The 206,880-nt window shown below is 43.1% G+C and overlaps 4 protein-coding genes and 4 long non-coding RNA genes across 26 annotated transcripts in view; 4 read left to right on the top strand and 4 right to left on the bottom strand.

Annotated features, from left to right (window-relative positions):
• The window catches only part of LOC113030218 (uncharacterized), a 41,246-nt gene extending 36,517 nt beyond the window's left edge, over positions 1–4,729 (top strand). The window contains exons 8-12 of the mRNA XM_026181425.2: positions 17–69; positions 1,852–1,949; positions 2,297–2,492; positions 3,162–3,362; positions 3,448–4,729. Coding sequence (XP_026037210.1) covers positions 17–69; positions 1,852–1,949; positions 2,297–2,492; positions 3,162–3,362; positions 3,448–4,581 — 1,682 coding nt within the window. The 3' untranslated portion in view covers positions 4,582–4,729. The remainder of the gene's footprint in view (positions 1–16; positions 70–1,851; positions 1,950–2,296; positions 2,493–3,161; positions 3,363–3,447) is intronic.
• A 14,706-nt stretch (positions 4,730–19,435) lies between these two features.
• Positions 19,436–26,415, bottom strand: LOC113030364 (uncharacterized). Its single transcript, XR_003273577.2, has 3 exons — positions 26,316–26,415; positions 19,657–19,699; positions 19,436–19,558 (listed from the first exon to the last, which is right to left on the bottom strand). It is a non-coding gene; the product is annotated as an uncharacterized LOC113030364 (long non-coding RNA).
• Positions 26,403–142,693, top strand: dbn1 (drebrin 1). Of its 12 annotated transcripts, none has more exons than XM_080307353.1 (16): positions 26,403–26,662; positions 26,809–27,096; positions 117,491–117,546; positions 121,290–121,402; positions 124,743–124,817; positions 126,858–127,001; positions 127,097–127,174; positions 129,181–129,332; positions 129,473–129,530; positions 130,027–130,077; positions 130,183–130,297; positions 133,439–133,567; positions 138,140–138,250; positions 138,648–139,153; positions 139,249–139,348; positions 139,755–142,693. In XM_080307353.1, exons 2-16 carry the CDS (start codon positions 27,014–27,016, stop codon positions 139,808–139,810), a joined length of 1,827 nt encoding a protein of 608 aa, XP_080163479.1. In that variant the 5' UTR covers positions 26,403–26,662; positions 26,809–27,013; the 3' UTR covers positions 139,811–142,693. The 12 variants fall into 12 exon arrangements, with proteins under 12 accessions (XP_080163479.1, XP_080163477.1, XP_080163478.1 ...); XM_080307351.1 differs by having other exon boundaries at positions 138,122–138,250; XM_080307352.1 differs by having other exon boundaries at positions 130,027–130,083.
• Positions 60,691–65,123, bottom strand: LOC145431493 (uncharacterized). Its single transcript, XR_013911815.1, has 2 exons — positions 64,907–65,123; positions 60,691–61,474 (listed from the first exon to the last, which is right to left on the bottom strand). It is a non-coding gene; the product is annotated as an uncharacterized LOC145431493 (long non-coding RNA).
• Positions 142,694–145,987: 3,294 nt separating the features above from the next.
• Positions 145,988–148,869, top strand: LOC145431492 (uncharacterized). 2 transcript variants are annotated; one of them, XR_013911814.1, is made up of 3 exons: positions 145,988–147,840; positions 147,960–148,147; positions 148,240–148,869. It is a non-coding gene; the product is annotated as an uncharacterized LOC145431492 (long non-coding RNA). The 2 variants fall into 2 exon arrangements; XR_013911813.1 differs by having other exon boundaries at positions 145,988–148,147.
• On the bottom strand, positions 148,599–151,190 carry LOC113031254 (uncharacterized). The gene is made up of 4 exons (XM_026183280.2): positions 150,493–151,190; positions 149,349–149,442; positions 149,138–149,225; positions 148,599–149,021 (listed from the first exon to the last, which is right to left on the bottom strand). The coding sequence occupies exons 1-4, from the start codon at positions 150,548–150,550 to the stop codon at positions 148,620–148,622; spliced, it is 642 nt and encodes a 213-aa protein (XP_026039065.1). The 5' UTR covers positions 150,551–151,190; the 3' UTR covers positions 148,599–148,619.
• A 17,809-nt stretch (positions 151,191–168,999) lies between these two features.
• Positions 169,000–196,012, bottom strand: prr7 (proline rich 7 (synaptic)). 7 transcript variants are annotated; one of them, XM_080307347.1, is made up of 4 exons: positions 195,857–196,012; positions 193,842–193,967; positions 180,671–182,087; positions 169,000–170,458 (listed from the first exon to the last, which is right to left on the bottom strand). In XM_080307347.1, exons 3-4 carry the CDS (start codon positions 181,017–181,019, stop codon positions 169,905–169,907), a joined length of 903 nt encoding a protein of 300 aa, XP_080163473.1. In that variant the 5' UTR covers positions 181,020–182,087; positions 193,842–193,967; positions 195,857–196,012; the 3' UTR covers positions 169,000–169,904. The 7 variants fall into 7 exon arrangements, with proteins under 7 accessions (XP_080163473.1, XP_080163472.1, XP_026038046.1 ...); XM_080307346.1 differs by having other exon boundaries at positions 193,842–193,975; positions 195,857–195,975; XM_026182261.2 differs by lacking the exons at positions 193,842–193,967; positions 195,857–196,012 and adding an exon at positions 193,648–193,832 and having other exon boundaries at positions 180,671–181,114; positions 181,490–182,087.
• LOC145431490 (uncharacterized) lies at positions 174,245–178,589 on the top strand. The gene is made up of 2 exons (XR_013911811.1): positions 174,245–175,814; positions 178,070–178,589. It is a non-coding gene; the product is annotated as an uncharacterized LOC145431490 (long non-coding RNA).
• Positions 196,013–206,880: the final 10,868 nt, after the last annotated feature.

Raw genomic sequence — 206,880 nt, 5'->3', positions numbered from 1 at the left:
TCGCCGCCGTCCTCAGTCGACCTCTTCCTCATGTACTCTGTGGTCAAACGGCTCGGGGGCTACAAAAAGGTGAGTCACTTCAGTTTATTTCAGTTTCTCTAAAATAGTAAGAGCTGCTGATTTGCTGCATAAAGACGGGAAGCTGCACGACTCTGTTATTAAAAACTCGTTTATGATACTTTTCAGGTTTTCTGTGAGGTTTAAATAAAGAGTTTGAACGTGTTTCAGCTCAGTTTGTTTCACGTGAGGTTAAATCGAACCTGCGAGGACGGCACATCTGAGTGCGACTGTGTGTTTGGTTTAATCCAGGAGGATGAGGTCAGATTATAAATCAGCCTGCAGGGATTTATTTTAAAGTGAAATCATGAAGTTTTTGTGCTCGTTAGCTCTGTCTCCGTCCCTGCTGAGAAAACTGCAAACACTGATTTTAGTCTGCTGACAGCAGGCCGCTCGCTCGAGGCGTTTCATCAGGTTTTGTTTTATAGCTTATTTAGATGAGGCGCCCTGGGACTCGAGGCCGAGCGGTCTTTCCTGTCCGACTGCTTTAAATTCCCCTGTGGGGTGGATGTGCTGACGGTGTAAATTGATCAGACATGATCCGACCTTTGGTTCAGTTTCTGCAGCCGCTCCCTCAATAAAGTGAAACTGAAACCGGCGACACTGAACGTGTTTGCAGCCAAACTAAAACGTTATCGGTCCACATTTAAACCTGAAGAGTTGAAACATGCAGTAACTGCCAGACTGGAGTTTTTATTGTAAATATAATTAAATATTCATTTGCACAGATGAGTTTTAATTTGTCTCAGTGTCGCTGCACGTCTGATGGTCTACATCAGGATTAACACACAGACGATGGAGACGGCTCAAAAATAAAAACTGATCCACTGCAGAGTTTGACTTTGTCCACATGTTTGCAGAGCGTCTGTTTGGCCTCGTCTCCATTGATCGCAGAGACGTCAGCTTTTTGTCACACTGCTGTTTTTAATACAAACGTGGAGATTAATGAAGCGTCTGAAGCTCACGCTAACAAGTGCCAGAGCTGAAGATCAGGATCAGATCATCTCTGCAGATATTTGGATTTGAAGTCACATCAGTTTTTATTCGTCTAAAATTATCACCAACAAAGTGTTTTAAAACATTTTTGCATTGATTTTTATAATTAACACATTATGGGGCTGCATGTCTTTGGAAGAGAGCCAGAGGTTAATAATAACAATGATTACATGCAGAGAGGTGTATAAACACACAGTGATCGCAGAAGAAACACCCAGTGCATCATGGGAATCCCCCGGCAGCCTACGTCTACTGCAGCATCACTAAGGGAGGATTCAGGGTCACCTGGTCCAGCCCTAACTATATGCTTTAGCACAAAGGAAAGTTTGAAGCCTAATCTTGAAAGTAGAGATAGTGTCTGTCTCCTGAATCCAAACTGGAAGCTGGTTCCACAGAAGAGTCTTTGTAGATGAAACCACTACCAACAAAATTAAAAGTATAAATCAGTCGTCACCCTTTCCAAATGGTTGAGGATGTAGTTACACGTGTCTAAACAGTAGGGGGCACTAAAACTGATGTAAACCAGGATTTAGGTCAAGTTTTCCTCTCAAAGTCGACTCTGATACTTTGACTCTGAGGAGTCGGAGGCGGTTCGACCTCTTCCAGGATCAAAAGGCAGCTGACGGAGACTCCCAGGTATTCAGCCTGCAGTGGGGTGAAGGCCTTAGAGTTGGTGCATGGTCTCCACTGCAGGCTGAATACCTGGGAGTCTCCAGTTGAACTATCGTGAACCGGTCACCACAGTCCTTTGAGGGTTACTCCTCGTTATCTGACTTTCTGCTTGTTTTCGTGCGGCAGGTGACGACAGACCGTCTGTGGAAAGTGGTTTACAACGAGCTGGGCGGATGCCCCGGCAGCACCAGCGCTGCGACCTGCACCAGGAGACACTACGAGAGGTGAGACAAACATCATCTCTGACTGCGCTCACCGAGCGTTTCAGACCGTTTTACACTCAAAAGTGAGCAAAGGGAAGTGACGAGGGTCTGTAAGCAGAGAGGAAAACCAGCCAGTGGGCTTCGTACCTTCATCCAGCAGAGGTCAGCGCTGGATGAAGCGGTCATTAGTGTTAGAGAGCAGGAAAGCTCCCTGTACCTGAGTAGACCATGTGCATTACTGTGCACATTATTATTCTGGCTCCGTAATATCCTGACAGATGTAATGGAAATACTGAAAACTAAACCCTTGACCTTTGACCTGTGACTAAAAGGGTCCACATGCTAAAGTTCAGGTTTCTGTGTCTCAGGCTGATGCTTCCTTATGAAGAACACCTCAGAGCGGGCGGAGCAGAGTTTAAAGTCCCAGAATCCCCGGTGGTGCCGAAGCCCAGAGGCATCAGAGGCAGGAGACCACATCCCAGAGGCAAAAAGCCGGGACCCAGACCCCGGGAGAGGAAGGTGGCCACACCACCTGCTGCTGCTTCTCCCACCATGCATGATGACGTGAGCTGACAGCTTTGTTTTCATCTGTTACTAACACTGCTGAACGCTGATGCTCCGTAACAGATGCTCGGGTGATGCTGTGATGGGGGGACGCTGACACTGCCGCCTCGGGGTGGGCGGTAGAAACGGTAGAAATTTATACCGCTCTACGGCGATAGCGCATGTTGATGGTGTCATCAAGCTGCCCCTGTGTTGGTCGAAAGCATGGCAGCAGCTGCAAACAACATCATCTGCAAATTATGGCGGGCGACAGTCATAGCAAAGAGATGAAGCACTTTTGGAATATGGGGGAAGCCAAAAACTGCGCTTCCTCCACTTCTGTACCACTGATTCATTAATGCTGAATTCTCTGGCAGCTGCTCTGTTCCCATGTTGTTGCAGTATATTAATGACTCACCTGTGGATGGATTATCTCAGTTGTTCTCCTGACTGACGTTTGGTCCGTTTACAGCATCCTGCCATGCGACTGTATTTGTCTCTAACCATCAGGAACCCTCACATTAACTTTTATCAGGTGGAAAAAGTTAGCATTCATCCTCCAGCTTCACTGTGTTTATGTTATGCTAACATAGCTGTGTTGCTAGCCACCACCACTTCAGTAACCCTGCAAACGTCACTGCTTTAATTGACTTAGTTGGTTCACCTCCAGCCTCTCTTGCCTCTGAACAGGTCCCAAACCCGAACGGCACCATGGTGGCAAAGAGAGGTCGAGGCCGGCCGCCGGGCACGCGAAACAAGGCCACGGTGCTCGCTCAGGCAAAGCTGCTGGCACTGCAGCAGGCGAAGGTCAAAGGCAGTGCGGTGGAGATGACGCAGCAACAGCTTCCAGCCGTGGGCCGCGGAGGAACTGCCGCCAGCGGCATGCACAGGGTAACGACCACGAAACACTCGTACACGCCTGTGAGGAGGTTTGATTTGACTGCATGTGATTCATTTCCTTCTCTGCTCCCTGCAGCCGGCCATCCTGCCCATCACCATGCCCCTCACCCCGGACCTCGCCCCCCTCGCCGGCCCCTTCATCTCTTTCCAGCCCAAACCGAAGGAGGTGAAGACAGAGCGAGGGGAGTCTGTGGTTCCCGCCACGGGCGTGCTCCTCTCCGCGCTGCCGCGCCACTTCATTAGAGGCTCTCTGAGCGGCTTCAGCCCCATCAAAGGCTTGTGTCCTTCGGACGTGTTCAGGAGCCGGTTGGGACTGCAGAGGGGCCCCGAGAGCCCTGCCCTGACGCCCCAGAACCCGAGCCAGCACCATCCAATCATCTACACCCCCCAGCCGAAGAGTGGGAGCCCAGACACCCCTCACCCGAGCGGGGAGCAGCCACAGCCCCACCCCCTCCAGCAGCACCACACCCATTGCTCAGGGTGTAACATGGACGAGGGGGGGCCGAGAGGAGGCGGGCGAGAGGCTAGAACCCGGCCCCCCATGCCCCCCCTCCGAGTCCTTCCCGTGAACCTTGACTGCAGCGTTCAGGTGTGTCAGCTGATGAGGACTCGTTGCTTGGGCCCGTCCCAGCTGCAGATGTTCACGCGGTGCCTGTCCGAGGCTCTCTCCCAGGACCTGAACGCCAAGCCCACCCCTCCCCCCGAGCAGGCGCTGCCCCTCAACCTCAGCAAACGGTTCACGCCGAAGAGACCCGCCGCGGAAGGGCCGGAGCCGAGCCGGGCCGTCGTCAATGGGAACGCCGACCAGCTGCCGGCCAAGAGAGTGAGGACCGGCTTCACAGAGCCAGCTGAGGAAACGCGCTCCAGCTCCGCAGGAAGTGCAGCAGGAGGAGCGGCGGTGGTGGGAGGAGGAGGGCAGGTCGAGGTGGAGATGAAGAACCAGGATGAACCCGCAGATCTGAGCTCGCCCAGCAGGATCCGGGCCTTCCTGCTCGGCCTGCCGCCCTTCAAAGTCAAACTGGAGGAGGATCTGAATGGCGTGCGGTTCGGGAAGTTCGTCCCTAAAGTCGAGAGCGGAGAGGATCCGCTAAAAGATGTGAAGGAGGAGGATGAGGAGGAGGTGGCAGTAGAAAAGATGGCGATGGAAGGGAGAGACTGCGGAGACTGCTCCAGCCGCGGCGCCGCCAATGCTGACACGCAGTGTTTTTAACCCCCGCCGCTCTGATTTGTTGGAAGATGCCCTATCACGTCAGCGCCTGAACCCACGGGAGCGCGGAGCTTTCGTTTCTCCATCTTCACCAACTCTTCCTCTTCGCGTTTTAGTTTTTTTCCACTCACGTCGTCGGACGAACTCTGCGGAGGAACGACGGCTCATGACAATCACGCATCTCACCGGAGACGAGACAAGGACTCGGACACACACTGCCATAACCTCCATAACACTACGATTGACTCCGCCGTCAGAGATCCACAAAGTCAGAATCAGTGTCCATCTATGGGTGATGCTATGCATCGGGACTTCATTAACTAGCATTAAGAGTGTACTGTAGTTTGTAGCTTTTAAATTGTACTCTACGTCTGTAGAGACAGAGTTATTTTCTGATAAGGTGTTTAGATGTTACGTGAGCAAAAGAAAAAAGAAGCAGCTCCTCTCAGTCTTCACGTTATAGCTCGTTAAGTGAAGCGTTTATAGTCCTGTTCGTTAGCTCTAATGATGTAAACTTTCTCACACACGTGCCTTAAATCGGCCTGCGAGCTGCTTCGTCGCCGGCTTCAAACACATTCTCTTAAAGAGATACCTTGATGATGGACCTGCGTCCCTCAGCTCTCTTGTAGAGCTGCTTCCAGGCCTGAGAAAAATTGGCGTTTCAGTGTTTCTCAGAGTTCGTTAAGCTCGTAACGACTGCGCGGACCCTCCACCTCATTGGTTTCCTTATAAAACCCTCAGCAGCTACGATGGCGCCCTCATCACTACCAGCCTTCACATTAGAGCTCGTACCAAACTCGTAGCCCAAGCATTCAGACTACCTCAGGTTCTTTTATAGTTTCTCGCCTGCTTCATATGTTCAAGGGGAGTATCCCAGCATGCATTAGGGTAGGAGGCCAGTCCATAAACGCACATAGATGGATGCCAAGCATGTGGAGTTAAACTGTTAAAACACGTCTTCTCCTCAACTCCTACAAACTGTTAGGAACTACTTTTAGTGGCGGATTGATCCGTATATAGGGGTGTTTAGGGCAGCGTGAGATCAGAAAGTTCCAGCACAGCTGCTCGGGAGGCAGGCACCGGCTGACCTCCAGCGTTGATTTTTCAGCTTCTTTTTAATTTCTCAAAGTGCACAAACTCAGACGGAGGGATCTGAGGGAGGGGTTCAGGAGGTGAGCAAAGATTAGGAATCACCTGGTGCAGGTGAGGGATAAATTCACGGTTTACAACTTGATGAATGTGGAGAACATGACGGACTTCACCTGCTGAGCCTGTCAGGAAGTCTGGAGTCTTCGTCTGGTTCGTAGAGCGAACGCTCGCCATCCGTGATGGTCAGAGTGCGACTCCGTAGCTCCAACTCTGGACCTCTCAGAGAAGAGGATCTTTAATGTGAAACCAGGTTTCCGGTCCTTTGACGGGCCAATGTCTGGGACTTTCTGATCACCTCGTCGCGGTTTCCTGCGGCTTCACGAGCGCTCGAGTCGTCTCCATCCGGACCTCATTACATCTCGTTTTGAGAGCGGCGCCGTCCTTCGCGGGAGCGGCGAAACGATTCTGCACCGCTCTCCGATGCGCGTCGGACCTGTTAGTTCGGTTTCTGTTTGATTCAGTCGTGTTTAGGAAAAAGCTCCACCAAAGACTGCGAAACGGATCCTTCATCACTTCATCATCATCATCCTGTCATTTAAAGTGCGTACATGAAACCCAACAAACATCAAGGTATCCCTTTAAGTCGCCTTTTCCTGTTTGTTTTCTGCCACAGACGTTGGTTCAGATTTGCACACCTACTGTACACACTCGCTTTTCCTCGTTTCCTTTCTTCCTGCCCGAGTAGTCGAATCAACTACGACACCGAAATTAAGTGGTGCTGTTTGCTTAGTTTTGTTGCCATATTATTGTTGCTATTATTGTTGTTGTTCTTTTCATCGCCATCACGTGTCGAGAGGAAAAGTTCCTCGTAGCCGACCTAATTTTCCTGAGAATTTTAAGAAAGTCTATTTTAATTAAAAGAAACCGTGGCTTGTTTATGAAAATACGTGCAGGACTTTTTCCTCCTGATTTATTCGACTGTTGGCTTCATGTGAGGCAAATCGTTTGTGAATGAGTACGCGAGTAGAGATGTACACACTCAGTCGGTCGTAGCTGGGCAGACGCACCAAAGTACTCGACCGGGACTTTTCCGTGACCTCTGTCGGAGTTTTAGGACTTCAGGATTTTCTTCTTCACTCGTGGGGAAAATGAGCAGTAACCAGGAGACGATGGTGAATACCGGTAAATACAAAGTCTTATTCCCCTTCATGCAGTAACAACAGTGAGAACAGGGTAACTACTGTACATAATGGCTCTGCTTCTTCCTGTCAGAACACCTTTATTTATTGTAGGTGAGGCGCTTCAGAGGGAACGAGTTCATAAACCTCCAAACGTTTCCAAAAAACGCATGTACACTCGGTTTTATCGTCCTGCAGACGCAGCGTGTCTTTTCAGGCTTTACACTCGATTTTACACAAGAAATGTGACAGAAGTGGTTGTGTGAAAGTTTTCCACCTGCACCTTTAGCTTTTGGCGAGCTGTACCGCTTACTTTAACGCACAACTTAGGACTTTATCAAAGGGGGACCGATTCTGCTCATTTCCTTTATTTTTATTCTTCAACTCTACCAGAGCAGCTTTGCATGACTCATAGCTCAAAATAATCCTTATTTTTATTAAAGTGGGCTTTAACTTTATCGTATGTCTAAAACAAGCTGTTTTAGCTCCAGTGTCTCTAAGGAAACCCTCCTGAAAAGCCTGCTTTCCTCTGATTGTCCAACTGCTGTAAGCCTCCTGAGGGGCAGCAGCCAGTAAAGCCTACAGTAGAGTGGCATGTGTGCAGATGACCCCTTAAAAGCACCCCAGGAGTAACCGATGAAGACGAGGTCACATTTCAAAACTAGCAAAATGACTGGGTTTGCATCAAATGTTAGCGAGGGTGGTCTTTGCATGTTCAGATGTTCTTGGAAGAACCCGGAAACTTTCAATGATTTTCAATCCACGTCTTTGTCGATTAATACTGAGGTGCTAGAACTTGTCACTAAGGGTACCCTCGCTGCCAAAAAGCAGGTGTTTGAAGCGCAGTTAACTTCACAAAACTTTCTTCTTCTTCACAAAATCGCTTCACTCGCCATTATGTCATCCTGACCTTTGAATCAACTCGTCTTCCTCTGTCGTAGGACCTCGTTCACTTTGATTCACCTCAGCTTCTCACTGGGCGCCTCCCAGTCAAACCATAACTCCACTGGACCAGTTTTCTCTTTAATCTCTTAAATCTGTTTTTATTTTTAGCTGCATTTATTGTTGACGAGGCAAAGTCAGGTGAAGGGAGGTCTTCTAGTTTAGAGCTGGAGAATCAGGTGAAACCAGTGTGAGACTAGGTTTGTTCCTGGTTATTTAAACTGAGTTTGTTAAAGTTTCTTTAGGTATAATTTCAGTCTTTTTTTTCTTTTCCCATTTGATCTTAAATTTTCCAATGTTTACATTTTGTTATGCATGTTCAGCAGATCTTATATCCAGTGTTTTGCACACTACTCCAGCATCAAGACTCAAACGGCACTGCTCATTTCTGTAAAGTTCTTCAAATTTAAGTGCCTGATACTTTGGATTGGAGTTGATACTTGCAGGCGAATGAGCTCATTGGCCTTCACAACATTGACTTGAACAACGGCTCCTGCAGTCGGATGGCGTTTCTTTGACCTGTTGGGTGAAATGAGGTAAAGCCGCGGTGTTGGAGGCAGGACGCTCGCTCAGCTCCGTCTGTTGGAGCAAACTGGACCTAACGAGGACGCCGAGTAGCTGGACGGACATTCATGAAGAAAAATGATCAAATCTTTTTTAAAAGGTGCTGCACGCCACATTTTAACATCTGACGTTGCTGCATCAATGTGACTGTTAAAAAGATAGAAAGCTCCATGTCAGATGCTCCTAAAGACGACTATTTTAATCAATTCTGTATTTTTGAATAAACTATTGAATGTTTGGCCGAATAAAGTGTTTCAAAAAAAATATTAGAAATTTTTTAAACTGAGTTAGAATTCAGCAGATTTAAAAAACTGGGACGTTGTTGTTTCTACTTATGTGATTTTCTTTATTTCCTGCTGCACATCTCCTGCTCCAGGAGAAGATCAAAGTTTCAAATGTTGGTCTAAGTCCTCCTGGCTCTGTATGACATCACAGAGAGGGGATTTCCCTTGTATGGTCCTCTGGCAGAGAAATTAAATGTTTCCAGGTGTTAAAAATGCTGCTTGTGGCACCTTTAAAAACTCTTGGATGTTACACACTGACGAATGTCTCACTCACATCTGCCTGTGATCTCATTTTTAAATCACCTGACACGTTTTTGTTTTCATGATTTTTGTCCCGTTTTGTTTTTGTTTGTTTTTCCCATGGAAACGAACCCTGGATCAGCAGAAGCATCTCGTGTTTTTTTTTTTTTTTTCTCTGCAACCTGAGTTGAACTTTTGGTCTCAGTCAACCGGAGAGAACGAACGCTTCCCCGAGATGTTTGATTTGAACTGCAGGAGTTTGTTTTTAAACCCTCTCGATTGATTATGTTAAACAGAACTTCCTTTTTGTTTCTGTAAACAGCTAGCAGTGTCAGGTACCATTCCATTTTAACACTGTATATTTATAATAAAAGTAATCTGTTAATAATTCCTTTGTAATGTTTCCTCCAGTATTCACGATGTTCCTTCACTTGAGGACGGTGTTCAGATGGAAAAGTCTCGATGTCACGGAAATTTGTATGAGATGATATTCAAATATTTGAGTTAGAATTTGAAAAGAAAACAAGAATTTTTATAGAATTTTTATGGCAGTAAAGTAGATTTCTCAGAATAAACTATCTTTATAGTGTTTTACAGGCAAATTAAAAAGAATGTATGTAAAAGTTTGTCACAGTGGACGTTAACATTTCAGCCACTGCTGTGTCGGTTTTATGGAGCCACAAGTGACCATATTTGGAAGAGAGGGTGGAGTCTTGTGTGATCAGCTAATGCTAGTTGACCTTTTACACCAAACACACCAAACTAAGGTTTCGGTCACAGAGGCATAGAGACAGGTTAGTTGCCATCTGATAACCACAGCTTCACAGTATTTGCCCCGAAAGCCTTGTGATTGCTTTGGTTGCTAGAAGATTGGCCGTAGTTTGCATGAAACAGGGAGACTTCTTTGAAAACACTACCTGGTGAGCTGTGGAGAAAGTCGAACAAAAGCCAATGCAAACCAGAACCGGAGACCTTTCACCTTCAAAGTAAAAGTTCTTTTACTGCTGCAAACAGTTTCAAAAGTAAGCTTCCATAGCAGCCAGCGTTTCACTCATGACAGAAGACGATGTTAACAAGTAGAAATATATGAAGTTGGAATTATTATTATTATTATTATTGTGTCCTGCTGGTAAAGCTTCCAGGCTGCCTTCCCTCATAGTAGCCATCCCTCAAGACTTTCTCAATTTGAAGCAACACGGTATCAGGGATTGTAACATCTAGTCCTTTCATTAAATTAGAATTTTATTTTATTTTTTTAATCAAGCTTTCAAAATACTTTGAGTTACAAGTTGTGTGGGTTATTTTTAGAACAAAGTTTTCCTCTTAAATGACGCTGGAAGTTGGATTTGAAGAATTTTGGAAATTGTCTTTTATGAAAACACAAAATGTGACTAAAGTAACAAAAGAGAACTTCTATAAAAGCAGTAATGTTACAGACAGCCTGTCCTGTCCTGCTCAGCAGTACAAATATTAAGTCATTTGTTTCCGTAAGCAAAATAAGAATTAACTGTTTAAAATAATCTTTTGATTGTGACATTATTCTTATTTTATATCAGATGTAAACTTGATTATAAAAAGCTGTACGATATTTGCAGGTAAGCAAATTTTTCCCCGTGTATACTGTTAGCGTGAACCACTCAGCCAGGGGTTAGCATTTACAGATGTTTGCTAACTGGTCCCTAAATCTGTAACTCTGGACATTTTTTTGTCTGTTTGGGGGGGGGGGTTGTTTTTAAATAAACTTTTGTTAAAAATAGTAAATTTAATGTCAGATTATTTAACATCACAAGTGTAGGTGTAATAATAATAATAGAAATGATGTAAGAATTTTTTTGTATCCTTATACATATTAAATATACTAATAACACTTAGTGTCGTCGTCCCCCCCCCCCCCCCCCCCCAATAATATGGATATCTACAGGGTGGGCCATTTATATGGATACAGCGTAATAACATGGGAATCTCTGTTTGTGGCACATTAGTATATGTGAGGGGGCAAACTCCTCAAGATGGCTGGTGACCATGGTGGCCATTTAGAAGTCGGCCATCTTGGATACAACTTTTGTTTTTTCAATAGGAAGAGGGTCATGTGACACATCAAACTTATTGGTAATGTCACAAGAACAACAATGGTGTGCTTGGTTTCAACGTAACTTTATTCTTTCATGAGTTATTTACAAGTTTCTGACCACTTATAAAATGTGTTCAATGTGCTGCCCATTGTGTTGGATTGTCAGTGCAACCCTCTTCTCCCACTCTTCACACACTGATAGCAACACCGCAGGAGAAATGCCAGCACAGGCATCCAGTATCCGTAGTTTCAGGTGCTGCACATCTCGTATCTTCACACCACAGACAACTGCCTTCAGATGACCCCAAAGATAAAAGTCTAAGGGGGTCAGATCGGGAGACCTTGGGGGCCATTCAACTGGCCCACGACGACCAATCCACTTTCCAGCAAACTGTTCATCTAGGAATGCTCGGACCTGGCACCCATAATGTGGTGGTGCACCATCTTGCTGGAAAAACTCAGGGAACGTGCCAGCTTCAGTGCACAAAGAGGGAAACACATCATCATGTAGCAATTTCAAATATGCAGTGGCCTTGAGGTTTCCATTGATGAAGAATGGACCCACTATCGTTGTACCCCATATACCACACCAAACCATCACTTTTGTTGTTCCAACAGTCTTGGAGGGATCCATCCAATGTGGGTTAGTGTCAGACCAATAGCGGTGGTTTTGTTTGTTAACTTCACCATTCACATAAACGTTTGCCTCATCACTGAACAAAATCTTCTGCGTGAACTGAGGGTCCTGTTCCAATTTTTGTTTTGCCCATTCTGCAAATTCTGTGGCCGATCTGGGTCATCCTCGCTGAGATGCTGCAGTAGCTGGAGTTTGTAAGGGTGCCATCTGTGAGTAGCTAATATCCGCCGAAGGGATGTTCGACTAATGCCACTCTCCAGTGACATGCGGCGAGTGCTACGCTGTGGGCTCTTGCTGAATGAAGCTAGGACAGCCACTGATGTTTCTTCATTAGTGACAGTTTTCTTGCGTCCACATTTTGGCAAATCCAACACCGAACCACTTTCACGAAACTTAGCAAGCAGTTTGCTGACTGTAGCATGGGAGATGGGTGGTCTCGTAGGGTGTCTTGCATTGAAATCTGCTGCAATGACCCGGTTACTGCGTTCACCAGATATCAACACAATTTCCATCCGCTCCTCACGTGTTAACCTCTTCGACATGTCAGTGGCTGTGAACAAAGAGAAACTTGTAAATAACTCATGAAAGAATAAAGTTACGTTGAAACCAAGCACACCATTGTTGTTCTTGTGACATTACCAATAAGTTTGACGTGTCACATGACCCTCTTCCTATTGAAAAAACAAAAGTTGTATCCAAGATGGCCGACTTCTAAATGGCCACCATGGTCACCACCCATCTTGAGGAGTTTGCCCCCTCACATATACTAATGTGCCACAAACAGGACTTTAATATCACCAACCATTCCCATGTTATTACGGTGCATCCATATAAATGGCCCACCCTGCACATATATGATAGGAAAAATTATGTTGACTTAATTTTTGGATGTTAATTATGAATGATGATGAAAACTCTTCAGCATCATTTTGATTTTTGCTCTTCTTTTTTGAGCAAATTCCTGCTTTTTAAAGTTGAACAGAAACAATAATGACCTCCAGATTTTTTTCTAAACCTTGTGATTCCTCAATCCGACCACTAGATGGAGCCAGAGACCTGGAAGAATTGAGTCCCGTGTGGAAGCTTTTATTATGGAGAGCAGAAACACTGACCAGTTTTCTCGAGTCATCTTTTTGCTCTCATGTTAGCTTCTCTGTGTAATTTGTTGTCATGTAAAAATGTAATTAAGATTATAATTATTTAATTGTTATTTATTTAATCATGATTAAATTAAACATTCTTTAAAAAATATCCTCCAGATAGTTTTGAGTCTAAATTTAAAGTAAAATATTTGCCCTCAGATTTTTATTGCCAGCTTTATGCCTAATGAAACGCAGGTCCTTGTGTTGTGAGTGATTAGACAGAGTTGTGTCCCCACAACAGTAGTAATACAAGAACACACACATTCCTCTGCTGCTGGACTTTTAAACTCACCGTGTTTTAAAAAAAAGAAAAGGCATCCTGAGAGCAAACACTCAAACCGAAGAGGAAATGAGCACATTCCTGAGTCTGCTGCAGGAGCACTGTTACTCACAGTGTGTGTGCGTGCTGTTTACAGAGGTCTGTAGATGAAGACATGCAGGTTTGACCTTTGACACCAATGACCTAACTCATGGAGGTGACGTCACAATGAGATGAATTTTAAGGAGGGTGATGTAGTTCAATTAAACCAAAGCTCAGTGTGTTAATCGACACTGATGTTTAAATTAACACAAATAATAACAACACTGTCAGATGTTTCAGCGTTAATGCAAATGCTGAGACTCGAATCAGTGACTGTTTTGTTACACCAGTCATAGAATAACATCAACCTCTCATCTGACATAGTTTTTCAAATTATAATAATTTAAAAAGAAAACTGTGAAACTAATGAAACATGCAGACTAGTTTATTCTTTGCTAACGTGTCCATCAGGAACCCTGAATTCACATAATTTTGTAGTCTTCGCCATCTTTATTGAAATTATGATGTTATATATTTGTGTTTGTGCCGCAGCCTCTCTGAGACCACTTTTCAGCTGTTACTGTTAATTAGCTATAAGCTTACTGACCAGGCTAGCTCGTGTTAGCTGATAACTCAAATACGGTCACAGGCAGGAGCTTTAAAACAATGGTGACTTCAAGGTGGCAACCATCCATTTTTACATACAGTCAATAGTTTCGAAATATAGTTGTTGTTTTCTTCTCTCTCCTTGGAAAGAACTGGAAATGCTTGCCGGCCTCAGCTTGTAAATCTGTGCTCAGATTCAAACTCTGGCTCCTTTTTGGGAATAAAAAATGTAGTTTTAGTTTGAATGATGAGCTGAGAGTCTGATTCAAATATCAGCATTTCTATTCACCTTATGAGGAAATGTATTTTTCTGTGTCATGTATCTAAAACAGCTGAAAGTTTAGATTCAGCCACTTCATTTTGAACATTTGAGCCTCTGTGAGACGTTTGTGTTCCTGCAGACTTTGTGTCTTTCGGTGTCTTTCGGTTTCTGCTCTGGATTACAGAACTCACTGTGGGGCTCCGTCTCATTGGTTTGGTATGCGAGTTGTGTTTGTCCTGCAGACTTTTAACCCCTTGAGACTCATAAATATTTCTTTCTGAAGTCTCCAGTCTTTGTCTGCGCTCAACTGTAAAAATAAAACCCAGACAGGAGAAAGAAATCTAATAATCTCAATGAAAACACAGCTTCAGCAGCAAAGACAGAAAAGTCTGACACTGAGAACGTGCAGAACAAGAACGGCTTTTCGGAAGCAACGGTGCGAGTGCAGATTATCGTCTGACAAAAACAAACTAAATATCAAGAAAAAGTCACGACGAGATGTTTTATTGATCAGAGGTTCCTTTTGTTCGTCACGACTCCCTGAAACTGAAATGGAGGATGTCACAAAGAGACTCACGATGTGACTGAAACATGTAAAATCGAATCTACAGTTCCTAAATAATGTCTGAAACACTGACAGCACCACAGGACGTGCTTTAGGAGCTTTTGATTGATCCACCAGTGAAAACACAACTCAGAGTTATCTTATGTCTCTTAGATGTTTCCAGTCCGTTAAACACATTTATAAACTCAACAGTAACTCTGATTTGGTCACATTTAGTCATAAAAACATTGTTTATACTGCATCACAGTGGGGAGGGAGGCAGCTGCAGAACATATCCTCCTGAGAGTTGGTGCAATAAAAGAGTTCAGAGGTGTAACAGGGCCTCCTCCACGCTGGACATGCTTGAAACGCCTCACCTGTAGGAGGCACCTCAGTCAGATGTTACCGTGGCTGGATGTGGAGGAGCAGCATCCCCGTTTCAGAGCTCAGTGAGAATTACCTCTGTGTAATAAAATCGAATGGCACAGCGAAGAGGCACGAAGCCAAGAAACAGCTGAGACCTGTGATTAGAAAGTAAGCCGGCCCCCAAACTGATATGAGCTGACTGAGGCGGACTGATGGCCGATAAAACGTTTTCAGCATCAGTTTGTCGCACAGGTAAAAGCAAAGAAATCTCCCAAAACCTTCACATCCTCGCCGCTCTGAACCTTACTGACGACACGCCTGACGGAGGAGTCAGAAGAGTGAAGGGTCGCTTGCGGGAAGCAAGTTTGCCTCGCTTAAAGCCAACGAACTCCTGGGAGGATCCGTCACACGAGGCTGGATGTCATTGTTCACCGTGTTTGAAGGCGAGACCATACTGCCCATCAGGCTCCAACAGTGGAGTCTGGAGGTGGGAACATTGTGGTGTGAGGCTGATTTTCAGCACACAGCCAAGGAAAATAAAGCTGCTGCAGCGGCCCACTCAATCACCGAAGGAATCTGTGGAAAAAAGCAAAAGTTCACAGAAGTCAAACTTTCACATTCATCTGGAAGAATGGGATAAAAATCCCACCAGAGCAACGCCTGTGCTAGTTTCTCCAGGAACACAGGATACTGAAGGAGTCCAGTTAGCAAATTAATCATCTTTAACTGGGTTTAAACTTCAGCTTCTCCTTTTTTGTCCCTTTTTCAGGTCTCGTGATGTTTCGTGTATGAATGAGACGGGACCAAAGAACGATTAATGCCTGGTGATGTGAGATCTTCGGGCTTTTCCTTTAAAGCTCTGTGAAGGTGCTCTCACACATGCTGGTTTAAAGCTCGCGGTCACGGCGTTCAGAGCTGATCTTCAGCTCGTTTCACCCCCACACAGTTTTTTTATTGCTCTAATCTGTTTCAACATCCCGACGCCTCTTTACTTGGACGGAAACATTCGGAGCGTCTGATCTTCATAATTTCTTGATAAACATCTTTCATTTGAGAGGATCCAAACGCGTCGAGTCATCGGAGGATGCAGATTTAGGAGCTTAGAGACAAACTAAATGACAAAGAGTTTGGATTTGTGGAGCTTCTATTTGATCCCAAAGGAAAACTAAGAGACGTGACTGCTGATGGACAAAAGGGGAGACGCTCTGTCTCACACACAGACCACAGATGGGAAGTGAACCTCTGCTTTTCCTTTGTCCTCCATCTGTCCACGTGTCTGCCTCCTCCTCCAGGCGTCCCGATGTAGATGCTGATCAATGGATCAATCGATACCCCGCCGTCACACAGCAGCGAGGTTTGGACAAAGGACCAGAGAAACCTTTTGTTTCCTCCAGTTTTTACTGCAAAGAAACAGCAACGATTTATCTGCTGGAAACTACAAAATAAGAGCGTGTGAGATTGAACCAAACATCCTGTATGTGCGTGAACGTCACAGATTCCTACTTTTTCTGTTCCTGCGTCTTATTTTCTTTCACTGGAACCAAGTGGATATGAGACTCGTTTAAACGAAGGAAAACAGAAAAGACTAAGACTGCTTCTGTGTTGAGCAAAAACTGAACTGCACGAATCGTGAGTTTAAATACGAAACCCTGAGTGTGAGAGAGCGGTCGCTGTTTAATCCCAGTCGTGAGGTCATTATTTTCAGTACTGACAAAGGTGGAGCTTCTGTCTTCAATGTCAGAGTGAAAACATCAAGCTCATTTTGGAGGATTTCATCTGACGGTGCAGCGAGGAGGAGACGGAGGAGGGTGGGACTCAAACCCAGGTCGCTGTTTTTAACCTTGCGGTGTCCGGCCGCCCGCTGTTAGTGAAACTGCAGCGGATTGGTACAAACCAGAAACCGAAGCCACGGTGACGTCAGCGGCTGAAGTTTGGATTTTGGGTCACGCCATCTTGGTTTTTGGAGACACTGGAGTAAAGAAACAAAGCGTGCAGCAGCGTCACACCAAAGAACTTGCTACACTCGCCTGTGTCACCTCCACCTGTCAGTCACACAGGCCACGCCCCTATGTTGGAAAGAAAAGGATCCTGTTGGCGGCCCTCATGAGCTCAGCACCAACACAACGACCACAAAGGAAACATTTTCTGCCCGGTACGACGGCGGCCGGGTAAAAGAGGCCGATGGTGCAGAGTCAGATTCTGTTTTAGTGCCTTGCTGAATGGCGCCGGCGTTCGTGGTCCTCCAGGATGCTCGGTCTCTCCCTCGGCGCAGCAGCTCGTCCTTTCCTTCTGCCCATGATGGCTTCTCTCCTTCGGCCTCCTCCACTTCTTTTCCCTTTGTTTTCCTGATGTGACATCATCGATCCGACCCTCCTCGTCCTCCCGATGAAGTCGACACGTTTCCTGTTTGTGTCCCAGCTTTGCTTCCGTACATGAGGACAGGTGTGAAACCTTTCTGTACTGTTGCTGTGAGTTGGGCAGACGACGAACTCCAAAAATGAAACAATAATCGACCTGAAAGTCAAAGATTTTCACAGTTTGAAGTTAAAAGTTTGACGTGTTTCTGTTGTGCTTTGTGTTTCTATTCATTCAAAACGTAAAATAAAAACTCAAAGATAATAAAACTGTTTTGACTCAGCACACCGACATGCTGTAATCGATCATCGATCGATAGTCCTGATGTCGGCAGCGTCAGACCCAGCGATGCTGCTCACGCTCAGACCTCGTCCTCTGACTGAACAAACGAGGGGCGGGACTAGTCTTCATTCTTCGTTTTCATCCAGCAAGCTGAAAGTGAGAAACATCACAAACAGATTTTTAAAGGTTAAAAATGACAGCTCAACACACTCTGACCGACACGCCGTCTTTTAGCTCCGTTTTTGGTCTCCTTCACCTGTAAAACCCCTGACAGACCCCTTCAGCTCCACACAAAGCCATGAATAGTTTCACGTGTCGAGCCTTCATGCTGCTGTTAGGCCGAGCAGAGCGAGCTGTCAAAAACTGTCACGTGCATTTGGAAAAAGCTGCAACGCAACATTTAGGATTCAAATATACGTCACACACGGACAAAGACTGTACATAAAAGATGGACGTGGCCATTAGTTTCTGGATTTTGCGTTTGGAAGAAACAACTTTGGTGCGTGGACCACTGTCCTGTTGCTTTTTCTGTCTGTTTGTTTTACAGTAAGAAGTGACCATATTTGGATGATACTGGAATTTTCAGGTAATATTAACAAACTTGATTAATCAAAGTAGCCACGCCCCTAAATCCAGTATCCAGCTGGATCATTCGTGAGCAGGAAACTATCCACTGAGACCAAACACGCTTAATTCTGCTGGACAGCTGAACACAGGAGTGTATGAGGGCGGACTCACTGCTGAAGGCAGCCCCAAGAGTCCTCGATATAAATATGTAAAAACTGTGTGTGTTTCTGTTTGTTTGTATATGTGTCTTTCTTACTGCTGTTACACCCACATTTCCCCTCGTGGGACAATTAAAGGATTTTTCTACCAAAGTGGCCACGAGAAGAAATGAAAATTAAAATAAAAATGAAAAAGATTATTTTAAGGCTGATTTAAAATTTGCACTCAGAGAAATCATGCTGTGCAAAATCTTTTTTTCTTTTTCTTTTTTAAACTCGTCCGATTCTGCATCAATTTTTCCTGTTTTTCCGCCTCTACACCAGCTTTCATTAAATTCATCTCGGCAGGTTTTTTGTGCCTAATCTTGAATTATGGTGCACAGCTGAAAATAGTTTTTTTTTTATCAGAGACTCGCTGTACCCACTCCCACAAACCGGCCGAGCACAAAGTGTTTCAGTCGTCTGACAGCCCGGGGAGAGAACGCTGGCAGTAATTTATGATCCCATGATGCATCAGTACTGTGAGGAGTAAACACGTGTGCACGGTGTCCTGGTAGTGCGGAGGTTTTTGAAAGGTGGTGCAGACTTTTGCAGTCGTGGTAAAGAGTCAGAGCAGTTATTTAGTGTGGAGCTAAAGGGTCGCCTTGCATGCAAATAAACACAAGAGGAACGAGTGCAGCGGGGTTCAGAGAGCTGAATGGTGGGCCGAGGGAGTTTCAGCAGCTTCACCTTGAACATAATCGCTGTCTGTGCCAATTAAAGCGCCACCAGCGCCCCCGCCCCTCCTCCATTATCCTCTGGCCTCTGAGAGCCGAGGGAAGGTATGTGGGCTCGGCGCCAGCCGGTGGGCCCGCTTGGGAGACAAACACCGAGGCGGCCTGCGTGGGGTTCAGCTCTCTTAGGCAGCCTGGTTTCCACAGCAACGGCCACCGCCGCCAGCTGGGAAAAACCTCCTAAATGTCAACTTTTCCAGGAAACGGGGAGAAAAGAACCTCATTTTAAAGTCTCATTGCTTACAGGGTCCCCAAAAACCCTCAAAGACGGCTTCGAGAGACATTCTTGGGCCATTCGGTCATCAGAGATTCGTTTTGTCCGAGTTTGGCGTCGTTAATCTCCGTCTTCAACCAGATTTTATAGCTTTCATACAAACCTGATGTGTATTTGCACTCCCCACCACACTGTCAGTGTCTGTTTGTACTTGACTCACACTGTAAGAACGTCTTCTGTTTGTTTCACCTCGTGTGATTGACAATAAAAACTCAGGCTCTGTTTTTTGTTCCATGTGAAGAGTTTAATGTCGGATTTGTGTGCTGCTGCCACACATATCTCACATATTTCACAGATTTTTCTGTGGATTTCATTTGTCTGAACTTCAGCATCGTAACACAGCAGCTAAAACAAAATAAAATTGGTTTCAGGTTAAAAGAGCCTTGCAGTAGCAGTATGTAACCCCAGTGTGCCCATGTTCACCCTCAGAGTGCCAAACTTACCCAAAATTCACCAAATTCTTCCTTTAACCCTGAAACTCTTAATCTGAAAATCAGACAGAAATGAACTAATGGGTTAAAAGTTGAATCATCTTTTATACATTAGTTTTTGGCCTCCATGTTTCGAAACTTCAGCTTTAGCGTAACGCCTGCTGAAATGTTAGCTTCCTGAAGTCAGAGGTTTGGGTTATCAGCCAGGTTAGCTGACACACGGACACTGAAACAGCATTTTTATGGACCCTGCGGCCGCCACATCCTCCTGTAGAAGCTGCAAAGGACTCAACGGTCTGAGTATTCATGGCTGAATCAGAGGAAATCTCCAGACTGCTACAACAGTAAGAAAAATAATGCTTGGGTTCAGATTTCTGTTACCAACTGAGTGGTGGCGGCTACTTTCAGGGACCTGCAGCACGGTTTTCTCTGGATGCAGCCACTCTTTGTGCAGACGAGAGAGCCTGACGTCTTAGTAATAAGAAAAAAAACAACCTTTGTTCACGTTTAATCACCACATGTACACATGTGGTGATTAAACGTGAACATAAGAGACTCAGGAATGCATTAATGCCACTGAATGTCCTCACAAAGTTAGTGAAACAAGTGTGTGTGTGTGTGTGTGTGTGTGTGTGTATTAGCTCCTCCCCCTGCACACAGAGTGGAGCAGTCGCCCCAACAGGAAACATCTTTGGCCCAAAATACGAGAACCGCTCAACCAAACGACCTGAAACTCAACACGGAGCTCGTCGACATCCTCTGAAACACACCAGCTGAGTCTGAAGTGGATCAGCTGACCGTGGACGTTTCTGTCCATCTGAAGGTCAACATGAAGAGCTGCTGTCAGTGCAGTAGTCTCCCTGTAACATGTTTGTTGGCAGCATGTCATACTCAGGTACATTTCTGCACTTTAACGTGAACATTTTGGTCCTTTTTCATTTCAGTTTTTTTTTCCATTTATAGTCGTTGGAACATCGACCAATCACATTTCAGCAGGTAACCTGAAAATTAGCCACTGTACATAAGAACTGATGCTTTTTACAAGTTCACTCATAACTTCTATCATGTGTTGACTGATTGAAATCCACTGTGATGTTGTTAAGAAGCAAAACTACAAAAAAAAAGTCTTTGTCTGTTTCTGTTCTCTCAAAAATTAAATCACCACAAAAGTCTGAAGTTGTGCTTCACTTGGTCCACAGATGAATCCACTCGAAGCCCAGACCTCCCACCGTTTCTCGTCCTGCTGATCTGACCGACAACACGTTTAAAAGCCGTGGAGATCTTCAACTAACATCCGAGTATCTCATCCCCCCGGAGATCGTTAAGCAACCCCCGGGGCTACCCGCAACAGCAAGCCGCAGGAGGAGACGTTGCGAGCGGAGGCAGAAGAGAGGCAAGCGGGGAGGCCTGTGGGCACGGCTAAAGACTAGTCCGTTTAAACCACCACTCCCGATCATATTCCTCTCCAACGCCCGTTCAATCCGTTACAAACTGGATGAAATACGACTGCAGATCGCCACTCGACGGACTTTTAATAACTGTTCGTGCATGATTTTCACTGAAACCTGGCTGGACAGCGCCATTCCCGATGCGGCTATCGATCTAGCAGGCCGCACCGCCTATCGAGCCGACAGGTCTGCGGACTCGGGTAAGAAGACTGGCGGGGGGCTGTGCATCTATATTAACAACCTTTGGTGCACGAACGTCACGGTAACGGAAAAACTGTGCAGTACAGAGGTAGAACTGTTGGTGTTAAAGTGCCGTCCATTCTATCTCCCTCGGGAATTTTCTGCCGTTTACATTTGCGCTGTTTACATTCCACCAGATGCTAATGCTAAGCTAGCGTTAGCACAATTGAGCAGCAGCATCAATAACAGCCTGGTAGCACACCCGGACAGTGTCTTTATTGCGGCTGGGGATTTTAACCACGCGGACCTGAAATCTGTACTTCACAATTTCCACCGTAATGTGAAGTGTGCTACCAGAGGAGATAGAACGTTGGACCAGGTGTACACCAACATGGCGAATGCGTACAGAGCCCAGGCTTATCCCCACCTGGGTCTGTCAGACCATCTCTCCCTTCTGCTACACCCAATATACACACAAAAGATCAAGAGCACTGGGATTACAACCAAAACCGTGAGAACATGGCCGCAGGACGCTATTCCGATGCTTCAGGACTGTTTCCACTGCACAGACTGGGATGTATTCAAGGTGCAGGACACTGACAATCGTGTCGCATTGGACAGTTACACCTCCACTGTCTTGGACTACATCTGTTTCTGTGTGGACAATGTAACAACTTGGAAACGATTCCGTGTGTTCCCTAATAATCCACCCTGGATGACACACGGAGTTCAACAACTTATTCGAACAAGGAACAACGCTTTCAAATCCGGGGACCAGGAGGCATACAGTGCTGCCAGGGCCAACCTGAGAAGAGGCATCAAGACTGCCAAGCAGCAGCACAGGAGGCGTATCGAGGCCAGGTTTGAGAACAACACAAACCCAAGGCAGGTCTGGGAGGGCATCAGGGCTATCACGGACTACAAAAGAAGAACACCATCACCCTCAGCCGACAGTTCTACTCTGGTCTGGCTGAGGATCTAAATCTCTTTTATGCCCGTTTTGACAGGGAGAACACCGACCCTGTCCTGTCCCCTCTCCCCTCAACCGACCCTGCTCCGGTCCTGAGCATTCATGAGCTGAGGCGTGTGTTCCGGAGCATTAACACCAGGAAGGCGGCCGGGCCGGATGGAGTGCTGGGCCGGGTGCTAAAAGACTGTGCTGCGGACCTGGCGGACGTCTTCACCTCTATATATAACACCTCGCTGTCCTGTTCACTGGTACCATCCTGTTTCAAAGCAGCAACCATCGTTCCCATCCCAAAACAGTCAAATGTCACATGTCTGAACGATTTCAGACCTGTGGCACTCACCCCCATTCCCGCCAAATGCCTGGAGAGACTGGTCATTAAACACATCAGAGCTGCTTTTCCACCATCCCTGGACTCGCACCAGTTTGCATACAGGGAGAACCGGTCAACCGAGGATGCGATCGCCACAGTGCTGCACACATTACTGAAGCACTTGGAACACAGGAACACCTATGCACGGCTCCTCTTTGTAGACTACAGCTCGGCTTTTAATACCATCCGGCCATACAAACTCCGTCCCAAACTCCACCAACTGGGACTTAACTCCTCTCTGTGCAACTGGATTGTGGACTTCCTCACTAACCGTAGACAGAGTGTCAGAGTGGGTAAGAACACCTCTTCCACCCTTGTGGTCAACACCGGTGCCCCTCAGGGGTGTGTTCTGAGCCCTCTGCTATACACTCTCTTCACCCATGACTGTATTTCCTCCTGCACATCCAATCTCATTGTTAAGTTTGCAGATGACACTACAGTGCTCGGACTTATATCTAACAACGATGAGACAAACTATAGGACAGAGGTGCAACAACTAGAGTCATGGTGCCACGACAATAACTTGGTCTTAAACACCAAAAAGACCAAGGAGATCATTGTAGATTTCCGGAAGAGGGGTCATAACAACCATCTGCCTCTCTTCATTGGCAGTGAGGCGGTGGAGAGGGTGAGCAGTTTTAAATTCTTGGGGGTAACTGTGACCGAGGACCTGTCCTGGGGCAACCATATCACCTCAGTTGTACGGAAGGCCCAACAGCGCCTCTACTACCTGAGGAGACTGCGGAGTGCACACATTCCCAGATCTCTGATGTTGAACTTCTACAACTGTGCCATCAGCAGCGTTCTGACGTATGGATTTCTAGTGTGGTTCCCCAGCTGCACCAAGGCCGATCAGCAAGCACTCCAGCGGGTGGTGAAAGAAGCTGGCAGAATTATTGGAACAAGTCTGCCAGAGATCAGTAATATCTTCCCCACTCGCTGTCTGAGGAGGGTGCACAGTATCCTGCGGGACCAACATCACCCTGCGCGCCACCTTTTCCATCTGCTGCCCTCAGGGAGAAGGTACAGGTCTATACAGGCCAGAACATCCAGACTGGCCAACAGCCTGTATCCACAGGCTGTGAGGCTCCTGAACTCTCTGCCCCCCTCTCACGGACAATAACCATATCCAACTTCTTAATAGCAATGAACTGGTCTGCATTGGTGCATCATATCTTTATTCTCTTCCCCCTCCTGCCCCCCCCCTCTTTCTTAAATAGATAACTATCATATCTGATATCATATCTCACAGTACAATAATATTGAATGGGTTGCATTGTTGTATTTTGTCATGTTTCTCAGGTCTTTGTCTGAATTTCTACAAACATTATTGCTAAGGATTGTCTTATTGCATTGGAGTCACACTGGGTTAAATATGTACACTTGGGTTTTAAGGGGTATTTATTATTTTCTTCTTTTTTTGGGTTGTATGGAAGCCCCAAACGCAATTTCATTGTTCTTGACAATGACAATAAATAAATAAATACTAATACTAAAAACGTCTGCGTATCAGCGATGAGTCTGACACGTCAGCAAACAACGAATGACACACAATTCATACATGTTAAAAAACAAAATCAGGCTCAGGTAAGCAATCTGTGGAAACTGTTTAATGTTCAAATGTAACTTTATTCATAGAAAGCAGACTCAACATTTAATTTCTGTGTTATAGTCTCATCTGTGTTTCTTTGAATGAAGCTGTAGTGTTCATGGAAACAAAGTCGACATCTGCCTGCCTGCGCTGCAGTTTTTCATCTGGTAAATACTTAATTCAGATGGAGCAGAGTATTTATATTAATACTAATGTTGAAAACACAAGAAACAGAATAAACTGGTTTTAACTGTTAACTTCACCCGGCTTCAGTAGTCAGCTTGTTTCCTGCTTCATGTAAAAACCATCCACAAAACACTGGGAGTGCGATCTGGCGAGCGGTCCTGAGGCTCGTCAGGTCGTTTTGTTGCTTTAATGAATTTATTATCAGCAGCAATATAAAATTATGCACAAAAGGAACTACTAATGTAAAAAAAAATATGTTATTTATTTATTTATATATATTTAATATATAAATATTATTTTATTTACTCACACCACACAAAATATAAAAAAAAGATAAATTATAATATACAAAAATCAACTATTTACAATTCAGCTTTTAACTATTTCAATTTTCAGATGTTTCCTTTTAAACAAATTTAAAAGGAAACAACACAAAACACTGCAAACCACAACACAATAAAATGCGACTGTAATCCCCCCCCGCGCAGCGCTGGGCGGAGGGGCGCAAACTCCCATCTCTGCTCAGCGCCAACACAAGGAGTGCAGCGTGAAGCAAAAAAAGTGAGAGAAAGAAAAAAAAAAATCTTGCATTGTTCACTTGAAAGAGTCGGCTCTAAGAGCCATTTCGTTCGCGACCGACCCATCACTAATGGAGACGGTCTGAGTCAGGGATTGGTCTGAGGAGGCGGCGGTGCCATCGGGTCCTGCTGACTATTCCTCACAAACAAATCAGCCCACAGAGGCTGACAGAGGTCAGCTGTTCCAGCTGTTGAAAACAGCTTCAGCTGCTCCTCAGCGCTCATCATCTGATCTGCTTTTTAAAACAGGACCGCCATGCTGGAATCCATAGCAACAGGCAAACTTACCAGGCAGCTCTGCCACTTATTGGTTTTCATGAGAGACTTGTTATTAAGAAAACATGGGACCCACGTGCCTCCAGACGACTTCACTAATGCACCACCCGGCTGATGGAGGCTCCTTCTGAAGTGGTTGATGCCCCCATTACAGTCCTAAAAAGGTTTTTAATCCACAGATTGTCAAAGAAGAAGCCCTGAATGCTAAGAGGAGGAGGAGGCCACCTTTAGTTACTGCACTCACAGTTTGAAGTCTAAGTGCAGCCATCTTGGTTTGTTTGGAGCTGGAAGTGACCATATTTGGACAAGAGGGTGGAAGTGATCAGCTACTCCTAGCAAGACTGGTTTTTAAGCTAATGCATCACACTGACACTGCACCCTTTAATAATGAGAGCTAAATAACAGGCTAACAAACTCTTAGACTTTAATTCACCCAAACTTAGAGGACAGACTTCAAGGATGCAGCACAAACTTGGACCGCAGGTCGAGTTCAGTGACTCCAGACAGCCAAGGCCGAGACTAGCAGCTCCAGCTCTAACCAGAGGAGCCACACACCAAACCTGAAGCCTCAATCAAGTTAAAAAAGAAGCGCTTTAAAAACAACCACCTGCCGTGCTCCAATTATAAACGAGGAAATGATCCACAAAGACCCAAACTGTTTCTGTAAACGTGCTTATTTCTGCTGTAAAGTTCAACATTTTTATGTGAACGTTTACAACAGGAGCCTCTGGTGGCCACCAGAGGAACTGCAGGTTTTCTTCCACCTGATTATTTCGCCAAACTCTGATCAGAGAAACTTACAGAAAACACAAAGTAGGCACAGAATGTTTCATGTGTTACTCTGAGGAAGATTACAGACTCCTCATCACTCTGCAGGTCATCAGCTAATGAGAAGGTTGCCAATTCCCGGCTGCTCCAGTCTGCGTGCCAAACATCCTGATGTGTTCATCAGTGTGGATCTTAGACCAAAAGCACTTAGATGTAGAAAGGTGCATGCTGGGTGCTCAGGAACCCTCCATTTACCAGTAAAAGCCCCGCCCACAGAAAAGCTTACATCACAGGTCACTCTCACCTGGTGCTGTTCCAGCTGGAAATGCTTCACATAATGAGATCAGTTACTCCTGTAAGCCCAACAGCTTCACTTCACATAGTTTTTTTTTGTTCTCCTGGACCTGTGTGATGTCACAGGGAAAGACCAGAGTAGATTAGAACAGAATAGAAAAAAAACTTTATTATCCACATCAGTGGGAGATTGTCTTTGGTTCACCAAATTAAAAGACTGAGTGACACTGCAGAAAGCAGAGCATTGTTCACGAGCAAGCCTTCAGAAAAACAGCAAGTTTGACTTTCACACCTGGTTTCGTACTTATTGACCTCCTTTACCTGATATTTCCTCTTTGCTCGAGCTCCTTGTTTTTTGTAAGTGCTGTAAGACGATCTGAGTACAGCGCATGTTAAACAGTAACAGCAATAATGTAAAAGTAATGATTTACCACAGTGACACGCACATTCACACAAATCTTCCTCCTTTCGGACAAATTTAAACTTTAACTGTTTCTGTGCAGCTGCAGGAGTTGAAAGGTCGGCACTAGGACCCATCGGACAGCTGACCGGCTGGTGTTCCGGCGCTAGGACCCCGCGGACACCGCGCTCCTCTCTTTGTTTCCACCAGTCAGCGCCTCCTCCTCCTCCTGCTGCTGTCGTCCTCCTGTAGTCTCACTCCGAGTCTCTCTCCATCAGCAGCGGCTGGATGCTTGCAGGGACGGAAACATGGCTGTGAATCTCGGCAATAACCGGCTGGCCCTGCTCACCGCCTACCAGGACGTCATCGACGAGACCACGGACACCGACTGGTGAGTCCCGCGGCCCTGCTCTCCTGTCCTCTCCTGGTTCTGCTCCCGCTCCTCTCACGGCTCCTCTCGGGGTTTCGTTGTTCGGGTTGTTGCGCGCTGAGGATGCGCAGGGCAGGACTGGGGCACCACCACCTTCATCATCGTCGTCAGTACAGCTGGTGTAAAGTAGAGACGGAGGGGGTGCGGTTGTTTCGGGTCTGCAGAGAGTTTGTGTCAGAGAGCTGCAGGTCTTTTTTTTTTTTTTTTTATGGGGCGGGGGGGTCCCGAGCTGCCCCGCAGTGCAGACTCAGCGGGGAAATGTGCGCCACTGTGCGCGTAAAATGCGCTTTGTTTGCCCTCAGTCCGCCGGGACCGGCTTCACTCCCAGCTGGAAGCAATTTCAGGCTTTTGTGCAAAGTGATGCAGAGGTGTGTGTGTGAGGTGGTCCAGAGATACTGATGAGCCCCTGCATCCTTAAACCAGCAGGAAGAGGGGCGAGGCCGGTGGGTGGGATGGAGGGAGGAGGGGAAAGAAGGGGTGGAGGCTTCCATCATCCCCCTTTGTGGCGTTTCTTCACTGGGAAATGGTGCAAGAGGGTCAGTAAGGAAGTTAGTGAAGTAAAAAATTATTCATTTGGCCTGCCGAGCAGTACGGTGGCCCAAAGGTGCAAAACACAACGACACTAAGAAAAACGCAACAACTTTTTAGAAACATCAAATCAAAAAAACGCAACAGTGAAACCAAACTGGACTTTGTTTTGTAAAAAACCAAACCAAACCAAAAATACAACAAAGAAGTAAAACTGTGAAGCAAAAGAACAGAAAAGTAAAAAACAAAATAAAAACACAATTACAAGCAAAAAATTTTTTAGTCGTGTGTAGGAAAACCCCGTCAACATTCAGGGAAAGAAACAAACATCTCATGACATTCCAGGAAAAAATGTGACAACATTGGGAAAACCCCCCAAAACGATTAAACATTAAACCAAAAAAATGAAAACATGAGATTTAAGAAAACAATAACATTTCACAAAAGCCTGACAGGAAGCAGGAACAGCACAAAAAGGAAAAATCAGCATTTTGAAAAATGACTTTTGAACAGGAGACCAACACAGGAAGTGACTAACAGCAGTGTGGTGATCTGAAACTATAGAATAAGAATAAGAACAACTTCATTTATCCCGAGGGAAATTCTTTTGTCATGTACATGCTCAAAGCAGCAGGAGAGACAGAGGAACAGATGAATAAGATATACAATATATACAATCAGAATAGTAGTATACAGTACAGAAGTGGGCGGGCCCAGAGTTAAAACTCTTGACTTCAAGGCGATTGAAGTGATTTTGTTTACTGAAATATAACGTTTGGCTATTTGTTGATCGATCAGTATCGGCAGTTACTGCGGCCGATAAATAAAAATGTAAAGAGTAAAGAGGAGAAAGGAGAAGCGCCCTTCAGCCATGTTGTGAGTGTTGAGTTGGGCAAAGTGCAAACGAGTAAATAAAAATACATAATAAATGTCTTAAAGAAAAGAATATCGGCCAGTATATCAGATCAGTAAAATCAGCAGATATCAGTATCGGTCTTAAAAATCTGATATCAGTCTGATATCAAAAACATGAAAAAATCAGTTTTCAGGTGTGTTGTGTTTGGCACCTCTAGGCTACCATACCGCAAACCATGGCCTGAGTAAAACTATGTGTATTTGAAGTACTGCTCCCAGCTGCTCCCTAATGGGATCAAACCAGCAACCTTTTGCTGGCAGATGTGTAAACCACCACACTGGAGCTGCTGCACTGAAACATTATTATTAATATTTATTAACAGACAAAGATCAGGCTTTAATCTCTAATCTTGGAATTTTATATAACAGCTTTTCTGTCTATGAAGAAGGCAAACAGACCAGCGCTCACTGGTTTAACAATGACTCACTCCCACAGATCAACAGCCCCACTGGCTGCAGTGATGTATTAAAGTAAACGTTTATTGCATGGACTTTGGTGCTGAAACACCAAAAGCACTCTTAGGTTTAGAGTTTGTCATTTCGTAGCCGAGCAGGAAGGTCACCGAGCTGAATTTCCCCGGCAGCCTGTGAATCCAGAGCAGCAAAGTTTTAGGTGAATCCCAGAGAAAAAAGAGGAATTTCAGAAACCTCGGCCTGGTTTTGGTGCCGGCACGTCCTTCCTGTTCTGTCTGTGTTTGACTCAGAACAAAAAGGGGAAGGAGCCGATTTGTTTAGTTTCAGAAGCTGCAGCATGTAGAGGAGCTGGTTAGCTTAGAGGAGGTAATATTTGACTTGGACTGCAGGTTTAATGTTAAACTCCAGCCTCTGTCCTTGAACACGATAAGGCAGCAGTCATAACAGCTCCACCTGCTCCCCTGATTAAAAATCAGAGGTGTCCTTTGTGAAAGGTTGTTTGGACACAAACGCTGAGTCTGAAACGTGAACCTGAGCCATCTGCTGCAGGTCGTGAGGCCAGGTGAGGTCACGAGGAAGCCTAACCGCCTCACTCAGTCTGTCCACAAGGGGGCGTGCAAATGGATGGTAATATATTTTTTTAGTTGATTAGCTTCGACAACAACACGAAGGCTTTTTTAGTGTTACCACAAACCGAGCAGATCATTGATCTATTATTGATAAATGATTAAACCCACGTGATCACACGCTGTGCTCGTTGTCCTGAGGTGGGAGTCGCTCTGGTTGTTGTAGTATAGTTGCAGCTACAGTTGAGCAATATGTTGCCCTCACCCAGCGACGTCAGCAGGGTTGGGCTGGAGTTAGAGGTTTTGTGGTCCAGCGGTTAGCACCATCGCCTCACAGGAACAACGGTCTCAGGTCCAGATCCAGCCTGGTGTCTCTACAGGTTCTTCACCCAGTCCAAAATCCTTCATGGGGCTAACTGGTGACTCTGAATTGGCGGTTGTTTGTCTGTCCAGGTGTACCCGCCCACTCGCCTCAGCCTGACTTAAACCTGAAGTGACGGGAAATGGATGGAGGGTACCTTTCATTGAAATCCGTCTTTTCCTTTAGATCTGACAGTTTTTCCAAAAAGGTAGAAAAAAAGAAAGGCTATAGCTTAAGGGTGGAGGTTAACCTAACCCCAACCTGATGTTAAGACAAAAATATTCCAGCCACCCACCAACAGTCCAGTGTGGACGCTGGTTTCTGTGGCTGAGGAGGTCGAGGAAGGGTCTTTCAATCAGGATCCACTCTATAGTTGTATATTGAAGTGTCTGTGGGCAGCATGTTGAACTCTGAGGCCACGTCCACACGTAAAGGCAGAAATGAAGGAAAACGCTGCTAGGAACATGCCAAAGCAGCAGATGGCGATATATTCCTAACCGTGTAGAAATGTTGGCCAATCAGAAGTCTAGAAGCCTTGGTGGGAAATAGTAAACAAGGATGGGGCATTGAAGGTGTGGAGGGACAGTATATGTGAGCATTTAAACACTGCAGAGAGTAACAGTAACAGTTTGTAGAAATTCATTTCACCGAAACGATAACGTGGCGCACAGTGTGACGTCAAAAAAGGCGCACACCTTTGACGCTGCGTTTTTCTCGTCCACACGTAAATGCAAAAACTGAGTTTTTAAAAATCTCAGTTTTCAGTGACCAAAAACGCCGTTTACGTGTGGACGGAAGGTGCAAACGCATAGAAAAATCTGCGTTTTCAAAAATACCCGGGTACGTGTGGACATAGCTTGTCAAACATTGTCACACAGAACAACTCAGGCTAACTATCTGGGACATTGTTTTGAATTTTGAGTTATTTTGTCACCGTTTTCAGTCACTAACTCAACGTTTTGACTCATGTGGAGCAAAAACCAAAACTCTTTTTCAGTGGCTGCAAACAAACACGCTTATTTGTGAGAAAACAAACAAAGCTTATTTGCAGAGCCAAAGTGCGCTTTGTGCTCTCTGAACACGCTCAGGTGATGTGCGGTAATCTAACCCCAGCATGAGCTTCAGTCACAAATGTAACACATGAGGAAACGTGAATGTTTCTGTTTCATAAGTAAGAAACTTCATCACAGCTGTTTGAGCAGGTTTTGAGATTTCCAGCATTCAAACAGTTTCGCCGGCTGAATCATCAAAGAGCCGAAAGGCTCAGTGTGGGAAGTGACCCCAGGTGTCCCCAGCGTGATGATGGGAATGAAGTTTGCTGTTCGGATCGTTAATAATCTCATTTAAAGGTCTGTGGAACCAAAATTTTAGATTCTGATTCAGCAGAATCTGAATGCTTTTACAGTTTCAGATTCTGGAAGCTGAAATCTCCAACAGTTCATCAGAGTTTCACTAATATGGAGGTTTGTTTAAAAACTGAGCATCAGAAACAACAGAGGCGTCTCTGTTGGGCTGCTTTTGGTTTATTTACAGCAGATTTCGTCATCGATACAAAGACAGACATCGAGGACAAATTTCCACCTCTGTTCCCGGAGATGTGCGCTCGTCACAGCCTGACACCGAGCTCTCCGAGGGTGCAGAAACATCGCTGTTCAGGTGTTGATGGAGGCAAGAAATGATGCTTTTTCCACCCTCGAGTCTCTCGCGGCGTCACCAAACTGTAAAAGTGTAAATTACGTGTTTGTGTCAGCTGAACTGCTCGTGCGAGCTGTCATGTTGAAAGGTTAACGTTTCCTATAACGGCGTTCGGATTTAGTGGGATGATCCGGCGGGGCGGAGAGACGATGCGGAGGGCCTCAGGCCTGCCCCCGTTTTTCACACTTGATGGGATTCAAACAAAGGCAGAAACCTCCAAACACGCTGACCCCAAACAACACGGGACCCCCCCCAAACACCCTCCACACCACCGCCCTCTGCCCTACTCTGCTTTCCCAGAGAGCGGATTTAGGAGCTGGATAAATGCAGTCTCTGGAGCCCCTCCTCAAATCTGGTTTTTCGGGCACACCAGTCCAAATAAGACGAGTTCTTCTGACCTGGTTTTGTCGATAAAATAATAATGCATTTATTTATCTCGCAGCAGCTTCACTGCAAACAGAAATACCTTTTTTCCTGGAATTTAGACGTTTGGGGCTATTTTTGTGTCAGTCCACCTTAAACAGGTTAAACGTATTTCCCTGTGGTCTGCATCCGTCTGTGTGGTTTCCCAGAGATGAGTGCCTCATAATGAAAATGATTGAACTGAACGTCACTCGGGCTCTAATAAGAAACATTATTTTGAAAGCAGCAGTGTCCTTTTCCATCAATCATGAAACGACCCGACTATAAAAATGAGAAATTTTTGTTTTTCAAATGTTGATGATGAATCGGGGAAAGAAACGTTCAGCAGGCTAATCGATGATTTTTGGATAAAGCTCCGTCGTCGTCTCTTGTAAATCTTTGTTTCTGTCGTCCTGTCGGTGGCAGGACTCGGTCAGGAAGCTGTAGAGGTTTGTTCGTTAATTACACGCCGCCCTCACGTCACGCTCGTCCCCCGTGAACAGGTCTTATCTCGGCCTCGCTCACTCGAACATCCGTCGAACTTTAAGCTTCCCCCTCGCTCTCATCATCGCCTGCGGCTGGTCTCGTCCGTCACAGGCGGATCGGCCTTCAGAACGCCATCAGCCGCGAGGGTCTGAGAGCAGCAAGTCGAAGTGATAACGTGCGGGAGGCATCCAGATGACAGATGAGTCGGCAGCATCGCTTATTCGGTCGGGGAGAAGCGTGAAGCTCCGTCCCTGCTGATAACAGGACAGACTGTTAGACTTCATGAACCTCGGAGCGTCAAACACAAAGGAAACATCTGCGTGATGAGTTTGGGTTTAATGATGGCGTCAGGGTAAATGGATTTATCCTGAGCAGCAAACACAGTCCCTCCTAAGGACAAAGACATGCAGAGAGAGCGCTGTTTAAGTGTAAAATTACCAAAAATCTAAATTTACTTTCCTGTTTTAGTCAAATTCAAATATCTGAGAAACTATAGACTCACATCCACAGACAGCTCCTTCAGGATTAACCCTGATGACTTTAGTGACCCCTTACGATTCATGTGGTGCCATTGTTTTTGGTTTTTGACGGATTAAATCGAGCATCACCACTGTGAGCATGTTAGAAAGCTAATTAAAGCCTCACAGAGCTGCTGGCACGACTGCGCACCACTCCCTAATCAGTATTCAGTACCACGGGGAAAAGTGGCATTACATTAGAGTGTAAAGTTCTTGATTTCTTCATTCAAAGATTAATCTAATCAGGCTTTAAGGAGGTGGTGCAACAGACACCGAAGTGCATGTTAAAGACCAAAGAAAACATTATTGTTATAAAAATATTTTTTTTCATCCACCAGCAGTCCTGACATCTAAAAACACTGCAAGTAAAAAACGAAAGGCAACAAAAAAAAACTTTCTTTGTAATGTCTGCTTGTAATTTAAGAAGTGCTGCATTTGGGTAAAATTACCAATAACTCAGAATTAGAGGAATAAGTGTTTGTATGCGTCAGCTGTATGGAAGATGGAGAAAAATAATAGTGAAATGAAATTATACTTTGTTAATATAGAAGTTAAATAAAGCATTGATGGGCTGTAAACAACAAGCTGTGCTATTATTTTTATTTTTAATTAAAATAAAAAGGAACTAACAGCACAAACACGGTCTAAAGGTTCAGGCAGGGACTCTAGTTAGCTGAGGACTAGCTAACAGCTAGTTAGCTTGTAAGTAAAGGTAGCACTTACTTTAAATTTTAAGAAAATCAATACAAATGTATGAATTACAGTTTTTATAAAAGTGGAAATTAGTAAAAATGATCAAAATTATTTTTTATTTCCTGAAGTGTTTTCTTTGTTTAAAGCTTCCTGTCGGGTAATGCATGCTAGCAGAGTTAGCTTGTAATGCTAACTCTGATGTATAGGGTGTTAACTATATTAAACTTGTATATAAATTGATATAGTAAAACCTGTCACTCATTAGTTTGTGTTCTTCTATTCTGAGACCCTACATTTGTTTTAATATTAGTGTATCTGGATAAAATGTTTTTATCAGCTAATGGTTTTTTTTTTTGTTAAACTAGCTTCATTAGCAAGCATAGTTTACGGTGATATTAAATGGATAACTACTAATCAAAACGCTTTATCAGATGTTGGACATCACAAAACGGTTTCAGCATTCATTCTCACAGCATTAATAATTCACTTTGATGCAGTTCAAACTTTGCTCTCAAGTATATTTGTCGTAAATTTGTAAATAAATGAACTCTGGAGACAAATTGTTTTTTGTAGCAGGCTGTAAACATGTTCATGGAAGCTTGAATGTTGCAACTGAAGATTTTATTTATTTTTGGGTTTTTTGCCATCTGTAACTCACAATTTTAGGTTGGCATTTCAAAATTTTGAGGTAACTTAAAATTTTGTCTTCCTCTTACAAAAACGTAATAAAATTTCCAGTTGTGTATCTCGACCTGCCTAAAACTGATGAGGACAACTGAATTTGTAAGACTGAAGAGCTCAAACAGACGGTGATGTGCAGGAGGAGGCTCTGGCAAATATGAAGCATGTTACATCATTTTTAAAGTATGAGGGCTTTTAAACTGATAAGACTGGGTTGTTCCCTGCCTCAGAGCATTGCAGGCAGCGGTAATGGGCGACTCCTGAAGGGTGAACATTAGGATGAGATTCCCTCTCCAGCCTGTTTATCATTAATTCATCCGCTCCCTGAAGCTAAAAGAAAGGAATGTTACCTCTTGAACCATAAATGTCAGACTGCAGTGAAGGTGACACTGTGAAAAGGGCAGCGGGTGAATCAGGGTTATCCGATATCACAAAATCCACAAACTGCTTTCAGTGGCTGCTGATTGGCCACAGGCTGCTGTCATATGACCCTTTGACCTGTCCAGCTGTTCGAGGAAGCCATTACCTGACGAGTCACCTCAGACAAAAGAAGAAAATGGTGGAGAGAAGAGCTGAGCAGCAGGTTGAGTCTGTTGGTCTCAGATAGAAGACGTTTGTTGGACTGCTCACACACTTTGGCGTATTTCTCTGAGATCATTTTAACGCGAGTTGTTTATTTACCCCTCAGGAAGGTCTGAATTCAAGGTCGACCAAACAATGCTTCACAGCAGAGCCGAGGTCAAAGGAGAAACAAAACACTGCTGGAAACAGCCTGAGGCCGTGTAGTTTAATAAGTACGGCTCGTGGTGTTCTTACTTATTACCTGTTACAGGCAGGTGACAAAGGAGAAACCTGAATGAGCTGAACATACCAAAAGATGACGCTGCCGTTCCCACGTCACCAAAACTGAACCAAGCTGCACACATCTGAAGTCAGGCTTCAGACTGTTGCCCCTCAGCAGGCTTCCAGAAGCTGGCCAATAAAGAGGGTGGCCCTTAAAGACACAGCAGCTAAAACAGCTTGTTCCAGGCAGCGTAAAGTGAGGGTGTCGACGCGCTGTACTAGCTTTGCATGTTCTACATTACAGTAAAGTTGTATGTGAACTGTTACTGGTAATGTGTGCGTGTCGTCATGGGAAAATGACTCCCTACAGACGTGACTTTATTGGGAATTACCACAAAAGATGTCGCTGCTCAGAGATGGTACTTTATGGCTTCTGTGTGAGTTATGCAGGTCATGGACAGTCTGTCAGTGAGAGGAAGCGTAAACATGAAAGCTGCATGTCTGGGAGGTAAACTGGGGTTTGCTCTGCAAACGACCATGACAGCAATAATCAGACTGTACAGGAAATGGCTGGTTTCTGGTCCTGCATTCGTCCAGAGCAGTTACCCTACCCTCTACCAAAAACACATTTAATGGATCATCTGACTGAGGACAAATAGATTTGGAGGTTTAATCTCTGACCTCCTGAATGTGCCCCTTCTTTCTTTTTGTCTCATCATCATCTGCTCTGCTCTGTTTTTCAGCAGAGAGAGCATTAATGTGCCTTGAGAGCAGTTAGTAGACATGTTGTGTTTTCACCGTGATCTCGCCGCTCTCTCTGCACTCTCTCAGATTAATATAGAACAGGGTCAGTGGTACAACATGCAAAAACACGGGCTTTCACTTTCATCACAGCAGCTTTATAAAACACAGGTCGACATCATCCTTCAGCATTCACTTACAGCTTCCTCACTTACAGGAGCAAAAATATACAGAGCTAAGAAAAGGCTGGTTTACAACCAGACATGTGTCTTTGTTTTATTTATGTCTTCTATAAATATGGATATGTGTCTTTGGAAACTTCTGCATAAATTTCACCAGCATGGCATGTTAGAAAGTGGAATTTTATTTATTTTTTGCGTTCTGACTTGATTTCAAATATCCAAAACAAGCTTTTAAAATCAGAATAATTCAAATCAATATTTTAGTTTAAAATCTGGCTAGCAGTTTAAATAATTAGCTAAAGTGTGGATAACCTGTTGAAATGTTCAGTTATCAAGCTCAACTGTTAAGATTTTTTTTAAAACATGATGGTTAAAACAGTTTAAATTTAGCTAAACTGTTAATTACCAAGAGTTTATATTTTAGCTAATAGGGCAAATAAACTAATGAGGTTTTAGCTAGCAAGCTCAGTGTTTAGCTAAACAATAACTAGCAAAAATGCTAATGTAAAAGTTTAAAATATTAGAAAAAAATATTCTTTATAGTTAAGTAGCAACTAAAAATCTGGCTAAACAACTGTTAGCTAACAAGCACAAGTGTTTGGAGTGCTAAGGCAGTTGAAACAGTTAGCCAAAAAATGTTAATTAAAGGAATTGTTAGCTAAAAGTATAGCTACCAGTTTCAGCTAAAAGCGTATATATAAACTGTTGAAATGTTTAGCTAACAATGGCAGCTGTAACAATTATCTTATGTTTATCTTAACAGCTGCTGTTGAACTGTTGAAATAGATCAATAAAATGTATGTTAAAAAAGAGAAATTATTGGCTAAACATGTGGATAAAAACTAAGATTGTAAATTAATGGTATGAATAAACAAGCGCAGTTGTTAGCTTAATGTCATGGATAATTCTTAAAAGTATTGCTAGCAGCTGAAATGTTTAACTGAAAATGTAGAAGTGAAATTGTTGGTTAACAACCACATTTAAGAAGTTCACTATAATGGTCACTATAATGTAATGAGGAGCTGTTTAATGGCAGATGTATTTTAAGCTAATATTCAGAAGTTAAGATAGTCAGCTAAAGAGAGCAGTTTTATTCAGATTACCATTTATAATCCAAGTATTGTTAATCTAGTTTGAACTTCTTATCTTATTTAGTCATAAAGGTTGGTGTTGATGGCGGCATTACAAATGAAAAAGGCTGGAAACCACTAATTCTGTCATTTAACGATGTAGGTGTTTTTATAGTTGGCCGGTGCCTCTTCTTCCTTCCTCTCATCTTCTTCTCACTCTCTTACTTCTGATTCCTCCCCCTCCTCTAACAGTTGACATTTATATTTAGGAACTTAGCTGATGCTGTGAAGTCGAGTGAGATTTGATGGCTGCTTCACCAGAATCAGCTTAAATAAATCATGTCAGTGATGTTCAAGGCAGCCAGCAGTGAGGAGTGTGAGCAGCGAGGGAAAGGGAGGCGATGATGGAACTGAAAAGCAGGAATGCTGCCTCAAGATATGAGAAGAAAGTGGAGAAAAAAAACATAGAAAAGAGGCCTGACCCTTTTAATTGGTGTTAGTTTAATGAAGAAATCAATTAATTTCAGTGGGTTTGCTTTCATGGATGAATCATTTTCATAGGGTTAATTATGTAAATTTTGAAGAGTGGGTTGTAGCGAGGCCTCTTGACAGTGTCCAGAATAGAGGAAGCTGGTAGCGCTGTTTGTTTTATGTAAGCCTGGCGTGCTCGAGTGCAAGCTGCTCCACAAAGAAGGGATGATGTGCAGAGTGTTATGTAACAGGAGCCTATGCAGAGGTGTAGCTACACCTCTAAAGTGTAACCATCTCCGTGCAGGGAGATTTACTTTATTCCCAGCTCGGAAGTCAGCCATATTGCAGTTTGTCATATCTGTGGTGTTTACTTTAAGGGAGCACCTTCCCCCGGGTAGCATAAGCACTCTCTCTGCCATAAGGATAAATTCAGGGAACAAATGTCCCAGTGTCCTTCGATTAGTGCATTTTCCCATTATGTCAACAAAATAAACATCCTTCTAAAGTTAACAGCGATGATTGCTAATTCTTCTTCGTCTTAATTATTGTGACGTCTATATAAAACTGATCAGGGAATGTTCTGGTTAGCTACCAGTTAAGAGCTGCTATTTTATTTGTTAATTTTGTTAGCTAAAATTAACAGGTAACAAGTAGAATAGTTATGTAACATAAACATAGCCGAACAGTTACCTTTGGTTCATGTAAAGTAATTAACAGCTATTATATTGAATAGCTGAAAGGTTAATTAAATGGCAAAAGCATAACCTGTGAATGGTAAACATAATGTTATGCTAAGAGTATATAGTAAACTGAAAGTGTAAAATTATTTAACAGATTAAAAAAAATTAACAAATGATTTGATACGCTTGTTTCGTACTTATTGGAATCATCCTCGGAGTCCTTCTGTCGTCAGCCATCTTGGCAACAGGAAGTTATTTCGGAAAGAACCAAGCCACGATTCTGTTTAAGAATTCCCAAGTACGTTTTTAAAGCTTTTTAGACTTGTCCATGAATATTGAAAGCTTTAACCCTTTAAAATCGGTCGGAGCGGGCATGCTCTGCTTTGCGTAACTATTTTTAAATCCCGGCAGCACTGCAACCACATAAGCTAGCACAATAATTTTTTTTGCATATGAAACCAGAGGAGTTGTACTTGCATCTGATGCCATCAGCTTGTCCTCGGTCACAGTTTCCTTCCACATATAGCTTTGCAAAAACTGCATAAAAAGCGCTTGCAGCAACAAAAACATAATATTCCAGAAACACGCTTTGCCGATCCGATCAGCTGTTCATAACACTTCCTATGTCCATCAGCACGAACTATCGCATGTCCGCCATGACCTGCCCGAAACCGGAAGTGACGTCATTTTTGCGGAAATGTAGTTTTTTACCATCAGGGCCTCATGAGCCTATACTGGTGTTTTTAAAAGTTATGTTTGACTTTATGACTTTCTGTGTCGTTTCTGGGATGCTTCATATTGCACTGCTGGAAATAGTTTATTTTGATGCACATGCTGCTTTTTTTTGCAAATTTGCAGTATAATATTTCGTTTTTCCTGCAGTGTATAAAAATTGGTGTATTTCAAAAATAAAACTATGAAGACACTCAAAATAAATTTCCTGTGGTGGGAAACTATTTTGTGCAACTTTTTTTTATTTACACTTTTGAGGGATAAGCCTCTTAAATTTCTCTAACTAGAAATATATGTTAAGAAAGCAAAAACGATTTTAAATTTTTTTTGTAGTTTATTTCACTTTTTTGCAATTTATGTAATTACTATGCACTTAATGCAGACATATTATTACAATTTAGGCTGTAATGGTTGTATTGATGTATAGCAACTTGAAATGCTCCCAAAAATGGCTCCACAGCATGTAAAAATATAATATAAGCTCTGGCAGACTTGGTTCTATGGTAGGTCTTAAAGGGTTAATGAGTGCGGGGTCGAGAGGGCAGTCGAGAGTAACGTTACGTCGCAGTCCAGAAGATAAAACAAGCAAATCAAAGGCAGACAGACTTCAGGGCTTACGGGGATAATCTGACACTCAGATGATGTTTCACTTGCCAGATGTGTGGGGGGAAAAGCCTTACTGGTGTTATTAGCATTTCTGCAGATCAGGATTAGCAATTTTGGGTGGTTTGAAAGACAAATTTCTCCACTTTTATGGAAAATAAAAGGCAGATTTGTCTGTATGTCTGAGAACAGAGGGATGTCATGATTGTATCTTCCCGTTGGGGGGTGCATTTGGTGGTAAAAGTGGGTCTGCAAAAGCAAACAAGGACTCAAGGTCTCTTTGCAGTGTTTGCTTTTCCTGGAGCCTCGATGAAGGGTTGGTGGACTGATCCTTTTATAGACGAAATGTTTCATCAATGTTTCATTGATTCATCAATCAATGAATCCTGAAGAAATGTGTTATATTCTCATTTGTGGACTGGAAATGAAGCTAAATGTAATTCTTAAAGTTTGTTATTTATTTATTTGACAGGCTGTTGGTATGTGGAGACTGAAAGCAAACAGGCTTGAGGCTGATTTGGGTTGCAGAGTAAACCAATTAGGGCATTTGGTGCTGAAGGCTGTGTTTGACCCCAGGCATTTGCTATGCTAACAAGTAGAGGGGGTTTCTGTTCTTATTGGACATTTTTGAGAGCTGTACTGATGCTTGAGAGTCCTTCACCTGTATTTTTTATTTATTTATTTTAATCTGGAAGCCAGGGAAGGTCTCCAGTCAGATTAAAGTTGATATCAGTGGTGACTGGATTTGGGTGTTTTCAAAGGGATGTGCCTCAGATGAGATGAGATTTATGGGAGTGTATTGTGCTCCGTCAGTGTTAAATTCCCCCTGGTACCTCCCTGCTGATCTGCCCTCCTCACTGACTGATATTTCTGGTTTAGGTTTTGCCTTTTTCTGTCAGATCTACAGAGCATGACACAGATGGGTATGATCTCCACGAGGAGGCTTTGTTTCATTTTAATCACAGAATTTAAAATGTAATCGTATTGATTGTTTAAATAGTTTTTCTTACAGCTCAGCTACTTTTGCCCTTGAGAGTCTTTTAGAACAAATAAACACTGTCCAATAAAACTTCAACATGAAATAATTGGCAGTGTTATGCCCTGTCCTGATTGGCAGATCACTCCATTAACAGCCACAGCTTAAATTATAACCTGCTTTATCATTTATTTTACCCCAAAATGGAAACTTAATTTACAGCATCATGCTGCAGTGAAAGAGACTTGCAACTAATAATGAAGATCATAAACACAGTTTATCGAAGTAATAAAACAAGCGTTAAACAGGTTTCTGATTGACTTTTATGTAATTTGGCTTCTGTCAGAACTTGGTGCAGGCTCCCCCTACTGGTCATTAAAAGTATCCTTTTTATATTAGCAGTCTGTGAATACACACACGTGGATAAAACGTGTATGCAATATTAATACTGCCAGATTACATCAACGGGATTCAATTGCATCTGTAGAAAGAGCTGTTGGCCCCTAAAGGAAAACCACCATGATTGTATTAAAAGTATATAAACATTCGTTTTTCTGTGCCTTAGATATATGGACAAAACTTGTGCACGTGCTCCTCTTAAAGGCTGATTTTGAGCAGAGAAAAACTCTCCATCAACACCCAAAAATGGTTAGCTACGATTTCCTCTCCAACAGAGAGGTTCATTCCGTTTATTAGAGAACATAATTGGCTGAAATAAGCACAGATTAAACTGCCAGAACTGGGGGAACACGCTAGAACAAAATGTTAAGCTGATGTTCATGACCACTGGACTGCTGCATGCTGGGAGGCGTTCCATTACATCCTCACCCTAAGGCTGCTAGCTATCAAAATAGGCACAATTGACCTTTAATATTAAAACCACAGATATTTAGTTTCGAATGCGTGGTACTGCTACTAGATCTGCAGCTGCTAATTATTAAATCTTACCTAAGAAGTCTGTAACATAGAAACTGCTGTTTCCCTGAGCCCAGCGTGGCATCCCTGTGTTGTTTCTTTGGTACCCAAACATAAAAATATTCATTTCACATGGACAAAAAAGCAAAACAGCAGAGAAAAGCAGCAAACTGATATATGAAAAACCAAAATGAACAATTGTTAAGCTTTTTGTGCAGCTTGTAAAAGAGACCTTAGAGGTAACCAGCTGATTCTTGAATAATTAGTTTTCTTTTGTGTGAACATGAATATGGAGCAGGGGGAATAGAAGGAACATGTTTTAAACCACGAGTGAACATTGGTGTCTACATCTGCTACACCCCGCTGAGCTGAAAGCCGGGTTTCTGTTAAATGAGCAGCGCTGAGGCCACTTTAGAAAAGCGTTGAGTGTCAGTAGAGTGAAATGAAACTCCAGGCGAGCGTCGGGCTGTCGTCTGAAAGTGAGTTCAACGAGGGAGCGTCGAGGTACAGGAGAGAGAGCCTGCAGATCGTAACCTCGGAGCTTCTCTGAAATACTTTCCTCTCTGTGAGTCATTTGCACTTTGCCCTCGCAGTTTGGTAGCAGAAGGCAACGAAGAAGAAGGAGAGCGAGATTAAATTGGCCAGAAAAGAGAAATCGGCTCATATTTTTAGCTTTGCTTTCACACATCGAAATTCCAACCGAACTTGCAGAGCTCAGCTGGCTCGTGCAGTTAGAAAGCAGCCAGATATGATTTGAGAGACTTTCTGTGTTTCGTTGTGCAGATACGTCCTTACATCCCTCATAGATCTGAGTGTAACGCTGCTCTGCTGGTCAGTTTCTAATTCAAATCGTAGCAGCTGAAGCTGTGGAAATCCTGCTGGAATCAGAACCTGAGCTGGGAATGAAGTCATGGCCTAGTTTTGAATTACGTGCAATAAAAGAGCAGGTTTGTGCAAACGTTTCCTCACAAACGTCTAAAAATAGGCACTCTTCTAATAAATATCCAGTGTGGTTTCTGTAGTTTAATGATTCGTGTCAGTGGATTGTTTGGACGATTGGAGTCGTGGGGGGTTTTAATCTTTAATTACTGCTCGATGGTTCACTCCAGACCCGTCATCCATCTACTTTAATAGAAGATAATGTCTTTATGGAAAGAATTTTCAGGAATCGAGTTCAGGATCTCGTCCCGATGTGTTTCTGTTGGCTTCATCGACTGATGGCCTCCATCCATCATGGAAGTTTGAGGCCACGTTTCTCAGCTGGAAAGGGGTGGAGCTGTTCAAGGATCTCTGGGTCTTGGAGGAGAGTTGATGTAGCATCTACAGTGATGAGGATGCTGTAACGACCTGTTGTGGTGAAGAGGGAATAGGAATGTCATTCATTTACTGGTCAGTCTAAGTTCCTACCTTCACTTGTGGTCACAACTTGTGGGTCGTGATGGAAAGAGTAAGGACATAAGCAGCAGAAATGATTTACTGTGATGAGTCCTAAAGGAACTGGCTGAGGTGGCTCGGGCATCTGACCGTGATGCCTCCTGAGCGTTTTTGATAAAGTGCTTTGAATATGTCAGGAGGAAATGCCAGAACACGCTCGAGAGGTGTCTCTCGGTTGGATCGGGGCGTCCCTTAAGAAGAGCTGGAGAGAAGGTCTGAGCTTAGACTGGACCTGGTCGAACAGATGGAGGGTGGATGGATAAGTTGTAGGCGTGGTGGATGACTTTGTAAATATGCGCAGGGGTTGTTTTTTAATAAACTAACCAGTCATCGAGTGTGTCCAACATCAGCATTCATTCGTCACCGAGATGCTGATCTTCCCTGTGGTGGTTTTTGACCATTCACCATTACAGACTAGACGTGCCCGTTTCCTCTGGTCTGTATTTGCTGCTCTGAGCCTGATTCCTGTCGTCAGCTCAGAGCTGGAAATGTCACTTTTCTTTTCTTTGGAGCTCTGAGTGGAAAAAAATAAATCACGACTCGAGTCTGATTTAGATGAACAGCCTGTTCAAGTTAATCGAGACATCTGCCAAGTGTAGTACGATACTCGAGATCACTCACACAGACTTGCACACATATGGCAGTAAAATACTGTGGTAGTAAAACAAGGCACAAACTTCTACTGCAGAATTCAATGATGGAGTTATCTCAGCTCTTGTCTGTCCGGGTGTTTGTGGCCGGCTCAGCCTTTTTACCTCGTGGAGTGAAAGAACGCCATGATTACAAGAGTTTTTAGGTTGTTTAAGTGATTCTAGAGCATGTCACGATTTTCTCAGCCTCCTTGTTTGACAGATTCGAGGCTGTTGGCAAATAAAGGCCCGAAACAAGAAAAGAATCAAGCATGCTTATTAAAGGTTGCTCTTTCCCATTTTTTTATTTGCCCAAACTTTTATCTTTGTAGCACCAGATGTGCAGCCTCTGCCTCCACTGACACTGCTGTACTTTTACATGAACTCTTAATAATTCAGTTATAATGGGATGAAAGTAGTAATGAATGTAAGATAAAGCCCATGAAAATGCCATCCTTTAATTACGTTAATGTTCTTATTATAAGCCAGACAAAGAGCTCATGTTAAGGAGAGTTTTAGCTTTTTAGACTCTTTAGTCCACTGAATGGTAATTACTTTAAACCACTTTATTCCCCTCCTGTTATCTGTCTAATGCAGTAAAAACTGCAATCTGAGATTTTAGTCCCATTTACTCTCAGATGGTCTGTATTGTGACGTCACTGGTGATGTTTCTACACCTACATCAGATCTTATTCTGTACTAAAATGTTAGCTATCACCTGTTGGTGGCTGGTTTGGTGCAGTATTTAGCCTAATTTTAGTATTATAACTGGTAAATAATTAACTCTGTTTATAAGTATGTTAATCTTGTTACCTGATAATGTATCAGCTCCCACCTCCTGTGTTTTGAGGCGTTTGTCGTTTAAATGCACTCTGCTGTTCATGTGTTGCTCGTCTTTAAGCTCCGTTTTTAAAATCTCACAGTGTAACTGCAGCCCAGATGCTGATATCTGATAACGTTTCAGAGCAGAATCACTTTCAGGCCAGACAAATTTCACTGTAGACATCGAGGTTAGAGCAGGTTCATATTGAGAAACCACACAACGACATATTAAAGACTAACCTCGTGTTAAGGATGCATCATCTCAGACGTTCTCTTATCTTAAGTTTTTGGTCCATTTTCAGTGTCTTCTTCTGTAGGTAGCTTGATAGTGTTTGTTTTTCCTTAACATGAACTTTTATTGAGAACAGTTTTAACCCTTACCCTCTATCTCCCTGCTTATGTGTTTATATTAGCATAACTATATTGTTGTTGCTAGCCTCTAGGTAGCATTGTTACATGTCAACTAACCCAGCTTCACTAACCCTCCAAACGTTGTCTGTACTTTGTTTTCCGTCTTCGCTCATGTGCCAAATTTATAGAAGAGCTGTATCTTTTAGTTTTAAGATATCACATGGATGTTTATAATTTAACATCCGTGTGGTTAGCTAGCTAGACGGACACTAGCTAGCTAATGTCCTGCTAACTTCTAACTTGGGTAAATCTCATAAATCCTGGATGAACTTTACTGTAGCAGCTGGTAGAACAGAGACACCGATCATTTTGACTCTGAAAGAATTTGGACTGGTTCTAACTCTGTGTTGCATCAGTATTTACTTGATTTATGATCTGAAGAAATGTTTGAACCTGGAAATGGTTTACAGTATGAAATTTTAGTTTAAATTTATACAAAATCATTTTCATTGTCTAAATTGTGGTGATAAAGCCAGGGCTGAATTACAGTGAGGCTACCTTATGAAACTGCTCAGGTTGAGACTTCAAAGTAGAAGTCACCATGGCTGTTTCAGTCTTTGTTGCAGAGTTAAGACTCAACTGACAAAGTTTTCAAGATTGTTTGAATAAAGAAGGCAATAAACTTTGGACAGTCTGCAGAATTTACACAAACAGACCTTTTCCTAATAATCTCACAACAGTCCTGCTTAAGATAACCCCTTTCTATCTTTGGACAGTTGCAGGATTAACCCCTGTGAACTATGTACAGCCTAAAACTTGCCTCTTGTCAAAGATGTTGTGAAATGACCCATGAAATGTCCTTAAAATGGTTTGCTGTGGTATAAAAGTTGGGTTTGGGGTTGGCTAACGATATAGAAGCAAAATTGTTGGGCAACCCAGATAAAGTATAAAACTTCACCAGCACATCACTTCCTTAGCCTGTGCAGAGGTTATTGTTGGTGAAACTCGCTGCAGTTCCTCCTGTTTTTAAACTCTGTGAGCCCTAATGCCTCTTTGCCCCGTTTTATTGAATAAAAAGCCATCAGACCTGAAGCCACCACCACTGCCAGTCGGCGCTCCGGCTGGATTCAGATTGGAAGTCAATGCAGCTTACAGGGCTCATTCTTCGACCTATGGGCCGATGTAATGGCTTTTTAAACCGGTTAACCTTTGAACGAGGCGAGTTTGACTGTAACTGTTCAGGGCTCTTCGTCTATGGATTGTGACTGTCATCCTCATCAAACAGCACATACTGATCAAAGGTCACAACTAAAAAATATGACTATCGTGTTATCAATGGATTGTTGTTTTTGTGAGAGCAGCTGTAATTTTAGGTTTTCTGAAGCTTCCTCCACCTCCTCTTCATCATTCAGCAGATCTTTTTTAAGTCCACACCCCTCTGCTTTATTTCAGCCTTTTTTATTCTGAGCTGTCGGAAAGATGGATCCGTATTTTTGGAAACTTTTTGTTGTTGCTCTGTGTCTCTGTTCCTGCCAACAACAACAAAAAGAAGAGCTCTCCTCATCTTCCTCTGCTCATGAAACTGCAGATGCAGAAACACAGTTCATCCCTTTCTCTGTGCGATGGATGGATGGAGGCCAGCGTTTGTGCTCTGTGGACGTCTGAGTCACACCGACACTGCCTGGGACAGTACAGGCCTGACAGAGACAGATACATCGCTGTTATCTCTGTTTGTTTTTCTGTGTCAGAGCTCATGAGCAGCGTCGATGACAGCAGGGTCGCTGCGCGGCGTTTGCTGGCAGCTGGACGGCTGCTGTGGTCAGCATGTCCGGACCTTCACCTCGAAGACAAACCACAGACTCACCACAGTTTGGCTTCACAGGCCTAAGCTCATATGTGAGTGGATATCTGCAGAGTTCTCTCGGGTGAAGGATGCAAGTGTTGCATCTGATCTGAAACTGAGCAGCGTAAATAAAGGGAAGCCCTGTAAGAACCACACTTTAGAACATCAACAGCACCTGAAATGGAAACGCAACAAAGTTCATTTAAACTAACTAAATGTAGAGAAAACTGGTATCCATGTTTTATGGCTGTGGGATGTGGGAAAGGTCGGAATCTGACTCTATTCCAGTTGTGGCAGATGGTCGCTACAACCTGAGCCTGGTTCTGCCGGAAGTTTCTTCCTCTTAAAAAGGAGTTTTTCCTTCCCAGTGTTGCCATCTGCTTGCTAATAAGAGGTCATTTGATTGTTGGGTTTTCTCTCTGTTGTTGTAGGGTCTTTACCTCACAATATAAGCAGCTTTTAGGCGACTGTTGTGGCAACTGGTGATGCTGTGGTGAGAGTGCAGGTGAGCGTGACAGACTCGCAACTGATGCGTGGATTCTGGAGGGCGTGTCAAATGTGTGCCGGTGCAGAACCATCCTCAGGCCACCGGGAAATGTCCCGGTTCTCCTGATAGCCAGTCTGCCACAGATACACACTAATTTCACCTAAAAATAAAACGCTTTGGCCAAAGAAAGAAAACCCCAGTCGCTCACACATTGGCCAGATGGCGTGAATTATAATAGCATCTTCTTCAACAGAGATCTGGATCTGAACCAGCAGGCAGGAAGACTGTTTGTTGGATTGTATGAAGTGTCTGATAAGCTGATGGAGGCGAGGTATATGCTAGTGGAGTGGCAACGGCATCATGCAAGGTCCAATCAAAGTAGCCATAACATTAAGTATACGTGGCTTAAATACTATTTAAACTTCAGGGTTAGAAGAAAATATCTTGTCTTTAGCAGGAACCCAAACTCTTTTTCAGCAGGCTGTAAACAGGTTTATTTTGGACATCAGTCTGTGGGCAGTGACTTGTTTTTCGGTGCTTCTGCTTTGGCTTCATTTTTTTAGCTCCAGATGTTGATGCTTCAGCAAAACAGGGGACGTCATTTTCAAATTTGCTTCACAGGTCTGTGGAAACAGCTTTTAATGAACCCTGAGCCTTTCTGATCATGTTTAAAAGCTCCTAAAATCCGAGGAAATTCGGCTTTTAGCACTTCACAGTCAAACAGAAAGAAGTACGGCATTACTTTGTGCAGCACGGCTTTCCAGCTATATCAGGACCACTTTATCTGCATCAATTATTGCGGTAATTATGTGGTTGTTTGGCTAAAATGGAAAACCAAAAGGCAGACACAACAGGCATCAATCATCCCACTTGAATGTCATGTCAAATAAACATGACATTAAGTGGAGGAAGGTTGCCAAGTGGCTTGCAGCATCAGTGTCGAGTGCAGGCATCTCAAAGCTGCTTAAAGTTGCACGTCATATATGAGACTTACAGCCGGACGTGTGGAAGTTTGTTGCACTTGTTGTCTGTTTTATTTGATTTTATAGTTTATAACAGCTCAAACTCATGGTCTGAATTACCATTGATGGTTATTATTGTTGGTAGCTGACCTGAGCCTCAGTGTGGTGGAACACACCTGCAGGTCAGCTGTAGCTTCAAAATGTGAAAAATTACATTGGAGATCCACATTTATCATCCTGCAGCGGCACTAAACACACGAGGCGCTTAACCAGGTATTTAGGCCTGACAAATAAGGAGCATTAACCACAATAAACAGCACGGCTTTGACTGTAAACTGACACGACATTGATGCACCAAGCAGGAAACTGCCTTTAACGGCTAAATTTGTAAGAGATGGGTTACTTTTTTTGTTTTTTAAGAACTCCTGATTGACGAAGTCGTTGTTTTAGCAGCCTGTCGGTGTGTGAAGCAGCTCCTGCATACATGAATAAATCAAAGGAAAATAAAGAAATGAAAGCAGAATTACAGATGGAGGCAGTTAGCGGTGATGGGGGATGGGAGGAGAGAGCTTTAGAGGGAGCTCATGAGGATTTGGGAAGGGATAGAAACTGAAACTGGTAGCTAAAGAGGTCAGTGGAGGGAGGGGGGTGTAAATACTGAAGGCCTGCTGACGAGGGGACTAATCGGACTAAGTGAGCGTGCATGAGGGGGAATAACGGCTGCTAACAGAAGTCAACTTTAAAATTGGCTGATTTTACACGCACCCAGAAATGTCTTCAGTTAATCCCATCCTAATATTTTGTCAACATGGGCAATTTTTTAGAGTGGGTGTACTTTAACCACTTTATTAATAAATATTGCATCTTTTAAAAGGTTACATTTCTTATAAAAAAGTATCTGACACCATTTTTAAAGGCTGCCACGCACGGCCCATTCACTGAAGAGGCAGCTACTACTAAAACTAGGACTGAAAGGATGTGTGGTGGTTGTTCCTCATTTCTGTCCATTCAAACTCAGTAGAAGTGCAAGTGAGAGTCTTTAAACAGGTTCAGTAACATCTGTGTTCCTGGCTCATTGTTTCAGGGTCGTTTCGTTTCCAGTTTTTGTATCTTGTGAATATTTCTGCAGATTTTCAGATCCCTCCCTGGATAACAAGCAAAAAAGGATTTTAGAGGCAAGACTGTGGATGTTTCACAGTCTGCAGCTGTTGTTCTAAATTCAGGTATTTTAAACAGTAGCCGAGAAGTTAAAACAGAAACACTGTGGGAACGAATCGGCCACCAAATCCAAAGTGTCTCTGCCAGAGTAGCTTTGCATGATTCACAGTTTATAATAATCCTTATGTTTAAGCTCTTCTGATTGGCTGCCCCTCATAAACACTTTTAGCAGAAGGTGGGTGGGGCGTCTGTGCCTGAAATGACCATATAAGGGATATTCCATCTCTGTGACATCATCCAAGTCCAAGAGTAGAAAAAAACTGTGAATCTGAGTGTTTAAAACTGTGTGAAGCTTTCAGTTCAAAGTTATTAGTTGTACTTTTTTTTTTCTTTTTCTTTTTTTTTTTTTTGAACCTCAGCCATGTTTAATTTTAAAGTCCACCTTTGGAGCGGTTTGTACGTGATGGGCAACATGGTAGGTCCACTTTACTCATCGAATGTGATTAGTTAAGCAAACTTTTTGTCATTTAAAAGGTTTTACACTGCAAAGGTTGGTGGTTTTAGTTATAATTTATTCCAAAGAATATAAAGGTTGGCTTTTCTGTCAGCTTTGATTGTTGACTTGTCTTATTGAAGTATTTCACTCAGCAGTGCAGTGACACAGCTCGGCTCTCAGCGCTCGACTGACGCGGTTCACTTCAAAAACTGCCGACCTTCAGTGAGTCAAACTCGACCACGCTGATGTGATTCGCGTATTTATAGATTCAGAGCGACTTACAGTGTGCACTCTGTGACCCACACTCTCACATCTGTGCTCGCCTTTACTCATGAACAAGAGTTGTGAAGCTTCTAACTTTGCTCAAGCGTCACAGTGATGCGTCGGGTAACTGCTACAGTAAATACAGACAGAGTGAGACTCAGGCTGAAGCCTGTAGAAACAGCATGCTGTAATTTCCTCCAGTTTGCTTTCCTGTTTTTGTTTGAGATAAAAAAAAAACGACATTTTCATTGTTGCTCCAACACTTAAACTGAACACTGTTAGCTTAGCCGGTGTAGCTACAACTGTGAAATAATGGAACCGTTTTAAAAGGTAAACGGACCAAATAAAAAGAAGGCAGAGCTCTGTAGCGTAGCCCTCTCTTTTTTGGCCTTTTTAAATTGCCTTTCAGACATGATTGGGAAGATAACCAGCGACTCGTCTTTGGTGACGACTTCAGGGACCGCTGGATTTGGTTTAATGGCCAAATCTCTGTGCCGGGCTCACACTGGAGATCTTCTAAAACCTTTCACCCCTGGCTGTGAAGATTAGACCGGGATTTTTGTGCTGTGGCTCAAGGACTGTATCTTTGTGATGTTCAGTTTTCTGTCCTGTGGGACTCAGACTCTGAGATCTCCTTTGACTGGAAGACAAAGCGTGTACAGCTCAGAGCAGAGGCTGCAGGAGGCTGTCGAGAATTTATTGTCTGAGCATGAGAAACGTTACCGTGTCTGCCAGCATGGAGTTAAGATTTAAACCTCAGTGACTCAGTGAGACTCTGACAGTCCAGGGTTACTAAAGCCTGGCTGCAGCACACAGGCTGTATGTCTTATTGTTGCCCTGACTCAGACGAAAGTCAGAGTTTAATAAGTACAGAGCCAATGTGCCCTCTAAGCTGCGCACTGCTGGCACGTCTCTGCGCACAGAAAATCTGCGTTGCGCACAAAAAAAAAATTGAACCTGAATTGAAATTAAAATGAATACTTTAACAATCCTGTTTTGCAGTGTTAGTCAGTGACTGGCTGCTCCTGTGTAGGATTAGAACGATGCCACCTTATCCCATAACGGAAAAAGTGTGGACTTTATACCAGTTTTTAAACTGTTGATCGGCCACGTAAAACCAGAGTTATGATAAAAATATCTGCAATGTTTGGTTTTCTTCCTGAATACTGTCGTTGTTCATATTTACTGCGGGAAGAAACGGTAAAAACGGCGTTTTATAAGAAAAAAAGGCTCGAAACAAACTCCACCCCCCTCTCCCTTTCCTATTCGTCCAAAAAAGTACCATGTTGACCAATCAAAAAATGATAAGGCAACGTGGCATCTAGTTGTTAAGAAACGGGGGAAGTTTTAGGAGTGACGGCGGAGTGGCGCAAATAATTTGTGTGGCATCAGATTTGATGCAGAACAGCTGATTGTTCTGTAAACAGTTTGAAATGTTTATTTAAAAACACCTTAATTCCAGGACTCGAGCTACGTTTGGCTTGTTTTGGGCACTGAAATAAAGGGACTGCACGCCTTTTTAAACAGTGACATCATCCATAATCTGCTCATGTAGCTCTGAAGAAAGGAGCAAACTGACTATTGACGATTATCATGACTAAAAAAAGCATTAATTTTCCATCCTATTATTTCGTGATGTGAACGCGACGTAAAACTGAGACGTGTGTGTGTGTGTGTGTGTGTGTTTGACCTGGCCTGACCTTCAGTGTTGAGCTATTCAAAGCTGCCGGCTGCTAAATGGCCAGAGCGAATTGTTTATAAAACTTAAATGGGAGTGTGGAAGTGGAGGAGCGGTCCCAGCTGTGGATTGTTCAGGGAGACCCACCCCGCCTCTTCAGCCTGCAGCCGTTATTCCTTCCACATGTGTGGATGAGACAAGAGCAAACACATGTGGAGGAACGGCTTTTATTGTCCTGAGAGGACCTGAAGGGATGCTGCACGAGGGAGACGCTCAGCAGCTGAATCAGCTCCTCACATGTTTACGTTAGATACGAGGTTTGGCTGCAGATCGACGATGCTCGTCCAAACCGGCGGAACGTCAGCGCATCGCTTTAATGTTAGTGATTAATGTTAGCACCATCCAGGGAAAGAAAACTAGAGGACAGCGTGCTGATAAAAGAAAATGTGTCCATGTGCTTCTGTTTTGTGCTTTTACTTTATCACTGGACTCCTTAAAAACATTTTCCTGCCCTCATTAGTGTCTGGTTGAGGTCACCTGTACCCCATTATCCTTTCCGTCTCTGTGGATGTGCACTCCCTCGATCTTTGCCAGCTAGTTCTCACATCTAGTTTCTTTGCACCCTGTCTGGACTTGTGGTTTTCATTTTTGGACTGTGGACTTCCTCCGTTGTATCTGCAGCTTTGTACATAAGGACTGGATTATAGATGTATTCAGGGATTTGGGGGTGTTATTCGGTTCACGTAGAGTTAAGGTTCGAGTCTCAGAAATCTGCGGTTTCTGTCTGTTTGATAAACAAAAATATCGATTATATTTAAGTAAGGATTTTCCAATGAATAAAATAATTAGCGTTGTCTCTGAATAAAGGCTAGATTAGTTGACAATAATGAAACTGTGTTAAACAGTAAAATGTAATGGTGTTGATGTTATGATGTTACTGAATATATTGGCTCTAATTTTAATGAGAATATCAGATGGACGTTGCTACAGTTCACTTTGAGTGGCTGAAAATGTTCACGCTCACATAGGAAACAGGGCAGCAGGCTCTGACTGTGAATCTGGGCTCACGCACAGCCGTGTGAGAAAACCTGGTTAAACGTTCCTGCCTTCATGCTTTACTGTACCCCGAGTGCATTCTGACTCATTTCCACGTAGGCTGAGTTTGGACTTATGAAAGACAGCTACTGCCTTCCTGTTCATGCTCTTCTTCAAATTTAATCCAAGCTGTCTTACTGTGAGTGTATGAATGCTTCCCCTGCATCGCTGGCTGATTTCCAAGGCTTCAAAATATTAAACAAAGTCAAAAAGAGAGAACAGCTTGTGCATTCGCCGAGCGAGAACCTGATAGACGATGTGGACTACTGTGTAAAAATCCTGATGTACTCTTAGTGCAGCGGAAACGTCTAATATCAGACTGTAAAGGGCTCCGTGTGGACGGATAACAACATGGATCCTTGTGGAATTTGTCTTTGACATTCGCGGGATCTCCTGGCAGAGTAAGAGTGCAGTGATCCACTAAAGCCTTATGAGTTTGGATTGGCTGTCACTCTGACCCAAAGAGCTACACTGTGTGTTTGCAATTTTGTAAGACGTTACACCAAAGTAACAAAGTAACTAAATAGCATGTTACTGTAATCATATTACATTTTTCAGTAATGCCGTAATGTAGCGTGTTAATGCAGTAAAGTCAGTAATGACATTACAGTGACAGTTGCTTTATAAACATCCTTCAGTTGTCTGCACATCGGGTGGAAGTTCAAAAAATGTCAAACAAACGTGTTTGTTTTATGTTTTGTTTCTTCGTGACAATAAGCTGATTTTAGTTCATGTGAAGGTGAAACATGGTGGAGCAGTCTTAAACTCTTCAGGATTGGAGATATGGACATCACTTTCATTTTTATGGCACAAAAGGACGAGAGCATAAAGTGGAAGCAGCATGCTGCTAGCACAACTTTTCCAACAGCATGCTAACGCTAAGCTAACCAAGAACCCAGAGTGATGTTCTGAGCGTATGCAGACTCCGCCCAGCAGCCAGAGCCTGAACTTCAACAGGTAACAAACTGACGAGCTGTCAGGCTGCAGTTTGTACCTGTTCATGTTTCTGCAGTAGGGTCAGTGTGGCGGTCGCTTTGGAGCGTCTTTGAGGGCCGGCGTTCAGCTTTGCTTTGTGTTCATATGTGAAAACTCAAAGAAAGGTTGTGTGTCCTCATTAGGGTCTGTAGCCCATAGGTTAGTGGTTAATGTAACAAATTACTTTCTCCGGTAAGTAATTAAACAATACACTCCATTACTTTTAAGAACAGTAAAGTGTAATCTATTACTTTTTCAGAGTAACGACCCAAACACTGATGACAACAAACCAGTTGAGTCATAAATGCTAACCGCCGTCTGTTCGCGAGAGTGTTTCATGCTGCTGTGCTTGTTTTTGACTTGAATAAGAACTTTGGTGAAAGTCAGTCGACACAACTGAGAAGCTCCAAAGAGCTGTGAGAGAAAGAGACGCCTTCAAACACTCCACGAGGACCTGGATGGTTCAAAGATCGCCCAGTCCACACATAAAATATGATTTTAACTGGTTTGAAGTGTTTTGTGTTTGTCATGAATAATGGGGTGAGCTCGTGTTTGTTTATGAAGCTCGCTCAACTCGTTCGTTAAATTGTCCTGATGTTTGTTCTTCATCTTCTTTAATTGGAAAGAGAAAATGATTGAGATAAACACCGGCTTAATGAAGCTGAGTATATCAGCAGGCTGGATCTAAATGGATGGATGGACTTTAAACATGTTTAATCAGCTTGTGTAACAGTGATCAATAAAAACTAACAGCCAGGGAGGAAAAGAAAAGCTGGAAATTTCCTCTCAAAGTCTTTTTAATAAATGGGAAGAAAGTGAATCTGTCTTCAGTCCTATTCTGATGCTTTGACCACAAACTGCTCCTGTTTGTTCAGTTAGAGGAGGACAGTGATGGCCTTACATGGGTGTGGTTTACCCAGCGTTGTTGTGATCGTAAGCGCGTCCACAGTTTGTGTGACTGACTTCCTTCCTGGAACAGCCTTTTTGTCCTGCTGACTGAGCCGTGGTAACGATTACTGCAGGGCTGTTTACTTTCTCGCAGCGTCTCTTTCCAGCTGAACCTTCTTTAACTGCAGCGATAACGCAGGACGAGCTGGTCCCATTGATCGCGATCGCCCGCTCCTTTAAACGACCGCCTAATTTTTCTTCCTGGAACTGCACAGTCGTCTGGATTTCCCAGTTATCAGGCTGTAACTATCGAGTGATGTTTGACATCAGGTTTTGCTTTGAAAGTAGAGAAAAAAGGTATTTTCATGGAGTCTGGAGATTCACTCTCTGCAGGTTTTGGTGAAATAAAAATCTGAGGTAAAAATGGAGAAAATCCATTTGCAGCATGCTTTCACCAGTCAGACCAATGGGAATAATCCACCAGTCTCTACTGGGTTTCATCATATTAGCGTCACACTTCAGGCACTGACCTTTGTCCATGCAGGACCTCTTACAGTGAGATTTACCTGGAAGTCATTAAATATCATGAAATATCCGGCCTCAGAACGGGCCTTCAGTTAAAGGCACATATGAACAGTTACTTTGCTTATCAGATGATTCGGTGATGATTTGATTTGATAAACAAATGTATATTATGTTGAATGAATTCGACCTGCAGGCAGCCTGGGATCGAACCAGCATGGCCTCCATCTTTAACCGCTGCCCAGTCCACAAAGCTCTGAACCCCACGACGTCTCCTGCGCTCAGCCACCTACCAGAGGCCCGGCTCCATGATGGGGGGCAGTAATGCTGACTCAGGTACGGTGACCTGGGTGGTTTATTTTATAGCCAAATAGTTTTTTTTTTTTTAATATCCTAGTCAGATGCCTCCTGTGAGGTGAGATTGCAATGCCTCAGTTTTCAAATAGAAGTCCCAGAGAAGGAGGCTGTAAGGGATGGAGGTCTGGGCATCTGCTTCACATGTTGCCCCAGATCTGGATTTGTGTCAAGTGGATGGACTGATGGATAAATTCAACGCTGCTTGTGAAAGACTTTGATATACAGAAAAATCCACCTTCATTCAAGAAAGTCAACCAAATGAGCAGAGGTCAACTTTAACTCAACGTCAGGTGTTCTGAACAAAAAGCTGAACTCTTCTCCAAGGGGAAGTTTGTCTCAACTCTTTACTCCCTGAAAGCCTAAAAGACGTAAACCTTGAAGTGTCGTCTGGTCGTCAAACAAAGACTTTATTGACGTAAACTGAGGTGCTCGTCGTTAAGGTTACGGGTGAGGTCATCAAATGTCGTCTTTATGGCGGATCAAAGTAAAGAAATAGTTGCATGTGGTCATTTTACCATTAAGACAAAATTAAACAAGCTAAACATTCCCACCTTTGGGAAGAATAAGAAAGGGACCTCTCGCTCTGTTACCTGATTGGTTGCTTTGAGGCCTTCTGATCAGAACCACTTTCCCAAATTACCTGTCGAATGCAGTAACAGTAAAAACATGTGATTTCTTTATTCTGATTGATGTTTCTTGCTGTGTGAGAGAGTGGCTGGACGCCTGTTGTGGAGCTGAGTGAAGCTGCTGCTGTTTGCTGGAGGAAGCTGTGGCTTTGAACGCCGTCGGACTCAAAGCCGAGCCTGAGAGCGGGCAGCAGGTTTATTTAGAAATCGGAGTCTTTCAGACGCCGCCGAATCCAGCACGATTTATCTGAGGATGTCTAAAAATACTCCTCACCTGTCTGTCCGCGCCTTTATCTCTGTCGTCCACAGCAGGAGGAGGAGGAGGAGGAGTTTCAGAAAGAAGGAAGAAATGTCTCCTAAAGTGAGAAAGTTGCTGCTGAAGCTCAGCGTTACGCTCAGCGCTGATTGATTGACTGTTTTATGACTTCAGCACCATAAAGTTTCTGACATTAGCACGTTACTCATTCATGCTTCAAGGACCACGAGAGAAGTGTCGGTTTGTAAAGATCATCTCGCTGAAGTGAATCAGAAACATTTATTTCCCATAGAGCCTGCTTTCTGCAGTAATCTATAAACATCACATCATTTTGTTTTTAAGGCTCTTTCTTCCAGACTTCTCAGATCATTCATTATTGCAGCTTACGGCACAAAAACCTCATTATTTATAAGACAGTTACTTTAAAATGCTTCAATAAAAACTTCTATAGAAATCGACCGTCCTTACAGTCGTTACAGAGGATTCAATTATCTTTAGAGACCAAAACAGTTTTTTCTATCAGGCCTTAAACGTGTTTATTTCTGCTGTAAAGTCGCACATTTTAACCTGGAAGTCTATGGAGACTGACTCACTGCTGGAGGCAGCCCCTAGAGGACATTGGAGGAACTGCAGGTTTTGGTGCATCAGACGGATGCTGAGACGCGGTTACCCTGCAGAGGCGATACAGGTGTCGGGTTTTAGCTTCCTGTTTCTCAGCCGTGTGGAGGAAATGCCCTCGCAGGTTTACGGACCTCACAAGCTCCTTTTCTTGGTCATTATCCATCTGCTCCTTCCCTCGTCAGCTCCTTTTCTGGCTTCATTTTCTCTGTAATTAAGTCAGATTTGCTCCATTTCTGTCTCCCTCTCCCTGGATATCATGTTTTTGCAGAGGAGGCCTCCCTCATACTTGTCTGCATGTGAGCTCCAGGTGGAAAAATGTGCTCTAATCCTCTGAAAAAAACAGTATTCATGCTGCCATCTCCCCGCCGCTGAAGCCTCGCTGCTGCCGAGGCTTCGCTGCTGCCGAGGCCTCGCTCTATGGATGATGGCTGAGGCTCGCGGATTTACACAAGACGTTAAGTGACAGAACACAGGGCAGCTTGTTACAGAGTGCAGGGAGGCATCTTTCTCATTTTTATTGAGTTTTACAGACTCTTATTGTGAAGTGAGAGCGGGGTGTGTCGGAGAGGCTCACAGATGTGCGGAGGCGGTGGAGGCGACGAGTAATTTCATCGTGTTTTCCCCGTTTTTGTGGCTCAGGCGCTGAGGAGGAGCAGCGCCGCTGTGGCTCAGCGGGGTGACGTGGCAGCAGGTGATTCAGCCCCGTGTGATGAATGACACACCTGGCGAGTGGGAGTCGCGAAGGGAAACAAACAGATTTAGTTGTAACAGTCCAGGAGCTCGTCCACGGCGCCCTCTCCTGAATTTTACACTGGAGTGAGTTCCAATAGGAAGAAAACACCCCAACGTGAGCTGAAACGCACCTGTGGACAGACAGGTGTGCGCTTGGTTTTTATTTTGTCATTCTTAGCTCTTTGCAGTGAGGCTGCTTTTACTTCCTGTGTGTGCGACCCTTTTTCCTTACTTGGATTTTTGGACCCACTTCCTGTTTCAGATGAAAGACTTGGACTTTTTTTTTGTTCCTTTGTCTCTGCACGTCTTCATTTGATACGACAGCATTTAATTAACGACTATGAACAAAAAGACACACAACGTCATCCTCTGCATACAAAATTGAGCTTTAATGTTTCTACATGTGCGCTCATCTCTATGCTAATGGTCATTTGGGGCCAGCGTTCAGAAAAAACTGGGGTTAAACCTGGTGAACTCGCACTGATGGTTCTTCACGGCCCTTTTTTATAAAGTTTGGATTTTTTTTAAACAGATTTCACTGTAAACCACACAGCTACCCAACAATGAAACATCCCAACAGTCAACTATCGAGCGGGGCCAGCTGAGTTGGTTCGGGCTTCTGGTTGGGTTGCCTCCTGGGAACCTCCCTTTGAAGGTTTTCCAGACCACGTTTAGACCCGGTTATATATCACGTCTGGCTGGGGACGCCTCAGGATCCCCAAGGAGGAACTGGGAAGTGTGGCGGGAGAGAAGAACGTCTGAAAACCTACAAAGCCTGCTGCCACCATGACCAGAGCTCACACAGTGATGGATGATTTAAAGCCTTAGCGGCCTCCATGAGAACAGATTAAAACACAGTCTAATTTGGTGTATTGTGCATAAATACATCTGAGTCGTGTTATGAAGCTGACATGTCCTGGTGTGTTTTTGTTTGGTTTTTATAGCAGCAGCATGATTTTTTTTTTTTATTATTACTGGGACTGAAAGCTGCACTTCATACCAAACATACCAAATTACACTGGAGACACTCAGGGTTTAAAGAAAGCACCAATATCTTTATTAAGCTAGCACAAACGAAGCCCACAGATAAAAGATTTGGGATCATTAAAAGTCACGTTTCAAAAGCACTGTGAGCCAGATTATGAAATCACCTGCAGGTAACGGTGAGTAAAGGGTAGACATGTGCTAAAATCTTCTGCACTAAAATGAAATCGTTATGTTCCCCGCCCTGCACAGATACTGTTTTCATCTTATCGGGTGTTTTCTCAACAATGTGGGTTATAGTGGCAGCGTGGAAGTGGAGCGTGCAGCCGTTTAGTTTCACATGAAATGGTGTTGGTGTGTAGTTTTGCACCGTCACCTGTCTTTATTAGAGTTAGAAAACTAAAGAGATGCCTTCTGTTGCACTCATACATTCAGCTGTTTAAAGGTGGTTATTGTAGTTTATACCTGCAGCACTGAGTGTAGCACAGCCTGTGTTCTCCTGACGTTCTGGTTTGTGATTCTTCACATGAAGAACCAGTTTAAAAACTTTCAGTTTGACTTTACAGTGTTGAGCTCTGTTAAAAGCTTTGACGGACTGAATTCGGAGGCACAGTCACCTCGATGGTCTCGGGGTCTTTGAGCCATGCTAGTTCTTCCTCCCTTCATGTTTTTGTCTGGAAATGAAGAACATGAGGGTACTTTGAGTTTCTCTGAAGAGTTTGAGTCGATGGTGTGAGATGAATTTGCAGCTTGAGCTTCCTTAGAGTGGTTGGAGTTTTCTCTCCTGATGGTTTTGATGCACTCAGCGTTTTAAATGAATGCAGCTGCAACATCAGTGTAAATGTCGGCGTCATAAACTCTCTTTCTGTGCGTCTCTCTCCATCCAATCCCATAAGCCCCGACGGGTGAGCTGGCACCCATGCAGCTGAGCGCAGCTCGACTCGTCAGACTTGGAGTGGTGTCCACAAAGAGTCAGCACTCCTCTCTGTAACGGCTGCAGCCCAACAATCGCACTGATGGTCCGCCTGACCACTTCCTGTAGATACATAAAATGATTTCAAAGAGTCGATCTGCCTCCTTTCCACTCCGCAGCCTCGACACAGGCTTTTTAAGAATCTTTAACTTAAAACATGAGACAGTTTGTCATGATGTAGCGTCTGTTTGTGGAAGTGTGCAGTAGCTGCAGTCTTTATTTGAAAGGATCTGAATGATACACAAACTCTCTCTCTTTCCCACACAATCAGGAGTTCAGCACATCTCTGACCTCTGAAGGTTCTCATCTATATCAGTTTGATGTCATCATGTATCTTAGCAACCACCTAGCAATGGGCTGAAATGGCCTGTTTTTAGCATAAATGGACCTTTATGAAAGAATTATTTGAATCATTTTAATTTCATGACAGTAATGTCACATCTATATCAGCAAACACTGACATATGATGATGTCATCACGTTGCCTAGCAACCACGTAGCAACATGTTCAAACAACCCATTTGTAAATCTCATCTACCACACTTTTTTTCTCCTCATTGTGGTTCATTATATCAATTTTCCAAAAGCTCGAACAGACCAAACAACACTGCAATACAGTTAGCTTGAACTGGGTTAAGAGAATTATTAGCCACACCCAATAGATTCTGCTCAGTTTTAACTGTTTTCTGTAGCCGAGTCAATCGCTTGATTTTTCTTCCTCCCTTTACATCAACCAATAAAGTTGGCAGTAACGTCACAAAGGCCCGATGAATTTCCAGTTCACTCAAAATTTCAGCGGTGACCAGGTTAGCATGCTAGCACACTGCTAATTAGCATGTCATTACATAATGAGCTACACCGAAGACAATTCTGAACCTCGATTCATCGTTACATCAACGCATTAACCGTTAAACAGACAGCTAAATCTTAACACATGTGAGCGTGACTTCTGAAGTGTCTGGAGGAAGTGACACTGTGTTCTGGATGAAATGGACCTCGATGTTTAATTTATCTGCGCATCTTCGCTTTCACTTTAACTGCCTCATGTGGCAGAAAGCTCGCCGGCTGGCTGTCTTAAAGAAGCTTTGCAGCAGCAGCGAGCTGAGGCGCATGAACAGAGCCAAGCACAGCTAAGAAAGGATTAGTGCAGCTGATATCGATCAATTTAAAAGAAAAAAGAAAAGCCCCGATCGTCTCTGAACACTTCCAGTAAATGTGAGTAGAGGAAGGAAGGAAATGGATTTGTTTTTATTCTGAATCAACAAATTAAGGGACGTTTCAGGCGTTTCCAAAAATGAGCAGATCCTGGAAACTTTAATTTTAATTATAAAATATGAGGACTGTGCAGACTAAGTGAAGTAGAGGTCAGCGTTAGACGTACATGTAAGCAGTGTGGCCACCATGCCCTCAGCAGCCGCCCCCAACTCCTCCATACTGTAAACAAATGCAGCAACTCCTGCATAAAAAACCCTACAAACAAACAAATGTGGCCAACGCAGCAGGCAATTATGCTTTCACCAGCACGCATTTGGCCAGACAATTAGTGGTTGGTAAATGTTGAGTTTCAGCAGACAGGAGGTCGTCCGGTTCAGTATTTGGGGCACGTAAGCGCCAGTTTGGCTTCCAGTTTGTTGACTGAATCTGCATGATTTAGCTTATGCTGCCTCTTGGAGAGGAAACATGGCCCCGATTTGTTTTTGCCTCTTTGTGCATCGAGACAGCTGATGCCCCGCATGTCTGCCCGTCGTCACGTCTGTCCATCTATGCTGCAGAGACTAGAAAAAAAAGAAAGATGCTGTGTTTGAGCTTGCAGATCGTTCAGAGTGTGCTTTAAGATTTGATTTTAAGATTTGACTTATTTGATTTGATGGTGAACAGATTCCACGGATCCTGAAACAAAGGCTGCATTTTCATCACGCTTGTTATTCTGTGCCTGCAGGCTGAGACTCCTCTCTCCCTGCAGACTGGCAGGAATCACTCCTCCAGAGTCTTCCTGAGGGCTCAGGTAGCACGGGAAAACTCACGCAGGGAGGACGGATGAAATGGTGTTGGTGTGTGTGTTTGCTTTTCAACATGAGCGCACACACACATTTTTCAAAGCACCCAGAGGCTTGCGTGTGTGCACACATGTGCTGTGATGGTTGGTTTTGTTGTTCTGAGCCTTTGAAGGCTCCCCGTTTCCCTCTCGGTGGATTCAGCTGCAGGCGAGTCGTCTCAGGTAACGATTGCAGCTTCACTTGAAGACCAAACTGAAATATGATGCTTTTAAACTGTAAAGAGGTCCTAATAAGCTGTTTCTGTCATATATGTTCTGCTCTACTGATGGATGTTCACATTAAACACTCAGAGTTTCTAAATAATGAGGTCAGTGTATGTTTACGTAATCCCCGTGAGCTAAAAGCTGCTCTAAATCACAGACTGTATATAAAAGATGGACAAATCCACCGTGACATCAGAGTGCTGTTTTAAACACTGGTGATTTAGCTGCCAACATGTTGTTCTTTTTCTTTTTTCTTTTTTTTTGAGCTTGAAGGGACCTTATTTGGATGACGGGCGGAGTGTTAAGTTATGAGCTTAGATAGCTTTGTTAATTCCATGCTAACTGGGGCACAGTGGTATTAAAATCCTAGAATTTTAGAATTTCAGTCAGCAGAACTTAGATTTCTGAGACTGTCTGCATTAAAACTGCCCCTGAAGGCACCACGAGCGCTCAAAGGTCCACTTTAGCTACTCCAGTTAGCTGACGTGAAGGCTAGCAAACAGCTAGCAGGTACGGCCTGTTGTCAAAGTGGCCACGCCCCCAATTTTATGCCTTATAAATATACTCACTTGAGAGAAGAAAATAGTTTTTGCATCAGCCTGTAAACATATTTGGTTTTTGCTATAACATCAGACATTTTAATATGGAAGTCTATGAAGACTGACTGCTGCAGCCTCTGGTGGACATGAGAGGAACTGCAGCTTTTGATACTTAAGCTTTGCATGATCAATAAAAGCACATAGCTGGAAATGAGTAGAATAGCTCCACTTTAAAGATCATAAGCATAATGTAAACATTGCATACACACAGTAATCAGTCTTCCACAGCTGGTATGTATATTAGGGGGGTTGATAGTTGTGGATCGTTTCCATATCGTTAAATGTGACAGAAAAAACAAGCAGAAGCAGTGACAGCTGGCTCGTGCAGAGTGTCACCAACAGTTTATTTTTCTTTAACAAAGACTTCAGAGTTGAGTCAAATGAGATTTTTCTGCATTTAAACTGGTTTAAATAACATAAAATTTTCAGCTAGAGAGCGTGAAGATCTCACCGGAGCTGAACAATGAAGCTGCAACAGACAGCTGCGACCAGCTGTCGGTCTACAATATTAGGCTAAAATGTATCCAGGTGTACCATAATCAGGTAACATTATGTTATAAAGATGTCTTCTCACACAGCGTTCCCTGAGATTTTCTGCTGCACTGTTTGTTATTCTGAGAATTTCCATCAGAGTGTGTTCAGGGGGAGTCTGTGTCTTTCAGCCTCTCCCTCCTCTCCATTAGTCTGTCACATCCTGGTATTAAACGGGGATTTGGATGGCAGGAGCGTGTCTGCAGCACAGGATTTGGCTGTACATGCCCGGTCCCAGCAGGGGTGAGCGCTTCGGCTCTGAGCCCCAGAGGACGGGAGACTGAGAGGAGCTTTATTCTCCGGACTGCTGCTGCCTGAGAGCTGACAGGAGGGATTTATGTGGACAGTGAAGCAGAACATCTTCTCAGTCTGGCTGCTCTCAGAGACTATAAAGTCTGGAAAGTGAAGCTGACGCAGCAGTGCCTTAAACCTGCACTCTTTCTAGTGGCCAGCAGGGGGCGACTCCTCTGATGCTCAGTGCTCGCTCGTTCTGGTTTCATGAAACAGACTCCTGATGGAATCGTCTTCAGTAAATCCAGGTATGGTTGGGATCAGGCCTACTTTGTGATTGACAAGTCGCGAGATGCTAACCAAAACTTCGCTATTTAGCTGCTAAACATTCTGTGTCCACGGCTTATTAACGGTTAACAGCCGTAAACTGTTTCACTCTGCTGTTTGCTGAGGAATCAGTGCACGGTGGCCTCATCCGAGGACACAAGAACAAATTTCCTGCTGCCCAAAACAAGGTGAAAGATGCTAAAATGCAGCCGGTGCTCCTTCCATATTATTACACAGTAAGTTCATAACAGACCGAGGAGCTCAGGATGTACAGTCCAGTTCAGCGCTGACTGCTTGGGAGTGGCAGCAGCTGTAATGAGCTTACATAAGGTCACTTATCTGTTTTTCTCTATCTGGGAGCATAATTATCAAAATGAATATAATTTTGAACATTAATCAGACTTAAAAGTAGTGATTAAGACCATAAAATCACCAGTAGAGTATTTACTGAGGTCACAGATCGAGTGATCAGCGGTTTTCTCACAGACTTCTGAAGAGTCGCCTCCTTCTGGTTGTCAAATTTAAGCCACTTTCTCACCTCCTCAAAAACAATTTAACAGATTTAAATGAAACTAACCACACTGTGCTGTGTGTATATGAAGCAGTGTGTTTTTAAAAGTGTCCGTGTGACTGCAGGGAATGAAAAATGCAACAAATCTGAAAAAGTTAAACATAACCAGGGGCTCATTTGGGCAGTAAAAGGAAGCGCTTCCAGAATGAGATGTTCCCAAACCCCTAAAACTCAAACTAAAGCAAGTAAAGCTGCAGCTGAAACAGAAAGTAGACTACATACTCACCAGATTCAGCACAAATGTTAAACACACCTTTTCTTCTTTGGATGGAAGAGGTTATCAAACCTTTTATTATGCAGTAATTTTGCATTACACTGACATTTCATCTTCTTTTATCAGCAGGAAAGACATAAAATACACGTGTCATACCCGTTCATTGTATTACACTGCTGTATACGAGCAGTCACAAATGGACCTTGACTGCTGCATATTTCAAATATAACTGCTTTCTCGCAGTTTTTATTATGAGCCAGGAGTTCTTGAAATTCGCTTTCGACTCCAGTTAAAGTGAAAAACTGAGAAATGCCGCTGTGCTTTGTTGTCCTTCACCGCAGTCATATCTCTGTTTTTCATAAAGAAAAGGACCTGCAGTCTTAACCTGCAGTCCACCTACCTCCCTCTGTTGTTTATTTCAGATATCACCTCCCTGCTTGTACTCGATATGGTGAACCCTCCCTCCACTCTCACCTTCACCTTGTCTTCCAGCCTCTGCCGCTCTGTATTCTGTACGCTTGTTTGCTCCCAGCGGCCCAGTTTTGTTTCTGTGTGGTTTGCAGTCGAGCAGAGAAGAGAACAGTTTGTCTGCCTGATGAGAGGGATAACTTCCCTCTCCTGCTTTTATCCATAATGCTGCTGCCAGACCAACGTTTTGATGTCAGTGCCAATACCACATGGAAGTGACCAATGAGTGGTTCTGGAAGAAGTAGGCTCTGCCAGAAAACCACCAAAAACCCCACAGGTGTTAGGCATTAGCTGCGATGTTGATGGTTTGATGCACTGCACTGGGTATATGTCCCCACTGAGCAAAAAAAATGTGCACTGGTTTCATGGTTTAGGCAAAAGTTTAGTCTCAAGTGTAACGTTAACTTAAAAGAGCGAGGTCAACGATAACCCAGATTTGGGAAAAGTAATGCCCAGAGATCGTGTCTGAGTCTGTCACCAGTCCTATTCTAATCAGGTTCAAGTCAATAATCAAATGCAGTCAAGTTTTTATTCATGAAAATCTTCTTCCAGTCACCAGTGAAACATCTGAGTCATCAAAGTCAATGTTGTGTCCATGTTGGCCGAATTATTTCACAGTCAAAAACGTCATGTATCATAGTTCAAGTAACAGATCTGTGATTTTGTGACCCAAGCTTTCAAAGTGTAAACACAAATTAATTCATTAAATGGTCAAAAGCAGGAAGAGGCACTAACTTCCCAAAGTTAGGTAGGATCCCAAGATCCTTGACAAATTATCTAATCTTATATTAAGTCTACCAAAGTCTTGGCTTTTGTCATGAAAATCAACCAAAGTCTGACTTAAAGAAGTCCAGATGCTTTTCTTTCCAAGGTCCTTCGACATCAACCAAAGTCATTCCTCAATATTGTAAAGCCATAGTCAAGTTGTTATTGTAGCAAAACAATCGGCAAAGTCAAAGTCACCAATGTTTATCAAGTTTTGTAGACGTCAGAAATCTAACACAGTCAACAAAGTTGGCTGAGATATAAAATTCAACAGATGACGGTTCTAAGTTGCCAGAATAACGTAGGAGTTCATAAAGTCAGGTTCAAGTAACTTCTGTAGGTCTGAGTCACCAGAGTCAAAGCCACCAGTACCAACGGGATTAACCCAGCATCCTTGCTACCATGTTGGCACGGTTACCAAATTGTTAATATAATTTTAAGTCACAAAGTAAACTCAAGGTAGGTTTGTATGTCAGAGTGTTTGAAGTCTTTCATAGATGCCAAGTATGTTTAATAGTTGCCAAAACAAAACTTTCCTAAAAAATTGGAAATATCTACGTAAGTAACAAGTTAGTAGTTAACAAAGTCGTTACTGCCACTAAAACCCAAGTCAAGGGCAAGTCACTAAGGAGTCACCAAAATAAAGTCTGTGCCTGCCAAGGTTAAGTCATCAAAGTCGCATTTGAAAGTCGTGTCAGACAGGATAACGGCAAAAGTCTGTTTCAAGTCGTTAATCTGTAGTTTGGGTCAAGTTACGTCCAAATGACCAAAACCATGTTCATGTTCCTGAGATCGTGTTCAGGTCACCAAAGTTCTTAATGTCATCTTTTAGTCACTTAGATTTTTGACTTCATTGGAGTAACGAAGGAATTATCAAAGATATTCCCAAAAGTCAGATATGAATTCCCAAAGTCACTGAGGTCCTGTACAAACTAAGGCCTGAAGAGCTTCCAAATCTGAAGTTTAGCTTTATTTAATTTGCAGTTCAAACGACCCGAGGTGAACGTTTAAAATAGAAATGTAAAATACAGGAAATGCTTGTTTTGCTCCAGGTTGTAGCTTGTTTGGTTCTGAGTTTCTAGTTTTGTCTTCATTTCAGTCATATTTAGTTATTTATTTTATCTTTTTGGGCAATAATTAAGCTAATTGTACTGTGTGCAGTCATTGGTGCCAAGAACTAAACACTGCAGATGTTTTCCAGATGGTTTTCTCCATCACCCAAAGCGTCTCCGATGACATGAGACTGTTTCTAACCAGTCCACAGCTGTAGTACCTGTGGAAGGCTGTGCTGTTTCCATTCATTTAGCCTAAAATAAAGACACACCAGCAGACAAATGTTTGGATTTAAGCAATACGAGCCGTTTAAAGCTGGATACTCTGATGCTCGAAGTGTTTGTGATCAAGTTGTAAACACGGTTACACAAACGGCCTCAGAAACAGAGAGGAGCAGAAAATCGCTGGAAAAAACAAAGAGCGAGCCAGGAGACAAACATGAGTGATAGCAGTGAGGCCTGCAGTTTGCTGAGTTAAGCACTCTGCCTTATTGGAGTGTTTGTGTGTGTGTGCAAATGTGTGTGTTTTAGGGGAGGGAGGGTGGCAGCCAATGCGACTCCACAGGGGCATTGTGGGTAGTTGCCTCACAGCTTTTCTTCCTCTGCCTGGATACAAGCAGTGCAGCACTTCCCTCTGTCTTTTCCCTTCCTTTCACCGCGTATGTCAAGCTGCTCATGCTCTCCAGCGTCCGCTCCGTTGGCTATATCTGATTATTTCATCTGAGAACACTAAAGTGCATTTTTGGAACAGCTTCATCTGCTGTGTAAGACATCTCTGTGGCTGATTGTCTTTATATTCAGTTTCTTCTGCTGCGTTTGGATAGAAAACCAGCCAGTTTTGTGTTTATATAGGCAGTTTTTTGTTGCAGAGTAATGGATTCTCACTTTCACTGCGCTAACTCACCTGCAACCAGGTACAAGAGATCCTGCAAAATGAAGCCTCGATTAACTTTACAATCTGCTGATTTGAATAGAAACACATCTACGTGGTTGTTTTTTATTTTATCAAAGATGCAAAATAATCTGAGACCAGCTTGGTTTGGGCAGTTTGTTAATAGTCACAGAAAACCTGACAAACTAGTCAGATTAAGGACACCTTGGAGTTTCCAACTATAATCAAAGTTGGAAAGTTGATGAGCTGGCACATCCAGTAACTAAAAACTAGTCTGTTTGCGATTACCCAGCAAGTCTCTGTGATAGTCACCAAGTCTCCAGCTTTGTTTTGTTTCGACCTTCAAATATCCAGTTTCAGTGTCATGAATAAGAATCATCATCCGTCCATCCAGCAGATCATCAAAAATGGTCTTCCTCTCCAGAACAGTCTCTTCTGGAGGGTCACCGAGGTATTCCTGACCCAGCCGAAGAAAGGCCGTCCAGGCCATAGACAAGGGAAACTCATTTCCACTTTACCAAAGTAAAATAAAAAACATTAAGAGGTAAAAAATGGATGAATAACATTAGAAAAAACAACTGACGATGGACTTAGAGACGGTATAGTCGTCCAGTCGCCCAGCTTTACTAACTCTGTTTGCATTCATGTCTAAACTAAATCGTGATTATATTTCTTTCAGTCTTCCATCTCAATATGAACTCCAACCTTTACAACAAATACAGTAATTAATAGTTTACCTTTAAAGTGAACTTTCTCACTTCTTGTCTTATTTCCATCCATTTGCTAGAATAACTGTGGGCAGGAACTATTGCTGTAGTTTAATATGTATGCTGTCTTGAACTCAGCTGAGAAATGTTGACTCACTAAAAATGTTGTAAACGCTGATGTCAGCATCAGCAAACATCTGCACCACTTGGCTCGCCGGACTTCCGTCCTGTCCACGATGGTGAGGTCATGATCAGCAGTCGCTCGAGGTAAATATTAATACCTCACATTAGGATTCATTGACAGCTGGATTCGTCGTGATTTAGAAACATTTTCTGCTTCATACAAGCGTGAAAATGTTTTGGCACTGCTCGTGAGTCTGCATCGATCAGCTGCACAGTAGCTCAGTTGATGCTTAATTAGTTTTTGTGCTTTTGTTCGGCTGTGAAAAACAAGGCAGGAAACAGCTGGGTGGAAGACCTGCTCGTGTTTTCGTCTTCCTGTTCGCTGTGCAGAGGAAGACGTCTTGGTCTGCAGCTCCTCACAGTCGGGGATTAGCTTTCCCCGACTGTTTGCTTCCAATAAATCAGCCCCTGACGCTCGATGCCTCACGGATATTTGAGCGTGATAGCGGCTCCTTTGTTACAGAAGCCTCTGTAGTCTTTAATCTTTTAAGTTCTAGACACTGAGATGACTTTTGTGAGCACATTCAGAGGCTCTTTGACATACTGGGAACCAACAAGGAACCAGAAACAGAGCGAGGACTGATGATATCCTTTTAAATATTCTTTCCTTCACGCTTCACACATCCTTCTCAGACCATCTGGGTGCTGGCGGGGCACAGCTAACCCTGCTGCCGCTCTCTCCTTATGCCTGACAACAGTACACAGCCATTAAAGTCTCAGCCGTGAGCTGACATCAGAGACAAATACTCTGCAGAGCTGCACAGCATTTAAGCAAACTGCAGCACGGCCGTGCATGCTCAGCCACAGCTGTCGGGTTACCATCATAATTTTACAGTTGCTGTTAATTCATCTGTTAGGACCATTTCTGCCTGGAGTCCCCCACACTCTGTGGTTGTCCCTGTAAAAAGTTTGACTAATTGTTCCCTGTGAATGGGAATTTTATGTGTCATTCAGTCTGAGTTGTGCATTCTTTAACTTTTTATTTACAATGAAGTCAATGCGATATTTGTGCACTTTACCATCTGTCACACTATAACTTTTTTTTTTTTTAAAGCTCTCTTGGATCTTTAGGAGTTCCAGTTCACTTTTTGTCTGAGGATTTTGCATCTATAGCAAAAATGCCAGAAGCTGCAGTTCCTCTAGTGGCCACTAAAGGCTATCTTCAAAAGTGAGTCAGTGCTTTTGAAAAAAGAGCGGCAAACAGATTAGCTTAAGCTAAACACTTATAGCTTCATATTAGCCTTTACATTACATTTGAATAGTGTCCTTTATATCCTGTTTTAAACGTCATTGTGTTGTAAAATACAGAATAACTAGAAATAATTTTACAGTAACTGCATAAAAAATAAATTTATTTTTATGCCATTTGAATGAATGTGGTAAACTCTGGCTTCAGTCGTCTGTCTGTATTTAGAGCAAACTCTGGGTCAGTTTTCCTCCACCGTGTGTGGTCAGTGGGTCCCTCAGCTGTCAGCGTGTCACTTCCTCCGCTGCAGCAGCGATGACAAGTGACGCTCACGCTCTGTCCAGTAGGCCTGTTTCTCGACATAAAGCAGACGGAAGTGTGAGCAGGACTGCGAGTGCTCTGACTCAGGGCTTCAGTGAACTGCAGCCATCATTCAGTGCCGTTCATTCGCTTTAGCATCGCCAGAATCTGATCCCAAAACTGTTGTTTTGGTTGTTTCACCAGCCAAATGGACTTTACTTAACAAAATGTTAAGTACTACCTAATATTAGCTAACGTTACATAAAATACCAACTAGCTGGCTAACCTTAGCTTGCTATTTTACTAATGCTACATCTGTCTAAATGCTACGTAAAGCTACATCTGTGGATCTATTTTTGTCCTAATGTGGCGGTTGTGTTACAGTCGGTGTTGTGGTGGTCAGTTTGTGATGCCATTTCTAAGCTAATGTTAGCCAATGTTGCTCACTGTTGCTGTTGAGAGAACGTAAGCGTCACATGGTTTGGATCACCAGGGAAAATTCTACCTGAACTCTTCACATTTTGACTAAACAGGCATTTTGTCAAACGTGCTCACTTACTGTCCTAGGAAAAAAAGAAAAAGATAGCTGCTGATCTCACGTCTGTGCAGAAACCAGTTATAAGTTTTCAGTTTAAATGACGGTTGTCAGTATTTCTCTGCAAAAGCAGCAGGTTCATTAGCAAACTAGTTATGTGTAAAGAAATGACTCGAATCACCAGAATCTGTTCATTAAGGAGATTTATTTAAAGATGATTCTGTGTAACAATTTATTTTCCCCATAATCCCCGAGCTGCTGTCACTTTGGCAAACTTACCAAACTCTAGTCACAGTTTTGAAAATTGTAAAACTTTTCTTGCGGAATTTTTCTAAATTTTATTGGTTTTAAATGATACTCAGTATTACTTTCCCCTTAAATTTCCTGGGCCTGATTCTGAGCGCTCTAACAGAAAATTATTCTGGTCAGTAATGAGATTAATTTATTTAACTAATTTACTCTGGAGAGGTGAAATGCGGGTTTAACGTTCAAACCAAGCTGCTTCGTTTCTCTGTCCGTGTCATTTAAGGTGGCTCGGTCTTCTCTGCTTGTTGGCACACTAACTCCCACTCTGCAGAGAAGGATTATGCTTATATTTTTTCACTTTGGCAAAGCGTGGGGCTGGAGAAATACTATTATGTAAAATATGAAGCTTACTCTGCACTCTGGTACAGTTTGTGCCTGATTTCCTGACACTGCATGATGAGGTATCTGCAGCATTTTAAAGGTCACTCCAGGCATTTTTCTACATCTCTGCTCGCTGGGTGTTTTACTTCACTGGCAAGTAGGATATCATGAATTTCTTCAACTTTAACTCTCATTCCAGAAATTCTGTTCTTCTAGATGAAAAACAAGGACATCCTGGATGGTTTTTAGGACGGTGCAGCTGGATGTGCGGGTGTTGGATATCAGGCAGAGACGACTAAAATAGACCGAAAGTATTGACTCTAAAATCTGATAGCATTAGCTGCTCTGCAGGGATGAGAACAAAGAGGCTTTATTTGAGCTTTTGCAGAGACAGAAGGATGATGGATGCCGTTAATGAAGTGAAATAAAGTTTCCCAGTAATGCATCGCTAACTTTAACCCTCAAAAAGTGTTCAGAACAACATTAAAGAGAAACTAATATGACAGGATCTCTGTAAGAAAAAGTTCATTTAGCTTTTGTGACTAAATGTTATGGAAATCTGGCTGTAGCTAAAATTAGGTTTTGGACATTAGCATTAGCATTTTAGTCGCTGCCATGTTGGTTTTTTGGAGGCGGGTGTAACCATGGAGACAGCTTAACAGTCAGTTTTTCTCATGAAGGTTTCTGAGTTTGATTTTCTAAATATTAGCAAAAGTTGCTTCAGTTCTTCCTTTTATTATGATGTTTAGCAGGAATGCAGCGCCAAGCTTCAGGTTTTGGCCTCGTGATGATTTTCAGCGAGGTTGAGATAAAGTTATTAGAAAAAGGAGGAAGGGGTGGAGTTATCAGCAAAAGCTAGCAGGCTTGGTTAGCAAGCTGCATGTGTAACCTGTTTGGGATCAGTCTGCAGGCCGATGGTGGTGATGTGATGTTTTTAAGAAATGGTTTAGTCTCCGATCTCCTCCAAACAAATATTCTGTTGTAAAGTAAGCTTCAGCTTAGCATTGGTCGCTCAGTGGATCTTGTTTTGTTGTTGTTTATTCACTGTTTATTTACATAATTAAAAGTAATGATGATAATTACTTTAGTAACTGTTTCACTCGACGTCCTGAACTCAGGCTGGTGTTTTACTGTATGCAGGTACTTTAGAAAATGTGGTGTAATACTGTAGCATAACATTTACATTTATTGTATTCATAGACTTTACTGCTTTACAGCAGTTTTAATAGTATTATGATGCACAGGCTGTAAGCTTTACAGTAAAATACTGTTATTTTCTCAACATAGTTATTATGAATACATGCTTAGTATGTATTGACACGTGCTGTTATAGGGTTTTCAATAAAAACTCAATGTGTAAATAATAAAAACAAAATTTGAAGCACATTTCTATTAATCAACTGTACAGAATTAAATATTAATATTATGTGAGTGTGTTGTAGGTGATTTTCTTCATAAATACATACGTTTGTTGTTCGTTTGGAAATAAGGGTTGAAATCCATCTTTTTTCTAAATTTCCTGTTAGAATAATTTAAAGCAGCATCTTCACTTGGCTTCATGTCCTTAAGTTAAACTTTATTGTGCCGTGCACTCACACCTTCGCTGAGAGATGGTTTCTCTCATACATGAAGAGAGTTGCTTTCTACCAAACCCCACCTTTATAATTTAACAGTGTTTATAGACTTCCAGTTTTCCACTCGGCAGCACACCGGCTGCTGGGATTTGATTACAGGACCATCACTGAAGCTGCTTTGGGTGGAAAAACATCCAAATGAGTGTTTTTCAGGACCAGCTGAATATTTTCATCACGGTGGCATTTTCCACATAATTTTCCCCAACATTATACAAACGCTACTAACTTTACCCTCTGAATCCCTCCTGCTCGGCTCCTTTAATAACCTCCCGTTTTACAGTAAAACACCTCCCGCCTGAGCCCTAATTTCTCTTATTTCTCTCCGTTCTGCACCTACACCTCTTCACACCCACGTAAGCACTCAGATATCATGGGAACAGTCGTCACAGCTAACTGCAGCTTCTGCTGAAATCTTTTCATCTGCTGGAAAAATCATAACTGTACTCTCAGTGTCTCAGTAAAAAGCTCAAATATAAATGTAAATTATAGAAAAGGTGAAGGACCAGCAGCAGCCGCTGTCACAGATGTATGTAGCAGTGAGGCTATAGATATCCACCGCAGGCCAAAAATAACCCAACAGGACGGCACCTGTAATTGAAAACGGATGAGGTGGAACGGAGCAGAAAAGGGTTTTTTCGTGTTATCTTCTTCTGTGTCTGTCCTTTTTCCTCCTCTCAGAGAGGAGGAGGGACAAAGACAGAGGAGGAGGCAGACAAAGGCAGGATGTGAAAACGACATCTTAAAAGCTGAAAACGCTTTTAGATGTCATAAAGTTTTTTTGTTTTTCCTTGATAATTTTACTGAAAAATACTCAAATTACTTCCTGTAACATTACTGTGTTAAATCTGACGTGGCTGAAGGAGCTGAGGTAGAATAAGGGTGAGGAGGTGAGGGTCGATGGAGGGGTCGGAGGGAAGCTCTTTTATTTTGCCTCATTCCAGCACAGTGTTGGTTATTCTTACACATGTGGTGTTATAAGCACTAGCATCTTCCAGTAGCTGAATCTAATCTGGAGGTTACTAATAAAATGCATTCTTACCAATTTCCTGCTAGCAGCATGTGGAGCTGTACTCCAAGGCCACTGATATGCATTAGCCTAGCGTGTTGTGGTGTGTTGGCTGCGTTCTTGTATTTTTATGTACTGACTAAATCGATGCCAAGCTCCAAGTTTTTATAGGCCATAAATCTCTTTGTAAAGTTGGGTTGTTGTAACTTTAAACTGTGGGTTTGGTTTTTTTTGTTTTTTTTGATGAAATTACACCATTTGCATGAAAACACTTTGTCCATTTTCACGTCGTCACTGTGCTCGTTTTTGACAAACACAGTGACGTCCTCGGATAACATTTGCTTTGAAAACTGGTGTTTTTAATCACAGCGCGCTGGAAGCTCCAAACTCGGCGGTTGAGTCACGTTATCTGTAACGTCGGTGATTTTTCTTTTTAAAGAACGTGTTCATCACGAGGCTGACGGAGACTTTAAAGTGCAGTTATTGGATTAACTAATGGAGTTCTCTGATAACTGCATGTTCCAGTAATGTTTGAGTCACTTAGTTGGTGGACGTCTGTCTGTTGGTTAGCGTGATGCCATATTTGATTATCAGCTCAGAGATGGTGACGTTAATACGTTTCTTTATGGGTGGTTTGCAGTAAAGCTTTTATAACACTGTTAAATGTTCCAGACCCCTGAACTTTTCTCACAATAAGCTCATATAATCGAGCTCTGGACTTCAACAATACCTTGACAAAAGAAACCATGTATTCAAATGTAAAGTGCACGCAGGGCCAGTATCTGTGAGCGATGATGGATTCGTCACATTATCCTGATATGAGACCCTCTCATCAGTGAACCTGTGTGTTGTGTTGTGTGCTGCACTGCGTATTAAGGTGCAGGAGGTGCGTATTCTCACCTCTGTTCTCACCTGGACATATGAAGCCGAGCAGAGCGGTAAACAGTGCACAGCTCCAATAAAACCCTCCGAACAGGTCTGACGTGACAGGCAACATCAGACCGCAGGAGGCTGCCACACTTCAGTTTATTTCTGTCAGACTCCCGCTGACAAACCGAAGGTGCAAAACCAGGTTATAACAGTCTGCTGTGTTAATGAGACGTACTGGAAGCATCTGCAATAATAGAAGTTATCATATTATATTATGCATGGAAAATTACCAGATATTAAGACTAAAATAGCAAAAAGCATACAGAGGAACAACGAGGACATGCAGCAATATTGTACTAGTATAATTTTATATATTTAAATTTTTGAGGTAGTTCAGTCATGTTTTCTGATTTATGTAAAATCCCACTCTAGGGGAAAAGGTCTCGCTCTATGTCGGGTGGAGTTGCTTCAGTGGAAGCAGGCGGTGCAGAACGTCGGTCCATTAATCTAATTATCAGCGTGGAATCACAGATTGGAGGGATTAGCAGACAGGAGCTCTCTGTTAAAGCAGCTGATGTGAAGACGTCTGGTAATCCCACTCATCCGGCGGCTCGTTACTTTTATAAGTTGGCGTTTCGCTTCCAGTCCGCAGAAATAATCCTCGTGTTTTTACGAGTGAGATGAGGTTGTCAGTGGTACAAATCAGCCGTGAAACCCGGTGCCTTGCTCACAGGCACTTTGGCTGATTCTGTTTGAAGGGCAAATGCTGTGTCACCCCTCTGCTCTTTAATGTAGCTCCATCTCCAGCCTTTTATTTGATGCTGTAATGGCTCCAGTTTCCCCCTCAGGGATTAATAACCGCTCTATTCAGCGAATCACCATCGATCGGATCTGAGAGGGCTGGAGGTCGAGAGAGGAAGATGGGGGGGAGTGAGAGAAATACGACATGTAGAGGTTAAATGTTCCATTTTACTGTAATACTAACATCACAAAAGACTGTCTGGATGCAGTAAATGAGAAAGCTCAGCTCTAAATCCTTTAATACCCACAGGCAGCCGAACCCACAGGGGAAACGGGCATTTACTGGGAACTATATTCAGGATGATGAATCCCTGTTTCACTCAGTGAGCCCTCTGGTAGTCAAACTGTAGTAACCTACCAAAAGTATTTGATTCAGTCCACTAAACGATTGTATACCTACCTTTCTGATGTAATTCTGACTGTAGGTTTCCAAATACTGCAGGTGTTCCTCAGGGCTCTGTTCTCGGTCCTCTTTTATTCAATATTAAGCACAAACAATGTAAACAAAACATAACGTTGCTCAAATCTCACTCCAAATGTGTAAAATAGTGTTCAGTTGATAATCAAACATGCTGTGTTGATTTGAAGTTTTTGTGTGTTAGCGCTTGTGTTTATGTGCTTTTCATCTTTGTGAGCTTCTTGGATGTTTGTGCGTTGATCTTTCTTTTATAAGGTTGTGGTTTTGGCTTTAATCTCAGTTTAGATGCTTTTACATCTCCGGTTTTCTTTTATTGTTTTTTTTAAATGGCGTTAAAGACTATTAAAATTAGCCTGTGTGCCTAAATGTGAAAACCTTTACATGATAGCCCAGCCGCAAATGTAAAATCCTGTGCACTGTCCCACTTTTAAAGTAAGCCACCTTAAATGCTGCTGAAATTATATCGATCCATACAATCAGCAAAAATAAATACAATGTTCCAAAAGCTGCAGTTCCTTTATATCCACAAGAGGCGAATGCAAAAAAACATCAGTCCAGCAGACACAAAACTGTACAGCAGAAATAAATGTTTACATGGTAAAAGGAGCAGCTTGCTTTTCTTAGTTTCCTTTTTAACCAAATGCTTAAAGTTTGAAGTAATAGTGCTCTAGTAGCTGTAGCTCTCTGATACACCTCACTGTGGTTAACTGGAGTCCCTGAACTGGACCTGTGAACAGTGTTTGTGCTTTTAATGCACAAACACCAACCAAGAAGTCTGTGCTTTAGTTTTGGTGAGGTAAGTTAAAGGATTTGGACGTTACACCAGGACAGCTCATCACTTGCTAACCAAGCTAACTAGCTAGCTGTAGTTGACAGCTTAGTAGTGCAGCCTAAAGAACCAACATGTTACCACCCAAAACCTGAACTCTAAGGCTCCAATGAGCTTGTGATGGCCATCTTTTATATACAGTCTGGAGCTGCAGGGTTTCTGCTGCCCTACTTCTCTCTGTGCTCTGACCCTGCAGCCACGCTGAGAAGATGATGAGCACATGTTGGAGTTTAAGCAGCAGTGCGAGCATCATCAAAGACGTTTTTTTTTTTAAAGATCTGGTAGATGTCTGAGGCCTGCGGCACAGCGATAAGGAAGGCTCGGTATCATCACGCTCGGCTGCTGTCAGTTTGGGTCGGCCTGGTTTTGATTTGCTTTGTTGGTTTTTCCTGCTGTTTCCTTTTTCTCGTCTCTGTCTGCTCGACTACAGCGAATATAAAACACACTGAAGCCGCTTCCATTACAGCTGCCAGCGTATAGTGCGGCGTCTCGCTCCGATTTCACGCCTTTCATACATATAGAAATGTGTCACCGTGACTCAATCACACGCAACACGAGATAAGCTGGGAACGCACACACACACACACACACGCATGCACACGTTGTGTTGCATGTTAGAGCAGGCAGCAGCACTAATGATGTGTGCAGATCACGGGCCAATCAGGTCGCAGCTCTGTCACATTTATTCTCACACACTGCATTATGTCATAAAACTCAGTGGATCAATAACAGACTGATTGTTTTTAATCAGACGTGTCTCTAAAATCACATTATTTCTTTTCTATCTCCATTTTTATTAGTTCAGTTGATTAGACTGTATCCTGCACGCTGTAAAAAGCTTCATCTGGTCCAAATTACAGCACCAATGAGTTGATGGGACCTATAAGATGAGACCACATTACCCCAGATTTGGTAAAAACGTTGTTTTCTCTTTGAAAACTATAATAATGATGTTAGTCGGTCTCACGGGCCTCGGCAGTCGTGCCACTGATCATAACCTGGATAATATGAAGCATTAAGAACATATTTTTATCACTTATTAGACCAAATCCTCGGTGAAATGAAGCTCTTGTCCTGACAGTAACAGGTCAGTGCAATCGCATCAGCGCAGCTGGAAACACGTCTGGGAACCAAACAGCAGAACGATTGTGAGAGTGAACGAAGGAACTATTTTCAGCCTCTGGACAAACCCTCCGAACACAAGAAAGTATGCACTGCTTTCTCTCTGCTGGTTCCTCAGCTGAAGGTCCTGTGATGAACTCTGACACATGCCATGATGCTTTAGATTCTGCAACTTCAATGTTTTTAAGCCCCAAAAATTTCAAGGAAAATTATTGAAAAAGCACCAAACTCCAACTCGCCCTCGTTCACTTCAAAGGCCTGAAATGTGGAAAACATCCAGAGTGAATGCAAACTTTGCACGACTTCATCAGATGTGCTAAATCTGCTGTACAGAAACATCACCGAACATCTTCCCAACTTTCTGTTTCCGCTCCTCTAACCGGTCGCAGCGGATGACCCCGCTCCCCGAGACGGATTCTGCCGGGAGTTTTTCCTTCCCACTGTTGCCAAGCGCTTGCTCATAGAGGGTCGTCTGACAGTTTGGGTTTTACGTTACAGCATAAAGCACATTGTTGTGGTTTGGCTCTATATAAATGAACTGTCAGTCGACTGCATAGCAGCACATTTAACTGCTGAATGTCTTGTGTAAAGCAATATGTAAGAACTCGGAGAACGTTTCAGATTCATACACAGAGCTGAATTTTCCTGCCACAACTGGAATATGAAGACCTGAAAACTCCCGCTGTCTGTCAGCGAGCGGCCGACTCGGCCCAGATGTCGGAAAAATATCAGACGTCTGTGTTAATGATGCTTTTATATGACGCGAATGGGACTCGAGTAGTTTTCTGCCTTTTTTTTTCTTTCTTTTTTTAACCATTTACGATAAATTATGTCACATTAGGTGACGTTAAAGTTGATGGGAAGTTTGTCGTCAGAGGCTCAGCACCTCCTGATGTATCTGTTGTACACGTGAGGACGAGCTGCGGCATTTCCTGACTGGCTTCAGATGGCTTTTCTGTGACGTCACTGCAGCTACGTTTCCATGTTCTTTCTGTGCTAACTTTTATTTTAAATTCCTCCCACCATCCAAATATTAGCTGGCGTTAGCATGCACGGATGTTAATAGATTGGCGACACATCCCAGGTATGCCATACACTGTAGGCTAAGATAGCTAATAGCTGTTGCTCCCCCTTTCTGTCAAAGATGCCTCATTTTAAATAACTCTACAGTGAGCAACTTTTTATGAAGAGGAAATTTACCTGGAGGCCAAAACAGGGTCTGAATCAGGCTGTAAACATGTTTATTTCTGCTTCAAACATGGCGGTGTACGGGGAGTGACTCGCTGCTGGAGCCTCTAGTGGGAGTTAGAGGAACTGCAGTTTTTAGTACTTTTTCTTTTCCCCTGCATTTTGCAGCTCTTCAGGTTCCTGCTTGGTATCAAAAAGTCAACACCACCTCGCAGAGGTCCAAGAAACATCTGAAGAGTTGTCCAGGAAGAACTATGTAGTCTATACATAACTGCATAACTGTAACACTACAGGTAATAGCTAGGTCGCTAATGCATCGTGGCCGTGTTTTCTCTTTAACAGCGGCTCGCTCGTGTCGGGGTTTGACCTGCTGCCATGAATGCTAAATAGGACAGTGACAGTCGGGCGGAGCGGTGGCTTCAATATTTGATTATGAGAGGACTGAAGAGGCTGCGAGGACTTCCTTTACTCCATTAACTATTGTGGAAGGAAGAACTAGAGCAGCTGTCAGTTTAATGACCAGCTGAGCCTGCTGTCAGTCTGTGCTGTGTACAGCTGTCCTGCTGCTGTGGTCAGTAACACTGAGCAGGAATAGAGTACACGATGCAGACAAGCTGCAGTTACAGACGTGGAGGCAGCAAACGCACTGTCCTCTGTGAGGAACCGAGATCTGCCTGCAGGGAAACGGCATGCTGGGACCCCGTGTGGCGCCCTGGCGTGGAGCGCAGCCACGCCGTCTGATGACAGCTTCTGGTCCACAATAAGATAAAAATACTTATTTTTCCATTAGAAGATGATGATGATGATGATGCTGCGGGGCAGCGCTGAAGGGTGTAATCGGTATTGGCGCAGGGAAAACAAAGCTGGACTCCTCCTCCTCCCGTCCCTCTCTCCTCGTATCTGTGTCTGCAGACGTGACGTCCCAGCAGGCCGAGCGCCGTCTGACTCATTCTTTGTGTGCCGGCTAAAAACATCTCGACACACTTTCTGGTTTTCCTGGTCACCAGCTCTGCTCCACTGTACTCTGCCCTGTGGAGGGAATAACGGGGCTTTCCTTCCTCTGCTGATGCTGATTTCTTTGTTTAATGTTTCTAACTGAGCGGCAGGCGGAGCAGCAAACATACGTCTGTAACAGTCATCAGGCTGTGAGTGTGTCCGTGTCACCTTCAAGGCTGTGAATGTCAAACAGCAGGCTGATGACGAACGATGGGTCTGATCACAGGCAGTCGTCTGATTGGTCGCACTTTCCCTCTGTAGAAACACGACACCACACTGATTAGTATGTTAGTCGGGGTTCACCTGCCTGTAAAGCAACGTGACGCAGCTGTTGACAAATAAAACTGGGTCCTGGACACAGACTGTATATAAAAGATGGACACGGGCAGCGGGTTTGGAGTAAATTTCCCCAAAATGTTGATTTTAACTAATTAAAATGTAAATGTTTCATGTCAATTTGTTACATAATAAAAATGTAAATAGCTACACTGAGTGAAGTTGACTTTGCAGAGAGGCATTTTTTGAAAAATGTATTGATAGCAATGTTGAATATTATTACACAGGAAAAAACAACTACATGTAAAACTACACCGTGACGCCTCCGCCTTTGTAAATAGAGGGACAGTAACTGCGTGTAAAACCTGCAGACAGTCAGATTAACAGTATTTCGTCTCTATCTGCTATTCTGCAATTCCTCTCATGTAAACAATAACGTGGCCACAGCGTGACGTGGAAAAAGGCGCATACCTTTGACGTTGCGTGACGAACTCTGTATTCCTCGTCCACACATAAACGCAAAAAAGGAGTTTTAAAAAAATCTTCGTTTCGAAACGCCGTTTACGTGGACGAATTTTTAGTTAATTTTATTACTACCTGCAGATTACTTGTATTTGCTTAATTTTTTACTAAATGTTTGAGGTGTGCAATAAACCGCAATGGAGCAAAATATGGGCGTGTGTGGTTGGAGGATGTGTTAGTGTGTGCGGGGGGGGCGAACGTTTTTTTTTTTGGGGGGGGGGGTTTGTAAAACAAAGGGGAGCCCAGCTAAAAAAGTTTGGGAACCACTGACTTAACTGGTATATATTCAGTTTAAAACAAAAATATTTATTTGAATAAATAAACCTTTAATTTTATATATTTTTGTTGCTTTTTTACTCAAAATCTGAATTTCATGTTTGAGGGTGAAGAAAAAGTAGTTCTGGAGCTGTGCTGATGTATGCAGACGACTACACACAGTTGTTTCTGCAGATGCATGTAGTCGTCTCCAACAGGCTCACTTCATGTTTGCAGCGTTGAATTTTGTCTCATAATCGCATGAAAACATTTGTTTAGTCAAACAACACATCTACAAGAAGGTTTCCCTGTTTCAGACTCTGCAGCTCGAGAGAGAAAGTTCGCTGTTCAGTTTAATGAATGTCATCAAAAATCCAGCTGTTTCTTCATTTCTTTAAAAAGTCTTAATCTGCTGAACTTTATCGACATCAGTGCCAAACGTGTGCTGCTGCTGTCCAGCTGTAGTTCTAGTCGCTCTGGTTTAGCTTCATTAAACCGTGTGATGGTTGGGACGTTATAATCAGGTTCAGCTTATTTTAAGTGCCACAGTAAGAAGTTAAGGTTTTGAGAAGAAGCGGGCTAATACAGGCCTGCAGTGCGTCTCTTGTGGTGGATGAAGAGGCAGAACAAAAGCCGATTTAAGACAGATATTGTAATTTTCGAGCAGTTCCTCCCACTCAGCAGGCCCCACTGCTGCTAAATGATCCACCCACATTAACTCTGGGAGTCGGTGCAGCTTATTTCCAGATTTCCTTTAGGAGCGAGCCAGCGTTGCTGCTGCTGCTGCAGCATTATTTCTGGAGAGCACAATATTGCTTCTTGGCTGCTCGACAAAGGAAAGTCAGAGTGAAACGAGTCGCTGTGATGACTGCTCCTCTCAGCGTAGCAGACTCTTCCTTTTACTGTCGCTGCAGGTCATTCAGGACGACTTAAAGATTTTTACAACCGTAATTTTCTCTGACTAAATCCTGGATGTTTAGTCTGAATCGCTCCACTGAGAATCAAACCCACAACCTTGGCAAGAAAGCTGTTTTTTCCTGTCTTATTACGGGTACAAAGTTAATCTACAGTCAGTTAATTCCACTGAAACGACTGCAGATGGCCGCCTCTGTTTTGGCCTCTTACTCTGTTACTGACAGGAAGTCGATTAGATGCTTTATTTAAAATGTTTCTAAAGATTGTAAAAGTCGTGGATGAACCAACAGAAGAATCAAACTGTGACTCAGTTTCTAATGAACAAGTCTTTTTGTTGGGATTTTAAAGCATATTGCTTTCATGACATTTCAAGTCTCAGCATTATTATTAGGTAGCAAACTGAAAACGTATGTTCACGAGTAGCATTGCTCCATTGGAGAGGAGTCGGAAGGCTGGAACCAACAATTATCTTGACCATCACGACATCTAACATGTTTGAAACTGTTAACCGCTCTGATTTCCTTCAGCCTGTTTCAGCTGCTGCTGCCTCTGCAGCCTGCTTTGCAACCCACCGCCCACCAAACTTAAACATGAAGCACTGCAGATAAAGACAACAAGCTGCTTTTGGATAAAGTGTTCAAACTGATTATTCAGTGCATCAAATATCAGAATGTGTTACAAAAAATATTTTATTCTGTCTCCAAAACTGGAAATTATTCAATACAATCTAATACCGGTGGATTTTCAGTACTTTGTAATTTGAGGACTGACTCGGCGCAGTTTACAATCCCGTCAGTTAATGAGCTGTTAGTTTCATCTCTGTAGAGCTGGCTGGTTTCTGGGTACCTTCAGAAATAATGGTCGAAATGTGTGTTTGAGGTCAGTAGGACTCTGTCACAAACGTTTTGTCTTTGGCTAATTACGAGGTTAATCCGGCCGTGTAGATAAGCTCTCATTATTACAAGAGTCACAATTAATAAGGTGGAAAATGGTAATTACAGGATAAGGAAGTCATACTTAGACGCGAAACTTGGTTATTTTTTCTGATGTTATTCCACAGACCAGAGTCCGTTCTCAGATTTAAGATGACTGGGAACTGTTCCTTCAACCTGTCAATGTCAAAAATCTCTGTTTAGCTCCATTAACTGGACTAATCCTCCTCTTCTCTCTTCTCTTCCATGTCTGCTCTGTTCCTGTCGTGCCGTTCATCCCTTCAGGTAAGAAACTTTTATTTATTTGCTAAAAAACACCAAAACGTCCACCAAAAGTGTTCGAGAGGCCGGCCGTCCTTGTGTGTGTGTTTGGATGGAGCTGGGCCAAAATCTTATCGCTGACGATTACATCCGAGGCTCTTTGAAGTCCGTTGAATTCCAGTGAAAGCTGAGGGTGTGGAGTTATTTGGGAAAATGTTTGGACAGATTTCTGTAGGTCTTTTATCGCGTTCTGCTCGAGCTGCTGTCGTGTGATCGAGAAATGTTACGTAATGGAAATATTTTCAGGAAACATACCAGACCCAGGTGCTTTTCCTTTTTTCTGTTGGACTACGGGGGGTTAAATGTCATGTTCTGCTGCTGCTCAAATCTAATTTTCAGGTTATTATTATTATAGGTTGTGAACATTAATTAAGCTGTCATTCAAAGGTGTGTTTACCTGCCTACTCAACAAGCAGACAGTGATTACAGATCCGAATTTATTTATAACTCTTAATAACATACCTTATTTTGTTTTCTTGCATCAGTGCTACTTGACAGGAGCTATTCTTCCCGGGGAATTATATAAAAAATAAACCTGTGGCACCACCAGTGGTAGTGAGCTCATAATGCAAATCCAAACCAGCATTACCAGCAAAACATGGCTGAAGGGCTTCAACAGTATGTGTGAAACTTATATGTGAAAGACAGAGTTTGTGGCAAATAAAGGCCTGACTTTTCATTCACAGAAACCCTGCAGGTTGTTGAGTTATAGGACAAAATGAACCATGAGAATGAAAAATAAAACACATGAAAAACTTTTTAACGTCCATCAAGTCAACTCTTCTACTGTTAGCGGTCGGATGCTAAACAGGCATTCAGAAACTGAACGACTTTCCAGCAAAGTCCTGCACTTTTTATTTTGGCAGAGCAAAGATCCTCTGAAAGTGGTCGATGTTCATCTGACTTGCTCTTAACATTAGATCGTGGGTGTTAAGAAGTAGGCCTAATGTTAGCAACTAGCTACTAGCTAGCTAACTAATGGAGTCTTTTACTACAGTACTGCAGTCAGTTCGGCTTTTGTGGGGGTTGTAATGTTTGAGTTGAAACTATTTAACATACCCATTGATTTAGCTTCATGGCCCTTTTTGGAGGTGGCAGTTTGTTCTTAGTGAGAACTGTTTCTAATGTGGACGAATCAGCTGTTCTGTTCTTAGAAACTATTCTAACGTCTTATTTCTGACGCACTCGGCAGGTTTATTGCTGAGCTTCCAAGGAAGTATACAGTCGAGTTTAAAGCAGGTCGGAGTTGTTGACTCTAGACTGTTGGTGTGATTCAGCGCTATATAAATAAAACTGACTCGAAAGTTATAAGAGAAACATTAAGGGCAGTACTCTTGAATGTATAAGTGCATAAGTTCAAAAGCAAGATGCTAAAGATAAGTGGAAGGCAAAAAACTCTAGAAAGCAAAAGTCTAGAATGTTATCCGAGTTTAATCAACGATGAGATTCTAGAACTTTTATGAAGATGGAAAAGATTTCTAGACATTAGTAAAAGGCAAACTTGTAGAACATGGCCACTAATCAAAGCGTGTTAACTGATATCTGCAACAGTTTAACACTTTGAAATTTGGTTGTTACCATCACTGTATCTGACACTTGGTTGCTGGTGGACTTTCCAGACTCTAGTTATCTGGTGTAGATAACCCGTCTGTATAGTTTCAACCCCGTCACATATCGGTCAGCAGTACCTTTGGCTACATAGATTATCACTTTAATCTCAATGGCTCAAAGATTCTAGATCTGATCTGTAAGTTGATTGGTTTAGCTCGGTCATTTATTTTGTCTGTATTTGCATAACTGATGTGAGTTCATTGAATTCATCGTGTAAGTCTCTGGTTGCTAGATGGTTATGGTAGTCATCTCTTGTGTATAGACCTCTTAGGATGTATGATCACAACATTGTCACAAAGGACGGCACTGTTGTAGTGAGGGTATAGGCCAGATAGATGGTCAGCAGCAGCACATAGTGTTGTCTCCAGATTGATCGCACAGTTGTGTCAACACAGCAGTTCAACTGAAAATGGAAACATACTTGTGAATAAATAATCGCTGGATTAGAAAGTATTAGCTTTACATAAGTGCAGCTAATGCTAGCTAATACATAGGGCTCTCAGGTTGTATTTCGTCACTGTTTAGCTTGTTCTTTCTTTTTATGCTGGTTGTGATGCGGTTTTTCAGTGAGCACTGCTGTTGCCTACTGAGCTGTATGAGTGAGTCAGTCGTGAGCCTTTGACTTTTTAATTTACAGTTTCTCTATCCTCTGTTTCCCTTAAGACTATTTTTGTGCTCGCCTTTGCTTTCTGTCGAATATCTCAGTTCAGTTTCATTTCCAGGCAGTGCTCCTGAACACCAAACTGGATGTTACTGAATAAATGCAGCACAGAGATATCATTCATTGCATCAAACCAGCTATATTTAAAAAATGACTGGCGTAGCTCACGTTTAGGCTGACTGCAGCTGGAAGGTTCACACGAGCTCTTAGATCTGTCCGGTTTGCTGCTGTTGCTCTTTTAGTGTTTGTGTTGCTCTGTGAGATTTCCTCGTTTGCACTCTAAGTGTGTGTTGCAGTGTCTTTAAGGACCCGTCCCTCCTGCAGTGCCGTGTTATTAAACTGCAGATCTGTTCACCAGTATCGACCAGAAGAAACACGTCCAGCTGTTTTCAGATTCTGTGCCTTTAGAAGCAAGAGTGTCTTTATTGCTGTGATGGGTCCAGTCTGCAGCCCTGCTGGGAGCACTGGAAAACAAGTTCATATAATAGATCAGATAGAAACAGTAAGAGGCTGAATGTCACTGTAAAGTATAGCTGCAGGCGTCTGACTCACGGAGAAGCGAATGGTGGGGGGGGCACCTAACTACATTTGTTTTACTTTTGATGACGTCGTGCACGTGCAAAATGTGAGCTGAGAAAAGGTCACGAGAAAACTTTAAATAGAGTAAGACAGTTTATATTTTTTCCAAGCAGCCAAACTGGAGAGGCTAAACTTTGACTTCCTTCCATCAGTTTATCACGTTTCCACCATCTAAGCAGGTCTGGGCCACAGACATGCCCACACCTTACTCTGTCGAGTTATGGGGAATGCCAAGGTGTTCCTGAACCAGCTGAGAGACATAATCTGTCCAGGATGGTGCCCAGGGGTCTCTCCCAAGAGGGACATGCCCAAAGCACCTCACCTAGAGGCATCCAGGACACGTCCTAATCAGAAATCCAAATATATCTTCGGTGGAGTCCCTCCACTGATTTCAGACTGAGAACCGTGGGCTCAGACTTGGAGGTGCTAATTGAAACTCAGCTGCAGGCTGCCCAGTGTGAGCTGAAGGTCATTGCTCCATGAAGACAACAGGAACACATCATCTGCAAAAAGCAGATGTCTTTTGCCTTCTTCTCGAGCTTCCCAGATGGACAATATCTCATGTCAGAATTGTAGCCTACAGCTCAGCTTTTTGTCTGCTGGGCCCTTTAATAAATTGAAAGTTTCCAATTTATAGAAAGGCGAGGACACAGATGTCCTCTGCTGTTTGTGTGCTCTGAGCAGCAGCAGCAGTTTCAGGCATTTAAGCCGAGCCATAAACAAAGTAAAGTGAGTTAAAGGCAGGCCTGCATCGACAGGGCCAATCAATAACACTCTGCACTGAGCCGCGGACGGGGGCAGCTAATGTGGACATGAGACCAGGGATGTCATCTCTTTGTGCCGATTTCAGGAAGACGCATGAGAACAGACGGCGCTCTAGTCTGTCTCTCTAAACCTGTCAGCAGCTCTGAAACGCTGGATCCTGTTCATGAACAACAGCTTCATCATCTCACCTGAACACCACCCCTGCTTCACCGCACACGGCCTTCAGTTTGAGAAACCTGTGCTCCAAACTAGTTGAACTTTTCTGTATGTGTCACTTAATTTGGAAGAACAGGCAGAGAGAGCGCCCCCTGGTGTCCATTACAGTGAACAGTGTGTTGGCTTTAGTTTTCAAACATGGGTTGTGTCCATCATTTATGCATTCTGGGATCAATAACAGTAAAAAATGCCATATTTCAGTTGAATCATGGGAAACGTAGTTTTTAAGCTTTCACTAAACTCTCTAATCACCTCAGATCATGCATCACTTACATATATAACATGCATTATACACAGGATACAACATGTAGGCAGATGTGCATGTGTGTAGTTAGGATGGAGGTTAATTGCTTAATTGTGGGCTAATATATTAGGCAAAAGTATTTTTCATGACATGGATAAATACCAAAAAACAGATTTATCAGTTTGTTATGATTGGTTGACTTCTGGAAGCCTACAAGGGAACAGTGTCCAAGTGCTTGAAAGCTAAATGCAGACAGGAAGTACCTGTAGCTTTAAAAACCTCAGGTGAGTCTATTTTGATAGTACGGCTGGGTCTGAACTGTATATCAGGAGGACTTGGACAGTAATGATCAGTAATGTCTGCAGCAAAACAACCGGGCAGCCTCCGAACTCTGAGAGGGGCCTTAGTGCTGATATAACAACAAGCCATTAGTGGTGGGAATATTCGGTCTCTTGTTCATCTGTTTTCCTTATAATAGATCCTTAAAATAGATCTTGGGGGTGAAGTTAATGCGCCTTCGGTTGGTGCTTGTTATCCAGAACACAGGATGACAAATAGCTCAACAAATGAAGGACTTAGAAAAGGGTGGCAGATAGACCAGAAGTGATTGAGGAGGCAGCAGAGTGCAGCATGTGGATAAACTCTCTACCTGTACAAAAGCTTTTAAGTCCAGCTCAAAGTAAAGGCTACGGGTGGTCTGCCTGCCTCTGTTGCCGTGCTGTCTGCCATGCTGCTGAGCAGAGGAAATGGAGTTCAACACCAGCGGCAGCTTTTAGAAAACATGACTGCACAAAAACAACTCCCAAACTCTTTTCATTCGGCCTGCGTCATACAAACTGGACTGCAGCTGAGTCTGGCTCAGAGAGAAAAGGTTCACACGGAGCCACAAAGTTCAGGCTCAATGTTTTCACACCTCTGCTGTTTAACTCTGCAAAAAGAAAACTGTTGGAGGGATGAAAAGAAAAGAAGGACAGACTCTGTGCTGCTCTTAGATCTTTAGCACTACTTGAGAAATTACATTAACGACAACAATAATATGGTTTTGTTTGTTTTCCCTGTGTGACGTTTAAGCAGAGTAAATTATGTTGCCTGAAATAATCTGCTGGAAAACAAAGTGTTCTTTAGGATGGATGAAGTGATGTTGTTTCCCTGCTGTGCTGTAAAATTACTATCTCAATGATTTCCAACCTGGGTTCAAGTACTTATCCCACTTCTGCATGCATATATTTAAACAACGAAAAACCTAAAAAACAAAAAAGAAATGAAAAGGTAGTGGATATATACAATTGGCTGAAATGGCTAGATTGAGGTAATAAAAACAGTAAAATTAATTAATCAAATCTATAGATAAGCCATTTATTTTAGTCTCCTTCAGTCAGGATAAAGTGAAATTATATCTAGTTTCTACATAAAATTCCTAACGTGTAGGTAGAAGTTATTAGCTAGCAGTTAAAGGTGTTAGCTAAAATCGATCAAAATAAGAATACTTAATTCATTCCAGATGAATTGATATTACTAAAAAATTTTTATTAATGTTATCAATTAACTAAATTGTAAAATATGTGGAAATGGATTCCTGTTTTATCCATATTTCTGTCTAGATACCTTTGTAAGCACAAAATTAGAAGTTATTAGCTAGAGTAGTGCATAGCCAGTGGAAAATATTAGCTAAAAGTATTTGTAGTGCTTGAAATGCTTAATAGTATAAAAAAATATTGAAATTCTGGATTCGTTTTCTTTAATCTAACAGTATAGTTAAACAGATTAAATTTTGGTTTAATTACCAATCTAAATTCTAAATATGTAATTATATATTTTTTTAGCTAACAGTTTGGCTAACCAATAAAATCTTAGCCTAAAAAGGCTAGCTGAGTAGCTACATTTTATAGTTAAAGAACTGTTAGCTAAAAATACAGCTAACAGCTGAAATTGTTAGCTAAAATATGGCTAACAGGTAAAATTATTAGCTAAAATTATGACTAATATTTGAAACTGTAAACAATATGACCAAAATAAACTTATAAATATGGATAAGTAGTTGCTGACAGTATAGATAAACAAATGAAGCTGTTAGCTTGCTAGCTAAAATTATCATTAACAAGTTTGAAATCATATGATGGTGCTGTTACAATAGTTGAAATTGTTGATAACTGTAGAAATAATCAAAAGTACTTAAGTGACATGTAGTAAATTAATAACGAAAAGTTACTTGAGTTAAGTTGATCTTGGTCTTATGTGCAGTTTTAAACTTCCCACTGTAAAAACGGGTGTTTCTCAGATGGCTTATATTCCTAATGAAGTTACAGATGTGCTCTTACTAGTGTGTCCATAGGCTTTTAGAGTTGTTGCCTAATATCAAAATAAAGGATAATTCGTGTACATCCAAAGACTCTGGATCTGGATAATTCACTTAAAGGGAAAATGGTTAGGAGAGAGATGAGCTAATATCTGTCTCACTAAATACTGTAATGCAGAATAAGCCGTTTTACAGGAACAGCAGGTGGTACAGTATCTGCCTGTAACTCTGTTTCTGATTCTGTCAGTATTGCAGAGAGAGACAGTGTTCAGGAAGCCTTCAAACACTAGAGGACTTGAAATATGCTCCAGTGAAGCACTATTTTTATCTTCCACTGATTTCCCTGCTGTCTTCCTTCCCTTCTTTGCTTCTCGTAAGCTTGCATGTCAGGCTAAATGTTGAAACAGGACTTCCATTCCCCACCTTCACCTGACGCTGCCAGGACGGTGTCAGGTGCTGACGTTTCTATTTCTATCCAGCATCATCCCAAACAAGAGGACGGTCCTGCTCCATCTGTCTTTCACATGTTTAGATGAAGGGTTACGGTTCTGTGTCACAGACCTGTTTCATTTGTATTTGATAAATTACCAAATTAATTTAGATGGTTTTTGACTTTTCTTTGATGGTTCTTCATTCTTTACAAAAATTCTTGGCACATCTTTTTCCAGAATCACGATTTTGGTCCAAAGTTTGGGGGATGAACATCACTCGGTCAGGATTGGATCACAAATAGAAATAAACTAGATTATTCTCATGTATTGTTAGTTCATGTGTTCCCTGAATGATGTCATGAAGATATAATATTGTGAATATTGGAATCACCCTTTCAGTCCTTCAGGTTTCAGTAATGTTTCTTTAAATTCTTGAAATGCCAATATTTTTCTGCAGCTTTAAATAACGCCGCAGCATCGTCGAGGCCGTGCTGGTGTGTTTGTGAAAGCGGCTTTCCACAGCAAACCTATGTGATCCATTAAAATACGCCTGGATTGACCCCGAGGTTTAATCTCGTCACCACTGATTGCCTCGCATTCATCCTGAGCTACAAATAAAATTAATTCCCACAGATGACCTTTTCATGAGCAGCAGGGCTAAAAATGAATAAAACCTATCCAATCTATGTAAGTATGCGTAGACCAGGACCTCGACCATCCAAAGGTTCAATCTTCACCATTACTGGAAGAATTTACATTTTAAATGAGGTCTTTTATCCTTTGTCATTTCAACTAAGCAGACCAACACTGAGGGTCTAAACCTTTGCTGTTCTCTGCTGTGATAAAATAAGATGGCTTTAGCCTTTTTGGGTAGTTAAAAATAAAACTGGACCAGAACTAGTCGAGATTCTTACTTTGCTGATTGGTTCTGAAGTCATCCTGTTGCTGACTTCGTCAATAATATTTTTCCCAAAGTGTTTCCACTGATGTTCCAGCAGATATAATAAAAACAGGACTCTGGAGTCGGCTGTGCTGAAGCCACAGCTGGACCAAAACCCTCCCACAGTCGTAGATCGTGGCTCATTCGTAGCATCACTCATGATTCACAGTTTCCAGGAAACCAGTTAAAATACCTGAATCCCAGATGGTTCCTGCACTGGGAGGATATCCAGCAACAGCAAATCCAGCCCAGGTCTGGACCCGTCGCCTTTGTCCTGAATGTAGAATATCTCCTACACTGAGCGTGCTCAGAGACTACAAGTCCAAAATGTACTGGAGCTCTCAGTCACACCTCCAGACGGGTGGCTAAGCCTCCAGCTGAGTTTAGTAATTGGAGGCTGGGTGAAGCAGGTGGCAGTGCCCCGTGTATTTGTCAGTGTATGTGTCAGAGCTCGCGTTCTCCAGCCTTTAATTACCGCTCTTCACCGTCTCCGTCACTTCAGGACAACAAGCCAGCGAGCTGACAGGCCGCCACGGCTCGCCCGGCCTTCCTGCCGCCTGAGCGAGCCGGGAGGGAAACGGGCGATTTCTGATTCGATAGCGATCGCTGTTGTCTGAGATGTTTCGAACACGCCGCTTGGACGCTTTCCTGTCAGAGCTAGAAACAAACCCTGTGGAGCTTGGAGCAGCTAACGGGGCCTCCGTCGAGCTGCAGAGGTGGCGTGCACCTGTCGTAAATCTTATTTGCATTTAAACACAGGTCACATTTTATACATAATTTAATCTGACACACACATTTTAGATCAGTTTCACTGTTTAATGTCACCTGTTATCCATGTTTATGTTTAGCTGTAGTTTTGCTGGTTTGTCCACACCAGTGTTAGCTGCTAACAGTAACCAGCAGCTTCAAGTATCGCTTTCTCTAACTTTGTCTATCAGCTGTCCCTGATGTTCCCGCCTCTAATCCTGTCCATCCTGGTCAGGACTCATGAAATCCCATTCCTGACGATCCACATTTCCAAAGATTTAATGCCGGATTCCTTTCCTGATGCAACCGTCTCCATTGGGACTAGGACTACTGCACTGGCTCTCGGCCTCCCTCATGGCTGCGTTTAACCGTTAACCTTTCTGCTCAAACTCATCTACTTTATGTCTGCTCAGTTCTTTAATTAACTGTAATAGCTCATCTTTCCATGCAGCCCCTGGTTAATACTGCAGAAGTATTAACCCCCTGTGGTCCACCTAAACTAGCTTTGATGTGCTGTGTAGAATAGTTTTGGCAGAGCTGCATTATAAAGCCTTAATCTCCGCAAAACTCCAAGCTGATGTTTTGAAGCTTAGCTACTGGCTGTATTGGGAATTTGGGAACATCAGGAGACGATTAGACCCTGTCCCGAAGTCGGGGGTTGAGGGAATATCGAGAACGAGCGTCGAGAATAAAAGAAAAAGGTGTTACAAGACATGTCAGCCATGTAAAACAAACACCCGTTCTCCTTCCACCTCCTCTGTTTTCCATATGTAGCTACCTCCCACACACACACACACACACACACACACACACAGTCTTGCATGGCAGCTGTATTCATTTCCATGCAGGCACATGTGTAGGTTCATTTGTGAGCCACTCACACGAGAGCAGCGCGGCCTCGTGTGGTCCAGCTGCTGCTGGTTTATATTTAGAAACGCGCTGATTTCATCGCCGCTCGAGCTGCAGGTAAAATCACATCAGTGGGAAGTTAGACCACCAGCTCGGCTTTTAGTCCACCGATGTGCCACAGGAAACATCACAGTAATGTTCACACAGTTGTCTTACGTAAAAGATATTCACCACGGCTTTGCTGTGTTGTGTAGTTGGTTCTGTGCTTTATTTAGCTTTCTGTGCTGCTGTGCATCATCTGAAATGAAACCTGAATTATCTTTGTGGGTTATCTGAAGAGTAATTTAAAATGTGGACCAAACTGACTTGCAGGTGAATTTTCAGATCGGCATGTGATAGATTTTTCAGAATTTGAATGTTTTTACGTGTTTATTTCCTCACCTTCTTCTAAATGTTCCTCGTTTTCTTCATAGTGCTAATTTAAATCGTACCCAGCAGGACCAGTAGGCTGGACGGCCCTGTCCACACATGGACGGGTGTTTTTGGAAAAAGCCACTGCGTGTGCGCATGGATAAGGAAAACAGATTTTAGTTTGTGATATCAAAGGTGTGCACCTCTATCTCCTTTTTGTTTTTTTGTTGTCAGACTGTGTTATTGTTTGTAGGCTGTAAATGGTTAGGGTTATATCGCCAGAGTCGCTGGCGTGACAGAAGACGTGCTACGGATGGAAAAACGTCCAGTCTGATATAAAACATGTGGTCTGAGGTGGACGTGAAGTCGTCTTGTTTTTGTTACTCTGTGCTCTGTAGGTTACAAGTTGCTCAGGAAAAATGTTTACTCTCTGACTGGTTGGTAACTGGATGACGACTGGTTGGTGACTGGTCGGTGACTGGATGACGACTGGTCGGTGACTGGATGACGACTGGTCGGTTACTGGATGACGACTGGTCGGTTACTGGATGACGACTCGTTGGTGACTGGATGACGACTGGATGGTGACTGGTTGGTTACTGGATGACGACTGGATGGTGACTGGTTGGTGACTGGTTGGTTACTGGATGACGACTGGATGACGACTGGATGACGACTGGATGACGACTGGATGACGACTGGATGGTGACTGGTTGGTTACTGGATGACGACTGGATGACGACTGGTTGGTGACTGGTCGGTTACTGGATATTGACTCGTTGGTGACTGGATGACGACTGGATGGTGACTGGTTGGTTACTGGATGACGACTGGTTGGTTACTGGATGACGACTGGATGACGACTGGATGACGACTGGATGACGACTGGTTGGTGACTGGTCGGTTACTGGATATTGACTCGTTGGTGACTGGATGACGACTGGATGGTGACTGGTTGGTTACTGGATGACGACTGGTTGGTTACTGGATGACGACTGGTGACTGGTTGGTGACTGGATGACGACTGGATGACGACTGGTTGGTGACTGGATGGTTACTGGATGATGACTCGTTGGTGACTGGATGACGACTGGATGACGACTGGTTGGTGACTGGATGGTTACTGGATGACGACTGGTTGGTTACTGGATGACGACTGGTTGGTGACTGGTTGGTTACTGGATATTGACTCGTTGGTGACTGGATGACGACTGGATGACGACTGGTTGGTTACTGGATGACGACTGGTTGGTGACTGGTTGGTGACTGGATGACGACTGGTTGGTGACTGGTTGGTGACTGGATGACGACTGGTTGGTGACTCGTTGAAGGAGGAATCAGAAGTAAACGTGTCTTTTCAAACTTGCTGGTTTTAGCGACAGGACTTTAACTTTGAAGACAAATGGTTTCAGGTTTCCATAGCACCTTTTCCGAATTTTACTGACACTCGGTGGTTGGGGAGTAACAAGTAACAGTCTTGCATAGACACGGACCTTTAAACAACAGGTGATTGCAGTAATATGCCATCAACCAAAGAATCAAAAGGAAGTTTTTTTTTTTTAATGCAGCAACATCCTCACAACTGATTTCAATCAGCAGCAGCAGTCAATACTCAGCCCATGTTTATTTATTGTAACTCTGACATCACTGATTAAAGACGAGGTTTTTCTGGGTGATTGTGTACAAAACATGTCATCTCTTTAGACCTTCCAAGATCTTATCTTTACTGAAGCTAATATATTCTTGTAACCAGCTCCAAGAAAGAACAAACTTCATAAAAATGCTGCTTTCATTTCTTGATTTATTGGTATTTTTAACCAAATTTGTCCTTGAAGGTCCTTCTGTTTCAAACTTCCCTTAAAGCTTTTGAACTTCCTGTTTAGTTTTTTTATTGTGTGTGTGTGATTATTATCAGTTTCCTGTAGTTCTGAATTACTGTCACCATCCTCCAAATACCCCAAAGACCAACTTTGTAACAAAAAAGAGAAAGAAAAGACTGATTGTATAAAATGTCATATGAAACAATGTTTATATATTTCATTTAACTGACTCGTTTTTTTGTTTTGTTTTTCCTTTATGTGCTGGTGGATTTATGTTGGCATCTCTGATAGGTTACAGTGATGTTGAAGAAAATATAAAAATGTGTTTATTATCAGGCAGGTTCTGCATTTTTAGCAAAAATCAGTGAGCAGAGCTTTAAAAAGGCGCGCTTTGATAAACTGCAGTTCACCTTAGAAATAAAATGACCCCAATGCTCTTTAAATACCCACTTCATGTCCTCTTTTACCCCTGCTGCTCCGTTCTTCGTGGGGCTGAAAGTTAGTTTGCTCGGACTTAACTTTCCATTTGTCACTCCTGTCTGCAGAGAGATTTCCCACGGGTCCCAGACATTTCATTTGGGCAAATAGGACAAATCACACAACTCAAACAGCCGAGCAGGAATGCACATACACCCACCCTTTATAATAGTTCCTGTCAGATGTTGTCAGGCAGCCAAGAGGATCAACTTTTAGGAAATAAAGTTCCTTTTCTGAGACAAACTAAACAAAATATGTCTTCAAAAGAACCCTTAAAGTGAATTTCTGCTCGTTCTTTGTGTTTGGGGATGAGCTCATGTTGAGGATGTGAAACTGCAGAATCCCATTATAAGTGTGTGTAGGGGTTGGCAATGGCTCTCTGGAGCATGACATCATTTCACTGGGTGGTTTCTGAGAAGGAGTGAGCGATTAAGTCATGGCCCATGTCACGATGGACCGATGCAGGAACGTGTTTGTGCTGATGGGCTTGAAATAACAGTAAAAAAAGGAAGCAAAGAGCAGAAAAGATGGATTTGTAGTTGCACCTCCAGTATCATGAAACGGAAGCTGCACAGCAATCAGGGCTCTGTTTGAAGCATCAGCTCAGATAAAGTGTGACGTATTCATCTGATATAGCCAAAACATTAGCCCAGTGGTTGGAGAACATGGCGAGTAGAAAAGTAACTGAGCACGAAACCTGTTGCCTTTGAAATGGTTGCTTCAGGTCTGCGAACACTTTCAGTCTTCAGAGCAACTTTGATGCCTCAGGGTGGCGATAAAATGGTCTGTCTGCTAAAATATTACGTTATTATTATTAAATGTGAGAAAAATGGAAATTGGGAATGTGTTTCTTTCACCATACGCAGAGATTCACATTAAAAATACAGAAATGTCTCCATAAATGGTGACGTAGTTGCTGCGGGGCGACAACCTTGTTTTCATATTGCATTGTAACTAAAATATAATCAGTTGGCAACCAGTTGAGACGAGTCCCCTGTTGCAGAGACCTGTTGCAGATGAGTTGTGCTCGGCGGTGGAGACTGCAGCTAATTTATAAACGCAGACAGATCGCCAACACGTTGCAGTCAGTCTCAGTTATTTGCAAATGTTCGCTGAGCTGTCATGTGACTGCAGTGTGATTGCAGATTGTTTGGAGACAGGTTGCCTCCCAGCACGCGACCTGTGAAATCACCTTGTGGGTGAAAGTGGTCGCCCAGAGGTTAAGGGTGTGGTGCAACCAGTAGAGAAAAAAATTCAGTGCTAACACCAGGCAGATTATTCCTAGTTGCAACGAGGTTGCTCCCCACTTTTAATCTCAGTGACGGAGTCATTATGTTTAGAGGACAGAGCTCAGAGACTGAAACCAGCCACCAGTATATTTCCTCTGTATGCACGCAGTGATCCAAACGCAGTGGTGTGAGCATGCTAATGACGTTTTTATAGCTGTTGGATTCATTTCAGAACATGAATCGGTTCACAGCCAGTTAATTACGAAGGCTTGCATGAAAAATGTGACGCAGGTCAGAGTGTGCGAGCCTTAAAGACTCACGTTTGCCATGTGCACATGTTATTTAGTATGTTAGCATGCTAACGTTTGACAATTAGCAGAAACATGACCCTCTTTGTCTGTGGGGAGTCTGTAGGTCTTCAGTATGTCAGAGATATTTCAGTAAAACCTCCCCGAGGAGCTCGAGGGTCACGAAAGTGGGGACACAATATGAAAATCCAACCTTTTGATTTCGGGAGATTTTAGCCTGGAACAACCAGCAGTCTGACGCTGCTATTCCTTAATTAAGAGAAGAGAGGAAAACAGCACAACAGGCCACCTTTCAAATGCAAATGTGCTGTGAGAAATAAAGCTTTTCTATAAATAAAGCCGTCCTCAGCGGAGCGCTCGAGTCTCATGACATAATCGTGTTTTTCAGCAGTTTTATCCATTTGACCAAGAAATCCTATTCAGGAGGGAACTCGCACACGGCCTGCGTGACATTTTCCAGCCTCGCGCTTCAGTTAAACGTCTACGCCACGTTTAATTCAAATGTTTAATGCGCCCCTCCTGCCCGGCGTGTGAATCCGACCTACTTCACATTCAGCTGTAGTGTGCGTTGTGTGTGGGGGGTATGTATGCGTAATTGTGCGAGATGTTGTGATGTATGGGTCGCTTTGGCAAGTCGCCGCTCGTCCTCACATTCAGAGGAAATTAGATGAGGAGAGAGAGAGGGAGGAGGGAGTGAGATGGAGATGTAGAGTGAGACAAAGGCAGAGAGACGTGGAGTTTGTGTGAGAGTGAGAGGGAGGAAGGATGAAAGGCTTCTCTGGCTGCCGGCCCACAGCGACCCACCGTCAGAGACGGTTCGATCACAGCTCACAGAGGTCTGTGTGTGCGCGCGATGTCCTTTGAAATGCTCTCGTTTTGTTTTAAGCTCGGCCTCATCGACACAGACGCCTCTGTTCTGAGAGGCTACTACGCTCAGCCAGAGGAGCGTGAATGAACATGTGAATGAACAGAGGCAGAAGTCGGCGCAAAAAACCCCAAGTCATGCAGCTGAAGGAGGGCGCGGGGCACCTGTGCATCTGTAACTTCATTAAATATGCTGCAGCTCTGTGAAAAGTCTGGAGCCAGTCCTCATGTCTGTATATTCTGCAAGGAAAACAGGAAAAATGTGCAGTGATCATAGAAATAAGTTAGAAACAGAGTTTGTACAGGTCTAACGAGCCTAACAGTCGGTAAATGGTCCAATCATGGAGACAAAAACTGTGACACTGACTGAGATCAGAAACACTAAGAGACTACTGTAAGAAAAATACAGCAACTCTGTGATGACAGCAGGGGAAACTCAGGAAAATACACAACTTTAATACACCGGGGAGGCAATTATACGAAGGTGAAACACTTGAGGACGGAGAAGGTAACCACACAGGAGGTAGATGCGAGAGGGCGGAGAGGAGGCCGAACTTGTGGAGTCTGCTGGGATCTCACATTTACGCAAATGACTTCAGTGCAAAGTACAACAAATACTGTGGAGAGATCCAGTTCACTGACTCACTGACGGTGTTGGAGGACACCTCACGTAGGATGGGAAAAGCCAGAAACCTGGGGAATAACCAGGCACCCCAGTCCAGATGACCACAGAGAGCTATCTGCTCTATAGCTTCTGAGAGACAATGACCTCGGTACGGTTTTTAAATGTCCATAAAGCTCTGACAGTCCTGGAATACCTGGATTTGATTAACACACTTTGTTTCACTTTTGTGAATAAATATTTCTTAAATGATAAAAAATGGTTTTAAGTTGTGGTTGTGCTGCTGATGGGTCAAAGGTTTGTAATCTCTCTGACACTTTCCACAGACGGCTGTGATCATTTCAGACTCGGGTTTAGCTGCAGTGATCACAAGCTCCATCTTCTTGTTAGTGATGATGCCTTAATTATGGTTTAAAACATCAGGGTTGTTGGTTGTGCTTCTCCTACAAGTTAAAGTATAGTGGTCCTAGAAGTGAACCCTGGGGAACACCACGTGAGATAAAATTCACAAAGTCAAACGCTTTGAGGTGTGATTAGCTCACCTGTCTAATCTGTCCATTAAAATATTAGAGTCAGTGCTCAGGCGCCACGCTTCAGTCACCACGTTTTCACACATGTCACATAGATGATGGTGTTCTGCTCGTTTAAAATATGGTAGATCCAGACGTAAACTGCTGTGTGACCGTGAGGTTTGATGCCGAGGGCGATGTGTCGCTGAAACAGAGGGAGGACATCTGAACGACATTTACAGGACAAAGAGGCTCAGCGGGAGAAATGTTTGACATTTCGCTGCAGTACCGCGGGTCAGGACTGGCCGTCACCTTCCTGCTCCAGCAGCGAAGGGCACCTATGTCGCTGACAGGGTACCCTTTTTTCTGAGCCCCAACAGGTCAAACGGGAAGTGTAGGGAGAAGAGGCCATTAGTGCCGAGTGGCTTCACGCTCCGTCGAGGGTGTGAGGACAAAAGGGAAAAAGGACTGTTATCAGCATGTAGCAGCTTCAGCTTATGAAGGTTTATCTGCAGCGCCAATCAAAAGTCTGCAACAGACTCCAACTCGAAACACCTCAGTGGGTTCTGTAGAGATCTGATCCCGATATCCACACTCGTAGTATTTCATAAGCCAAAGCTTTCACTGTTTTTTTGTCTCCTCTGCTGTTCCCGTCACTGGATGTGGCTTATTTAACCCATAAAATGGCGTTGTATCCGAGTGAGGACGGGAAGCAGGAGAAACAGCCCGTTCAGACTGATTTATGAGGAAAAGTGAGCGAGCAGAAAAAGCTGCGGGTTTGTTGTTTTAGAGGCCTCGGTTATCTTTGCAGACCATCAGGTCCCAGTGAAACGTCCTCTCGTCTGTTTAAACGCTTTGTTTTCCCCTCCTGTTTACACTCTCCCACCTCTCGTGGCAGCGGCCCAACATTGTGCCGGACGCTGTGTCGGCCAGTGCCGACATCTGATTGGTTCAGATGAGACGGCGGCTCCACAGCCACAGGAAGTCTATTGTAACCCTTGCAGCACACAAAGCGGGGCTGTGAGGGCTCCTCGCAGGGACAAGACTGACCTGTCTGTGCCACCTAACGTCCACATTTATTAAAAAAAACAAAAACAGGTCCAGTGTCTGCACGGAGAACACTTCTTCCAGCTGTGCGACTGCGCTGTTCCTCATATTACGTTTCACGCTGATTACAGAAAATGAGCTGAGAGCTTTTGTAGTTTTCTTCTGGACTTTCAGCTTTGCTTTGTTTGTCAGTTCTGTTGTCGTCAGTCCAAAGAAACAGTGTAACTGAGCCGAGGCTTAAACCACCGTCACAATCTGCACACAGTTTAATCACAATCCATCCCGTCGACTATCAGGGCGATAAAAATGCCTCGTATGTCAGATATTCCTATTTGGAGTCTTTCTGCTCTGTACCCTGCATAGTTGTGTAATGTGTGATCTTCGATCAGGCCGTGCTGTCTGAACTCAAACATGAGTTGTTCACTTACTAGTAGTGATGTTGTGCTAGCCTCTGCATCGTCTGAACGTATGAAACTATTTGTACCTCTCGCCACACAGAATGTTACCTTGTTCCTCAGTAAAGATATCAGTCATGTAAACACTATGGCCCCGCCCCTCCCTGAGCCTGGTTGGAGGTTTCTTCCTGTTAAAAGGAAGTTTGTCTTTCCTACTGTCGCCAAAGTGCTTGCTCATAGGGGGTCATATGATTGTTGGGTTTTCCTCTGTATGTATTATTGTAGGGTGCACCTTACAATATAAAGCACCTTGAGGCGACTGTTGTTGTGATTTGATACTAGATAAATAAAATAAAATAGAATTGAATTCATTTGAAAGAATTAGTTGTTCTAACAAACTTACTGAATCAGAATAGGATACAATTCCAGATCTTCGAAGATCGAGTGTTGGCGGTATTAGCTTCATGGTCGAGCTGTGCAGTGCTACAGTACAGCTACAGGATGTCAGCATCTTCACCGTGCCAACAGTCTATAATCTAGTTTTTATGTGTCAATTCAAGAGTCTTTTTCTTTTTTGCCTCATATGATCTGTATGCAGTCTCTACAAGATCGTTTAGGTACCTACGAGAGTACAGCATACTACTACTAACAGAGCCGTGAGAAAATCTGGCTCCATTCTTCGTTTAAGACGTCCTGTCTTTGGAAATCGAACAGCGTTCTACTTTCTGAAGAGAACAAACTTTTCTTGAAGCTCAATATTTTAAACAGTTTCTCATTAATTTTGTCAGCATCCACTGCTTTGCCTCGAGTTTCTTCCCGGCATTGTTACCTGTATCCATACTCATTGGCTGAAATATTTGTTGAGCTGTATTCAGAGTCAGGCTCTTACTGCTGAGCCCTGAGCTGAATCTTAAACAGAGTCTGCACTCATCTGTCAGGATATATTTGCTTGTTTTTTGGGGAATAATGGACCAGTAGCTTTACTTCTCCCTCAGGCACTTTTGCATTTTTCAATGAAACCCTGGAAACAATCCAGCATCTCTGTCAGAGAAGCAGGGAGCTGTGAGTAGCTGTAATGCTGTCTGTCCTGCTGAATCAACCATACCTATCAGTCCTGGGAGGAACACACACACACACACACACACACACACACACACACACACACACACACACACACACACACACACACACACACACACACACACACACTTGCCTTCCTCATTCTTGTCCCTAGGGAGCTGATTAGGGTGAGTGTACAAGGACCCAGGAAGAGGTGGTGTGTGTGTGTGTGTGTGTGTGTGTGTGTGTGTGTGTGTGTGGCCTCAGTTCTGCTGACTAAGTTTTTGTGACAGAGTTTAGGTCACAGCTGAGGCTGCTTCGACTGTCTGTCCTTCTCCGTGTCTCTGATGCATCCGAGACTCCCAGGACAGAGTGGACTCCTGTCTGGATGGGGGACGAACTCTCCCTCATATTCTTGCATTTGAGTAACATTTGGGACCTTTCTAGTAAATAGATTTTAGGCACATTTCCACAGTGGAACTCTTTTGAGGAAATCTTTTTGGGTTTTTTTGGGGGCGGGGGTTTTGGGGTTTTTTTTGGCACGAAACTTCAACGAGCTGCAGTGTGGGGGAAAAAACTCACCTGAAAATAGAAAATACAGAGATTAAAGGAGCGCACACTGTAAGGAAATGTGCTGAGACGTGACTGACGTGGCTGCCACAGTAGTTTGTAACCTGTGATGTTGACTAACCATTCAGGGCGTTAACCTTTTTAGTGCCCCGCTGAATATAATTGTAGTTTCTACTCTAGTTTATATTTCATGTTTTTTTTTTATGTATATATGACAGCTGGGATAGGCTCCAGCGCCCCCCGCGACCCTGAAAAGGATAAGCGGAAGTGAATGGATGGATGGTGTAAATGATGTAGTTTCACCCACAGAAAAGTTGATGATGTTATTACTCAGAAACTCAGGGGAGGTCTTTAGGATCTCTATAAGGTCTGTTTTGGAGGGACGGGGTAAAAACTGCTGCTGTATTTAGAATTGTTGTCATTGTCAAATAGCAGCATCACTGCATCATCATGTGAGTCAGATGGAAACAGAAGGGCCGGATGGAAATGCTGTAAAAGTTGATCCCAGCTTCTGCTTTCCCCACATTCCTGGATAAGAAAGCCAACCTGAAGGCTCAGGAACTTATTCACATGGTTGAAAATCATTAATGTGACATTTAACAGTGTTTCTCCCGTTTAATTCTTTGGTCTAAAAGCCACAATATGATACAGTTTTGAAAGTGTAGGGCAACTTTCTCAGCTGAATTATACAGAAGGCTCAATACAAGACACACATAAAGTAGCTGTTAGCTTATCCTTTACCTGTTAGCTTGGAGCTGTTTAATGTAATATTAGAACAACTGCACTCAGTAGTAGCATAAATAACACTAAGACGAAATTACAAACATAGTCAGCTTCCCTCATTGAAGACTTTATGAGACTAACCTCATCTGCAAACCTCAGAAGCGTTTGAGAAACTGTTTTTACATTAGGCAGCTTAAAAGAAGATCTCTTAAATAAACAGATTTTAAATATGAAACAAACAGACTGGGCAGCATCACCTCATCCCCCATCACACTGAACACTGGTGCTCCACAGGGGTGTGTACTGAGCCCTCTCCTGTACTCACTCTACACCTACGACTGCACAGCCACTAACAGCTCCAACATCATTGTGAAGTTTGCGGACGACACTACAGTGGTGGGTCTTATCACCAACGGTGATGAGACAGCTTACAGGGAGGAGGTCAGCGCCCTGACCCACTGGTGTCAAGACAACCATCTCACCCTCAACGTCGCAAAGACAAAGGAGTTGATAGTGGACTTCCGGAGGTGCAGAGAAGTACACACCCCCATCACCATCAACGGCGCTGCTGTGGAGAGAGTGAGCAGCTTCCGGTTCCTTGGTGTACATCTGGCTGAGGATCTTACGTGGTCAGTACACACAAACAAAACAGTGAAGAAGGCGCAGCAGCGCCTCTTCTTTCTCAGGAGACTGAAAAGATTCGGCATGAGCCCCCGCATCCTCAGGACCTTCTATCGCTGTGCCATTGAGAGCATCCTCACTCGATGCATCACCACCTGGTATGGCAACAGCACCGCCTACAACTGCAAAGAATTTCACTCGCATGTGCTGTGCCAGTGTGCCTGCACATGTGATGTGACAATAAAAGTGATTTGATTTGATTTGATTTGATTTGACAGAGCGACCAGTTTATTGGTGGGACAATAATTATCTGCAATATTATATGTTCGCTGATTTGTTGTATCAGCATTGATAACGTCTGTTAAATGAAAACAGAAAAAAATAACAAAGAAATTCAACCGTGTTACGAATGTTGTTGTTGCATAGTTTATCCACCAGAGGGCGCTCTGCAACTTCCCCGTTGGCAATATGTGTTTGGAATGCCAACCGTTACCCAGAGTCGGAAAGAGCGTGAACAAGTAAATCAGTGCACATGAGAAATATTAGTAAAAGCTGTGATTCGTCTGAAAGAAAACAAATATCAGCCGACGTATTTCAGCACGTTGGTATCGGCCTTAAACAGTCGTGTATCAGTCGAGCTCGAGAAGCGAGTCACACTGTGACACTGGCTGGATTTTTTTCAGTATTTCTTAATGTTGACCGCACAGAAGTCAGGTTCAGGTTCAGGAAATCCTCTGAGGCGACCCGGATTCAGCTTCCAGCTTCACTGCTGATGTGTCGCTCCACATTCCTCTTAACTTATTTCCCTACTTTTGGTAAAATAGGATCACATTATGGATGCCCATTCTCAGCCTGAGGCCCAAAAGAGAAATGAAAACGATTGTTTGGGGACTAAAATTAATTTCCTCTTATAACGGTCACGTCTAACTTCCGTGTTTTATTTGTGCTGGTTTCATTTCTGTGTTTAGGGTTCGAGGCCTGTAAACATTTTCTCTGATTCCTCAATCATTTAACCGAACATCCTGTAGGAAGCACAAGCTCGTGTTTTTTCTTTCTTCTTAGAACCTGAAGCTTTTGTTTTCCAATCCTTTCCAGGCTCCAAGTCCAGGTTATTATTTACAGAAATCCTCGTTTGTTTAATCTGTGCTGTCCCAGATTTCTAGGATAGGTTGTTTTACATCATTGAAATGATTTAGAAGAAATGCTGATGTAAACCAAATTCCTCCTGAAAATTAAATGCAAGTCAGCCTTTTCCCGATTACAAAGAGCGCCCTGCCAAACACGGAGACAGACAGGGAGGCGAGTGGTAAGCCGGCCGGTTTGCTCACCAAATTCTTGCGCATTGATGGAAAATGTTCCCTCAGTGATTTCAGTGCCTCGGCAGTTACTGGTTCGGGGAAATGATTTTCCATGTGGTGAATCCATTATTGGCCAGGAACATGTAGGATGTGTACTGGAAGTGTGGTGGGACACATCAGGAACAGATGTGGAGATATAGATGTCGGGATAAAGACCCAGGCATTTGGATTCACTTTTGTAGTGTCAGGCTAAGAGTCCGGGCTGCACCGCGCTTCTGTTTTCTAGCATGAGCACACATGAGGACAATAGCTGCTGCGCTGCAGGAATGAACGCCATTCTCTCAGATAATGTGAAATATTTTTATTCAGGAACCCGTTCCAGCATTTAGGTCACATCTGCTTTCAGAATAGGTTGCTGCTTACTTTCTGTTGCTGGTTAAAAGCATGTGTGTCATCGTGTTAATGCTGATTCTGTGCGACATATGGCCGCTCAGTGACCTTTCCGAGAGCAGAAATTATCTGTGTGTCGGAAGGAAGAGAAGGAATGTAAAAGTGTGCTTGAATGGATTCCAGCGTGTGAGGCACGTTTGTCTGGTCACATCCACCCTTCTGATGGTATTTAGACCTCATGTGTCATTTTGTACAGGAAAATAAATAAAAATAAATACATGACTCAATAAATTCATTGATAACCATTAAACATAGCAAAATAATCATTAAAAAATTTTTTTTACACGATTTGCTGTTTTAGTTTCCAAATTTGCTTCTGTGTGGATTTAATGATGAAGCCAAACCTGCAGTTCCTCTCACATCCACTAGAGGCTCCAGCAGTTAGTCACTTCCCATAGACTCCCATGTTAAAATATCAGACGTTACAGACAGAAATAAACACGTTTACAGCCTGATACAAAAACCTCACACTTATTTTATTTCTAAGGGTAGTTTCCTCCTCCATAACAACCCGGTCTTTAAGTCTGACATCATTAGCCATTTCCGGGTCCAAACGCCGCTTCAGGTCCCAAAGTCAAACGAACACTGCGGCATCGCTGAGAGTTAAAAACTGTCTAAATTCTTTCATCTGAAATAAAGTAATCAGTGTTGCTGTTTTTACCAACAATTAGGTTAAACATCCAGATATCAACCAATACAGGATTAATGAAGTTTAATGGAATTAGAAGTTAGCAGGGAGTTAGCTCGCTAACATGATATAGCATGCTCTGACTGAGAGATTTCTGAAAGATTAAAACGCACAGCTCTGCTGTCACTTCCGACATAAATGAAAGCAAAACTAAGCAGCAGTGACATTTGTAACGTTACTGAAGTTGGGCTAGATGGTGTATAATGATGTGCTACGTGATCGCTAGTGACACAGCTATGTTAGCATAATGCTAACTTTTTTTCCACTTGATAAAAGTTAGCGTGAGGGTTCCTGATGGTTAGGGACAAATGCAATCGCATGGCAGGATGCTGTAAACGGACCAAACTTCAGTCAGGAGAACAACTGAGATAATCCATCCACACTAAGAGGTTAATCATTAATATACTGCTGCTGGGCTGTAGTTACATCATAAGGTTTTAAACACTGAGCTTTAAAATGAAAAGTGATAATAAAAACCGAGAGAGGCCGACAGTGATCACTGACTGTTTTTAGGGGCTTGTTGAGATTAAATGGAACAACATACAAAGCATTAAAACACGTTAAAAACACAACAGCCTTATTAAACACAGAGTAGTTTGGACAGCTGTTGCATTTGTTTATAACTCGACTGGAAACTGTTCAATTTAAATTATGAGGTTTGGCTTCTTTGATTGAGCGGTGTCTTGACACAGGTGGTTTGAGCTGATTCAAGTTAATTCAGTTTCTATTTATAAAGCACCAAATAACAACAACAGTTGCCTAAAGGTGCTTTATATTACACAGTAAAGACCCTTGAATAAAGCATTACTGATGTCTTAGTTTCCACCCTGTTGTACAAATGTAGTCACAGACTCAATGGGTTACATCATTGTAGCTACGTCTGTAATCCCTGTAATGTTTTTTTAAATTCTATACTATTTAACTTTTACATGCCCCTGATTACCTAAAATATGACCACCTGTTCTATTTTATATGTCTGTTTGAGTCTTCAAGCTATGGGTTATTAAATGAATAAGAAGTAAATAAAGAAATGTGAAAGGAAATGATTTGGGCCGTCAGTATAAAACGTAATAAATAGAGAAGTAAAGTACAAAATAATAAATTCATTTATTTACACTTACTTTTTGTAAATTGTTTAATCATTTTGGCAGTGTTCACCCTCCGTATCCTCCTGCCTGAAAGACAGTATTTCATTTTTGTGTGTCTGGACTTCAGTAATGACTAAATTAAAGTGACATTTATGTAGAGGAAGTAAAATATCAGCTAAGATTGAGGCTAAAACTCTGTTTTAAACCCTGAAACAGAATAAGAGGTCCTGCTGTATTTACTCTGATATTTGATGTAACGTCAGACATAAAAAGACTTTTTCTCTTTCTGTTTTTCTTTTCTTCACCTCAAAGCTGTAAATAACCGCAATGTGACGATTACTCTGTCCCACCTCTGCACCACACACACACACTGCAATTATGCTTTCCTCCGGGGGAGCCATTACCAGGGAATCCATCTTTTCCTCATTATAATTTAATTGAAGTGCAGAGAGATGCAGACTCATGTTCGAGCTGCCATTTTTCTCCACTTTCCTTCTTTTCTCCTCGTTCATGTTCTCGCCGCTGCTCTGGGTTTCATGTGTTTGATCACATGACTCAGATGTATGTTATGTTGTATAGAGCTTTTTATTTTCCCCTGCACAGGCGCCGGGCTCAGCCTAAGAGTCGGGGCGATCCGCTCCTTCATGTTGAGAGCAGCCGGCTGACGTGGTTCAGACGTCCTGTTAGGATGGATGGAGGCTTTTCTGGGCATGCCCACCTAGGAGGAAACCCCGGGGTAGATTATTTATGTCAGCTGACCTGGGAGCACCGTCTAATCAAGCGTGATGTTCAGGTTGTAAATGGTGAACCTATTTGGAGTCCTGTAACTGAGTATCCACGCCTCGCTCATCACAGCTGGTTTCAAAGTTTGAAACTTCAAAACTGGACTTCACTGACCAATCACAAGGGCAGCGTCTGTCTTTTATATACAGTCTATCGTTAGCGTTCTTGAAATCAGCGTTAAAAGATGGCGTCAGGTTGATGTAGACTATTTTTAGAGGAAAACTGTTGTTTTATCTCCCTCCCTTCCCCTCCTCGCTCTTTATTCATTGCTGCTAGGCTAATGTCTGTCTAAACAGCCCCTTTTTCACTTCATGCCACCCTTCACTCATGAAATAAACAGCTTCCTTTTGCATCTAAAGAGCTGCTTTTAGGTTTTTGTGTCAGTGTGTGGGCAGTTTTTCTCTGAAATGGAAGCGCTTCAGAGCTACGAGCAGCGTTTAGCTTCTGAGAGAGGGCATTTGTGAGCTAACACACCTACACCGCTGGATTTATGACAAGTGGAGTCACAATCTGCACAAACCGAGAACAGTTAAAGGCCGAGTGAGTGCGGAGCCGCTCCGGCTGTTGTTCCGTGCGTTTAGCCGGATGTAAAGAGTCTCGTGGTGGTGCCGGACCTACACCTCATTTTCCCACCTCGCCTTCGTCTTACTCAGCGGGTCAGCATGCCGATCTCTGCATTTCCAGACCGACAGATATGCGAGTCACAGCTGCTTCCTAATGCCCTCCTTCATTCCCTCTGAAACATTACCCATAATTCTTTGTCCTCGTGTCTGTCTGCCTCATTTTTTTCACATTGAGTCACCATGTAGGGTTCATGCTCAATAAATCACGCTGCGCTGTCCGACCACAGGAATAACAGCTCTCGCCAGCATACTCTGTCTGCCTGCTTCTGTCTTTACGGCTCGTCGTCAGTATTTAAAGTCTCTCTGTTCTGTCTTCTTCTCTCACCACACATATTTTTCTCTCCCCGTGGCCATTAAAAAACTCCCACAGGAATCCATGACTCTCAAACCTCATATATAAATATCAGATTCTTGTGTTTCTACTCTTTGAATTTATTTGTTTCTAGTTACTGTTACTTGTTTACCATCAGACTAACCTTGTTCTTACTTCTGTACAAAAATTCTTCTTTTTACCGCAAAGAGAGATTTTTGTTTGGAAAAGAACCCACACAGTGTCTTTGAACACTGCTCTCAGCTCAGCTCTGTTTGGGCTGATTGATGTGTATCAATGTAAGCCCCGCCCCCACTCCATACACACATCCATACGATAATAATACTAACAATGATGAAGTTTTTCTCTCATTGCAATGTCTCAGCCCCACCCTCATTCTCCCTCTGAAACCCCCGCCCCCTTTCCAAAGTCCCGCCCCTTTCGGAAGCCCCGCCCCTCTCTCCACAAAAAGACATTCAGAAAAAAAACACTGTTGACAACACCTCGGTAACACAAATGCTAACCACACCTTTGTTTTAAGAGGTAAAATTACTGCTTTTTTCAATGGAGTCTGGTGCAGGGTGGTGGCTTCATATCTCTGTCAGGAAGATACGGTGATATTGAGTCCTTTAGGTCTTTCTGCCTCTACCTGAGGACATGGCTGACTGCCACCTGCTGCAGGTAACATGCTCTATATAAGCCCACCGTCCCCCACAGAGGGAGAACACGTTACCCACTTTACTTTTGTGTTTACGTTGTTATATAATAGAGGAGACAAAGCTGAAAACTGTTAATCCTGACACATGGACTCGCACCTGTATTGGATTTGGACATTGCTCAGTCTGTTGCCGTGTATAACCATCGGTTCCTCTCTGGTGTTTTTCCTCTCAGAGCAGCACAGAGCGCTCTGACGTCCGCTGATCATGAAGTCCAGGAAGTGTGAGAGTACACGATCCCTTTGGTTTCTCACCGCCCGGCTGGATCCTTTCAGAGGACTGAAGTGTTAACTGTCCGTGGCAGTTTTATGGCCCTGCTCTGTGCTCGCTCTGGACCGCTTTAACTGGGAATTGACTGTGGAGGAGAATTTGCTGAGATATTTTTGGTATCAAATGTCGTTAAATCACAGCTTCTTCCCGTTTTGAAGCTCTCGCGCATCGTGTTGCTCTGCAAACGCCTCCTCTTTTTGCTTTTGGCTAATTGTTTTTGTGAAATTCGACTCACTACTCCGGTGGTTACTCATTTAACACCAGTTGTTTAGTGTTATGTTTAATGACATTCAGCTATTTAATGGTGCTGATAAGATGATACAAATGTGACTCTGACACATCAGCATGCTTCACAATAAAAAACAAACCCAGGCTTTCTCTGCCAGCAGCGCTGAGTAACATGCTTGGATGTCACACTGTTCCACAATCAGGTCGCACAAATAAAACGTGGAAGTGCTTAAAAACCTGCATTCTACTTGTAGCCCACCAGGGGGCGATTGCAAATAAACTATCCGGTCGTTAAGTCTGACGTCACTAGCCGTGTCTGGGTCTAAACTCCGCTGCAGGTCCATATATCAAACGATCACTGTGGCATTACTGAGAGTTGAAAACTGTCTAAAGTCTTTCATCTTTAATAAAATGATCAGCCTTCTCCTCTACCAGGTGTAACAATTGAGTTTAACATCCAGGCATCCATGAAAACGGAATTTATGACATTTAACGGAGTTAGAAGTTAGCAGGGAGTTAGCTCGCTAGCTTCTATCTAAATACAATATAGCATGTCCTGACTGCGGGGTTTTGGAAACAAATTAAAACGTACAGCTCTGTTATCACTTCCAACATAAATGAAGACAGAAAACTAAACAGCAGTGACGTTTGTAGGGTTACTGAAGTTGGGCTAGCTGGTATATAATGATGTGCTACGTGACCGCTAGCGACACAGCTATGTTAGCATAATATAAACAAGCTAACTTTTTTTCCACTCGATAAAAGTTAACGTGAGTGTTCTCGGTGGTCAGGAACAAATGTAATCGCATGGCAGGATGCTGTAAAAGGACCAAACTTCAGCCAGGAGAACAACTGAGATAATCCATCCACAATACGAGGTTAGTCATTCATATACTGCTGCATGGGCTGGGCTGTAGTTACATCCTAAGGTTTTAAAAACTGAGCTTAAATAAATGATTAGCGGTAATAAAAGCCGAGGGAGGTCAACAGTGATCACTGACTGTTTTAGGAGCTTTTTGAGATCAAATAGAAGAAAATACAAAACATTAAACATGTTAACAACACAAAAGCCATATTAAACGCAGACTACTTTAGACCCGGAAGTAGGATTCGTCGCGTCATCACTGAACAACCGGATAGACATCTATGAGGAAACCGCTTTCTGTCTGTCCTGAGTTCATGGACTGAATCATTTGTTTTGGGTCAAACTGAATAAAAAAAGAAATACTTTGTAAATCTTCATTGTTCCACGTTTCACACAGGATTAGCTGTGGTCATTTCCATTCACTTATTGACTAACGTCTTACCTATCACATATCACAAAGTTGTTTCATAGGTAGACCCGCCCCTTCTGGTCACATTTGTTCCATGCGGCCAAGATGGGGTTGGCATAAATGCTCGTCTTGAGGCTTAAAAACAGGACTTAAGACACTAGAGGATGAGGTTACGGTAGCTACATCTGGGTTCAGCTCACTGGGGCAGCAATCTGAGCAGAGAAGCCCAGATGTTCCTCACCCCACCACCTCCTACAGCTCATTAGGATGTTTCCAGCCCAGTCGACAGACATAAAGAGTCTGCCCTGGGGCCTCCTCCTGGTACGACATGCCTGAATACCTCACCAACAAGGCATCCAGGAGGTATCCTAGTCAGATGCCCAAGCCACCCTAACTGCCTCCTTTCGATGTGGAGGAGGAGCCACTCCACTGCTGATCCTATTTCTAAGAGAGAGGTCAGCCACCCTTCAGACAAAGCTCATTGCGCCGCTCATATCTGCAGTCCGTCTGTTAGTCTCACGCTAAAAAAAATACCGGTAAACACAAGTAACAACGTCTTCAGGAAAACAGTCACCATAGTGGACAAAAGGTGTTTTTGGTTTTAGAAGCAGACGACGGCTCACAGCTGCTGAACGCTCTAAAGTCTTTCACTCATCGTATCAGCACGAAGGGCGAGAACAAAACTCACAGCGATGCACTTACAGGTCGGAGAACGAACACCTTTAGTGTCTGCAGAGGTTAAATGATGGGAAGTGAAGGTGAAAGCAGCATAATGGTTGCGTCACAGTGCTGTGGAAACGTGCCTGTCACTGAAACCAGTAAAAAAAAATAATCATGTGACCTCAGGATATTGGTGATAGTCGTGCAGCCGCGGCTCTCTGTGGGGAGGAGAGTCTTCTTCTGAAGTCGTCACGAAAACACACACACTGACTCTACACTTGGTGTGCGTGTGTGTGTGTGTGTCTGTACATGCATGTGTGTGTGTGTGTGTGTTTTGCCCTTCAGCTCTCCTTCACCCCCCTCCTTCCTTCCTGCCGCTGCTGTCTTTACATCGATGCCCCCCTCAGGTCACTAACTGCTGTTACTCACATAATGATGGGGGATGCTGCCTGGTTGCCATGGTGATACTCACATTGGGGGTATGTGTGTTTGTTAGAGGGAGAGAGAGAGATTTGTCTTGGCAACCTCTTTGTGTGTGTGTGTGTGTGTGTGTGTGTGTGTGTGTGTGTGTGTGTGTGTGTGTGTGTGTGTGTGTTACAGTCTGAGCAACCGAGCTGCTGGACAGAATAATGGAAACAGCGGCGTCCTCTCAGAGCTTCGTGCTCTTTTCCTTTTTTTTACCTGTGAAACAAACAAAGGTGCGCTGTCACATCACCCTGTGTTTACTGGACCATGTCACACACCTGTACTGCACCTCCTCCCTGATCCTGATCATTTATCTTCCCCCACATGTCGTCAGGGTTTTAGCTTCATGTGAGCATCTGTGCTAATCGGATGGAGACGGCGTCTCCTCTGGAGCTTCTTCCTGTTTTAAACATGTTAACGGAGCACTGCATAACCCCACTGTTGTTAATGACAGCCGTGGCTCTTCAGTGAAAGACCGTGATCAGCCTGGGCTTCATGTTTGCAGTATAACATCTCATATATGTCAGTCTTTACAAGAGCAAGGACATGGACATGTGTCCTGTGCAGCATATATACCCTGTATCATATAATATATACTGTTTTCCAGGTATAAAATATGTTATATATCTATATATTCAGTTATTTTAGGAAACTCTTTCACAAGTAGAAACTACTGCCAACACCTGGCTAATGTACTCTGATTAGGGATGGGTATTGTTTAGGTTTTATCAGATACCGGTGCCAAACCGGTACTTTTGAAAAGGTGCCGGTGCTTAAAGAATGGAGAACACAAACTTTGTCCAAAAACCTCTTATGTTTTTATTTTTAGCAGTCTCTTTTTTTCAAAATCCATCTTGGAAAATGATGGCCATTTTTGAAAATTCTGATGGGATATACCAAATGATTAGCTCTGTAGGGAAAAACAGTGACTGTTTTTAAGAGCTCTGGTTCTTTATGTGTGTTTTCTGATAAACTGTTTAAAAAGTTGATCCTCAAACCAAAAAATCCCTCCAGAAGTCCAAGCCTGGCCAAATAACGGGAGTTTTCCCTGACAGCTAATTCCCATTTGGCTAAGCGGGCTGCATCAGACAAAGCTGGATTTATTTTGGCATGTTAGCTAATGCTAGCTAATGTTTGCTTGATACCCAAAGCAGCAGTTAGCCGGGTTCAAATGCTACGTTCTATTTTTCTTGGAAGCCAGACTTCAGAGCTTGGAGTGATGGCAATCCCAAGTTGAGTGTCTCCACTAGTAAAGTCAGAAAAGCAGGATTTATTTTGCTCCTAAGCGATGTGCAACCATTTGTGCATCGCTAGCAATCCAGTGATAGTTCACTAGCAATGCTGGTGATGTTTTTTTTTTGTTTGTTTTTTTAATGTTTATCAGTAAAAACCGCTGCTGCAGCACATTCAGGGAAACACCCTGACCCACACTCTGCGTATGTCTCACACAGCCACAAATACACAACAGTGGCAGCACGGGTTACATGTTTTACAGTTTTGCTAATGTTTACGTGCACTGCCGCCATCTTGGATTGTGAAGTCGGGGTTGGTGGGGCTGCTCCAACACTCGGAGAGGGAAGTCTATTTTCAGTTCCAGTTTAAAGTTTCAGTTGAGAACTTGGAAATTAGGCTTAAAAAGTAACGGCTTTGCTGTCATTAGCTTGTGAAGCCGGGACGCTGGTTGATTTCAGGCTATGAAAGGTCTGTTTGTCCTTCACACTCTTCCTTCCCTGTGCATTGAAATTTCCATGATGAGACGAGAGCTTTCTTCTGATTGGACACGCAGAGGAAACTGATGTTCTGGATTGAATGTGATTACTTGATGAGCTTCATCAGTCCTCTCGTCATTCATCCCCTGCTGCCTCTTCATCAAACATCTTCTCCTTTCCTCTCCCGTCCTCGTGCGTGATAAACTGCTCACACACAAACACACGCGGAGCTGTTTCTAGGTCACGAGGGCTTATATGAATAATAAACAGCTGTCTGCTTTAAAGAGAATTATTTATAGAGGCCTTGAATGAGCGACATAGACACACTCTTCATCGCTTTCTCTCCACCTTAAACGCCTCCTCCTCGACTTTCTCCGTATTGTTGTCTTCATTATCTGTTATCGCTTTATTTCCCGGCCTCGCCGTGTTTGTTTCTGCCTCCAGGAATTCTCTCTGATGCTGATACTGCTGTACCTGTCATATACAGGAAGCTGTAGTAGTAGTAGCTGTAGTATCAGACTGTGTTCTTACACCTTCCATCTGTTTTTCATCTGGATTTCCTGGTTCAGACCGGAGTATCCAGGCCATACACAGCCCGGCAGTTATGAGAAGATAAAATGTTAACCCCAGCAGCATCGAACAACAAGTGGAGGAAAAAATTAGTGTCGGAGTCAATTAATATCAGCCAGCCACGTCGCCGAGAGCTGAATCCGTGCCGAGATGCTGACTCCCCAGTTTACAGCGAGAGAGCGCCACATTAACACATACATCAGAGTCTGCAGTCATTCATAATTAGCGAAACTCATTTTCCCCTCTTGACCGCCTGGTGGTTGCATCACAACATGCAAAAAACATGTTTATTTATGCTGTAAAGTGTCTCCAGTGGACGTTAGAGGAACTGCGGGTTTTAGTTGAATCTAATCTGCCTCTGATGGTTATTTCTGTTTGTATAATCATGAACTCAGCAGGCACTGGGGTTGGATCGATCCCAGTATCGATATTAGTATTGGTATCGGTATCAGATCGATACTGGTGCCATAGGACCGATACTTTGTTTCTGTTCAGCAAGTTTAGCATGTAGCCGTCTGAACTGTGTTAAATATTTTTTTTAGAAATGAAAAAATGTACCTCACACTTTGCTGTGTTGACTGTCACGTCTATTTAAAGCCTACAGCACATTTAAACAAAGCTGACCCAAAAACGTCAGAGATGGGCTCAGTTTCAAAATCCATGAAAAGCCGAATGATGTGTTTTATTGGGTTAAATGATTATTGTGGAAAGTAAAAACCAGCGATTTAGTGTTCAGAATTTGACAAACCGATGATGACTCATCTTATAAATCATGACACACTGCTCTCCCCTAAGTTGCTGCCCTTATAGGGTAAAAGTCATCGGTATTGGTATCGGCAGAGCTGGCCCTGTATGGATGGAAGATGGAAAAACTGACCTTCCAAAATAAATCTGGAGTCCTACGAGGTCACGCTCCGACTGGCACAAGTTTAAAGAAGCAGTCTTACAGCTGGAAGATCTGCTGACAGGAGCTGTAATCTGTTAATCTGTGAGGAAAGTGAAAATGTAGCAGTGAGGAGATGTGGTGATGCATAAACAGAGAAAGAAACAGGAAGCAGAGAGTGACTCTGCAGAAACAGACAGGATGGCGGGCGGGGAGCTGAGGTCAGCAGGAAGTCAGACGCTGGCCAGACTAAAGCTTTGGGCTGAAACAGCATGATGTCATGTGGACTGAGCCCTCGTGGTAATCCCAAACATCCACACACACTGTAACAGAACACACACTCACCAAGGCAGCTGCAAATCCACCAATCAAACTAAAAGTATCTCACATTCAGGCAGGTGAGTGCGGCTCACAAACTGACGAGATCAGGCTCTTAATCCTGAGGAAAAGTAAAATTAAAACTATTTAATCTGTGTCATATGTTGCTATTATTTTTGATTAAGGAAACCTGATAAATAAGACAATAATCAGCTTCTGAGTTAGTCACTTCTATGATTTAAAAGAAGTCTGTAGCAATCCCGTGTGTTGCTGTCTGGTTTATAATCTCCTGATAAATTTCTCAGCCCAGCATCTCATATCCTTCAATAATCTGTTTCTGCTGCTTCCTGCTGGTTCCCAGTTTGTTCGCCTCACGCACAGGTTAGCTGGAAGTGGTCGGGCATGTAACTCAGCAGTTTTGCATGACTCACAGTTCAAAAAAATCCTTCTTTATCTGACACTCGGCCCCTCAGTTCATCCTCTGTCCAAACAAGCTGTTTTGAGTCCCATCTTTAAAGTGACTTTCTTCTGATTGGTTGCCCCTCATAAACAGTCTGAACAGCAGGTAGGCGGGGCTTCTGTGCACAAAACGGCCACATTTGGGACATTAACCCCTCTGTGACATCAGGCAGTGAGTAGAGTAAGAAAAAACTCGGCGTTTGGAGGAGCCTGAGTGTTTGGCTCACTGTGATTCTTTGGACTTGCCTCATTAGAGTATAAGCTCCGCCCACTGAAACAGGTCCTTGATGTCTACACGCCTGCTTCCTTTTTATTTGTCAAACATGTTTCACTGCAGTTATTTTCTCTGTTGTTATCATATTTTTAACAGGGGCGTGTAGCACATGGATGTTTGTAGATGCAGTACCGTGATTGGCCACTAGCACTGCTGTGGCGCTCTGCTCAAAGATAAATTGAAACAAATCGCAGCGTCGTGGAAACAGCAGTGTGGCTGTGTTTTATGCAGTTGGTTCTTTCTGACCTTTCGTGCAGATTACTGGGTTTTATTTTATTTGCTTCGCTGCAGGGTTACAGCAGGACTTTCAATCTGGAGATGCAGGCTAAGCTGTAATCTCTGTCACCTTCATTCAGCCTCAGCAGAGAGGTCAGAGGTGGCTGTGAGGAGGCACCAGTTTAATTTGTTTTTCATAATTCGGGGAGTGCTCAGTGCACGTTCGTGTCTCTGCAGCTCCTGTGTGTGTCGGTGTGTATTTGAGGAAAGCACAGTTTTAGAAGCAGACAGTCAGAAGATGCATTATCTCAGTTCTTCAAAGGGCGGCTCCTCCTTCAGTCAAACCAAATAATCAGGACGGTCTTTGAAGCTGTGCTGACGGCTGGAGTCGCCGGCCTGTGAACCTCCCTCGTCGTGCAGCAGCTCGTCTGTTATCTGCTGCAAAACTGTTTCGGGGGATGGGGCCTGTCTGACAGGACTCGCCACAGAGAAGGCTGATGGGAGTTTCTAAGAGCACTCTCTGGTTCATGCAGTGGCTGGAGGTTTGTGCTGTGAGTTGTTTTGGAAAGAAAGTGTTGCTCCATAACAACAGGCTGAAAAGCAGCACGAGTGTCTGCGTGCACGTGAGCACAGCGGCCAGTAAACAGAGCTGTGAAGAGACCGGACGCCGAGGTCTCATTGTTTTTACAAACCCAAACAAAGAGTTTGAGTCGTTGCGTCGAGAAGTTTCTGGGGCTCAGACTTAAGCAAAGAACAAATGAAAAACTCAAGCTTTAACGTTGCACAGAGAACAGAAAGGCGGGACTCAAACTGTGGGTTTTTCTTCTCTGTTCTCCTGGAGAAACTTCACCGAGCGTGCACAGCAGGAAAAGCAAAAATAAATACTCGAGTAAAATACCTGAACATTGTCTTAAGTGGAGTAACAAAGTATTTGTACCTCGTTACTTGTGTCTAATTAGCACTCTGTCTGTGTTTCTAACAGGGCCTTGTACACATACGAGGATGAAAGCAACGACCTGACGCTGGCGGCGTCCGGAGGTAAGTCTCTGCTGATGTGACTCCCTCTCCTGTCCCGTCGCTGACATCATTTCTGTGTTTTTAATGAAAAAGGTTTTAATGGCGAGCGTTCAGATTGGCTCCAATTTGCTTCTGCAGACCGGCGGCTGTAAATCACGATGAGCAGCGTCTGCTGCAGCTTTGGGGGTAAAAGCAATCATGCTCTTTGTCTCCTGATTGTTACTGAGCCATCAGAGAGATTCATTATCATTTCTGCTAATGATGCGCTGCAGGATCATTACAGAGTAATGGCACCCCTCCTGATTCGATGCTCGCTGTCACTGTGTGTGTTGTGTGTCGTTTGTTAGCCAGGATTTAGCAAATGTGCGCACGGTGGTTAATGTTAAACATCAGAAGCAGAGTGAAAGTCCAAATCTGGCTCGATTCACACGCATCCGTTCAGAGACAGCTTCAAATCAAATCAAATCACTTTTATTGTCACATCACATGTGCAGGTACATTGGTACAGCACATGTGAGTGAAATTCTTGTCTGCGAGCTTCACAAGCAACAGAGTTGTGCAAAATACAATAATGTAAACAAGCAAAATACAAGAATGGCTACAGCTGAAACTAATAAATATATGTACAATATATAATAGTATATGCATTTCTGGATGTGTATACTAAATATTTTTCTACGTGTGTGTGTGTGTGTGTGTGTGTGTGTGTGTGTGTGTGGTGTGTGTGTGTGTGTGTGTGTGTGTGTACACATATTTTACAAATTAAATAGAGTAAACAATAAATAGAATATATAAAATAAATAAAATAAAATATACAGAGTGAGACATGTGCAAAACAGTGGCATTACTGTACAGTATGGAGTGCATAATGTTAAAGTTCCAGTAGTGAAGCTGAAGCTGAAGCTTTGACCTGTGTGCACGTTTACTCTGGCAACACAGACTCAGCAGTTTGTGAAATACTCACCATTTTATCTTATTTTAATTTTTTCATATTCTTGGGCACGAAAATGCTTCTTTATTCTCAGTTAAATAAACTGAAAAACCCACTGATGTGTGTCCTTGTGCACAAAGCAAAGAGGAAAACGTTCACATATGCGGGGCTGGGGGTGGGGGGTAGTTTGAGCCCATTGCTGATTGGATTTGTTTACACTGGTTTTGGTCTACACACTCACCCCACAAGCAGAGAGTAGGCTACAGTTAGGTAATAAAAACTGATCTTTTGAATGTAGCTAAACGTCTGCTTAAAGCACAGCTGAGGACCCAGATAAGACCAAATAACACTACAGGCTGTCCTTAGTTTGCCTGACTGGGAATTTGATACAAAGTAAATACATGTAAAGAAGGAAAAATCATTTAAATTAATAAATACTTAAAGAAACTGACAGTGGTTTAAAGGATGAATCTGAATTTCAGTCATAATCTACGTGAGACCCGGTAACCTCCTGCTGCTCTGTTTCACTCTGTCGCTGAGCTCAAACAGGAAGAGCTCAAACATACATAAAAATAAAGTTTTATCTGTGAACGTCTCGTCTGAATAACCCTCTACAAGCCTAATGTAATCATCAGTGTATAAAAAGAAGTGCTAAAGTGAAGTGTTTGCATCACAAATGCTGCAGGGACGATGATGATGATGATGCTTGAAGACACTTCTACCCAGGAAACCTTCAAACCTAAACAAACCTATAAGCTGTGGAATAAAACCAGTAAAATTAACCCAGATTAACCATTTTTTTAAGCTCCATGTTTTAGTTCTTGCATTTGTTCAGCATAGCTTTGCATGACTCACAGTTCAAAGTCATTCTTATTTATCCTAAACCGAAACAAGCAGGTTTAGCTTTATTCACGCCAACTCTCTTCTGATTGGCTGCCCCAGCAGGCTAATCTATCTCACGGATTGGTTCAGACCACAGGACAGGGTGCTGTCTGGATGAGAGCGAAGTCTCATAGTTTTCCACCTGTTTTCCGTAGATGAATGTTCTGGAGTGGAAGTGTTGGAGTATGTGGAGATTTTCTCTGTGAAACAAGCAGGACCTTCAATTAAAAGGATGTTTGCACCATTATACTCTAAAATCTCAAAACATTATATCATTCAGCATTAATGGCGCCGTCACTGCTGTGATAGTAACCTATGCTGTTTGTTCTTACATCATTGTGGATGCTGGTTTTTAATTCTGTACTGGTTCTGATTGGTCAGACCACAGGATGGATTTCCACGCGGGCTGGTTCATCTCCTGAGAGATGGTGGTGGCTTCAGTCTGTTGTTTTCTCTGCACAGTAGAGATTTAACCAAAACTGCTGGATGTAGTGATGAGCTGTGCTCACTGACAGAAGTGTCCGTTAGTCTGTGCTGAGATTTCTCCGAATCTTTGAATTATGCTGCCAAAGATGATGAAATCTCCATTCTTTGCAGTTTCATCTTGTTCTTAATCAAACATGTGGATCATCAAGAATGAGATTTCCATCACGAATCATTGGGGTCCAGATTAGCCAACACAGCTGGTAGAAACTGTCACTGCTGCTGGCCAAAGAGAGAGGAAGCAGAGAGGGGGATGGCATGTTAGCAGGCAGCGGGAGGGTGGAGGCGGGACACTTAATGTGGGGACTATGTAGTGGACATGCAGGTGTGACAGAGGAGGATGCTGGGATAGGGTGAGAAGGAGGCAGATGATGAGCTGTGGTGACCCCCCAAGAAAGATCTTGTTCCTAAATGAATTATGCAGTACGTGTGATCTGTTTTAACACGGAAGTTTAAAGACGTTTATGTAGCATTGTGAACTCCAGATGTTTTGTGTTTGCTGATGTGAAGTTGACAATAATCTGAATGGTCCTGTGTGATGATGAGTCATCACCTGAATGTTCCCAGACAGGATCTGCTTATTTCCATTGAGCGTTCACATTGTTATGCTAATCTAGAAGTACAGAGAGAGTGATTCACTTCACTGAAAACTTCATTATGTTGGAGATTTAATTTCAAGGAACGACTCTAGTTTTTTATGCACTCGTCACTTTAGAGAATTTAATCTGTTTTGCTTTCATAACATGTTTTTTTTTTTTTTAATCGAGAGAAAAGGTCCAAAAGTCAGAATTAGCTGTTATTTCACTGCACTTTGTCTGTGGGATATTTATGCAAATACTGCACGTCTAATATCTCATTTACATATTTAAAGGTCAAATTAAACAAAATTTGCAATACAAAAAGTAGCTGTCTGTCTAATGGCTAAGTTTTATGGTGATATGTTACTTAAGTACTATTTTCTACTCAATAAGAACCTTTTGAAACTTTTGAGGCTGTTTAAAAGTGAATTTTCTGGTTTACTGTGACAGAAATCTCTAGTTCAGTATTTCCAGTTTATACTGGGAGGTTTTCTCAGAGTCTGACTTATCTGACATTTTATGCTGGAAAGTTGACCGTTTCTTATAATCTCTAAGTTATTATTTCAGAAACGAATCCATAGATTAGTGGATAATCTGTGGATTCGTTTCTGGAAAGAGAACAAATATAAACACTTTTAGATCAAAAAGGCCTCAGTTAAAAATTTCTGCACACTTTTAATACAGAAAATATTATTCTTAATGTGAGTAATCACCTTAATAATCTGTGACTAACTTGTACTTGCACTGGAAGTGTAGATTAAAAAGTTTTATTCTCAGGTGTCTGAGCGGTGACGCTGGTGTCCCGTGGAGAGCGAGTCAGCAGAAGCTGAAAAAGCAGGCATGGCTGCGACTGTGCTGCAGTCATAATGAACTCTTGTTCTGTGCTGCAGGAGGCGGCCTGGCAGAGATCACGCTGACCTTTGACAGCGGCAGGGTGATGTACGGCTTCTGCGGCCTGAAGGAGCCCACTGCCGCTCTGCCACGATACATCCTCATCAACTGGGTGAGTCGCTGGGACGAGGGGGAAACGGGAGGGGGCACGCTCTGAAATGTCCTTCAATGCTATAAATGAGAATATCAGAGTCATCGAGGGTCGCTGCACATTTTCAATTTAGTCGTTTATTTGACAAGGACGCGCCGATAAGAGCGATCTAAAACTCGTCGTCGCTGCAGCCTCAGCAGCTGGAAGAAGAGTGGCATCGGCAGCGGTCGTAGACACGCTGATGTCACCAAATGCTGCGATTGTAGTGAAAGTGTGAGAAGCTCTGAAACTCGATTAATGTACCAGATTTGTTTAGCAGTGGCCAACCAGCCCACCAACTGTCTTCACATTCTGAATCAATCACTGGTTGGACAGGAGTTCACTGAGGCATCATGTTTTTCCATTTGAGCTTAGTCCATTAAAATGTGTAAAAGACAGAGTTACAAAAATCACTTAATGAAATATCCAGAAATGCTCTTACTTTGGCAGAAAATGTTATATTCATGATTTAGATAATCAGTCTGTGTATGAAACAAAGTGTGCTTTTTATATTCTGTGTCAGATGTACTTTAGTCTTTTAAGCCTCTCTCTACTTCTACTTTATCTGAATCTGAGCTTTCGTTACTTCAAAAATTAATAGTTTTAAACACAGATCATATGAAGAAATGATAAAACATTATAATTATGCTAATTAGAAGATTTAGCTTACGTTACGCACTTTAGGTAGAACTTTGATACGTCAAATAGCTAGCAGATTGTCACATTAGAAGTTATGTTAAGCTTAACTGTTTTAATTTCTTCAAAGCAAACGGTCTTTATATAAAAATATCTTTCTGTAGGGTAAATGTTAGCTTACTTAATGTTTTTATTTATTCTGTAACGACAAAAAACTGTCTGGCTTCTGCAAAAAGTTTGCAAGCACACAAGCTAGGCCAGGTCACAAGCTAGGACTTTGGCTAACGTTGGTCAGCTAGCTGTAGCATCTCTATGAGCATGAATGTGCTGTTAGTTACTCCTTAATTTTAGCTGAAAAAGTAACGTTCTAAAAAGAGATATATCATAATAGCTGTTGTTATCCATTGTGCTATGTGAACTTTTATCTGCTGTCTGCTAGCTATTAAACATGTTGCTAAATTACGTACCTAGCAATTTTTCTCATTAGCAGTGAAGCTGATTCTTTCTAAATTAGCTAAACCTAAAACAAACGTAGGTGTATCCATGAATCAGAAGGTGTTTATTTTGCTATATTATTAGGGCTGTTCGATATAACGATATATATCAGATGACGATATAAAAACGTCTGTCGTTTCATTTTACGCTATCGTTTGTTTCGTGGTGTCGCAAAATAAACTCTTTACGGCAATATTTTTTCATGGTTCTGATGGTCACTGTAGTGGCTATATTAATTTCTTCTTTCTCTCTTTCTCTTATATGTAATATAACCACACTACGGACAGTCAAGCGCCTGTTTTTATGCGTTGTCGTTAGCAACAACGACGGTAACAGCATCGCGTGTCCGCTTGTTTATGTTCCACATAAACCTTTCACAATAAAGCTCAAGATCCTGTTGAGACTTTTCAAAATAAACCAAATCACGTGAAAGAGCAGATTATTTACGGATGAGAAGTAAAAAAAGAGCCGCCAGGTGCTAAAAATGAACCTTAGACTCAAACGTTAGAACAGGCTTTTCCCCGCAGCACGCCGTGTAATAAATACTCACAAAGAAAACGGCGGCCGTTTCAACCTATGTCTAAAAATGTATCGTTTCATGCATCGTTAAAACACTCGACTCCAGCTACATGACAGCTGGAAACACTTCACGCAAGTCGAGCTGCCCGAGATTCACAGAGTTTACAGAAAATGTTACATTTTTGTGATTTATATCGTTATCAGACGATAGAATTCTTATATCGGGATATGAGATTTTGGTCATATCGCACAGCCCTATATATTATAGATATTTTTTTTTCTTAGACATGGGTCGCTTTCTTTTTTTGGTTACCTTCTACAAGTAACCGACCCAGTGACATCACGTTCTGTCCTGACACAAGGTGGCGCTAAACATATTCTAGAAGCTTTAACTTTAAGCACGTATTTGGCATTTCGGAGTCAGCAAGAATAGGAACAAGATGTATGTTTGGAATTATAAAAAGGAGACCTGCAGGTAAAATGATGATGAAAATCTTAAACACTGTCTTTAAAGCGCTTCATGTTGTGGTTTTAATAGGAAAGCAGGATGTGGACTTTTCTTCCTCACGCTGTAATAAGTGAAAACCTCCAGTTAAAGTGCGGGCCAAACCAGAGAGGAAGGAAATGGAGTCGTAGCACCAGGCATGCTAACGGAGCAGTTACCGTTTAATTCATGATGAAAAGGAAGTGTAGCAGGAAGGGATGAATAATTTGTGATGTTAAGGTTAGTTATACACACTGAGAGTCTCCAGCGACGTGCGCTGAAAGCATTTAAACAAAGTCTGAGAGCCTCATGATGGATGCTTTCTTTTCTGAACCTGACAACAGCAGGGGCGCCCTGAGCTGGAGCTTAATGACACAGTGCAGCGAGAGGCAGACTGAAACAATCCGTCCTCCAGAAATTAGCTATAATTGCTGCTTTTTCCCCCCATAACACAATTCCAGAGGTAAATGGAAGGAAAATAAGAGATATGGTCATTAATGCAGCAAACCGAGACTGAGAGAGAAACAAAAAGGTATTTAATGGTTAAATGAGACTGGGAGAGGAGCCACTGGAGTCCATCACAATATAACAGAGCAACATTAGCAGCCAAAAGAGCACCAGACTGTGGCTAACCGGGCCAAACCAGGCTCAACGGTGCCAAAAAACGTCCCAAAATGGGAATAAAAGGTCTTCGAAATGCTCCTCTTCAAAAATGCTGCGAAAGCATCCAAGCAGCGGCTCCTTCTCTCTTCCTTCATCCAACGCTCACTCACAGACAGATAAGAGATGAATGGCTGTGAATGCAGCTGAGACGGGGCTGTTTTCCTGTGTAATTGCTGTGCACTGCGTTTGTATTGTGTGGGAATGAATTAGCTGTGATTACTGAATCACATCCTGTTATAATACAACTGCTGCAATAACCGAACATGACCACGGCTAAACAAAAGCCCTAATGAGACCAAAGGGAGGGAGAAACTGCCCTTCAGTTTGGTCACTTGGAAGACAAAATAATTAGTGGATATTTGACTAAATGTAACAAAAAGCACAAAAGAAATTAGCATGTGTATCCTGATTGGTTGATTTAGCATCCTTTTGCTTCTTTTTTACCAGTTTCTTCATCCCACTCTTCTTCACGCCGTCCTTTTTACTCTCGTTTTTGTTGTTACACCGTCTCTCGTTCTCTTTCAGGTTGGAGATGATGTGCCAGATGCCAGGAAGTGTGCCTGTGCCAGCCATGTCGCCACCATCGCAGACTTCTTCCAGGTCAGACCCAGCACCGCAGTCGTACATAGTCCCAGAAAGAAACCATAAACACGACAGTTCATATTCATCTTGTGTGTAAGACATGTATTTTATAAAAGTTGAACATCTGAAATAGGAAACCAGTGTAAAAGTGCCTTAAAGCTGCACTCTTTTCAACGTCCACCAGGGGGCGGCTCCTCTGCCGTTTTCATCATGGGCATGAATGTCGTAATAATTTTGAGCTTTTAATGATTTCTTTGAACTCTTCTTAAGAAACAAGAATTGGTGCAAATTTGAATTTATTCTAGATTTCCTATAATCCAAACAGGGTCAGAACTATGCATAGAGGATAGTGATCTTGATTGGCTACAGCTGCTAGTTTCTGTTGGCAGTATAAAAATGATTCATTGGATTGACCAACACTTAGTGTAAACAATGGGAAAGTCCAAGGCACGAGTTGGGAGCGTTGCTGAGTGCGTTATCTACACAACTGTGAATATCAAGATAATTAAAAACTAATAACACTATACAATAGTACTGAGGTCTGGAAGAAGACCCCAACTATCACCCTCAGAATAGAGGGAAGGTGTTAGGATGTTCAGGAACAACCAGGAACCACCAAGGCGATGAACTGGAAACTGGTAGAACACCATCATCCACAGTGAAGTGGGTCTTACATCACCATGGACCGAGAGCTTGCTGACTGCTTCAGAATCGACACCTTCAGACTCGACTGAAATTTGCAGCTGCCCACATGGACGAGCCGAACACCTTCTAAAGAAAAGGTTTATGGTCCAATGAGACAAAGATCGAGCTGTTTGGCTGCAATGACAAAAACTAGTTTGGAAGAACAAGGGTGAGAATTTCAAACCTACCGAACTGTGAAGCATCATGATGTCGGGCTGTTTTGATGCCAGTAGTATTGGTACATCGCACCAAGTTCATCTTACATCAGCAGCTTGACGGTTTATACTTGGACCAAACATGTTCCAGCAGGACAATGATCCCATCGTGGCTGGTTCAGGAATGGAGAAAGCAGGACAACATTGAGCTTCTACAATGAACTTCACAAATCAACAGCTTCAACCCTGTTGGAACTTCGTAGGCTTTATTCAAAGCCAGGCCAATAACAGGAAACCAGCCAATTTAAATGAATCCTAAATAAACTCGATGTGAATGGAAACGTCTGGCCACATCTGTAGGTCCATCTTTTACTTTCAGTCTGTTAGATTTCTGCTCAGATGAGTTTATTAAAAGCTCAGTTATTTCACTGTGCGTGATTCTGTGGATGCAACAGCGTCAGAAGCACCAGAGCTGTTCAGTCTAAGAGGCCTGACATCCACTGAGAGGGAAATGATCTCAAACCCCGATCACGGCAATCGTGTGTGAAGTGATGTCATGTTCGTTTCGTAACCTGCTTCAGTGTTTTTGAGGTTTTGTTGTTTTTTTAAATTGTGTCACGTAAGGACCGTTTAAATGTTTTCCCAACGCTCGGTTGGAAAAGACGCTTAAAACCTGTAGGAGGATCACAGAGGAGGAACAGGTGTGTGTGACGAACACCAGCTCTGAGCCGAGGTGTGTGTGTGTGTCACACAGCAGTGTGTTCACAGCTGGCTCAGTGTGTATTTTTGGATTTATAGTGTAGATAAAAAGATTGAGATTAAAGCGGAGGTGGTGTTTTATTTATATATTTCTCTGTGTGTGTGTGTGTGTGTGTGTGTGTGTGTGTGTGTGTGGAGTGTCATTATTCTAAGTGGCGGTTCTCTCTCCCACACAGCGTCGACTTCATCACACCGACGGGCTTTAAATGACCCTTTTAGTCACACACACACACACACACACACACACACACACACACACACACACACACACACACACACACACACACACACACACACACACACGGCTGTGTTTCCATCACTTCAGAGGACATTAAATTGATTTAGATTAATTTCCTCAGAACGTCCTCACTGCTATGAATGAATTGTAATGAATGTTTCCACAAACTCTCAGAGCTTTCATGAAGACTTGACTGATCATCGTGTTTCTGTCTCTCTGCAGGGGGTGGAGGTCATCATCAATGCCAGCAGTCTGGAGGACATCGACCCCATGGCCATCGGGCAGCGCCTGACCAATGGGACGGCAGCGGTGGCGAGCCCGGTCCTGAGCCGTCTGAAGACCCGAGATGAAGAGCACGCAGACGTGGTAGAAAGAGAGACTTGCACACTTTATCTCTTATAAAAACAGCGTTTCTCTCTTGACGAGAGCTTTGACCCGTTCCCCTGTCTGTCCTGGTGCAGGGCACGGTGTACGAGAAGACCAACGCAGAGGTGGAGATGAAGAAAATCAATAGACAGGAGTTTTGGGAGCAAGCCAAGGTAAAGAAGGCGAGGAGGGGGGAGTGAGTGGAAAAACAAAGACGGGAAGGGAAAAAAAAGGAGATATAATGCTCATTTATTACAACTCATAAGATGAGAGCTTCCAGCCCAGGGGGTCAGATGCTGTGTTTTCTTTTAGCTGATGACAGCTCATAGATGCCAAAAGGCGTCCTTTGAATTGGTGCTGAGATGCTACAGATTTATAGCAATGATGACGCTTGTAAAGAACCTTTTGGCATCCCATTTGAGGTCTTTGATGGCCTTAGACTAAGTTTTATTGACAGATTTCACAAACAGACTGTCCTCATTATTACAGGGCGCTGCCAAAGCTGGTGGCATTTCAGAGATCTGCACACGGCACTTTAGCACATTGCTCACAACAATCCCTCATTAGGTCGGATATCCTTAGCTATTTCCATGTACAAATGCTTCTTCAGTTCCCAAACCCAAACAGAAAGACTAAGACTTTAAAAAGTTTCACGTTCTTTCAACTCGAGTATATTGTTAGCTAGCAATTGAGCTGTTAGCTATGCTTTCAGCAAAATTCACAGCATTTCACTCATATATTAGCTAGCTACTGCATTTATAATATTTTGTCATTCTTTCTGGCTCACAGTATTTGTTTTTCCATATATCTAATTCATTGAGTTAGTGAATAATTCAAAATCAAGAAAACTAATTCACAGCTCTTTATGTGTGCTAACTAGCGACTGTATTTCAGCGGTTTGTTTTTGTTTTGGCTTGTTTCTTTAGTCAGGTTTTACCTTCATGTTCAGTTATTTGACTGTATTTTTTGTGCTAATCTTACTGTTGTGGCTCAAGAGTTGGGAGTTCGCCTTGTAATTGGAAGGTTGTCGGTTCGAGCCCCGGCTCCGACAGTCTCGGTCGTTGTGTCCTTGGGCAAGACACTTCACCCGTTGCCTACTGGTGGTGGTCAGAGGGCCCGGTGGCGCCAGTGTCCGGCAGCCTCGCCTCTGTCAGTGCGCCCCAGGATGGCTGTAGCTACAATGTAGCTGCCATCACCAGTGTGTGAATGTGTGTGTGAATGAGTGGATGACTGAACGTGTAAAGCGCTTTGGGGTCATAGGGACTAGTAAAGCGCTATATAAATACAGGCCATTTACCATTTACTTGTACCCCTGTGGGGAGTTAGCTAACCTGCTAGGCTAACCTTTATATTCATTATCCAGACATGGTATTTTATGTAGCATTTAACAACCATAATTTCAATATAATGCGAATCACATTTACATTTGGTGATTTTTTTTTTTAGCTAACAACTGTATTTGTTTAGTTATATATTTGTTTCAACCATTTTTTTCTGTTGCTTGACAGTTATTTTACTTGCCAGCTGATTAAAGCTAAGCTAACCTGCTAAGCTAGCAGGTATATAAGCACTTATATTATATATAGTATATAGCGATTTCAATAGTTTTCTTACGTATTCATTACTTTTGCCAACTTTTCTGATCAAACATGTTTAGTTCTTTAATTAAATGTAATTGTTGTAGTTATTTTCCACATAGCTTCTGGGGTTTTTCTACCCCTGGTTGTGAATCAAGACCGAAGGTGTCAGTTTGCAAGCTGATTCAAGCTAAGCCAGGCTACTAAGCTAAAAGATAAGCGCATATATGTTTTGCTGAAATACTCTCAAAGGTGCTGAGAATACCTGTAAAACGAAACTTTATCTCACACTGTATTTAATAAACTGTGTCCTTATATGTGACAGTTATTTAGTATAATGTGAATCACAGATATATTTGGGTAGACGTGAGAAACGAAGTCAGATGTCGCTGCATCCTCCGGCTGTGTCGCTATTGTCTCATTCAAGTTAAACACGAAATGACAGCGAGCGTCACCGAGCCGCGGGATGTTTGCCAGATTTGCCCTTCACTGTTTCAGACACTCAGATAAACGCCCAGAACCAGATCTGGCTTCATTAATTAACTGATCGAGAGATTTATTACAACTCTGAAAGAGGTCATTTGTGTGTGTCCGGTCTCCAGCGTGAAGAGGAGATGAGGAAGGAGGAGGAGAAGAAGAAGTTGGCAGAGGAGCGGCAGCGCTTCGAGGAGGAGCGAATGGAGCTGGAGAGGAAAGAGCAGGAGAACCGAGAGAAGAGGTACCGCGAGAGGGAGCAGCAGATCGAGGAGCACAGGTGAGGAGCGACGGCACAGCAATCATCAAACAAACAATGAACACAATCATTTTTGGTCAAAAGGTTCACGTGTGCACGAATGACAGGATGACGCTACATCGTCTTTTCATGATCTATAATCTGTGTTTGTGTGTGAACAGAAAGAAGATGCAGGAGGAGGAAGAGGCCAAAGAGAGGTTGCGGAATCAGACCCCCGTAGTAAGTATTTGCTAAGTGAAACCAGTAATTACCAGCCAGCTTCTGCTTCTTGGTGGATTTTCTGATTAAAAACACATCTCCAGTTGGTTTCTGTTATTATTTCTGCCTCCAAACAGAGCCTCGCACTGCCCGAGTCCACAGCCACACAGATATGAGGCTAATTTGTGTGACAGCGTGTTCAGTTTTTGAAGCGAGTGATTAGACGTGTGTTACTTTTCAGAATATCTCCCAATCAGCTGCCTGATGGCTCCTGGCCTCCGAACATCTTAATCCGAGTCTGTGTGGCACAGTAAAATCTAAACACCTTTCTTTGAGTGCAAGATTGCAAATAGTAGAAAGTATCAGTGGATACAAACACAGTCTGTGTCGCCCCCTGCTGGTGGGAGCGTGCAGCTCATTTGTCTGCTGTTTCAGGACATCTGACTGATTTATTCACAGGTGAACGAGTTTCTCTCTGCTTTGTGTTACATATGAATCACTGGATTCTTCTCCTCAGGTAGCAGAGCCGAGCATCGAGGACCTCAATCTGGACAAGAAGGAATCTGAGGTAGAGGTCAGTTTGGAGAATGATGAAAGAGAGCGTCTCCAGAAACGGCCGCAGAACATTTAAGAGGAAGAAAATCAGCACTCTGTATTTATTTTGTGTTTCCAGGAGGCGAAGGCCATCATCGCTCAGCGGTCAGGAAACCCTCGAGAGTTTTTCAAGCAGAAGGAGAGAGCCATGACCATCAGTGTGGACACCTCGCCCGTCTCCATCCACCGGAGCGGTAAACACTTCAAAACTTCACCTGACCTTTGTTCTCGTGCTGAGCTAGAGAAGCACTCGAGAGACTCGTGGAAAATATGATACAGTATCTTTGAAATGGCAAATGTTTTTTATTCTAAAAAATGATTTACTAATATTTGACTTTGAAACTGGTGAAGCAAACCGTCCTTGATGGGAAACAGCCTCAGATGTTTCAGTCTTTCAGAACATCGTCCTCGATCTGTGGACTCTGACAGTTAAGGAACTGTTGATTACATCACCCAGCAACTGCCTCCCACCACATGTTGTTACTGGATAATTACTCTTCCTTGTTTGGCCTGTAGCATCATTTGTCACAGATGCAGCCTGTTCAAATCGATCAGATGTTTGCAGAACTGACAGAGTGGGAGAAGCTAGACAGATGTTTCTCTTTAACCTGCTGGTGAACGCACATTTTTTACTTTATTAGTTTTCCCTGTCACAGTGTCACTTTTAGAAGCAAAAAAACAAAAACACACTCATATGTGGAGCACCTTGTTGGGACGCCCGCGGTCCATAAACTGTGTCGATAGCAGCTATGCTCTCGATTTTAGCAGAGCTGTTGAGTAAGTGAGAGTCCTGTCAGCAGGGGTTCAGAATTCGGGGTGGTTACGTGGGTCGTGCAGTCTTCAAATAGTTCCTGTGGACAGTTGGACTGCGTGCTGATAACATACAGACTGGTGTTTAACTTCTTACCTTTGAAAAATTCATTTCAAACTTCCGTGCTGCTATACCTCTATGCCACAGCTAGCCTATGTTGCTAACTTACAATATTACTGCTCCATGATCCACCATTGCTGTACAAAGATGGTCCATTACAGTGAATGGAGATGACGCAACTCTTCCATCCAACGGCTCTGGGTTTTGGAGCGGCCACAGTTACAGTTAGCTACAGAATTCCATCACCATGGCAACGTTAGGTGCTGCTTCACTGAAACAGGTGTGGGCTGTCGCTACCCGATCCGTACCCCGCATGCGCAAATCTTACGTCACTTCCTCTCTTTGCCAGCATTGCGACGTTCAATATATTTGAATGATAGGGTTAGCGCCCAGTTAGCTCCTAGCATTTCTCAACAGCTCTGCCTCCTTTTCAACCACCGGGACATTTAAACTATGGATAATCCGTATACAAACAAATTCATGCTTTACTCCTCAACACAGAGCGTTCCCCGATTGAACAACAGCGCCGTAAAATAAGAAGAATGGCGCCTAATTACAGAGTTAATAATACAGACTTTGTAATATGTCACGTGAAGATTCATCAGCCAGATGAAGTGTTTACTGACAATTGACAGTGATAGCGCACATCATCATCACTATTCCAATCAATCCTCTCCACACAGACAAGCATAAACACACTCGACTATCACTAAATAGTTGTACACTGGGGAGTAAACTGCCATTAAACGAACAGAAGAAGAAAACCCCTGCACATGCGCGGTACGGATCGGGGAGTCCTGATCCGTAACTCTCTTTTTTCTTTTCGTTTTTGTCTACATTATATTAAAATGTTTCATTATTGGAAGTAGACACCTTTCGTGCATGCGGGGTACCGATGGCGTTCCGGTACAGATCAGGTAGTGACAGGGGCAGTTAATGTCAGTGAGATCAGCTCATAAGGTTTGGAGCATTCTTACTGGTGGATTTGATTCACCTCGCTCTCTGATTGGTGGATTACTTCTGTTAACCGGCTTGAGCCAGCTGTGGAGCCCCAGCATGTCTGATTGTATATGTTTCAGAGGTACGCCCCCCCACAGCCTCTACAGGACCAATCATTTGGTTTTGTTTATAATCTTTATTCATATTTAAAATGTTTTATAAAATGATGTTTTCTGCAGCACTGCTGCTTCTTCAACAGCGGTAGAGCGTGCAGAGGTGGATACATGAACAAAATATAAATTAACCACACAATCTTCAAAGTGATCCACAAAGTTCAAGCTGTAATAATATTGTAATATTTAACATTTGTTTATGTATGTAGTTGCAGATAAACATATTTTAATTACAGCAACAATAGTAGTAAGTTCATCTTTCCATCCCCAGATAATTACGTCAGCTCCTCAAATCAGCACAGCTTCTCCTGCCAAATATACAAATGTGCTTTCCAGCTTTCCCGTTTGTGCCGTTTTCTCAGAGTTTCCAAAGGTTTTCTTTTCATTCAGATAAATGATAGAAATGAACCTTTGAAAAAGAAGCTCAGTTTTCATGTAAGTGACGCTTCACTGTCAGTTTGCTGCTGTGCGTCGTCCATCCAGCTGTTAAACTGGACTGTTTTATTCTAGAAAGGTTTTAATCGGGTTTCTTTGCTGAAATCACAGCAAACCACAGCCCTTCTGCGTGACCTTTGACCCTTTGCGTGCTTGCATCATTTTATGTTGTTTGTCTGCAGGGTTTGGCGCGGCATTGGTTAGAACAAACACAGACAAACCTGAATAGCAAACGTTTAATTTGAGACCTTTTTTGTAAGTCTGTCTCATTTTCACAGTGACGTTAGCTCGTGTAGCCAGCTGGGAGTCTGCGGGTGCTCACTTATGGCATCTAGTGGCCACTAGAGGAGCTGCAGTTTGGGCTGGGACGATGATTGGTTACAACTTAAGACTGCCAACGCAGCCCCGCACCGAGGCCCCGACACATTAAAGTACAGGAGCGTGACTGAAGCGTGCACGGGCTGTAAACGACTGCAGGATTTCAACACGATGTGTTATTTATAACAATCAAAGACTCGTCCACAGATCCCAAAGACTGTTTTCTGGTTTGAATTATTCCGACACTTTCTGGTTCAGAGAAAGTCGCCATCAGCTTTTCCTTTCTGCCTAACAGCATGCTGTCTGCAGGCGGTGTGTTTAAACCACACTAACCTTTCTCTTCTTTCTCTCCATTTTCTGCCTCCTCCTCCTCCTCACCTCCTTACTTCATTCCTCCTCTCCTTTTTCTTTCATTTCTCCACTCTGTGAAATTTGGTGGATTTTTTTGACACCCGTCTCTTTCATCTTCTTCCCACAATCCTCTCCTCCCTCTGTTTTTCTGTCTTCCTCACGTCTCTGTTGTGGTGCGTCGCTGTTTTTTTTTCTTTCTCGTTTGTTGTGTGTTCCCGTCTTCGCTTTTGTGTCGTCCCGACCGCCAGGCCGTTTGGACAGCCCGTTCTTGAGGCAGCAGCACAGTCCCAGCAGCCCCAGTCCGACTCCCCCGCACCGGGGCATGTCGCCCCTCCGCACCCCGCCACATGCACGGACGCAGCCCACCGCTGCAGCCGGTAGGTACAGCAGAAGAAGTAGTTAAAGAGGAAACCAGCAGCCTGGTCGAGCATCTCTCCCGACACATGAGTCCCCTCCACAAACACAGAAACACTGCAGCAAAGCCAACATGAGAGGATGAAAGTGCGCGTGGTTACACCGGTACTCCAGCTTGACTGGTAAAACTCACAACCGCAAACAATCCACTTCCTGTCTGCAGGATTATATCGCTTTCAGGGTAAAGTGAAAATTAAACTCTTCAGGATCAGTTTTCCTGTCATTGTACAGGAACTGGAGCCTCATACAGTAACATTTATAAGGACATTTAAAATGGATTCATTAATTTATAAAGCACATTTAAACAGAAGAAAGCTGTCAGAATGATGTACAAGATAATAAAGAGTTATTCAAATACTATAAAATTACAAATATAATATAAAATACATTAATATATAAATACAAAATAAAATAATAGCCCCCAGTCACAGATTATGAACCCAGGAATGCCGGAGAATAGAGCAACATTTCTAACCTGGATTAACTACAAACTTGAAAGTGGTTGCAAGTTTAAAAACAGATTAAAAACACTAAAAATTCATATCTCCAAAAGTTGAATCTGTTCATCTGGACGTAGCGTTTTGTGGGAGAACGCTACGTCCAGATGAACAGATTCAACTTTTGGAGATTTACTTTCCTGGATGATTGAGATGCATCAAGACACTAAAAATTCATAGTTATTTCAGCCAACATGCATTTTCATCCTCTCATCTTCAGCACTTAGTTTTAGCACACACTGTGACGCCCCACGCATCTCAGCACCAACCCATTAAACTTCCCCATCACCTCCCACTTTAAACACCCCCCGAACTCTTTCCTCCTTCCACTTCCTGGTACTGAACGAGAGCGTCTAAAAATTCCCCAGTTCCTTCGTTTTTACCTTTTACTATCGGCTGATTAAGGCGATAACGGAGACAAGAGCATCCAAGCATCATGAAAAGCGACAGAAGCTGGAGTTTGGTTTGCGTTCACTGTATCGTGCATGCTGGCGGCGTTAGCTGTAGGATGACGAGGCCGCCCTCCCACCTTCCTCTTCGCCTCGTGCACTTTAACCCCCCCTGCAGGCTGACTCTCACACAGCAGGTTTGCACTAACTTGTGGAAACAGTGAAACCTGTTTCAAAGCAAAGCTGTTTGTTGCTTTGTGTGGTAGATGTCGAGTCTGTCGTCCCCTCCAGTCTTCATCCTTTAGATGTCGTCCAGTCGGCTGCTGATTTTTTTTTTTCTGTAAATGTTTCTGTATTTAATTTTTCTACTTCTGATGTTTTACGCTTGTAAAAGTGATTTCACTTCTCTCGAGAGCTGAATCTCAGGGATCTGACAGGTTCTCTCCTTCCACCTTCCTCCTCTGCCTCTGATCCTGGACTGCACACAAACACACTCATAAACACACTCCTGCTGCCATCTTTAATCCCGACTGACCGACTGTGAGTGTTTGAGTGCGTATGTGTGTGTGTAACACTGTCGAGCCGTCACTCGGTCGCCATTGCCATCAGTCGGCCTGTGAATGCTTGAATGTTGAACTTCGATGTCATTCAGGTTAAAGACCATAACGGTGGTTTTTATATGGCAGAGCCAGACTTCCAGAGAGCCTTTTAACATCTTAAGTTTAGTCCAGAAACCTTTGATTTTGCAGAGGGCGCGAGGCTATTTCAGCACAGCTTTGGAAACTCTAATATGAGCGTCCACCACAGGAACAGGAAATAAGGAAAATCATTGGAGGTCCTCCTTAAAAGCAGCAAATCCCTTCGCTGCTGGTTGGCTTTACCAGTGTCATCATCAGTACATCACAAATAAAACTCAGATATTTCAATAATGGACCCTCAGAGTACCAGGCCTACAAGAACACATGAAAGATAAAGTCGATTCACCTGTTTAGTTGATATTAGAAATAAAATCATGCAGACCACCTTCATGATCTTCACTGTGTGTGTGTAGTTGCATGTGTACGTTATTATGCTCAGTGAAAGTAAAACACTGTTTACCTCCCGCCTGTAAAGCGATGACACATCAAACCTCTGATGATGCAGTTTGCAGGTCTAAGCTGGAGTTCTCGTCTTTACGCTTGAATGCCGTTTTCGTTTTTTAACAGGCAGATTTTTTTATTCGGTCGTCATTCTCTGCCTCTGAGAATTTTTATTAGCATCATGTGCAGCACGTCGTTCAGCTCAGTGTGGGCATTAACATCCCAATGAGTAATCCAAATCACGCAGCATTGTGTTAATGATCTTGTGGTGTTGACAGATCATCTCAGGCATTCTCTTGGCTGAAGTTTGTTCTGTTTTTGGCGTCTTCTTCCTGTCACAGGATGGCGCCCATCGGAGAGCCTCCACATGAACTTTTATTTTATTTAACCCTCATTCTCCATCCTAACTGTGCCAATGTATTTATATTAGCCTCGCCATAATCGTGTACGCTGTGCACACCACGGAGATGAGGTGAAGTGTATATTACACAAATGTCAGCAGGATAGCCGTGTTTTAGATGTATCTGCACTGAGTGGAAATTACATTTATAGTGTTTAGCAGTGACTGTAGAGCTAGCTACAGCATTTTGTCATTGGCTGTGACTTCAGGAAAATACTTAATTTTTCATACAAGATAAAAAATTAGGCAGCAATGTCTAAAAAAACAACCTAGCTAGCTGTTAGCTAGTTAGCGAGCTAACACTGGCTATTTGCTGAAGACACATCATCGGTCATTTACACACAGCATAATTGGTCATTTGGTTTAAAAACTGTGCAGCCTAACTTTGCTAACACTAACACAGTTTGTTGGTATTTAGGTTTTCATCTCCATGCTGTACCTATCATGTTTACATATCAGCTAGCCAGCTGACCTGCTAACTTTTGACTAAGATCTCAGTCACACAGGGCAAGAAACTGGTCAACAACCACTGGTTGCTATGGAAAAGTGTGTTTTACCTGACAGGTTAGCAAGTAGTTGCTGGCTGTTGCTAGATGAAAATCAAAAAGGACAGGATTTTTAAATACAACACTGATGGCAGTTATTTGGTTTAATATTATACTGTAGGTACAGATTTATTTTTTCATTCAGACACAAAACATGAACAGATTTGTCTAACTTTTTGTTACGTGTAGTTTTTATATTCTGCCCGACTCTGATGGTTCTTGTTTGTGGCGTTTCAAAAGTGTTTTGCCAGCAGAGAATTTGCAGAGTGCCCTCTGGTGAATAAACTGTGCAGTATGGTTGAATTCTTTCCATGTGTCTTTTTGTTTATTGGTCGTTATAAATACCTGATACCAGTAAAACAGCAAATAGTTACTAGCCAAGGCAACTTTATTTATAAGAGCTTGGAAAAAAGGTAACCGCTGACCGAAGTGCTGAACATAGGAATAAAAATACAGCTGATAATATCGTCATCAGGGGTTGTTCATCAGGTTTTCTACCTCCAGGTGAATTGAGAACCAACCCATTTAGGACTCAGTCATTTATTACCTCTCTAATTCTCGTTCCTCGTTGTTGTGCTTGTGGGAAGTCTCGTTCTGGTATTTGAACACAACATGAAGCTCAACATCATCAAACATCTGGAGAAATGGCATTGTGGAAGTGATTCTCGTGATTCTAACTGACACTGTGATGGTGTTTGTTGTTGGATGTGTGTACCTGATGTAGCTGTGACTCACCCACAATGTGTTGGTATGTTGTAATGACATATCAGTGAGTTTTTGTTAGATACCTGCTTCTGTTTCATGACCCATTGGATCATTGTGACTGTGTCTTGGTTTCTGACAGAGGTCCTCACTCCTCATTTGCTTCAGCTGTCCAGAGAAGCAGCATTTGGTCACTTTGTTGCCTGAGTTTGTAAGTGCCTCATTGCTGCACCCCAACTGCTTCTGTCTCACGCTTCTGGCATTAAACAGCCGCATTATAAGATATTAAACACCGCAAAGAGGAAGCACTCGGCCTCAAGGAAAAAAGACCACTCCGTCAGTGTTTTCCACTCACTGTCTATTCACTTTTCGTTAAAACTTTCAGACACACTGAGCTATCTCTGTGGACGTCTCACTGAAATAATGGCATTCACAACTGAGTGCGTGATGCTGCCTGTACATTAAACATAACACAGTGAGGGAGCTGACTGAAAACAAAGTTTTGGAGAAGCTTACTGTTTACCCGACAACAGGTTCAAATCTGATTGGCTCAGCTGATGATGTCAGTTTGTTGACAGAACAGACGATGGGTCTGAAACCGGGCGCAGTGACTGAATCTGCCTGTCTGTTGGTCATGTGACAACAAAATTCATGTGGCTGCTGCGATCTTGTGCAATGTTTAACGTGTTGAAGTAACACAGGATGTGACTGTGGAGTTCACCTGGTCACAATCACCTGTTACCCTCATTTAGCTGAACTAAGCCTTATACAAAGTGTGAACTTCAGATAAAAGCATCAGATTCTGTGTTAGTTCGACACACCTGCTCGTGGGTAAAAGTCTTGGAGGATTTTTGGTGACGGCTGCCAAAGTTTTCCTTCAATAATCTTTCTTTTTGACCCTTCAGCGGACAATGACGATGAAGTGAGCACAGAGCGCAACATGGCCACCGTGTCACCCATTCCTAAAATAGTCACCACGCCCATCAAAGATGACTACAGCAGGGATGAGAAGGAAGACCACGCAGACGAGTGGGGTAAGACTTCTGTCGACCAATCAGACGACAGACCATGGCGTTGCCAGATTTCCACAAAATAACAAAATTTAAATTTCATCCCTCCAAACTCCAAATGTTGACATTTTCACCCTTTAAAAAAGGGAAATATATCCACGGATTAGAGGTCGGAAATATTTCGGGTTCAATATAAATAAATATAAATAACTATTCTGACCATTTATAAAATCTAAGAGTCCCCAGAACCTGACGAACACTGGTTTTAGTTTATTTTTGTTAGCCTCCTCCACGGTGCTCCATTGGGTCTTTTTCCAAAACAGAAATCCACTAAGAATCTGTTTTTTGGTAATTAGAAAGAAACTGATTATCATTAAAAGTGACTCAGTTTTTTAAATGAAATTGTTCTTGTTTCCTTCAGATTTGGTGCCAAAGCAGGAGCAGAAACCCCCGGTCCAGGAGTCGACGCCCACCAAGCCCGTGCAGAGCGTCGCCCCGCAGGCCCGCGACTCCTCCGCTGTCTCTGCGTGCGAGTCTGGCACAGACAGCCTGGTTGATCTGTGGGGCGGCAGCTCCGCCCCTCCAGCCAACGTCGCCCAGCCCGCCCAGTCCTCCCAGTCCTCCAATCTGGTGGACCTAATGGGAGATGTCCTCCATGACAACCTCCCGCCCAGCACCGCTGCCGCCAGCGGCCGGCCTCAGCCGCTCCTCAGCTTTGACGACATGATGGACGGGACTTTCTGCTCGGGTACTGGCGCCGAAGACGACCCGTCCAGTTTGGTGGACGTGACAGGCTCTGATCAGATGACCCTCAGCTACCAGCATGCACTGCAGCATGCATCTGGGAAGGGCCAGGAGCTGGATGACGGACAGCTGCTGATGACCAATGGGGAGGCTCTGCTGAAAGAAGGCACTCAGGTGAGCCAGGTGATGCTCCTGATGCTCTCCAGAAACAAAAGATCAGATTCTCGGTTGATTGGTCGTCGTTTCGCTCATCTTCTATCTCTCTGTTGGTGTTTCAGGCGAGCGAGGGCTACTTCAGCCAATCACAGGAGGAGGAATTCGGGACAACAGAGGAGTCCTCGGCTAAACCCGCACCGGTCTTTTATAACAAGCCACCAGGTGAGACGATCAGCTGAAATAAAGCTGCTTTTGGACACGTCCTTATTGCCTCAGCATGTTAGATTTGGTAGATTTTTAACACCCTTAGTGAAAACAACCATAAAGGGATTTGTTTTCTACTGAGACTCAGCTAGTTTGGAAACACGAGGTTGCCAACCAGTCTCAAAGTCTGAGTGACTCTTTGAGTCTTGACAGGATGGATATCCTGAGACTTCACAGCCTTTTTGGGCTCGATTGGTCAGTGAATTGAGCTCCTTTTCTAATTGGTCGGTTTGGCAGGAGAATCACTAACATTTGTTTTTGCTTAAAGCACCAAAAACTCATATCAGGCTAAAATAAGCCTCCTAGTTTTGCTAAACACAAGTTTGATGTGTGTGTAAACATCCGTGTGTGTGTGTTTACTCAGAGATTGACATCACGTGCTGGGACACGGACCCCGTGGTTGACGATGAAGATGACTAACCGGCCTATATGACACCCACACCACCGCCACCGGACCAAGAGGAAGTAGGAAGTGTGCTTCATGAAGAAACAGAATTTTTTTCTAAAAAATAAAAAGAAACAAACAAAAAAAGTAATAATAACAAGTCTTGCATCAAAACTACTTCTGTATTATCTTTTAGAATCAGTAGCCACAGAAAAAAGACAGGGTTGTTGACGGTTTGGAATGATTTTCTTTTCTGTGTTTATTTTATTTATTTGCTGTTTTCTTTCTTTCTTTCTTTCTTTCTTTCTTTCTTTCTTTTCTTTTTTCTTTTTTTTTTTTTTTTGCTATGCAGATGTATTAGCTGGGAGTGGGGGGATTTTTTTTGTTTGTGTACATGATAATTACACGTAGCGCACTGCTGCATTTTAGAGACAATGAAGCCTGGCGTGTGGCCGACACGCTTAGTCTGTAGTACTTCAATAACACCCTATAAAACTAATACAGCCAATCAATACAGCTGCCATGTATAGCTTCACTCTGTTCTCTTCTTACCTCGTTTTCACCACCCTCCTTCCCTTCCTTCCTGAAAATATTCACCTCTGCAAGTCAGTTAATCTTGTATTTAGAGCTCACTTTACAGAAACAAGGTGAAATATTTTATTTATTCTGGTGTTTCTCAGCTGCAATCTGTTCTCAAAGTCAAACTGTGGCTCCTTTTTGACCTTTTTCCACACCTTTTGTATGATTTTACTGAATGAATTCAAGATTAAATGGCTTGTGAATCTGATTGCTTTTTTCAGTGCACTTTTCTTCTTTCGTGACCTTGTTGAAGATCTACAGCTCGACTATCAGCCGTCCCCTCTGATTCTATAAAGCTTTGTATTTTTATCTCACTTATATATTTACACAGCAAAAAAAACGAGCAGTTTTTGCAGCTAATCTAGAGAAATTTACTGTTGCTATTTTTCCAGTTTTTTAGGAGCGTTTGGCTTTAAGGTGTGAATTTGTATGATTTTCATTCTCTAGAATATTCTCCCAAAATCTTAAAAATGAGACGTTTTTAGGTGTAAGAGAAGTCGGGATGGATGCTTTAATTCATTTTTGTAAAAAAAACAGTATCAACAGTGAGCAGTGCTAGCTAACATTAGCTGAAGAGTCAAGGAGTTGTGTATTTTCAATCAATAATCAAATTGCACAACAAAGTTTCACTTGAGGATGGAAAAAATAAACACTGATGGTGACTTAAGATAGGATTTTAGTATAAAAAAGTTAGCAAGGAAGTAGCTAACTAACTGTTACTGCTACTTTAACAAAAAAAAATTCTAGCGAAACATTAATGAGACTGAAGTTGAGCCAAAACTAGAGATAACATAATGGTTTGGGGCTCTAGCTTGCCTGCTAATAATTCCCTGCTGCAGGCTAATGACGTTAGAAGAACACTATTTTCAGTTGATAGTTCAAATAAACATTGAGGACAGAGTAGCCTAAGAAATAAGAAATACCTGGCCTACCTTAAATTTTTATTTAGCTAACATTTCTATCTAACTGTGGTAATGGTTTGTGTAGCATATCTAAGTTATAGCTTGCTTGCTAATGCTACTATTAACTAAACGACATTTGAGTGCAAATGCTAGATAGCTTAGCATACATTATTTGATGGATTCCTTTTTTTTCAGCATCAACGATAGCAGTGCTTGCTAACCTTAGCCAAATAAGTAGACTTATTTAATATTGGTAATCGGTAATCAAATCATCGGCTCCCAGCGCAACTGTAATTTGAAATTAGAACAAAAAAGAAAGACAAAAAATACATACTGAATTTGACCATTTTAGTAGCAAAGTAAGAAAAGAAAAGGTTCTTCAGCTAACAGTTCGGTGGCCAGTAAGTTAGTAGGTAACTGACCACAGTCAGCCCAAAATCAGATATAAATGAGACTTTTTAGGGTTCAAAAATGACTCACAGCCAGCTCTTAATGACTAATGTTAGCTAAGGCTAGGTAAAAAGCACTAGATTGTAAATGCATTATTGGATTGATTCCTTACTTTTAATTAATTTTAACCGTAATATTAAAATTGATTTCAGGCAGTTAGGTGTTACAGGACCTCAAGGGCAATCACAGGAGGGCCAAATTAAACAGCTGATTAATTTGGCTCAACAAGCACAGATTATGTCACCTTCTTATTGAGAGTACAGATAATTATAATAATATAATAATTATACACACCCGACCTGACCTTGTTTGATTAGCGAATGAATGGAGCAAAGCCTGCAAGTCAGTCCAGACAGACTCAAACATAATATGACTTACGCTCCTCAGTCATAAACACTTCCTCCATGTGCTGAGCTAAAGCTCCAAAATTTTACATCACTGCCTGCTGCTTTAAATAAACAAATAAATAAAAGGTTACGCTAACTCACTGCACTCTCTTGTGGTACAAAGTGGTATTACACAAAAGTGCAGCGCAGTCCTGGTTCACCTTCAGTTGATATCTCTTGAACACAGTGCATAGATGTTTTGGAAATGAAGCCAGCGCAGTAGTTTATTCTCATTCTGAACAAGATTCAGGATTTGTGTGGAAACCTTCCTGATGTCTGAAGCAGCTTAAATCCCTGAAGATGACTTTGAGACGTTCTCTAACCCATGTCTACTGCCCTTCTGCTTTTCTTCTGTGCCATTTCATGCAGTATGGTAATGTCTTTGGTTGTTTTTTTTGTTTTTTTTATTGATGTGTTGTTTTGGAAGCTGTTTGGAGTCTGAGACGGGGCACGCTGAGACCGGAGGCGTGTGTGTTTTTAATACCTGTTAAAAAAGTGTGCTAGAGTTGATTTTCAGGACCTTTTTGGATATTAGCACTGACAGTGTTAGTCCTTTTGCTGTACATCCCTATAGGAAATAAAAACTCAGAGGCAATAAGAACAACTCTATGTGTGTGTATGTTGACCTGTCGTGAAGCAGCTGACTTCAGGAAGTCTTAATGTTCAGGTTAAAGTGGGCTGAAAGTTTTTGATATTCAACAAGGTGCTGAAACCATTCCTGAGACTTTGTCCATCACTCATCTGTTTCTGAATTACACAATTACCTTTTTTTCAAATTCAGGAGTTTGTCGTGTGTTTATGAATCCTTTCTGAAACTTTATGAAGATAGACGTGTACTTCACGCACTTCCTGCTCTTCCTGATGTTCCAATAAGAGTTATAATACAACACAAATATTTGAGCTTATTTGTGAATCATTAATTGATACAGGATGTGTGGGAACTTCACTTTCTAATTTGAATCTAAATATTTTTAGTTTGGAATCATTAAAAGTGCAGCTTTAGATGTCAGAGTATGGCCTTCTGACCATATTTGGGTTAGGGTTAGCACTCATCTACACTCTGACTTGCAGGTCATATATCCATCACTAGATGGCAGTGCTGCACTTCTTTTACCCTGCTGGGCCTCCTCTGGGGCCCCTGAACTAAGAGGATGTTTGTCCTCCTCTTGTCTTCCTCGCTCTGTTTCATTCGGTTTGAGGTGAGATCCCATCACGTCTGCAGCTGCTCGCCTTCTGCTGATGTTTGCAACAGATGTTTTAAGTCCACCCGTCCCGAAACATGACGTTAGACTGTTCTTCTTGTCTCGAGAGTCTCACAGCAACAAGCTCGCTCTGTTTAATCTTATTGCTGATGTCCGGCAGACATTAAAACACTGAAATGTGAGCTCAATTATAACAGACTGTTTAATAAAATTCCAGGGAGAAGTAGAAATGGATGTTCTTTTTAAAAATATGATCAGTGTGAGGAAATATAAGACGAACTAAATGAGTGTTTTATTTTTCAGCAGAATAAGAGTCTCTAATGCCTCGACCTCGTGACTTCACTGCTGCAGAGTGAGGAAACGCTCAGCTGCACACAAACACTGAAGGGCGACGTTTGCAGGAGTCACAGGTCATCATTTCCTCAGTTTAAAACATTTCTGTTGTTCCTACAGAGGAAACCTGTCTGTCCAGCATTAGCAGTAGCAGTGCTTGCTAACATTAGCCAAAAGAGTGCAGTTATTACATATTGGTAATCAATAATCAAATCATCAGCCCAACTCAAATTTCTTATCAGGACAAAAAAGAAAGACATCAAATAGATACTGGTTTTGATCATTTTAGTAAAAACAAAGCAAAGTTATGTTTATTAAGCTAACTGTTATGTTTGCAGCTAGTAATTAGCAGGTATGCTAATACGAGGCCCTGGATGTGTCCTCCTTGTTCTGGGCTAACATCTGATGATTTTCACAAAAACAGTAAACCACATTTAAATTTGTGTGACGATGTTTGACAGGAAAAATCACGTTTTAGCTTTTTGGTTTGGATCTGGGGAGGAGGGTGGGTCACCATCAGCTGGTAAAGCCAGTTGGTGAACAACTTCCTCTAATCATGTATTAATCGATGGGAATGAGTTTTGATTACGCTCTGATGGCAACTCTTCGAGTGGCAACAAAACCTGTGAGGCTGCAGAAATAATTGATGTGGTTTCCAGGTTTCATTTAGGAGAGCAGCAGCTCCACTGTTCAAAAATGTGAAACTTTTATCTTTCAAAGACACAAAACAGCAGAGCGGCTACGTGGGACTGCTCCCCACTCTGTGGAGGTAAATCTCATCGTCCTCAGTCCAGCACACGATGTCCTCAGTCTCATCATCTCCTTTTGTCAGATGAAGCTTTTCTGTTTTTTGGAGTTTGCCTGTCTGCAGTTAATTGCTTTGTGTAGATAAATGCGACTGCCAATAATTTTTCACTACCAGTCTTTTTCTCCCACAGTGCTGTCTGTAAATAGCTCTTTTTGTACAACCCACAGACCAAAACGAAAGGAAATCGTTGGTTTGTTATCACAGCAGACAAAGACAAGCAGGCACAAACAGACATTTGGTGTGTTCAATGGAATAGTGACTATTGTCTAAGTAAAACAAGTAAATCTGTAATTGTAGCTGTTGCTCAGAAAGCTGGAAATTAAATTCAGAGCACAGAAAATGAGATCTTTATTAGCGAACAGGAAGGAAGCTCTTCAGAGTACAAAACAGTCGGAGAGATAAATGATAACATGGAAAAATGTCAGTAACAGGGTGTCTCTGACACCGAATAGATGGAAGGGAACGCTTCAACATGATGAAGTTAGGAGACACAAATCTTCACAGGTGTTTCTCTGCCTGCTCGTAATGAGATGAATTAAACCAGCAGTTTAGCTCTGCGTTTGCGTGGAGTCAAATATACCAAAGATATCTGCAGGATGAGCAACATCACCCAAGACAACAAGAAGTGCGGGGAGGAAGTCATAGCATATCGTAAATATGATAAATCCAGAATTTTTAGCCTTTTATTTACATAAGATCAAATAAAGAAGAAGCAGCTGTCTCCATGCAGAGTCTCAGGCATCTATTACTCCCTTGATCTGTAGCCCCTCCTGATATTTGGCAGTATCGTCCATAATGAGGGTGATGATATTTCCCCCCTGCCCTGACATCCTCCCTCCCCCTTTGCCAGACCATGTGTGTTGCCTTCATATCTCTCTTGCTAGTGTCGGGATACAGACGCCTCACAGGCAGGAATCGAACGTGCAACTGCCAGTCCAAAGGCGTGTAGTGTTACCACTACGCTATCCAGCAGCTTACAGAGGACAAACATTGAAGTTATTTTACCCACAGGTGGACCTAATATGGACCAGCAGTCAGGTTTGTTGAGACATTCGGGCCACGGTAACTACTGTACATGTGAAACAACATCTTCTGGGTTAAAACTCATCACGGTCAGCCATGTCTTCATGAAATCCCAGCATTGGAGTGAAAACGCAGACATGTTCAACTGCAGAAAGTTCTCCAAGTGTACAACGTGAGGAAAAACCAAGACGTGCAAACCAAAAAGGATCCCTTCACATAAAACACGAGAACTGAATACAGCTGAATAAAAGTAGTGAAACATAGAGCTGCTGAAGTGTTTCCACATCTCAGAGGTTCCAACAAACTTTCACATTTTTGCAATAGAGAATTTAAACACGTGTTTAGTTACAGTACTGCTCAAACATCTTGAGCCTCACTTCTTCAGCCTCCACATTGGCACCAGGTGTGGGAAGCTTTTAGATCTGACAGCTGCTTCCAGCTTTGAAGCTGCGATGTAACAGTGGGCGTGGCCAGCAAGACGACGCCGGTAGATGCTCCAATGAGAGGACAGCAATGTGGGACCGAAGCCAGCCCGTTCTCCATCGTTGCTGTGGCGATGTGATGGTGCGTTGGAGGGATGTGCCGATGTTCCCATTTTACTACATGTAAGCAAGCTCGAGCAGGTTTCCAGGCAACACTCAAACAGTCGACGGTGGAAGGCTGCGTCAGGCTCGACGGAGGAGAAAATGCTGCTTTTTTTCTGTAGCTGCTTTTGTGTTTGGCTGGAAAATTTCCAGCGAGTGCCAACAGAAGGAGTCACACCGGGGCGTCCGGCGCTTCTGCCAAGGAAACGTCATCGTTATGCCGTCACTGTCTTGACCTTGTCGGGTTAATAGATGGCTGCAGGCGCCAAGGCTTCACACCTCAGACTTTCTACTTTTATTTGCTTCTGCATGCATGAATAGAAATGTGTATGTCAGGCACACTCAGCAACACAAGTTCTACAGTAAACACTGTCACCCTTAAAGGAGTGTTGGTACACTTTGCTTGGGCAAAGAGATTATAAGAAAATACAGACGTAACACGGCAGCTTGAAAAATCCCATTTAAATGCCAGTCACTTTCAAGGATGTTTGATATTAGAGTTGAATGAAACCATTCAAGGAGGCTAATTCTATAATTTACACCTGACATCTGCACATAGATCAAGAGCTTCATTCAGCTTTATTGTGTAGATTTGAAATATTGCAGGTATGTAGAGTGCAGTGGGTATTTTTGCTGCATGCTTACACATACGCTGATGATGGTTAGAATAAGTCTCTGGGTCAGGAAGTCCAAGCAAGATGTCCTGAACTGGGCCTTAATAAGAAGAAGATAGCCAAGGCTATGGAGGGGTTGTTTTTCTTTTCTTTCTGATTCCAGGAGAAGCAGATACGAGGTGAGGTCGGACTGAGCGGGGAGGATTCGCTCTAAACTGCCACGTTCGTGTTGGGAGAAGATAGCCATAATAATCTTTGTTATGGTCGAAGTATAAAACCTGTACAGCCTGATTCAGTCTCATCCTCTCTGTGAAGCAGCAGGTTCACACAAAGGTCCAGCTCTGTAAACTTGTCATTTTAACTGCCAAAGCAGTAATGTGCTCAAGCGAATCTTGAGCACATTACACTTAAAACATACAAAACACAGTGTCCCAGTTCCCAGGCTGCATCCTCTGAGGGACCCGGCTTCACGGTCTACGTGGGCCGGGTCCTTCGAAGACTGAGGACCGAATTGCGAGGCTGTGAAATGGGATGATCTAGCCTTCAGATTTGCTAGCTAATTAAAAGCTAATTAAATATATTTGCTATGATAGAAAATCGCAGTGTGATTTTCTATTGGACTATTCGCTCGTTTATCTTTTACAGTGAATCAGTACATTTTAATCAAAATGTTTTGACATGTGAAATCTTTTTTTAAAGAACAGCAACATTCATAATAGTGACAAGAATAAAACAATTTCTGATATTTTCCTTCACCAGAGCAGAGCCCTGTACTGCAGGATTAACCTGAGTGTCTCAGTCATGGACAGGTTATTTAATAATGAGGACACTAAACCTGATTCTCGCCTGAGCAGGGAGTCTCTGAAAGTGCTGCTGAATCTGATTAACCAGAATCAGAGACATGGTTGGGGTGCCACAACTGGGGTCCTTGTTTTTCTTTTCTGGCTGGCAAGTGGAGCGTCCTACAGAGGTGTTTCCAGAGTGTTTGCAACACCTCGTGCCACTGTTCACCGCATCTTCCACAGGGTCACAGAGGAGGTGGCTGTTCGCCATCAGGTCATCCACCTCCCTCAGACCCCAGAAGATCTTGGAGTCATGTCCCATTCCAAGGTGTGGGAGTCCAGCGGAGTGCTTTTAGAATGATGAAGACGAGGTTCTGGGCCATCTTCCCTCAAGCGCTGGAGGTGCACCACACCTTCTAAGTCATTAAAATGTAGTGCCATTGTTTTTTTGATTAATTAAAATGACATAATGGGAACTTTAGCGTACGTACATCTATAAACACCTTAAACATCTGTTTCAGGTCATAACAGCATGTGCTCTTTTGTATAACATCTCGGTGCTGGCGATGTCGTGGCCCCGGTGTACGAGCCCGAAGATGCTGTGCCAGATGAGGGGGAGAAAGGTTTGGAGGCAGTCAGTGGTGCTCTCTGGCAGGACCAGCGATCTGCCCTGAAGGTACCACCCCTGGACCACGATGATTGTGAACAGGTAAGTAATCTGCTTGTACAACACTACTTGTTACAGCTTTATTAACATGACTGTTCGCACCACTGTTTTGCATTTTTCTGAATAAATCTTAGCGACATGGCAGCCATCGATTACATCAGCCTGTAAACCCAGATGATGCGGTGGACAGTGGAAACAAGCATCCCTAAACACCTTCTGGACACCACCCTGTATGATGCTCCACTTACTGACTGGGTCTCACTTGTGGCACCTCCATCTCTCTGGTCCTGGTCCAGCACATTCAGCAGCACTGCCAGACTTCCTGCTCAGCCAAAGGTTAAAAGTACCTGTGCATATTGGGACACTCAGGTTAATCCTGGGCTTTAATAATAATTACAAAATGTGTTGAGTTTTTTCATGCTATTTACTCTGTTTATACATGTTAATAATCAAGTTAAAATGTTGTACATAGTTTGAAAAAAATAACTCAAAGTTGAAGCATTCACAGCGATTTTTATTTACAGAACTTTACACATTTTTTTTCAACAAGTTTTTCCAATAACCCAAACAGCCTGTCCATTCTCTGTCGTGCTTCCTCTGCTCTTCTTTCCTCAAGTTCCCTCTGCAATCTCATATCCTCTCTGATCAAATCCAACAACTCGCTCTCCCAGTTCCTCTTTCTCTTTTCCCTTCTTGGCTCCAGCTGGCCATCATCCTCCTGCTCTTCCTGATCCCACGCTTGGTGTCCTACGGCTGAACTGGGACCTGGAGTGCTGTCCTGGATGGAGGTAATTAGGACTTGAGGCCTGGTGGAAGGCCTCTGTCCTAACACTTCATCCATAAGGGCAAACCAGGGCCATGTAGCAGCAGTGGGCTTCTCAATCCCTCCCTCGCCTGACCCTGGATACTTGCAATCCTAAAGGCAGAGGAAATCAAAAGTGGTGTTGAGAAAAACAGCATCAGTACACGTTTACATGAACACGTTTAATAACTTATAGTTAAAAATCCATATTTGAATACGACTGTACATACTTTGTATTTTTTTTTTAAATTGTCCCATTTTTTTTTGGCCTGCAACGGGGTGATTTTTCCCAGCAGGCCCATCTTCTCAAGAACTGCCCTAACAGACAGAAAGCACAGGAACATGTCAATCACGTTAATCCCTGAACAGCAACAACAAAATGTACGAACTAAAAAGCACTCGCATGCCTAACAGATTAAAAACTGCATACTGTTACTGTACCTCCAACCCAGAGCGGCTGAGTGTTTAGCACCGGTGAAAAGGTGCTCGTTGTCTCCGCGGAGTTTAATAAACTCAGCCGTCTGCTCTTTGCTCCCTGAAATATAAAAGGAGTAAATTCTCGAGCATCTCACGTTACTGTTTAACGTTTATTCAGCTGTGTGAAACTATAACTGTAATCCAAACCGACTTACTCAGGAACAAATAAAACACTGATAAAGCCAAACAATAACATTTTTAAGTTATCTAAGTCAGCGGTCCCCAACCTTTTTTGCGCCACGGACCGGCCTTTAAGGTGTCGCGGATAAATACAACAAAATAAAACTAGTACCGGTACCGAAAAAAAGAAAATTTATTCATAACACACGTGAAAAGACCGATAAAAACCCTGAAAACCATACATTTCACACCTGAGCCTCAACTCTCGCGGCCCGGTACCAAACGAGTCACGGACCGGTACCGGTCCGAGGCCCGGGGGTTGGGGACCGCTGATCTAAGTGACTTGTACATCATGTTTAACCTGAGTTTGAAAACGATGCGTTTTAATAGTTTCAACATTACGCTATAAGTTACGGTGAGAATGTAGCCGTGTACACTTCAAATATCTACTCGATTTATTAAGACAGCACAAATCTGCAAACGTGCTCCGACGTTTTCGGAGACGTCTGTTACGACCCAGCTCGATAGCTAGCCGCCTCAGTAGAGCCGGAGAGGAAAGCGAGCTCCCGGCACATCGTTTTCAAACGCCTCGCGGTCTTTCGCTCCTCGGGTTAATAAACACGTTATATTAAACTCCACCGAGACAGCTGGTGACGCAGATGTAAAGACCAGACAGTCCAATTTCACAGCATCGCACTTGCGGCCTTCTCGGTCTTCGGAGGACCCGGCCCACATGGACCGCGAAAGCCGGGTCCTCCGAAGGATGCAGATCCTGACTTTGGACACAGCTCAAATCTAAGTTTATTTTGTGACCCAGAAAGAGTAATATTCAAACTAACCTTTATGTTAAAAAAGAGCGGGACTGTCATCTACAGTCACGTATGTTCAACGACTGTAAAAAACAACAACTTCACCTTAACATTTAAAATTAAACTCACATTAACTTTAACATCTTAACATTTGTATCGCTACTTCAAGAATACCTTACATTTAAAAATGTAGCTTTCCTCCGATGCCATCTCTACCGACCCTGTATCTGCCGCCATTGTTGGAAGCTGCTACTGGCTGGGCCGCGCTATGAATTCTGGGATAGGATCCGGGGAAATGGAGCAGCCTTCGTCGCCTGGCTGTGACGTTTTAGACCTTCAAATGCGGTCTCCGAAGGATGCGGTCTAGGAATTGGGACCGGTGGATGACGTGATCAGCGGCAGGTGAACGTGGATAAAAGCGCATTCATAAGCTGCGTTCCCATTCAGGGCCGCATTTGAAGGGCGATTACGTCACAGCGACGCGAGGAAGGCTGCTCCAAATGCTTCCAGAGAGAATCTCTGTTCCACAGGTGATTTCTTATTGCAATTCCTTTGTCGGTGACATTACTTGGAAAAGAGTATGAACCACTCCTAACAAGTATCTTGTGAGGAATAAAGCAAAAGAAGTTTCATTCAAAATACTTCATAAATATTATCCTGCTAATCATTATATGACAAAGTTCAAAAGGGACATAAATGTGATCTGTGGATTTTGTGGAAGCCAAAATGATCTTCTGGATCTGTTCACATGCTAGAACGTTTTGGACAGACTTCAGTAGACTCGCTCTACAAGGACTTTACTCTGAAATGGAAAATGTTGTATTTTGTTTCTTTCGAAGGCAAAAAAATCTATACTTTGTAATAAACTTGTTAATTGTCTTAGCTAAATTCTATTTCCACAAATGCAAATACAGTAGCCAAAAGCCTAATTTTAAACACTACTATAATGATACTCTATCTTACATAAAATTGATTAGTAGATCACTTAATAAAAAGGCTATAAAATAATTACTATTTGTGTTAATTACAAATTATTTGAATGTATGTAACTTTTTACATTACACCCCTGGCATATGTTAACTATGTTCCAATTTGTGTACATTCTCTGTATACTGTTGCTTAATAAAGTTCAGGGGAAAAAAGCCCAACGAAAAAGGATTGCATTTTTCGGGACAAATGTAATCGCATGGCAGGATGCTGTAAAAGGACCAAACTTCAGCCAGGAGAACAACTGAGATAATCCATCCACAATACGAGGTTAGTCATTCATATACTGCTGCATGGGCTGGGCTGTAGCTACATCGTAAGGTTTTAAAAACAGCTTTAAAATGATTAATGGTAATAAAAACCGAGAGAGGCCGACAGTGATCACTGACTGTTTTTAGGGTCTTGCTGAGATTAAATAGAACAAGATACAAAGCATTAAAACATGTAAAAAACACAACAGCCTTAATAAACGTAGAGTATCCTGGGCCCAGAAGCTTATTATGCTAACATAGCTGTGTAGCTAGCGATCACATAGCACATCATTATGTACCAGCTAGCCCAACTTCAGTAACCCTACAAACGTCACTGCTGTTTAGTTTTCTGTCTTCATTTATGTAGGAAGTGATAACAGAGCTGTATGTTTGAATTAGTTTCAAAAATCTCTCTGTCAGAACATGCTATACTACATTTAGATGGAAGCTAGCGAGCTAACTCCCTCCTAACTTCTAACTCTGTTAAATTTCATAAATTCGGTTTTCATGGATACCTGGATATTAAACTTAATTGTTACACCTGGCAGAGCAGAACGCTGATCATTTTATTACGGATGAAAGAAATCAGACAGTTTTTCAACTCTCAGTGATCCCGCAGTGTTCGTTTGACTTTGGGACCTGGAGCAGAGTTTGGGCCCAGACACCGCTAATGACGTTGGACTTAAAGACCGGATTGGGCTCCAAGTGTCTCGAATGACAGAACAGACTCAAGAGCAGATTTGAAGGAAAGGGCAAAGGTTTATTTAGACACATAAACACTTAGTGACTATATGCAGAATGTGACGCGAATCCAGGGGCTCCATGCTTAACGATCCACTCTCTGCACTCCACTCGCTCCCGTCTACTGTGCAAACTTGCACACGTTCAGGCAATCCAACGGAAGTCCACAACAGACGAGAAATCAAAGCCGGAAAAAAAATACAAGAAATCACAATTAGGTTGACCCGAGGTTACGGTGACGTGTGTCGTACAACGTTCGAGTGATCAGAAGAACTGAGCCGCCTCCTCAAATAGTGGCAGGGAGTGGGAGGATAATAAGCTGCAGCTGAGTAACTGCTTCCAGGTGTGTTGGCCAAAAGTGGGAGCCCACAATGAGCTCCGCCCAGGCGAGGAGAAGAGCGAGCGAGAAGCAAAAACAATAACAAATACCTGCAGCCTCACTGAGCCAGCTGGGTAGACAGGGGACTCTGACACTAAGTTTTAGTTCTTGCCAGATACAAATGAATGTTTGGTCCACGTGCAGTTTTCTGTAGACAGCATTTGGTCTTCATTCGACTTATTTTAACCACAGGTGGACCTAATATGGACCAGCAGTCAGGTTTGTTGAGACATTTGGGCCACGGTAACTACTGTACATGTGAAACAACATCTTCTGGGTTAAAACTCATCACGGTCAGCCATGTCTTCATGAAATCCCAGCATTGGAGTGAAAACGCAGACATGTTCAACTGCAGAAAGTTCTCCAAGTGTACAACGTGAGGAAAAACCAAGACGTGCAAACCAAAAAGGATCCCTTCACATAAAACACGAGAACTGAATACAGCTGAATAAAAGTAGTGAAACATAGAGCTGCTGAAGTGTTTCCACATCTCAGAGGTTCCAACAAACTTTCACATTTTTGCAATAGAGAATTTAAACACGTGTTTAGTTACAGTACTGCTCAAACATCTTGATCCTCACTTCTTCAGCCTCCACATTGGCACCAGGTGTGGGAAGCTTTTAGATCTGACAGCTGCTTCCAGCTTTGAAGCTGCGATGTAACAGTGGGCGTGGCCAGCAAGATGACGCCGGCAGATGCTCCAATGAGAGGACAGCAATGTGGGACCGAAGCCAGCCCGTTCTCCATCGTTGCTGTGGCGATGTGATGGTGCGTTGGAGGGATGTGCCGATGTTCCCATTTTACTACATGTAAGCAAGCTCGAGCAGGTTTCCAGGCAACACTCAAACAGTCGACGGTGGAAGGCTGCGTCAGGCTCGACGGAGGAGAAAATGCTGCTTTTTTTCTGTAGCTGCTTTTGTGTTTGGCTGGAAAATTTCCAGCGAGTGCCAACAGAAGGAGTCACACCGGGGCGTCCGGCGCTTCTGCCAAGGAAACGTCATCGTTATGCCGTCACTGTCTTGACCTTGTCGGGTTAATAGATGGCTGCAGGCGCCAAGGCTTCACACCTCAGACTTTCTACTTTATTTGCTTCTGCATGCATGAATAGAAATGTGTATGTCAGGCACACTCAGCAACACAAGTTCTACAGTAAACACTGTCACCCTTAAAGGAGTGTTGGTACACTTTGCTTGGGCAAAGAGATTATAAGAAAATACAGACGTAACACGGCAGCTTGAAAAATCCCATTTAGATGCCAGTCAGTCCTCAGAGAGCCAAGGAAAACTGCGAAACCAGAGTGCGACACATAAAAACGCCCCCGCTTCCTGTTCCCAAGGAAGGACCAATGCTGCCACAGAGTTTGCAGTTTTACAAAAACCGAGTATTTTATTAATCTTGGAAGGTAAGAAACGTTGGGGTGGGCGTGGCCAAAACAAGAAACAAAACGCTCTAGAAATGAAACAGAACTAACCTATCAGGAGAAATCCAAAGTAAAACACAGGCCTCATAACCTACACAGCAACCGTGTACAACCTACACGGCCTTCCTAACCTACAGGAGAAAAAAAGTCATGATGTCGTGACGCTCCGGTGTCAAAAAAACCCAACACACTGCTTCAGAAGCACTAACTCGAGGCTTCATTTACAACGTAGCTGCTTCCGTGCCTGATTCAGTGGTTTATAAGGAAGTGAATCATTTGCGGGACTTGTGTTTTGATGGCGAGAGATGGCGATTTTGGTCAATTGGGTGGGTTTGCCAGGTTTCTGTTCTTGTTGTTTGCCTTTGTTTTGTGTATATATATATACACCTGCATTTCTACCAGTTTCTAGTCACTCCAGCATCATCTGTTCCACGTGAGAGGATTTTCTCTAAGGCAGGAGAAAGACAACAAACAGACTCGGCCATCGCACAGTGGAACAAATTCTCTTCGTAAATAAACACCAAACAGGATAACCTTAAATACACCATGTTTTGACTTTCCAGTTCACAATCAATTATAGCCCAGGTCAAAAATATGTATAAGAAAATTGGCCTAATATCATATTATTTATAAACACACCTGTCCAGTGATTTAATTGCATAAGTACTTGGAGGGAGAACCTCACAGTAGAAACTACTCTATAATGTGTTGTACATTATTATATGTATATTATATGTATTTTTTATCTATTGTATTTACCAACATCAAGAAGTCACAAGCAAAGAAATACCAAACCATGGTCATGTTTAAATAAGAAATGTTTATTGATCATATTTATTTATTAAAGAAATAGACATAATTTTTTCACCCAAAAATACATGTTCAAAGCAACATAAGGACGGCCCAATATCAGACAGAACTGTGAACTCTGTAGAGTGGGCGGTCAGAATCAAGCAGTACACTTTAATGTGTAGATTCAAGCTGTTCCTCATACTTTTGGCCACCAGATGTCACCAGAGATGACCGTGTTGAAAAGCGAGTAATGAACAGTTTTTAAACTCAAGCTTCAATGCTAAAAGCTTCATTTGGCCATCACTAGAACAAAGGTTTTGAAAAAAAAAACAAGGCTTCCCATCCCTAAAACTGCCAGCTCAATCAGAAAAGGTCTATTTACAATATTTACAAAAACAACAATCTAGTTCTTCGATCACAGAAACTTCAACACACAGCTAAACATAAAGCACAGGGCTAAACACACAGCCTGTTTGGAAGCAGGAAGTAGGCAGGCCATGCCGAGTTTGATGGGTCCCAATTTATAGCCAGCCCCCCTCAGTCTTCAACCAGTGGTTAGCCTCCACCCGGAACTTACGTAAGCAAAAAAGGCAGAGAAAACGAACAACACCCCCCTGAGGTGGGAGGAGCAAAAGCAACACAAGAAATGATGACCTGGGTCATAACAGAGACCAACCTGCATTGCTTGTGCTGAAGACACCCGTCTTATATCCTGCAGGTTACTTATCATGAGTCGCCTCCACTCATGGCATTCCCTCTGGTCTCAATCAGCTCACTGAGCTCCTCCATCTTATTCTCCAAACACCTCACATTGATTAGGGTGACCTGGTCCAGCGCTAACTATATGCTTTGTCAAAAAGGAAAGTTTGAAGCATAATTTTAAAAGTAAAGAGGCGGTCTGTCTCCTGATCCTAAAGTGGAAGCTGGTTCATAGAAGAGGGGCCTGAAAACTGAAGGCTCCGCCTCCTGTTCTACTTTTAAATACTCTAGGAACAAGTAAGCATGGCAACAAGTATGGCAGTGTCCCCCAAGAGGGTAATGGACCCCCTCTTGATCCTCTACCTAATCTAAACGGGTATCGGTCACAATCAGCCAAGGTTTCAGGTGAATCCATTGTGAAACCTAGCCCCACCCTATCATGTGATTTGCTGAGGTCAAAGGATGTGAGTGGGCGTTAAGGCGTCTGGAAAGGGATCTCAGATGTTGCACATCTGAAAACTGAAGGAACACTAAAGGACACCGCGCATGATGTAACAGCGAAACAGGAGGAATCTGACAAATAGCGAGTTCTGAGTGGACATAGATGCTTCTTTCACTCCTCTTTCAAACCATCCGTCCTCTCTGTCCAAAATGTGAACATTGGCATCCTCGAAAGAGTGACCTTTGACCTTTAGATGCAGATGGACCGCTGAGTCTTGTCCCGTCGAGATGGCTCTTCTATGTTGTGCCATGCGCTTGTGAAGTGGCTGTTTGGTCTCTCCGGTGTAGAGGTCTGAGCATTCCTCGCCGCACTGCACAGCATACAGTGTGTTGTTAGCTTGTGTTTAGGAGTTTTGTCTTTGGGATGAACCAGTTTTTGTCTGAGTGTGTGGCTCGGTCGTGCTTGGAGTGTACTTCAGACCCAGCAACACACTCAGACAAAAACCGGTTCATCCCAAAGTTAACTCAGAAAGATCAATTGGAGAAAAAGAGTCTAAATGAATATCAATGGTGCTGAAAGTAGCTGTAGATAATGTTACATCTGTGGGATAATTATTGGTAATTTTTCCTCTAATGGTTAAAATTTCATTTGTGAAGAAGTTCATGAAGTCATTACTAGTTAACGTTAAAGGGATGGTTGGCTCAACAGAGCTCTGACTGTTTGTCAGCCTGGCTACAGAGCTGAAGAGAAACCTGGGGTTGTTCTTATTTTCTTCAATCAGTGATGAATAGTAAGATGTTCTGGCTCTGCGGAGGGCTTTCTTATAAAGCAGCAAACTATTTCTCCAGGCTAAATGATGATCCTCTAAATCTGTGACACGCCATTTCTAACAGCTTACGAGTCGTCTGCTTTAATTTACGCATTTGAGAGTTGATCTCTTCATGTGATCATAAAGGGATGAACATGATCAGCAACAATCAGTGGACATCAGGGGGGCCAAGAAAATATCCTCTACATCATTACACCACCAGCAGCCTGAACCGTCAATACAAGGCAAGATGGATGCTTGCTTTCATATCTTTTACACCCAGTTCTGACCCCACCATTCAAACGCTGCAGCAGAAATCGAGACTCCTCTCGCTCTGCAGCTTTGGTTTTAATCTTTCCTGATATCTCCGTCCTTCACTGCCTTCAGAGTGATTTTAGCGTTATTAAAATTTCTGTATCACAAATGAGCCTGGTTTATATACATTATTCTGAAAAGTAATATGGAGAAAAAATGAAGTCATGCTCAACAAGTGGATGCTCAGTGATGGTTTCATAAGAATCCAGGCATGTGGTACAAAAATATCTCCAAATATCACATCAAAATAAAAATACAGAACAAAATGAAGAGTGAAGCTCTGGAGAAGTCTGTTTCGTTCTCTCTCCAGAGGTCTTTTCATTACTCAGGAGCACATTTGTAGTTGTGGAGACGGTACTGTATGGCCTCCCTCTCTCTCTTTATATAACCTCACAGGGTGAATCATCTCCATCATCAAGGTGTTTGTCTCCGTGCTGAACTGCACGTCTTAAAAGCCAGATACTCATACTGTTACACAATCAATGTTCTCAGTTTCCTTTAGGCCAAGAAATATTTCTCTGAAGGTGTGAGGATGTCATGTTTGTGAATCCTGAGCCTGGAGGTACTGCTGTAATCATCCTTTAACAAGATGGTGACCGAGTTGACTCTCCGCTCACTCGGGGGCATCGGGGATTGCAAATAAACTGCAGGCGTGACTGAGCTCAACGGGACACGAGGAAAGTCTGAGAGTTGGTCACAGGCAGCATGTTGCTGAGCCTGCAGCTCAGGATGAATACAAAAGACATTCAGGTGGATCTGAATCTGTTCTAAATGATCTGCCGACAGAGGCGGGAGTGTGCCTTCTTTTTGCAGTGCAGGTAAAGTAGTGAGTACTGTGCTGCTAAACAAACAACACAGGGTCCAGACTCATAATTGGACGGTGGTGCAGTGGCAAGCTCTGTCACCTCATAGCAGGTGCTAACATTGGCACTAACAGAGATGCTCTTTCTTACCCAACACTTGCAGGGATTTGAGTTTCCTCCAGTGTCAAACCAGGGATGTCTTCTGTGGCAGGTGAATGTGATAACGAAAACGGTCTCGAGCCAGTAAAACTGGATATCAGTGGTTATAGGAGGAAACGCAAGACACTGTCCACCACAACTGTCTTATACCAGCTTCTGCCAGTATCACTGTTTCATAACCTGGGTTACAATGGACTGGAACTACCCCAGTATTAGTGTGTAATAACCAGAGGCTACAGTAGGCTGGAACTACCCAGAATGGCATTCAATAAATGAGTAGTTAAAGCTGATTGGCAGATTAGCACACAATACTGCAGAGTGAGTTTGGCTCAGCAATAAGAAGGTCATGATGTCATGCCCCGCTTACACCTCGAACCCTTATTCCTGCGATGCATTCATGGTGTAGACATGAAAGTTATATAACTTTGCACCACTATGCTGTACAGTATCACTGCCGGGGTTTGTCTCCTCGATGGGGAGCGAGAGCTGGCTGCTGTTGTCAGGTGGCTCAGGAGGTCGAGGAAGGTTGGTGGTTTGATCCTGGGCAGTTTTAGTTTGATGCCAAAGTATCCTTGGGCAAGATGAACTGGTCCTGATGCATTCATTAGAGTGTGAATGTTAGACAGAAAGCTCATCTGACCACAGAGACACTTTGACATATTCGTCAGGCTTTTTTCATGTTCTTCTGCAAACTTTAATCTTGCAGTTTTATGCCAAACTGACAAAGCAACGTCTTTTTCCCCCTTGGATGCTGTCTGCTGTATAAAGGTTATGTAATGTCCTTTGGGCTGTCTGAGCTGTCACTGAAGCTCTGATTTCCTTTAATACTCCCTGCATCGTGTCTGAAGCACTCTCTCAGAGACAGGGAGTACATGGTGTCAAATTAAATTTCAAATTCAAATTTTATTTGTCACGTACACAGTCATACACAGTACGATATGTAGTGAAATGCTTGGACAACTGCTCGTGACCTAAAGAAAACAAAAAAGGAAAAGGCTATGAATAAGATAGGAAATAAATATGAAAAATTAAAAAGGGTAAATTTAACTAGGAAGGAATAAAATATAAATTAAGGTTAAAAATGAAATAACTGTACAACACAAATTAGAATGAAGGGTAAATTTAACTGGGAAGAATAAGATAAAATATATAAATTAAAGTTGAAAATAAAATAACTGTACAACAAAATACACAATATAGAACTATATAAGAATGTATGAAGAAATCTAAATATAAATAAATATATACACAATAACAGCAGCTGTACAAGTATTAACCGGAAATGAAGAATATAGTGACCAGTGTTGTGCAAAACCAAAGTCCAGAAAGTCCAGTGTGTGTGTAAGAACCATATGTGTGGGTCAGTACTGTGTGGTGGTGTGATTGAGAGACCGTATCGCCTGCGGGAAGAAGCTCCTCCTCAGTCTCTCTGTGTTGGTCTTCAGGGAGTGGAATCGCTTTCCTGACCTCAGCAGAGAGAACAGTCTGTTGTTGGGATGGCTGAGGTCCTTCACCATCTTCCTGGCCTTGGTCCAGCACCGCCTGCTGTAGATTGAGTGCAGGTCAGGGAGCTCGGAGCGGATGGTGCGCTCAGCTGACCGCACAACCCTCTGTAGAGCTCGTCTGTCCTGCATGGTGCTGTTCCCGAACCAGGTTAAGATGTTTCCCGCCAGGATGCTCTCTATGGTGCACGAGTAAAAGTTCCTGAGCACCTTGGAGGGCAGTTGGAAGTCTCTCAAGCATCTGAGGTGGTAGAGACGCTGTCGGGCCTTTTTCACCACGGTGTTGATGTGACAGGACCATGACAGGTCCTGCGTGATGTGAACTCCGAGGTATTTGAAGCTGTCCACTCTCTCCACTGGGCACTCGTTGATGACGGGGGTCTGGTAGTTCCTCTCCTGCTTAGTGCTGAAGTCCACTATCAGCTCCTTTGTCTTACTGACGTTTAGAAGGAGGTTGTTCCTCTGGCACCAGTTCTCCAGATTCCTAATCTCCTTCAGGTAGGCCGTCTCGTTGTTATCAGAGATCAGGCCCACCACGACGGTGTCGTCAGCAAACTTGATGATGGTGGTGGAGCTGGTAGTGGCCACACAGTCATATGTGTACAAAGAGTACAGCAGGGGGCTCAGAACACACCCCTGGGGGGCTCCAGTGCTGAGAGTGGTGGAGGCTGAGACATGTCCGCCCATCCTTACTGCCTGTGGTCTGCCAGTTAGGAAGTTGGAGATCCACTGACACATAGATGAGCTGAGTCCCAGATGCTCCAGCTTGGTGGTGAGTGTGGAGGGAATTATGGTGTTAAATGCAGAGCTGTAGTCTATGAAGAGCATTTTAACATAATTCCCCCTTCTAGTGTCCAAGTGAGTGAGTGATGTGTGGAGGAGATGAGAGATGGCATCGTCTGTGGAACGATTTGGACGGTAAGCGAACTGTAGTGGGTCCAGTGTGTCTGGTAGTGAAGAAATGATGAAGTCTCTGACCAGGCGTTCAAAGCACTTCATCACTACTGAGGTGAGGGCTACAGGGCGATAGTCATTGAGAGAAGCAGGGTGGGGTTTCTTCGGGACAGGAACAATGATGGACTCTTTGAAGCATGTGGGGATCACCGACTGAGATAAAGAGATGTTGAATATCTCAGTGAACACAGGAGCTAGCTGGTATGCGCAGTCTCTTAGGATACGACCTGGGATGCCGTCTGGTCCTGCTGCTTTCCTGGTGTTCACTCTCTTGAAGGCTCTCCTTACTTCATGCTCGGAGATGACGAGCACGTTTCCGGTGCTGGCAGTATCTTCCTGTCTGCAGCCGTTAGCGCCGCTAACACTAGCATCGTTGGAGACCTTAGCTGCAGCCTCGAAGCGAGCATAGAAAGTGTTCAGCTCGTCTGCCAGAGTCACGGCCGCGTTCGTCATACCGGTTGTTGGTGCTTTATAGTCCGTTATTGTCCTTGGTCCCCGCCACAGGCTCCTAGAGTCACTCTGTTGGAGTTGTGACTCTAGTTTCCTCCCGTAGCGCTGCTTCGCCTCTTTCACCGCCCTCCGCACGTTATATGACGCGGCTTTGTACGGGTCCATGTCCCCCGTCATGAGTCCCGTGTTGTAGGCAGCGGTGCTGGATCTCAGAGTGTCGCGGATGGTTTTATCCACCCACGGCTTCTGGTTGGGAAACGTTGTGATAGTCTTTGTCTCCACGGTATCATCCGCTAGTTTCCCGATGATGACATTATGATGAGTTTTATAGCTCTGATTTCTGCTGCAGCTCCAACAATCCCTCTCCATCTTTAGACATTTTCTGTCACAGTTCAACTGAAATGTCTTTGTCGTGTGTCAACAGCACTGCCGGGGTTGGGTTTTGCTTTCAGGCAGATTTTACGTGAGTGCTATTGAGTCTGCACTGTCTGTCCTCAGTATCCTTCGACAGCTTAACACATCACTGAACTGAGGCCTGGCTCTGTGATGCATTAGTGAGAACATGCTGTAAACAGCCAGGTGCTCACCAGGCTGTTTGTTTCCTGTTCTCGTGCTGTCCTACCATGGAGTGGAGGTCTCTTTTTTTCCTCTTGTACCCTCCCATTGTTGTGTACATTTCAGTGTTTTTCTGCAACGCTACCGATCTCCGACTTGTAACCCCATGTGATGTCTGTGTTACGTGTGTAAGGTCGGGGGGGGGGGGGGGGTCCCATTTTCACTGCAGGGCAACCTGCTTGTGACAAATAAAGCTTTGATTGATTGATTGATTTCTGTCCTCAACAAATCAAGTGTAACATTAAGAGACAGCTGCAGTCATTTCCTTTTATTGCTCAAAGTGTAATGACTGGTGATGACCATGAAGAGTCACGACTATGACACTGAATCGTGTTTCCAGACGAGTTTTCTGGCTTTTTTTGTGTCCCTGAACAGAAACGTTCATCAGACTCATCTCTTTTACACAGAATCTTGTAAATCAGGGGTCTCGGACTCCAGTCCTCGAGGGCCGCTGTCCTGAAACTTTTCCATGTGCTGCAACACACCTGAATCAAATGAGTAGGCATTAGCAAGAGTATGGAACTTGACTGCATGCTGAGGTGGCAACCCCTAACCCTACTCAAGTAAATTTAGGCAAATGTAAGTGTTTGGAAAAATGTACTTCTAACAGTACTTTTATTGCACCGTGTTCATTCAGTCATGCTGCTGTAACATGAACCAAATGGCTGAACTGCCACCTCAGCATGCAGTCAAGTCCTATAGAGTCTTGCTAATGACCTACTAACTGTATTCAGGTGTGTTGCAGCAGGGATACCTGGAAAGGTTTCAGGACAGCGGCCCTCGAGGACTGGAGTTCGAGACCCCTGTTGTAAATGCATGAACACTTTCCCCTTTAAAGGACAAACAAGGACATTTTCATCTATACTTTTAATATATCTATATCACTAAAGCACTTCTGGATGGATGCAAACTGCATTTCGTTGCCCTGTACCTGTGCATGTGCAATGACAATAAAGTTGAATTCTAATTCTAACTCTAAAGACTACATACAGATGTAGGCCTTAAAAACTACTGTTAGGTTAAGGTAAGGCTCTGCGCAGGTGTTTGGTGATCACCTGGTAACCATTGATGGTTGCTGGAGGGTCCTTGTTGTTCAATTCAATTTTATTTATCTAGCATCAAATTACAACAGCAGTCGCTTCAAGATGCTTTATATTTAAGGTCAAGTAACCTATACATCTGATGGTTGGTCAGATGGTAAAACCAAACACAAACAAGCCTCCATAATTTCATTGAACATGTACAATGACAATAAAGGTCTATTCAGTTCTATATCCATGAATTAAACTCCTTAATTAAACTCTTATATGAAGCTACATTATTGTTTAAAAGTCTTAAAGGTGATCTCCTCCGTCCAGTGTCGATCACGTGAAAGTGCTGTTTGTGTGTGAGGTAGTTATGGTCACTTTGTGAGAGAATAAGAGCAACATAAATCTCCACGCTGGGAGGAAGGACCTCAGACCGCTGTCATGGCTGATGAACAGACATCATGTGTGTATCCTGGTCTTTGATATTAAGAGCCAAAGACTGGTTGCCTTACACGTCGGCGCATTTTTCATAAAAACGACTCAGAGGAAGCTGCTGACCTGGGTGCCGATGTTATCGTAGAGTTTAAAGTTGAAACGCCCAAAAACATAACGAATGTGCCCACCTGGAACTTTCTGTCCTTTCACACTCCTGAGTCTGGGATTTTGTTTCTATACCACCAAAAGAAGAAGAAAAAGGGGAAAACTGAAGACTTATCTCCCAAATCTGGATCTCCACCACCTCTCATTAAGATAATCTCACAAGTTGGTATTTTTATCTTCTTGGTTTCTTCTTTGATTTTGTTCCTTTTTGGGTTCTTCTGGATTTTTTGTCTGACCTTAACATCAGCTGCCAGTCCCAACCAATTCATCATTTATTCTGACATTTTTATTGAGACTCTTTACCTCGATGAAAGCCAGAGCTGGAAATGATTATAATAGCTTAAAAGCATCATTAACATTGTTTTGTGGCAGCAGGGAATCAGAAGTGCTCAGAAAAGGTGACATTTAAACAAATTGCTCCATTTGTCCCTGTCTGGCTGAGGCTCTTTAATCAAATGAGCCTTTGTGGTTTAATAAGTGTCGTTCATAATTGATATTCCTTCTTTAAAGGAAAGACTCAGGGATACACACCTGAACCAAAACACCTTAACTCTACAAGCCTTTTTCAAATCACTGTCAGGGTTCTGGTTTGTCTTATGATGCTAACTTTAGCTGCTGTCTGATGTTAGCTTGATAGAATTGCTGTTTTACCTTGAAACATCCTTATGGTGCCAAAATCTGGGTAAGAATTGGTATTTCTTGCAGTCCCGTAACATGACCTGGATCAAGAAGCATCCATTCATCTTCTTCCTGTTGTGCAGGTCAGGGTCACCGTGCTGGAGCCTACTCCGGCTATCATGAGGTGAGACGTGTCCTGGACAGATGAGCAGTCTGTTGCAGTCGTCGCTAAAAAATAAAAGTCTGCAAATCGAAAAAATTAAACTTACTTGGATGTTCAATAAGAAAGATCTGTATTCACTCCTGTGTCCTGATTCTTGGTCGTTTGGCCTGATGGTCTATTTTTTACGTTCCATTTTGTCGCTCTGTCACACTCGATTCTGCTGTCATCACTTTGGTCCAATCATTTTCCTGCCTTCTGTCGACCACCCGATCTCAGCTCTCCTCTCTGCTCCAACATATCTACCTGTGGCGCGGCTGCAGGGAAGGCAGACACACCTGAGCAGCACGAGCAATCACGCCTCACCTGCTGAAAAGAAGAAAGAACTGAACTGTTGTTGATGGTGAGGCTGTGAGCTGCAAAGCTGCAGCCGAGTATTGTTGAAACACCAACCGTAAGAATAAAGTATGATGAAAAGCATGAAACCATGTGGAGTTATTACCCCTCCGTATCCACAGCTCCACAGCGCCTCCTTAGACTCCACTCTACTCTGTGGCTTCCTCAGAGTCTACATACACTAATCTACTGATGATTTCTCATTAGAAACTTTACAGCTGCTGGTTGTGACCGGCTGACACTGGGACGAGTGTTTCCTGAGTACGCGCTTCAGGCAAACGTGTTCAGCTGCTCTAAATGAACAGTACTGGTTTTTACCAAAGTGGGTTTTTAAAATTTCTATAATGTTAATCGACCAGTGAGTGCAAGCTCCTTAAGGAAAACCATACTTTTAATTTTAAAATTATTTTAGTTATCGACACATTTTCTTATTTAATTTTAGAGAAAAAGCTGAAAAAATTGTAAAGCACAATATTAGTTTCTGATTAAGAAATTATTTACTTGCATTCATGAAAAATAGCTTTTTTATATATAACAAAGGTGAATTCAGTTTATTATGTGGCTATTAAATAATAGCATAAAAAAGTGTGTTTTGTTGTTGTTATGGAAGGTGGTCTAATAAACTCCACTGGCCTTGAACCACGACACACCTCCACCTGTGTTACAGCTGTACCTCTCTCCTGACGGTACATACTGATGAAGATTTGAGCCAAAAATGTCTCATTTGGACTCCTCGCTCGCATCGTCAGACCTTCTGTCCACTCTTCTGTAGTTTGCCTCACCTGTCCTCCCAGTTTCCCTTCCACTGAAACCATTTCTGGCTTCAGTGAACAGTACACGGATCAGCTGAAGGTCCAGATGTAGACTCAGGTCTTGCGTCCTCGGATTCTTAAGGACGTGACTTTCAGATACGAATCATCTGCAGAAGATTTTTGCAGTTTCCTTGATTTTTGATGACGAATCTGTTTTTGGGAACAGAAATCCTGTTGTATGCTTGAAACTTGTTTACTGATCAAACGGGCAACGACTGCAGATCTCAGATCTTTGACCTTCAGACTTACTGTCCAGCTGCTGGACTTTAGTAGTTCAGTCAACACTAAACGGTACATTTAGATTTACTGACAGCTGTTAGGTCAGTCAGTTTTCATTAAATGTGTGATGGTTGGCAGGAAGTAGCGTTTGTGCCCTGGAGCTGTTAAAATTGTTAGCCAGGAGCACCAACTGACAACTTAATGGCAGAGTAATTACGTTCAGTCTGAACAGGCTCTTATTTACATTTGCCAGCGATACAAACTTCATATTAGCAGCACGTCTACAAACAGCAGGAATGTTTTGAGCCTAAACGACTCTTTGAATTTTCACTAAACATCAGCGGCGAGGTGCGTTTCCTGAGGCTTTGATGTATAAAACAAACCACCAAATCGGTCACAGCCAAAGGCTCCTCTGTGAGTCTTTTAAGAAGCAGCTCTCGGTAATTTTACGCATCGTAGTTGAAGAATCTGAGGACATCTGACTTTTTTTAATCACAAAATATTTCACAGAAACTCATCTCCGCTGCACGAGGCTGAGGCGAGGAGATGAAACAGACTCGCTGTGAGCTCGTAAAGAAAAGAGAAGACGTGAGGCTGAGGTGATGGATTTGTCATTACAGCAGATTTCATTTCCACATCTCTCACTTCGTCTGACACCCCAAGAAATAAGAATATTCGGATGAGGACACGTGTTCAGCCGGGATGTCGAGGTAGAAGAGAAGGAATATTATTAAACAGAAAAGGAGTTTCACGGGCTCTGAGGGAGCAGCTCAGGGAGATCTTACAGTTTTGATGGAGATGCATAGAAAAGGTCAGAGTCCTCTGTGTAAATGCAAAACACATTTTTCAACTGATTTCATTTATTAAAGGGAAAAACCATCCAAACCTTCCTGCCCCTGTGTGAAAAAGTAAAACCTAATAACCGATCGCAGTCGAGCATCTGTAATGACTTTCACTGTGGAGGATATTTTTTGCAGGATTGAGCATGAACTGTGTGTTTAAGGTCACACCAAAGCATCTCGGTCGGATTTAAGTCCCAACTTTGACTCGGCCAAACCAAAACCTTCATTTTGTTTTTCCATCCCTTCAGATGGACGTGCTCTGTGCTTTGGATCGTCGTCCTGCTGCAGAACCTGAGTGCTCTTAGCACATAGCCGGATGTTGTCCTGCAAGATTTTCTGTTTGAGAACAGAATTCATGTTTCCATCAGTTACAGCGAGTCGTCCAGAAGCAGCGAAACACCTCGGACCATCACGACCACCATGTTTCACTGTTGGGGTGATGACCGTTTTGATTCCAGATGTAACGCGACTCAAACCTTCTGAAAACTTAAGCTTTTGTCTCGTCGCTCCACAGTTTTTCCCCAAAACTCTCAGTGATCATCAAGTTGTATTTTGCCAAATGTGAGACGAGCCTTTGTTTTAGTCAGCGGTGGTTCTCTCCCTGAACTCTTTGTTTTTGTTGACTCGTGACCTCTGACCTTAGCTGTGAAGCCTGCAGTTCTTTAGATGTTGTTCTGGGTTTCTTGTGACCTCCTGGATGAGTATATGTGGTAGGCCGGCTACTCCTGGGAAGGTTCACCACTGTTCCTACATCACCTTGTTCTCAAGTTATCACATTCACAGGATTTTCACATACTTTTCCGCAGAGTCAGGCAGGTTTGGTAGCTTTTTTTGCAGCTTAAAAGATGAAATAGTTTTAAAATTTCATTTAGTATTCGCTGTTGTATTTAATGTGATAAATAAGCAAAAGATGAAGAAATGAGGAAGACGACAAACACTTTTTCAGAGCACTGTGTGAGGACAGAGAGCCGGGAGGTGTGCAGTAGGAGGGACAGATGGGTTTGAAATGGGGGTGGGATTACATCAGGGATCTGAGCCCCTTGTTTGCAGGGGTGATGGACAGGTGAGGGGGTGAGGGGTCATGTGGATCTGTATCTGTGAAGGCAACGTCATGATCTGCAGTGAGAGTAGGGAGCAGGTGGAGGAGAGCCTGGAGAGGTGGAGGTATGCTTCAGAGAGAACGTAAGTCAGTAGAAGTTAGAACACAGGTGTGAGAGGGAGACAGGTACAACAGTGAAGATAGGAGGAGCAGAGGTGGGAGGAGTTTAAATACTTCAGGGTAAAGAGAGTAGAATTCTTGTATAAGGCTTTTTCAGTTCTGTGATATTATTACCGTTTAATTTGGTTACACTGTTACACTCATTGTACCTACTCGTCTTCCTTTGCCTGTTTTAATTTGATAGTAAGTCTGCCGAATTTTCTTAGAGGTTTATTTCTTCCTTTCCTCCATTTTCATACTTTCAGCTGTACCTTGGTTCCCTCATGTCTCCATTTAGCCCTCGGTGTGTATCAATTTGTAGTCCTATCTAGGGATGGGTACCGGTGTCCGGTGCCATGATGGCACCAGTTCTGACATAAACGGTAGTAACCAGACCGAAAAGCAGCACACATTTCGGTGCTTTATTTTCCTGAGATGTCATGCACTTTGGATTCTAGCCAATCATTTTACGTTTCCGAGGATAGTAGGCGGGTCCAGGTACGTACGTTCTTTTAGAGCAGAGCTACAGATTAAAAATGCCCAAGGCGAAGCGGTCAAACGTCTGGCTGTACTTCACAGCAAAAGATGCAAACTCAGCAGCAACAAGTGCTTTAAGCTGATACTGTGATACTGTCAAAGGAGGCAACGCCTCAAATCTGATGAAACACCTGGCGACGTGTAGCGTTTTTTTAAAAGCCAAGAAATGCGCCGTATTTGATAGCTTGCTGCGAGACCTCACACCGTGCACATATTGGACCCGGAGTTAGCAACATCCCCCAAAAACCCGAAGAGGAGAGTCCTGGCCCCTAGCCCTGCCAGTGTAGCAGAAATGATGAGGATGATGATGCAGCAGCAGCCGTTCTTCTCTGCGTGGGCAGCTTAATGTTGTTTGTGTGTAATTTACGTTGAGTAGGCTAACCACGTTATTACATTAATGCATGTAAGGTGAACTAGCAAACATCATCATAGCTACATGCGGCTGTCTTCTTGTTTGATGGCAGATACTCCCTTCACCCTGGCCAAAAAGGCTAAAATGACCAAAGAAAAAGTGGAAAACAGTTAAACATGAGAGGTTTTTGGACAAAGTTTGTGTTTTTTCCATTGTTTAAGCACTGCTTCCAGCCAAGAGTGATACCATATATGTCCCATAGCTGCAGAAAAGGCTAACATTGTTATCTTTTTACAAAAAAACAGCTGAACATGAGAGGTTTTTGGACAAAGTTTGTGTTCTCTATTCTTTAAGCACTGGTTCGAGCACCGTTTCAAAAGTACCGGTTTGGTACTGGTATCAGATAAAACCTAAACAATACCCAACCCTATTCCTATCCTTCTCCTTAGTTTGTTTCCGGTTGTGGATTTTATTTGGAATTCAGCCTCTGGCCTGGAAAAAAGGTTCACTCCTGTTTGTTTACGCCCTGCCTCAGTAATCCTTCCATCTGTGTTATATTAATAAACGTTTATTTTTTGGATCTTTTCACAAAGCACAGGAAGACGCGTCACAGATGAAGATGTTTTTATTTCACAAGGCATTTGTCACAAAGTTTAAAAGAATGATTGGAAGTTTTTACATGGAAAAATCTTTTCTTTTTCATATCAGAGACCCAGCTGACGTCAGCCGGTGACCATCAAAAGGGCAGTGCCAGCAGTTTGCGGTAAAGACGACACTGAAAACAACAAAACAGCGCGTTACAAAATGAATCCAAGCGTGCTCGTCTCTGTGGCTTTCTTGTACTCTGCACAGCGGAATCCAAACAACTCTGAAGGTAAACTGACCTTCAGCATTTCGCCTCTAATATCAGAGACGTGCTGGCCGAAGGTCACCGTGTGCTCTTTTGTAAGCGTTAATGCTCACAGTCCTCGAGGAGGAGGCAAGCTGTGAACAGGATAAAAGAAGAGAGGTCGTCGTGGGCTACAGACAGTTTCCCGGAGCCATGGCAACAGCAGCCTCGTACAATAGGTTGTTCGAGTGCAGCGAGAGGAGGAGAGATCGGGGATGAATGAAAGTGCGCCACGAGAGAGGGTAGTTAGGGCTGGAAATGAAGGCGATAGTAAGTCTGCATGAAAGGCAGGGCAGCCGCTGTGCTTACTGCTCGTTTGGATTCTCGTCCTCTGCCTCCTTTCCTTTCCTCCTGGTGTTGACTTCAATGTGACAGCAGAATTCCTCTGACTCGACAACAGCGCTTTGAAACAGTGTGTAATATGCCTACATAGCTGAAAGCCTCGGTCCTGGCAGAGTTAAGTGGCAGCTTTTGCCCACTGAGCTGCAAGGGGGAAATTAACTCCTGACGCCTCTCCAGCCCTAAAACCCTCTTTGGGCAATTAAATCTCTACTTGTAGCAGCGTTATGATACCAAATGTCCAGCTTTTTAGATGTTTATCCTTTTTCTGACAGGATTCGAGCCTAAACAGCAGTGCTCCGGCCCAGCAAGGGGAAGGCTGTTGGCATGCCACAGCTGGGCTCCAACCCCCTGAGTCCATGGACCCCCTGAAGCCCTTGCAACCCTCCTTGGAACCCCTGAATCCCTCCTTGAAGTCCCTGTATTCCACCTCTAAGTCCGTCATTATGAGTCCTCGGGTCTCTGCGGGGCATGGTAGCCATCGCGGCTGTAGCCTGAAGGGATCGGGTTGCAGGTGGGGTGAGGTTATTGTGGTTCAGATCCATGTTGGACAGGAGGTGACCCAAAGAGTCCCAGCGCTGAGACGAAGGCAGGCGTATCAGGGAGGAGTAGCCTCGGTCGGGGAACACGGTAGCCGCAGGAGGCTTGCTGGTCTCGGATGTGAACACCGGGGCGCGATCGTGAGGTTCCCTTAAAGACGGCGGTGCGGCTCGGAGAGGGGCGGGCTTCAGGTACGTTCCCCCCCGCGGGTCAGCCAAGACCTCGCAGTAAGGTGGAGGAGGATCATCCATCAGAACTGCCTCCTCGTAACAAGGCGGCTTCCCGAACACATCCGTGTCTGCAAGAACGAGAAAATGGGAGTTAGCATTACGGACCGATAAGCTATAAACTGCAGTTCCCCTAATGGCCACTGGAGGCTGTTTCCAAAAAGGAGTCAATCCTTATAGACTCCCACTTTAAAATGTCCAATCTCAGGCCAGAGCTGCTTAATTATACCCACAGCATAGTTTTAATTATTTTTATTCAGCATCGTTATGGATTAATCTAAGAATTACTTAATCAAAGCTCTTCTTCAGTCTTTTAGTTTAGCTCCATTCCTCTTGGGTGGAGCTGAACTAAACAGCAGGTAATGGAGTATTAGTATTAGTAGTAGTCTTTGTTTTCCAACTGAATCATTTAATCGAAACCTGGTGGCTTGCAGTGCAATAGCACCTGTCGTAAAAGGGAATCAGCTGCCTGAACTAACACTGTTCACATTTAAGTAACAGGCAGAAACTTTTAGATCACAGCTATTAATTAACACCATTGTGATGAGCTCAGTTATTTTGTGTTGTGTGTTTGTTGTCATCCCAAAGTGAAGTCTGTAGGACCAGGAAGAAAAACACTAATGAGCTTCTTCCCTGAAGCAGACCAGAGGGAAACCTCAGCTTTCACTGCAACACAGCATCCATTTATCATAATACATGCCTGATGCAGTGTGATACACTGGAATAAAGCCAATGTGCAGCACACACACACACACACACACACGCACACACACACACACACACACACACACACACACACACACACACACACACACACACTTGTGATTACCGCACGCCCGCTGCGACACCTGTGACTGTGCTCGGCGGCAGGAACAAAAGCCATCACAGGACTTCTGCTCCGAGTTTGCGTTTCTTTCTTGTTTTACCAAATCTCTTTCCGTCTCTCTTACATCACTCACTCCTATTTCAGGTCCGCTTGTTCTCCAGCTTTCCGCCTCCCTCTCAAGACTTCATGAGTTCGAGCGGAGAAACTGCATTGCAGCACGTTGTGCAACAAGAGAAACACGAGCTGATGGCACACAGAGAAAGAAGAGGTGATGATTCTCCGGGCTGGTGTCAATGGTCTGAAGTTTGTATACATTAAGATTTAAAACCACTCTCTCTTTGATAAATCAGAGCGCACTCAGATATTCCCCCAATGCTACAAAATGCCAAAAAACTCACAACAAACCAGTCAGGAAACACAAATGTCAGATGAGGAAAGCAGCGATGATTCATCCGTCTGAGATTTCAATTTACTATTTACTACAGAGGAAACACTGCGTGTTGCTTATGTACACTTGGCAGTGCTGAGTGAGGGAAACATGGAGCCATTTCAGTTCATCTGTGGAAAACTGAGTTAAAGTTTCTCATTCAGCCCAGAGGGAGCTCGGAGTAGAGCCTATTCAGCACGGGCGGCCCTGATGTAGACCCAGAACTCGCTGGAAAGATTATAGATCACCAACACAGAGGCGCATTTGTCAGACGCCTCCTGTTTTGCCGTTACATCATGCGAGGTGTCCTTTAGCGTTCCTGCAGTTTTCAGATGTGCAACGTCTGAGATCCTTCCCAGACGCCTTAACGCCCACTCACATCACATGACAGGGTGGGGCTAGGTCTCACAATGGGTTCACCTGAAACGCTGGCTGACTGTGACTCACACCTGTCTTCACATGTAGAGGATCATTAGGGGGTCCGTGACCCTCTCGGAGACACTCCCACAGGGCTTAAATCCACCAGTTGCTCTTAAAACTGAAGAAGCTTCTTGGATGAAACATCTATAACAAACAAGTCCAGACGCTTTTCTTTCCGAGCTCTCAGACTACGATGACCTGGATGACTGAGAACCTTCACAGACGATGTGCAACGCCCTGAAAAAGAGGTTGGCGGCTGGCGGCTGCACAGATTCCTGGATTAACAGTCAGGAAATTACATTTCAATACATCACAAAGGCTCATTAGTTAATCTGCAAGCCGAGCAGATAGAAAGGAAAAAAAATAAGTGTAAACACATCAAGTGCGGCTCCTGAAGACCATCGTTATACCGACGGCACTGTATGCAGCGGAGACTTGGAAATCAACTGCAAAGATCAACCGCCATCTTGACGTCTTCCAACAACGTTGTCTTCGACGGCTGCTCAAAATCACATATCGGGATCGCGTTACCAATGAAGAAGTATATCGCCGTGTGGGAGTAGAGCCGCTCCATGTCCAAGTCACCAAGCGTCGGTTCAGATTTGCCGGTCACATCCTTCGGCTACCGGACCCGAGACCTGCCCGTGTCGCAGTTCTGTGGAACCCGAAGAATGGAAAGAGACGGCGAGGAAGACCTAAAATAACATGGAGGAGGACTTTCCTTGAAGATTTACGTTCAGTCGAACTGTCATGGGATGAAGCAACAACTGCTGCGATAGACCGAGTTCGATGGCGTTCTCTTGTCGCCCGATGCGCCGATCGGCGCGGGAGGATCTAAGTCTAAGTAAACACATCAAGTAAGCCTCAGAAAAACAGCAGCGCAGCGGTCATTAAGTCAAACCGATGTGAAAAGTTCATACTTCCAACACAACACAATGTTTTTCACAGCTGAAACAAACTAAGGGGAGTTACTTGTTACTTGTTGCTAGAGCGTCACTTTGACCATTACAGGCATCAAAACTGATTCTGGCTCCTGCACTGAATATATTTATTTAAGGTTTAGAAGTCCACAAACTGAAGTAATCACGAGGCTGCACTTTGGAACACGTCTGAGCCTGCAGAGATTTAATCACCGAGGATGAGAAGCTGCCTGTGGATCCGTGGAGATGATTGTAATTTGGTGAAATTGTCTGAAATACCGTAATTTGCTATTCTCCTCCTGATTTCCTTTCTTGCAGGATGCGCTCTGATTATGCTGCACAACAGGAAAGCGAGCTTTTAGATGGAGTTGAGAACGTCTCTGTCGGTTCACGCTTTGCAGCAACAGGTTCGTTTTTCCACATTGTTCTCGCTCCTAATTGGCTCGTTCACACCTGCTACTAATTGCACTGATGGACTCGTCTGTTTTACATTTGCGAGAATCTCAAATCTCTGCAGTGAAATGTTGACACGCAGGTTCAGCAGAAGCACCTGCACAGGTTTCTGCTGTGCTGCTTTCAGGGAACGCTGGGACATTAATCACGGTCAACACTCGGCTGAATGGTTTCAGCTGACGTGTGAGATAAGTGAAGGGAGCAGCTGTGTCTGCAGTGCGGCTGAAACAACAGAAAACAAAGTGCTGAACTGTTGTGGCTTTTAAGCGGCGTGTCTGCTACCTGACACAGATTACTTTGACATTTTCTGACATTTGAGAAAGAAGCAACTGGAGGTGGTTCTGCTGCAGAGAGCACAGCAAAGGGTACGATTCAGGAAAACCTGACCGGCAGCCGGCGAGAGCCGAGTCTATGTTTCAATGAATCGTCAGGAACAATCTAACCCTCAGGCTGCAAACACACATCAGTCGAACAGCAGATTTCTGGAGCTGAAAGCCATTTTTATATCCAAGCTGATGAATGTTGCCAGATCGTGATCAATATCTGTCGAATGTTGCACAAGCTGCCGTCCTCCTCTTTCAAACACGGAAGAAACTCGGCTCTTCAGACTGCTGCACCAAAAGCAACTGTGCGACTTCTTTAGCCAAGAAATCAACTATATTCTCACACACACACACACACACACACACACACACACACACACACACACACACACACACACGTGTTATGTTTGGGATCGCTCCACAGTTTCTGCAGAGCTGTGAAAAGACTGGCTCTAAAGATATTCAAGGACAGTTTGCCTGCAGCTCAGTCTGTTTAATCATGTAGACACGATCAAGACAAGTTGCTGAAGTTCAAATGGAAACATCAAAATCAAAAAGGTGATTTGATCGACTTTGTCAGACGAGCTGGTCTGAGTCTGTAAGGTTTTTTAGAGAATGGCGGCAGTTCTTCGGGTGACAATAGATTGTTGATGGCAGGAGTCAGAGAAGAATGGCAAGATTGCAACAGTAACTTTGACAATCACTGGTTTGAACCACAGTCTACAGAAGAGAATCCCTGAATCCACAACCTACGAAGCAGATGGGCTACAGCAGCAGAAGAGCACGCCGGGCGTCAGTCCTGTCAGCTAAGAACAGCAAACTGATGCTACGAGTCACACGAGCTCACAAAAAAAAAAATCGCACAACAGATGGCTGGAGAGACGTTTCCTGTTCGGGTGAGTCTAGATTTCATCCAACATTCAGATGGCATTGTCTGAATTTGGTGTAAACATCATGAAAGCATGAAGGTATCCTGACTTGTTTTCGAGCCCTCAATGCTGAGCATTGTTTAAGCACCACAGCTTAGCTGACCACATCCATCATCTGATGGGTGCTTCAGCTGGGATAACACACCGTGTTGCTTAAATCATCTCATATTAGAGCAACAGAGGGGAAAAAATAAACTTTCAGGGGTGAATTTGAAGTTCATGAAGTTAAAAAGACTTTTTCTGTGAAACTGGCTCAATCTGTAAGCCAGTGACGAACCATGACATGAAAAGTGACTAAAATAGGAATGATTAATTGGTTTTTTGTTTTTTTTGTCACAATCTAACAGCCAGGGGTCAAAACACATCCAATTACTTTTCCACAAGAAGTGAGAACTGACAAGAAATGCTGCCATAAATACACTAATCAGAGAAAGGAAGAGAGGAGGAGGCAGGGCCAGAAAAAGCTGACGAAGGCTCTGAGAGAACCGCTTCAGCTGGAAAGTCCTCCAAAATCTGTCCACCACGCGAGTGTTGTACTGCGATCACTGACGAGTGTACCGCTAATTTGGGTTTGTAGGCATCACCCTGAGAGGTAACAGCAGCTGTATGCAAGATCCCCACCGCAGGGAAAAGGGTAACACCACCTGGGTCTGGGTGCAGTTCCCCCCTCCAGGGGCGGGGGCACCTAGACCCGGTTTGTAGAGTACGCTTGGGGAGTGTGATCGTGTGTACAGCGTCTCTTTATGTCTGTCTCCACGTTGGTTGAGTGTGGAGTAAGTGCATATGAGAGCATGAGGGTGGGAATGGATGTTTGTATCTGTGTGTGCCTGTATGTCTGTGTCTATATGTCAGGTTGGGTGTCAGACGCCACCTCTCTGGGGACATCTCAGTCCCCCCCCCCCCACACACACACAAACTACACCCTTTTTGGCTCCTACCTCAAAGCACACTGTGTGCTGTTGATCTTACGTGCTGCACAATAATGTTTAACATTTAGTATTTACTGTCATATTCCCATAGATCATCGTGATGTTGTTTATTGTGTTGCTCTTGTCTTCTTCTGCTTGTTTTCTTTTTTTCTCAACAGGTGATCCAGGAAAAGACAAAGAGGGAAAAGAAAAAGACAAAGGTGATGAAGCAGATTTTCATTCTCTTTTCTCCTTTTTCTTTCCCTCTCCTTCTGTTAACTTTCTTCTGAACTTTTCTTCTTGTTTTTCTTTCCCGAGTCCAGTCTGGCCTGATTACAATAACTTAGAATAAAAATAACTAATAAAGATCAAATAAACTATGACAATCAAGTGGACCAGTATAGCAAAAGGCCCACTTGGGAAAGTAAATCTGTTCTTGGCCTTCAGACAATAATTCTGATGGCTACAGTGCCAGACAGGACGGACACACACACACACACACACACACACACACACACACACACACACACACACACACACACACACACACACACACACACACGAAGCTGTATGCAAGATAAAACCTATTGGATGGCGTTAAGAACATTTTATGCTGTAGTGCCTGAAAAATGACCCACGCCCACACCCGTCAGCAGCAACCCACATACCAACCAACAGCCTGTTTACAGCCACCACAGCAAACAGCAGCGCTGGAAACCTGCAGCTGTTTGGTGAACTGTTGCCATGAAACGGGCCTTACTCATCACTGCAAATGTGTTTGTTTATACCTGGCCAGAGTCCATCAAACATGGCTCACAGATACCTGCAAGATCAGGTTACTATTGTTTCTCAGCTCTGCACTAACTCCCCTATCAACACGCCAGCTGTAAACAACACCAGCAGCTGTCAGGACGGCTTTAAATACCCAGCGAACGCTCAGCAGGACGTCAGCAGAAACACGCGGGGCTGATGTTTCCACCGGAGGGTCGGACGTGTCCGAAGCTGAAAGCGCTCACAGGATTAAGCTAATGGGAACCACGGTGGCATCCATTAGACAAAACTGACCCAGTTCAGCTGCTGTGCCTAAACCATCAAAGCTAACAATAAGAACCTTTGACTGAGGGCATTCATTCATTTCTGATCTTTGGATGATTTTCCTGTTAAACTCGAGTCTCCATCAACAGCTTTACTTTGACAATTTTGTTTCCAGCTAATGAGGAAGATGTTGAGGATTATAAATGAGTCAGAAAAGGAAGAAGGATTTGTAGTTTTCCTTCCTTAACACGGCTTCCCTTTAAAAAAAAAGAAGGAAAAATCCCAAAAGCCTCGTTTATTTTAATGGAAAACCTTTTTTGATTTTTGCAACTAATCCTGTGAGTTTAACAAAAATTATCATTTGGTTCATTCATGATTTGTCTACATCATCACTATGATGACAACCACAGAAAGCTTAGTTACTGTCGCCATCAATGAATGAACTGACACGTTTAGACCAAAACTAGAACACGCTAAATTTATGAACCAAAACCTAAAAGGAAAAAAAGATTTTCAAAGGGAAAAAAGATTTTTAAATGAAAAAACAAATTTAAAGACAAAATCTGAAGAAAATGCAAGAAAAAAAACTAGTCAATGTGAAAATCCTTTGACCTCTGACCTTTAAGCTACTGGGACTCGAAGTCATCTGAGATTGTTAGTAGATGCATCTATGGTATCGATTTAAAAACCCCGCGTGAGCTCGTTCTTCAGTTATATTGACAAACTGCTCACACCGCCCGCCCGGCAGGGTGACAACTGAACCCCATCAGCCTTTTACGGGTGATGGGAAACAACAAACGTTTAAAAGGGGGAAAAAGAGAAAGCGCAATTTATGATGGGGAAAAACAACAACAACAACAACAACACCTTTAAAAAAAATACTGCAAAATTTACAAGGAAGTGTTAAATTTAAGAAGAAAAACCACAAATTTATGATGAAAAAAATTAAAGTGATAAAATAGTAAATTCATAAAGGATCAACCAGCTAAATTGAAGGATGAATAAATACAATTTTCAAGGGAAACAAATTGGTAAATTTGCAAGACAAACACTGGGGAAGCTACAAGAACGGAGAAGATCTGCAAATCCAAGAAGAAAGTGCTTATTCTGTGAGGGAAAACTGTCAAATCCAAGAGGAGAAATTCTGCATTTAAAAGGAAAACTGGTGACTGAGAGGAATCCTGCCACATGCAGCAGGAAAAAGGCCAAATTTTTATTAACAAAACTGAAAGTCAGGGAGAGATGTTTCTTTGAAGGCTGTTACTAGAACATCATAAGCACCTCTTTCTGTTCATATTTTTAACCCAGTAAATAAACTCTTAACTGGTTTTCATCATGAGTCTCGTCCACCTGGACAAACACAGATTAATAACAGCTCATTTTAAGAAAACCATCTGCCGCTCGCTTTGCTCTCACATAGTCTCATCTTCTGTGTTTTTAGCAGATACCCAGTAACGCTATCAGCGGCTGCTTCACACAGCGCTGCAAATGGACCGAAACTGTTTGCTGAAAGAGGCTAAAAAAAGCTTCTTTCCACTTTGCTGTAAAACCTGCTTTTACCACCTCCTCTGCTGGTGAAGTCGACTGAAACAGCTCCTCTCGGGTCTCAGCTGCCGAGCACCGGCTTCGCTTTCAGCCCTGCTGCTGCCTGGATACTAAACCTCTTCATCAGTCTGCTTTGAGGCCAAGACTCCAGCGATCTTTTGTTTCATCCTGTACTGTCTGTCTCCGCTCATTAATCGTCTTTGAGAGCAGCTGATGCTCTTTTACCCCTTTCCCTTTAATTCCTATTCTTCTGTAGATGCTTGTTCGTTTTGTTCCTCTGTCATAAAGCAAGCTGCTCATTACGCACATTGTTTTCACTCTATAGACCATTGAGATTTTCCTGCCTTAGAAAAGAAAATCAAGAACAGAAATGGGAGTATTCTCACACAACCATGACGCCAAAATAAAAAAAACAATTTTAAAAATATTCAATTTAACTGGAAGTTAAATTCACATCTTTGAGAGAAAACCTGGGAAGCAACCACAGGGAGAACAGGGAACACTTTTAGCCTTTTTTTCATCTCTTGGATCTGCATGATGTCACAGAGTGAATGGTCCTTGTATGGTTATATCAGGCACAGAAGCCACACCCCTCTGCTGTTCTAAATTTCTGCTTATGACGGGCATAAGCAAATTTTTTAATTTTTTTTATTTTTAGAAAACATGTCAGAGTGAAAACAAAATAATCTGTGGACAACACACCAAAGCTAGCGGTGACGCTTTAACCCCAATGTTAGATTTTGACATCAAGGTCTCAGTTTTTCTTGTCCGCATGCAAACGCAGAAACAGTTTTCTAACATCTTTACCTGCACAGGAGTTTTTAAAGCTCAGTCTTCAGTGGAAACACCCGTGTACGTGTGGATGTAGCCTGCAGAGTATTACTTTGAGCTGCCACTCATGAAATGCTCCTCGGGTACAGCGAGAGGACAGAAATATAAAGCAGCATAACTCACATACTGCAAATTACATGTAGTATGTGGGTTTATTAAGACCTGAGCAACATTTTTCCTGTGCGGGCTTTAATCCGTGGGAGGCAGTTTCATTAAGAACGGGGAGTTTCACAGTCTCGGTGATTACAGTGATTCTTTGCGAAGCTGCACCTCTCGGCCTCTGAGTGTCTCCTCCTTCTAATCACTCTTATTTTATTGTTACTCCGTCACCGCATGGCCTCCGCGGCTGTTGCCTACGCCTCAGCGGCAGCTGTCACCATGACACCATGCGGGGGAACGCAGGCCAGCATGGAGGGAGGGAGGTGGAAGCTAGGAACTAAACTGGGAACTATAAGAAACGCTCCTGCACTTTGCTTCTCTGTCTGCATCGCATCAGTTTTGTCTTTCCTGTTGAGCTGAGCTCAAACAACGAGGCGTAAGTATGAAAAACAGCTTGTAAATACAGATCAAACACGGCGTGACAGGTTTGGTTATTTGCTCAGCAGCAGAGACGAGTTCTGCTTCAGAAAGTGAGTCAAGTTTACAGAAGAGACTAATAAATGCAGGAGGAGGTATTATGAATGCTGAGTGCAGCTCTCCGTGGAAACTCTAATAAGCAGTTGTGGATCTGAAGAGCTTGAAGCTGGATTTTTCAGGTTATTCCTGTGAGGACGTCTGATGGCTGAGAGTAAAATGTCTAAATCACGAACACGGTGCATGGGCACGAGCTTGTGGATCGTGAAGCTGCGGCAGGATTACCTCAAGTCCATTTTTGTCTTAAATTTGTACTGCACTTATAAAATGTTCAACACAATATGCTCATTGAACTTCTCATGCTTAGCTCGCTATAACTGCCTTTTCCATACTTCATGCCCCCATTAATTGTGTAATCTATTGCACAAATAACTTTTTGTGCTGTCAGAGTTAATCTCGTTAAAATGACGTTAACGCCATAACCGCATTAACGCGGCAAATCTCCGTTAGCGAGTTAACGAGGATCGCTGCGTGCGTGGGGCTGGACGGCGCTAACGCGTTAAGGAGCTAACCGCGCTAACGTGTTGACCCTGTGCAGCCCCACGATTAACGCTGACAGCGCTAAATATTTTCTAAACTTTAATTTCAATGATGTACAATTTAAAATTAGTTCTCATAAATGTGAAGCAAGTTTCTGCTGCAGGTCTCAGTCGCACTGACAGCTTGGCCAGAGTTCATAAAGCTGTGACAGTGTGCGTGGAGAAGTCAGAAGACTGAATTACATCCATGAACTCTTTGTTTAACAGCTGATTAAATACTAGGATGTCACCAAACTCCATATTATTTGTTCGATACCACTGAAAACTACAGAAAAGACCAAGATCACAAACACAGTCAGAGGTTCGGCCGAGCAGGCAGCTGTCAGAGACACACCTCTGTTTGTGGCTGTAAATTAAGGATTTCTAACACGGAGGTTTTATGGCGACCAACTCACTTTTGCTTTAAGTGGCCATTAGAGGAACTGCAGTTTTTGAAACCTGAGGTTGCGTCTTAGCTCGCGAGCGTTTTGTCGCCTGTGAAATAAAATGATTACCTGGCATGCTGACCCAGGTCGCTTGAGGCAATGGATGGGGAACAGGTAGCGGAAGAGGAGGCGACAGAGTCTGAGGAGGGCTGAACTGTGGCGGCTCTCTGGGCAGCTGTGGAGGCTGTTGCGGTGGTGGTGGTGGAGGAGCAGCAGGTGGGTACCCGGCGGGGTGGCAGCTGAGTGGCTCCATCTCTACAGTACGCAGACACTGCTCCCTCAGCCTCTCCTCGCGCCGGCGCTTCAGCCGGCGCTGCAGGAAGCTGCAGAAACAGCAAAGCATGACGACGAGGGCCCAGACCAACCAGAAGCCAGCAAAACAGGCCAGGAAGGTGTAAGTGCCCTGCGACATCACCATGGCGGTGACGGGATGCGCAGCGAGTTCCCCCCAAGACAGGAAGAGAGGATTTCAGATGGGCGGGTTCAGCGGTCGTCTTGAAACTCAGCAGATCACTTTCGTTCAGAAAGACAAAGGAGAGCGACTTAAACACGGGTCGAGTCACAATCCTTCGCCAAACATCAGGTGGCTTCAAGTTTCTTATTTAAATGTTAAAGAAAAGTGTGTCAAGACCCTTCAAGCTCCTGCCTGAAGAAGTTACAAATCACAGGAGAAAAAAAGATTAAAAAAAGAAAAATCCAGTAGAATTCAGTAAAACTGAAGCTTTTCTGAAACACAGCAGTCACATGGCTCAATATTTAGCTGCGCTCGTTACGCTTATAAAAGGCTGGCAGGTGATAAAAGCTTCGACAATAAGACGTATAATCGCACACATTAGTGTCCTAATTACATAAGATCACTTGGAGATAAAATAAATCAGAGAAACTTACAGAAGAAAGCAGGCGGAAAATTTAGATTTTTGTTCTGCATCAGCACCAAAGTCATTAAAAAAAAGTATAAATAAATCTTTGTGCTTTAAAAAATAAAAATACTGAACATAAACATCAGTAATCAAAACCGTCTTCGTCTCTGTTTGTGAGTCTCCTCCATCCGTCCAGATGTTTCAGATGATAACCCTCTGCTGCCTGAAATACGCCTCATTTAGATGGAAATCTGTGTGGATCCCACACAGTCACACACTGTTATTCCAAATGACTACAGATGAACTCCCCGGTGTTTCCACTGCAGCAAACCTCCATTTAAATTCTCCGAAAGGCTCGAGCAGCCTGCTTTCAATAATCCACCCTCTCAGGAAGCTTCTCCTTCGTTCCTGCTGGAGGATAAAGTTGTAACGGTTCCGTCATTGTCACATTTTGAAGCTGATTCTAGAACTAAACCAAGCGGAGAACCGAGGCAACATCCGGTCAGAAGCACCAAAAAGAAATGTCTTTGTTCACGTGAAGTCAAACAGCTGGTCCCTTCGGGGCCGGGGGTCCTCAGATTTCTTCCCCTTCAGATCACAGCTGGACTCCTCGGCCTCACGCCGCCCTGCAAAGACACACAGGAGGCCTTCGTCAGGACAAAATCAGGCAACATTTTCCACACAGTGAGAACCGAGAGCAGGAAAAACAGCACTGAGGCTGGGCCGTTATAAATGTCAGCTGTTCATGCAGGATATAACACCAACATCGGGGGTCCAAGTATCAGTTTCACACTTCAGAGAAGAAAAGACTTTCACAGAGGTGAGATATGCAGAACGAGACAGGATCACTGGGAGTCGAATAAACACGTCAAATAGAGAATTAATTTATTACTTCAGTGTAAATCAGAAGACTGTAACAGACCTTCAAAAGCACCTCAGCGATAAACATGAAAACAAATGTTTAAATCTGGTGACTTTCTACATGAGTATTTAAAAAAAATGAGAACGTCACAAATTTAATATTAACACAAAAGTTCATCTGGATTTGGCACACGGTGTAGTGATGGTAAATTTGATTCTTTTTACTGAATCGAGTTTGAATGAGTCACTCGCCAAAGTGAACCGGGTTTTTTGAGTCATTTGAGTCACTGAGTCAGTTGCCCAGAGAGTGCAAAAAATGTACATTTTCACTCAAACTTAATTTATTTCTCTTTTCGTGTAAATCCTACGGCTAAGATGAGTGATTGAAAAAGAAAAACAACTGTTTTTATAGATCAAAAAAGAGCAAAAAAACATTTATTTTATTTATTTTTATTTTATTTGTATTTTCCTCAAATGTGTCAAATATATATTTTTATACATATTTAAATGTCCTTTGAGCTGTGAGCCAGGGGGCGGTAATGCGCCTTAACATTGGTTGCCAACCAAGAAGAAGAAGAAGCTGTGAGCCAGGAGTGATATCTTATAATAAATAACAAATATAATATCACTGATTCGTTTATGCTATGATTCAGAACAGGAGGGATGGGGTGAGTAACTCAGCTAACATGCTAACAGCATGTTAGCTGAGAGAAGCTGGACCGTTACATGCTGTTAGCATGTTAGCTGAGCGATGCTACTGTGAACCAAGGAGCTATCCGGTCGTTAAGTCTGACGTCACTAGCCGTGTCTGGGCCTAAACTCCGCTGCAGGTCCATATATCAAACGATCACTATGGCATTACTGAGAGTTGAAAGACTGTCTAAAGTCTTTCATCTTTAATAAAATGATCAGCGTTCTGCTCTACCAGGTGTAACAATTGAGTTTAACATCCAGGCATCCATGAAAACGGAATTTATGACATTTAACGGAGTTAGAAGTTAGCAGGGAGTTAGCTCGCTAGCTTCTATCTAAATACAATATAGCATGTCCTGACTGCGGGGTTTTGGAAACAAATTAAAACGTACAGCTCTGCTATCACTTCCAACATAAATGAAGACAGAAAACTAAACAGCAGTGACGTTTGTAGGGTTACTGAAGTTGGGCTAGCTGGTATATAATGATGTGCTACGTGACCGCTAGCGACACAGCTATGTTAGCATAATATAAACAAGCTAACTTTTTTCCCACTCGATAAAAGTTAATGTGAGTGTTCTCGGTGGTCAGGAACAAATGTAATCGCATGGCAGGATGCTGTAAAAGGACCAAACTTCAGCCAGAGAACAACTGAGATAATCCATCCACAATACGAGGTTAGTCATTCATATACTGCTGCATGGGCTGGGCTGTAGCTACATCCTAAGGTTTTAAAAACTGAGCTTAAATAAATGGTTAGCGGTAATAAAAGCCGAGGGAGGTCAACAGTGATCACTGACTGTTTTAGGAGCTTTTTGAGATTAAATAGAAGAAAATACAAAACATTAAACATGTTAACAACACAAAAGCCATATTAAACGCAGACTACTTTAGACCCGGAAGTAGGATTCGTCGCGTCATCACTGAACAACCGGATTCCTGTTTCTAATTCTAGAAGAAGGACCTGATACGTCTTTTTGTTACCTTTGTTCGATTGTCATTGAATATTTGTTTTAAAGTGTTTTCTTGGATATTTTCAGGGTTAGCTGATGCTCAAGAATCAAAAAGTTCTTGAAGGATCTTCTCATTTATAATAATATCCCTGTAAAGTGGAGTTCTGACGACTCTATGCAATCAGAATGTGGTTTTGTTTTTTAGTTATCTTTGTAGATTTTTCCAAAATGGTCCATTTGATCTTTATCCAACATTCAGAGTTAGAGTTACCACCAATAATTTAGACATTAGAGGGTTTAAAAGGGCATGAGACATCTGAAATTGTTTCCAAAACCTTGCATTGAGAATCTTTTCAAATTATTACCATGCAACATTTTGGGAATGTTTTTTTAAAAGAAGAGTTTATAGTTTATAGGCTTATAGTGTCAGTGAAGTTCAACAAATCCAGGCCTTCATTGCTTTAGCTGGCTCAATAAAACCTAAAACCCCAGTTAAATATAAGGGACGTCATGACTGTGGTTATCAGCTCCCATTTCACTCTACTTCAACACAAAGTTGATCAACTACTCCAATCAGTTACATTATCAGAGGAATGGTGAGAGTGGCGTGTAAAGAATGGAAAATATACCAGTAAAATCAAAAACTGTAGAAAGTTGTTTGTCTGGTGATTTGATCACAAGATCAGGGCAGCTTTCACTCGGCCAACTGTCTACCAATTTAAAGACTTCTAGTAATGGTCAAATTGAGTAGAAAGCACCACACAGGAACCACTCCATCTACCATCCTGTGCTGCTCTTTATTTTTAACATAACAGCTGCGCCTTAAAGCATTAAAACTGCCCCATAGCCTAATAAAGGAGAAATCACTTTGTCCACGTTGTTTGTTGCGAGATCAAAGTGCATTTAACTTTGACTCTCAGGTAACACCTCGCTAATCTGTGTTCTAGCAGCTACAACTGTGTGAAACAGACTTGGCAGCAATTTAGGAGCAAGTTACTTCTTTATGTTTTTAAAAGAAAGAAATCGATGCCATCTGTAAACTGTTGTCTCCACGTGTGCACTGCAGTCATTAACAACAGGATACATTTCAATTTTCTACAGTTAATTTCAAATTTCTGGGATAAGTCTGTAACTTACATTCTTTCCATTATATTATGAAATGTTGTAGTTTTACTCTTGACATCATGTAGTTAGAAGTTAAAGTAAATTTGAGCATTTTAACACGAGAGTCTATGTCTGGATGCACGCTCAATCATTCAGGTCGTTGCATTTACAGCAGGGGTAACATTTAAGCTCAGCTGACTGCAGCTTTCCCCAACCTTATAAACAATATATACCAGCAGCACTGACTAACAATGGACCGTTAGTATTGATCAGCGGCCACGAGTAGCATTCACAGAGAGTTGGGGAGTGGCTACAATCACATCATTGTAAGATGGTGAGGCTCCCTGCTCAGTTCAGTGATGGTCTTTCTCTTTTCATGTAACTGGCCTCCTTGACTCGCCCCCCAAACCAGCGTTCCTCCCCGTTCAGCACGTCTACATCCTTATCTTTAATACAGTGCATGCTGGCCTGCAGGTGTAAACAGACTGCAGAGTCCTGGCCTGACAAGGTGGTTTTCCTATGTTGTGCCATCTACCTTTGGGCAGACCAATATTTAGCTCGGGGTGGGGGGATTGATGTAATGTTGTGAAAAAAATGCATGTCAGCTGTTTGATACTCCTGACAGAGGGATCAGGAGAGGTTTTCGCTTAGGCAGCAGTTTGCCCGTCTCTCCGGGATCGCCTGGAGCTTTCTTTAGGCGCCTTCCCAGCTTTGACAAATGTCCGGCTGAGATAACTACATTTACTCTGGGTCTTTTTGATATGATGATCTGCTCCCCTGTGTCTCTGTTGTAGCATCCTGATAACACCCAATTTGTGCTGCACTGGAGGAAGCGAGTCAAACCTTAAATATGTTCCATTTATGCTGGTTTACACATTACTGATGGAAATGTCACAATCTAAGAAAGCCAGCCTGTCATTTCTCATTTCCTCCCTGATCAACTATAAGTGTTTGCTCAAATGACCAGAATCAACTTTCTGGGAGAGTCCAGGGGGCCTGACTCACTTTTGTGTGGACATTCAAGGACCTGCAGATTGTTTTTCTTTCTTTTTTTAAACAACTGTAAATGTTTATTATGTCTTATGTCGCTCAACGTGTTTTATTGTTGTGTTTTTGTGGTTGTTGTACTTGAGAAAGACAACAGAAAAGAATTATGCAGTCATAAAGCGATTCTCAGGGACTTCTTCTTTCTCTCCAGTCAGAACGACTCCTGTGTGAATTCCTCTCACTTTGAAATACACTCAGCAGTCGGGATTACCTCATGAGTCTAGCTAAAGTGAAAAACATTCCCTACAATTATAAAACATTTCTGACTTTGTCATGCTGCATGAAAAAAAATCTAAATGAGCTAAAGGTTGAGGGCTGTGTTTTCTTCTCTGAATCGGACACTTGTGCTAGATTACCGTTTCATTTAAGCCGTGTATTTTCCCTCCATCCTACAGCACCTTTGGGAGTCACACCCTTGTGTCTGTTGCAATTTAATACTGTTCAGTAGTGGTGATTCATCAGCTGAGGGCTCGGTGAGGTCGCACAGCCACTGATATTTCAATCTGCTGTGAGCGCTGATATGGTAGGAAGGCTTTGTTTACTCCCCACGCTTCCTGCCTGTCCGACACAGTCATCAAAGGGAAGCGATACACACTTGGACCTCCACCTCTACACCTACAACAATACACATAACACTCGCTCTATTTTTATTTGCTCTTCCTTTTGTCTTTTAATGGCTCTCACTCGAACCACAATCTGAGATGAGGCTGATCTCCGGGAGCTGAGAGGCAGTAGTAAAAGCACCTCTTTAAAGAGATGTTTCCAGATAATACGTTCTAATTGTGCTTTTATCTGCAAAGCTGTTACAACCTCGACGAGACAACTTGAGCGCACCGTCAAAGCCGAGCAAATCAAAGTGCTTCACAGAGCGAGGGAAAAGAAAGCAGGTCATTAGATATTTCATTTTCCATCACGGTCGAGGTTTGGTAACCGCACATGCGCGGCCTTTCTGTGGTGCAATTTAAGTAGAGCCTGATGGATATCTGATTTAAAACACTGATATCGATATTTGGTGATTTAGATATTCACTATATTGTCTGGTTTTTTTCCTCAGACGCATGAAAATAAAAACACTTGTTATTTGTAGTTATTTCTGAGTAGCTTATTGGTTCAACCAGTTGTGGATTTCTCGTTTACGCTTTGCCCGACTGCTCAGGTCAGTTACTCTTTTAGCTCCAAAACATACGATATTAACAGGGAAGTGGGAGAGTGCGCTGATAGTTAATAAACTACACAATATCAACACTAACTATGGTGGAAGGGTGATGCTCATATCTGCACTTTTTACATTTCCATTAAACAGCTCTTATAAATGCTGATGCTGTTATTGGCCAGTATATCAGCCCCAGCTCTAACTTTAAGTCATATCATGAAAATTAAACATTTTAGGAATAACAGTAACAAAAAAAATATCAGTGGTTTTAACCACATTTTTAAAAATGATACATTTATTATTTCTCATAAATAAAATAATTTTACAAAGTAATCTCAATTTGTGTGTAAGACCTTGGGCAGATTTATTAATTCATTATATCAGCTAATGGCACATGGCATAAAGTCACATGTCTTAGTAATCACACTTTCCCTCTGATAAACACATTGATTATATTCTCTCATTGTATCAGAGTTTATTCACCACCTACAACAATGTTAGATCCACGTCAAACAAAATGCACTAATACTAACAGCAGCTAATAGAGGCTAACAGAGGCTAACAGAGACTAACAGCAGCTAACAGAGGCTAGTAGCAGCTAACAGAGGCTAACAGAGACTAACAGCAGCTAACAGAGGCTAACAGCAGCTAACAGAGGCTAACAGCAGCTAACAGAGGCTAACAGCAGCTAACAGAGGCTAGTAGCAGTGAACAGGCATGAGTGTCACTGACTCATCGACTCGTATCAGACTTTCATGAAGTTTGATAGCCTTCTCTAAAACAAACAGGAGTTGACACCTGGCTGATGTAACCAGTGGACTAACAGCCTACATTCACTACAGATAAACTGCGGCCATAGTTGATTGTCCTTCATTAGCCACTGTAGGATGATACACTTGAATTGGGGAGTAAGAAAACAGAACAATGACACTAATACTAGCTCTGTTTGTACACCAAGCACACTTGATGACAGAGCTCAGAGCCAGCAGCAGCTTGTCTAACATGCTAATGTCCCATAAAGACCACAGGTTTATCCATAATGTGCATGTCCAAACAACCAGCTGCGAGCTTCTCACATTGACAAACTCTAGCAATTGTTAAAAGGAGACGGACACTCCCTGGAGAATGCCTATCTCATACGGGTATCAGTGGCCCAGCAATCAAGCGCCATTAATTCTGCTTCCAGAGACAATAGCAAACTGTGGCAGTCGTATAATAATATATTCAAACGGGCATTAGAGAAGCTTTACAGCTTGAGATAAAAAGAGGCAGATCGCATTAGGTATGTTTCAATTGATATCTCTTTTTTTAGATTTCACCGCCTACCCTGACAAAACACTAATGAAAAACAGTTATGAAATACCTACGGATGCTGTAACTAAAGGTTTGCACTTCCTCAGAGGTCACAAGCTGCTCTAAATTCTTAGCCGTCTATCAAAACCAGCTATGTAAACTTCAATAAGGGTTTAAAAGTGCAAACTCATAATTGTACTACAAGCAGTCTGTTTGAGAATAGTCAAAGCCAAAAAAGCTCTTGTTGGCAATTTCAGCAGCTGAAGGCTTTCCAGGAGTTTTTCTAGCTTCTAGAGCTGGAAACCTTTCCTGGAAAACTGCAGCTGAGGCATGTGAGCATCCCACATCAGTTTAAACCACTTTAGCTACTTCATAGCTGGAAAGATTTTAAACCACATCCCCCAACATGAACAACACAAAACAATCCTGATCTGCATCTGCAAATACTGCCATCATCATGTCACTCTGCAAGCACACCTTTCTGCATCACTGTGCCTGTCTTTAATTCAATCTTTCACCATTTATATAGCACAACAGTCACCTCAAAGTGCTTTATATTGTAAAGTAAAGACCTTTCAATTACACAGAAACAACCTGAACATTTAGACAGTCCCCTGTGAGCAAACCCTTGGTGACAGTGGGAAAGAAAAACTCCCTGTTAACAGGAAGAAACCTCTGGCAAAACCAGTCTCTGGGATGGGCAGCCATCTGCTGCAACCGGATGGGTCTGAAGGGAGAGAGACAGGAAAAATCCTTGGAAATCTTAACAGTGAGACAACACTGCCACCAACAGGTCAGACTTTAAATTACCAAACTCATTGAGCAATTTTTTAAAATCGGAAAGAGAAAAACTAAGGCTGCAAGTATCCTGTCATCATCTATTTTCCAAAACTGCACAAAACCTATCCAGGTGAAAATCATGTTGGAGAGCTGGAGCAAGGACAAAAGTAAAGATCTGCCACATTTGGTGTGGTTTTGAATCTGACCAAAGTCCAACAATGTGAAGAAACAGGTCACCAGCACATCTGGCTATTGCTTGTCACTAATGTATGTTGCAAGCAACTCTTAATTCCTCGAGTCATAAAATGCATGAAGGCATTCAACACATGAACACAGAAGGACTCTGAAACATTCACAAGTTCATTTCTACGCTGTGACGACCCACTGCACCCTGCCTTCCTTTTGGCTCACGTGTGTCTTGTTTGCAGGCGTTGGAGAGGCGGAGTTCCCGTTTACAATCAGTGACACTGGCAACATCTGGGCCAGTGAGCCGGGACTCTATATAAAAAGCCTTTAGGTTGGACTCTGGCTGCGTTAGGTTTTTGCTTTTGACACTATTACATGTTTCACACACACTACTGATGGTACTGATTACACACATCACTGTTTGTTTTTGACAGTAGGGTTTCTTTTCTGTTTCACTTGCTTTAAAAGAATAAAGCAGCTTGGGATACATTCCTAACCATGTCTGGGGTTTTCTTTGTCATGACCGTACGGCCCAGTTCGTGACAATGCTCTAAAAGCAACATCTAAATTTGGCAAAATCATATCTGGTCTAGTTTTAGAAATGAAAGTGATCATGTGCGATTACAAATAAAAGAAAAAAAAAACCTTCAGGTATCCTGTTAAGATGGAAAATTCCTCCCAGCATGTATTTCCAGCTTTAAGATTTCCAGCTCGGGTTGATCTCTGTCAGGATTCAGTGTTTCTGCTTCAGCAGGTCACGCCGTCTCCTCTCAAAGCAACACATCTGTCGTCACTTTTCACTCAAAAGTCCCTCATGATCACCGGATCCACATGCTGAGGGTGTCGGATAAAATCTTAAGACCTTTTTCCTGGAAACGAGCGGTTTTTCCTGCTGGTGTCCTTTAAAAGTCTGCAGCACTCTCATTTCTCAAAGGTCACTGAGAGAATGTGGCTGAAAGGACAAATGAAATCGTGACTATGAGGTGAACATTTTCTGCTTCATGCCTGTTTTAGAGACATTTTCTGACTTTTTTTTTTTTTTTACCTAAAATTTGTCCTACAATTTGTGTAAGCAAGTAAACAGAGCTGTTTATTGCCGTTTCATGCCCTACAGATCACCACTATCAAATCTGAATATCTCAGCAGGGTTAAAGGGCACTTATCTGCTTTTCCTTATTTCCTGTCATACAGAAACTGTTGATTTCAAATAAAGTAATCCCTGCGAGCCAAAAGCACAGACTGCTCACTGACCTGCTCTTCGATCTGCATGATGTCATAGAGTGGGGCTTTCCCTAAGATCACTTTAGGTACAGAAGCCCCACCCCCTTTTAAAACATTCTGTTTATGAAGAACAGCGAATTACGAGTAAGTTGTATTTAAGGGGGAGGAGCTAAAACGGCTTGCTTCAGACAGAGGGATGATTATTTTGAGCTTTCAACCATAATAAGCTATTCTAGGAGAGCCCAAGAATAAATGCACTGAGGTGTGAGCAGAGTAAGTCCACTGAAACAAAAAAGGCCTGTTTTTGGTTTTTTGGGGCCATAAACCAGCTGAGTCACTTCTAAGGACCAGCCTGAGGATAAAGGTCTGAGTCACGACTGAGGCTGCAGAGCAGCTTCACCTGCAGATGCTTCACATGCTCACTGAATACAAAACAATCCGACGTCACATACTAAACACGGCGATGGGGTACTTTACGTCTCTGCAGCTCCACAGGTGTGTCCAATCAGGCCTAATGTTGCCCTCGTCTCGGCCTCAGCAGCAGGTTCCTGAGCTCCTCGGTCGGATAAGAAGGTCTCTGCCGTATTCTGTTCGACGCCTTCTTGCTGTTTGTTGTGCAGAGGAGCTGCACGTTGAAACCGATTTAAATGAGCGCCGATTTGAAGCCCCTCAGCTCTGCTTTGATCCCGTCTCACCGGTTTTGTGTCCATAATGAAGCAAACTGCACATACCGATGAGTGTCAGCTCGATGCATTTGTACTTCAAAAGGCCTGGCTCAAAACGACGTGAAACACATTAGTAAAGGTGCAAGTTTCCATTCGGCTCATTTTATCCAGAGGCAGCAGAAGGACAACAACACAAGGTCGAGACTTTATCGTGTTAGAGAGGAAGCTTGTTGGGAGGAATGACTCTGTGCAGTCAGTGAATGCAATCAAGTCCAGAAATGAGAAGTTGCCTCTTACAATAATGCAAACAAATTCATCTCAATACCATCAAATTTAGAAACATCCAGAGTAAAAATGAGTCCAAACATTTATACCTCTAGGCTGAGCTGTTGTAAAGAATTATCAGGCTGCTCCCTGAAAAGCCTCAAGTTGATCCAAAATGCTGCAGCAGAGTACTGATGGGGCCTAACTAGCTTCTCTTTAATTAAATCCTGAATTTAATTCTAAATCCTTCTCCTGACAAGTCTGGGACAAGCAGCCCGTGTCTGTCTTAAAGACCTCACAGTAGCTTATCCCCCTAACAGATCACTGCTTTCTCTGGTTTATTTTGGATTTCTGGGGTTGCTAAAAGTAGAATGGGAGGCAGAGCCTTCAGCTTCAGGTCGCTGTGTGGAAGCAGCTCCCAGTCTGGGTTCAGCAGACAGAGACACCCTCGTTACTGTTCACACTACGATTGAAGCTTTCCTTTTAGGTCGGGCTGGATCAGGTGACCCGGAGCCCTGCTGCTATTGGCTCAGGGTGCTGGTTGTTTAGTTTGTGTTTTTTTTCTGTCTCCCGGACTCCACCCCCGATGGGTGCCTCTCCCTGATCCTGCTTCTATTATTGTCCTCTTCCTGTTAAAAAAGACTTCTTCCTCCCCAGAGTCTCCAAGTGCTTCCTCAGAGTGGACCACCTGATTGTTTTCTCTCTGATACTGACTGTTCATTTGATCTGTCACTACATGAATTCAACTGAACTGAATTAAACTTCAGAGTAAAGCCAATAATAAAGCAGAGTTTGTTTCTGATCGTTGCTCCCCTCAAACTGTGAGCGAGCAGAGCTGGTGTCTCAGTCACACCTGTTACCTCTGGTTATAAACACAACAACTGTGGCAAAGTCCAAATTTATATACAGTCTGTGGTGTTGAGACCAAGAGAAATGTCAGTGAAAGTCATTTAAACAGTGCAGTAATAATATCATGTCTATCATGACAGTCCTACTACAACAAAGCTGGTCAGTAAATATCAGCACTGAGTCCACTCAGCTGCTGAAAGGTTCCTGCCCTGTGATCAACGCTTTATTGTTTCTCAATAAACTGAGGGAAACTAAATGCATACCAACTTACAAATCTAATTCTTCTTCTTCATTCAAGTGTTCGTCCATCAGTCGCTGCTCAAGCTTCACTTTCAGCTCTCTGCACTGGAATTTATTCCCCGATAATGGACACATCTGACGTCAGTCTGGGTCATTTATAGCACAGCTACAGCACCAGGAAGGGCTCTGTGGATGTAGCCCAGGTGTCACAACACACCTGAAGTTTGGCCAAATAAATCTTCACAATCGTTTATTCATCTGCTTATAAATCACTGCACCCACGTGACCTCTAGGGCCCCTAAATTGGACCTTCCTCTCAAACAGAGGACACGTTTTACGGCAGCAGGTGTAGGTGTCAGTAAGTAACTGCACCTGCTTCTTCTTGGCCACTTTTGGCGTTTATGACTCACTTTGCGCACTCCAAAGTGTTCAGTGGGCCAGATGTGTTCCAGCTGTCACCCCTGACATCGAGGCCGTGTTAGGTGGAGCTGCAGCTGATCCGAAGCAGTCCACACTCAGAGCTACCTGTGCGTCAGGTGCAACCATGTGTCGCTAAAGAGGCTCAGAGCGCGCAGCTGGCGCTAAAAGTGCGCGGGAAAGTGTTTGTTTTGTGTTTAGTGACTCTGCGTTAAGCGGAGTCGTGTCTGTGAAATCGTCCCCAAAACGCGCTGATCGGTTTCCACATTACGCAACCGCTCAGACGCACTGCTGCTCTCCAAAGGTCTCTCCTTTAATTCCCCAGCAGCAGGAGGGACCTTTGCAGAGCAGCTCCGAGGAGCACCGATGCCAAAAACACGGGAGTGTCTGCGCACAGACACGCCAGGATAACGTGACAGCGCAGGTAACAACTCCACGTTATCGAAAAAAACAAACTCACCTTTAATTCCTGCGCTGGTTCCGACGGGCTCCGCTCACTGAGCCATTCAACTTAGAGTCCACAATTTAAAAACCAAAAAGGTAAACACAGTTTCTCCTCGGTAAAGATGGGAGCTCCTCTCTCCTCTGCCTCCTCCCGGCAGCGCTGCGCGTCGTGTTTTGGACGTCAGGCTGATAAAAAAAAGAGGTTTTCACCTTGACAGCCTGGCTCCTCCCTCTTCCTCTCTCTCCCTCTGTCTCTCCTTCACTCAGTCCCTCCCCTCCTCTCCATCAGCGGAGCAGCAGCAGGAGTGTTTCGTGACTCTCGGCCCAGCAGTCTGTCTGTCTGTCTGAATGATGAGAATACAAATCAAGCTGCCGGGTTTTTCCAAGGACGCACGAACTGGCAAAGGAAGACAGAAGGAGGAAAGGAAGGAAGGAAGGAAGGAAGGCAGAGAGGCGTAAAGCGATGAGAGATGTTTCCATGTCAGACAGTTTAAACTGGGTGGATTTTACTGCTGTGGGGATTTCTGAGGAAGTCTTCCTCACTGCACCTGAGATCCAGCTGGAGGAGTGGAAGCAAATAAAACACAAGCTGCTTAAAATAAGTTCAAGTTCCTCACAGCATGCCACGGAGCCAGACTGATATATCAGCAGATATATGCAACATATATCTGCTGATATAATAGCTGATAACTATATTAAAACTAAACATGTGAAAGAGAAACACCCTTCAACCAGTGCGAGGGTTGTTGTTGCATAGTTTGTCCACCAGGTGGACAAATAACAGGTGTTTGCTGCCCCAAATATGAAAACCAGCTGATCTGAGCAGAGTCTGAGAAAGAAAGCATATTTCTCTCATGCTGGCTTATGAGAGAAATATTATACAGCGACTCGAGGAGACTGCTGTTGCTGTTGCTATATCATCCATCCATCCATCCATCCATTCGCTTCTGCTTATCCTTTTCAGGGTCGCGGGGTGCTGGAGCCTAACCCAGCTGTCATAGGGTGAGAGGCGGGGTACGTCTGTGGCAGGGCCAACACACAGGGACAGACAACCATTCGCACTCACATTCAGTCCCGCATTCACACCTATGGGCAATTTACATTTTTTAATTAACCTATCCCCACATATTAGTAAAACTAAATTTAAACTGAATTGAGTCAGGCTGAGCGTGATCTACAACTTATTTTGACATTGAAACTAAATTTCTTTTAAACTGCACTATCATGTTATCTGAGCGAGAAGTCGTAAATAACGGCACATAACAAATGTTAAGGAAATCTGTTCATGTTTCATGTGTATGAAAGAAAAAATATCGGCTGATATATCGGATAGCTAAATCACCAAATATCGGTATTAGTCTGAAAAATCCTATGCCGAGGCTCTAGCACACAGTGCATGATGAACCACAGGCTTTGAATAAAAGATGAATTAAAATAAGACGTCAGGTGTCCTACCTGTGCATTGCCAGCCATTTCATCTTGTTTATTCTAGCCAGTGGTAGCTAACGCCATTGCCCTTTCTCATTTGTTAGCTACGTCACTTAGCAAGAGGTAATAAGGTCAGCTAATCCGTCCTAACTATTAGGGGCTGATGCTAACTTAGCTAATGATCTAATTTGAAAGGTTACATGACAAACTAACCCTCTCTGCAGCGTATAACTAGCAAGCTAACCATAGCTTCCTTGCTAATATTATTGCTAGCAAACTCATACCTAAGTGAAATGTTAACTGGCTAGCTTGCCAAAAAATAACTCACCAGATAACATGATCCAACATTTATTTATAATGTCAAACTGATGGATAATCAAACAGTTTTTATTTTAGCCATCAGTAAGTCATGTAAGTACAGTTGTATGGCTAACATAACTTCTGTAGCAACAGTGAACACGGAGACAGTTAGCCAGCTAGCTGTAACTCAGCTACACAAGGTGTACCTGATAAGCTTTGTCATTACATCAAGGTAGCATAAAGTCTGATTTACTACAAACAAGGCTGTTTCAAAGTAACGTGTTATGGGAAATGTAGTCCCCAGTGTTTCTGAGGCTTGCATTTTCAAAGCAGTCTCCTGTGAGCTGAGCAGTAACTTACATTAACTCAGTTGTGGTTTCCTGCTTTTAATATTTAACACGATGCTACAAACCAGTGAGTTCGTATCAGGTGACTGTTTAACACACCTGCACCTCCTGAACATTAAATATTTACACTGTCATTAGTGGTAAACTTACCTGTAAGGCATCAGTGTGCCGTCCGAGTCCATATATAAAAGGCTCCAGCTAACATAATGGCTGAAGGCTCTGCATCAGTGGTCAGATTTCAGGGGCTGAGCTCAGACTACCTGCAGCTCATTTGACTTTCAAACTTCTTCATTACACTAGATTCAAATCACATATAGCATGCTGCATCTCTAGTTAAAAATTTCCAGCTTCTGAGAAAGTGTTTTGTGCTAGTTTTCCTGCTGAACAACGAGCTTTCCTTATTTCCTGTCATGCATCTCCTGTTCCAGTGGTGGCTGTTCATGTTAAATATGGGCAAAGTTTCTAATACTGAGGTTAGTTTGTGCACAAGTAATCCCTGTGAGCTAAAGGCCAGGCCTTACACTGCTCTAAATACCCAGCTTTACACAGTTTGTTTTCTATCATTGCACCTATGTGATGTCAGAGAGGGGATATACCCAACTGCTGCACCAAGAGGCCCAAATAATTATTCATAGCAGTCTTTTCAGTCTCGCTACATTGCTGCCTTTGTTGGATTTTAGTGAAATTTCATGCCTTTCTTTTTCCTCTGTTATAAATTTCGTCCCCACCAGAGATGAAAGGCAGGGCTGATCCCAGGAGGAGAAACAAATCGCTTTGGAGATCTGTTATGAATAAAGGAGCAGCTGAAAGAAGCTTTTGACTAAGTTACTCTGAGGTGTGTTGGTGTAAATTATGTAAATTATGTGCGGTGTGTATTTTATTACGTGCTAGACTCCAGGGACGTCCGTTTAATTCTCTAGATTGGAACTATTACGATACAATTTCAACTCTACAACATTTTTTAATTTTATGTTATCAGAAAGTGTCTTGAACATTCCTTTATTACATTTTGTCAGAATCATTACTTTCTGGCACCAGCAGCAACGTGAAGGGTAAGGGGCCCCCTCTCCACATGATCAGTTCAAACTTCCACTTTTAATTGATCCTACTAGATGTGCACCCAGCATCCACTGCAGGGAGGGGCCCCCTGTTCATTTTTGCCCAGGGTCCCTGAAGACTCTAGAATCTCCACTGCTTCCCACCACAGATGTGAGCAGAGGTCTTATCGGGCCCACTGCAGTCAAATTGAATCAAATTAAAGATTCGTCCTCCCTCCATCGTTTCCCTCCACCTGTGCCTCCTGACTACACGTCCTTCATCAAACCTCCTCTCCCCTGCAGATACATTTCAGGTGTTGTGACCTTTCAGTATTCTGTACAGAGACTGATTTCTGGGTTATAGGCAATAAAAAAGCCTGCTTACGTCTGGTTTTCCTCTTAATGATTTGAGTTTAGCTTCTTTTTATTTTGGGTTGCAGTGAGTAAAGTTTCCACACGTAGACTTTCCAAAGGAGGTGCTGAGAAGTCCTTTATGTGCGAAGGTAAGGATGGAGGTGGATTAAAGATGAGGAGAGTTGCACAACAAGTTAAAGGCAGTGACTTTCAAGAAACCTTCAAACCCATCACAGACCTTCTGTTGCAGAAGAAAGGAAAAAGAAGCGTCTTTGAGGTCCTGGTGATTGATCTTTGAAACGTGTAAACACCAGAAGAAATGCACAGCTCCTACGTTCCTGCTTCCACGTGCTCAGATATTTGAGGCTTTGTGCAGCCCAAACGGCCCGTCATATCGGTTTTTGCTCCTGTTTAGATGTCCTGCCTTTACCATGTATTTTTTTGTCTAGTCTCACTTCTGCAGCGTTGATGATTGTCATGGTCCTGCGGCTGGAGTTTTATATCCCTGATTGTTTTGTCCCCGTATGTTTCCAGTCCTTCGTTCTTTGTGGATGTATTAGTTGAAACATCGCTCGATGGCTCCGTCTGTTGTGTTTTCCCTGAACTCCTGGATGAGTTTAGACTCTCTAGGAAACCAGGAAAAGAGGGAATCATCTGCTCTGAGACTGGATTCAGTGACTGCTCCTTTGCTGGTTGCACTCATTTCCATAAACAGGTCAAAGGTGATAAACAACAATAGTGTTACTTAAAAATTTTAATGTGAGGTTTCAGCACAATATCTTGCAAATTTGAAACCATCTTGTTAGCATTTAATCAACCGTGTCACTGATTAGTCGATTATTTTAGACTTGCTTGTTGCTTCATTTCTTTCTATTACTTCCTGTCAAAGTGGAGCTGAAACACATAGCAGCTGATTGGTTCATAAAAGTACAAATCATCCAATCAGAATCAAGAGTCCTACAATCAGCACCAATCTGCAGGTGTGACACACACACACACAGACACACACACACACACACACACACACACACACACACACACACACACACACACACACACACACACACACACACAGATAAAAACACAGCCTTTGATGAGTAACTTTCCTCCAGCTGGTCCCTTCAAGAGGCTTTTCAGATGAACACTGAGCCTGTTGTCTTCATCGCTTCCTTCATCATAAAGATCAAGCTGTTCATCTCTCTCTCACACACACACACACACACACACACACACACACACACACACACACACACACACACACACACACACACACACACTGACCCTCTCATAGCAGAAATCCTCAGTCTTTTCTGGGAACAGAGCATCTCTGATCCAGTTAAAGTCTTTGCAGAGGTGTCGCGCGTCTTTTCCAGCTGCTGTTAGCAGGAGACGATCAGCGTGCTTTGTTTCACTGTTTTCTTACAAACACACGTATCTGTAAGACAGTCTGCGTGTGCGTAGGAGTGCGTTTTCCAGCACATTTCAGTTTGCTTTTGTTTCCTGCCATCAGCACTCGGAGTAGTAGGAGGTTTTTTTATTGCTATTGTTGTCATTTTTTCTGTTTCTAAACCAAACCGAGGCCTGATGGCATGTAGTTCAACGACCTGTCGCTCCAGTGGGCAAAGAGCCTGGAGGCCACACTCTGAGACACAAAGGAACTAAAAAAGGCTGTCATAGAAACCTGTTAATATCCACCAAGAAACCAGTGACCTGTTTAGAGTTAAGCTCAGACCTGTCTGTTTATGAGGTATTTTCAACTATATGGCACGTCAGCTACATGTTTGGCAGCTGATCTGTAACGGCCTCTTCTTTCTGAAACTCAGAGAACATACTGGAGTTTTAATCACCAAGCAGTGATGGTCTTTACCAAACAGCAGGCTGTGTTATTGGTCAGATAGCCAATTAAAAATGCTCCAATAGCACAAAAGGCCTAGCAGATGCTACACCTGCTTGGGTTGGCGCAGCAGTCAGTCCAAGCAGCCGTGCTCAGGTATCCAGGCGAGTCATGAAAAAGTTCACCTCACTCAGTAGTTAAAAAGTGTTGCTGTAAGAACGTATTAATGCTTTAAAGTTGGACATTTTCACAGAGACTCAGTCACTTCTGAAGCCAGCCTCTAGTGGATATTAAAGGAACTGCAGTTTTTTACGTACTTCACTTCCATGTGGTTATTTGCTGACTATACTGCTTAAAACATGGTGTTCCACAGGGCGCTGTTCTTGGACCCTCAACACTTTTAACGCCGCTTGTTTAGACACTTCCATGTTTCGGTCTCTCCCCTTTAGCTGTAACTCACGTTTACAAAGGTAAAACATCTCCACATGTTTGTGTAGGCTCATCCAGGTCACGCAGTCTTAGGAGCTTTAAAAGAAAGCGACTGGACTTCAGTTTTGTTGAAGACAGTTCACCTCTCAGCCAAGAGGCTTCAACAGCTCTAAAACATTTTAGAACGGAAGAAGTGAAGTCGCCTTCTTCTTAAACTTCATGACTGTTCTGCTCTTCTACACATTTGCAAGATTGCAAGACATTTTGTCCTACTGACGGCGACCTCCCTCATAGTATACCGGAGTAATAAATAAACAATTACATATTTGTTTTTTACTAACTACAATAGTATTTGTGTAGATTTTTTGGGGAATTAACAAAAACTTTCTCCTGTATAATAAAAGGACAGTTTAGGACTTCTTCTGTAATTTTACATGTTTATTTTTTATAATTTAAGCCCAAAAGGTCGTGCTGACAGACTTTTTTCATTTACTACAGCAGCATTTCTTTATCATGTGCTAAAATTGAGACGTGCTGTTGACATTGTGTTTCTTTTTCTTGAATAGGAATATCGTAGGGATTGAATGTGCAGGTAAGCTTACACTGAGAGAAAGGGGATTTTTAATGGTCCGGCTCCGGATGTGAAATGAGTTTGACGTTCCTGCTGTAGAGGTTTCCTGGACCCAGACTTTTGCATGGTATGTAACTCTTCAGCTGAGGTTTCTCAGTTGAATGAGCTGTCCAATGAGCACCATGACAACACTAATGATTAACCAGGCACTAATCCACTGGCAGAACTAAATCAAGCCTCCCATGATCATATACAATTGGCCAACTGAAAGTTTGGATAGAGACATGATACAATCTCACCACTGAATATGCAAAATTTTTATAGTTTTATTAGATTTAGTTAGTTTACAGTTCTGGTTACAAAGTATTTTATAGGACTGTGTAAGCTGGTGGTTCCTCTTAAAGCTTTGGGTTGGGTAATGTGTGGAGGATCTGTTGCAAACACTAAGGTTTCATTATGCAAATCCTCATTATGACAAACAACACTTTCTGTTTGGGTATCAACACGTGGATTTCATCACCTACACAAGTCAAACTGAACCGTGTGAGACCGTAATTAGAGAGTCAGTCTTGGACTAATGAACAATCTGCTGCTCCATTGTACTGCAGTTTGTCCCGTCCATATTTTGTTGTGTCCTGTGGTTTGTATTTCTTAATGTAGTAAAGTTGTGAGCTGCTCCTCATTTCTTTGCATTTTGCTTCCAAGGATCCAGAGTTTCTGATCATTTTTAAAAACTGGCCTTGAGTAATAGCTCTGGGAGCTTTCTGGGAGAATATATTGGTCTTTAGCAGGGGTGTGCAACTCCAGGCCTCGAGGGCCGGTGTCCTGCAGGTTTTAGATCTCACCCATCACACCTGAATCAAATGATTAGTTTATTACTAGGCCTCTGGAGAACTTCAAGACATGTTGAGGAGGTCATTTATACATTCAAATCAGCTGTGTTGGATCAAAGACACATCTAAAACCTGCAGGACACCAGACACGAGGCTTGGAGTTGGAGACCGCTGGTCTTTAGTCACTGGGTAGCGAAAATCACCCCCCTCCATTGGAAGTCAGATGGAGTGGAAAGAAAATCAACTCTTTGGATGAATCCTGAGAAAAGTGATAACAAAGAGCGCCTGATAAATAAAAAGACCAATGGGCTCGTCCACCTGTTGTTCTTCTCCTGTAACCTGACTGCTAGCATCATGGCTTTGATTCCAGTGTTTCCTTTGTCATCACTCTAGTGACGAGCTTTGTTTAGAGTTCATGTCCCTGACTGTCCCTTGCTCGGGCTCAACATCATGTTTAATGCAGTCGTGTCTTCTTCTGTGTGTGTTTCGTTTTGGCCTTTACGTTATTTCCTCTTTTTACTATGAAAGTAAGTTGTTTGTTTTTAGTCCCTGATTTTTCTCCCCTGTGTTACTGTCAGCTCTTCTCCCTCCTGGTCTTTGTTCAGTAATTAGTCTTTAGTGTATTAACAGCCCGCTCTTCCTGTTGTAAGTTTTTATATTTTTTGTAGGCTTTCAGAGGTTAACACACCACACTACTGCTCTCATGGCTTTTTATTCTCTGTTTCTTTTCTTGAAAGCAATAAAAATGCTGGTTGGAGCCAAACTGCTGCTTGGTCTTTCCTATTTTCTCAGCAAGTAAATCTGATTGCTCTGGATCAAGGAATTAAGAGGCTCGCCTGCTGGGAAACAGAAATGTTTCAGGGGCACGACTCTCCTTCCAGTTCTCTGTTAGAAGCCTTTAACAAAAGCTCGTTTTACTCTGTCTTTGGAGAAAACACGTTCTTCTTTAACACACATCGAGGTTTCCATTGAGATTCATCTCTTGATATCTGGTCATCGCTTTGAAATGGGCGCCAGGCCATCAGCACAAGGCTTCATAAATCAGCTTCTCTGTGAGGAAAACTAAAGGACATGAACACTGACTTATTTCAGTTAGAACCAAATCTGCGCTGCATTTGCAAAACGTACGTTTTTGTCTAGGAGCAGGTGTAAACGATTATTTTAGCTGCTCAGCTTCCTTCACTTCTGCAGTTTTCATTAAAGTAGTCGACCTTCACTGGAGGAACTCGTGAGTGTGAAAGTCGTGCATATTAAAGCTCGAGTCACTGAATTAATAACGTCTGTTATGTGAGTTTGGTAAAAGTTTCCTTATGAAATGTCAGTTTTGAAGATCCCCTGGAGGTGATTTCATTAATGCCGCCACTAAAAGATAATCAGCCTTGTTTCTCTCTTGGATGCTTGCAGCCCAGAAGCTCTCCTGCGTTCCCATGAGGCTTTGAGGCAGCTTGCTGGGGATAGTGGTTTAACATTTAAACTTATTTTCTGCACATTCCAGCACATAATTTTTTTTGTGTGTGTTTACACTCAGTCTTTCAAATAGATGCAAGTAAAACACAGCAGAAAATAAATAAAGTCAAAGACTCAGCGGTCCTGTTGCTCTATTTTCACCTGTAAAGCAGGAGTGGGGGCAGGCGGAGGTTTACCCTGGTGCAGGTGTGCTGCGGTCAGTTGAAGAATCCGCGAGTTTCTCTGTGAGTTTCCCGTCACGTCGTAGCTACTCGGTGCTTGCTCGGAAGTTTAGGGTTTTTTTCGCTGTAAAAAGAAGTTTTCTTCCCACGCACAGCGGACACTAATGTTTGTGTCACTTTTTATGGAATCAAACTCAAAGTAAGGTCAGTACTTCCACACTTTAAACGCTGCACGCTCATACTCTCTCCCGCACTCGATATATGATCCACTGTTGATCTGCACACAGCTGTTGTCACGAACCTCGCACTCGCTTACGTCACTGTCATGAGACATTCTCGCAAAAAAATCACGGTTTTAGTAACGCAGTAACGCAGCGTTCCTACGGGAAAGTAACGGTAATCTAATTACCGTTTTTGCAATAGTAACCCCTTACTTTACTCGTTACTTGAAAAAAGTAATCAGAATACAGTAACGCGTTACTGCCCATCTCTGCCTACGAGTCATATGTTCATCATCTGAAGGCAGAATACGCCTACAAACAGATTAAATGTCTTGATGCTCATCCAGGTAAGTAAATCCCAAAAGGTTGATTCTGTTCGTCTTGGGACTTCCAGAACAACGTGGCCTTTATGGAGGAGAAAAAGAAGAGAGCAAAGACTGGGTTGGACTGAGGAGCTCTTTAAAAATGTATCTTCAAATCCCAAAGTTACTGCCCATCTCTGGTCGCGTCGTAACCTCAGATTCTGCCTGTGTGTTTCCGGTTCTCAGTATTCATTGTTCTATTCATGTTTTGTTCGTTGTCAGCAATAACGCTGTGGTTTTCTGTTGACATTTGGCTTCACGAGTCCTGCGTTTGGATCCTCACCTCCGCCTGCCGCACACAGAGCCCTGACTGAACCAGGCTCAAGCTGTGAGCCGTTCCTAATCACCGGCTGTTTTGGCAAATCACAGAGAAGAAAATCTGATTTGTTACAGAATAAATAATCTCTCAGTGTGAGAGCCAGGAACATCTCAAACTATCACCATAAAATGTAAACTATGGCCTGAAAATAGATTTAATGAATTTAGTCAGAAATCTTGGTGAACTGTTTTTACTTTGTACAACGTTTCTGCGGTAAACTGTGTTGGAGCACCAGATCGCCGAAGCGGGCGCCGTCTGCTGCCTCTCGGCTTGATTTCCCAAACATCTCAGTGGGTTTTTGGTTTATTCTTAATAAATTTCAAGCACATCGTTCTTTATCAAGCATGTTTGAACCCAAATGTGGCGTTTTTATCAGAAACGATGAATGAAAACGGAGGTCGTGATGATGTAAGAACCTGCTGTGAGGCTCATTTCATTGCAGCTTTGGGGTTTGCACACAGCTTTTATCTTTGGTTTGCTGAATAGAAAAATTTAAACCATTAATCACAGATATTGAATAAAGGGTTTCCCTTCAAAGAGCTTAAAGGTAAACACCAACATCATCGATGTCACAGTCACCTCTACAATACGCTGATTATTACTGCTGGCGTGTGATTTGGTTTGAGCCGGTGGTCGTTTCCCTCCGGCTGAGAGGAGAAACGATGTAGTAACAGTTTGTTTTTAGCCCCGCTGACGGTCTATAAATGGACCGGGCTGTTTCTGCAGCTCACAGCGGGTGGATAGACGCTCTGAGTGGAAACTCCTTCAGTGGTTTTACAGCTGACGTGGTTTCCACCCACACTGAGCCGCTGAGTGTCAGAGAGGGAGGGAGAGGAGTGGGTTTTATATGAGGGAGCAGGAAAGCAATTACAAACAGTTTGAGTCACCCTAATCACGTCCACGGTGGTTTCCCCTGACACACTAACAGTTATTCACTTATACTTTGTGTTTCCCTTCGTGTGTGTGTGCTGTCGATGTGGTGGATTTTTACATTAAACATGACCAGAAAGCTTCAAAATACTGTAAACACTCAGTTTTTCACTCTCGTGTACGATATGCTGAGAAAAAGAGCGCCGAATTATGGTTTATGGTTTGTATGAAAATTAAAATGGACTGCTATTTCTAATCTGGTGATGCTACAAAATTCATACAAACTTAACTGAGATCTAAAAGCATCGCCAAAGTCGTCCTTGTTTAAACAGGTTTCCTCAGTTAGTAGCGTCTTGGCAACGTGGCCATCTCGGACATTGTGAAGCATTATTATCAGTCACACTGATGAGCGACACCCTGGAAAAAAAAAGTCTGCACCCGGTTGGTGAGCAGTTGCTGGAGGTTCCTGATAGCATGAACTTATTTCCAAAGAGGCTTCACTACAAACTTCTTTGCAGGTGCTTTGGTTGCTAGCAGGTTGCTGCTGTTACCCATTGTTTGCATGGCTGGTGCCAACTTGTCTGCAAACAGTTGAAGACTGCTCAGCAAGTAGAAGTCAAACGTACAAAAGTACAAACAGGAAACGGAGACCGTTTGCTTTCAAAGTTTAAAGCTGCACTTGTTTAAGTGTTGCTGCAGCGGTAAGGCACAGCTTTTATTTTGAAAGTGAATGCTTGTGATGCAGACAAGTTAAAATTTTGACACGAACTACATGTGACCACAGCAAGGAGGTTTTTGGCATATGCTGAGGTTCAATTCTCGACCTCACCGATCCTTTAATGTCGCACCTGGAGAAGGAGCGTCAGATGAGGCTGAAGTATCCTCTCATCAAAGCTTTGTTACCAATGCGCATTGGGCGATCACACTACATGCAGCCACAGCAAGCACCAAGTGGATCCGAGGAGCAGTTCCTCAGTCTGTTCCTGCTTTTCTATTCTTCTTTACAACCTACTGCTTATCTCTGCACGTCAGAGGGGAACTGAAACATGCCACCTGCTCTAATACTTTCTCACACATAGCGTCCCTTTGCGACTGATTTCACCCAGAGGTCCTCTGGTCACCTGTGTGTCTGATATTAACTAAACATGAACAAGGACATAAAAGCTGCTTATACAGAATCAATAAAAATGCTGAAACTCTGCCAAACTTTTCTTGTTTTTTCATGTTTCCCAAGTTTTCTGTTGTGGAACTGTCCTGTAGAGTGCCAAGCTTTTAAGTTTTTTAATATTTGTTTGTGCACTTAAGTGATGGTTAATTGGAACTATGAATAACTATGAAGTAAAATGACTCCAGTGTCCATGAATAATGATATAAAGGTGGTAATGAGCAGAACAGGACCCTCCAGGTAGAACTGGATGACCTCAAAGATGGAGCTCAGGAACCTAAATGAAATGTTTTCAATATTTCGTGTAGTGCTCGTGCTCATTAAGCCAGTGTGCATTATAAAGTTACAGAATCATGAACGTCTGTGCAAATCTCACTGCAAAACTGTTAATCTGATGCTTGGATGTTTCAGTGCTGCGTCACAGGTGTAAATAAAAAAGAGACGCTTCACTCAGACACCAAAATTGTCCCGGGATCTGAGCCGATCGAGTCATCCAGCCTACTGACTCATGAAGGAAAACGTAGGAAATAAACAATGGCACAGTGATGATCCAGCGTGGGATCCGACCCACAGGACAGGGAAGCAAGACAACAATGACAGAAAAGACAAAAGTGTCGGTCTGAGTGGGTTCGGGCTGACGTTGCTGCGCTGAGTCTGCAGGAGAAACTGTGTTTGATCCAGTGACACACAGCGCTGACAAGTGTGTGCGTGCGGGGGTGAAAGTGTGACGGTATGACGTCCGATCCAGAAGTGACACACACACACACACTGACTGTACACACAGTGGAGTCTTTGTGCTGGACGCGTCCCATCCCGTGACTTTTCTGGAAGACGCTACATGACGGCATTTTATATTAACTAAGGATCAGTGTGTTCTCAGTGCAGTCAATCCAAAACCACACAGTGACATAATAAACCTCGGGGTGTGGATGGACGTCACAGACGTTCTCTGAGCTCAAGTTTGGTCAGATCTTGGTGTCTACTTCCTGCCAGATGATGCCATTGAGGATCCTCAACATGAACTCACCTGAATTTGAGAACCTTAAAAATATCGCTGCGACTAGTTTACATCCAGAGTTATAGCAGTGCTACATGTTTTTTTAGTATATCATCTTTAAATATAACCTCTTGCTAACTCAAGTTTCAGAACTTTTTCTCGGCTGCCTGGACTTTCCTGGAACACCTATGCAACAAAACAGAGATAAACTCAAACTCGATCAAGTCTCTGTTTCACACACTGTCCTGAGATGGCCTTTCTTTTACTTGGAGTCATGTTTGGACATTAACCTGTAAAGAACAGAAGCTCAGTTGGATTATTTAAAGTCTGACAGGCTGCAGACTGCTACCGAGCCTGGCTGATGATGACCCGAAGCCTTTGCACAGGAAGTTTCCGGTTCTTCCCTCAGCATGAAGGTTTGATCGAGCAACCATCGCTCACATGAACCCATCATCGCCGTGATGTCCCATGTATAGTTTCCTTCATTAACTAGTATCAGGCTTCACTGTGCATGTGAGGGTGGATGACCCGCCCACTGCAGACCTCAGGTAAAC

Source organism: Astatotilapia calliptera, chromosome 10 (assembly GCF_964374335.1).
Source record: "Astatotilapia calliptera chromosome 10, fAstCal68.1, whole genome shotgun sequence".
In the NCBI taxonomy this organism is placed as follows: domain Eukaryota; kingdom Metazoa; phylum Chordata; class Actinopteri; order Cichliformes; family Cichlidae; genus Astatotilapia; species Astatotilapia calliptera.
This window is presented reverse-complemented; position numbering and strand designations above follow the sequence as displayed.

Bases quoted from the DNA above. Each gene is read 5' to 3' on its own strand.
- LOC113031254 (XM_026183280.2), bottom strand. From the start codon at position 150,550: ATGGCGGCAGATACAGGGTCGGTAGAGATGGCATCGGAGGAAAGCTAC. The intron at 149,443-150,492 runs GTAAGGTATTCT...TTTATATTTCAG, and splicing joins GGAAAGCTACATTTTTAAAT to GGAGCAAAGAGCAGACGGCT. The intron at 149,226-149,348 runs GTACAGTAACAG...TCTGTCTGTTAG, and splicing joins TCAGCCGCTCTGGGTTGGAG to GGCAGTTCTTGAGAAGATGG.
- dbn1 (XM_080307350.1), top strand. From the start codon at position 27,014: ATGGCTGTGAATCTCGGCAATAACCGGCTGGCCCTGCTCACCGCCTAC. The intron at 127,175-129,180 runs GTAAAGAAGGCG...TCCGGTCTCCAG, and splicing joins AGTTTTGGGAGCAAGCCAAG to CGTGAAGAGGAGATGAGGAA. The intron at 129,333-129,472 runs GTGAGGAGCGAC...GTGTGTGAACAG, and splicing joins CAGCAGATCGAGGAGCACAG to AAAGAAGATGCAGGAGGAGG.
- prr7 (XM_080307347.1), bottom strand. From the start codon at position 181,019: ATGGTGATGTCGCAGGGCACTTACACCTTCCTGGCCTGTTTTGCTGGC. The intron at 170,459-180,670 runs GTAATCATTTTA...TCGTTCTTGCAG, and splicing joins GACCTGGGTCAGCATGCCAG to ACACGGATGTGTTCGGGAAG.